This window comes from Heterodontus francisci, chromosome 9 (assembly GCF_036365525.1).
Source record: "Heterodontus francisci isolate sHetFra1 chromosome 9, sHetFra1.hap1, whole genome shotgun sequence".
Classification (NCBI taxonomy): domain Eukaryota; kingdom Metazoa; phylum Chordata; class Chondrichthyes; order Heterodontiformes; family Heterodontidae; genus Heterodontus; species Heterodontus francisci.
In genome coordinates this window covers 107866190-108154547 of record NC_090379.1, presented here as the reverse complement: position 1 = coordinate 108154547, position 288358 = coordinate 107866190, and the positions used below count along the sequence as shown (strand labels likewise).

Here is a 288358-nt window from a genome sequence, read left to right as displayed (position 1 = left end):
TGCTGTGCGTTCCATCAGGGTCTCTACTTCACTGAGCGGGTGTGCCCTGATTAACCCTACAGGTTTTCCCTTTAATTTCCAGCAGTCAGCTCATAAATGCCCTTCTTTATTACAATGGAAGCACACAGGTCTCCGGGTCTCACTCCTGCTTACAGCAACTTCCTTTTTAGCTGTAGGAGTGTCCTGTGTCTCCTGCTTTTCTTTCCCTCCCAGGACTGTTTGGGCTTTTATCACCTTCCCACCCTTTGTCCTTTTCAGATTTGTGGTGGTGATTAGGAAAGGTTTCCCTTGGGAAACTGACTTATAAATGAGAGTAAACTCATCAGCCAGGGCTGCTGCCTGCCAGGCTCTATGAACCTTTTGTTCCTCTACATGTGTCTTTATGGAGAGTGGGAGTGTGTTTTTTAATTTCGGTAACAAAATTATTTCCCTGAGATTTTCATCGCTGAGCTGTACTTTAAGAGCCCTCAGCCACTGGTCAAAAGCCAGCTGCTTATTTCTCTCAAACTCCAAGTAAGTTTGATCAGCTTGTTTCTTGAGGGTTCTAAACTTTTGGCGGTAGGCTTCTGGTACTAATTCATATGCCCCGAGGATAGCATTTTTTGTCAGTTCATAATCTGATGAACTCTCATCTGGCAACATGGAATAAACTTCATGGGCTTTTCCTACTAATTTACTCTGTAACAGCAGAGTCCAAACCTCAGCTGGCCACTTTAATTGCCTTGCCAATTTTTCAAAAGACACAAAAAACACTTCCACGTCTCCCTCATTGAATTTTGGGATTAGTTGGGAACCTTTTAACAATTCTGTACCCAGCCCTGAATTACGCTCCTCCATATTGGCCATGCTTTCACTGGGGTTACTCTGTCGCCCCCTAACTCAAGCCGCCTTAGCTCTCTCTCTTCACATTCTTTCTGGAAGGTTCTTTCTCTTTCTCTCTCCTGTCTCTTTGTCTTCACGTTCCTTCTGGAAGGCTCTTTCTTTCTCTCTCTCCTGTCTCTCTCTTTCTCTTTCCTCAAATTCAAGTTTCCTCTGTTCTAATTGTATCTTTGCTAGCAATACCCTGTCGAAGTCTACTTCTAACCCTGTTTCTGCTTTTTTAGATTCAAGGGAAAAATGTTTGGCCACTAGCATTAGGAGTTCAGACTTCCTAGCCTTGCCACGTACAGTGATCCCACACTGCTCAGCCATTTTCCTCAACTCCTCAATAGAAAGTGCTTTTAACTTATCCCAAGTTAATTCACCCTGGCTTGGGGAGCTACCGGCTTCAGTCGCAGACGTGTTAGTATTCTAGCACACACAACCACAAGAAAACCTACATTGAAATCTTTTTTCTTTTTATTTGGGATCAATTTGACTTCCGACTTCCAATTTCTCGTTTGTCTCTGGCTCAAATCCAGGACGTTAGCCCCCAAATTTTTGTAACGACCAGGTGAGAAGGGGTCTAGGGCTTCCCTCTCAGCCTTTTCCTGGTTTAACCATAACCGGGTTTAATTGAAGAAACACCATCTTTTTAGCTCCCCCTCAGTGAATCCTTGTTCGCTGCTCCAATTGTAAGGCAAAGAAATCATACAGGTTTCCTTAGATTTAAACTAGAAAGTTGGAAATTTATTAATCTTAAACTCTAATACAGTTAACCAATACGCATATGCAACATGATAAACACATGCAGATAGAGACAGAAAAAGTAGAAAATAAAGGGAAAAGTCTAAGGCACTATTGGGATTATAATTACAGTCCTTTAAGTTCAATGTGGAGTCTTTGGTTGCCGGTAAATCATGCTGTTCATTGGGGCCCAGTTCACGCTTCAACTTGCTTCGATGTCGGAGTCTTTTCTCTCTTGAGATTTGTGTGTTTTCCATGGGTCCGTTGGCTTGGAAGAAAGCGAGAGAGAGACCAGCAGGAGAGGGGCTTTCTTGTTCCAGCTTCAGTTGCAAACTACCATCTGAATCCAAACTGTCCTGTGTTTCATTCAAAAACCTGGATCAGCTGGTTAGTCATGTGACCAACTGGTTTAACCAGTCCTGTCCTTGTGGATTGTATCATCTTAGCAGTCCCCGGAATGCACTTCCTTTCACCTTCAATGTCGGGTGATCAAAATTCATCTGGGTTCATTGGGCCTTTGTTTCCACAAGCACTGTCTCTTAGTATGCAAATATCCTCCAGTCAAAGGTCTGGTGATCTCTTTAACAAGTCATTTCTTCAATCGAGCAACAGTTTAAAATCAATGTTCATATTATGAAATTAATATGCCTCATTCTTGGCAGATTGGGGTCTTCATGACAATCGCGTAAAGATGGGTGGCAGGTCAGAAGATTGGACAAAATATAAAAACATGACTAAATGACCAAAAGATTAATAAGGAGGGAAAAATTAGAGTGTGAGGGAAAGCTAGCTAGAAATACAAAAACAGATGGTAAAAATTTCTATAGATATTTAAAAAAGAAAAGAGTTAACAAAGTGAGTGTTGGTCCTATAGAAAAAGAGTCTGGGGAATTAATATGGAAAATAAGGAGATGGTAGATGTCCAACCTTTTCGTGTGGAGGGGCCACATTAGAATTTTTGGCTTACATGGGGGGCCGATGAGACAATTTTGGAAAGATAAAGGCATTAAAAATTTATCTTACTATTAATCAAAACAACAATATAGGTGCATTTTTGTGAAGATTAATTTATTGACTTACTTTCTCATCACCATGTTGAGCACTGATTTAGTGAGATACCTGGCATATTTTTGCTTGCACAAGTAGTCCATGTTTGCCCGTACCCTTGTTGCAGCAATGCGGAAAATTCCAGATAGATGTCCATCTGTCAGGAGTGATCTTGATCACTCTCTCTCTCTCTCCTTATGTCCCCCCTCTCTGTGTCATCTTGCTCTGCCCCCCTCTCTCTCTCTCTCTGCTCCCTCTCTCTGCCTCCCACTCTCTCTGTCCCGCCCCTCTCTCTGTCCCACCCCCCTCTCTTTCACCCCCGTCTCCTCTTTCTCTATGACAGTTGCAGGGAGCGGCAGCATTCAGTTTTGTGGTTGGTCAGTTTTTTAAAACATTGCGCTGTTAGTTTCACATCTGATAGGTGCTCAGAGTGGGGCCAGCAGTTTCTGAATTTCAGACAGCTTCGGGGTTTTCCAGCAGGCTTTTAAAAAGAAGTCGGAACCAGCCAGAAAATCCTGAAATTGTCCAAAGTTCAGAAACTAGGGTTCCTGATGTCAGCACCTGTCAGCTGTGAAACTCAGTGTGATTTTTTTTTTAAAAAGCCAGTCTGAAAGAAAAAGTCAATGGAAAATTTCTGATCTCTGAAATATATCCATGGGTCGGATGAAAACCTTTGGCGGGCCGGATTCTGGCCCGTATGTTGGACAACCCTGCTACAGAGGATACAAGTAAGATCCCAGAAATAGCTGTAAATTAAGAAATGGAAGGGAGGGAGGAACTTAAGAAAATTACAATCACTAGGGAAGTGGTACTGAGCAAATTGTTGGAGCTGCGGGCTGACAAGTCCCTGGGTCCTGATAGACTTCATCCTAGGGTCTTAAAAGAAGTGACTAGTGAGATAGTTGATGCGTTGGTTTTAATTTTCCAAAATTCCCTAGATTCAGGGAAGGTTCCATTAGATTGGAAAATAGCGAATGTAACTCATTTATTCAAAAAGGGAGGGGGACAGAAAGCAGGAAACTACAGGCCATTTAGCTTAACATCTGTCATAGGGAAAATGTTCGAAGCTGTGAAAATGTGAAATTGTCCATTTTGACAGGAAGAATAAAAAAGAAGCATATTATCTAAATGGTGAAAGATTATAGAGCTCTGAGATGCAGAGGGATCTGGGTGTCCTAGGGCATGAATTGCAAAAGGTTAGTATGTAAGTACAGCAAGCAATTAGGAAAGTTAATAGAATGTTGTCGTTTATTGCGAGGGGAATTGAATACAAAAGTAGGGAGGTTATGCTTCAGGGCATTGGTGAGACCACATCTGGAGTACTGTATACAGTATTGGTCTCCTTATTTAAGGAAGGATGTACATGTGTTGGAAGCAGTTCGGAGAAGGTTTACTAGACTAATACGTGGAATGGGCAGGTTGTCTTCCGAGGAAAGTTTGCACAGGCTAGGCTCGTATCCGCTGGAGTTTAGGCGAGTAAGAGGCAACTTGATTGAAACATATAAGATTCTGAGGGGTCTTGACAGGGTGGATGTGGAAAGGATATTTCCTCTTGTGGGGGAAGCTAGAACTAGGGAGTCACTATTTAAAAATATGGGGTCGCCCATTTAAGACAGAGATGAGGAGAAACCTTTTCACTCTGAGGGTCGTGAGTTTTTGGGATTCTCTTCCTCAAAAGGCGGTGGAAGCAGAGTCTTTGAATCTTTTTAAGGCAGAGGTAGATCGATTCTTGACAGGTTGTGGGGGGGCTGGTGAAGAGTTATCGGGGATAGGCGGGAATGTGGAGTTGAGGTTACAATCAGATCATCCATGGTCTTGTTGAATGGCGGAGCAGGCTTGAGGGGCCGAATGGCCTACTCCTGCTCCCAATTCGTATGTTTGTGTGTTTGCATGTAGTTCCTCCCCATCACCCAGCCTTTCCCCATAGCCCCGCAAATTTTTTCTCTTCAGGTGCTTATCCAGCTCCATTCCAGATCCTAATCACTTGCTATGTAAAAAAGTTTTTCTTCATGACACTGTTAGCTTTTTTTCCGAGCACTTCAAATCGGTGTCCTCTGGTTCTTGACACTTCCAGAATGGGTAGTTTCTCTCTACCTACTCTGTCTAGACCCCTCATGATTTTGAACACCTCTTACAAAACTCCTCTCAACCTTCTCTTCTCCAAGGAGAACAGCCCCAGCTTCCCCAATCCATCCATGTAACTCATCCTTGAAACCATTCTCGTAAATCTTTTCTGCACCCTATCAAAAGCCTTCATATTCTTCCTAAATGGGGTACCCAGAATTTGAGGGCATACCAGAGTTATATAAAGGTTCAACATAATTTCCTTGCTTTTGGACTCCATACCTCTATTTATAAAGCTTAGGATCGCCTTTTGTCAACTTGCCCTGCCACCTTCAACAATTTGTGCACATATAGCCCCAGGTCTCTCTGTTCCTGCACCCCTTTTAGAATTGTTCCCTTTATTTTATGTTGCCTCTCCTCATTCTTCCTACCAAAATGTACCAGTTCACACTTTTCTACATTAAATTTCATCTGCTACATGTCTGCCCATTCTCCCAGCCGGTGTATGTCCTCTCGAAGTCTATCACTATCCTCGTCGTAGTTTACAATATTTCCAAGTTTTGTGTGACCTACAAATTATGAAATTGTGCACTGTACAACCAAGTTTAGGTCATTATCATATATCAAGAAAAGCAGGGATCCTAGTACCAACCCCCTGGGGAACCCCACTGCATACCTTCCTCCATACTGAAAAATAACCATTCACCATTACTCTCTGTTTCCTGTCACTCCAACAAATTCATATCCATGCTGCCACTTTCCTTATTATTCCATGGGCTTCAACTTTGCTGGCAAGTCTAATCCGTGCCACTTTATCAAACACCTTTTGGAAGTCCATGGACCCCACATCAATTGCATTACCCTCATGAACCCTCTCTGTTAACTTATCAAAAAGTTAGTTAAATACGATTTGCCTTTAACAGATCCATGCTGGTTTTCCCTAATTAATCCACACTTGTCCAAGTGACTGCTAATTTTGTCCCAGATATCATCTCTAAAAGTTTTCCCACCACTGAGGCTAAATGACTGGCCTATAGTTGTTGGGTCTCTCCTGAATAAGGGTGTAACATTTGCAATTCTCCAGTCTTCTAGCACCACACCTGTATCTAAGGAAGATTATGGCCAATACCTCCGCATTTTCCACCCTTACTTCCCTCGGCATCCTTGGATGCATCCATTTGGTCTTGGTGACTTACCAACTTTAAGTACACCCAGCCTTTCTAATACCTCCTCTTTATCAATTTTAGCCCATCCAGTATCTCAACTACCTCCTCATTCACTATGACTTGGGTAGCATCTTCTTCCTTGGTAGAGACAGATGCAAAGTACTCATTTAGTACTTCAGTCATGCCCTCTTCCTCCATGCACAGATCCCCTTTTTGGTCCCAAATTGACCCCCCACCCTCACTTCCCATTTACTATTTATATGCCTATAGAGGACTTTTGGATTCCCTTTTATGCTAGCTGCCAGTCTCTTCTCATATTCTCTCTGTGCCTCTTGAATTTCCTTATTCACTTCCCCTCTGAACTTTCTATATTCAGCCTGGTTCTCACTTGTATTATGAACCTGACATCTGTCATACACCGTTCTCTGCTTCATCTTACTCTCCATCACGCTTGTCATCCAGGGAGCTCTGGCTTTGCGTACCTTAACTTTCCCCCTCATGGAAATGTACATTGACTACCCAAACTATCTCCCTTTTAAAGGCAGCCTATTGTTCCGTTACAGTTTTGCCTGCCAATTTTTGATGCCAATTTATTTTATTTTTATTTAGAGATACAGCACCGAAACAGGCCCTTCGGCCCACCGAGTCTGTGCCGACCAACAACCACCCGTTTACACGAACCCTGCAGTAATCCCATATTCCCTACCACCTACCTACACTAGGGGCAATTTATAATGGCCAATTTACCTATCAACCTGCAAGTCTTTGGCTGTGGGAGGAAACCGGAGCACCCGGCGAAAACCCACGCAGTCACAAGGAGAACTTGCAAACTCCGCACAGGCAGTACCCAGAATCGAACCCGGGTCCCTGGAGCTGTGAGGCTGCGGTGCTAACCACTGTGCCGCCCCCACTGAACTTGGCCCTCCTCCAGATTGCTCCTTGCCCTTTTCCGTAGCTAACCTAAACCTTATGATACTATGATCACTGTCCCCTAAATGTTCCCCAACTGACACTTGTTCCGTTTGAGCCACCTCATTCCCCAGAACCTGAAATTCATCCTTTGTCACTGGGCTGGAAACATACTAATCAGGAAAATTCTCCTGAAAACACTTCAGAAACTCTTCCCTCTTTCTACCCCTCCCATTTGGAAACAAACGAACTTATTAGCGAGAGGCAGCATGGTTTTGTGAAGGGGAGGTCGTGTCTTACTAATTTGATTGAGTTTTTTGAGGAAGTGACGAAGATGATTGATGAAGGAAGGGCAGTGGATGTTATCTATATGGACTTTAGTAAAGCCTTTGACAAGGTCCCGCATGGCAGACTGGTATAAAAGGTGAAGTCACACGGGATCAGAGGTGAGCTGGCAAGATGGATACAGAACTGGCTTGGTCATAGAAGACAGAGGGTAGCATTGGATGGGTGTTTTTCTGAATGGAGGGATGTGACTAGTGGTGTTCCGCAGGGATCAGTGCTGGGACCTTTGCTCTTTGTAGTATATATAAATGATTTAGAGGAAAATGTAGCTGGTCTGATTAGTAAGTTTGCGGACGACACAAAGGTTGGTGGAGTTGCGGATAATGATGAGGATTGTCAGAGGATACAGCAGGATATAGATCGATTGGAGACTTGGGCGGAGAAATGGCAGATGGAGTTTAATCCGGACAAATGTGAGGTAATGCATTTTGGAAGGTCTAATGTAGGTGGGAGGTATACAGTAAATGGCAGAACCCTTAGGAGTATTGACAGGCAGAGAGATCTAGGCGTACAGGTCCACAGGTCACAAAGTGGCAACGAGGGTGGATAAGGTAGTCAAGAAGGCATACGGCATGCTTGCCTTCATCGGTCGGGGCACAGAGTATAAAAATTGGCAAATCATGTTGCAGCTGTACAGAACCTTAGTTAGGCCACACTTAGAATATTGCATGCAATTCTGGTCGCCACACTACCAGAAGGACGTGGAGACTTTGGAGAGGGTACAGAGGAGGTTCACCAGGATGTTGCCTGGTCTGGAGGGCATTAGCTATGAGGAGAGGTTGGAAAAACTCGGATTGTTTTCACTGGAACGACGGAGGTGAAGGGGCGACATGATAGAGGTTTACAAAGTTATGAGCGGCATGGACAGAGTGGATAGTCAGAAGCTTTTTCCCAGGGTGGAAGAGTCAGGTGCTAGGGGACATAGGTTTAAGGTGCGAGGGGCAAAGTTTAAAGGGGATGTGCGAGGCAAGTTTTTTTACACAGAGGGTGGTGAGTGCCTGGAACTTGCTGCCAGGGGAGGTGGTGGAAGCAGATACGATAGCGACGTTTAAGAGACATCTTGACAAATACATGAATAGGAAGGGAATAGAGGGATATGGGCCCCGGAAATGCAGGAGGTGTTAGTTTAGGCAGGCATCAAGATCGGTGCAGGCTTGGAGGGCCGAATGGCCTGTTCCTGTGCTGTACTGTTCTTTGTTCTTACACTATTACAATCCTAGTATATATTAGTATAATTAAAGTCCCCTATTATCACTACTCTATAGCTTTTGCATCTCTCTGTAATCTCCCTGCAAATTTTCTCCTCTATATCTTTCCCATTAGTTGACGGATTATAGAATACACCCAGTAGTGTAATGATCTCTCTATTGTTTCAAACTCCATTTGCATTGGTCCAAGAGGTGCCATTAAATGACTGGAATCTGCTGGCTATCAATCTTCCCATTCATTGTATAAAGAGGTACATTTCACAACTGGGCATTGCTCTGCAATTCTGCTAGCCCTCTCCCATTTTCTAAAGGTGCTGTTTAGTCCTGAGATACCCTCCAAATGGCCATTCTTCACTTGAGACTCAACCATATATCTTGGCAGTCTGTTAAACTATGGAGGCATCATCACCGCACCCAATCCTGCCCTTGCCCAATTTCTGAACATGAACCCTGGCTAACTATTTTCCTCTTCCCTATCTTAGGGCACTGAGGCTAAATACAATGCCTCACTGCCACCATAGTTGAGGTCTGCTATTGCAGTACAGACCAAGCATTGATCTGGGGTATTCCAGGTCTGTATGACTTAAAACTGGACCAACAGTGCCTTTACAGACTGAATCATTGAGGTGCATTACTCAAAAGTTTTATCACCAAATAAAATAATAAACTATATGTGGCCTATGCAAATGTCTCCGTCCTACTGGTGCAGTATGCCAGAATTCGGGAAACATCTAAGCAGTAAACACCGTTTTCTCCGAGAAATGCAGAGGCAGAAAGAATGTCTATCACAAGATCTAATTCTGAGACAACACAAGCTTAAATGAGGTGTAAAGCTGACCATCCTGAATGCCAAATAAAACATGGTGTATCTGGTATGTGAGGTTGAAGGCCACTGCTTATGACCTGTTAAAAGTAAGTCAAGAGTTTCTAACTGTCTTACGTATAAGAAATGGAGGGTTTCAAGATCTCAAACGTTTAAAATGAGCATAATCGGGTGTACAAAACTCTTTGACACTCAAGAGAAATTTTCTCTCCCACTTTTCATGGCCAAGCTGCCCCCAAGCCCTCTGCCTATATTGCTTGCAGTTTCAGACAGCAATTAGGAAGATAGGGACAGGAGTAGCCCCTTCAGTCACTCTGGCGTGCTCTGTCATTCAATTATATTGTGACTGATCCACATCTCAACTCTATTTACCTGCCTTTGCTCGTATATTCCATGATACCTTTACCTAACAAAACTTGAGATCTCAGTCTAGAGTTGTACTACTTCCCCTTTGATTTTACCTCCTTCAATTCAAATATCACGGGACACACATAAAAACTGAGTCAGTTAGGAATAAGAACGAACGTCCAATGGAACATTTAGGCCCATAGGATAATAGATGTGTGGAATAAGTTACCAGGAAAGTCGTTGAAGCATAAAATATAAAATTGGTTCTAGAGGTAATAAGGAGAGTTTCTTGAGAGAAAAGGTATAATGAGAGAAAGGATATCTAAGATTCATTAGTGTAGGAGCGAGTACAGTGAGTGACAGGCAGTGACCTGGCTATCACTCATCTGTCAGGTGATATTTTTTCTTTTTTCTTGGACTTTAATATGATTCAAAGTACAGCCTGTCTGAATATCCACCTTCGTGGAGCTCACATCCAGCATAAGGATAACTTCTTGTTGGGGTAGATTTTCAAATTTGCACCCTGGTGTAAAACTGGCATTGTGGATTGGCTATCCACTGTACAAGCTTTCAATTTCCATCTCGATCTGCAATGTCAGCAAGCTCGGCTGGCAAGCTGAAAATTTACCCACTGTGTTCAATTCATGTTAAGATGAGGCCAGTTGTTTGTTGACAGTCTGTTAACTGATCACAGGATGGTCATGGTTGTTCCTTCTGCACCACCAACCCCGCAAAATATTCATCGAAATAACTACTCAACTGAAGCAGTTTGAAAAAAACACCACCCAAATCTGGCACTTACTGTGCTGTGGACATGCCAAGAGGGAACTGGTTCAAAGCAACAATGTAAAATGCATTAATCAGCATCCTAGTCGACACTGCTAAAACTTTTCAATATGAGGCACAAATCAGTTGGTGCAGTAAATGGAAATGTCACGTGTACCTCTGAAGGAGGCTGTAGTTAACGCATACTGACATTGAAAAATTAAGTCTTGGAATGTGGGCATCACTGGCATTTTTTGCCCATTCCTCGAGGCCGTGGTGGTGGGTCTTTTTTTTTTGAACAACTGATGTCTGTGGTGTTCCTCCTCCTAGCAATTGATACAACTGAGTGCCTTACTTGGTCACTTCAAAGGACAGTTAAAAATCAATCACTTTGGTGTGGGACTGGAATCACATATAAACCAGACAAGGTTGGGACAGCAGATTTCCTTCCCTCAAGGGCATCAGTAAGCCAGTTTTTTTAAAATAATAATCCTACATGGTCACTTACTGATTTTTTTCAAAAACTGAACTCAAATTCTCAAACTGCCATGGTGGGATTTAAGTTCAAGTCCTGTGGATTATTAGTCCAGTAACATAACCGTAAATGCCAAATGACACTAGGTGCAACAGATGAGAAATATTATATTTCATTCTTTCATTATACATCTTTAAAAGGGGTTTGTTGACAATCTGTTGATATAATGACAATAGCACACTGCTTTTAAAATGAGATGTATCGACTAAACCCATTATTCTTACGCAAAACTATCAATGTGTAACCAGAAAGTCTTCTATACCCCTATCTATAATATATTAAACGTTTGGTGTAATAGTGCACAATTCCATTAAGCGTTGCACATAGTTCCTGAAACATTCTCTCCATTACTTTTTCCCCCCTTTTGAATTCACCTCATGCAATTCCATGGAAGATCTCCAGTAGAATGCTCACAGTAAGCTGGATATCAACTGACTGTAAGGGCAGGAGTCTTATACCATGTATTGTGTTAAGGTGAAGCCATGTCCCATTAAGGCCACAAAATGTAATTGTTAAAGACACAATCAGATCAGAAGTTAGTAATTTTTTTGATCAGGGAACTGTTCAGCTTGGAATGCACATGACAGCTTCATCATGGATTATCTTGCTTTGGTGATATATTAAAAAGAGATATTCTTGCTGTTCCTAACAATAGTTCTGCTTAAGTCTCCATTTCAAATAATTCTCCATTGACTCACAGGAGTTTGGTGTGGAGAGAGGGAAGGAAGGCTTACAAGCAGCAAGTCCTGACAAACTCTAAACAACCAGTTTTACTCTCTGTCAGAAGAAATATTATCAGCAAACCCCATCAACTCAACCATACACTTCTCAGTGTGATCAAATGAAAAATGAATTGGATTCATTTTAAGTACAGTATGTGCTGTTGTATAGCTAAGTTTAATCATTTTCTTGTCAATTCAGTATTTTACTTCATGTCCTTATATTATAAAACAGGGGTTTCATTGCACATCTGACAAAGTTACACCAGCGGAGAGGGAGCAGCTTGAAGGAAATTCCTGGCTTTGCTTTCAGCAGTAAATCCTCAGCTTACTGGAGAAAACAAGATGGCAGCTGAAAGGACTTTGAAAAGTATTTGGAACAATAGCCTTTGCTTTGTCTCCTGCTGTTTGTTGTTGGTCATTTCCATTGGCTGCCAAATGCTGTTTGGAAGCTTTCTGAAACTGCTGATTGAAGATTTTCCTTGCTGCTTATTTCATGTAGATTGCTACGTTTCATGCCTATTCATTTGTGATTTGTTGCTGTTTTATGAACATGAAATTTCATCCAATCAGGTGCAAGTGTGACACAGAAATTTTCATGAGTTACACAATGCAATGACAAAGCATGTCAATGAAAGCAGAGGAAACAAGTGCTCGATGCAAGACTTATTCATGCAAGGCAGATTTATGCCTCATGGACACAACAACCAAAGGAAGTCTTCCTCACATCTCTCTTTTACTAGTTTGAATCCTTGTTCCTTAAATACAAAGTACGAAAGACGAAAAAACTCAAATATTAAGGAAGTTTTTGAGCCAAAGTGTGTGCTTAAAATTTAAACAAATAATATTCTCTCCTTCAGTCAGTGCTTGGATTCACAGACTCTTACCCTCTATACATTCACTCCTTCATCCTATCTACAGGGATGTCATAAAAATGAGTAGCAGTGAGACAGCATGACCACTCTGCATTCCATACTGTGCTGCACCAAAGTAAGCTGCCCTCCAAGGGGCTATTATTTTTGCATAGGAAAGCCCCACCCTTTGCCCTAATCAAGAATAGATCAAATTCACCCTGATAGCTACAAGAGCAAGTAATAGAATCTAAGTTATCTTGCACCTTAGGACTGTAAGGATGTTCAGAACTTTCAAGTAGCTGTAACTTTAAAGTATTAGCAGTTAGAACACAGAAAACACAAACAAATTATTTAAACAAATACTTGTTAAAAAAGAAACATGCCTTCAGGCAGCAAATGTTTAACCACATTGAAGAAACAAAACACCTTACAGAACTCTTGGTTTACAGCTAAAGTGGCCTTACAAAGCATTCTCCCATTTTTGCCCTGCAAACTGGGGTGTATTGAGCCTCAGATCACTAAGGGCTGATCCAATATATCGTCTCCTACACTGTAAAACATTTTCCTGTTTTAAAGCATGTTTTCTTCCCAGCATTAAATTCACTCCCCCATCACCACACTTCATTTTTGACCAAGACAAGCTGTTCCCTGCTCCCTGCCAATACTGTCTGCAGTAGTGAGGAGGCACGAAAGAGTCACTGGGATTAACACGCACTCTTCCTTTATTTTCTTGCTCAAAAGGAAAGAATGATGGTAACAAAGTCTCTTACAATCTGCTCACTTTCACCATCTGATGGCACAACTGGCACCACAGGCAGCACAAGCCTGGCTCTGTCACTCCGTAACCAAGAAGTTTTTCCAGTGAAGTACTAAACTATTAGGTCAACACACAACAATCATGTATATCCTAGCTTTGCAGTAAACAATAAATGTATTTTTGGGGTTGAATTCTCCATTTATTAAGGTTGACGGGATGTTGTAGATTAGAACACATATTGTTGCTGTTTGGCCGTGAAGTTATAACCCCAGGAAGAGAACACTTCCCAACCACTGCAATAATTCCATTCCCCACACCAGCCAACCCGCTGTCCTGCGAGTGATAACAATGAATAAATACCAATTAATGCCAAATTATGGGCTGTGCTGTGTTATCGTCCACCACCCACTAGGAATTGGAGTGGAACTGCACCAAACTAATGACATACATGATTCTTGTAGCCAGCTGAGAGATGGGAGAGTTTCATTCCAAAAGCCTTAAAACCCAAACTTGGTGTCACCCAATTCCAGTTCCTTTTACTTTACCTCTTCTCTTTTATTTTTGTTCTGAACTTGTTGGTGTGCTGCATTATGCCATTGACCTTGTTTTCTCAAGTTTAAAAATATTGCGAAACTAAAGGGCAGGATATTGCCTAGTCTCCTGAAAATTCTATCGAGTCTTAGCACAAGCTTGGTTCAAATTTCAAAGAAAAGCTGTATTTAAGAAAGATACACAGATAAGAGGCTGATTTCTTCGGTCGAACTGACATTCCTATTATGGCCAGTGTCCAGCTCGAGATAGAGCTATGTAGCCAAAAAAAACTTTATTCCTGACATATACATTTCAAAATTCCACTAATTTTGTTGAAAATCATGTCAAATATTTAGTTTCATTTGAATAAATATTAATCTAGTTCTGTTCATATTCACACGTCATCATATCTCTTAGGTCCTCCAAGTCTTACCTTATTCTGAACCAATGCTCTGAAACAATGCCCATCATTGACATTAACTAAAACTCTTGGATGCCTCTTTTATTGTTACCAAATATTGGCATATCCAAGTCTCTAAAAAGCACCCTACTTTTGTCCAGAATATAGCAATCTCAAAAAAATGCTCCCTTTTAAACAAGCTGGCCATATTAGTTGAAACTATTCCAAATCCTTTGGGGCTAAGCCCTCATTTGATGCAATATATCAATGTAATGTAGCAGATGAATCTCCTCTTCCAGCTGAAAAAAAATCTGATCTTTTTCCAGTTGCGGAAGGTTAGTCTTTCAGCACCAATCAGCACTAAAAGTAACAATGATTTATGAGAACATATTACAGAAATAATACAAACATGTCCCAAAATGCATATCATGGGAATTAGTCACTGCTTCACTTGGGAAATGGGCAGGTCTGAGTTTACAGCCAAAGGCCAAGAGATACGTCCAATCTGCTTGCTGTCTCTCCTTACTGCTCTGTAGCTGTGAGTGACTCTTTTGTAAGGCTACGACATATTTTGAGACATTTTTGAGTTTTGTTTATTGATCTAATACTCAGAGGTACAGTGCAAGAAAATGGACAAGCTGTAGGTCTACTCTGAGGTGGAGGCAGAGTGAGAGGAAGTCCAATAACTTGGACGCGGGAAGGAGGAGGAGGATGGAGTTGAAGAGGCAAAACTGATAAAAGGCAAATTCAGAACTGCTGTCAGAACCAAGTTTGCTACACATTTGTCAGCACATGGAGTAGACTGCTGGATAGGGTAGTGGAAGCAGAATCTCTGGGGTCATTTGAGAAGCAGATGCTGGGAATCCCTATTAACAATATGCTTAAGCCAATGAAGCAGCCATAAAGCACATTTATCTTGTCCTTGCAGTTGCTTCCCTGGTAATAGTGGATGCACTCCACTGTCCATTTCACTATACACCACTTAATCAGCAGTTTGCCTTGGATCTTTGCATTACAGGACATTATGGATAGCTCTTTCAAAGAGCTGACACAGGCAAGATAGAGGAATGGCTGGATGATTCGATGACATGAATTATTGTCAAGATTTTCTAAATTGCTGCATGTCTGAAACATGGGGGTAATATTAACCCCCAGAAACAGGTAGGAAGGTAGGAAGTGAAAATGCAAAAAAAAAATCTCAGACTCGAATCCAACCCGCCTTGAACCCACCCACTTCCAGTTCTAATGGAGGATGGACAGGGTGGTCAGGTGACAAACCTGCTCCAAGGAGGCGGGTCCCTCATTTAAATATTTCAGTAATTCCGTGTGCCTAAGATTTTAATTTCTATTTCAGGATTGATGCTGGTTGGTTAGATTTCCCACACTGCCTGTGAGCCAGGAGAAGCAGGAGTGCTTCCCCCTTGCCCACCAAGTAAACCTGTTAACCTCCCTGTGATTGGACACCCCCCCCTCAGCAATTCCTATCTTTGCTTCCAATCAAACCTCTTCTCCCCACCCTCCCACACCCCCCGCCTACAGTCACCCCCAACTCTCCAAATCATGCTGTAACCCCACCCTCGTGATCTCTACCCAGAGCAGCAGGAAGCCTACCTGCTCCTGGGCTGCAGCCTCATCGCCAGCATTCCCTGCCTGAAAGGGAGCCATGCCTGCCAATCAGGCTGGTTTTTACATTGCATTAGATAGAATATGCAGCACAGGAACAGGCCACTCAGTGCAACCAGTCCATGCTGCCATTATGCTCCACTTGAACATCCTCTCATCCTTCCTCCTCATCTGCTCATCTATCTTTCCCTCAATGCACTTATACTACTTGCCTCAACTACTCCCTGTGGTAATGAGTTCCGCATTCCCACTACTCTGAGTAAAGAAATTTCTTATGAATTCCCTATTGATTTCTTGGTGACTATCCTATATTGATGGCCTCTAGATTTGCTCTTCCCCACAAGAGAAAACACTCTCACTGTGTCTAAATTAAAACTCCATGGAATTTGGGGAAAGCCAGACCATATCTCCTGCTCCAGTAAATATCGGGACGATAATAACAGGGAGCTGCGCAAGCATCTACATACTGGAAGCAACATTCCAGTTCTTTCTTGCAGGATGGTGGATATACCAGTTGAAGGATTGCTTAACTAACATGGAACTAGGAAGGTATTCAGCTGAGGCCTAAACACAGTGCTATCAGCATGCCAAATACACCTGATCTACAATAAGCACTTGTAGTTCACCCAGTCTGCAAACTGAAAATAATTGTAGTTTCAATCCAAGAAACCAAAGCTCACATGTTCGAGGAGATTTAACACATGACCTGTTTCCTTGTAATAGGCGATAGTATGCTTGACTCTGGACTTGTCATAGTCATAGAGTTATACAGCACAGAAACAGGCCCTTCGGCCCATCGTGTCTGTGCCAGCCATCAAGCACCTATCTATTCTAATCCCATTTTCCAGCACTTGGACGGTAGCCTTGTATGCTTTGGGGTTTCAAGTGCTCATCCAAATACTTCTTAAATGTTCTGAGGGTTCCTGCCTGTACCACCTCTTCAGGCAGTGTGTTCCAGATTCCAACTGCCCTCTGGGTGAAAACATTTTTCCTCAAATCCCCTCTAAACCTCCTGCCCCTTACCTTAAATCTATGCCCCCTGGTTATTGACATCTCCGCGAGGGGAAAAAGTTTCTATCTACCCTATCTATGCCCCTCACAACTTTGTATACCTCAATCATGTCCCCCCTCAGCCTTCTCTGCTCTAAGGAAAACATTAGCCTACGCAGTCTCTTTTCATAGCTGAAATGCTCCAGCCCAGGCAACATCCTGGTGAATCTCCTCTGCACCCTCTCCAGTGCAATCACATCCTTCCTATAGTGTGGCGACCAGAACTAGACATAGTACTCCAGCTGTGGCCTAACTAGCGTTTTATACAGCTCCATCATAACCTCCCTGCTCTTCTATGCCTCGGCTAATAAAGGGGGGTGTCCCATATGCCTTCCTATCCACCTTTTCTGCCCGTTCTGCTGACTTCAGTGATCTATGGACAAGTACACCAAGGTCCCTCTAACCTTCTGTACTTCCTAGGGTCCTACCATCCATTATATATTCCTGTGACTTGTTAGTCCACCCGAAATGCATCACCTCACACTTCTCAGGATTAAATTCCATTTGCCACTGCTCTTCCCACCTTACCAGCCCATCTATATCGTCCTGTAATCTAAGGCTTTCCTCTTCACTATTTATGACACCACCAATTTTCGTGTCATCTGCGAACTTACTGATCATACCTCCTATATTCATTAGTGTACACTACAAACAGCAAGGGTCCCAGCACCGATCCCTGCGTTACACCACTGGTTACAGGCTTCCAATCGCAAAAACAACCCTCGACCATCACCCTCTGCCTCCTGCCACTGAGCCAATTTTGGATCCAATTTGCCAAATTGCCCTGGATCCCATGGGCTCTTACCTTCTTAACCAATCTCCCATGCAGGACCTTATCAAAAGCCTTACTGAAGTCCACATAGACTACATCAACTGCTTTACCCTCATCTACACAACTAGTCACCTCCTCGAAAAATTCAATCAAGTTTGTTAGACACGATCTCCCCTTGTCAAAGCTATGTTGACTATCCTTGATTAATCCCGGCTCTCCAAGTGGAGATTAATCCTGTCCCTCAGAATTTTTCCCAATAGTTTCCCTATCATTGATGTGAGACTCACCGGCCTGTAATTACCTGGTTTATCCCTGCTACTCTTCTTGAATAATGGCACCACATTTGTTGTCCTCCATTCCTCTGACATCTCTCCTGTGGCCTTGCCTCACATAACAGCCTGGGATACATCTCATCTAGGCCTGGGGGTTTATCCACTTTTAAGCCCGCTAAAACCGCTAATACCTCCTCCCTTTCAATGCTAATGTTCGAGTATATCACAATCCCCCTCCCTGATCTCTACACCTACATCATCCTTCTCCATAGTGAACACAGATGAAAAGTAATCATTTAAAACGTCACCTACGTCCTCCGGTTCCACACACAGATTGCCACTTTGGTCCCTAATGGGTCCTACTCTTTCCCTGGTTATCCTCTTGCCCTTAATATACTTATAAAATGTCTTGGGATTTTCCTTTATCTTGTCCACCAGTGTTTTCTCATGCCACCTCTACGCTCTCCTAATTACTTTTTTAGGTACCCCTCTACACTTTCTATATTCCTCTAGGGCCTCTGCTGTTTTTAGCCCTCTGAAAAGCCCCCTTTTTTTCCTTATCCAGTCCTCTATATCCCTTGACATCCAGGGTTCCCTGGACTTGTTGGTCTTACCCTTCACCTTTATGGGAACATGTTGGCCCTGAACTCTCAATATTTCCTTTTTGAATGACTTCCACTGGTCTGATGTAGACTTTCCTACAAGTAGCTGCTCCCAATACATTTTGACCAGATCCCGCTTTATCAGATTGAAATTGGCCCTCACCCAATTCAGTACCTTTACTTCCGGTCGATCTTTGTCCTTTTCCATAACTACCTTACATCTTACAGAGTTATGCTCACTATCCCCGAAATGCGCCCCCACTGACACTTCTACCACTTGTCTGGCCTCAATCCCTAGGATTAGGTCCAGCAATGCCCCTTCTCTTCTCGGACTTTCTATATGCTGGCTCAAAATCTCTCCTGTATGCTCTTTAAGAATTCCACCCCGTTTAAGCCTCTGCACTTAGACTATCCCAGTTAATATTGGGGAAGTTGAAATCCCCTCCTATTATTACTCTATTATTGATACACCTCTTTGAGATTTGCCTACATATCTGCTCCTCTATCTCTCCCTAACTATTTGGAGCCTGTAGTACACTCCCAGCCAAGTGATTGCCCCCTTTTTGTTTTTAAGTTCTACCCATATGGCCTCATTTGAGGAACCTTCTAAGAAATCATCCCTCCTTACTGCAGTAATTGACTCCTTGGTCAATAGTGCAATGCCACCTCCTCTTTTACATCCCCTCCCCGCACCCACCGCCCTCCTATCCCGTCATGACTGAAGATTCTGGAATATTGAGCTGCCAGTCCTGCCCTTCCCTCAACCATGGCTCTGTGATAGCAATAATATCATATTCCCAGGCATTAATCAACGCCCTCAATTCATCTGCCTTTCTTGTCAGACTCCTTGCGTTAAAATAGATGCAATCCAGCCTTGCATTATTCACTTGTGCCTTAACAGGTCTACATTTGCTCTGCCTTCCAGACTGACTTAATTTCTCTTCTATATTTGGCTGTGCATCACCCCCTACTGTACCTCCACTCTGTATCCCATTCCCCTGCCAAATTACTTTAAACCCCCACCACCCCCCCAACAGCACTAACAAACCTCCCTGCAAGGATGTTGGTCCCGCTCCGGTTCAGGTTAAACCCGTTCGACTTGTACAGGACCCACCTCCACCAGAAATAGACCCAGTGATCCAGGAAACTAAAACCCTTCCTCCTGCACCATCTATTCAGCCACGCATTCATCTGCTCTTTCCTCCTATTCTTATACTCACTAGCACGTGGCACCGGGAGTTCAAATCCAAAGATTACAACGTTTGAGGTCCTGCTTTTTAATCTGCTACCTAGCTCCCTAAATTCTTGTTGTAGGACCTCATCCCTCTTTCTACCTATATCATTGGTACCAATGTGAATCACGACCTCTGACTGTTCACCCTCCCCTTTAGAATGTCTTGCAGCCGCTCCGTGACATCCTTGACCTGAGCACCAGGGAGGCAATGCACCATCCGGGAGTCACGTTTTCGGCCAAAGAAATGCCCATTTGTACCCTTTATGATAGAATCCCCTATCACTATAGCTCTCCCACTCTTTTTCCTCCCCTCCTGTGCAGCTGAGCCACCCGTGGTGCCACAGACCTGGCTCTTGCTGCATTCCCCTGAGAAGCTATCTCCCCCAACAGTATTCAAAGTGGAATATCTATTAGAGAGGGAGATGGACCCAGTGGACTCCTGCACTACCTGCTTAGTTCTTCTACTCTGCCTGGTGGTCACCCATTCCCTTTCTGTCTGAGCAGTCTTTACTTGCGGTTTGACCACCTCTGTACATGCTAGCCACGATGATCTCAGCTTCGCGGATGCCCCACAGTGTCCCCAGCCGCCGCTCCAGATCCAAAATGTGGATTTCGAGTAGCTGCAGCGAACACGTGTTTGCCCTGGACACTGGAAGTGTCCCTGACTTCCCACATTGCACAGGAGGAGCACTCCACACTGCCGAGCTGTCCTGCCATGACGTACCCTGAATTTACTTCCTTAAATTACTCAAAAAGGTGAGATTATTTACACTAGAGACCTTGATTCCCTAAAAACCACTACTTACTATATAAAAAAAGTAATAATTACTAGTAATTATTAATAAATTACACTAATTAATAAAAAAACACACTTTAGTAGTGCTAACCTTATCACCTATTTGGTAGGTTTTGAGGTTTTCAAAAAGAAGAACTTTCTCTCCCCTAATTTTTTAAAGCTATTTACAGGCACTAACAACTTACCCAACCAATCAGATTTCCCATGATTTCACTGTAAGTCTTTTTTCCCCCTCTTTTGAACCTCAGCGCGTGCCGGCACAGACAGAGAGACAGAGACTGCTGCCGCTTTGGATCTGCCTCCTCCCAGGTCCGCCTGCCACTGCTCTGGTCTTCAGGTAGGTGAGGGCCTCGAGCCCCTCTCTCTTTATACAGGTTCCGCTCTGGATCTGCCTCCTCCCAGGTCCGCCTGCCACCGCTCTGGTCTTCAGGTAGGTGAGGGCCTCGAGCCCCGCTCTCTCTTTATACAGGTTCCACTCTGGATCTGTCTCCTCCCAGGTCTGCCTGCCGCCGTTCCGGTTTTCAGGTCTGCTGCTCTCCCGTCCTCACTTTGTTGTATTCAGATCAGTAAAGTGGCTTGCTTATCGTTCAATTATGTTCGAAACAAAGGACCATAGAACCACAGAAAATTTTCAATAAAGGAGGAGGCCATTCAGCCCATTGTGTCTGTGCTGTTCGAAGAAGAGCTATTCAGCCTAATCCCACCTCTTGGTCTGATTCCCTGTAGGTTATGGCCCTTCAAGTGCATACCCAAATATTTTTAAATGCAATGAGGGGTTCTGTCTTTACCACCCTTTCAGGTAGTGAGTTCCAGACCCCCACCACCCTCTGGGTGAAAAGATTTCTCAACTTCCCTTTAATCTTTCTACCAATTACTTTAAATCTATGACCCCTGGTTATTGACCTCTCTGCTAATGGATATAAGTCCTTCCTATCCACTCTATCTAGCTTAAGATAGATTCCACAGAAATGCAGCTAATAAAATAATGACCGCAATTGTTGACAACGCGATCGGTAGGTGGCGCTGTTTTGGCACATGCGCAAATACAGCATGTGCCACGAAAACGTCACAGCTTGCGACTGTAGCAGCTGCCAGGACTAAAGATGGCGCTGCTCAAAGAATCACAAAGATGAAACCTAACAAACACGTGGCAGAATACAGTGGGCGGAGTGAGAGTGGAGCGGGCCGGGGAGAGCAGCGCGGGGAGACCAGCGGTAGCGGTGACAGGGGGGAAGAGGAAGAGGGAGAGGGAGGGAGGGAGGAGGGAGAGGGGGGGAAGAGGGAGGGGGAAGAGGGAGGGGAGGGGGAGGGAGGGAGGGGGGGAAGAGGGAGAGGGGGGGAGGGAGAGAGGGGAGGGGGGAAGAGGGAGAGGGGGGGAAGAGGGAGAGGGGGAGGAGGGAGAGGGGGGAGGGGGGAAGAGGGAGTGGGCGGGAGGGAGGGGGGAAGAGGGAGAGAGGGGGGAAGAGGGAGAGGGGGGAAGAGGGAGTGGGCGGGAGGGAGGGGGAAGAGGGAGGGAGAGGGAGGGGGGAAGAGGGAGAGAGGGATGGAGGGGGGGAAGAGGGAGAGGGAGGGAGGGGGGAAGAGGGAGAGAGGGGGAAGGGGGGGAGGGAGGGGGGGAAGAGGGAGAGAGTGGGGGGGGGAGCAGCGGAACGGAAGAGGAGTGCCTTTTTCTGTGCATGCGCCATAAACACAACAGCAAAAGACTTACTGGCCAGTCCCTGGACCCGGTGACACCAAGGTCTTCGCACGCTCGCTCCCCGCGGCTCTCGCTTCCGGCCCTCTCCATTCAGCCGTTCCCTCCAGCTGCGGATGCCCAATCCAGTTGCTTTCTCCCCTACCCAGTTGCTTTCTCTACTTCTCCACAGTACTTCAGGCATTGCAACTGTCTGGTCCCTGCATTTTGCATGCTCCCTCTCCCCACCCCCTCCCCGCTCTCCCCCACCCCTCCCTCCCCCTCTTCACCCACCCCTCCCTCCCCCTCTTCACCCACTCCTCTATCTCCCTACCTCCACCCCTCCACCATAGTTGAATATCTGAAGTGCAGTTGCAAAGTCAGGGAAATAGCATGCAAAACAAAACCTCAACAATTCTGGGTTTAATTATTGAAAAGTTTTATTAAGTTCATTAAGTATCCGAGGAACTGCTGTGCATGGATACATGAGTGTTGTGTCCAGCATTCCCGTTAGACAGACAGGCCGAGTCTCTGCTATGCACATGCTTTATGCTCTGCAGTATAGGCCAATGAATCACTTAGTACCCACTTCAGCTGTAGGAGTCAGGATGATGTAACTGCCCCTATCTCGTGATGGTTCAATGCTGCTCTCAGGGAAAACATGAATGATGTGAGGGTGCTGGAAAAAGAAGCACATTTCTTTTGGACTAGAACATAAAGCAGGCCATTTAGCCCAGCTGTTCCCTGCTAGTGGTTATGCTACTCGTGCGTCTTCCCATCCATTCCCATTTAATCCTGCCTACTACTATCAGCATCATCTTCCATTTCTTTCACTCTTATCTACCTTTGCCTTAAAGCAACACTGAGGATGGAGAATGGTGTGGCTGCACTCCCACCTCACCAGTTGTGTACGCAGCAAGAGCATTCACATTTTTGCTACCACTGGACACGGCATGCTTGGTTCTTTTAGTGCTCAGTCTCTTCTTGCTGAATGTTCCCCAAGTGCTTGACCCGTTTGGACGTCTTCTCTGCTTGACAGGCAGCAGCTGGCAATTGCGGAGTCTCACAAGGCTCTGCATGGTTGTTTCAAGGGCGGATGGGGAAACATGTGGCTGTGTGTCCACGTGCACTGCTCGGATGGGTGCAGGAACAGGTGGCTGTGTGTCCATGTGCACTGCTTGGATGGGTGCAGGAACAGGTGACTGTGTAACTGAACAGCAAGGAGAGGGTACCGCAGGTGGGGGAAGTGGAGCTTTGAACAGGCAGGCGTATGTATGGTCCATCAGATCATTAGGCCAGGGGGTGAAATGCTCAGGATCCATGGATTGTGGCACGCGACTGATGTCCAGCGCATGGCCACCTCCATCTGAAGGTGCTTCCGGGCAATTGTTGGGCAAATTAATTGGCTCCATCTCATCAGCCAGTCCTTGTGTTTATGGCGCATGCACAGAAAAAGGCACTCCTCTTCCGCTCCGATGCTCCCCCCTCCCTTCCCCCCGTCCCTCCCTCCCTCCCTTCCCCCTCTCCCTTCCTCCCTCCCTCCCCCCTTCCTCCTTCCCTCCCTCCCTTCCCTCCTTCCCTTCCCCCTCTCCCTTCCCTCCTTCCCTCCCTTGAAATGTTTTCAGACCAACTTAACAACAGGGACTGGAGCACATGCAGTGCCCCAGACAATGTAAATATTTTCAGAGCAACTTACCTTGGAACAATCTCCTCTGTCTAATAAAAATGAAGCAAATGTCCAAAATGACTAAATAATTGAGATAAAATGCCCGACGAAACCTCTCCTCGTTCCATTTTCAAAAACTCGCGCCGAAGCTTTCGGAAGATTGACGCACATGCGCACATGGGCTCCGGACATCTGCGCATGCGCTGCGGTCCAGCTTGCCAGTACCAGTTTGCGCATGCGCAGAGGCCAACCTGGCGTGTTCCCCGAGGAAGATGACGTTACGCGACGACGTCATCTGCGCATGCGCAAACTGGTCCTGGCAAGCCGGACCGCAGCGCATGCGCAGAGGGCCTGAGACCGTGTGCGCATGTGCGCACCGTGGCGCATCCTGATGACGTAGCGTTGTCATCAATCACTTTGTAAAATAATATACCTCAATTAAATCTCCCCTCAGTCTCCTCTGTTCAAAAGAAAAAAAACCCCAGCCTGTCGAATCTTTCCTCATAGCTAAAATTCTCTATACCTGGCAGTATCGTCGTAAATTTCCTCAACATCCTCTCTAGTCTAATCAGTAGTAATGCAGTGACCAGAACTATATGCAGTACACTATCTGTGGCCTAACCAGTGTTTTATACAGTTCTAGCATATCCTCTCTGTTCTTATATTCTATGCCTTGGCAAATAAAAGAAAGTATTCTGTATGCCTCCTTAACTGCCTTATCTACCTATCCTGCTATCTTCAAGGATCTGTAGACATACACACCAAGGGCCCTCCGTTTCTCTACACTTCTCAGTATCCTACCATTTATTGTGTATTGCCTTGCCTTGTTTGCCCTCCCCAAATGCATTACCTCACACTTCTCTGGACTGAATTCCATTTGCCACTGTTCCATCCACCTGACCAGTCCATTGATATCTTCCTACAGCTTTCTTCCTCACTATCAACCACACGGCCAATTTTCATATCATCTGCAAACTTCTTAATCATGCCCACTACATTTAAGTCTAAATTAGTATCACATAAATATATACCACAAACAGCAAGGGACCCCAGTGCTGAGCCCTACAGAACCCCACTGGAAACAGCCTTCCTCCAATCACAAAAACACCCATCCACCCTTTGCTTCCTGCCCCTAAGCTAATTTTGGATCCAACTTGACACTTTTCCTTGGATCTCATGAGCCTTTAATTTTCTGATCAGTCTGTCATGTGGGACTTTGTCAAAAGCCTTGCTAAAATCCATATAGACTACGTCACTCTACGCTCATCAACCCTCCTTGTTACCAACTCAAAAAATACAATCAAGTTAGTCAGACACGACCTTCCCTTAACAAATCCACGCTGACTGTGCCTTTCTAAATTACGATTTACACCATATCTCAGAATTTTTTTCCCAGTAATTTGCTTACCACCGAGGTTAGGCTGACTGTCTTGTAATTACTCAGGCTAACCCTTCCTCCCTTTTTAAACAATGTTACAGCATTAGCAGTCCTCCAGCCCCCGGGCACCATGCCTATAGCCAGAGAGGATTGAAAAATGATGGTCAGAGCTTCTGTTATTTCCTCGCTTGCTTCCCTCAGCAGCCTGGGATACATTTCATCCAGAGCTGGTGATTTACCCAATTTCCAGGATGCTAAATACTTGAATATTTCTTCCCTCACTATGTTTATCTCATCCAATATTTCACACTCCTCCTCTTCATCTACTATGTCTGCTTCGTCCTTTTCTTTTGTGAAAACAGATGTAAAGTATTCATTAAGAACCATGCTCACGTCTGTCATCTCCACACACTAATTACCTTTTCAGTCTGTAATTGTCCCTAGTCTTTCCGTCATTATTGTCTTGTTGTTCATGTATTTATATGTCAAATCTGAGATGTACCACAACCAAAAGGGATTCAACTCCCTCAATGCCAACCTGGTTTGTGATCATACACAGACAATCATGCAGCATCTTGGCAACAGTCATGACGCCCTCATTTTGTGGCAGTCTGCTGTGCCATCTACATTTGAGCCACCACAACAGAGCAGAGGATCGTTACTGGGTGGCAAGGGCTATCCTTCAACGACATGGCTCAACCCACGCACAACTGTGCAGCATATATACACTGGAAGCCATGCTGCTGCACAAAATGTATTAGTTTCCTGGATCACAGGGTCTGTTTCTGACAAATGTGGGACCTGTACAAGTTGGACGAGTTGCACCTGAACTGGAACGGGACCAACATCCTTGCTAGGAGGTTTGCGAGTGCTGTTGGGATACAGAGTGGAGTTACAGTAGCACAGTCAAATATAGAACAGACAATGAGTCAGTCTGGAAGGCAGAGCAAATGTAGACCTGTTAACGCACAAGTGAAAAATGCAATGCAGGATTGCATCTATTTTAATGCAAGGAGTCTTACTAGTAAGGCAGATGAACTGAGGGCATTGATTAGCACATGGCATTATGATATTATTGCTATCACAGAGACATGGTTGAGGGAGGGGCAGGACTAGCAGCTCAATATTCCAGGGTATAGAATCTTCAGACATGACAGGGGAGGGGGTAAAAGAGGAGGTGGTATTGCACTGTTAATCAAGGAGTCAATTACTGCAGTAAGGAGGGATGATATCTTAGAAGGTTCCTCAAATGAGGCCATATGGGTAGAACTTAAAAACAAAAAGGGGGCAATCACTTGGCTGGGAGTGTACTACAGGCCGCCAAAGTCAGGGAGAGATAGAAGAGCAGATATGCAGGCAAATCTTAGAGAGGTGTAAAAATAATAGTGTAATAATAGTAGGGGATTTCAACTTCCCCAGTATTAACTGGGATAGTCTTAGTGCAAAAGGCATAAAGGGGGCAGACTTCTTAAAATACATACAGGAGAGCTTTTTGAGCCAGTATGTAGATAGTCCTACAAGAGAAGGGGCATTGCTGGACCTAATCCTAGGGAATGAAGCTGGACAAGTGGTAAAAGTGTCAGCGGGGGAACGTTTTGAGGATAGTTATGGAAAAGGACAAAGGTGGACCAAAAATAAAGGTACTGAACTGGGGGAAGGCCGATTTTAAGATGATAAAACAGAATCAGGCCAAAGTGAACTGGGAGCAGCTACTTGTAGGAAAGTCAACATCGGACCAGTGGGAGTCATTCAAAGAGGAAATAGTGATAGTTCAGAGCCAAAATGTACCCATTAAGGTGAAGGGTAGGACCAACAAGTCCAGGGAACCCTGGATGTCAAGGGATATAGAGGATTGGATCAGGAAAAAAAAAGGAGGCTTATGGCAGATTCAGAATGCTGAAAACAGTGGAGACACTAGAGGAGTATAGAAAGTGTAGGGGAGTACTTAAAAAAGTAATTAGGACAGCGAAGAGGTGACATGAAAAAACACTGGCAGGCAAGATAAAGGAAAATCCTAAGGCATTTTATAAGTATATTGAGAGCAAGAGGAAAACCAGGGAAAGAGTAGGGCCCATTAGGGACCAAAGTGGCAATGTATGTGTGGAGCTGGAGGATATAGGTGAAAGTTTAAATGATTACTTTTTATCTATGTTCACTATGGAGAAGGACAATGTAGGTCATAGAATGATACAGCACTGAAACAGGCCCTTCGGCCCACCAAATCTGTGCCAACCATCAACCATCTATTTATACTAAGCCGACATTAATCCCATTTCCCTCTCACATCCCCACCTTCCCTCAATTCTCCTACCTACACTAGGGGCAATTTACAATGGCCAATTTACCTGTCAACCCACAAGTCTTTGGCTTGTGGGATGAAACCAGAGCACCTGGAGGAAACCCACACAGTCACAGGGAGAACTTGAACCTGGGTTGCTGGAGCTGTGAGGCAGTGGTGCTAACCACTGCGCCACTGTGCCACCCAATGGTGTAGAGATCACAGAGGGAGATTGTGATACACTTGAACATATTAGCATTGAAAGGGAGGAATTATTAGCTGTTTTAGCGGGCTTAAAAGTGGATAAATCCCCAGGCCCAGATGAGACTAGGTTATGTGAGGCACGGGAGGAGATTGCAGGGCCTCTGACACAAATTTTCAAATCATCTCTGGCCGCAGGAGAGGTACCACAGGATTGGAGGCCAGCGAATGTGGTACCATTATTTAAGAAGAGTAGTAGGGATAAACCAGGTAATTACAGGCCGGTGAGTCTAACATCAGTGGTAGGGAAAATATTGGAAAAAATTTTGAGAGACAGGATTAATCTCTACTTGGAGAGGCAGGGAGTAATCAAAGATAGTCAGCATGGCTTTGTCAGGTGGAGATCGTGTCTGACTAACTTGACTGAATTTTTTGAGGAGGTGATGAAATGTGGAGATGAGGGTAAAGCAGTTGATGTAGTCTATATGGACTTCAGTAAGGCTTTTGATAAGGTCCCGCATGGAAGATTGGTTAAGAGGTAAGAGCCCATTGGATCCAGGGCAATTTGGCAAATTGGATCCAAAATTGGCTCAGTGGCAGGAGGCAGAGGGTGATGGTTGAGGGTTGTATTTGTGATTGGAAGCCTGTGACCAGTGGTGTAACATACAGATCGGTGCTGGGACCCTTGCTGTATGTAGTGTACATTAATGATTTAGACGTGAATATAGGAGGTATGATCAATAAGTTCGCAGATGACACGAAAATTGGTGGTATTGTAAATAGTGAAGAGGAAAGCCTTAGATTACAGGACGATATAGATGGGCTGGTAAGATGGGCGGAGTTGTGGCAAATGGAATTTAATCCTGAGAAGTGTGAGGTGATGCATTTTGGGAGGACTAACAAGTCACGGGAATATACAATGGATGGTAGGACCCTAGGACGTACAGTGGGTCAGAGGGGCCTTGGTGTACGTGTCCACTGATCACTGAAGGCAGCAGCACAGGTCGATAAGGTGGTTAGGAAAGCATATGGGATACCTGCCTTTATTAGCAGAGGCATAGAATATAAGAACAAGGAGGTTATGATGGAGCTGTATAAAACACTAGTTAGGCCACAGCTGAAGTACTGTGTATAGTTCTGGTTGCCACATTATAGGAAGGATGTGATCGCACTGGAGAGGGTGCAGAGGAGATTCACCAGGATGTTGCCTGGGCTGGAGCATTTCAGCTATGAAAAGAGACTGAAAAGGCTAAGGTTGTTTTCCTTAGAGCAGAGAAGGCTGAGGGGAGATATGATTGAGGTATACAAAATCATCAGGGGCATTGATAGGTTAGATAGTAAGAAACATTTTCCCTTAGCGGAAATGTCAATAACCAGGGGGCATAGATTTAAGGTAAAGTGCAGGAGGTTTAGAGGGGATTTGAGGAAAAGAATTTTGCCCAGAGGGTGGTTGGAATCTGGAACGCACTGCCTGAAGAGGTGGTAGAGGCGGGAACCCTGACAACATTTAAGAAGTATTTAGATGAGCACTTGAAACGCCATAGCATACAAGACTACAGGCCAAGTACTGGAAAATGGGATTGCAATAGTCAGGGCGGCACAGTGACTAGCACCGCAGCCTCACAGCTCCAGCGATCCAGGTTTGATTCTGGGTACTGCCTGTGTGGACTTTGCAAGTTCTCCCTGTGACTGTGTGGGTGCTCTGGTTTTCTCCCACAGCCAAAGACTTGCAGGTTGATAGGCAAATGGGCTATTGTAAATTGCCCCTATTGTAGGTAGGTGGTGGGGATGTGGTAGGGAATATGGGATTAATGTAGGATTAGTATAAATGGGTGGTTGTTGGCCGGCACAGACACGATGGACCGAAGGGCCTGTTTCTGTGCTGTATAACGCTATGACTCTATTGTTCAACACTTCCACAGCCTGGACTATTCTGCAGGAGCCCTGCAGTACTCAGCCAATTGGATGTCAAGATCTGTGGTGGTCTGCTGCATGCTGCTGAACCACCCCATCATGAGGGCACAGCCCTTGTCACCAGGTAAATGCTGAAGAGAAAGGGAAGAAGCAACCAATACAGCCCCTTCCTCACTGTGCTGACTGTCAATGACTCATTCAACTGCAATACTGTTAAACACAACACCAATTTCCCATTCACCAACAGTCCCACACCATACCTTCCCTCTGTTACTAACCATTACAGCACCACTTGGCCACAATATAATAAAAGTCAACACAAAATAAACATTCCAAACCAAATTTATAAATCAAAGCATGCCATATTGCACACAAATATCAACTAATTACCCTTCTGTGTTCCCTTAGTGCCCATCTTCATGTTCCTACACGGTGCGACCCACAGTGGCTGCAGCATCAGAGAACCTTGTAGCTCCTTCACTTTCCTGTTGCACCATAATTTACTCTTCTCTCCGCTCAGATTTTCATAAACAGTTTCAGCACCTGCTTCAGCTAGGATACACTTCCCCTTTAAGAGGTGCAAGATACCTTTAAGTGGTGCTCATCTCACTCAAACATTGGCCTGCTACTGAGGCATGTAGCCACTCAACAATGCATTTAGCACACAATCATGTAAATTAGTAGTCAGCACAAAGTTGGAAAGCTGCCCGCATCAGAAGCACTGGATGCAGGTTAATCGCGCATCGTGATCCCTGTGCCCATTTTCGGGGGCTATCAAATTTTGACCAATTTGTTTTCAAAAGACGTCACATTTTATGGCTCTTGGGCGAAATGAAGTACATACCTTAGCAAACCTATATGAGTTGTAATGGCAACCCAAGGGTATTCTGTAACTGATTTTTGTAATAGTTTCACTACATTGTTCAAGCTGCCAGCCCAGAGCATCAAATATTATGTCTGGGACCAGCAGTATAAATATTAAATACTAGGCAAGAACCAGATGGCTGGAAAATAACTGAAATTCTATTTAAAAAAAATAAAAACGGTTAAAATATGAACCTGTTAGCTTGACATCTATAGTAGGAATAATACTGGTGGTTTATTTAATAAGAAAAGGCATTAATTCCAAATTAATTTACCGTAGGCTTGTCATTTCCAAGAGATTTATTGGAGCTGTTTAAGATTGGTGATAACATTGGTGAATGAACAAACTCTTAGAAGTCACAGAACAACTTTTGTTGTGAGTGAGCTGATACCAAAAGGGAAAGCAACAAGATAAAAGAGGTTTCTGTAAATTGACTGAGTTGGAAACAAAGATAAGGCCTGGGATCCTTACTGTTCAGAACATTTGAAATCGTCTGTATTACAAATAGAATGCCTATATTTAAAGTTACTGGGGCATGAGAAAGTAGGATAGCTTCAAACCCCTGGATCAATATAGTATCTTCTGTTGAAAGAAATGTAAATGATTAGTTTCCACTCTCGCCAATACTTCTCAAGTTTGCAAATAGAAAAATGAGACATTCAAAGTATGACAGGTAAAGCAGGCACCACCAAAACAGTACACACACAAACACATGGGGCTGAATTTTACCGACCCACCCATCCCGACTTCGGGGATTGTGGCGGGAGGGGCTAGAAAATGCCTCTGGGAGAGGGCCGCCAAGCTCCCTGGGGGCTGCAAGGTTGTTTTTTCAGCTTTTTAAACTGGCTGCCCTTTAAATAGGGCCCCAGCACCTGCTCCTCATGTGACCCGACGCCGATCCCACTCTCTCCACGTCATTTGGGGGGCATGCATTGCAGGTATGTTAATGAGCTGGGGGGGGGGGTCGCATTGTGGGTATGTTAATGAGCCGGGGAGGGGTGGAAACGTGTTGTCAGTATGTTAATGAGCCGGGGGGAGATGTGCTGCGGGTATGTTAATGAGCCGGGGGGGGGGGGGGGGGAGAAGCGTCGCGGGTATGTTAATGAGCCGGGGGGGGGGGGGGGAACGCGTTGCGGGTATGTTAATGAGCCGGGGGGGAGGGGACGCGTTGCGGGTATGTTAATGAGCCGGGGGGGGGGGGGGGGGGAACGTGTGGCGGGTATGTTAATGAGCCGCCACGGTTTGCGCGGGCGGATCGCCATCTTTGAAGCTCGCTGCCGAGATCGGTGGCAAGCTGGTAAAATTCAGCCCACTATATATATGTATACACACATGTGTACAGACACGTGTATGTGTACATGACAAACAATAAGTGGAAAATTTTCCATAAGTCCACAAAATAATGTGCAGTACGACAGTTTTACCATGTTTGCATTTTCTGTTCCGTTGTAGTTTTGACTTAACTGCTGCAGGTTTAGAATAATTTTATTGCTGAGTCTCTTGCATGGAATATGACATCATATAATCGCAGAGCATGCTGCTGCATTCTCACTAGAATATAGTCTCTTGAGGGGCTGAAGGGAGAGAGAGAGCAGCATTTCTGCTTCCTGAAGATACTTTTTGCAGAAGATTTGGAATAGTTGAAGAGCTTGTGTGTGTAGTCCATTGACCCCGATGCTGGTATGTTCTGTGGTGTGGAAAGTAAGTCATGTGACCTCATCCACATGATCGTATGCATTTGAATTACAGGATGTCACAGTCAAATTCATGCTTTCTATGAACTGAAATAAGCTCATGCAGGAAATACGTGGTATAGAAAACCACACTGTGAACAATAAGCCCTCATGCCATTAGGGATGCATGTGGAAAATAGTGCAGGATACCTCTAATGCACTTCATCCCTCCAAAGGGAGCAACCACCACACTGATGGCTCAGGCTAAAATATCAAGTTAAATTTATTGCAAATTAGTAAAGTTGTCCAGAAGTGAGACTATACCAGTATTTAAACAAATACTGAGAGTAGCAGAGTTAATGTTTCAGGTCGACCATTCATCAGAACCTTCTAGGGAGAGAGTAGGTCCCCTTAAGGATCAGTGTGGTAATCTATGTGTGGAGCCACGGGAAATGGGCGAGGTCTTAAATGAATACTTCTCGTCTGTATTTACCGTGGAGAAGGTCATGGAAGCTAGTGAGTTCAAGGGAAGGAACAGCGATATCCTGGAGCATATCAACATTACAAAGGAGGTGGTGTTGGAGGTTTTGAAGCGCATTAAGGTGGATAAATCCCCAGGGCCTGACCAGGTGTATCCTAGGATGCTATGGGAAGCAAGAGAGGAGATTGCTGGGGCCCTGGCAGAGATTTTTGTATCATCGTTAGCCACAGGTGAGGTACCAGAAGACTGTAGGATAGCTAATGTTGTGCCTTTATTTAAGAAGGGCAGCATGGATAAGCCAGGGAACTACAGGCTGGTGAGCCTTACATCAGTGGTGGGAAAGTTATTGGAAGGGATTCTGAGAGACAGGATTTATATGCATTTGGAAAGGCATGGTCTGATTAGGGAGAGTCAGCATGGCTTTGTGCGTGGGAAATCTTGTCTCACAAATCTGATTGAGTTTTTTGAGGAGGTGACCAAGAGGATTGACGAGGGCAGGGCGATGGACGTTGTCTACATGGACTTTAGCAAGGCCTTTGACAAGGTCCAGCATGGTAGGCTGGTCCGGAAAGTTCGAACACATGGGATCCAGGGTGAGCTAGCCAATTGGATACAAAATTGGCTTGGTGATAGGAGGCAGAGGATGGTAGTGGAGGGTTGTTTTTCAGATTTAAGGCCGGTGACCAGTGGAGTGTCGCAGGTATCGGTGCTGGGCCCTCTGTTGTTTGTCATATATATTAATGACTTGGATGTGAATGTAGGGGGCATGATTAGTAAGTTTGCAGATGACACCAAAATTAATGGTATAGTGGACAGTGAAGAAGGTTGTCTAAGGTTACAACAGGATATAGATCAACTGGGAAAGTGGGCAAGGGATTGGCAAATGAAATTTAACACAGACAAGTGCGAAGTGATGCATTTTGGGAAGTTTTTGGGCAGGACATATACAGTGAATATACAGGGCCCTGGGGAGTGTTGTTGAGCAGAGAGACCTTGGGGTGCAAGTACATAATTCCCTGGAAGTGGCAACACAGTTAGACAGGGTGGTGAAGAAGACATATGGCATGCTTGCCTTCATCGGCCGAGGCATTGAGTACAAGAGTTGGGACGTCATGTTACAGTTGTACATAACGTTGGTTAGGCCGCACTTGGAGTACTGTGTGCAGTTCTGGTCGCCGCACTACAGGAAAGATGTGATTATGCTAGAGAGGGTGCAGAAAAGATTCACAAGGATGTTGCCTGGTTTGGAGGGCTTGAGTTATAAAGAGAGATTGGATAGGCTGGGTCTGTTTTCCCTGGAGCGAAGGAGGCTGAGAGGGGACATGATAGAGTTATATAAAATTATGAGAGGCATAGATAGGGTAGATAGCCAGAATCTTTTTCCCATGGTAGGGGTGACTAAAACGCGAGGGCATAGATTTAAGGTGAGAGGTAGGAGGTTTAAAGGGGATCAAAGGGGTAAATTTTTCACACAAAGAATAGTGGGTATCTGGAATGTGCTGCCAGTGGAGGTGGTGGAGGCAGGAACAGTAGCAACATTTAAGAGGCATCTGGACAGGGACTTGAATGAGAAAGGCATAGAGGGATATGGATTTAATGCAGGCAGGTGGGATTAGTATAGATAGGCATTATGGTCGGCATGGACGCAGTGGGCCGAAGGGCCTGTTTCTATGCTGTACGACTCTATGACTCTATAACTCTGCTTCTCTCTCCACAGATGCTGCCAGACCTGCTGCGTATTTCCAGCACTTTGTTTTTATTTCAGATTTCCAGCATCTGCAATATTTTGCTTTTATTTAAACAAATACCACTGTGTCAAAACAATATCAGATTTCTTCAGTAACTTTTGAATAGTCATGATGAAATGTTTTACATAAGAAATGAATCTCCTGAGGTGTCTCTTAGCCCCCCAAGACATATTGCGGCATAGCAACATAGAGGAACTGAAGAACTTGAGATACCAGCCTGGTTAAGTCTCTTTTTTGATGTCGAAGTTTGGCACATAGAAGATAAAAGGATATATGTATCAAAGTTAATCAAAAAGCAGTCCTACTTCTTCCAGTGATAGAGCACCAACAAAGGGAACATGCAGAATGATCAGCTTCACCAAAAAAGCCTCAACAAACAAGATATAATTTTATTAGATCTGAATCCCAGTTTGTGCACTGCCCCATGTCTCAGACAACCAATTATTTCCTTTTAAGAAGGCAGTTAACTGACTCTACTTGTTATTTATCAGCAACATATTTAGACAAACGTATGTTTCAGACAGTTTGATTTTTAAATTTATTTTAGAGATACAGCACTGAAACAGGCCCTTCGGCCCACCGAGTCTGTGCCGACCAACAACCACCCATTTATACTAACCCTACAGTAATCCCATATTCCCGATCACCTACCTACACTAGGGGCAATTTACAATGGCCAATTTACCTATCACCTGCACGTCTTTGGTGGTGGGAGGAAACCGGAGCATCCGGCGAAAATCCACGCAGTCACAGGGAGAACTTGCAAACTCCGCACAGGCAGTACCCAGAATTGAACCCGGGTCCCTGGAGCTGTGAGGCTGCGGTGCTAACCACTGCGCCACTGTGCCGCTTAGTTCTTAAACTAAGGCAAAGGAAATCTTAAAGCAGTTACAGCTGTCCTTTTAAATATTAGAATACTTACAGATTCGTATAAAAATCAATTTCTTATTAACTGAAATTGGGTGGGTCCGACAAGCAGTAGTCAGTACCAGTGTTAATCACTCACAGAGGGCATTGCTGTTGGGGTCAAGCAGGCAATTCCAACACAAAATGTGCAAATTTAGACACTGAGCATAGGAAGATTTGGATTGATAGCAATGGTCACACATGATTGAACAGCTGACTAACACATTCTTCAGGGTCATATGTGAAGGCTGATCATCTGGGTGAGGCACTGGAGGGGTGTCATTGCCTGTGGAACCAAACTCATGCAGCAAATGGCCATGTTCATTGGAAGCGAAGAAAAAATTGGGGGAGGGAACTAATTAGACAAAAAAAAAAACTTGTGTTGTATATTCTCTCCCTAACCCAAATAATTATTAAAACAGACATAAATATCTCCACTTATTGCCGTATGCATCAATCAACTTCAACACAGATCACAAATGTGAATTAATAGATGATTCTAAAAAAGGAACCTGTAATTATATAACATCTCACAATGTCCCTCAGCACCTCCCACAGCTTTTCATACTCAACTACTTTTGCAGTTTCTGCTGGTTATTCAGTTAAGCATGACAGCCAAGCTGCAAACAGTAAAATAAATTCCACAAACAGCAAATGAGATGAATGACCAGTCAATCTATTTTTGGTGCCGTTGGTTTCGGATTGAGCTTTGGCCACAACGTGGGAGAACTTGCTGCTCTTCTTCAATAGTTGTATGTGATCTTTTACATCTTTTTACTGAATTACTGGAACAGACACACCCTGAACATTGCTTTGAAGTGTCAGCCAAGATAATGTGATCAATTCCCATACTGGGGTTTGACATATAACCTTCTGACTCTGGTGAGAGAATGCTATCAACTAAGCCAACATCCACATAAGGATTATGAAGTCAGAATTATGTGAGGTACGTGGTGAGTAGACATATTTTGCAACTTAACTGTTCAAGTCCCAGGCAACAGCAAGGAATCCAACATTATATACTTCAGCCTTCTGTGTGGTGAGAATTTCAATTCAGCAAACTTCCACATATTCTAAATACCACAACTCACAAAGCAAAATAAATGTTCAGATTTAGCAAACCTGTTGTGGGACTGGAATTATAACTTAGCAGCTATTTCCCCAAGGTTCCACAGTGCTACTTTTCTTTTTCAACTTTGTTCCCATAAAAACGAAGAGGAGAAAAACAGCCCACTGCAAATAGAAACCAACAGGGCACACATCACATCTCCCGAGAAAGTTGAGATAAACAGGCTGGTCCACTTGGACCACAGTCTATAGTGTGGAAAATCACTACGTGCGGGGTAGTAATCTGACTGAACAATGCTTGCCTATAACAACAGCACATGCAGTATAGGCAGAAGAGGAATCAGTGCCTGAAGTCAGCAATGTCCACTGTGAATGTTATTGTGCAATGTGGGGCTAACCTTGATGGAATAGGATAATTGATCTTTCATTTCTCTTGCAACACACTCGTGAACTATGCTCACAAGAGCAAAGCACTTCCTATACTTGTGCACATATCAATTTCTTCACACTCAATAGAAATCCTTTTGAATACTGAAAACTAGTGTCATAGAGGAATATATTTGGAGAACAAATTAGAACTTGGACTCTTCACACTTAAAAGGATCCAAATGAGGCGGCATAAAAATGTTATTTGGAGCATTGCTTCAAGTGAAGCTTTAACGCAAGACAATGGGACATAGGTAAAAGCTGATAAAAGGAAAGTTCAAGATTTATGCAAAGTATTTCTTCACACACAGTAGCTGGAATGACATTCAGGTAGGGAAGGGTTGTCCAATATACAGTCCACGGGACAGAATTTGGCCTGCCAAAGTTTTCCATGTGGCCCGCAGATGAAAACTGTATTCAGCATTCCTCCTCCATGCTGTGCACTTTTTCCCTCGGCTGTTTGCTTTCAGCTTCAGGGATGAGAAGTTTCATCCGGCCCGCCAAAGATTTCTATGACTAACAATGGGCCGCTCCTGCCGTTTTCAATGAGTGAGCTGGGAAATGTACTTCCCCTGTGCCCAGTCCCTTTGGAAGGAACTGTAATCCAGGACAACAACTCCCAGAGAGCACCGCGTGCCTGCATGGCGATTGGCTGCGGCCCAGTGGCGCGACCCTGGAGGTTAATGAGCAGAGCAGGTCATGACGGAGACAGTAGTCGCAGTCAGCCTGAGGAACTGATTAAAGTGAAGGTGAGCCTGATGAGGCTTGCAGCCTAGGTACAGCGGGAGGGAAGGAGAGAGAGAGATGTGTGATTGCCTTTAAGATCCTAGTATGCTAATAAGCTAAGTGCCAGGATGCAGTCATGTGACTACATGTCAGAGTCACTCTGTAACTGTAACACCAAGAGGCATGTCCTGTAAATAGTTAGCTGTTAATAAACCTTTTAGAGATCTTCAATCAACTGAACTCCACGCATCTCATTTATGTTGCATCAGACAACATAAAAAGCTCATTACATGGTGGCAGCTGCATGGAGTTCAGTTGATTGAAGATCTCAAACAGGTTTATTAACAGCTAACTATTAAAAACTGTACAGAGCTAACTATTTACAGGATCAAGAGTGAAGACCACAGGAAAACAGCTTTATAAACTACCTACAGTTAAAAGAAAGTTTCGAAGAAATACTGACTCAAACGGTGAAGACACTTACCTCTAGCTGTAGAAGACAGAGTGCTGAATGACAGGCTGAAAATCAATCACTATGATCAGGTGAGTCATTGTGCCGTTGGTACAGGAACACCAGTTCAAAAATGAGCTTTGAGGTGCTTGCAAAGTTGAAGTTTTAAAAAAGGATCAGTAAAAGAAAAAAATAGGGAAAACCCAATCCCTATCTCAGGCTCATTGATTGTTTTCAAAGGCTCCCCCACGGTGATCAGATCTGCGCCATTACAGGAGGCGCCCGACAGCAAAATGCGCGGGAATCCTCCATTTACGCAGCTCGCAGCTAGAGCTATAAAAAAAACATTAAATCACTCCAGCGTGAAGAGCTTTCATTCACTCAGCCGTTAAAAAAACTTATAAAACCACTCACGCATGAAGAATTGTCTATTGAACGACTATATAAACAAACCCTAGTAAAAAAAACACTTGAAATGCCTATTGCACAGCTGTATAAACAGATGGACTTGGATGCTTGAAGCTGCATAAACAGACAAGCTGCTCCTGTCATTAAACCAGCCAGTCTAAAGAACAGAGAATTTTTAAAAAGGGAAAGCAGTACAGAGTCACAGAAGCAGATCTTAAAGCAAGTTTTAAAGCCAAAAGACAGCAGGAACATGGATACCAATTTTCCCAGCATGAACTGGAAGGCCTTGGATATCCGATTCGAGTTCCAAATGTTCAAACAAAGAATACAGTGTCAAGAAAACCCTATATGAGAAATGACTAACATTAATTTCCTCAGTTGGAAACTTACATGAGACTTTTAATGAAGAAAATCTTGCAGTTAACTTTAAAAAAAAACTAGCAGCCAAGATAGCCACCACAATTTGCATCTGAAACACCTTTTCATCTTCAAAAAATCCACCCAGAGCCAGAGGTTTGAACAGCACGGATCCAGGACAATGGCTTGCTCTAAGTGACTGAATTACCTAAAATTCCTAATGCATTGACTTTGAAAGAGCAAACCTCCCTCCAAGTGTAAATTGGCATCCCTGGGTCTGTGGAGCCAAATCCTACCCTTGAATTTCATTAGAAGGGTCCAGAAAGCCTGAAGCAGCCATGTGACCATCTGTCCATCTCGGGGTAAGCTGGTTTATTTCCCTTGGACTAAGAGACAGGCAGTAACTCAGTGTTTGCAGCAGCAGAAGGCTGCATGCTTCCCTTTCTCTCTCTCTCCGGAAAACATCAAGTTGAAAACTGTCTATGACTGTGGACCCTCCAAGCCTACAGACTGCTACAGCCTGAGACCAGAGGAAGAGAGTCAACTAAAGTTCTGCCTCCAAGAAAACCCTGAACAAAGCAGGCCAACCACAAAGTACACTTTGACCTGCCAAGGACTTCTAGAATACAGCTTCAGCCAGAAGACAACCAAATCATCCACTCCATAGACTGTGTTCCATTTATTCTGGACTCGAATCCAACCACTAAATCTATTTTTCCTTCTGTAATCTATTTGTGTTTGTGTGATTCTCGTGTGAATGTGTGCATGAATGTGTAGCGTATTTTTTCATTATTTTTAAATCAGGGTTAGATTGTGAAGTATAATGAACATACCTCTTTCTTGTGTAAACTCAAGAAAACCTGTCCGATTTACTGTATCACAGTAAAGGTAAAACGTAAAACACTCACAGAAGTGGTAAGCACAAACACTGTTTAAAAAGGAATAAACCCTGTTGCGGTCAAATAAGAGGAAGGGGAAGAGGGGCGACTGTGACCCCCCTCCTCACTTGGCCGTAACAGAAATTTGGGGGCTAGAGTCCGGGATGGTAACACAATGACAAACGAGAAATTGGAAGTGGGAAAGCAAATTGATACCGAATAAAAAATTTAAAAGAGTTGAGAAATATAGCTGGGCAGTTAGGGATTACTTTCCATGGAAAAGTTTAGAAATCCAAAATCCTCAGACTTGTGGCCAACCATCTTTCACTTGAACCTGAAAATTCAGAAACAGGGTTAGAGTTAGAAACTGACAGGGTAATGATAGCAAAAATACAATTAGAACAGAGGAGACTTTAATTAGAATTCCAGAGAGAGAAAGAGCAGAGAGCATGTCAATAAAGGGAAAGAAAGGAAAAGACAGCTTTCCAGAAGGAGAAGGAGGAAAAAGAGCTAAGACGGATTGACTTAACTAGGGGGGAACCCCAGTACACCCAGTGAAGGCATGGCTAAGAAGGAAGCTCAGGACCATGTGCTAAGCTCTTAAAGTTCTCCCAGTTGATTCCAAAGTTCAATGAGGGGGATGTGGAAGCATTTTTCTTCACTTTGGAAAGCTTGCAAGATAGCTGTAATGGCCAGCTGGACATTATTTTACAAAGCAAGCTAAAAGGAAAAGCCCATGAGGTTTACTCACTGTTGCCAGATGAAAGTTTGTCAGATTATGAGATGACTAAAAATGCTATCCTGTGGGCATATGAAATAGTACCAGAAGCATATTGCCAGAAATTCTGAATCCTCCAGAAGTAGCCTGACCAAACTTACCTTGAGTTTGAAAGAGTTAAGCAGCTTTCTTTTGACCAAGGGATAAGGGCACTTAAGGTACAGCCCATATATGAAAATCTCAGAGAGGTGATCCTTCCTGAGGAGTTAATAAACTCACTTCCCCTTTCTATTAAAACCTATGTAGAGGAGCACAAGGTTCAAAGAGCCTGGCAAGCCACAATCCTGGCTGATGAATTTACCCTTGTACACAAGTCCTTACCCCAAGGGAAACCCATCTCCAGTTACCCCTACAAACCCAAAAAGGATAAAAGGAGGGAGGGTGATAGCAGCTTGAACAGTTATGGGTGAGAAGGGAAAGCTGGACACATAGGGGGTCCTCCTCAGGTTAAAAGGACGGTGCTTGAGAGCAGGAATGAGACCTGAAGACCTGTATGTTTCCACTGTAACAAGGCAGGTCACCTCCAAGCTAACTGCTGGAAATTACGGGGAAAAGCTGTAGGATTAATCAGGGCACACCAAACCAGTGCAGAAGGGGCCCTGATGGAAAGCACAACAGATCAGGCTGTGACTTTAACTTCAAAAGTAGGACCGAAGTGGCGGCAGTCGGCAGGCGGACCCAGAAGGAGGTGGATCCAGAGTGGCACCAGTGAAATAAAGAGTGGGGCTCGAGGCCTACACCTACCTTGGACCAGAGTGGTGGAAAAAAAAGACTTACAGCGACATCACGGGATATCTGTAAGCTGATTGGTTGGGTAAGTAACAGCTGTTAGTGCCTGTAAACAGCTTTAAAAAATCAGGGGAAAGTTCTTTTTTTAAAAAAAACTCAAAACCTATCTTATAAGTGATAAGGTGATTGGCTGGTGAGTAACTACTGTTAGGGAGGATCAGTAAATAGCTGGGTTAGTAACTAAAGTAAAGAGAAAGGTAAGGTCTACAGTTTTTTTATATAGTAGGTAATGTTTTTCAGGGAATCAAGGTCCCGAGTGTAAATAATCCCTAATTTGTGAGTAATTTAAGCGAGTAAATTACGGGTAAGTCATGGCAGGGCAGCTCGGCAGCGTGGAGTGCTTCTCCTGTGCAATGTGGGAAGTCAGGGACACTTCCGGTGTCCAGGGCGAACATGTGTGCAGGAAGTGTCTCCAGCTGCAGCTACTCGAAATTCGCGTTTCGGATCTGGAGCAGTGGCTGGGGACACTGTGGAGCATCTGAGAGGCTGAGATCATCTTGGATAACACGTACAGGAAGTTGGTCACACCGCAGGTAAAGACTGCTCAGGGAGAAAGGGAATGGGTGACTGCCAGGCAAAGAAGAAGAACTAGGCATGTACTGCAGGAGTCCACTGGGTCCATCTCCCTGCTCTAACAAATTATCCACTTTGGATACTGTTGGGGGAGATAGCTTCTCAGGGCAATGCAGCAAGAGCCAGGTCCGTGGCACCACAGTCAGGGAGAGATAGAGGAGCAGATATGTAGGCAAATCACAGAGAGGTGCAGAAATAATAGGGCAATAATAGTATGAATTTCAACTTCTCCAATATTAACTGGGATCATCTTAGTGCAAAAAAGGCTTAAAGGGGGCGAAATCTTTAAGGTGTATCCAGGAGAGCTTTTTGAGTCAGCACGTAGAAAGTCCGACAAGAGAAGGGGCGGTACTGGACCTAATCCAAGGGAATGAAGCCGGACAAATGGTAGAAGTGTCAGTGGGGGAGCATTTCGGGGATAGTGACCATAATTCTAAGATTTCAGGTAATTATGGAAAAGGACAAAGATGAACCAAAAATAAAGGTACTGAATTGGGGGAAGGCCGATTTCAATATGATAAAACGGGGTCTGGCCAAAGTAGACTACCTGTTGGAAAGTCTACATCAGACCAGCGGGAGGCATTCAAAAAGGAAATAGTGAGAGTTCAGGGCCAACATGTTTCCATAAAGGTGAAGGGTAGGACCAACAAGTCCAAGGAACCCTGGATGTCAAGGGATATAGAGGACTGGATAAGGAAAAATAAGGAGACTGATGGCAAATTCAGAGGGATGAAAACAGCGGAGGCCCTGGAGGTGTGATAGAAAGTGTAGGGGGGTGGGGGGTACTTAAAAAAAGTAATTCGGAGAGCCAAGAGGCGGCATGAAAAAACACTGGCAAGCAAGATAAAGGAAAATCCCAAGGCATTTTATAAGTATATTAAGGGCAAGAGGATAACCAAGGAAAGAGTAGGGCCCATTAGGGACCAAAGTGGCAATCTGTGTGTGGAACCGGAGGACGTAGGTGACGTTTTAAATGATTACTTTTCATCTGTGTTCACTATGGAGAAGGACGATGTAGGTGCAGAGATCAGGGAGGGGGATTGTGATATACTTGAACAAATTAGCATCGAAAGGGAGGAGGTATTAGCAGTTTTAGCGGGCTTAAAAATGGATAAATCCCCAGGCCCAGATGAGATGTATCCCAGGCTGCTATGTGAGGCAAGAGAGGAGATTGCAGGGGCTCTGACACAAATTTTCAAATCCTCTCTGGCCACAGGAGAGATGCCAGAGGACTGGAGGTCAGCGAATGTGGTACCATTATTCAAGAAGGGTAGTAGGGATAAACCAGGTAATTACAGGCCAGTGAGTCTAACATCAGTGATAGGGAAACTATTGGAAAAACTTCTGAGGGACAGGATTAAGCTCCACTTGGAGAGGCAGGGCTTAATCAAAGATAGTCAGCATGGCTTTGTCAGGGGGAGATCACGCCTAACAAATCTGATTGAAGTTTTCGAGGAGGTGACTAGGTGTGTAAATGAGGGTAATGCAGTTGATGTAGTCTACATGGACTTCAGTAAGGCTTCTGATAAGGTCCTGCATGGGAGATTGGTCATGGGATCCAGGGCAATTTGGTAAATTAGATCCAAAATTGGCTTAGCGACAGGAGGCAGTTTGTGATGGTCGAGGGTTGTTTTTGTGATTGGAAGCCTGTGACCAGTCGTGTACCGCAGAGATCGGTGCTGGAACCCTTGCTGTTTGTAGTGTACATTAATGATTTAGACTTGAATATAGGAGGCATGACCAGTAAGTTCGCAGATGACACGAAAATTGGTGGTGTCATAAATAGTGAGGAGGAAAGCCTTAGATTACAGGACGATATAGATGGGCTGGTAAGATGAGCAGAGCAGTGGCAAATGGAATTTAATCCTGAGAAGTATGAGGTAATGCATTTTGGGTGGACTAACAAGTCACGGGAATATACAATGGATGGTAGGACCCTAGGAAGTACAGAGGGTCAGAGGGATCTTGATGTACTTGTCCATAGATCAGTGAAAGCAGCAGCACAGTTAGATAAGGTGGTTGGGAAGGTATATGGGATACTTGCCTTTATTAGCCGAGGCATAGAATATAAGAGCAGGGAGGTTATGATGGAGCTGTATAAAACGCTAGTTAAGCCACAGCTGGAGTACTGTGTACAGTTCTGGTTGCCACACTATAGGAAGGATGTGATTGCACTGGAGAGGGTGCAGAGGAGATTCACCAGGACGTTGCCTGGGCTGGAGTATTTCAGCTACGAAGAGAGACTGGATAGGCTAGGGTTGTTTTCCTTCGAGCAGAGAATGCTGAGGGGGGACCTGATTGAGGTATGGAAAATTATGAGGGGCACAGATAGGAAGAAACTTTTTCCCTTAGCGGAGGTGTCAATAACCAGGGGGCATAGATTTAAGGTAAGGGACAGGAGGTTTAGAGGGGATTTGAGGAAAACATTTTCACCCAGAGGGTGGTTGGAATGTGAAACGCACTGCCTGAAGGTGTGGTAGAGGCAAGAACCCTCACAACGTTTAAGAAGTATTTAGATGAGCATTTGAAAATCCATAGCATACAAGGCTATGGGCCAAGTGCTGGAAAATGGGATTCGAATAGATAGGTGCTTGATGGCCGGCACGGACACGATGGGCCAAAGGACCTGTTTCTGTGCTGTATAACTCTATGACCCAGTAAAGCTACCGCTGAGAGTGCAGGAAAGCTCAACAAAATCCCTGAAAGCTACAGGATTTTGTATCCCAAGGAAAAGTTACCCCATCCCCCTCGAGTGGGGCAAGCAAGCCCATTGTCATACTTAGAGATACAGGGGCCACCAAATCCCTTCTTCTAGGAAAAGGCATGGTCTTTCCCCCAGAGAGTGCATTGAATGCTAGAGTGCAAGTGAATGGGATCAGAGGGCAGTGCATGCCCATACCTTTATATCGAGTGCACCAGGAATGCAACCTGGTTTCAGGGCCGGTAACCATGGAAATTGTCCCTAGCTTGCCTGTGGATGGGGTCGACCTGCTCCTGGGTAATGATCTGGTGGGGGCGAAGGTTGTAGCTTCCCCAGTGGTTTTAGAGAGACCTAAAGAGGTCAGGGAGACAGAACAGTTGCAGGAGAAAGCGCCCAGCACTTTTCCTGACTGTGTGGTGACTTGGTCCATGGCCAAAAATGCTCCATCAGAGGAGACTGAACTGGTACTGCAGACAGATGCCCCTACTGTATGGTTATCTGAAACCTTCTTTGTGAAGTTAGAGGACCCAAAAGATGGGTTAGACAGATCTTCCCTAGTTGAGGCTCAGGAAGCCAACCCAGTATGAAAGAAGTTAGCACAGACAGCCCAAACTAAAATTGAAGCAGAGGGAGTGCCTGAGTGCAACTATTTAAAGAATGAGGTGCTGATGAGGAAGTGGAGACCTCCTCACAGACCTGCGGATGAAGAGTGGTGCTGCCGAGGTACCGTAAAGAAATACTAAGAACAGCCCACGAAAAATCCAAGCCTGCATAAGGCAGCACTTTGACTGGCCAAAACTCCACAAAGATGTGGTGGAATTCTGTAAAACTCGCCACACGTGCCAGGTTGTGGGAAAGCCCCAACCTGCAATAAACCTGCACCCCTAATTCCCATACCTGCTTTTGGGAAACCCTTCAGCAAAGTGCTGGTGGATTGTGTGGGACGCCGCCATAAACAAAAGAGGGCTACCAGTATCTTCTCACCATTATGGATGTGGCTACCCGATTCCCAGAGGCCATTCCCCTAAGAACCATCTCTGCCAAGGTCGTGGTGGAGGCTCTAACCCAATTCTTTACTAGATATGGGCTGCCTGCCAAGATCCAGACGGATCAGGGCACGAATTTCATGTCTGGGATCTTTTCAACAGCCATGGGTAATCTGGGCATAACTCAACTAAAGTCCTCAGCTTACCACCACAGTCACAGGGGGCTTTGGAACGGTACCACCAGACCCTAAAGACAATGATCAGGGCATATTGCTATGAGTACCCCCATGACTGAGATAAGGGCTGGGATTTCCTCTGTTTGCCACTAGGGACTCACCCAATGAGTCCACCGGCTTTAGTCCCTTTGAATAAGCTTATAGACACGAGGTGAGAGGTCCTCTTAAACTAATCAAAGAGAAGTTTTTGGGGCATAGGGATGAGTGTTCCATGTTAGACTACATTTCCATGTTCCAGGAACAGCTCACAAGAGCCTGCGCAGTGTCTTAGGAGCACCTAAAAACCTCCCAGGCAGCTATGAAAAGGCAAGCAGACAAACATGCCACGGCCAGAACATTTCGGCCTGGAGACTATGTATTAATATTACCCCCAATTCAGGGTGAACCCCTGAAAGCCCGGTTCAGTGTCCCATACCAAGTGGCAAAAGGATTAGCCAGGTAAATTATTTGATTGACACCCCAGACCGAAGGAAAAAACAAGGTTGTGCCACATTAACATGTTAAAACAATCTCACAGCCAGGAAGGGGACAGACAAGCACAGGTCTGTCAGACAGTCAGGAAGGAAGGGACAGTGAAGATGAGCTAGAGGAAGGCCTGGGGGATTCCTAATTGAACCCCCCCCCCCCCCCCCCCACTACCCGGTTAGCCAACACCAAAGTGTTGGGTAACTTAGACATCATACTCTCCTATTTAAATGCAGCACAAAGAGAAGCTCTGGCAAGGCTGCTCACAGCATTTAAAGAAGTCTGCAAGGACACATCAGGATGCACCTTAACCCTCCATGATACGGAGGTAGGAGAGACCCCTCCCATAAAACAGAACCCTCATCACATGGGTCCCAAGAAACTGGCCCAGGTTCAGGAGGAAATCCAATACATGCTAGAAAACAACTTGACTGAGCCCAGCCAGAGTAGCTGGAGTTCCCCAGTTGTGCTAGTGGCCAAGCCCGATGGCTCTACAAGGCTCTGCATTGATTACAGGAAGGTTAATGCAGTGACCAGAGCTGATTCCCTATCCCATTCCCCGCCTGGAAGACTGTATTGAAAGAGTAGGGAATGCCACCTGCATAACAAAAATAGACTTGCTAAAAGGATATTGGCAGGTTCCCGTAACACTTCGAGCCAAAGAGATCTCAGCTTTTGTTACCCTAGACAGCCTATTCCAGCGCCGAGTGATACCCTTTGATTTAAGGAATGCTCCAGCCACCTTCCAAAGGCTGATGGACCAGGTAGTGGCTGACCTACCCAACTGTGTAGTATACCTAGATGATTGCTGGTATACAGTGAGACCTGGGGGGAACCACCTCGCCCAATTAGATGCCCTCTTCCAACAGTTACAGTCAGCTAACCTAGTAGTAAACCTCACAAAGCAAGTTTTCTAAAGCTCAGGTGAGCTACCTTGGGCATGTTGTAGGCCAGGGGCAAGTGCTACCCAGGGCAGCAAAAGTACTAGCACTGATAGATTTTCCTGTCCCCACAACAAAAAGGGAAATCATGCATTTTCTGGAGATGAGCGGGTTTTACCACAAGTTCGTTCCAAACTTCAGCACTATAGCTGCTCCCCTGACAGGCTTACTGCAGAAAAGAGCCAAGGTAGTTTGGTCAGAAAGGTGCCAAACTGCTTTCGAGAGGTTAAAAGCCATATTAACAAACGAACCAGTGCTGGCAGCTCCCAACTTTAATAAACCCTTTAAAGTGGCAGTTGACGCTAGTGACCTAGGAGTAGGTGCTGTCCTGTTTCAAGTCAATGAGGCAGGCATTGAGAAACCTGCAGGATACTTCTCCAAAAAGTTAAACCAACACCAAAAAGAGATATTCCATTGTGGAAAAAGAGACGCTGGGAATGTCGCTAGCTCTCCAGCACTTTGACATCTATGTGCAAAATGGATATAGGGAGACGGTGGTTTATGCAGATCATAATCCTCTAACTTTTGTGGAGAAATTCAAAAACCAAAATGCCAGGCTATTTCGATGGAGCCTGCTCTTACAACCCTACCATTTAAAGATTACTGACATTAGAGGGAAAAACGATGTAATTGCTGATGCATTGTCCAGTGTCTAACCCGACACATAACCATCCCAGACAAACTCCAAAAAGAAAATTAAATCAGCAAGGCTATTGCAGACAAAGCCAGCTGCAGAAGTTCTATGATTAATGAGTGAATTTGGGGCGTGAGTGAGAATGAATATGTGTTTTCTTCTTTTTATTTTCCACCCCTTTAAAGAAATGTTCCTGTCATCACGGAGGTGTCAAGAAAATGCTACATACCAAATGAGAATTACATTAGACTTTTAATGAAGAAAATCTTGTAGCTAACTTTTAAAAAAAAACTAGTAGCCAAGTTGGCCACCGCAATTTGCATCTGAAACACCTTTTCATATTCAAAACATCTACCCGGAGCCTGAGGTTTGAACAGAATGGACCCAGGACAATGGCTTGTTCTAAGTGATTGAATTACCTAAAATGTTTTCATTAGCACAACAGTCAAGGCACTCCTACCACATTGACTTTGAAAGAGAAAACTCCCCTCCAAGTGTAAATTGGCATCCTGGAGCCTAGGGAGCCAATTCCTAACCTTGAATTTCAATAGAAGGGTTCAGGAAGCCTGAAGCATCCATGTGACCATCTGTCCATCTCGGGGGATACTGGTTTATTTCCCTTGGACAAAGGAACAAGCAGTAACTTAGTGTGTGCAGCAGCAGAAGGCTGCATGCTTCTCTTTCCCTCTCTCTCTTTCTCCAGAAACATCATGTTGAAAACCGTCTGTGATGGTGGACCCTCCAAGCCTACAGACTGGTACAGCCTGAGACAACTACAATTCTGCCTCCAAAAAAACCCTGAGCAAAGCAGGCCAACCATGAAGTGCACTTTGACCAGTTAAGGAGTTCAAGAATACAGCTTCAGATGGAAAATTACCGAACCATCCACTCCACAGATTGTGTATTTAAGTTCCATTTATTCTGGACTCAAATCCAACCACCAAATCTACTTTTCCCCCCGTAATCTATTTGTGTGTGTGTGTGAGATTCTTCGGTGAATGTGTGCGTGAATGTGTAACGTATTTTTAAAAATTATTTTGAAATATAATAAACTTACCTCTTTCTTGTTTAAACTGAAGAAAACCTGTCCGATTGGTTCTTTCACAATCACAGTAAAGGTAAAAGGTAAAACAATTACAGAGGTGGTAATCAAAACCACTGTTTAAAAAGGTATAAACCCTGTTGCGGTCAAATAAGAGGAAGGGCAAGAGGGGCGACTGTGACCCCCTCCTCACTTGGCCGTAACAACAGTTATGCTTTACAGACCAAGTAATTACAGAACCAGAAAAAACAGGCTGTAAAAATAATGATAGCAATTGAGAAATGAGGGATTACACAAAATCAATACCTTAGGCATATCTGAAGAGGGCCAGAAAGATCCCACAAAAATATGGAAAATGCTGGAAAATCAACTCAGATTAAGAGTGAATTTTAGAATTCACCGCCTGGAATTGATGTCCTACAGGCAACAGCCAAAGAAATCAATGGACCAAACTTCAGAAAGAACAGTGTTATGACCGAGGTGGGAGTAATGCACTGTCAATTCAGTCCCACTACTCTACAAGTCATAGCCTATTATTAAAAGTTTTCCCACCTACTGGAAATTAGCCAAATTAAACACTTTATTAACCACCCAGAATAAAACAGACCAAACCAGGTATCTTTAAACAACAACAACCTATGTCTAAATGACTTTATAACTTCTTATTTATCCTAATACACACACATACATTCAAAACGGTTAACCGGTAGATGCTGTAGTAAGAGCAATGAATGCGACTTTTCAGAAGCTGAGCTGTCAGGCCGAATAATGGAGCTGGTGATTGTATCAACACCCATTGAAGTGTTTCAGAAGGACCTCTTGGGGAAAAAGAAAGGTCACAGCATTGATGCACTGTGGAAGATGGCAGGAAATACGAAGCCATTGTAGCTGGACAACAGCACCTACAAGCACAAGGTGCAGCCAATAGTATCGTCACCATAACCAGGTCGAAAAGGGGAAGTAAGCTTTGGTGGCAAGTGTGGCTGGTCCCACTCACGGTGAAGATGTCCTGCATTTCATGACCTGTGCAAGGCATGTGGTGCAAAAGGATACTGGACCCGCCTATAAAGGAATTTTGGCTCCAAAGACGCAGAAAGAACAGTGTTACGACCGAGGCGGGAGTAATGCACTGTCAATTCAGTCCCACTACTCTACAGATCATAGCACATTATTAAAGTTTTCCCACTTACTGGAAACTAGCCAAATTAAACACTTTATTAACCCCCCAGAATAAAACAGACCAAACCAGGTATCTTTAAACATCCACAAATTAACTATTTATTAATCTTAAATACTATTGAGATAAACCTATGTCTAAAAGACTTTATAATTTCTTATTTATCCTAACCCTAATGCACACACACATACATTCAAAAACCAATGGTTAACATGTTTAAAAATAATGTTTCTTAGGAATAAATAAGTAGCTGGGTTGTAAGTCTTTGTGGGTTACGTTCTCGGTTGGTGAGGTGTCTCAGAGTAGAACAGTCAGATGCCACTCGAAGTCTCCAGGCGAATTTGACAAACAGACCCGAAGGGATAGGCATTAAAAACAATACGGTTGCAGTAGGTGTCACACAGTTCTTTCAACAAGGAGTATAACAGGTCTATTTGTATTTTAAAATTGGTAGTCTTTCAGTAGAAACTTTACTGAGAATTCCAGCAAACACAAACAGACAACAGAGAGTCACTTCGGAGGTAAAGGTCTCTTAGAGTTTGGAAGTAAAAAAGGAATTTGCTACCTCCAACAATACAAATGTTTGTTTCCCAGACTTTTTTTTCCTGTTTAGGCAATAACAGCCTGTAGCTCATGTAGATTTTTCTGCTGAGATACAGACCACTTCTTCCTTCAGAGCACACTTCGCTGGTTTCCAGATCAGACTGGTTTAAGCCAGTCCTTTACACACAGTCAAGAGTTACAATACCATGTGACCTCCTCTCTCTCCTGCTGTTGCCTAGGAAATGGGTGCAGCTGCTGGCACACTGAGCCCTAGTTTTTAAAGGCACATTGTTTTTAAAAAGAGGAGAAAAAAAGTTCCATGACAACAGCAATAGATGAGTTGCGAATTCCCCGAGCAAGAGTCTTCAAACCACCGAAACGATATATGGAACTTTAAGTCCCCATGCTTGTAAAGTTCATAATCTCTATCCATGTGTAAATAATTTTGATGTGATCTAATTTTATATGTTCTTACTTTTAACATATGAGACTTATCTTTAGAAAGAAGAGGGATGTTGTGTGATTGCCTTTAAGAGTAATGTCCCTTTAAGATCTTAGTATGCTAATGAGCCAAATAGCAGTCATGTGACCACATGCCAGAGTCACTCTGTAACTGTAACACCAAGAGGCAGGTCCTGTAAATAGTTAGTTCTGTACTGTATAATAGATAGCTGTTAATAAACCTGTTTGAGATCTTCAATCAACTGAACTCTATGCATCTCATATACGTTGCATCACACAACATAAAAAGCTTCGCATTACAAGAGAGACAGAGAGAGAGAAAGAGAGACAGAGAGAGAGAGAAAGAGAGACAGAGAGAGAGAGAAAGACACACACAAACACACAGAGGGAGAGAGACAGACAGACACGGAGAGAGGGAGAGAGAGACAGGTACAGAGAAAGGGAGAGAGAGACAGGTACAGAGAGAGGGAGAGAGAGAGAGAGACACACACACAGAGAGGGGGAAGAGAGAGAGAGCGAGTGAGCGCAATCATGATCACTCCTGACAGATGGACATCTATCTGGAATACTCTGCACTGCTACATCAAGTGTGTGGGCAGACATTGACTACTTGTGCAAGCAAAAACGATGCCAGGTATCTCACTAAATCAGTATTCAACATAGTAAATTAATAAATTAGTCTTCTGATTTAAAGCTTGTTCACAAAAATGCACATTTTTTTGTTATTTTGATTAATAGTAAAATAAATTTCTAATGCCTTTATCCTTCTGAAATTTGCTCACTGGCCCCCTATGTAGGATAAAATTTGTAATGTGGCTCCTCACGGACACCCCTGATATAGGCCAAGACTTTGGTGTCTTTCAAGAGGCAGTTAAACACAGTGAGGGAGAGGTATGTTCTCTCTCATTTGTCTCCTTTCAAAGATGCAGGTTTCTACAAAAGAATGAACTAGCTGGACTAAATGACTTCCCATCTGTACTTTGTGATCATGAATCCAACAGATCTCATGGGGCACTGGAAAGATAAATGGGGTTGATCTGCACAAAAGTGCACATCCTGTCCCACAGCAGCAACCACAAAGCAGGAGGAAAAAATATCACCCTGCATTTCACTAGACTTTCAGATGAAGTACAGTGACAGAAAGTTTAAATTCAGGGCCATATTTCAACCACATCAGTAAACCGGTCAGTTTTCTTCTTTTAGGAAAGATTACCTATACCATCTGAAAGATCGAACTTGCAGTTATATAACACCTTTCACGGTCTCAGAACATGCCAAAGGTCTTTACATAACGTTGAAGTACAGTAACTGTTATAGTGTAGGAAAAACAGCAGTTTTGTGCACATCAAGCTCCCACAAACAGCAATGATATAATTACCTGATAATCTGTTTTAGTGATGCTGGTTTAAGGATCAATATTGCCTGGGACACCAGAAAAACTCCCTGCTCTTCTTCAAATAGTGCCACGGAATCTTTTATATCAGTCTATGAGGATAGATGGGACCTTGATTTAACGAATCATTCAAACAATGGCACCTCTGATTGTGCAGCACTGAAGTGTCAGCCTAGATTATGTGCTAAAATCTCTAGAGTGTGACTTGAACCCATGCCCCTCTAGCTCAGATGCAAGAGTGCTACCACTGCACCAAGACAGACATCTTTGCTCATGTAAAATAGTCATTTGGAATCAGCAGAAAAACAGGAAAAGTGTAACCATCTGTCGAGTCTGGATTTGAACCCAGGTAATAGATGGAAAAGAACCAGTATTTATACCTGTGTTGCTTATTCAGTGGAGCACATCAGCTAAATGTGTTCAGGTAATAAAACTGTTCTCTCATTAGAGAGCAAGTTTTACAGGAAATTACAAAAATATACAAGTTAGAAGTTAGGGGCAATTTTGACATCCCTTACACTTGTAAAATGTGCTCACACAGTTAGTACGTCTGGCATGACAATATCTTGCAGGAGTCGATGAACCAAATGATATAAAAGATCTGAGCTTACACACCAGTTTTGGAATGCCTAACCTTTCTAGTTCAAGAATCAGAAAATTAAACTGTAGCTACAAGTTAATGCTCACAGCAAAGGAGGTCTTATCTTTCCCCAGTTCACAGGTATCCTGCCAGTTTAGTGCATTTTTCCAAATGATGGGGGATAGATAGCCAACATCTGGATTTAAATCATTTGAGCAAAATGAGAGATAAAGTCTGAATTCAGTGATTCAGATGCAACACTTGTTCTTTTCCCTCCTCCTTTCCTACTGTCCAGGGACCCAAACACTCCTTCCAGAAGTAGCAATTTATTTGTACTTTCAATTTAGTTTACTGTATTCTCTGCTCATGACCAGGTCTCCTCTACACTGAGCCTGAGCTTCCAGTTGCCTGTCATTTTAATTCTCCCCTGCACTCCTGCTCTGACCTCTCTGTCCTTGGCCTCCTACACTGTTTCAATCAAGCACAACGAACAGCACCTCACCTTTTGATTGGGCACTTTACAGCCTTCCAGACTCAACAATGACTCACAATTTCAGATCATAAGCACCCATTTTTTCGGTCAGCAGCTGTTGGTAATGATTCTGATATCGCGATTTGCACCTCCTCTTGACTCTCTCCTTGTCCTTTTACCGCCCCTTATGCCATGCACCATCAACCATTTAATTTAATTTAATGTCTCCTCCCTTCCACCCTATCACAGATCTTCCCTTTGTTCTTTTCTCCCCTCCCTTTTTCCCTGCCTGTTACCTCTCTTAACTTTTTCCAGTTCTGATGCAAGGTCACCAACCTGAAACATTAACATTGTTTCTCTCTCCAGAGAGGCTGCCTGACCTATTATCAGCATTTTCTGTTTTTTGCTCAATAGTTAAAGAATGGTCTAATACCCACATACTGTACTGTACATAAATCACAAAACAGTGTGTCACTTAGGTGCCTCAAAAATACACATTTAAAACTCATTAGACACAGACACTGAGCACAAAACCCTGAAGACAATTTTCAGGCCTGAAATTAATCTTACGTGAACAAATCAATTATTTTTGTGTTCTATCAGGAAGTGAGGGGGGCAACTCACTATTCAATATTTGAGAAATGCTGCCACAAATGGTGCAGTCTGGAACAGTTCACTCATTCATTCACTAAGAAGTTAAGTGAGCACATGGATGCTGTGGAAGAATAGCGCAGTGTAGGAAATTCACTGAGGTCTATGATAGTCATACATGCTCATTTATCTGCTTAGTGAACAAATGAACTCTCCCACACTGCTCATTGTGTGCATCTGGCACAGGATGCATCTGGACTGAGAATGAAGCCAGACTATTTGGGGCAAACCCAGGACCAACTTGTAACTGGCAGTACAGTGAGCCAGGAGAAAATGAGGAGACCAAAGAGATAAAACTTTGAAGTAGTAGGCCAGTTAGGCTGAGAAAGGAATAGGGCCAAACAGCCACAAGGTGGAACAGCAGTCACTATTACTGCTCAAAAAGAGTTTAAAAATCTGGCACATCCCATTCCCCTGGGTTCTATGCCTGCCATAGACTGATTGAACTACTGGATGAGCAAGACACACAAATTTATGACGTTCACTGAGCAAATGAGGAACAGGTTACATGGTGCCCACAGACCAGATTAACAGAATCAAGAACAGCTTCAACACATCATCTGTTTGGATCGGATTGCTGGAAGGCAACAAACCATCTAAAAATGTTTTTGAAGGTAGACCGATAGGTTAACCCATAGGTTAATGGCAAAATCAGTGAACACTCTGGGCTGGATTTTACAGACCCCTTGACGAAGGGGGAAGTGGGGCAGAAAATGTCTCCAGCAGAGGCGCGCTACAAGCCTTGACACTGGGAAGGCCGGGCCTGATATTGCTAGCTGCAGTGAGGCCTCGGGGTGATAACCACAACCCACCACGCCATCCCCCCTCCCTTCCCGCAGCTTGACGATGGGAGAAAAATCTGCATATTAAAAAAATGTAATTGAATGAATAAATGACCTACCCGCTCCCGCCGTCCGTTCCTGGGCGATATTGATGCCGGTGGCCAGCACTCCCGCGCCTTCGGACCACCGTTCGGGGATCCGAGGTGGAACACTGGTGGGGAGCAGGTAAGATTTTCAGTGTGGGGTGAGGGGAGCAGCATCAGAGTAATTTCATTGGTCTAGGGGATGGTGGGAAGGGGTAAAGTTTATGAACTTTGGTGGGCGAGAAGGTCAGGTGCACCAGACAAGTGCTTTGCGCGAGGGAAGAGGGCAGGTATTTAATTCTATAGTTATTGGGGGAGGGGGAGAGGATCAGGATCAATTTATTTAATTTAAAAAAAAACAATGTCCCTTTAAATTTTAAATTGAAATGTAGGGCTTGAAGCCCTTTAAAAATGGCGTCAGCGCCTACGCAATCGCAGCCTTCGCCATTGCCAGGGATGGACCGCCTGCCCTCTCCATGTTATCGGGGGAGGGGGGGTCGCAGTCCGCCCCGGCCATTTAAATAAGCCGCTGCATTTAATATCATGATGACTCCGCGACATGCGATCCGCATGGGCGGACCGCCATTGTTCATGTCTGCCGCCGATTTTGGTGGCGCAAATGCAAAATCCAGCCTTCCAACGCAGCCTCCAATACATCAAGATTTATCGAAAAAATATTAAGTGCTGGCACACCAGTCAGACTGGCACACCAGTCTGATTACGTTTGTAATCTTGGAATGGTTGTTTGTACTTTTGAAAGAGTCCTGAAGGAAACATTACCTCTTTAAAGAAGATAATGTCTTACAATTACTTTCATCATTAAAAAATTAGATATTGCCCTTAAAAATTATCTATTTTCCCTGTATTTTTATGCTCATGCTCCTGAGCCTCTGCAGCCTTTAGCACATTTAGCCACGCTATCCTCCTCCAAAGCTTCTTTTCCATTGTCCAAGTCAATGCAACTGCCATTGCTTAATTCCACTCTTGCCTGGCCAGAACATCCATAAAGCGATGGGTTCACTTTCTACCCACAGTTAGCTCTGCAGGTTTCCAAGGATCTAGCCAAGGCCTCTCCTCTTCCTCAAGCCGCCCATTGGCGATATAACCCAAAGACACAGGTTCAGCTTCCACATGTATGAATTGAGAAGTCTGTTAAAAAAAAAACGTACACAGGATCGTTGGCTGCGTAAAAAGGCAGTGCATGGAACACAGCAGATTCAATAGTAATTTGCAGAAGGTAATTGGATAGATTTGAGGGCGAAAACATTACAAGGCCATGGGGAAAGAGCAGGGGGTTGTGACTCATTGGATAGCTTTCAAAGAGCAGGTATAAGGATATACAATTTTGGTTTAAAAAAATCTTACATGTAAAACTATACTATAATTGAGTAACATTACATTGCACACTCTGCAAGGTCTTCAATCTTTGAAGTAAAACATCCTCCACTTGGGTCATTAAGTTCAGGTCATTAATGAAGGAAAAATATCACTTGGACATTTCCAATCCGAGGCTTTTCCTTCCTGCTCAATATAAAGGGGATTTTACTTCTCATTTAACTTCCTGATGGGGAAAGAAATCTAACAGCAAAACTGCATGTAGATGCAAAAAGGTTTTGGGACTGGTTGGGTGGTTTCTCAGCATGTGGAAGATTGCTTTTGTGGAAGAATCATGGCAACCCTGTTGCATGCCACTCAGGAGAGGAAAGGGGTCTGATGAGGCGCAGCTATGCTGAATTGTGCCTTTCATATTGTCATGGAATGAGGTGATGATACTTTGTAGCTTTGGTGGACATCCGATCTTTGCTAGTAGTCTGAAGAGGCCACGTCTGCTGACGAGGTCAAAGGCTTTGGTGAGATCAATGAAAGCAACGTAGAGGGGCATCTGTCGTTCGCGGCATTTCTCCTGTAGCTGGCGAAGGGAGAACAGAATGTCAATGGTGGATCTCTCTGCTCGAAAGCCGCACTGTGCCTCAGGGCAGACATGCTCAGCCAGCTTCTGGAGCCCGTTTAAAGCGACTTGAGCGAAGACTTTCCTCACTATGCTGTGCAGGGAGATATCACAATAGTTGTTACAGTCACCCCGGTCACCCTTGTTCTTATAGAGGGTGATGATATTGGCATTGCGCATGTCCTGTGGTACTGCTCCCTTGGCCCTGCACAGGCAAAGCTGTTCGTAGAGTGCTGAGAGTATAGCAGGCTTGGCACTCTTGATGATTTCAGGGGTAATGCCGTCCTTCCCAGGGGCTTTTCCGCTTGCTAGAGAATCAATGGCATCACTGAGTTCCGATTTTGTTGGCTGTCATCCATGACTGGCAGAGACTGGGCTGCATGGAGGGCGGACTCAGTGACAAAATTTTCCCTGGAGTACAGTTCTAGGTAGTGCTCCACCCAGTGGTCCATTTGCTTGCATTGGTCAGTGATTGTGTCCCCTGATTTAGATTTGAGGGGGGGGCAATCTTCCTGATGGTTGGCCCAAAAGCTCTCTTAATGCCATCATACATTCCTCTGATGTTTCCGGTGTCGGAGGCCAGCTGAATATGACAGCATAGGTGTTGCCAGTAGTCATTTGCGCAGCACCTGGCTGTTCTTTGTGCAGCGCTTCTCGCTGCTTTAAGTGCTACGGATGTAAACTCGCTGGGGGCTTTCTTGTAGTTCAACAGTGCAATGCGCTTAGCGGCTATGACAGGTTCCAGCTCTTCAAAGTGAGATTGAAAACAGTATGCATTCTGCTTCACACGTTTGCCAAAGGTGGTGATTGCTGAGTCATAGATGGCGTCTCTGATGTGGGCCCACTTGGTCTCTGCATCCCCTGTAGGAGTGTTTTGAAGGGCATTTTCAAGTGAACACAGAAACTTATGTAACAGCTGTGGATAAGAAATTCTGCTAGTGTTGATGCGCAGGCGGCCCTTCTGCTTGGAGTGATGCAACTTCTTTGGTTTGAGTCTAACCTTGCTGCACACCAGGGAGTGGTCGGTGTCGCAGTCCACACTGTCGAAGCTGCGCGTGATTTGAATGCTGTTTAAAGAGGCTCGCCTTGTGACGATGAGGTCCAACTAGTGCCAACGACGTGATCTTGGGTGCCTCCAAGAAACCTGGTGACAGGGTTTAGTATGAAAGAACGAGTTGGTGATGCAGAGGTTGTGATAGGTACACAACTCAAGCAGTCTCTGTCCATTCTCATTCATCCTTCCAATGCCATATCGCCCAAGGCAGGAGGGCCATGAGTCATGGTCGGCCCCAACCCTGGCATTAAGGTCCCCCAGCAGGAACAGATGTTCGGTATTGGGGATGCTACTGATGATATTATGGAGTTCCTCGTAGAACTGGTCTTTAGCTTCAGGTGGGGAGGACAGTGTTGGAGCATAGAGGCTGAGTCGGTGTACTGGAGCAGAGGCGGTGTGCAGGCGGATGGACAGTATGCGTTCTGAGCCATTTGAAGGTGGCTCTGTCATGCTGAGCAAAGAGTTTCCAATGGTGAAGCCCACTCCATGCTGTCTTGGTTCTTCAGGATCCCTACCCTGCCAGAAGAACATGTAGTCTTGCGCTCTTAGAGATCCACTCACAGGAAGGCGTGTCTCCTGAAGTGCTGCAATGTTCACATCGAGTCTACTGAGCTTGTTGTTAATGATGGTGGTCTTCTGAGAATCGTTGATTTGTGTAAAGTCTTCCGACAGGCCAGGACACATAGTTCTGACTTTACAGCTTGCAAAACGAAGGACGGGTACCTTCTTTCCTTTTTTTTCGTGCTGTTTGGTGCGGTGTTGCAGTCCACTTTTCGGGCAATGACCCTGAGCTCCAAGCACCCATTGAAGCAGGTGGACTGTGGCGGGACAGAACCTTACTGACCGGGGGCTGCCCAGTTTGAGGCGGGTGGTAGCTGTCCAGTGAGATGTGATGACCTCTCCCACCAACAAAGACAACCCGTGGCGCCCAATCTCTACGCCAATTGAGGTGACTATGGAGTGACCACGCCATGGCGCATGCCTGGACGGATGTATGGAGGTTGTGAGTTACCCAAGCGTCAAAACCCCCCTCTCGGCCTTCCTGGTGGGGTCCAAAGGAGTGCAGAGCATGACGTTTGGCACCGGTATGGCTGCAGGAACTGCCAGAAATATGCCAAAGGTGACACATGACCGCCTTTGGGGTTCTGCTCTGGATTTTCTGTTAGGGTTTTACTCCCTTAGCCTTGTTCTCTCCCGAGACGCCCACAAGGCAGTGGGGTTGTTAGGGCCCCTGCTCAGGGATAGGTGGATGACAGTGGGAGGAGGTGGGGGGAAGGGGGTGCGGGGGGGAAAGGGAGGGGTGTGGTGGGAAGGGGGTGCGAGGGGGAGCTGGGAAGGGGGCTGCAGAGGGGTAGGGGAGGGGGTGCAGGGGAAGAGGGTGCGAGGGGGTGGGGGGAACGAGGGGGGAGCTGGGAAGGGGGAGCGGGGGGGGGGGGGGGCGGGAGGGGGTGCAGATAATAAAACATTTCATCAGCTCCCACCATTGTCCTCTAGTGATCTGAATGCTGGTGGGGTACCTTCATTAATTGGTTAGTAGTAATGCACTTAAGAAAGGACCTCATCAGGGTAATCGGGCTCTCGGTGAACCTGTTCGCTTCCATCTGCATCGTCTTCGTCAACAAGTGGATCACAACCCTGGCGAGCAGGCCAGCCCACAGCCTGCATGGCCTCCTCGATATCAGTGTACCTCCGGATATCCCTATTTCCCCTTTTAGATCCGCATCTGCTTTGCAGTGTGAAAAGGGTACGAGGTGTCCATTCCGTTCAACAGACCAGATAGAGGCAGGCAGCGACCACGTGGCTCATTTTCCGGCCCCGGGTGGGGTGCTTGCTGACTGCAACCCTACCAGCTATGTAAACTATCTTATATTTATGGCTCCTACATTTAGATTCCCCCACAAGTGGAAGCATCTTCTCCAGGTCTACACTATTGAACCACTTCATAATTAAGACCTCTGTTAGGTTTACCTTTCAAACTTCTCATTTCTAGAGAAAAGAGGCCCAGCTGGTTCAGTCTTTCCTGACTGATGTACCCTCTTAGTTCTAGCATCATCCTTGTAAATCTTTTTTGCATTTTCTCCAATGCTTTTATATTCTTTCTGTAATATGACATTCAGAACTGCACAATAGTGGCCTTGGTATAAAAGGTAACACCCCACATGTATCTATATCGAAATTAGGGATATAGGGACAGAGCATTAGCCCCTCCTCGAACCTGTTACACCATTCAAATAGATCATGGGCAATCTATCCTAATTCCATCTCCAGCCTTGGTTCCATAACCAAGGCAGTGGGTATGGTAGCATAGTGCTTAAGTACTGGAGTAGTAATCTAGAAGCCTGGACTAATAGTCTGGAGATTTGAGTTCAAATCCCACCATTGCAGCTGGGGAATTTAAATTCAGTTTATTAAATAAATTAGATTAGATTAGATTAGAGATACAGCACTGAAACAGGCCCTTCGGCCCACCGAGTCTGTGCCGAACATCAACCACCCATTTTATACTAATCCTACACTAATCCCATATTCCCAACAAACATCCCCACCTGTCCCTATATTTCCCTACCACCTACCTATACTAGTGACAATTTATAATGGCCAATTTACCTATCAACCTGCAAGTCTTTTGGCTTGTGGGAGGAAACCGGAGCACCCGGAGAAAACCCACGCAGACACAGGGAGAACTTGCAAACTCCACACAGGCAGTACCCGGAATCGAACCCGGGTCCCTGGAGCTGTGAGGCTGCGGTGCTAACCACTGCGCCACTGTGCCGCTGGAATTAAAAATCTACTATTAGTAATGGTGACCATGAAACTATTAGATTGTCATGAAAACCCATCTGGTTCATCAATCATTTTCAGGGAAGGAAATCTGCTGTCTTTACCCAGTCTGGTCTATGTGTGACTCCAGGCTCAAAACTGCCTTCTTAAATGGCCTACCAAGCCACCAAACTGGTACAAAGAAGTCTAAGAAGAATAAAATTAGAAAAATCCTTCGGCTTCAACCTAGGCATCAGATTCAGATACAACAAAGGCATACCCAGCCCAGTTGACCCTGCACAGTCCTTGTCACTGACACCTGGGGACATGTGCCAAAATTGGCAGAGCTAGTCAAGCAACAGCCTGAGATAAGAACAGAAAGTGCCAGAAATACTCAGCAGATCTGGCTGCATCTGGGTAGAGAGAAACAGGGTTAACGTTTCAGGTCTGTGACTCTTCATCAGAACTGGCAAAAGTTAGAAATGTACCAGTCTTTGAACAAATGAAAGGGGGGAGGTGGAAAGAAGAGTAAGAGGGAAGATCTGTGATAGGACAGAGGGGGAAGATATTACATGCCAGATGTAATGAAGCAGAATGCAAATGGAGTACTAAATAGTGAAAGACAAAGCATGAGTCCAGAGAGTGCTAATGGCAGAATAATGAACAGGTCTGTACGAAAGCAAAAACATGAAAAACAATTTTAAGAGTAGAACATGGTTAAAAAATAATAATAAAAAAAAAATATATATATATATAAAAAATAGCAAATAATATGGCTCATGGTCTGAAATTGTTGAACTCAATATTGAGCCCAGAGGCCGTAGAGTGCCTAATTGGATCATGAGGTGTTATTCTTTGAGCTTGCATTGAAGCTCACTGGAACACTGCAGCAGGCCGAGGACAGAAATGTGGGCATGAAAACATGGTGGTGAATTAAAATGGCAAGCTTGGGATTGTGCTTGTGGACCGAGTGGAGGTGTTTTGCAAAGCAGTCACCTAATCTGTGTTTGGTTTCTCCAATGTAGAGGAGACTGCACTGTGAGCAGCGAATACACTATACTAAATTGAAAGTAGTACAAGTAAATCGCTGCTTCACCTGGAAGGAGTATTTGGTGTCTTGGATGGTGAGGAGAGAGAAGATAAAAGGGCAGGTATGACACCTCCTAAAATTGCATGGGAAGGGGACGAGGTGTCGGGGGTGATGGAGGAGTGTACCAGTATGTCACAGAGAGAATGGTCCCTTCGGAATGCTGACAGGGGAGGGGAGGGAAAGATGCGATCATCCTCTGCCACTTCCGCCACCTTCAGCATGATGCCACGACCAAACACATTGGCTGTATTGGTAACTGGGTAAACATTTAAATATATGTTGTGACCTGTGGAGAAATGAAACTAGAGAAAGACAGTGCATTCCTCCCGCCTCAATTGTAACATACAATTGGGAACTCGTCCAGGATAACTCAAAGCCGATGACATGCAATTGTTAGTGGGGTAATAATAATTGAAAAGTAAAAGGAAAACACCAGGTTTCTTGTGTATTAGAGTAAAGTTTACACTACCGGAATGGATTTGTCAGTTGCTACCTTTCTGAGGAGGGAGTACGAATCCCTGAGTGACTTGAAAAATTTAATCAAGGCTGGCTAAAAGAATTGGCAGAAAAGTTGGAGTTAGAGTTAAAACCAGGGGCTAAGATAGCAGACATAATGAGGTAATAGCACAGCATTTGAAATTGAAAGAAGGAAAAAGCAATTCAGATGATAATTCAGTTACAGATGAAGAAGCTTGAACAGGAAAGAAACGTGGAAATGAAAAATCTTGAAGTGAACAGGAAAAAGAAATGAACAAAATGAACTACAATTTCAAAAGGAAAGAGAAGAGAGGCAGGAGAGAGAAAAAGAAAGAGAGCGAGAAAAAGAAGAAAGGGTATTTAAATTTTAAAAGCTAGAACTAAGAAAACAGGGTGGCCTTGACCTCAATGAACGTTCTGGTGAGGAAAGAACTGACTGCAACCCAGGACCCAGTGGAGAGCTGTTTAAATTTGTGCAAGCTCTCATGACATTTGAGGAAAAGGACAAAGAGGCATTTTTCATTTCTTTTGAAAAGATAGCTAGACAGATGAAGTTGCATAAGGAAAGTTGCACACTGCTTATGCAAAGCAGGTTGATGGGCAGAGCTCATGAAGTTTATGCTGGGCTTTCTGAGGAGGCTTCTGCAGATTATGAGATGGCAAAAAAGGCTATTTTCGTGCCGGATGTGTTGTCAAGAGTCACATTGGAAAAAGAAAGCTTATGACGATCACAAAAAACTTAAGACTTTAGAAAGCCTGGAGGAGTATAGAAAGGGTGAAGTAAAAAAGGAAATTAGAAAAGCAAAGAGAAAACATGAAAAATTATTGGCAGGTAAAAATCAAGGAAAACCAAAAGATGTTTTATCAGTACATTAAGAGCAAGAGAATAACTATGGAGAGGGTAGGGCCGATCAGAGATGTACAAGGGAACTTATGCGTGGATGCAGGCAGGGTTCTTAATAAGTTTTTGTCTGTCTTCACATAGGAGAGGAATGATGCAGACATAGTAGTTAAAGATGAGGAGTGTGAAATATTAGATACAATAAGCATAATGAGAGAGGAAGAACTGGAGGGTCTGACATCCTTGAAAGCGGATAAATCGCCAGGGCCGGATGGATTGCACCCCAGGTTGTTAAAGGAAGCCAGGGAGGAAATAGCAGATGTGCTGAGGATCATCTTCAAATCCTCAATGGAGATGGGTGAGGTGCCAGAGGATTGGAGGTCTGCGAACGTTACAGCATTGTTTAAAAAGGGTGTGAGGGATAGGCCAAATAATTATAGGCCACAGTCTGACCTCGGTGGTAGGTAAATTATTAGAATCAATTCTGAGGGACAGGATAAACTGCCACTTAGAAAGGCACGGATTAATCAAGGATAGTCAGCATGGATTTGTTAAGGGAAGGTCATGTCTTACTAACTTGATTGAGTTTTTTTGAGGAAGTAACAAGGAGGATTGATGAGGGTAGTTCAGTGGATGTGGTCTACACGGATTTTAGTAAGGCATTTGACAAGGTCCCGCATGGCAGATTGGTCAGTAAAATGAAAGCTCATGAGATACAGGGGAATGTGGCAGGTTGGATCTAAATTTGGCTCAGCGACAGGAAACAAAAAGTAGTAGTCAACAGATGTTTTTGTGAATGGAAATGATTTCCAGTGGCATTTCACAGAGCTAAGTGTTGGGTCTCTGGCTGTTTGTGGTATATTTTAATGATTTGGACTTAAATGTGGGAGGCATGATTGGGAAATTTGCTGATGACACAAAAATTGGCCGTGTAGTTGATAGTGAAGAGGACAGCTGTAGACTCCAGAATAATATCAATGGTTTGGTTGAGTGGGTGGAAAAGTGGCAAATGGAATACACAATAAACCGGAGGATATTGAGAAGGGTAGAAGAAGTGAAAGACCTTGGAGTTCATGTCCACAGGTCCCTGAAGGTGGCAGGACAGGTAGATAGAGTGGTGAAGAAGGCATATGGGATGCTTTCCTTTATTGGTCGAGGTATAGAATACAACAGCATGGATGTAATGTTGGAACTGTATAAAACGTTGGTTAAGCCACAGCTGGAGTATTGGTCACCACATTACAGGAGGGACATAATTGCTCTGGAGAGAGTACAGAGGAGATTTACAAGAATGTTGCCAGGGCTTGAAAGTTGCAGCTATGAGGAAAGATTGGATCGGCTAGAGTTATTTTCTTTAGAACAGAGGAGGCTGAGGAGTGACTTAATTGTGGTGTACAAAATTATGAGGGGCCTAGATAAAGTAGACAGGAAGGACCTGTTTCCCCTAGTGGAGAGGTCAATTACCAGGGGGCACAGATTTAAGGTGACTGGTAGAAAGATTAGAGGGGACATGAAGAAAAAATTTTTCACCCAGAGGGTGGTGGGTGTATGGAATTCACTGCCAGGATTGGTGGTGGAGGCAGAAAGCCTCAACTCATTTAAAAGGTATGCTGTAACCTGCAAGGCTATGGACCAGGTGCTGGAAGGTGGGATTACATTGGGTGGCTAGTTTTTTCAGCCGTGCAGACACGATGGGTTGAATAGCTTCCTTCTGGGCCGTAATTTTTCTCTGATTCTAAGAATGGATGGTTGTTCACCAGATAGTGGTACCACCCAAGTATTGCTGGGAAGTATTAAGGATAGCCCATGAAATTCCTATGGCAGGACATGTGGGGATCCGGAAGACCCAATCACGTATAGGTCGACATTTTTACTGGCCAGGTCTTTCCAAGGACGTGGTGCAGTTTTGTAAAATGTGCCATTCGTGCTAGATTGTAGGAAAACCGCAACCTGCCATAAAACCGGCACCTCTAATTCCCATACTAGTTTTTGGGGCACCATTTAGTAAGGTGTTGGTAGAGTGTGTGGGACCTTTACCAAAAACAAAAGTGGGACTCACTATTATGGATATGGCTACTCGGTTCCTAGAGGCCATTCCCTTGAGAACAATTTCTGCTAAGGCAGTGGTAGAAAAGTTAACTTATTTCTTCACTAGCTATGGATTACAGATTGAGATCCAGTTGGATCAAGGTATTTGATGTTTAAAATTTTTCAGGAAGTTATGAGTAACCTGGGTATAACACAGTTAAAGTCCTCAGCCTACTACCCACAGGCACAAGGGGCTTTAGAACGGTACCATCAGACCCTCAAAACAATGATCAGGACATACTGTCATGAATATCCTCATGATTGGGATAAAGGGCTGGAATTTCTTTTGTTTGCCACCTAATGAGTTTACCAGTTTTAGTCCTTTTGAATTAGTTTATGGACATGAGGTAAGAAGTCTTCAAAAACTAACCTACAAAAAGTTTTTAGAACAGAGGGAAGAATCTTCCATGTTAGATGATGGCTATCCATGTTCCGGGATCGGCACACGAGAGCCTGCAAAGTGGCTCAGGAACACCTGAAAGCTTCCCAAACAACCATGAAGAAATGGGCAGACAAGCATGCCAAGACCCCAGCATTTCAACCAGGGGATGAGGTGTTAGTATTACTGCCTTTACAGGCTGAACCACTGAAAACACGATTCAGTGGACCATATAGAGTAGTCAAAAGAATTGGTATAGTAAATTATTTGATTGACACCCCAGATTGCTAGTTACGAGGATTTCCATTTTTGTATTAAAATTTGGGATTCTATATTTTTAAAAACTGAAAAGGATTTCAGTGGACATTGAGACATCGGAGATAGGTGAACTTTATGGATGTTTTGAAAGGAAGTTCAACAAAAGTTGAACTGGTAAACAAGGACTGGAAAGCAGATAATTTCAAGGAAACCAGCAGGGCGTTTGACCTCAGAGCTACCCTCTGTTGTGACACAAGAGAATTTGTGACTTGGAATGTGCCTTATTTCTGGAGTGTTTTGGTTTCATTTTTGAACTTTAACAGCCAGCGGGTTTGGACAAAAGCAGGCAATTGGAATTTGATTTTGATCTGCCTGGAAATCAGAAGAATCACCAGAAAAGTATTACCTGTCTGGAAAAAATCCTTATTCCTGAAAAGCAAAAGCTTGTATGAAGTGGTACTATTACCTCTTGTATTTTCAAAGAAACCCTGAATTTGCAGAAATCTTGCATCTTCAAAAAAGGACTTTTGCATCAAATCTGAGACTGGCACCAGTTGCTACAACCCTGATGGAAGACCTATGTGAAGCCTTCTACTGTTGAAGTTCTTTGAACGCCTACCCATCACAGACTGTTCATCAACTTGGCCTTGAAAGACTTCAAGTGGTATCCAACTATTCGACTTTGGACCACCTCCCCAAGCCGAAGAACTCCCTTCCAGATGATGGCAGTCTAAGTTTTTTTTTTATTCCTATGAAATAGCTGTAAAGCAAAATTCATTTTTTCCCTCAGTTAACCGATTTTTGGATGTATGTGCGTATGCACGAAGGCTAGGAAAAAATAAGGAGCTTTAATATCTCACTTCGTTTATACATATTTACTTCATTATTGGTTAAGACTTGGTTATATAATAAACGGTTAATTTTGTTGTTGATTAAAGAAACCTGGTTGGTGTGCTTTATTCTGGGAACAAATAAGAGTATCTAATTGGCTGTTTCGGAAAGTGGAAAAATTTGTTGTTATGCTGTGACCTGTGGAGAAGTGGGACTGAATTAACAGTGCACTCCTCCCATCTTGGTCGTAACAACTGGAAAAAGAATTGACTGTGTCACATCAATATGTTGAAACAATATCACTGCCGGTAGATGGATAACAAGAACAAGTATGTCAGGTAATAAGGACAGTGAAGGATGAAAGGGATAATGAGGATGAGGCAGAAGGAGACCTCGTCAATTCTCAAATTGATCCTCCTACTACCTGGTTGGCTAATACTGAATTGTTAGGGATACTGGACACTATGCTTTCATATTTAGACACAGAACAACGAGAAAACCTTACAACACTACTCACAGCATTTAAAGGAGTCGAGAGGGATAAACCAGGATGTACAACCTTAGCCATACATGATGTGAATGTAGGAGAATCCTCTCCTATAAAACAGAACCCTTATCACTTAAGTCCAGAGAAACAGGCCCAGCTAAAAGCAGAAATCCAATACATGTTAGAAAACCACCTAATTGAACCCAGTCAAAGCAGCTGGAGTTCCCCAGTCGTGTTAGTGCCTAAGCCTGACGGTTCAACTAGATTTTGCACAGACTACAGAAAGGTTAATGCAGTAGTAAAGGCAGACCCCTACCCAATTCCCTGCTAGGAAGACTGTATTGACAGAATTGACAATGCCACGTTTCTTACCAAAATAGATTTGCTAAAGGGATACTGGTAGGTTCCTTTAACATCCTGAGCAAAAGAAATATCGGCCTTTGTCACACCAGACGGTCTTTTCCAATGCATTCCAATCTGTACTCATTTCGTAGCTAACTGTTATGTGAAAAGAAATGTAAATGTAATTGAAACGATCTCTTAAGGAACAGGAAATTATGATTCTTTTCAAGATGCATACTTCTTCTTCTTTGGCCTCCTTGTCTCGAGAGACAATGGGTAAGCGCCTGGACGTGGTCAGTGGTTTGTGGAGCAGCACCTGGAGTGGCTATTAAGGCCAATATTAGAGTGGCAGACTCTTCCACAGGTGCTGCAGAAAAAATTGGTTGTCGGGCTCTCCCCTTGCACTTCTGTCTTTTTTCCTGCCAACGGCTAAGTCACTTCGACTCGCCACACTTTAGCCCCGCCTTTATGGCTGCCCGCCAGCTCTGGCGATCGCTGGCAACTGACTCCCACGACTTGTGATCAATGTCACAGGATTTCATGTCGCGTTTGCAGACGTCTTTAAAGTGGAGACATGGACGGCCGGTGGGTCTGATACCAGTGGTGAGCTCGCTGTACAATATGTCTTTGGGGATCCTGCCATCTTCCATGCGGCTCACATGGCCAAGCCATCTCAAGCGCCGCTGACTCAGTAGTGTGTATAAGCTAGGGATGTTGGCCGCCTCAAGGACTTCTGTGTTGGAGATACGGTCCTGCCACCTGATGCCAAGTATTCTCCGGAGGCAGCGAAGATGGAATGAATTGAGACGTCGCTCTTGGCTGACATACATTGTCCAGGCCTCACTGCCGTAGAGCAAGGTACTGAGGACACAGGCTTGATACACTCGGACTTTTGTGTTCCGTGTCAGTGCGCCATTTTCCCACACTCTCTTGGCCAGTCTGGACATAGCAGTGGAAGCCTTTCCCATGCGCTTGTTGATTTCTGCATCGAGAGACAGGTTACTGGTGATAGTTGAGCCTAGGTAGGTGAACTCCTGAACCACTTCCAGAGCGTGGTTGCCGATATTGATGGATGGAGCATTTCTGACGTCTTGTCCCATGATGTTTGTTTTCTTGAGGCTGATGGTTAGGCCAAATTCGTTGCAGGCAGCCGCAAACCTGTCGATGAGACTCTGCAGACACTCTTCAGTGTGAGATGTTAAAACAGCATCGTCAGCAGAGGAGTTCCCTGATGAGGACTTTCCGTACTTTGGTCTTCGCTTTTAGACGGGCAAGGTTGAACAACCTGCCCCCTGATCTTGTGTGGAGGAAAATTCCTTCTTCTGAAGACTTGAACACATGAGAGAGCAGCAGGGAGATGAAAATCCCAAACAGTGTGGGTGCGAGAACACAGCCCTGTTTCACGCCACTCAGGCTAGGAAAGGGGTCTGATGAGGTGCCGCGATGCTGAATTGTGCCTTTCATATTGTCGTGGAATGAGGTGATGATACTTAGTAGCTTTGGTGGACTTCCGATCTTTGCTAGTAGTCTGAAGAGACCATGTCTGCTGACGAGGTCAAAGGCTTTGGTGCGATCAATGAAAGCAACGTAGAGGGGCATCTCTTGTTCGCGGCATTTCTCCTGTATCTGACGAAGGGAGAACAGCATGTCAATGGTTGATCTCTGCACGAAAGCCACACTGTGCCTCAGGGTAGACACGCTCGGCCAGCTTCTGGAGCCTGTTTAAAGCGACTCGAGCAAAGACTTTCCCCACTATGCTGAGCAGGGAGATTCCACGGTAGTTGTTGCAGTCACCTTTGTTTTTATAGAGGGTGATGATATTGGCATCGCGCATGTCCTGAGGTACTGCTCCCTCGTCCCAGCACAGGCAAAGCAGTTCATGGAGTGCTGAGAGTATAGCAGGCTTGGCACTCTTGATTATTTCAGGGGTAATGCCGTCCTTCCTAGGGGCTTTTCCGCTGGCTAGAGAATCAATGGCATCACTGAGTTCTGATTTTGTTGGCTGTACATCCAGCTCATCCATGACTGGTAGAGGCTGGGCTCTAATGAGATGGCTCCTGGGCTATAAGCTCCCTAGGAAGCTCCCTTGCTGTGCAACTCTCTCCATGGCCATCTGCTCCCTTTCTTAGTGCTTTCTCCCCCAATCTACCCTCTTAAACTGTTGAAATTCCCCTCGCTCTTTATTCAGTACATTTTAGCCCTAACTACAAGTTAACAGCTAGTTTAATGTTACCTGGGCCCACTGCCCTCCCCCAGCCATACCTGCTCTTTGTTTTCCTCATTGAGCACTCAGTGAAATTGAATGAAATCCGGACGAAATTGCAAAGTACAGCTGGCGGCGATACTCTGATCTTCTATCCTGTTGTCTACACCTTCCAGATTGTCCGCGGCCACGGCGTGCGGTAAGTCCATTGTAGAGAAGAAGGAGCAGCGGAACCCTAGGGTAATAAGACTATTACAGAGGGGAAGGCTTGAGAAAAAGGTGCCCTGAACACGTAAAAAGCCATGAACGGCTCCTTGGCCACAACTTCAAAACGCCCACGGGAGATGTGAGGCTCGTAGCGCATCTGTAGCGCAATGTCGGCGAATTCCTGCTGGTACTGGCGCCCAAGGCTGTCGCTGACCTCCCGGAGGAGGCGGATGAGCTTTCCCGGCGTCGATGGTGGGAACTGATGAAATGGTTTATTACCTGCACACTCCCTTCCCAGCTCACACCCCCGCACCCCCTACGCAACCCATTCCCAGCTCCCCCCTCGCACCAGCTTCCCCCGCACACCGCTTCCCCCTTACAGCCCCCTTCCCAGCTCCCCCTCGCAACCCCTCCTCCCACCGGCATCTTCCTACCCCTGTGTAGGGGCCCTAACAACCCCACTGCGTTGTGTCCGTCTCGGGAGAGACCAAGGCTAAGGGAGTAAACCCTAACAGAAAATCCGGAGCGGAACCCCGTAAGCGGTCATGTCACCTTTGGCATGTTTCCGGCAGTTCCTGCAGCCATACCGGTGTCAAACGCCGTGCTCTGCACTCCTTTGGACCCCACCAGAAAGGCCGAGAGGGGGATTTTGACGCTTGGGCAACTCACAACCTCCATACATTCGCGCAGGCATGCGTCATGGAGAGGTCACTCCATAGTCGCCTCACAGTGGCCGAAACAACACGGAAGGCAGCAGTTACGGGTTATAAGTCCAGCTCAATTGGCGTAGAGATTGGGCGCCACAGGTTGCCTTCGTCGGTGGGAGAGGTCATCGCACCTCACTGGACAGCTACCGCCCGCCTCAAACCGGGCAGCCCCTGGTTAATAAGGTTCTGTCCCGCCACAGTCCACCTGCTTCAATGGGTGCTTGGAGCTCAGGGTCATTGCCCGAAAAGTGGACTGCAACACCGCACCAAACAGCACGAAAAAAGGAAAGAAGATACCAGCCCTACGTTTTGCAAGTTGGAATGTCAGAACTATGTGTCCTGGCCTGTCAGAAGACCTTACACAAATTAAGGATTCTCGGAAACAAAAACAAGAAATGCTGGATTCACTCAGCAGGTCTGGCAGCATCTGTGGAAAGAGAAGCAGAGTTAACGTTTCGGGTCAGTGACCCTTCTTCGGAAGGATTCTCGGAAGACGGCCATCATTAAAAACGAACTCAGAAGACTCAATGTAGACATTGCAGCACTTCAGGAGACACGCCTCCCTGCGAGTGGATCTCTAACAGAGCAAGACTACACCTTTTTCTGGCAGGGTAGGGATCCTGAAGAACCAAGCCAGCATGGAGTGGGTTTCGCCATCAGAAACTCCTTGCTCAGCATGATAGAGCCTCCCTCAAATGGCTCGGAACGCATACTGTCTATCCGACTGCTCACCGCCTCTGGTCCAGTACACCTACTCAGCATCTATGCTCCAACGCTCTGCTCCACACCTGAAGCTAAAGACCAGTTCTACGAGGAACTCCATAATATCATTAGCAGCATCCCCAACACCGAACACCTGTTCCTGCTGGGGGACTTTAATGCCAGGGTTGGGGCCGACCATGACTCATGGCCCTCCTGCCTTGGGCGCTATGGCATTGGAAGGATGAATGAGAATGGACAGAGACTGCTTGAGTTGTGTACCTATCATAACCTCTGCATCACCAACTCGTTCTTTCACACTAAACCCTGTCACCAGGTTTCATGGAGGCACCCAAGATCACGTCGTTGGCACCAGCTGGACCTCATCGTCACAAGGCGAGCCTCCTTAAACAGTGTTCAAATCACACGCAGCTTCCACAGTGCGGACTGCGACACCGACCACTCCCTGGTGTGCAGCAAGGTTAGACTCAAACCAAAGAAGCTGCATCACTCCAAGCAGAAGGGCTGCCCGCGCATCAACACGAGCAGAATTTCTTATCCACAGCTACAAAAATTTCTAAATTCACTTGTAAAAGCCCTTCAAAACACTCCCACAGAGGATGCTGAGACCAAGTGGGCCCACATCAGAGACGCCATCTATGAGTCAGCTTGGACCACCTACGGCAAAAGTGCGAAGAGAAATGCAGACTGGTTTCAATCTCATTTTGAAGAGCTGGAACCTGTCATAGCCGCTAAGCGCATTGCACTGTTGAACTACAAGAAAGCTCCCAGCGAGTTAACATCCGTAGCACTTAAAGCAGCCAGAAGCACTGCACAAAGAACAGCCAGGCGCTGCGCAAATGACTACTGGCAACACCTATGCAGTCATATTCAGCTGGCCTCCGACACCGGAAACATCAGAGGAATGTATGATGGCATTAAGAGAGCTTTTGGTCCAACCAGCAAGAAGATCGCCCCCCTCAAATCTAAATCAGGGGACACAATCACTGACCAACGCAAGCAAATGGACCGCTGGGTTGAGCACTACCTAGAACTGTACTCCAGGGAGAATGTTGTCACTGAGACCGCCCTAGATGCATTACAAACCTGAAATATGACATCAATTATGATGATCAACTGCTACAGAAGCAAAGTGGAAGTGAACATGTATATGTGTCTATCTGTCAGAGATGAAAGACCAGGACAACAGCACAGATTACCTCACTAGCTGTGCATTAGTTTTAAAGTGTGCAAAAGAAATTTATAGCATTTACATTGTGAAATATTGTGAAATAACCTTTGCATATAAAGGGCCAGACCAAAATCCGAAGGTGGCAGGGGGGCGCTCCAGTGTGGCCCACGGTTCAGCTCATTGCTCTCCAGGCTGTGTGGGCAAGGCAGGAGGTCCTTTTCACCAGCGATGCTAAGAAGAGGCCCTCCCGCCAGACCAAGGCAGCCTGGCTGGAGGTGGCAGAGGAGGTAAGCATTCCCTCAGCCAGCCGGGGTCCTCCAGGCATCATGCGCACAGAGTACGACTGCCAAAGTCATGCACAGCCAAAGGGCAATCTGATCAGCAGCCTTCCTCCAGTCAGGCTGCTAGCGCAGAAGTGGCACCCGCAAAGGAGCACCCGCAGCATTTCCAAAAACCGTGACACAAATGGGTCTGCATGGGTGACACAACACTGTAAAAAGTTCAATCTCTAAATCATCTTCACTAACGTGTGTTGCTTTAACTGTGTGAATGAAGTATGCCAGCATGTGCCGATCGTGTCTCCTCCCATTACATCATTGGCCTTTCAGAAATGCCAATGTGTGGAATAACATCATTGCCATTCCAGCATTACTCATGTGCGTCTCCATGGATGCAGTAACATGGACAATAGCTCAGTCAGCTGCTGCCAGTAACGGTGGACGCAAAGATGTTGCTGATGCGGACTGCTGCACAACAGGTGATAGAGGGTGCTGTGTGGCTTGCAGAGCCCAAGGTGGTTCCTAGGGCATGCAGAACCTTTGATCAAAAAGGCATTGTCGTGCATCTCTTGCTCGCTCTGCATGCGGCACCTGGATGCTCTCTGTCCTCCCATGTGCCTTTTCTGCTGCAAGTCCTCAGTGTCCTCATCGTCCGAGGCCTGTTCACATCTGTCCTCATCCTCCAAGACCTCCCTCCCTATTGAGTGCGTAATTGTGCAGAACACAGCAAACAGCAACGATACAAGCTACTCTTTCTGGTTTGTACTGCAGGGCACCACCCAATCTATGCAGGCAGCAAAAGCGCATTTTCAGCATGCCGATCGCCTGCTCAATGGTGGGTCCTGTAGCTCCGTGGCTGGTGTTGTATCTCTCCTCTGCAGCAGTGGTAGGGTTTCTCACTGATGTCAGCAGCCATGTCTGCAACGGGTAGCCCTTGTCTCCAAGAAACCACCCCTCCATCTGAGTCAGTTAACAGCAGCGGCAGCTGGGACTGGCACAGGATGAAGGCATCAGGGCAGCTGCCAGGAAAGCGGGCAGATTTGCATAAAGTCGTTACAGTGATCACATACTAACTGCACATTGAGCGAGTGGAAGCCCTTATGGTTTACTTATGTAGCTGGTCGCACGGCAGGAGCCTTGATGGTCACATGGGTGCAATCTATGACCCCTTGCACCTGTGGGAATCCCGCGATGGAGCCGAAACCGATGGCCCCCTGGGCCTGGCATGAAGCAGACACAGTCATTGGCCCGCCGGTACAGGGCATCGGTGACCTCCCTGATGCAGTGATGTACTACTGACTGTGTGACCCCACAAAGGACTCCGGTGTGCCCCTAAAATGATGCAGAGGTGTAAAAGTTAAGAGCCGTTGTGACTTTGGCATAGGATGTTCACAGAAGCCCATAGGCTGCAGTTCATTGTTGAGCAGGGCACGGAGATGTGTCACTGCCTGTCTCAACACCCACAGTCGCCCCCGACAATGGCGTTCAGACATCTGCAGGTATGTAATGCGTGACCTGCAGATGCGCGGTGATCTGTAGTGGTGAGCTGTCCTTGGGGGCAGCTGCTGTTCACAACCAGGGTCCTCTATATGGGCTGCACCTGTCTGCTGGTTTTGCCTTGTGGCACATATGGCTCCTCACTAGAAGTGAATCAAATAATATAGGATGAACCATCCGCATTTCCAAGTTACAATTAAACTTGGTTCCTTCACTTCTTCGAAGGTTCCTAACATGGCAGCCATTGATGTTGACTGCTACATCAGGTGCTTTCATGCATCAACTATGTGGCGTGGCACAGCATTGCCCATCTTAGCTGCCACTAAATGTGGTCATGCTGTGCCAATCTAAGATTGTAACAGCTCCATCGATTGCCCCACCAGCCAAATAACCTTTACACACCTACAGTTTCTGGTACCCTCACCACACACAGGGTGACTGGAGTGCCATTGCTCCTTCACTCACACAATGAAGCAGAGCAGCCACCTTTTATGGAGGGAGGGTACCTCCCTTCATGCCTGCAGAGCCATGCCCCCAGTAATAACAGCCCCCCTTCCACCTCCCTTCATGCCTATAGAGTTGAGATCCCAATAGTAACATCCCCCCTCCCTTCAAGTATGCAGACTTGAGACTCCAATCACATCCCTCCTCCCATCTAGTATGCAGAGTTGAGACCCCAGTATATCCAGACTTAGCTGCACTGCGAGCGAGTACTCCTACTTTTGATGTACTGTCGGCTTTTCTCATTCGTGAACGGGATGGCACATGACAGCTAGCTGTTCTGCGCAAAATGTGGAATTGTGGAGCGACAGGCAGTGGAATGCATAATCAGGCAAGTAGCGCTTTACATATGGTAATTGGGGTGCCGCTGTCACCAGTAAAATGGGGTGGGGCCTTCCCGGCATCAGGGAGGGTGGCGGGCCTCTCCCGGAAGTATTTTCCGGCCCCCCCCCCACAGATATCAGGGGTCACTAAAATTGAGCCCTTTAACACTATTGCTGCTCCACTGACAGATTTATTACAAAAAAACAAAAGCCAAGGTAGTGTGGTCAGGGGAGTGCCAAGCTAGAGGTGTGCAAAGAAAACCCAACGCGAGCCTGAATTCCGGACCCGGAAATCTGACCCCACCCGACACATGTCCTCGGGACCCTTCGGGGTTGGGTCAGGTGGCAGGCCTTTACATCAGTACATGGGTAAAGGCCTGCTACCCGACCTGACCCTGACGGGATCCGATGGCATGTGTCGGGTTAGGGTCAGGTTTCCGGGTCCAGCATTTGGACTTGGGTCGGGTTTCCTTTGCACACCTCTATGCCAAGCATCTTTTGAAAGGCTGAAAGCCATTTTGATCAGTGAACCAGTGTTGGCTTCTCCAAATTTCACTAAGCCCTTCAAGGAAGCAATTGATGCCAGTGACCTGGGGGTCAGTGCAGCTGTTACAAGATGGTGAATTGAGCATAGAAAGGCCAGTGGGATACTTTTCCAAAAAGCTAAATTGACACCAAAAGAAATACTCTGCAGTGGAAAAAGAAACCCAGAGACACACTGGTAAATATGGATCATAACCCCCTAACCTTTGTGGAAAAATTCAACAACATGAATGCCAGACTATTTCAATGCCGTTTTCTATTGCAGCCCTATCATTAAAGATTATCCACATTGCAGGAAAAATAATCTCATTGTTGATGCTTTGTCTAGAATTTAACTTTGCTTTGAGTTATCAGAGTACAAAGATGGGTACAAAGCAGAACTGTAATAGTTACAGGTAAGGAGTGAATGAGAATGAGTGCGTAAATATATTTTAATTCTTTTTAATCTTGTTTTTTCCCACTCTTTGTAATGAAACACATTTAAAAATGGCATTTCATTCCTCCAAGGATCGAGGCGTTATAAAAGTACTTCCATTTTTAAAATATTTTTGTGAAGACTCGTGTTTTAAAATTGTGGAAATGGATTTCTTTGGAGGACTGAAGTGATTCCATAGATGCTGGACTTTTTTTTTTAAAAAGGACTTTGTTTAAAAGCACACTTAATGGAAGTCACATGTCTTCAGCAAAGTAAACAGCGGGTGCCTTCTGATTATGGGAGTTGTTGATAAAGAAATGACATGTCAAGATTTATGGTGATCGAGTTGATTTCAGTTTGGATGTTGTTTTGAGTCAGTTGGGTTTGCAGCCTGCTGAGAAGCACCCAGCTCATCCTTTCTCCACCTCTCTGAAAACCCTGAGAATCCAGTGTATTGATGGCTGAAACCCGTGCCCCATTTCTCCTGGAAAGCCTGCCAGACTAATCATTCACTTTGCCTGAACAGAACTGCTCCAAAAAGATCCCAGTGACAGCCGTCTACGCGTATTTGGGATGCCAGAAAAGGGACAACTGATATCATTCCATATTTTATCCTTTTCCTTCAAGAATTACCAAGTATTTGGCCAAAGTATTTTTTTGTTGTCATTTTTGTAAAGCGATCTCTGCAGAGAAAACTTCTATTTTTTTTCTTTATCCGGTGTGTGTGTGAGAGCGTTGGGCTAAGTTAGAGAGGAACTTTTATATTTCAACCTGTGTGTTAACGCTTTGCATCGTTACTCAAAACGTCTTTATTATAAATTGATGTTGTTTATTAAAGAAACCTGGTTGGTGGATTTTATTCTGAAATAAAAAGAGTATATAATTGGCTGTATCGGTAACTGGGTAAACATTTAAATATATATGATTTGTAGAGAAGTGGAACTAGAGAAAGACAATGCACTCCTCCTACCTCAGTCATAACACCTCTCCCACAGAGGTAGCAGTACAGTGGTATACAGTCAGATTGGAGTGGCCCTGCAAGTCCCTCAACATTGACTGCAGACCGCATGAAGTCTCATTGCAGGAGGTCAAAGATGGGGAAGGAAGCCTCTTGCTGATTAGCACCTATCGCCCTACCTCAGCTCAGTACTTCCACATGGAAGAAGCACCAATGGTAACAAGGGCACAGAAAGTACTCTGGGTGGTTCCGTAGCACCACTCCTGACCAAACTTGCTGTGTCCTGAAGGACACAGCTGCCAGACATAGCCTGCAGCAGATGGTGAGAGAACCAACATGAGGGAAGGACCGACTCAACCTCATCCTCCATTTACCTTTCACAAATGCATCTGTCTGTGACAGTATTGGTAGCAGTGACCACCACACAATCCTTTTGGGGACAAAGTCCTGTCTTCACACAGATGACACCCTCCACTGTGTTGTGTGGCACCATGCTAAAGGGAGCTAATTTAGAACAGGTCTAGCAGCTCAAAACCCGGCATTATTGAGGCACTGTGGACCAGCAGGAGCCAAATTGCATTCAACATATTGTTACACCAATGTGCTTTGTTGAATGATAATTTTCTTCCAGTAATTGGAGATCAGAATTTATATATATTTTTTAAAAGACATTTAAAAAAGAAAGACGAGGATGACTTTGCTGGCTGGCAGCTTAAGATGGCTAACTAATTTGCAGAACTGTATCCTACAACACAATGCTTGTGACGAGGGAGATGAAATGTCTACTCATATCCCAGCAAGAACCAAGACCCAGGAAGTTAAGAAACTACCTGTTCTTTTTAGCAAGAGAGAAATACTGCTAACTGCCATCTTTAAATAACTGAGTGCCTGTCATGTGACTAACCCCTCCCCATCTGTGGTTTTAAGCTTGTGTCTTTCTGCAGCAGAGACAGGAGAAGCAACTGGACTCTGACAGGTGCAGACTCAAGTGGGGGGTCTCTCTCCATTCCAGCTTAAAAGCTTTCAAATCCTGCCTGTTGACTTTGCATACGGTCATGGTCCTGTAGTTTTTTTTCTCTGCGGGGAATATGCGGTTTGCCTTTAAGGCTTGCAAAGGATCAGTATTGCTTTAAGAACCAGCAAGTCTCAGGAGTTAGAGAAAATGCATTTTCGGTTGCCGTTGGATACCATTTGGAGACTGCAATTCAAAGGGTGCATTACAATTCAATTTTGAACTGGCTTTTTAGTTGAAGACTGTCTGTTCTAATAGAATACAGACATACAGCTGCAGTGTTAGCATCTGAAAAAAGAGCTCTCAGCCATTTGAACTGAAGGAAGAGAATTTAGACTGTGACAATCTTTTATCCCTCAAAAACGCAAATCACATTGATTCTATTGCAAGTGTTCGCAAGTTGTTAATTGTTGAAATTCATCACTGAAGAAGGAAGCATCACTTACTGCTGAAGTTAGACTATGGACTGTTCTACTGTGGAAGGACCTTTTTTCCCCATCGGACGACTGTGAGGACTTCAAGCAACATTAGATTGTAAATTTGCAAGGACTCTAATTTTTTTCTATTTTAAATGTTCTTTATATCTTTATAGGGTTTAAGAATTCAGTTTTTCTAATTAAAGAGTTAATTTGTTGACTTAAAGACACCTGCTTTGGTTAGTCTCATTCGGGGCTTAATTGATGATACAATTTGGCTGGGTCTTTCTTTAATTTGGAAAGTTTTAAATGATATGTTAGGCGATCTGTGAAGCAACGGGATTGAATTATCAGTGCGTTTCTCCCACAACAATCAGAATCGTATATTTTGATTGGGGGCTTTGACTGGAGCGGTCGGTCAGAACAATACTCCAGCTACAATCAGAAACCCCGTTGCAGGAAATCATTCGTATTGCTGTCTCCAAAAAAACCCAGCGAACCAGTCATCTACTTTTTCAAACTAAAAGCCTCAGGACCACCGAATTCAGCTAGAAACCAGCTGAATCACCAAACGCCACAGACTGTGTACCCCTTTTTTCTGTAGACTCCAACTCAACCAATCTACCTTTCCCCACTTTAACCTATTTGTGTGTGTGTAAACATCTAGTGTGTGTGTGTGTGTGTGAGTGAAAGTTGGTACATAGTTTATTATTTTTATTGGTTCGGTTTAGGTACAATAAAGTTAACCTCTTTCTTTGTTAACTCAAGAAAACCTGTCCAATTGGGTCTTATGATCATAACAAGTAAGCAAGCACCTACTAAATTGGCCAGTACATTCACTAAGAAAGAATTAAATCTGTTGTGGTTAAACAAGGAGAGGGAAAAGAAGGAAGTCCTGCGATCCCTCCTCACTTAACCATAATATCCTTTGCTATACCATTACCATCCACCAGCGGACCAATCTAGGTTTAACAAGTATAGAAGAGCATGCCAGAAGCACCTAAAAATGAGGTGCCAACCCAGTGCAGCTAAAATATAGGACTACATGCATGCTTAACAGCAGACATAGCATTCTACAAATAGATAAGCAATTCCAAAATGAATGGATCAAATCAAAGCTCTGCAATCCTGCCAGATCCAGATGTGAATGGTGGTGGACAATTAAACAACTGAGGAGGAGATGCCATAAACATCCCCATCCTCAATAATGACACAGCCCAACGTGTACAATACCAAGGCTGAAGCATTTGTGACCATCTTCAGCCAAAAGTGCCAAGTAGATGTGAGGTTAGTGGTAAATTTAAATGTCTGCTGCAAGCCTTTATAGTTAGATTTTATTAAAATTTTCAAACACAAGTTGAAAGGCTTGGAGCAAGACATTAAAAATTACCAGGAAAATAATTACAAAGGATCGGGATCATCTTGGGCTAACTCCGACGGCCCTCCAAAGTTTTGTATTCAGCCTGCAATCCATGAATCAAAAGCACGACTGGTTCATTTGGAAAGCAATGATATAATGGGAATGGGAAAACTTCTTTGAGCCTAGAGCAAACTTTTTTTTTTTAATAAGCAGACAGTCCACATTCTCCGCTCTCAGAGTGTGGCGCTGGCACCGAGTGGCAATGTGCTTCCATTCCTGGTGCATGGTGGGCAAGGGGAGGGAGGGGGTCAGAGGGAGGTGGGGGGTGGGGGCAGTCCAGAGAGGGGGGGGGGGTGCGAGAGGGGGAGTTGGGGGGGGTGGGGGTGCGAGAGGGGGGGGGGAGAAAGAGGAGGGGAGAGAGAGGAGAGAGAAAAGGGGGGGGGAAAGAGAGTGGGGATAAAGAGCGGGGGAGAACAGGGTGGGCAGAAAGAGGGGAGGGAGAGGGGGGTGAGCGCAAGAGGGGAGAGAGGGATCAAGATCACTTGTGACAGATGAACATCTATCTGAATTCTCTGCATCGCTACATCAAGTGTGCGGGCAGACATCAGATAGTTTTGACAGCATTAGGTTGGCTATACACTTTATACACAGATTAATTGCTCCACGTCTGTGGCTGAATCAATAATTTTGTCAAATGTCTGTTGGTGCCTATCCCTGCCTCCTCCTGAGGTCCCCACCATCGCAGAACCCAGTTTTCAGCCAATTTGATCCACTCCACATATCAAGAAACAGCTGAATGCACCAGCAGATAAGGGAAAGGCTATGGGCCCCGACCACATACCAGCTGTAGTGTTGAAGACTTGTGGCCCAGAAATAGCCACAAATTTAGACAAGCTGTTCCAGTACAGATACAACGATGCGTAAAGTGATGCATTTTGGAAGAAGGGATGGGCTTATAGACTTAATGGCACATTTCTAAAAGGGTGTGGCAAGGACAGAGGGACCTGGGGTGCATGTGCATACATCTTTGAAGGTGGCAGGACATATCGAGAGAGTGGTCAGCAAAGCATATAGGATCTTGAGTTTCATAAATAGAGGTATCGAGTACAAAAACAGGGAAGTTATGCTGAACTTTTGCAAAGCTCTGTTTAGGCCACAAATCAAGTCTAGTTTTGGTCACCACACTTTAGGAAGGATGTGAGGGTCCTTGAGAGGGTGCAGGGGAGGTTTACCAGGGATGAGAGATTTTATCTACAAGGTTAGGTTGGAGAAGCTGGGGTTGTTCGTCTTGGAGCAAAAGAGATTGCGGGAGATTTGATGAAGGTGCACAAGATTATGACAGTTTTGGATAAGATAGACAAAGAAAAACTGTTTCCATTAGCTGATGGTACAAGGCCTAGGGAACACAGATTTAAGGTTTTGGGTAAGAGATACAAAGGGGATGTGAGGAAGAACCTTTTTCTAACGCAGCAAGCGCTAATGACATGGAACGTGCTGTCTACGAGGGCAGTGGAGGCAAAGATAATTAATGATTTCAAAAGGATGTTGGATGGACATGTGAAGGAAATGGATTTGTCGGGCTATGGGGATGGAGCGGTGGCACTGACTGGATTTCTCTTTGGAGAGCTGGCATGGACTTGATGGGCCGAATGGCATAATGGCGCTATGACTCTACAATACTGGCATCTACCAATGTGGGAATTTGCCCAGGTATGTTCTGTCCGCAAAAAGCAGGACAAATCCAATCTGGCCAATTAGCATCCCATCAGTCTACTCTCAATCACCAGCCAAGTGATGGAAGACGTTGTCGACAGTGCTATCAAGCAGCACTTACAACCTGCTCATCTATGCTCAGTTTGGGTGCCACCAGGGCCCCTTGGCTCCAGACCGCATTACAACCTTAGTCCAAACATGGACAAAACAGCTGAATTTCAGAGCTGAGTGACTGCCCTTGACATCAAGGCAGCAGTTGACTAAGTGTGGCATCAAGGAACCCTACTAAAATTGAAGTCAATGGGAATTGGGGCATAGCTCTCTGCTGGCTGCAATCATATCTCGCACAAAGGAAGATGGTTGTGCTTGTTGGAGGCCAATCACAGCCCTAGGACATTGCTGCAGGAGTTCCTCAGGGTAGTATCCTAGGCCCAACTACCTTCAGTTCCCACTGTATGGCAACAATGACTATGTTAGTGAACTAGTAATCCAGAGGCCTGGATTAATAATCCAGAGACACTAGTTCAAATCCCACCTTCGCAGTTGAGGAATTTAAATTCAATTAAGTAAATCGGAAGTAAAAATCCAGTACAGCAATCGTGACCAAGAAACCACTGAATCGTCATAAAAACCCATCTGGTACACGAATGACCTTTAAGGCAGGAAATCTGCCATCGTTACCCTAGCCTATATGTGACTCCAACTCAGAACAATGTGGTTGACTCTCAACTGCCTCTGAAATAGCTTAGCTAGCCACTCAGCTGTATTCAAGAAGGCAGCTCACCACCACGTTCTCAGGGCAATTAGGGATAGGCAATCAATGCTGGCCTTGCCAGCAACATCCATAGCCTGTGAATAAATCAAGAAAAATACTTAGTATCCTTGCAAATTAATCATTCAATCTCAGTTTTGAAATTTTCATTTGATCCAACCTAGACATCTTTTCAGAGGAAGAGTTCCAGATTTCCAACCCTTTGTGTGAAAAAGCGCTTCCTGATATAATCCCTCAACACCCAAGCTCTAATCTTAAGGTTATGTCCCCTTGTTCTGGATTCCCCCCAAGAGGAGCTAGTTTCTCTTAATCTCTAATTCATTTATGATTTACATACCCATTCTGCAAGTTTGCTAACATTTTCTTGTTTTTGGCAGTCTTCCTCAGTATTAACTATATCCCCCAATTTGGTGTCGTCCACAAATTTTTATATTGTACTTCAGGATCCAGAGTTCAAATCATTCATGTAAATAGTGAACAGCAGCACCAATCCCTGTGGAACACCTCTTCCCACTTTCTGCCAGTCTGAGTAACTAATGTTTTCTATTTTGTAGCCATTTTGCTATCCATTCTACGTACCCTGATTTCACATCCTCTGACCTCAGTCGCAAGTCAATTATGTAATATCTTCTCAAAGACCTTTTGAAAGTCCATGTATATTTCATTCACTGCATTACTGTTTTCTACCTTGTTACTCTTCAAATAATTCAAGAAAATTGGTCAGGCCTGACCTCCCCCCTTTCATAATTTGTGACTATTCTTTATATTTTCAGTTTCTAATTGTTTTATCTAATACACCTTTGAGTAAAAATTCCAGTATCTTTGCTACCACCCTGGATTTATTTTATCTTCCTTTTTGAACATAGGAATATTAGCTGCCCACAGCTGACCGACACACACACACATTAACTAGCGCCACTATCTTTTCTAGCTTTTAGTATGCACGGATGCAATCCATCCTGACCCAAGGTTTTATCTTTTTTAAGTTTATCTAGATCTATCTTATATATTTTGATATCTTTTTTGATGTCTTCTTCTAATGTTATATCCATCTTGTTAATTTCCTTGGTAAAAACTGAGGCAAAGTAACTATTCAATATTTCTGCCATTTCACTATTACCTTTGAGTTAATCTTGTGCATCCCTCAGTAGCCCCATAAACAAAGAACAAAGAAAATTACAGCACAGGAACAGGCCCTTCGGCCCTCCAAGCCTGCGCCGATCCAGATCAAATCCATCCACATCTTATTTTTCATTTTTGTAGATGTTTGTAGAATGCATTCCTATTTCTTCCAACATTCTTGGATACTTTATGTATGTCTTTTTCTTCTGTTTCAATTTTAATCATTTCTATTCATCCAGTGTCTCAGTATTGGTTAGTTTGTTCTTTTTTTTAGTGGACTGTACTTGTGCTGTACTGTTGTCTTTATTTTTGTCAATTTCCCCCCAGTTTACCTTTCCTAGTTCCATCCTCATCCCCTCGTAATTAGATTTTTCCAATTTATTATTTTGGTCTTTGTCTTATTTGTGTCTCTCACTTATTATCCTAATAAAAGCAAAATACTGCAGATGTTGGAAATCTGAAATAAAAACAAGAAATGCTGGAAGCACTCAGGAGGTCTGGCAGCATCTGTGGAGAGACGAAGCAGTTAACATTTCAGATCAGTGATCCTTCTTCAGAACTGACAAATATTAGAAATGTAAAAGGTTTTAAGCAAGTAAAACAGGGAGTGGGGCAGGACAAGGTCACGGAGAATACCTGACCAGAAGGTCATGGAACAAAGGCAAACGGTATGTTAATGGTGTGCTGAAAGACAAAGCGTTAGTACAGAGAGGGTGTGAATTGACTGTAAAGCACAAAGCACTCCAAGCATAAACATTAAAACATTTTGTTAAAGAACGGGAACAGTGGGTAGGCACAGTAGAAACAAACTAACCAAAAAAAAACTAAAATAAAATAACCAAATAAAGAAAAAAAACTAAACATAAAAAGGGGGGCCCATCATGCTCTGAAATGATTGAATTCAATGTTCAGTCTGGCAGGCTGTAGCATGCCTAATCGGTAAATGAGATGCTGTTCCGCGAGCTTGTGTTGATGTTCGCTGGAACACTGCAACAATCCCAGGACAGAGATGTGAGCATGAGAGCAGGGGTGGAGGTGTTGAAATGGCCAGCAACCAGAAGCTCGGGGTCATGCTTACAGACTGAGCGGAGGTGTTCCGCAAAGCGGTCACCCAATCTGCGTTTGGTCTCCCCAATGTAGACGAGACATTGTTTTTAACTCATTATCTTAAACCTTGTTATGTTATGATCACTATTTTTTGATTGTCCTCTATTTCCACTTCACAGCTCTGTTTCTGCATTTGGTTATCTAACAGCATCTTCAATAAATTTAACAAGGTTTTCACAGCCACTGTTCTACATAGAAGACTACTCCAAGTGCGGATCACTCTTTCAGTAAACTTTTTCCTGGCATGTGCCCTTTTCCTAGTTTTAACCTATGATCTATTATGCTCGTATCCTGATATACCCTGAAGTAATGCTCCAGATTTACTTCACACCATTTAATTTCTTTGTGTACTTTGGCAAGATCCCCTCTCAGCAACCTTACTGAAGATAAAAAGGGCTAGTTTCTCCAGTCTTTAAAACACAATGCTTGAATGCCACGGACCAGCATCATAGCTCTTCTATGCACTAACATGGCTTGAATGATTCTTTTCTATCTTGGTGACCAAAACTGAACAGGGTGTTCAGGGTGTGGTCTGACTATGCAACATTCAGGCTCAGCATTAATATCTTCCACTTTTCACTGAATTGATCTGGCAGTATGTTGAGAGGGAACAGAGTTATCTTTTTATTTGTTCTTGGGTTATGTCACTGACAAGGTCAGCATTTATTGCCCATCAGGTGATGGTGACCCACCTTCCCTGAACTACTGCAATCCACGTGGTGTAGGTACACCCACAGGACTGTTGGGGAGGAAGTTCCAGGATTTTGACCCAGCGACAGTGAAGGAACAGGGATATAGTTCCAAGATATGGTGTGTGATATGGTGGAGGAGAACTTGCAGGTGGTGGTGCTTCCGTGTGTCCGCTGCCCTTGTTCTTCTAGGTAGTAGAGGTCACCGGTTTGGAAGGTACTGTCAAAGGAGCCTTGGCAAGTTGTTGCAGTGCATCTTGTAAATGTACACACTACTGCCACTGTGCACCAGTGGTGGAGGAAGTGAACATTTAAGGTGTTGGATGGGGTACCGATCAAGCGGGCTGCTTTGTCTTGGATGATATTGAGCTTCCACATTAGTTGTATTATCTACACTAGTTTCAGGATTTAAAACCTCAGGTAAGATTAGGAAAATTCCTGTAAAAGATACAAGTATTCAAACACGTAGTTTAAATTAAAGGCCTGCTACCCGACCCGAACCAGACGATGTGTCGGGTTTAGGTCGGGCTGGATCAGACATGCTCTATCACCACCTCAGGTAAGTGACTTTAATGTTAATTTACTTTTTGGACTTTAAAGGTGGTTTTGCTACAGTTATTCTAAGCTTGTGCTGGTAAGGAACAAAGTGAAAAACGGAAGGTAGGTTAACTGATGGTCGGGTCGGGCGGGGTTCTGTCGGGCTCGGGCCGGGTCTCATTTGCAGACCCGAGCAGGCCTTTAGTTTAAATTCTGACAAATGTAAATATAATGAACTTTAGGAACAGAATGCATTTATAAATGTTTCAATAGCAAATATCTAGTTTACAATTAATTGTTACAGATGTAATGCTAAAAGAAATCTGTTACAACTAAATTACCTTAGACATTATACCTATATCAAACATTTATTAGGGGAGTAAAGGACCACTCACCAGTCTGACAAGCATTTTTAGTTTGAAAAGGCACGACTCCCTCCTTCAGTATTTTCTCCTTTCTTTAATTGCCTACAAAACATCTCTGCAGCATTGAGACGGCAGATCTGAAGTGTCTCTCTGAAGCCTACAAGTACTTGAAAGTGACCCAAGACAACTTCCTCAATCCCACCCTCCCCATTTCCTTTTATCCCTATAGGAAGGTCACCTGGCACTTCTATACAGCTAAGATCAGGAACTCAGATGTTGCCCTGCCATTCTATGGAAGAGTGTATTGGGGCTTCAATGGTGTGAATCCTGCTGAATCATTTTTACACTGTACATTACTTTATCAGCTAGCAATTTAAAATCAGCAGCTAACATTTCATTTGTGGAAAAACTATTCAAATAATGTCAGCAATGCACTTATGTAGCTCCTTTAACATGATAAAATGAACCGAGATGCTTCACAGAAGCATAAAACAAAATTTGACACTCGGCCACATAAACAGATTTTAGGGCAGATGGCCAAAAGTTTGGTCAAAGTAGTTTTTAAGAAGCGCCTTAAAGGAAGAAAAAAGGATAAAGAGACCAGTTAAGAAGGAAATTCCAGAGCTTTAGAGGGCCTGAGCAGCTGAAGGCACAGCCACCAATGGTGCACTGCTGAAATCAGAGATATTCAAAGGCCAGAATTAGAGGCGAGCAGATATCTTGGAGGGTTTGTGGGGCTAGAGGACATTACAGATATAGTGATGAGAGGGGCCATGGAGGGATTTGAACACATTCTCATGGAATAGCATTCTTTGTCAATGACTGCTTTTAGAAAGTGAAATAAGGCTTAAATTGTAAGTTAAATGCAAGTGAAATGTAACACAAGGTATGTGATTAAGCATTTTATTTAAATTTTCCATGCTTTGCCTTCTGCTCCAAATGAAAGTTAGTTATCCTGCTACCCTTGTTTTTGTTCAAGTGCATTAAGTACTGTTTAGTGGAAAGGGAGATGAACATGACTGCAAATTATAATTTCAAAATACCACACACTGAGATGCACTCATTCTCAATTGAAATATCAATGCCCAAAGTGGCTCCTCTGTGCACTAGTGTATAGCAATCTACTGTAACATGTTACTTACCAAAGCCAGCACAGACACTCTGGTTTACAATACCAGTGTGTCATGCTTTTAAGTCAACTAAGCGGGTACAAGATCACCAAAGAGCAGAAGAATTGGATGTGATGTTGGTGAAATCACATTGCTCAACAGTGAGGAAGGGGTGCACAGGACAGCCTCACATTGATAAACATGCAAATATATTAATGGTCAATGTCATGCTAGGATCAATACCAACTGAAGTTTTGAATTTTTGATAAAAAACTGAGGGGCAAGCAGGTAGAGAATCTGGAAATGTCAAGCATCACTTGATCAGAGGTAAGCAATCCAGTAATACATTGACACAATGCACGACATTGCAGTATGCATTTATGAAGAAAAGTACTCCAATTCCATAAAGATAAAATTCAAATATCAGAACCTGCAGGGGAAAAACAGTGATAACCAAACCTGCTGCTTATAACTATTTTTACATCTAAGAAAGTCTTATAAATAAGCCACTTGGCAGCATTTCTGCACATTATTTACACAGGTGTTAATTATCACACATAAAAGAATTAAGTGTAACATAAAACAAAACTTGAACAGACTTATTAAAGCACATCTAACAAGACAAATACCAATACTAATATGACATTAGGGAATTCAGTCAACTATTTTGGTAATCAACTAAAAATTTAGCTCAATACTTCGCTCAGCCGCTGGAAATTGCATTTCAGGACATTTTAGCATCTAACAGCTATTAACTTCACACAATGTGCCAAACCAGAAAGTCAGTTATAAATAATGAAAAAAAAATCTTCAGCAGCCTTTCCACAAACAATGCAAGAAAAGGAGTTCCATTGGGACATAAGTTTTTTTTTTACAAAAAAAGCAGTATTTGATCTTACAATTAGCACAAGCACGAGTGAATTTAATCAAATAAACCAACACTACAATATAAAGATGTTCAATGCCTTGTATTTCTTTTAAAATATTGTGCTGACGGAACATTGGCTTTTTAAATCTTATGTTTCTCAACTGAAGATACAGCATTACACAAATCATTAAAAGTGCTAATGTAGGTTAAAGAGGCTACAAAAAAGCAAACAAAGCACTGGGGGTTCATTTCCAGAGGGACAGACTTGAAAAGGAGATGTTAAACTTGTGTCAAATCTAGGTTAAACCACACTTGGAGTACTAAGTACAATTCTGGATTCCATATTATAAAAAGGTGTAAAAAAGATTTACAAGAATGATACCAGAACTGAGAGATTATACTTAAGGAAGGCTGACCAAGTTGGTGTCCTTTCCTTGGAAAAGAGAATGCTGACGGGTGATCTAATAGAGGTCTTTAAAATTATGAAGGGGTTTGATGGGGTGGACATAGATATATTTATGAGAGAGACCAAAAATAGGGGCAAAAAATATAAGATGGTCATCAATAATTCCATTAAGGAATTCAGGAAAACATTCTTTACCCAAAGAGTGATAAGAATGTGGAACTCAATACCACGTGGAACCATAGAAAAATTACAGCACAGAAGGAGGCCATTCAGCCCATCTTATCTGCACCGGCCGAAAAACTAGCTGCCCAATCTAATCACATGGAGTGGTTGAGGTGTATACAAAGAAAAAAATTGCATTTATATAATGCCTTTCACGACCACAGCCACTGAAGTACTTTTGGAGTGAGGTCAGTGTTGTAAAGTAGTAAACATACCAGCCAATTTGAGCACAGCAAGCTCCCACAAACAGCAATGTGATAATGATCAGATAATTTGTTTTAGTGATGTTGATTGAGGGAAAAATATTGGTCAGGATACTGGGGAATAACTCCCCTGTTCATCTTTAAAATAGAACAGTGGGATTTTTTGCCCACCTGAGTGGGGAGATGGGGCCTTGGTTTAATGTCTCATCCAAAAGATGACAACTCCAACAGTGCAGCATTCACTCAGTATTTTTGTGCTCAACTCAAGTGCATAGATGCATTTAAAGAGAAGTTAGATAAGTACATGGGGGAAGAAAGGAATAGAAGGATATGTTTCTGGGGTTGAATGAAGAGGGGTGGAAGGAGTCTCATGTGAAGCATAAATGCAGCATACATCAGTTGGGCCTGTTTCCATGCTGTAAATTCTATGCAAGTATTGTCAGCTCTCCAGCTGAGTATGCCAAAGGCCAAACAATACCAGTCCTCTGCAGAAGAGACAATGACCAATTCCAAGAGGGCAGAGCACTGCAATATGCCAATGTGGCTGACGGAACAAATCAATATGATCAGCAGAAAATTAGTGAAATATTTTGGAGTAGATTCTGTCACATGAAATTGGCCCAATATAAATCTAAACAAATTGTTAAATCACTGGGTTAGACAAGGGAATCTGGCTTTAATTCCTGCTCAGATTGATGGGATAAGTCTTCTTGTACTTGCTTGTTGCAAGGTTCTTAAGTGAAATGAAACTGAGCAATTGCAATTCAGTTCCTAGTTGCTATGGATGGAGCTGTCCTGTGTGAGGCTGGCAATGTCAATTGGCTGATGTAGGATATGGAAACATTTCACACTGTTGAAGTCCAGGACACTCTTCAATAATTGGGGCTGAGACTTTAATGGGGAAAAGTGGAGGAAGCTTTACTTTGCATAACCATGCTATCCTGATCTAGGAATGCTGTGAGGTTGAAATGAAAATTGCTTCGTTCTGCATTACTAATAACCCTTGCCTTGAAGTGCACATTTGAACAAAGTGAAAACCTGCACAGATTTAATGAAAGTAATTGTCAAAATAGTTTATTTATATGAATTTCAAGTTTTCCATCATTACCAAGAATGGCTTTATCAGCCTTCCTTATAAAAGGTAAACGGTGCCCTGTTTAGGATGCACTATGAAACAGAAGCATTTCAAACGCCTCTGTTAAATGATGTGTTTTCATAGTTACCCAGTTTAACAAAATTATGCACTAGGTGTACCCATTTCTACAACTTCAACAGATCTCGTTACTTAAAGCAAATCAAAGAAACAAAATCAAAAGAAGGGACTATGCTTTCTAACGATCCATTTTTTGCAGCATCGATAGGTTCAGTGACCCACTATTAGGATAGGCATGTGAGCCAATTTGCTATGGATATTCCATGGTTACTATGTGGTTCATTCTCACTCCCCCTCTTGAAAAAGGGTACTTCTTGTCTATAGTGTTCAGAAACCCACAAGTAGCCTCATATGCAACGCCAACTTATGAGTTCAATAGGTTTCCAGTTTTGCTACCAATGACCTCCACAGTGGTGATCCACACAGCAGAGCCTCAAGTTACTGTCACTGAAACTGCAGCTAGTCAATCTGGAAATAATTTAACACAAACACATAATGAATCTCTGTTCAACGTAGTTCTCTCTGCCCACTTTAACCTCAGCCAAACATTATAAACATGGGGTCATAATAAATCATCCTCCCTCTGGCCCCCAATTTTAATATTAGATCTATCAGAAACATCAGATAACAATTAAGCGTGGCTTTATTCCCTGCAGCTGAAAACCGTCAAACGTTCCAAGCGCTTACAACAAACAGCAGGTTAGTGTGAAGTTTACACAGAGAATTACTGATTGTCCTGGGGATGTTCACTTGCTGCCAGTAGCTTCCAGCACAAGAATAGGAAGGGTCATTCACATTTAATCTTTAGCATCCCCAACCCCGTCAGAATTGATAGCAAACATAGCTTCTGCCTCAGGCAAGCAGGGAGAGTCGTAAATCTTACAGATTCGTGTTTCACCTCGGCCTTTCCTCAAGTACAACCTGAAAAAGAAATAAAGAACAGGTAGACAATGTGTAATTATCTAGCAGCTGGCCCCACAACTAAAGCCTTTGTCATTTTTAAACAAACTGGGCAATATCTTTTCTTCGTCCTTTATTCTCCATTCACAAGAATACGTAGAACCTACTACTTCAAAAAAGCATCTTAAAAGGCTCCGCTCACGGCTCAGCCAATTTAATCTGTGAGCAGCTGAGCCATGATGGTTCAATTCCTGATAGATGCCGGGTTAGCTCTGAGAAACAGAAGAATGCTTCAATTGGCCTCAGTCACGTGGAGTTAGGTAGATGATCAGCCAATGTGCCTGCTCCTTATTCCCATCCAGCAACCTCTGTTGGGAACTCATAACTGGATGTCAGCTGAGGACAGGATCAATTTCCATGGTGCACCAACACATCAGTAGTATTTTGGTAGCAAATGAATACTGATAAAATACTCAAGGAGCCCATTCCTTAGGAAAATATGAATGTTTGAGAGAAGAGGGGAAGAAGCTGGCAGAAAAACAAGAGTACGAGTGCTGTCAGTTCCAAGTTCTCTAATAAAACGGTGAAGCATTTGAGCTGGAGGTTCCGCACATAGTCAAGTGACAATGTCTTAAGAAAGAACACAAAATGTATTTGCACACCACCTTTAGTGTAGAAAATGTTCCAAGAAAAAAATGAGAATAGATAAGTATGTGGAAACAGAGGGTTGACCAAAAGCCTGGCTGAAGAGATGAGTTTTGAAAAGGTTTTTTTTTAAAAAAGGAAGGAGGTTTCAGAACACAGTGACAGAAACTACGTCCAAGGCAACTGAAGGCTGTTCCACCAGTAGTGCGACAAAGGGAAGGGGGATAGAGAAAGGCCAAAGTTACTGAAACAATGGATACGACAGGAGATGTAATGCTGAAAGGACATTGCACACATAGCTTGTGGCAAGGCCTTGAGGGATCTGAAGAACCAGAAGTTGAAGTTTTGCTTTGGGGGAACAGGACCCAATGAAGATTGATGAAAGGGCTATGGGTGAACTGAAGGGTGCAGGATAAGTTCCAGGCAGCGGGCTTTAGGAACTTCTGGACATCAGAGGATGGGTGGGGGGGTGGGGGAGTGCGGAGAGAGACAGCCGTGAAAGAGAGGGAGGAGAGTGTGAGCCAGGGAGGAGACAGCGAGCCAGAGTGGGAGAGCAAGACAGAGTGAGAGATTCAGCAAGCAGGCGCGTGAGAGTAAGAGGGGGAACGAGAGCACAAGAGCGAGTGAGAAAGAGAGAGAAAATGGGAGAGAGTGAGAAAGTGGGACAATGAGAGTCAAAAGCATAGAGAGACAGAGGGAGGAGCGCAGCCTGAAGAACGGAGGTTCAAAAAAATGCGTCAAACCAGAGTCGGAGAGACAGAGAGGGAGGAGCGCAGCCCGAGGAGCAGAGCCAGGAGCAGAGCCAGAGGGGAAAAAAAACAATCGAAAAGTGACGTCACATTCAACAGTGAGTGCAGGGAAACAGAGAGCCGTTGGGGTGAGTATTCAGGTAAGCTTTTAATTTAATTTAATTGAAATCAAATAAAGAGTAAGAATTGATCGATTTATTAGTATATTAACCAAAAACGAAAGCGGATTAAAGGGTTCAGTCGGACATTTAAAAAACAAATTAAAATCTAATTAAATAAAATAGAGATGCAGGGCCATGCCATGTGTTGTACCTGCATGATGTGGGAGCTGGTGGACCCCATTGTGGTCCTAGTGACCACATCTGTAGCAAGTGCTGGTTGCTCGAGGAAATCTGGCTCAGAGTTGATGAGCTGGAGTCTGAGCCTCGGACACTGCGACACATCAAGGAGGGGGAGAGTTATCTGGACGCTGTGTTTCAGGAGGCAGTCACACCCCTTAGATTAACTACCTTGAAATTTGGCCAGTGGTCAGGGACAGGATGCTGTGACTATGAGTGAGGCAGGTAGAGGGATCCAGGAGGTCATGTTGCAGGAGCCTCAGCCATTGTCCTTGTCCAACACGTTCGAGATTCTGCTCCCTGTGTGGACGAGAGCAGGGACTGTAGGGAGGAAGAGCAAACTGACCATAGCATCATGGTACAGGGAGCCATTCAAGTGGGGGGAGAAAAGAGAAATGTAGTCATAATCGGGAATAGTACAGTTAGGGGCATAGACACTGTTCTCTGTGGCCAGAATCGAGAGTCCGAAGGCTGTGTTGCCTCCCTGGTGCCAGGGTTCAGGATATCTCATCTGGGCTGCAGAGGAACTTGGAGTGGGAGAGGAAGATCCAGTTGCCGTGGTCCACATAGGTACCAACGATATACATAGAACAAAGATAGAGGTTCTGCTGAGGGAATATGAACAGCTAGGGGCTAAATTAAAAAGCAGAAACAAAAAGGTAATAATCTCCGGATTACTACCTGAGCCACGAGCGAATTGGCACAGGGTCAATAAAGTTAAAGAGGTAAATGCGTGGCTCAAAGATTGGGGTGGGGAGAACAGGTTCAAATACGTGGAATATTGGCACCAGTACTGAGGAAGGAGGGAGCTGTTCTGATGGGATGGGCTCCACCTAAATCATGCTGGGACCAGAATCCTGGCGAATCGCATAACTAGGGCTGTAGATAGGGCTTTAAACTAAATAGTGGGGGATGGGGGGGGAGGGTTCAGTTGCATGGAAAATTAGGAAGTCTAAGTTAAAGGAGAATGTAGAAATGCAGGTTAGTGATGAAGCTGATTGTTACCAGAAAATACAAGGAAGGGACAGAATGTGTGGACGTCATGTTGCACCGAGGAATCATATAAGTGTAGGGAAATTTGATAATAGAACAAACTTAAAGGCTTTGTATCTGAATGCACGAAGCATTTGGAATAAAATAAATGAGTTAACAGCGCAAATAGGGACGAATGGGTATGATTTAGTGGCGATTACGGAGACGTGGTTGCAGGGAAACAAGGTTTGGGAATTGAATATCCAAGGGTACTCAGCATTTCGGAAGGATAGGCAGAAAGGAAAAGGAGGTGGTGTAGCTTTGTTAGTAAAGGAAGAGATCAGTGCTGTAGTGAGAAATGATATAGGCACTGGAGATCAAAACATAGAATCAGTCTGGGTAGAAATAAGAAACAGCAAGGGGAAGAAGTCCCTGGTGGGAGTAATCTATAGGTCCCCAAACAGTAGTTCCGCAGTGGGGCACAGTATAAACCAGGAAACACTGGGGGCTTGTAAGAAAAGATACGGCAATAATCATGGGCGAATTTTAATATGCATATAGACTGGATTAATCAAATTGGCAAGGGTAGCCTCGAGGGAGAGTTCATTGAATGTATTAGAGATTGTTTTTTGGAGCAATATGTTGTGGAACCAACCAGGGAGCAGGCTATTCTAGATTTGGTATTATGTAATGAGGTGGGATTAATTAATGATCTCATAGTTAAAGATCCTCTAGGGAAGAGTGATCATAGCATACTAGAATTTCAAATTCAGTTTGAGGGCGAGAAACTGGAGTCCCACACTAGCATACTGGAGTTAAACAAAGGTAATTACATAGGCATGAGGACAGATTTGGCCCAAGTAGACTGGGCAGGAAGACTAACAGGTAGGACAGGTGATGAGCAGTGGCAGATGTTTAAGGAGATATTCAATTCCTCCCAACTAAAATATATTCCAGAGAGGAACAAAGATTCTAAGAAGGGGAAAAACATCCATGGCTAAGCAAGGAAGTTAAGGATAACAAAGACAAAAACTAAGGCATACCATATTGCAAAGGCGAGTGGCAGGCTGGAAGATTGGAAAACTTTTAAAGATCAACAAAGGGTTACTAAAAAGTAATAAAAAGAGCAAAAGTAAATTAAGAAAACTAGCGCAAAATATAAAAACGGATAGTAAAAGCTTCTATCAGTAAATAAAAGGGAAAAGAGTAGCTAAAACGAATGTTGGTCCTTTGGAGGATGAGACTGGGGAATTAATAGAGGGGAACACAGAAATGGCAGAGACACTAAATCAGTCTTTTGCCTCAGTTTTCACGGTGGAGGACACTAGTACCATCCCAATAATAATAGGTAATGTCGAGGTTATGGAAAAGGAAGAACTTAGAACAATCATCATCACTAGGGAAAAAGTACTGAGCAAACTATTGGGATTGAAGGCAGACAAGTCCCCAGGGTCTGATGGCCTACATCCTAGGGTCTTAAAGGAAGTGGCAGTGGACATAGTGGATTCATTGGTTATAATATTCCAAAATTCCCTGGATGCGGGGAAGGTTTCAGTGGATTGGGAAAAAGGTTAATATAATGCCCTTATTCAAAAAGGGAGCAAGACAGAAAGTGGGAAACTATAGACCAGATAAGTTTAAAATCTGTCGTTGGGAAATTGCTAGAATCCATTATTCTTTTTTTCTTCTTTGGCCTCCTTGTCCCGAGAGACAATCGGTAAGCGCCTAGAGGTGGTCAGTGGTTTGTGAAGCAGCGCCTGGAGTGGCTATTAAGGCCAATTCTAGAGTGACAGACTCTTCCACAGGTGCTGCAGATAAAATTGGTTGTCGGGGCTGTTACACAGTTGGCTCTCCTTGCGCTTCTGTCTTTTTTCCTGCCAACTGCTAAGTCTCTTCGACTCGCCATGCTTTAGCCTCGCCTTTATGGTTGCCTGCCAGCTCTGACGATCGCTGGCAACTGACACCCACAACTTGTGATCAATGTCACAGGACTTCATATCATGTTTGTAGATGTCTTTAAAGCGGAGACATGGACGGCCGGTGGGTCTGGTACCAGTGACGAGCTCGCTGTACAATGTGTCCTTGGGGATCCTGCCATCTTCCATGCGGCTCACATGGCCAAGCCACCTCAGGCGCCGCTGGCTTAGTAGGATGTATATGCTGGGGATGTTGGCCGCCTCGAGGACTTCTGTGTTGGAGATACGGTCCTGCCACCTGATGCCAAGTATTCTCCGGAGGCAGCGAAGATGGAATGAATTGAGACGTCGCTCTTGGCTGACGTACGTTGTCCAGGGCTCGCTGCCGTAGAGCAAGGTACTGAGGACACAGGCCTGATACACTCGGACTTTTGTGTTCTGCATCAGTGTGCCATTTTCCCACGCTCTCTTGGCCAGTCTGGACATAGCAGAGGAAGCCTTTCCCATGCGCTTGTTTAATTCTGCATCGAGAGACAGGTTACTGGTGATAGTTGAGCCTAGGTAGGTGAACTCTTGAACCACTTCCAGAGTGTGGTCGCCGATATTGATGGATGGGGCATTTCTGACGTCCTGCCCCATGATGTTCGTTTTCTTGAGGCTGATGGTAAGGCCAAATTCATTGCAGGCAGCCGCAAACCTGTCGATGAGTCTCTGCAGACACTCTTCAGTGTGAGATGTTAATGCAGCATCGTCAGCAAAGAGGAGTTCCCTGATGAGGACTTTCCGTACTTTGGTCTTCGCTTTTAGATGGGCAAGGTTGAACAACCTGCCACCTGATCTTGTGTGCAGGAAAATTCCTTCTTCTGAAGACTTGAACGCATGTGACAGCAGCAGGGAGAAGACGACCCCAAACAGTGTAGGTGCGAGAACACAGCCTTGTTTCACGCCACTCAGGATTGGAAAGGGGTCTGATGAGGCGCCGCTATGCTGAATTGTGCCTTTCATATTGTCATGGAATGAGGTGATGATACTTAGTAGCTTTGGTGGGCATCCAATCTTTTCTAGTAGTCTGAAGAGACCACATCTGTTGACGAGGTCAAAGGCTTTGGTGAGATCAATGAAAGCAACGTAGAGGGGCATCTGTTGTTGGCGGCATTTCTCCTGTAGCTGGTGAACGGAGAACAGCATATCAATGGTGGATCTCTTTGCTCGAAAGCCACACTGTGCCTCAGGATAGACACGCTCAGCCAGCTTCTGGAGCCTGTTTAAAGCGACACGAATGAAGACTTTCCCCACTATGCTGAGCAGGGAGATTCCACAGTAGTTGTTGCAGTCACCGCGGTCACCCTTGTTCTTATAGAGGGTGATGATATTGGCATCGCGCATGTCCTATGGTACTGCACCCTCTTCCCAGCACAGGCAAAGCAGTTCGTGCAGTGCTGAAAGTATAGCAGGTTTGGCACTCTTGATGATTTCAGGGCTAATGCCGTCCTTCCCAGCGGCTTTTCCGCGGGCTGGAGAATCAATGGCGGCACAGTGGTTAACACCGCAGCCTCACAGCTCCAGGAACCCGGGTTCAATTCTGGGTACTGCCTGTGCGGAGTTTGCAAGTTCTCCCTGTGACTGCGTGGGTTTTCGCCGGGTGCTCCGGTTTCCTCCCACCGCCAAGGACTTGCAGGTGATGGGTAAATTGGCCATTGTAAATTGCCCCTAGTATAGGTAGGTGGTAGGGAATATGGGATTACTGTAGTGTTAGTAAAAATGGGTGGTTCTTGGTCGGCACAGACTCGGTGGGCTGAAGGGCCTGTTTCAGTGCTGTATCTCTAAAATAAAAAAAATAAAATAAAATGGCATCACCGAGTTCCGATTTTGTTGGCTGTACGTCCATCTCATCCATGACTGGCAGAGACAGGGCTGCGTTGAGGGTGGTCTCAGTGACAACATTCTCCCTGGAGTACAGTTCTAGGTAGTGTTCCACCCAGCGGCCCATTTGCTTGCATTGGTCAGTGATGTGTCCCCTGATTTAGATTTGAGAGGGGCAATCTTCTTGATGGTTGGCCCAAAAGCTCTCTTAATGCCATCATACATTCCTCTGATATTTCCTGTGTCAGAGGCCAGCTGAATATGACTGCATAGGTGTTGCCAGTAGTCATTTGCACAGTGCCTGGCTGTTCTTTGTGCAGCGCTTCTGGCAGCTTTAAGTGCTACAGATGTTAAATCGCTGGGGGCTTTCTTGTAGTTCAGCAGTGCAATGCACTTAGCGGCTATGACAGGTTCCAGCTCTTCAGAGTGAGATTGAAACCAGCCTGCATTCCGCTTCACACGATTGCCATAGGTGGTCATTGCTGAGTCATAGATGGCGTCTCTGATGTGGGCCCACTTGGTCCCTGCATCCCCTGTGGGAGTGTTTTGGAGGGCTTTTTCAAGTGAATTTAGAAACTTGCATAACAGCTGTGGATGAGAAATTCTGCTAGTGTTGATGCGTGGGCAGCCCTTCTGCTTGGAGTGATGCAGCTTCTTTGGTTTGAGGCTAACCTTGCTGCACACCAGGGAGTGGTCGGTGTCGCAGTCCGCACTGTGGAAGCTGCGTGTGATTTGAACGCTGTTTAAAGAGGCTCGCCTTGTGACGATGAGGTCCAGCTGGTGTCAACGACGTGATCTTGGGTGCCTCCAAGAAACCTGGTGACAGGGTTTAGTGTGAAAGAACGAGTTGGTGATGCAGAGGTTATGATAGGTACACAACTCAAGCAGTCTCTTGTCCATTCTCATTCATCCTTCCAATGCCATAGCGCCCAAGGCATGGTCGGCCCCAACCCTGGCATTAAAGTCCCCCAGCAGGAATAGGTGTTCGGTGTCGGGGATGCTACTAACGATATTATGGGGTTCCTCGTAGAACTGGTCTTTAGCTTCAGGTGGGGAGCAGAGTGTTGGTGCATAGATGCTGAGTAGGTGTACTGGACCAGAGGCGGTCAACAGTCGGATGGACAGTATGCGTTCCGAGCCATTTGAGGGTGGCTCTATCATGCTGAGCAAAGAGTTTCTGATGGCGAAGCCCACTCCGTGCTGTCTTGGTTCTTCAGGATCCCTACCCTGCCAGAAGAAGGTGTAGTACTGCTCACTTAGAGATCCGCTCGCAGGGAGGCGTTATTAATCCATGATTAAGGAAGTAATAACAAGACATTTAGAAAGGCAAAACGCAATCAGAGTCAGCACGGTTTCATGAAGGGTAAATCGTGTTTGACTAATTTGTTCTTCGAAGCTGTAACAAGCAAAGTGGATACTGGAAATCCTGTAGATGTAGTATATCTGGACTTCCAGAAGCCATTTGATAAGGTGCACACAAGGCAAGACCTCATGGGGTTAGGGGCAATTTATTGGATTGGATAGAGGATTGGTTAACCAACAAAAAACAGAGTCGGGATAAATGGGTCTTTTTCTGGTTGGCATGATGTAACTAGTGGGGTGCCACAGGGTTCGATCCTCGGGCCCCAACTATTTACAATCTATATTAATAACTTGGATGCAGGGATAGAAGGTACTATAGCCAAATTTGCAGATGACACTAAAATAGGTGGGATAGTAAGTTGCAATAAAGAAATAAGAAATTTACAAATGGATATGGATAGGTTAGGTGAATAGGCCAAAATTTGGCAGATGGAGTTTAACATGGATAAGTGTGAGGTTATCCATTTTGGTTGGAAGAATAGAAAGGCAGATTATCTAAATGGAGAGAAACTTCACAGTGCTTCGGTGCAGAGGGATCTGGACATCCTCGTGCATGAATCGCAGAAAACTAGTATACAATTACAGCAGGTAATAAGGAAGGCAAATGGAATTTTGGCATTTATTGCTGAAGGAATAGAGTACAAAAGTAGGCAAGTGTTGCTGCAACAGTACAAGGCATTAGTGAGACCGCACTTGGGAGTATTGCGTACAGTTTTGGTCCCCTTACTTGAGGAGGGATGTAGTTGCATTGGAGGCAGTTCAAAGGAGGTTCATTAGATTGATTCCTGAGATGAGGGATTTGCCTTATGAAGAGAGATTGAGCAGTTTGGGCCTTTACTCTCTAGAGTTTAGGAGAATGAGAGGAGATCTAATTGAGGTATACAAAATGATTAATGGGATTGACAAAGTAGACATAGAGAGGATGTTTCCTCTAGAAAGAGAGGTCATAGTTTTAGGATAAGGGATAGCAGAATTAAAACATAGATGAGGAGAAATGACTTCTCTCAAAGGATCGTGAGTCTGTGGAATTCACTATCCCAGAGTGCAGTGGATGCCGGGACATTGAGTAAATTTGAGGAGATAGACAGATTCTTAATTAGAAATGGGTTGAAGGGTTATGGAGAACGGGCAGGAAAGTGGAATTGAGGTACAGATGAGATCAGCCATAGAAACATAGAAAATAGGAGCAGGAGTAGGCCATTCAGCCCTACGAGCCTGTTCCGCCATTCATTATGATCATGGCTGACCATGATCGTATTGAATGGAGGAGCAGGCTAGAGGGGCTGAATTGCCTACTCCTGCTCCTAGTTCTTACGTCCTTGTAGGTGAGCATCTAATGGCGGATGAGTCTTGATGAGTGGAAGCAGGCAATTTTGCAGAGGTGGAAATAAGCTGTCTTGTTAGTGGACTGGATACGGGGTATGAAACTCAGGTCAAGGTTGAACAGATGTCCAAAGTTTAATGTAGTCTGGCTCAATTTGATGGAAGCCAAGAGGGGAGTGACATCAGTCGTAAGGAAACTATGATTGAACCTTCAGATTTTCTGCAGTGAAGTGCTAGGCCTTCAGCCGACACTGTTGCAGGTGACAAAAACAATGTATGCAGTCTTCCTGATCTTTATCTGGAGGAAGTTGTGACTCTATCTACAACCTTGTTTCCCACGCCGGCCGTCGGCGTGGATGGGGTCAAGGAGAAGGAATGGAACGGAAGGGCTGCGTGTTATTGTTACGCCTATGAAAACTGACCCTGCGCCAGGTGATGATGTCTGTGGGGGAAGATGGTGGCTGATTTGGTACAAGTGAGCAATTTAGTACATCAACAGCAGAGGTGTTATGGGGTAATGGATGCTAAATAAGATAACCTCACCAAGATCAAGGACTTGGAAATGGAGAGGCAAGAGGGAGGTTGAAGGGGTAACCCTGATAAACAGCATAAACTACATGTCACAAGATCCTTATTTGGATTCCACTCCAATTATTAAAATGAGACATTTAAAACAGGTGTTGCAGAGCAGTTTCAAATCACCAGTACTGTCCCAAGTAGGAGGTTGATTCTTGTCCACAGTTCTCCACACACTGTTTTTTCAATCTCAGCGACATTTTCACTGGGAAACTTTGGGTAAAGGTACTTCACTGCAGAAAACAGGACGGCTCAACCATAGTTAATTGGGTGTATGTATGTTCTAGCGGTTGGTTTCAGACTGGCATTGATTACAGCTTGATTACAGATCAAACTGCTTAAATGGGGCGACTACATGGTGCTTCAAGAGAGAGATCAAAACAACTAGGTGGAAATTTAATGGTATGGATGTGCAAGACAATTCAAACAAACTTCTGCAACAAAATGTGAACACGAGCACTAAAATGGCGCTTTGATGAAATGCATTAGTTACAGTTCTTCTAGTTTATTGGCTGTGGAAAACATTTAAAAATCATGAGTGTGTGTGCGCTTCAGTTACATTCATAGCAGCATGAGCTGCACAAGATAGGGAACGGAAGAGGAAACAAGTCATAAAACTGAGACATGCTTAATGCAGTACAGGACATTGGCATGTACAATTAATTACATGCTAGGTTTCTCAAAAAGGTGGACAGTAAGCATTTCCAAAACATCACATAAGTGGCATAGGTTTTAAACAATGTGATTCACTATACCATTTCTTAGGTGGTTCCAAGAATAAATTGAATAATTTTCTTTGCAACCAACAGATAACAGCACTAGTGAGTCATACGAATCCTAGTATACCTCGTTTGTTTTGAAAATAAATTTTGACGTAACTGTTAACAAAGTAATTTATATGCATTTGCAGGAAAGTTGCACGAGCTCACTACTACACCTATCTTCTAAATGTGTTCCTTAGTCTGGTCATGACAATGCAGGTCAAATTCATCATAGATAACAAGTGCCTGCAACCCTGTGCATTATCCCTCAAGTCTACTTATGTAATTCTCATAAATTACAAAATGGGAGATTTAATCAGCTTGGTTAAGAGCACACTGTTGCCTTCCAAATACTCTGGAGACCGGTGTTGGTGCTATTGTGCTTGGCATGGAAGCGGCAATTACGAAAGGTGAATCCTATAGAATTATGCATCCCATTCTGCTATCTCAGGCTAAATTTAGTCACGTATGTCATGCAGGCAAGAATGAGGCACATATATTTCGCCGCATGGACATTAAATTGTAAAATTGTTACTGGGAAGAAAAGAAGGCCTATTACAAGGGGTTGCCAAGCCCTTTTTTTTTTTGCATACTAGCAGAGAGTGTTGGAACAAAGAAACCAGTCCCTGCTCCCCCAATACAGATAACACGTGGTCAGACCAGTTTAGTCACATGACTAACTGGCTATTGCAGAGTTTTGAACTGAGTGTTTTAAATTGGTCACAGAAAATTTGAACTCAGGAAGCTGTTTGCTCCTGGACTGAAAAGACCTTTCTTCTGTCTGCTCCCACCTCTCACCAGCTTCGGAATCCATTGAAAACATATGAACCCTGAGAAAGAAAAGTCTCCTAGTGAACAAGGTTTAAGAAGAATACCAGGTCCCAATGAAAAGCAAGATCTACCGATCTACCTGCAAGCCAGGACTACAGCGAGCCCGAAGGACAGTTACAAACCCCCTTCAGAGATTGCCTCAAATTTTTTCACTTTATTTTTCTTCTGCTCTTTTCTGTCTCTATTTGCATGTACATATCACGTATGCACGCTAGCGTGGGGCATGGAGTGTATCCGTAGACTTTAACCAAATTAGAGTTTAAGTTTTAATAAATTTCACTTTTCTTCTTTAAACCCAAGAAAGCCTGTTTCTGCTCATTTCTTTGCCTTATAATTGGAAAGTATTGAACAAAGATTCACCAAGGAGAGCTCAAAACAGTGTTTAAAATTAAATCCTGTTAAGTAAGGCCAGGTGAAAGCTGAAAGAGACCCCCTAGACACCTTTCTCACCTGGTCGTAACGCGTACAATTTCCCTTTATGAGTTGTTGTGCAAAACTCTGCCCCTCCTTTATGTGCAAGTTCATGCTTAGATGATCTTTGGATCTTCTCCAGGGATTAGACTTAGTAATCCTGAGAATGGCCCATATCCTTCTATCCCAAATATCATTGCATGAGGGAGGGAGGGAGGGGAGGACAAGGAGCCCAAAGCATAACCTAGCTGCACCTGCTTGTTCTCCCTTTAGCATATCTTTCCACAGATAATGATAACCACTTGTCTGCCCCAAATACTGGTTCCCCTGATTAGACTGGTGCATCACAGCACATAAAATCTAAAACATTTTTATGGTGTCAATTCGAACATGCTGTCTAGGAATGCAGCCACCTTTGTCTATATCAGACCTCAAAAGGCCTCCTCACATTAGTGCTCATCAAAACATTCAATTTCTACTTTTCCTTATTATTCTTATTAATTTGTATCTTACTGTTCATTGGCATAATGTCGCCTCAGCTGTTTGACTGTAATGAATCTGTACTTCAAATTATTGTTTCAATATTGCTATCATATACACTGTGTCATTGTCCTATTTTCTTTCATATTTAGGTTTTTCTTTCTCGGCCCTTCGAGTTTGCAGCTGTTGCAATGCAATTCAATTCAAAATATCAAAGTTTTCAAAGATTTTAAAAAGTTTGATATTAAAAGTTTATCAAGCAACTGATCAAGTGTTCTCCCCTTGCGAATAGTTTGCCCATATTCACCGCCAAGACTCGCACATGAATACAAGAAATAGGAGTAAGCCATACGGCCCCTCGAGTCTACTCCGCCATTTAATAAGATCATGGCTGATCTGATCTTTGCTTCAACTCCACCTTCCTCCCGTCTGTTCCCCATAACCCTTGGCTCCCCTATAGTTCAAAAAAATTTATATCTCAGCCTTGAATATATTCAATGACTCAGCCTTCAGCATGAAGAATGGCCACTTTGAAGCAGTATCAGAGTGTGACTAACATCAATAGAACCATATCCCAACAAGTGAGTCAATGCTTCCAGGTGTATACAAGCATACGAATGAGGAGGAGTAGGCCACTCGGCCCTTCGAGCCTTCTCCGCCATTCAATAAATTAATGGCTGAACTGATTACTCCACATTTCCACCTACCCCCGATAACCTTCCACCCACTTGCTCATCAAGAATCTATCTGCCACTACCTTAAAAATATTCAAAGACTCTGCTTTCACTGTCTTTTGAGGAAGAGAATTCCAAAGACTCATGACCCTCAGAGAAAAAAATTTGTTGAATGGAAACAGTTGGAGGAGATTTGTGAACAATTGTCAAATAATTGGAATTAATCGTTGGAAGTACAACTTTAAGGTGACAGTTTCACACCACTTGGACTTTCTATATTGCATTCCAATTACAATCAGTGCAAGGCAAACTTTAAATCAGATAGCTAACTCTACCATCTAGAAACTGGTGAAACTTTATTTTTAAACTCTTTATTACAGGCAAACAGCCAACTATCCTGTCAACTCCACGTAAACACATCAGTCTGTCCATAAACCCAGCATACACTTAAAGGAAAAGGAATTTTTTAATCTGTGATTTTCACCTTTTAACTCATCTTACCTCGTTGTTGATGCATGAGCAATGATGTTTCCACCAATTGGTTTTTTTGGATCAGCTGCAAACATTGCTGCCCCATCGACCTGCGCCACAACCTGGTTAGTTATTACCACAGCTACCCCAAACTAAAAGAAAAATAAGTGCAAGATGTTAAGATGTGATACACACCACTCCAATATCAATACAAGTCACAGAAATCACAATTCTTTTTTAGTTTCCATGTCCTTTTTGTACGCACTAAATTTATGCACAATGGAGTTATGAACATTTCAGAAAGCCAAAATAAACAAACTGTTTGCCAGCAGAGCTAATAACACAGAATTACAGAACCCCGTGACACAGATCAGTATTTAAGACAGTAAAAACCATTAGAGTGACAATTGATTCAGACACCACAAACACATTGCATAACTGACTTGCTGACAGTAAGCACGTAACCTGAAGTGCAGGAAAACAGGGCTATTGAATTTTCAGTAAAAAAACACTTTTTAGCGTTCTCAGTGCAGTGCCAAACTTATATAAAAAAATTATCTTCACAGCATGTAATATGAAGCTGTATTGCAAAACCCTATGGTTAAAAGCACATGTTCAAAGCTGTTAAACGTCTTTGGTTTTGAATTAACTATTTAAATTAATAATACAAAAGTCAAATGCAGCAGATGCTGGAAATCTGAAATAGAAGCAGAAAATGCTGGAATAACTCAGCAGGTCAGGCAGCATCTGTGGAGAATGTCAGAACAGCCAAAACCAGTTCTGAAAGGTCATCGACCTGAAACTTTAACTCTCTCTCTCTCAGATGCTGCCTGATCTGCTGAGCACTTGCAACATATTCTGCTTTCAATACAAATTCACAACTTCAGTCTTGCAATTTACCAGTCAAAACCCTTTAGTATACCCAAGCAATTGTCCTTCATTTCAATAAAAAAAGATTTAAAATTGAGTTTTGATGGATTAACAAGAGCAAGACTATTTCATTTGGCCAGGAACTCAGTGATTAAGGTCAACTATCAGAGTAAGCAAAGGTTAAGAGCAAATGTTCTTATGCATAATTGTTGGAGGATGGAATATTTTGCCACAGTGATTTGTGAGGCAGAGATTATATCACATGAAAGCGGAGAAATATTTCAAACATTGGAGTATACAAGGGTAAAGGGAGACCATAGGGCAGTCGGATTACTTGAATCAAATAGCCTCTGCTGTGCTGTATTTGCTTATGATTATTCTGGTCTAGAAACAAAGAAAATTCAGAAATAATATTGCATAGAGTAAACATTTTGCAGACTGAAATGTTTTCAATTTATCAGTCATTTGGATTCCACTTATTCAGAATTTCTAGCACTCACAAGTTGTCCCCTACAAGGCTTGATAATCACACAGAATGTTAACAAGATGGACAAGTGATTCCCAACTCAAAACATTATTCCGCATTTTTCCTTTCCCATCATTTCCTGACTTAATCCCAGCCAACCTTGGTACACAAATATCTCGGAATTCAAAATTTGAGCCAAAAATGTTAATACAAATTTGAGTAGAAAATCTTACCTCATCTGCCAGTCGCAACAACATTCGTAGAAACCGTGCAAGATGCATTTGCCTAGCCGATAGTTCACCTCTCCCAGAGTAGTCAGTCCTGTACAAGGCTGTTGCGCTGTCCACAATTAACAATGCATATCTACAATGTGGATTTTAAAAATTCCATTCATCAACCAATGCAGAATTCTTGACAGTATAAGGACAGAAATAGTCAAAGAAAAGCTATTTGCCCCATCAAAATTCATCCATAGCATTCTTTCATCCAGTTGCATTCTGAATGCACTGATTTATGCCTCCACTACACTGTATTGATCACCCTTTGAGTAAAAAAGCTTACATTTTGTTAATTTGAAATTTTGTCTCCTGATCCTATTCCTCTCCCTCAGAGCAGGGTAATTTTCTGGATCTGCCTTGACTACACCATTTAATATTGTATAGATTGCAATGGGTGCCATCCCCACCCCAAAAACCACCTTGAATGCCTTTTTTCTAGACTACAGATCTAAAATTTCATAAAACCATTCAGCCCATCGCGCTTGCGTTGTTTCTATGAAAGAGATTTTTAAAAATTCTTTCATGGAATGTGGGCGTCGCAGGCCAGGCCAGCATTTATTGCCCATCCCTAATTGCCCTTGAACCGAGTGGCTTGCTTGGCTATTTCGAGGGCATTTAAGAGTCAACCACATTGCTTTGGATCTGGAGTCACATGTAGGCCAGACCAGGTAAGGACAGCAGATTTCCTTCCCTAAAGGACATTAATGAACCAGATGGGTTTTTACAACAATCAACAATGGTTTCATGGCCATTAGTCTAGCTTTAAATTCCAGATTTATTAATTGAATTCAAATTCCACCTTCTGCTGTGGTGGGATTCGAACCAATGTCCCCAGAGGAATACCTGGGTCTCTGGGTTACTAGTCCAGTGACAATACCAGTATGCCACCACCTCCCCAAGATATCAAATTAATCCCACTTCCCTGCTCTTTCCCCATAGCACTGCAATTTTTTCTTTTTCAAGTATATATCCAATTTACCCTAATTCTGTCTCTTTCTTCATAGCACATCTCCTTTAGACAGGATCAGTTTTATAGTTTTTCTCCGCTCCCTCTCCAAAAATGTGTTTTTGAAACATACTGACCAGAACTACGCACAGTAGTCCAAATGAGATTTTATTTTAAATGAAGACTTGTATTCTACGCCTCTCGTTGCACACCTGAAATGTGATCAGCTTTAATTGCTTTAACATATTGTTACGATCAGTGACAAAGGTGTCTAGGGGTCCCTCTCAGCCTTCATCTGCTCCAACTGTAACAGGGTTTAATTTTAAACAGTGTTTTTAGCTCCCCCTTGGTGAATCCTTGCTCACCGCTTTCCAATTATAAACTTTCTTAGGTGTAAAGAAGAAAAGTTGAAATTTATTAAACTTAAACTCTAATTCGGTTAATGCCTACAGATATACAACGCGCCCATGCACACATGCAAATAGAGACAGAAAAGAGAAGAAAAATAAAGTGGAAAAGTTTGAAGCAATATATGAAGAGTTTTTGTTGTGGTTCTTCGAGCTCACTGTAGAGTCCTTGATTGTAGATAGATCTTGCTTTTCGTTGGGGCTCCAATATTATTCTTAAACCTTGTTCGCTGTAGGAGACTTTTCTCTCTTGGGGTTCAAATGCCTTCAGTAGATCTAGAGGCTTGTGAGAAAGAGATGGGAGCAGGCAGACAGGAGAGGCTGTGGCAAGCCAGCCAGGAGAGATCTCCTCAGTCCAGGAGCATTCTGCTTTTTTTTTCCCCAAACTTTGTACAAATTCAAAAAACTCAGGTTGCCCAGCAGATTAGTCATGTGACTAGCTGGTTTGACCATGTCAGTTTGTGTATTCGGCCATCTTAGCAGTCAACCTGGAATGCGAGCTCCCCCACCTTCAACGTCTGATGATCCCATTGTGGGTTAAATGTGTCAGGGAATGGCTGCTTTGTTCTTCCGAACGCTGTCTGGTAATATGCAAATGTCTGGTAATATGCAAATGTCTTTTGCAGCCACAGCTGATCTGTTTAACAAGTCCTTTCTTCACTCCAGTAACAGATTAAAATCAATGTTCATGACTAAATTAATGTGCCTCATTCTTGGCAGGTGGGGGCCTAGCATGACAATATTGTCTAGGCACAGAAAGCAATGAATCACCAACACCAAGATCCCCAACTAAGCTTTCCTCTGTTATTTCAGTTCTTTACGCTGCAATTGGCTGCGCGATACTTGACCTGGTTAGCCCAAGATGGAAATGTGTTCTACTGCACAGCACAAATGGCACTCACCATAATAAGCAAATAATTAAAAGGGGAGATGGACAGAAGATTACTTTTGGGAGTTCTCTGTTCAGTCTGAGGACATTATAGCTGAACTTTGAATATAATACGATATAATACTGCTGTCAGTCAACTTCTCCAAAAGAGTCAGAGGTTCACAAGCAGGGTTACTAGCTACAAATCAAGTTTCCCTTCCTCTTGACATGCAATGTAATTGTTCCAATACAACCCACTGTTTTTATACAAAGGACAAAGCAGCCCGCTTGATTAGAACCCCATTCAACACTTTCAGCATTCACTCCCTTCACCACCGACGCACTGTGACAACAGTGTGTACCATCTACAAGATGCACTGCAGCAACTCACCAAGGCTCCTTTGACAGCACCTTCCAAACCCTCGACTTCTACCACCTAGTAGGGCAAGGGAAGCAGATGTATGGGAACACCACCACTAAGTTCCCCACCAAACCACACACCATCCTGACTTGGAACTATATCGCCGTTCCTACAGTCGCGGGGTAAAAATCTTGGAACTCCCTTCCTAACAGCACTGTGGGTGAATCTGCACTATATGGGTTGCAGAGGTTCACCACCACCTTCTCAAGGGCAATTAGGGATGGGCAATAAATGCTGGCCTAGCCAGCGATGCCCACATCCCACGAAGGTATGTTAAAAAAAAAATTAACGCTCCTGTTAGGCCGGACTGAAAACAGTTCCAAGGTACAAAGCAATTTTCCGTTTACTCACTCAATGACCAATCCATTAAGAAGTTTCAAGACTCTTGCTTTCAGGGAGGTGTGGGGACAGAAGAGGAAGGGAATACCTTTTCATGAACAATCCAGCATTGGTGAGTAAAACATTTTTGCCTTGGCACCCATTTTCAATTTCAAATACTTCAAGCCAGATAGGCCACAGAATAGTTTATTTCTATTAACTCGTGTGGACGTGGGCACCACTGGCAAGGCCAGAATTTATTGTCCACACTTAATTGCCCTCGTGGTGGTGAGCTGCCTTCTTGAACTACTGCAGTCCCTGTAATGTAGATTTACCCACTGTGTTGTTAGGGCGGGATTTTGACCTAGCAACAATGAACAAACGGCGATATAGTTTCAAGGCAGGATGGTGTGTGACTTTGGTGGGGAACATGGTGGTGGTGTTCCCATGCGTCTGCTGCCTTTGTTCTTCTAGGTATTGCAGGTCACGGGTTTGGAAGGTGCTGTCAAAGTGGCCTTGGCAAGTTTCTGCAGTGCATCGTATAGATAGTACACATGGCAGCCACATTGCACCAATGGTGAAGCACCAGTGAATGCTTAATATGGTAAGTAGGATGCCAATCAAGAGGGCTGCTTTGTCCTGGCGTTGAGCTTCTTGAGTGTTGTTGCAGCTGCATTCATCCAGGCATCACACTCCTGACTTGTGCCTTGGAAATGGTGGAAAGGCTTTTCGGAGTCAGGTGGTGAATTACTCGTCGCAGAATACCCAGCCTCTGACCTGTTCCTGTTACCACAGTATTTAGATGGCTGGTCCAGTTAAGTTTCGGGTCAATGGTCAACCCCAAGGATGTCAATGGTGGGAGTTCCAGCAAACGTAATGCTTTTGAACATCATGGGGAGGTGGTTGGTTTCTCTCTTGTTGGAGATGGTCATCACTTAGCACTTGTGTGGCACGAAAGTTACTTGCCACTTATCAGCACAAGCCTAATGCAAAGTAATCAATGAACCTTGATTCAACCTCAAAAGAGTATCTGCTACTGTGTGAATATTGACATTTCCTGTGCTCGCTATTTTATGTTTTCTGACTGACATTTTATTGACTGTGTGCCAAATTAGGGAAATTGCTATATGGTAGGTATGGAGTCACTGGGGCCTGGGTTAAGAAAGGTTTACATAGGACATTTACAGTTTTAGAGATGAGCAATTTAGAGATGACTTACACTTCACCAATGTGCACTAGATTCAAATTCAAGCCTTAGAAGGTGAAGAACCCAATAATACCCACGATATTGCACCCATAACTACCATATTTTGCATACTCTGTCATTTACATGGTCTTATTTCTGTGAAGAGGGCAGTAAGGCTTTGAATCAAAAAGGCATACGCAAACAAGATTTGTGTGTAAATAAAATTTAAATGAAAGCCTGATCCATGCATTAAATATTTTAATAATCCATGCTTTCCCTGATAGAAAATGCGATCTTCCATATGGATTTAACTTCAGCAACAGCCACTTCAACAGTTAACAGGTTACGATTACTGCTAGGTCATAAAAACAAATGGTAAATAATGAAGTGAACGCTACTGCAGTAGCTGAGATTTTGAACAGTTTACCTGAAAGTGCTCACTAAACAATTTGGTACCTGGATTCTGTCATCATGGCAGATGCTTGGTATAACAGCTGGGTCTGGTGATCAGTGTTGAATGCTCGAGCGTATGCAACATTGTCAAGTACATCACTTCCTGAAAGATTGTACCTGAAAGATGTAAAGGAATGATGCTTAGGATCACAATAAGTATATAAGAGCAATAGAATCTCAAAATGTGCAGTCACTAAATTGATAAACTTGCATATTACAAACTGGCACACCTTCATAATTTTTTTTTAAATGGGCTGCAAGTGTGATTTACAGCCTCCTGTGATAAAGTTTTTGCCAACTACCTCACATTAAAGTGATTAGCAAAACTAGCAAACTATATTTTTGGATTCAGTTTATCTTCATTACAAAATCACTTGTTGAATTTTGCAGGGCATTAGATTGCCGCGGAACACCAAGACGTAGTTTGGCTGGTGGTGAGAAGGGCCCTCCCCGTCAGATCCTTCATGCACACCCAAAGTCTCGCCCCCTCCGCGCAATGCCCCCGCGGTGGCTGTGGTGGGGAAGAGACGGTCGCCCACCTCCTCCTGGAATGGGTCTTCGCAAAGCAGGTGTGGAAAGAGATGCAGTGGTTTTTGTCGAGGTTCATCCCAAGCAGCTCTGCAACACAGGAGTCTGTGCTCTACGGGCTGTTCCCAGGGACGCACACCAAGACAAACATCAACTGCTGCTGGAGGACTATCAATTCGGTGAAAGACGCCCTTTGGTCTGCCCGAAACTTGCTGGTCTTCCAGCGCAACGAGTTGTCCACCACCGAATGTTGCAGACTGGCACATTCCAAGGTCCAGGACTACGTGCTGAGGGACGTACTAAAGCTTGGGGCAGCCGCAGCAAAGGCTCAATGGGGAAAGACCACAGTGTAAGGTCCCCCCACCAAGCTGAACTGAGGGGCTGGATCCATGGGAAACCCTTCGAACTGTATCGTTAATATTTTCATTTGCTGTAAATGTAAAACTGTAATTGGCATGACAATTGTGAAATGGAAGGGTTGTGAAGAAACTCATGACAGTATTGAAGGAAACTGATCTCCCTTGCAATGTTAGTATTTTTTGGTGCTGTTTGAAACTGTTTGGCAATGTAATTTTTACAGATTTTTATGAATAAAGTATATTTTGGAAATAAAAAAATTAGTAGTTTACAATATTTGCACCAGTTATTTGGTTGGTAGATCCCAATGGCTTTTCTACTGTTCTCAGTATCTATAAGCATTGATTGGAACTAATAAAGACTAATTATTAAAATTGTTTTCATGATTCACCGGCACCATCAAATGTATTTAAACTTAAAGCTGGTCATCAAAGTGATTGAGGCATTAAGTGTTTCCCTGTTACTAGAGATTAGCAACAAGTCTGGTTCCAGATCAGGAATATCAAAATTTAGACAACGGGCGGCACAGTGGTCAGCACCGCAGCCTCACAGCTCCAGCGACCCGGGTTCAATTCTGGGTACTGCCTGTGTGGAGTTTGCAAGTTCTCCCTGTGACCGCGTGGGTTTCCTCCCACAGCCAAAGACTTGCAGGTTGATGGGTAAATTGGCCATTATAAATTGCCCCTAGTATAGGTAGGTGGTAGGAGAATTGAGGGAAGGTGGGGATGTGAGAGGGTAATGGGATTAATGTAGGATTAGTATAAATGGGTGGTTGATGGTCGGCACAGACTAGGTGGGCCGAAGGGCCTGTTTCAGTGCTGTATCCCTAAATAAAATAAAACGTCAAGGAACCACAAAATAAAATTTGTTCCAGAACATACTATTGTTATGAGGTATTATACTTGGTACACTTGCAAATTCCAACCCTAAATAATGGAATTTTCAAGATACAGGACAAAATCCTCTACAGAAATCAGAGGCATTTAAACACCCTCCACATTATAAACATAACCCAGACAAACATATTCAAAACCCACGGACTAGTGAAGCATATGGAACTTCTTATACTGGAGTGGGACGTACACAACTCACTTGCAACATCTGCAAGTTACTTGGTGTTCTCAAGTGCAGGAGAACCCCATATACAGATTTGTTGTACAGTATCGTCGGTCTACAAATACACAAAGATGGTGAAGGCCAAGGTTCAATCTGGCTTTACACGTGCTAAAAATGGCACTGGCGCAGCTCTCCCTCACTGGCAAAGTCAGAATCATGAGCGGACTAGGTAGGTGGGTAGGTAGGTAGTAAAAGGGATGAAAGAAAGACACCAGACTTGTAGTGACTGGGAATGTGGAAGGAGAGAAGATAAATGAAGGTCTGACAAAACAAGAAATGCTGGAAATACTCAGCAGGTCTGGCAGCATCTGTGGAGAGAGAAGCAGAGTTCACGTTTCAGGTCAGTGACCCTTCATCAGAACACTAGAAGGAAGATGGATTCAAAACTAGTTCAGAAACAGGATTCTGAAGTCTAAGGTGCGTTATGAAAGTGCTTCCATTCTGTAATATTTTTGTGAGGACTCGTGTTTTAGAATTGTGGAGATGGATTCTTTGGAGGACTGAAGTGATTCCATAGATGGTGGACTTTTTTTTTTTTTTAAGGGGTCACTGGAAGGATTCTGTTTAAAAACATCACCTACTGGAAGTCACATGTCTTCAGCTAAGTAAACAGCAGAAGCCTTGCTGGCTATTGGAAATGTTTACAGAGAAGCCACATGTCTTGGTTATGGTGGTCAGGAGGTTTTGACTTTCTGGTTGGGGTGTGGACTGTTTTGAGTCAGGTGGGGGGGGAAGCCTGCTAAGAAAGAAGCACCCAACTCATCTTTACTCCACCTCTGAGAAACCCTGCAAAATCCAGTGTGTGATAGCTAAAACTCCTGATACCGCATTTTTCCTGAGGAGCTTCTGAAAGACTTCCTCTCAACACCTCCTGAACAAACTGTTTCTGAAAAGATCCCAGTGACCCATCCACGTGTACTCAGATGCCAGATTATATGCCATCTGGAACATAACATATCTTATCCCTTTTCTTGAAGAATTAACAAAAACTTTGGCCCAAAGCATCTTTATTTTACTTTAAATGGGGGTGTATGTGTGTGTTTTGTTTACTTGGAAGGGAATATATATATTTACAGTCATATATCAAACTGTGTGTTAAAGCGTTGCATCTTTATTGACCAAGTCTTGTTTTATAGTAAATTAATAATTTTGTTTATTAAAGAAACCTGGTTGGTGAATTTTATTCTGAAATGGAAATAGAGTATACAATTGGCCATATCAGTAACTGAGTAAACATTTAAATATATGTTGCGACCTGTGGAGAAGTGGATCTAGAGAAAGACATGGCACTCCTCCCGCCTTGGTCGTAACATATAATTAAGGGCTGTGTGTGGGATAACTCAAGCCGATAATGTGCAATTGTAAGTGGGGTAATAATAATTGAAAAGAGGAAAAGGAAAACACCAGGTTTCTTGTGCATTAGAGTAACGTTTACACTACTGGAATGGCCTCGTCAGTTGCTACGACCTTTCTGGGGAACGAGGACGTATCCCTGAGTGATTTGCAAATCTTAACGAAAGCTAGGCTAAAGGAATAGGCAGCAAAGTTGGAGTTAGAGTTAAAACCAGGAGCTAAGAAAACAGACAAAATTGAAGTAACAGCACACCATTTGAAATTGGAAGGAGGAAAAGGCAATCCAGATGACAATTCAGTTGAATTAGCTAAGATTCAGTTGCAGATGAAGCAGCTTGAAGGAGGAGAATTGGAAATGATAAACAGCTTGAACAGGAAGAAATGAAAAAACTTGAACTACAATTTCAAAACAGAAGAGGAGCAAGAGAGAAAAAGGGAAAGAAAAAGTAGTAAGGGAGCAAGAAAGGGTATTCGAATTTAAAAAGCTAGAACTAAAAAAAAAAAAAACAGGGTGGCCTTGACCTCGCCAAAAATTCTGGTAAGGAAAGAACTGACTCGAGCCACTGGAGAGCTATTTAAATTTGTGCAAGCTCTCCCGAAGTTTGAGGAAAGGGACATAGAAGTATTTTTCATTTCTTTTGAAAAGATAACTAGACAGATGAAGGGGCCAAATGAAAGCTAGACACTGCTTATGCAAAGAAGGTTGATTGCAGAGCTCATGAAGTCTTTGCCATGCTTTCTGAAGAGGCTTCTGCAGATTAGGAGATGGCAAAAAAGGCTATTCTCACTGCTTATAAGTTAGTCCTTGAAGCTTATAGGCAGAAATTTTAGAACCACCAGAAACAGTCTGGGCAGACTCATACAGAAGTTGAGAGGGTAAAGCAAATTAACTTTGATCGTTGGATGCGGGCACTAAAGGTAGATGCCACGTATGAGGTCCTGAGGGAAGTAATTCTCCTGCACGAATTTAAAAATTCACTCCCATTAGTAAGAACCATGTAGAGAACCAGAAGGTTTCAACAGCCAGATAGGCAGCTGAGATCGCTGATGATTACTAACTTATTTACAAGCATAAACTCTTTGTCCGTCACCCCCACAAACCCAAGGACAGAAGATGGGAGGGTGAAAGGAAGGCAAGTAGCCAGGGAGAAGGGGGGAAAGCTGGGAATGTCCCGGGTTCTCCTCCTCAGGTCAGAAGGAAGATGCTGAGGGTGGTAGTGAGGTTCAAAAGCCAAAGTGTTTCCATTGCCATAAGATGGGACACCTTCATGCAGAATGCTGAAAGTTGCGGGGTAAACCCATGGGACTTATAGGGGTACACTAGGCCAATGAAGAGAAAGGGTCCCTGACCGAGAGTATGACAGATCAAGCTACAGCTCTGACTGCAGCTCTAAGGCCAAACACAAAAAACATTGTGAGTGAGGAGGAGAACAAGATACCTGCGAGTTATAGGGAATTCTTCTCAAAAGAAAAAGTAACTCCTTATCCCTCAACTAAGGCAGGTAAACCTATAGTCATACTTAGGGATATAGGAGCCACCCAAACTCCTTTGCTGGGAAAAGGAATAACTTTTCCACCAGAGAGCACACTGAATGCCAAGGTTTAGTGAATGGTCAGCAGGTCAGGCAGCATCTGTGGAGAAAGAAGCAGGGTTAAAACATGGCCAATGCAGAGAAAGGGGCCCTGACCGAGAGTATGACAGATCAAGCTTATGGCTCTGACTGCAGCTGTAAGGCCAAACACAAAAACCGCTGTGAGTGAGGAGGAGGTGAACAAGATACCTGAGGTTTCAGATGTGATGTTTCATCAGAACTGGCAAAGATTAGGAAAAAAAGTAGGTTTTAAGTAAGTCTTCATTTGCTTAAAACCTAATTCTTTTCTAACCTTTGCCAGTTCTGATGAAAGGTCACAGACCTGAAACGTTAACTCCTCTCTCCACAGATGCTGCCTGACCTGCTGAGTATTTCCAGCACTTTGCTTTTATTTCAGATTTCCAGCATCTGCAATATTTTGCTTTTATTTCAGATTTCCAGCATCTGCAGTATTTTGCTTTTATTTCAGTGAATGGTATCGGGATTATATACCCGTATCTTTCTATCAGGTGCACCTAAGCGTGACCTAATGTCTGGAAAGGTAACCGTAAGAGTTGTCCGTAGTAGACAGAGTTGCCCTACTCCTGGAGAATGATGTGGGCGGACCGAAGGTAGTAGCTTCTCCAGTAATCATGGAAAGACCAAATGTGGTCAGAGACAGAGCCTTCTTTGGCCTCCTTGTCTCGAGAGACAATGGGTAAGTGCTTAGAGGCAATCAGTGGTTTGTGAAGCAGCGCCTGGAGTGGCTATAAAGGCCAATTCTAGAGTGACAGACTCTACCACAGGTGCTGCAGATAAAATTGGTTGTCGGGGCTGTTACACAGTTGGCTCTCTTCTTGCGGTTCTGTCTTTTTTCCTGCCAACTGCTAAGTCTCTTCGACTCGCCACGCTTTAGCCCCGCCTTTATGGTTGCTCACCAGCTCTGGCAATCGCTGGCAACTGACTCCCACAACTTGTGACCAATGTCACAGGACTTCATGTCGCGTTTGCAGACGACTTTAAAGTGGACACATGGGCGGCCGGTGGGTCTGGTACCAGTGACGAGCTCACTGTACAATGTGTCCTTGGGGATCCTGCCATCTTCCATGCGGCTCACATGGCCAAGCCACCTCAGGCGCCGCTGGCTTAGTAGGATGTATATGCTGCTGGGGATGTTGGCCGCCTCGAGGACTTCTGTGTTGGAGATACGGTCCTGCCACCTGATGCCAAGTATTCTCCAGAGGCAGCGAAGATGGAATGAACTGAGACGTCGCTCTTGGCTGACGTACATTGTCCAGGCCTCACTGCCGTAGAGCAAGGTACTGAGGACACAGGCTTCATACACTCGGACTTTTGTGTTCTGTGTCCGTACGCCATTTTCCCACGCTCTTGGCCAGTCTGGACATAGCAGAGGAAGCCTTTCCCATGCGCTTGTTTAATTCTGCATCGAGAGACAGGTTACTGGTGACAGTTGAGCCTAGGTAGGTGAACTCTTGAACCATTTCCAGAGTGTGGTCGCCGATACTGATGGATGGGGCATTTCTGACGTCCTGTCCCATGATGTTCGTTTTCTTGAGGCAGATGGTTAGGCCAGATTCATTGCAGGCAGCCGCAAACCTGTCGATGAGTCTCTGCAGACACTCTTCAGTGTGAGATGTTAATGCAGCATCGTCAGCAAAGAAGAGTTCCCTGATGAGGACTTTCCGTACTTTGGTCTTCGCTTTTAGACGGGCAGGTTGGAACAACCTGCCATCTGATCTTGTGTGGAGGAAAATTCCTTCTTCTGAAGACTTGAATGCATGTGACAGCAGCAGGGAGAAGACGACCCCAAACAGTGTAGGTGCGAGAACACAGCCCTGTTTCACGCAACTCAGGATTGGAAAGGGGTCTGATGAGGCGCCGCTATGCTGAATTGTGCCTTTCATATTGTCATGGAATGAGGTGATGATACTTAGTAGCTTTGGTGGGCATCCAATCTTTTCTAGTAGTCTGAAGAGACCACATCTGCTGACGAGGTCAAAGGCTTTGGTGAGATCAATGAAAGCAACGTAGAGGGGCATCTGTTGTTCACGGCATTTCTCCTGTAGCTGACGAAGGGAGAACAGCATGTCAATTGTGGATCTCTTTGCTCGAAAGCCACACAGTGCCTCAGGATAGACACGCTCAGCCAGCTTCCGGAGCCTGTTTAAAGCGACACGAGCGAAGACTTTCCCCACTATGCTGAGCAGGGAGATTCCACGGTAGTTGTTGCAGTCACTGCGGTCACCCTTGTTCTTATAGAGGGTGATGATATTGGCATCGCGCATGTCCTGAGGTACTGCTCCCTCGTCCCAGCACAGGCAAAGCAGTTTGTGCAGTGCTGTAAGTATAGCAGGCTTGGCACTCTTGATGATTTCAGGGGTAATGCCGTCCTTCCCAGGGGCTTTTTCGCTGGCTAGAGAATCAATGGCATCACTGAGTTCCGATTTTGTTGGCTGTACGTCCAGCTCATCCATGACTGGCAGAGACAGGGCTGCATTGAGGGCAGTCTCAGTGGCAACGTTCTCCCTGGAGTACAGTTCGAGGTAGTGTTCCACACAGCGGTCCATTTGCTTGCGTTGGTCAGTGATTGTGTTCCCTGATTTAGATTTGAGGGGGGCAATCTTCTTGATGGTTGGCCCAAAAGCTCTCTTGATGCCATCATACATTCCTCTGATATTTCCTGTGTCAGAGGCCAGCTGAATATGACTGCATAGGTGTTGCCAGTAGTCATTTGCGCAGCGCCTGGCTGTTCTTTGTGCAGCGCTTCTGGCAACTTTAAGTGCTACGGACGTTAAATTGCTGGGGGCTTTCTTGTAGTTCAGCAGTGCAATGCGCTTAGCGGCTATGACAGGTTCCAGCTCTTCAGAGTGAGATTGAAACCGGTCTGCATTCTGCTTCACACGATTGCCATAGGTGGTCATTGCTGAGTCATAGATGGCGTTTTTGATGTGGGCCCACTTGTTCCCTGCATCCCCTGTGGGAGTGTTTTGGAGGGCTTTTTCAAGTGAATTTAGAAACTTACGTAACTGCTGTGGATGAGAAATTCTGCTAGTGTTGATGCGCGGGCGGCCCTTCTGCTTGGAGTGATGCAGCTTCTTTGGTTTGAGGCTAACCTTGCGGCACACCAGGGAGTGGTCGGTGTCGCAGTCCCTATTGTGGAAGCTGCATGTGATTTGAACGCTGTTTAAGGAGGCTTGCCTTGTGACGATGAGGTCCAGCTGGTGCCAACGACGTGATCTTGGGTGCCTCCAAGAAACCTGGTGACAGGGTTTAGTGTGAAAGAACGAGTTGGTGATGCAGAGGTTATGATAGGTACACAACTCAAGCAGTCTCTGTCTATTCTCATTCATCCTTCCAATGCCATTGCGCCCAAGGTAGGAGGGCCATGAGTCATGGTCGCCCCCAACCCTGGCATTAAAGTCCCCCAGCAGGAATAGGTGTTGCAGGAAAAGGTTCCAGAAATTTTTCCTTTACGCATAGTTACCCTAGCAATGGCTAAACAAGTTCCATTGTCAGATGTCAAGTTGGCACCAGACAGATAGCCGAATATCTGAAACTTTCTTTGGAGATTTGGATGATCCAAAGGAAATGTTCAATAAGTCTTTTCTGATCACGGCTCAGCAAGCCAATCCAGTTAAGTAAAGTGGCACAAGTGGCTCTAACTGAAGCTGAGGCAAAGGGAGTTACAGAAGGCAACAATATTGAAAATGGGATTCTGATGAAGTGGAGACCTCCTCGCAGACTTTCGGATGAAGAATGGATGGTTGTTCACCAGATAGTGGTACTGCCGGGAAATATTAAGGATAACCCGTAAAATTCCAATAGCAAGACATGTGGGGATCCGGAAGACCCAATCACATATAAGACGACATTTTTACTAGCCAGGTCTTTATGAAGACATAATGCAGTTTTGTAAACGTGCCATATGAGCCAGATTGTGGGAAAACCGCAACCTGCCATAAAACCAGCACCTCTCATTCCCATAAGAGTTTTTAGGGAACCTTTTAGTTGGGTGTTGGTCGACTGTGTGGGACCTTTACCAAAAACAAAAGCGAGACACCAATATATACTCACCATCATGGATATGGCTACTCAGTTCCCAGATGCCATTCCCTTGAGAACAATTTCTGCTACAGCAGTGGTAGGAAAGTTGACTCAGTTCTTCACTGGATATGGATTACCGATTGAGATCCAGTTGGATCAAGGTTCCAATTTTATGTCTAAAATTTTTCAGCAAGTTATGAGTAAATTGGGTATAAATAACAGTTAAAGATTTCAGCATACCACCCACAGACACAAGGGGCTTTAGAGCGGTACCCAACAGACCCACAAAAATGATGATCAGGGCATACTATCATGAATATCCCCATGATTGGGATAAAGGGTTGGAATTTCTTTTGTTTGCTACTCGGAATTCACCTAATGAGTCTACCAGTTTTAGTCCTTTTGAATTAGTTTATGGACATGAGTTAAGAGGTCTTCTAAAACTAATCAACAAAAGTTTTTAGAACAGAGGGATAAATCTTCCATGTTAGATTACTGTGTTCCAGGAATGGCTCACAAGAGCCTGTAAAGTCGCTCAGGAACACCTGAAAGCTTCCCAAACAATCATGAAGAAATGAGCAGACAAGCATGTCAAGACCCGAGCATTTCAACCAGGGATTAGGTGTTAGTACTACTGCCTTTACAGGGTGAACCGCTGAAAGCACGGTTCAATGGACCATATAAAGTAGCCAAAAGGATTGGTAAAGTAAATTATTTGATTGACACCCCAGATCGCCAGAAAAAGAATCGGCTGCGTTATATCAATATATTGAAACACCACCGGGAGGTAGATAAGCAAGAACAGGTATGTCAGGTGGTAAGGACAGTGAGGATGAGGCAGAAGGAGCCCTGGATAATTCTAAATTGAACCTCTTACCATCCGGTTAGATAATACTGAATTGATAGGGAGATTAGACACTATGCTTTCATATTTAGATGCAGAACGAGAACACCCAACAAGGCTAACAGCATTTAAAGGAGTTTGTAGGGACAAGCCAGGATGTACAACCTTAACCATACATGATGTGGATATAGGAGAATCATCTCCTATAAAACAGCAGCCTTATCGCTCAAGTCCAGAGAAACAGGCCCAAGTGAAAGGAGAAATCCAATACATGTTGAAAAAAAACAGCTAACTGAACCCAGTCAAAGTAGCTGGAGTTCCCCAGTTGTGTTATTGTCTAAACCTGACGGTTTAACTAGATTTTGCAAAGACTACAGAAAGGTTAATGCAGTAACAAAGGCAGACTCCTACCCAATTCCTCGCTTGGAAGACTGTATTGACAGAGTTGACAGTGCCACGTTTCTTACTAAAATAGATTTGTTAGAGGGATACTGGCAAGTTCCTTTAACACCCGGAGCTAAAGAAATATCAGCCTTTGTCACACCAGACAGTCTTTTCCAATGCCGAGTGATGTCATTCGGGCTATAAAAATGCCCCAGCGACTTTCCAGAGACAAATGAACAAAGTGGTAGTCAGTGTTCCTAACTGTGTGGTTTACCTTGATGATGTACTGGTTATAAAGTGACACTTCGATGGACTAGTTGGGACAACTAAATGCTCGATTTAGAAAATTACAGTCAGCTGATTTGGTGGTAAACTCTGCCAAAAGTGAATTTGCAAAGGCATGGAGAACCTATCTCGGGAATTACAGTAGGGCAAGGACAAGTATTGCTAAGAACAGTGAAAGTACAAGCATTGATGGAGTTCCCTACCCAAAACTAAACGAGAAATCATGAGGCTTTTGGGAATGTGTGGTTTCTACTGCAAGTTTGTACCAAATTATAGTACTATAGCTGCTCCAATGATGGATTTGCTACTAATAAAGACATGATAGTGTGGTCAGGAGTGTGCCAATCATCTTTTGAAAGGCTGAAAGCTATTTTGATCAATGAACCAGAGTTGGCTGCCCCAAGTTTCACTAAACCCTTCAAGGGAGCAAGTGATGCCAGTGACCTGGGGGTCGGTGCAGTCCTGTTACAAGACGATGAATCGGGCATAGAAAGGCCAGTGGGATACTCTTTTCCAGAAAGCTAAATCAAAAGAGATATTCAACAGTGGAAAAAGAAACCTTGGGCTTACTACTAGCTCTTAAAGATTTTGAAGTGTATGTGTGTGTCATGCAGGCCCTCACATGTCAAGAATGGGGCATAGCTATTTCACCACAAGGACATTACATTTTAAAATTGTTGTTGAGAAGATGATGGCCTATTACAAGAGGTTGCCAAGCCACTGGCTGGAAAGACATTTGCATAGTAACAGACAGTGCTTGGAAAGGACTAAGGGACCACTCCCTGCTCCAATTTAATCCACAATGAACAAAGTGGTAGTCAGTGTTCCTAACTGTGACTACCAGACGTTGAAGGTTGAGAGGCTAGCATTCCAGGCTAACTGCTAAGATGGCCGAGTTCACAAACAGACGTGGTCAGACTAGTTTAGTCACATGACTAACTGGCTGTTGGGTTTTTTTTTTTTTAATTTGAATTTGCCACAGAGAATATGAACTCAAAGCTGTTTGCTCCTGGACTGAAAAGACCTCTCTCCTGCCTGCTCCCAGCTCTTTCACACGGAACTGAAGACACATGAACCCCAAGAGAGAAAAGTCTCCTACAGTGAACAAGGTTTCAGAAGAATACTAGGCCCCAACGAAAAGCAAGACTACCTACAAAAGGACTACAGTGAGCTCGAAGCACAGTAACAAACTTCTCTGTTTTATTTTTCTTCTGCTCTTTCCTGTCTGTTTGCACATGCCTATCGCATAAGCATGCTAGCATGGGGTGCTCGCATATCCGTAGGCGTTAACCGAATTAGAGTTTAAGTTTAAATAAATTTTACTTTTCTTCAGTAAACCTAAGGAAGCCTGTTTGTGCTCATTTCTTTGCCTTACAATTGGAAAGCGGTGAACAAAAATTCACCAAGGGGGAGCTCAAAACACAGTGCATTTAAAAAAATTAAACCCTGTTATAAGATCAAGTGACGGCTGAAAGAGACCCCTAGACACCTTTCTCACCTGGTCGTAGCAGTCTGCCACAACTACAGAGTCACTGGTATACACTGATCATAACCTCCTAGCCTTTGTGGAAAAATTCAAAAACCAGAATGCCAGACTATTTCGATGGAGTTCATTATTGCAGCCCCATTGCTTAAAGATTATCCATATTGTGGGGAAAAAATAATGTAATTGCTGATGCTTTGTCTAGAATTTAACTTTGCTTTGAGATATCGGAGTATAAAGAGGGTACAAAGCAGAACTGTATTAGTTACAGGTAAAGAGTGAATGAGGACGAGTATGTAAACGTGTTTTAATATTTTTTCATCTTCTGTTTTTTCTCCAAACTTTGTAATGAATTGGCATTTCACTCCCGTTTCATTCATCCAAGGATTATGGGGTTATGAAATTACTTCCATTTTTTTATATTTTTGTGAGGACTCGTATTTTAGAATTGTGGAGATGGATTCATTGGAAGACCGACGTGATTCCATAGATGGTGGACTTTTTTTTGTAAAAAAGGGTCACTGGAAGACTCTTGTTTAAAAACAATGGCTACTGGAAGTCACATGTCTTCAGCTAAATAAACAGCAGAAGCCTTGCTGGCTATTGGAAATGTTTATAGAGAAGCCACATGTCTCGGTTATGGTGGTCAGGTGATTTTGACTTTCTGGTTGGGGTATGGACTGAGTCAGTTGGGGGTAAGCTTGCTCAGAGAGAAACACCCAACTCATCTTTTCTCCACCTTGGCGAAACCCTGCAAAATCCATTGTGTGATAGTTAAAACTCCTGATGCCGCATTTTTCCTGAGAAACCTCTGGAAAACTTCCTCTCAACATCTCCTGAACGAACTGCTTCTGACCCATCTACATGTACTCAGATGCCAGATTGTATGCTATCTGGATCAGAACATATCTTACCCCTTTTCTTCAAGAATTATTAAGTACTCTGGCCGAAGCATCTTTATTTTTCCTTAAGTAGTGTGTGTGTGTTGGGTAGTTAGAGGGAATATATGTATTCACTGTCATATTTCAAACTGTGTGTTAAAGCTTTGCATCTTGTTTTATACTAAATTAATAATTGTTGTTTATCAAAGAAACCTGGTTGGTGGATTTTATTCTGAAATAAAAATAGAGACGATAGTTGGCCTTTTCGGAAACTGGGTAAACATTTCAATATTTGTTGTGACTTGTGGAGAAGCGGATCTAGAGAAAGACAGTGCGCTCCTCCCGCCTCGGTCATAACAGGTGCTATTGAGATCTGTGAGCCCTGAAAATAATTTAATTAAACTCTAATCCTTGCTCACGAACAAACATTTGGATATTCTGAGAAAAATACTGTCCTAAGATACTGTTGAGTGTATAAAGATATTTTTCTAACCGCCTTTTTAATGCTTTGTGATTACCTTCAAATTGTAACATTTTACTCTTGCACCGATCAGTGGAAATAATTCAATAATTATTGAGCATTTCTTACGCAATCATAAAGGCCTTGATCAGATCACCGTAACCACCTCTGCTTGAGTAAAAAAGCCTGAACTTCTCAAGCCTACCTTCATAAAAGTAACCCCTTATCTTGCAAACCATCCAAGAGAATTTACGTTGCACCTTTTCAATTGCTTTTATATCCTATTTCAGCCAATTAGGAGCTCTGCTCCCTAAAACAGACATCGGAATCCAAAATGCAAAGGACAGTGCTCACTTTCCATTAACAATTTTTCTATAATAAATTCCTACGTCCACATTTATAACAGGAATTGCCATTGTAAACTTGTCAAACTGTAGTTATACCTGCCACTGCCCATGGAGGTACTGCAGTACCACCACTAACAAGAATGGTGCAGTTATAGCGTGGCAGGTTTACATAAACAGCTTCTGTTATTACTATAGACATAGGAATTCATGATGGAAATATAAAAAATAAAGATAGAATGTATGACTAAAATAAGGACTGAATTACATCTGCAGATCTTGGTCTAATGTTGTTTCACCTGAACATTATACTTGATCTTGACTCTGCGATGCCACAGGAGACCCATTAGACATTTTTTTAAAAATTAAGACAATTGAAAGACAGCTGTATGATGACAAATTAGAAATGGTGTAGAAGTATAGAGAATGGGGAAGAGAATAGGGAAAATACCAGAATTTTTATTTCTTTATTTCTTATAAAATGTTTTTATTAACGTTGGAGTAACACAAGCAAAGGTGCATTGTCGGTATGGCCGTATTACTGCAAAATGAGTGATTGCCTCAGCATCATATTGTGTGAGAACTGAAAAAGTTAAAAACAATGGTCAGCCCAGGGAGACTGACATTTATTTGCGCTGCCAGCAGTCCAAAGGTTTAATAAAAATTAATAAAAATTCAACAAGGGTTCACCCAAATCTGAGATTTAAAAAGAACTTTACAACTCATGCTACTCGGCAGCGTACAGATTCAATATCTGGAGGACTGAAAGAAAGAGAAAAATTACAATTCAGCACTCTTTCATTTTGCTGCCAAAGTTCAACAATCATATTGTTGACTGAAGTTTTGAAGTCACACGTTTGGAGCAATGATCAAACCAGTCAATATTTTTCTTCTTTTAAACATTCTGGCCCAAAATTTGACAAGTTATTTTCAACATTAATGTGGTTTTCTATTTCCAGAACATGAACAAATAAAATTCACCATGACCTAACTGCAATGCTACATTCTCTTAGCTCTACTCTCCCTTTATTTATTTACCAAAAGCAAAAACCTTGCCCTTCCATGCATAGGAACATTCCAATTTATATATTTCCACTGCCCTGATTTTAAACACACAATCTTCGCCACAAGAAACATTTTAAAACACATGATTTATCTACTCCATTAATTCTCTGATCAGGAAGGGGGAACACAAGGGTGGTGGGAGGGGGACTTGAGGGCCATGTTTAATAATTTTTCCAAAAATGTGACTTCAAAGCTGCAGTCAATAATATATTTGTTGACCTTTGTCAACAATATAAATCAGAGTGCTGAATTGCAAATTTTTTCTCCTCTCTTTTGGCGAAGGGGGCTGAGAGGTAGGTTTGGGGAGTGGGCAGAGGGGTGGATAGAGGGAGGGGATGGGTGGGAAGGCCACAGCAATGGGGGTGACAGACAACTGGATGGGTGCAGGGGAAAGAGGGGGCTAGGGAGCAACATTCCCTGTAAACTGCATGAGTGCGTGGCTGTGCAATCGGGAATGTGCCGCGCAGGGAACAAACAGGCCGCACATAAGCAACGGTCCCTTTGAGATGGGCATATGCGCAACAACCTTAACGGGACCACACAGCGCAAGAAACAGGCCATGCACAGTGAAAGGAAATTCTAGAGAACATTGGTTTGGGTGGGTGAAGAGAGAGACATTTCCGGATACCGACACTGTAAATTACGTATTGCTGCCAATGTCCTCACACCTATAAATCTGTCATGCAACTTCAGCAGCTCCTCTAACTGAACATACTCTGCTTCAGCAGCTGCAGTAACACTCCCTGAATGCAAATGAAAAATGAAAATTACTGAAATATAGTAGCATACAACTTTTAGTTGAATTGCTCATCAATAAACCTCTTCTCTGACATCAACAAGGCATCATGGAGCTGTACGAAAGACATGTCACATCAAATCTCCATTGGTAGGGCAATGGCAATTGGAAAGACATCTCATACACATTCTGGCCTTTTCTATTGAAGATTCTAAGCACCACTATGTTCAAAGAAAAAAGAATCTGAATTCCATTTGCAAACTCTTGTTACCATTGTATCCCCTTGCTCCAAACAAAAATTCTAATCTGTCTGCTTATACTTGTCCAAGCAGAATTTAGGGAATTCAAGGCAAAAAACAATGTTACTTCTCCATTTAAGAGTGCTTTTCACTTTTTTTGAAACCTCTTACTGGATTTGTCCTAAGCAGCAGAGGCAAGAAAAGCCAGGACTTTAAAAAAACAAATACAACTAGCAGAAAAACTAAATTCAATCCAAATGACCAGAGGCTAAAACATTGCAGCAATGAAGTCTCAGCTATGCTTCCAGAAATAGCCACCGCCTGCTCGTTTACCCTATTTTCCACCAAAATAAAAGCAAAATACTGCAGATGCTGGAAATCTGAAATAAAAACAAAGTGCTAGAAATTCTCAGCAGGTCTGACAGCATCTGTGGAGAAAAAAACAGAAATGTTTCAAAAAGTCAAAAACATGTTTAAGGCAGGCCCATGAAAAATAAAAACAAAACAAAACAAATTAAAACAAAATAAAATAAAAAAGGCAGTCAGGCTCTGAAATTGTTGAACTCAATGCTGAGTCCAGAAGGTTGTGGAGTGCCTAATCGGAAAATGAGGTGCTGTTCTTCGAGCTAACGTTCAAGTTCACTGGAACACTGCAGCAGGCCCAGGACAGAAAAGTTGGCATGGGAGCAGGGTGGTGAATTAAAATGGTAAGAAACCGGAAGTTCGGGGCCATGCTTGCGGACTGAGCGGAGGTGTTGCGCAAAGCTGTCAGCCAATGTGCGTTTGGTCTCCCCAGTGTAGAGGCAACTGCATTGTGAGCAGCGAATACAGTATATTAATTTGCAAGAAATAAAGTAAATCGCTGCTTCACCAGGAAGTGGTGCTTGGGACCTTAGATGATGAGAAGAGAGGAGGTAAAAGGGTGGGTATTACACCTCCTGCGATTGCATGGGAAGGTGCCGTGGGAAGAGGACGAGGTATCGGGGGTGATGGACGAGTGCACCAGGGTGTCGCGGAGGGATCGATCCCTTCAGAATGCTGACAGGGAAGGAGAGGGCAAGATGTGTGTGGTGCTGGCATCATGCTGGAGGTGGCAGAAATGGCAGAGGACGTGAAGGCTGGTGGGGTGAAAAGGGAGAACAATGGGAACCCTGCTGTGGTTCTGGGAGGGAGGGGAAGGGATGAGGGCAGAAGTGCAGCAAATGAGTCGGACACAGTTGAAGGCCCTGTCAACCACAGTAGGGGGAAATCCTCGGTTGAGGAAAAAACACATATCAGAAGTGCTGTTGTGGAAGGTAGCATCGTCAGAACAGATGCGGTTGCGATGGAGAAACTGGAAGAATGAAATTGAGTTCTTACAGGGGGCAGAGTGTGAGGAAGTGTAGTTGAAGTAGCTGTGGGAGTCGGTGGGTTCATAACGAATATCAGTTTATTCGCGATGGAGACAGAGAGGTTGAGGAAGGGAAGGGAAGTGCTGGAGATGGACCATGTGAAGGTGAGAGAAGGGTGGAAATTGGAAGCAAAGTTAATGAAGTTTTCCTGTTCGGGGCAGAAGCAGGAAACAGCAGTGATACATCGATGCACCAGAAAAGAGTTGGGGGAGGGGGCCTGAGTAGAACTGTAACAAGGAATGTTCATGGGCCTGCCTTAAACATGTTTTTCAGGTTTGTGATTTGGCTGCTTTTGCTGACAATGCAACCAATAGGTGGCGCTGTACTGGCAAATGCACAAATGTAGCCTCATCGACAGAAATGTCTCTGTTTATGACATCTCAGGCAGCTTCCAGTAATAAAAATGGCACTGCTCAATTTGACACAAAAAACAAATTGAACCCAAACCCCTTCACCCCTCAATGGCCACGATCACAGCCTCAACACCACCCCCCCAACAGTACCCCGCTCCCACCCACTGCTTCTGTTCCCCACTCCTCCCTCCGGTGATCACCACAATCACCACATTCACTTCCCTGCTCCCTCCCACACCCGCCTTCTCACTGCTCCATCCCACCGTTCTCTCCCACGCCCATCTGTTCGCTGCTCCATCCTGTCACTGGCTCCCTGCCTCGCCGCCTGGAGAAGCAGCCGGGATGGAGGGGGGGGGGTGGTGCGGTAGTGGTGGAGAGTGCGAGCGGAGTGCTACAAGTGAGGCAGGAAGCGAGCGGTGGGATGGAGCAGCAAGCAAATGGGAGCAGTCTCGAGAGAGAACGGCGGGAGGGAGTGGGTAAGAGAAGCGGAGATTGAGGTGCCAATTGCGGGAGGGAGCAGGGTACTGTTGGAAGGTATAGAGGCGGCGATTGCGGCTATTGAGCAGTGAAGCAACACGCAGATGTCATTACGTGGTGACATTGACGCGCGCATGAGCAGACTCATACTGGCAAGCAGGCAAATGTTCGGAGGTACTGATAACGTCGGCGATCACTGTGCATGCTGCGTGTTGTCAGGAAACACTGTTTTGGTTTTGGACAGAGCTGTTCATTATTCTGCCATTAACACACCCTCTGGACTAATGCTTTATCTTTTAATACAACTATTAGCACTCCTTTTGCCTGTGTTCCGTGACACCTTTGTCATTTAATCTCTCCTGCCCTATCACACACCTTCCCCTTTTCACTTGCTCAAAGCCTATTACGTTTCTAACCTTTGCCAGTTCTGATGAAAGATCAGACCTGAAAAGTTAACAGTTTCTCTCTCCACAGATGCTGCCAGACCTGAATATTTCCAGCACTTTGTTTTTATTCCCCATTTTCCACCCCTCAGCTCAAAATCTGCCTCACTCAAGCTGCATTGTATTCCTCCTCCGAGCCTTCATCAGGCTCATTTCCTAAGACCCACATCCTCCTTTTTTAAAGAATTCATTCATGGGATGTGGGCATCACTGGCAAGGCCAACATTTATTACCCATCCCTAATTGCACTTGAGAAGGTGGTGAGTCACCTTGACAACTAAATGGCCTGCTAGTCTTTTTCAAAGGGCAGTTAAGAGTCAACCACATTGCTGTGGGTCAGGAGTCACATACAGGTCAGACTAGTTAAGGACGGTAGACTTCCTTCCCTAATGAACATTAGTGAACCTGATGGGTTTTTACGACAATCTGGTATTATCATGGTCATTATAGATGCCACAAGTTTCCTAGTCCAGATTTACTTAACTAACTGAATTTAAGTTCCCCAGCTGCCATGTCACAATCTGAACTTTAAAAAAAATTAGTCCAGGCCTCTAGATTACTAGTCCAGTAATGTAACTGCGAGGCTACCGTACCCAATGCTCCTTCACTCTCCTAGTCAAGACAATTTTGAACATTCAACTTCTTCTCCTTGTCCCAATGACAGTGAATGACTTTTAGATACCAATCCTACATCTTCAAAACAAACATCCTATTCTCAAAATCATATCCTCAATTGTTGCAACAGTTCACAGCTGACCTTCCCTTCCTCTCCAGTTCCAATAACATAATTGTCAATCAGCTCCATTCATATCACCCTGCCGAATTCCCTTCCTGAATCCCATTTTCACCATGCCTGCAGCATCCTCTGTGAATATGACATGCTTGTCTTAACCTCTGTAGCATTCAACATGGTCAAGCCTGCACCCCACCTCCCATTCTCCTCCACCACCACCTCTGTAGTCCATCTCCAAAGAATTATCCTTGCTTAGTTCCAGTTGTACCTGTGGACCCAGCAGATCTCTCGCAATTGCTTCTCCTTTTCGTCTAATTATGGTAACCACTGGAGTACCCAAAGTTCCATCTGGGTTCCCGCCTTCTCTTCATTTGCATGTGCCCCATAGAATTTGTCCACAGTCTATGTATGCTAACAACATTCAGTGTTACCTCTGTACCTGAATTGTCAGACAACTGACACCAAGTTGCAGACAAGCCAGAACCTCCCCGATTTTCAACACTGGGAAAACCAAAGCAATTTTAATCACCTGCCACCAAAAACTCCATACTCTTATGCGACAGCATCCTACCTCACCAGCTGCTTCTTCAGGCTGAACCAGCTGGTTCTGTTTAACACAGCTGAGCTTCAAATACCACATCTGATCTATCACGAAGATTGCTTACTTCCACCCAAGCAAAACTGCCTACCTCCACTGCTTATCCATCTCTTAACACCTGATAATTGACATCTTCAATGCCCTCCGACAGTTCTACCCATCACAATCTACAACTCACCCAAAGAGACAACATCCACAGCCTGTCCTGCAGAAAGTCCCGCTTATTGATCACCCTTATCCTTGCCAACTTCCATGGACCTCTGTCCAACACATGGAATTCAAAATCGATCTCCTTGCTTACAAATCCCTTTATGAACCTAATTCTGTAACCCCACCTAACCCATGTTTTTCAGTCCTGAATCCAGTGCTCCCCTGCTGGTCCATTAAAGGCAGAGCTTTCAGTTATCTTGGCCCTACTTTCTGCAACTTCATAAGCTTCTTTGCCATATGTCTTTCTACTCAATATGCATTTTTGACCACAATTTCAGTCAATTACCGTTGCTCAGCAGTGTTAGGATAATTATTATGGATAGCTTTCGATCAAAACAAACATTATGCCTTGATCAAAACAGAGCATTGGGATAGTGCATCTCTTCTCATTGGACTATTGAGGCACATTGGAACCAAGGTACATTATAGACAGGAAGTAATGAGGCCAAACAGTCCTGAAACTGGTTCTGGTACTGACTCATTTAACAAGGAGAGAACTATGTAATATTAACTTTGTCAGTCCATCCAATCCGATGACTGTTTGCAAACCTATTAGAATTATTACACTACAATACAAACCTTTCAGCAACAGCAAGAAGGCGTTCTGGGCGGAAAGTACCTTCAGTATCAATATACATAGCCTTTCCCTCTCCACCACCACGATCAATAGGTAACTGCAAGTCAATGAGGGGGGAAAAATTAATAAGCTTTCAACAAAGCAGAAAATGATTTTCTTCTTTATAATCAACAACTTCCATCTCCTTATAACTGACTTCAACTGAGAGGTACTGAAGGAGTTCAGTCCCTGCAATGGTATTCCACGTTAAATAGATGGCACTGCCATGAAATACTAGTGTCCCCATAATTAGTCCGGAATGGCAAAAGTATAGGCTTTATGCATTTCTTTGCAACTATTTGGGTAGTAATGTTATAAAAGAAAACCTCATTCCCATTCAGGTACTGGCAGATTTCTTCCCATAAGGCAATATCATTGAGTAGGTCCTTAGAAAATGTCAAGTGGAGTAAAAGCACTTCCCCAGAGAGTAGGCACTTTCTTTTCAAATAATCACTACAAATAAGCTGAGTACAGCAGATATGTAGGCTTAGAGTGGCACTGGGAGAAAAAGGATAGACGTTGGTCAACTACTCATGAAATATATAAAATCAAATGGCAATGCTTGGTGGAAGTCGGGGAAGGAGGTGGTAACCTCTAAAGGCAGGATTATTGAGAAATAAGCAAGGTGATCACTGAGGAATAAAAAATATTTACATTAGGTACCTGACATGTCACTGCCAATGTGTGACAGAGCTGGGTCTTCCCAGTACGAAACTCTCCAAACATCTCAGTGATTGAACCAGTCTCAATTCCACCTGGAGCACCAAGCACAAATTATAGTATCACAGCGTAACACAGATGGGACCTTTATCCAGAAAGGACAAAACCACATTAATTTCAGGTTAAAGCCAGAATTTTCAAACCATTTTCAAACCAATTATTGCAAAGGATGCCACACACCACATATTTCTGTGGCTTATGATAGAGCTTGAGGAATCCAGTAGTGTGGCAAACATATATAATTGGCTTTTTGTTTTTGCTAATGGGTAGCTCCAAATGTGTTTATCTGCATGTTATATGGAGATTGGAGATAGCAAAATAAAATCTGATAAAAAGAAAATAAAGCCTGGCAGTGTCAGAACTACAAGCTATTCTTGGGAAATGCATCTGCCTTTACCATCTCTCCTGTACTGAAGGCACTGGCTCATGCTAGTTACAGTTCCACAAACATCAGCCATGCGATAGTACCGCACCCAAGTTGCCATTCTTCATGTGCGCTGAGCTTTTCCAACAATTGCTTCTCCTCCCAGTTATGCACTTGTCACCCCCCAGAGTGCCCCAAAGGACTCATCCTTGGTCTCCATATTGTCCTCATCTACATGTTGCCCTCGACAGCATCATCCACAGATACACCGTCTACTGCTACATAAACGCAAATGAATCAACTTTACCTCTCCACTACCCCTACAGTTTCAGACAGTTTATCCAACATCTAGTCTAGAATGGCTGTCAGCTTTGTCCAGCTACACACTGGGAAGACCAAAGCCACTTTATATTCGGCCCCTACCACAAATGTCAGGCCCTTGCCGCCAACTACAACCCTAGCCACACTCTTAGGTTGAACCAGAATGTTTACAACATTGGTGTCCTGTTTGGCCCCAAGTTGAGTTCCCAACCTCACAACCTCTCCATCACAAACTACTTTCATCTCTAACATTGTCTGCCTTCAACCTGTCTCAGCTCACCTCGCCTCATTCATGCACATCATCTCCAGGCACAATTACTCTAATGCCCTCCTGGTCAGCCACTGATCTTCCACCATCCTTCAGTTTCAGCTCAACAAAGCACTGCTGTCCATATCCTATCCTACACCAAGACCTATTTTCCCCTCACTGCCATCCTTACTGACTTACACTGGCTTCCCGTTCCTCAGTATAAATTTAGAACCATCCTCGGCCTCATCTCTCCCTCCAGCTATATCATCTTCCAGCCCTACAACCCCACTCTGTTCCTCTTACTCCAGCTTGTTGTGCATTTCCCTGCCATCATTCCAACACTGGCAATTCTGTCTTCTGATGCCATGGTCCCATTCTCTAGAATTACCTCCCTAAATCTCTCTGCCCTCTTAAACCTCCTTATCTTTTTGAAGACCCTGCTAAAACCTCTCTGAGCAAGCTTTGACCTACTCTGCACTCAGCACCTTTTTTTTTTAAACTTCATGAAGCACATTGGGATGTTTTTACAAGTTAAATGATTTAGTTAAATACAAGTTGTTGCTTTCGGCAGACTATTTTCCCATGGGGCTATCAGACAATCCTGTCCTCACTACTTTCCAGCAGTGGTTACTAGAAAACACAAAACTAATCTATTTCCCCTAATTTAGCCTGGAGTAGAGACCAATTGAAGCACTCTAATGTCATTCTTCAGATTAGTTAGTCTAATATACATCAAGGTTTCAATCTGGGATCTTCATTGTTTCAGTTATGCTCTAGCTTTACCAACTGTTGGATAGCTTTAATTTCCAAGTGTACCAAGACACTTACATCAGACCAATACTGCTAAAACGGAATGATTACCCTGCTAATGACAACATTGCAGTAATGTGACATTCGACAGGGGCGGTTATTTAAGAAAGGAAGGAAAGGAAAGAGAAACCTGGATACTATAGACCTATCCAGTGGGAAGTTACTAGAATTTGAGTAGACAAGTATGAACTGATGAAAGTCACCACAGATTGCTGAAAGGGAGGTCATATCCGACTAATCCAGTTGGATTTTTTTGAAAAGGTCACGAACACAGCGGATAGGGGAGCGTTTATATATGTTGTCTATGTGGACTTCCAGAAGGCATTGGTCAAAGTTCCACAGATGAGATTATTAGCAAAATTAAGATTGCACAGAATTGGAGACAAACTTTTGATGAGTTGTTAACTGGTTGTGAGGTAAGAAACAGACTAGGGATAAGGGATGTGTACGCTGATTGGCAGATGTGACAAATGGTGTTCTGCAGTTTTTTTGGAACTGGAGCTTTTCACCATACATATCAATGATTTGAACGAAGGCAGAGAGTAGTATATCCAAGTCTGCAGAGGACACTAAATTAATAGATGCAGGAAGTTGTCGAAATGGAAGCAGGAAACATGACAGATGGAGTGCCATGTGGGGGAAGTGCACTGTCATGCACTTTGGATCCAAGAACAAATAAAAAATGAATATTTTCTTAATCAGCAGGAAAATATTGTATCCCACCACAATCTGTAACTTAATGTCCTTCCAGATCCCTCAGACCTACATCACCATCAAGCTAGGTGACCAACACTGGTTCAATGAAGAGTGTGTACAACAGCATACCTGAAAAGTGAGATTTACAGCACAGGACAACATGCATGGTCAACAGAAAAACAATGAGAGCTGAGCAATCGCACAACCAACAGATCAGGTCAAAGTTCTGCAATCCTGCTAAATCCAGTCATAGTGGACAATTAAACAACTAACGAGAATATCCCCATCCTTAATAATGGTGGAGCCAAGCATGTGAAAAGACAAGGCTGCAGCATTTACAACCATCTTTAGCCAGAAGTGGCAAATGGAAAATCCTTCTCAGCCTCCTCCTGATGTCCCCATCACAGATATCAATCTTGGAGCCAATTTGATTCACACCATTTGACATCAAGAAATGGTTAAGTGTCCTAGACATAGCTAAGGCATCAGACCAAAAACATCCCGTCTGTAGTCCTCAAGGCCTGTGTTGCAGAGCCAGCCATGTCCTTAGCTAAGCTACTCCAGCACAGCTAAAATGATGGTAACTAATCCACAAAAAAGAACACAACTAGGCTAATAAATGCCTCATCAGAGGGACGAGGTGAGCGTGACTGCCCTTGACATCATGGAACATTCAACAGAATGGCAGCAAGAAGCCCAAGTATCATTGAAGTCGATGGGGATAAAGGAGAAAACTTTCCACTGGCTTGAGTCATACCTGACACAAAAGAGGATAGCTGTTGGATGCCAATCATCTCAGTCCCAGGACATTGCTGCAGGAGTTTAAGGCCCAACTACCATCAGTTGCTTCATCAGAAGTTCAAAAATTAGGATTTCACTGATTATTGCAGTGTTCAGCTCCAGTGACAATTCCTCAGATAACGATGGAGTCCAGCCCAAAGGCAGCAAGACATGGACAACATCCAGGTTTGGGCTGATAAATAACAAGTGCCAGGCAAGGACTTTCTCCAATAAGGAGAGCCTAAATACCTCATTTTTACATTTAATGGCATCATCACCTGGTCTCCACCATTTTGTTGCTAGTGTTATTGCTCATTTGAACACGTCAATGAATTATCTGTCATTGCCATGATCATCATCAAAGCCTTTGCTACAGTCTGGCATTGTGTACATCTATACAATTTATCTCTCAGCCTCCCACTAAAGCTATGCTCAGATTTTGATCGTTACATCTGTACTGTATATGATGGCTCATAGTATAACTCTTTGCATATTTTTTCTCTGTTTCCCTGTTGTTTTCACGTGCTGTCTATTCCCAATTCTGTCCCCATCATCGGTGCTCCTCTGAATTTTCCTTGTTTGTTCTGTGGCAGGCAAGGACCATCTCCAATCAGGAGAGCCTAACCACCTCATCTTTACATTCAATGGCATCATCACCTGGTCCTCCACCATCAATATCCTGATGGTCACCATTGATCAGAAACACAACTAGAACAGCCACATAAATGTCATGGCGACTACAGCCGGCAAGATACTGGGTATTCTGCAGTGAGTGGATCAGCATATGATTCCCCAAAGCCACTCCACCATCGATAAGACACAAGTCAGGAGCATGATGAAGTACTCTCCAGTTACTTGGATGGGTGCACCTCCAACAACACTAGAAGCTTGACACCATCCAGGTCAAAGCAGTCCGGTCGTTCACCCCACCTTCTCAATGACAATTAGGGATGGGCAATAAATTCTGGCCTAGCCAGCAACGCCCACATCCCATGAATGAATATTTTTTTTAAAATCCAGGCCCCCTACCACCGGAGTACCGTGGCTGCAGTGTGTAGTATCTCCAGAATGCACACCAGCAAGTCCCCGAAGCTTCATCAAAACCACATACACATACAGACACGGGATTATTTCTACAATTTCCAAGAAAATCACCATGAAGGTACCCGTGACTTTTAACCACTTTGACATTGTTCCTTTCCTTATAAAAAAAAAATTGGACAAACCTTTTTTAAAAATGCATAAATTACAGTAGACAGTTTTCCAAAAATGGTAAAATAAATCATGCATGTAATACAAAAGTCTGCAGAAGTACCAAGTAACAAACCCTCGTCAGGAGTTTGCTGAATAAATAACAATCTTGTTAGTGATTTCAATAAAGTATAACTGAACATATGATTTTTCTTTTAATAGCATGCCCTCAAATTATGCACATAAATCCATAAGTACAATTGGATTATAGCTTCTAGCCACAACTTGTGTCTGAAGAGTATTGTGAACTGTGTGGCAGTAGTGAAGCACTGGTGATAGTAATTTGAGGTCATGAATAAACACAAGACACATAATGACACAGTAAAGCATATCAGCTTAAGTGCTATATCTCCATAGTATATTGTAAACTCCTTGCTCAGCATGATAGAGCCTCCCTCAAATGGCTCGGAACGCATACTGTCCATCCGACTGCTCACCACCTCTGGTCCAGTACACCTACTCAGCATCTATGCTCCAACACTCTGTTCCGCACCTGAAGCTAAAGACCAGTTCTATGAACAACTCCATAACATCATTAGCAGCATCCCCAACACCGAACACCTATTCCTGCTGGGGGACTTTAATGCCAGGGTTGGGGCCGACCATGACTCATGGCCCTCCTGCCTTGGGCGCTATGGCGTTGGAAGGATGAATGAGAACGGGCAGAGACTGCTTGAGTTGTGTACCTATCATAACCTCTGCATCACCAACTCGTTCTTTCACACTAAACCCTGTCACCAGGTTTCATGGAGGCACCCAAGATCACGTCGTTGGCACCAGCTAGACCTCATTGTCACAAGGCGAGCCGCCTTAAACAGTGTTCAAATCACACGCAGCTTCCACAGTGCGGACTGCGACACCGACCACTCCCTGGTGTGCAGCAAGGTTAGACTCAGACCAAAGAAGTTGCATCATTCCAAGCAGAAGGGCCACCCGCGCATCAACATGAGCAGAATTTCTCACCCACAGCTGTTACAAAAATTTCTAAATTCACTTGTAACAGCCCTTCAAAACACTCCCAGAGGGGATGCTGAGACCAAGTGGGCCCACATCAGAGACGCCATCTATGAGTCAGCTTTGACCACCTACGGCAAAAGTGCGAAGAGAAATGCAGACTGGTTTCAATCTCATAATGAAGAGCTGGAACCTGTCATAGCCGCTAAGCGCATTGCACTTTTGAACTACAAGAAAGCCCCCAGCGATTTAACATCCGCAGCACTTAAAGCAGCCAGAAGTACTGCACAAAGAACAGCTAGGCGTTGCGCAAACGACTACTGGCAACACCTATGCAGCCATATTCAGCTGGCCTCAGACACCGGAAACATCAGAGGAATGTATGATGGCATGAAGAGAGCTCTTGGGCCAACCATCAAGAAGATCACCCCCCTCAAATCTAAATCGGGGGACATAATCACTGACCAACGCAAACAGATGGACCGCTGGGTTGAGCACTACCTAGAACTGTACTCCAGGGAGAATGCTGTCACTGAGACTGCCCTCAATGCAGCCCAGCCTCTACCAGTCATGGATGAGCTGGACATACAGCCAACCAAATCGGAACTCAGTGATGCCATTGATTCCCTAGCCAGCGGAAAAGCCCCTGGGAAGGACAGCATTACCCCTGAAATAATCAAGAGTGCCAAGCCTGCTATACTCTCAGCACTACATGAACTGCTATGCCTGTGCTGGGACGAGGGAGCAGTACCCCAGGACATGCGCGATGCCAACATCATCACCCTCTATAAAAACAAAGGTGACCGCGGTGACTGCAACAACTACCGTGGAATCTCCCTGCTCAGCATAGTGGGGAAAGTCTTTGCTCGAGTCGCTCTGAACAGGCTCCAGAAGCTGGCCGAGCGCGTCTACCCTGAGGCACAGTGTGGCTTTCGTGCAGAGAGATCGACTATTGACATGCTGTTCTCCCTTCGTCAGATACAGGAGAAATGCCGTGAACAACAGATGCCCCTCTACATTGCTTTCATTGATCTCACCAAAGCCTTTGACCTCGTCAGCAGACGTGGTCTCTTCAGACTACTAGAAAAGATCGGATGTCCACCAAAGCTACTAAGTATCATCACCTCATTCCATGACAATATGAAAGGCACAATTCAACATGGTGGCTCCTCATCAGAGCCCTTTCCTATCCTGAGTGGTGTGAAACAGGGCTGTGTTCTCGCACCCACACTTTTTGGGATTTTCTTCTCCCTGCTGCTTTCACATGCGTTCAAATCCTCTGAAGAAGGAATTTTCCTCCACACAAGATCAGGGGGCAGGTTGTTCAACCTTGCCCGTCTAAGAGCGAAGTCCAAAGTACGGAAAGTCCTCATCAGAGAACTCCTCTTTGCTGACGATGCTGCTTTAACATCTCACACGGAAGAATGCCTGCAGAGTCTCATCGACAGGTTTGCGTCTGCCTGCAATGAATTTGGCCTAACCATCAGCCTCAAGAAAACGAACATCATGGGGCAGGATGTCAGAAATGCTCCATCCATCAATATTGGCGACCACGCTCTGGAAGTGGTTCAAGAGTTCACCTACCTAGGCTCAACTATCACCAGTAACCTGTCTCTAGATGCAGAAATCAACAAGCGCATGGGTAAGGCTTCCACTGCTATGTTCAGACTGGCCAAGAGAGTGTGGGAAAATGGCGCACTGACACGGAACACAAAAGTCCGAGTGTATCAGGCCTGTGTCCTCAGTACCTTGCTCTACGGCAGCGAGGCCTGGACAACGTATGCCAGCCAAGAGCGACGTCTCAATTCATTCCATCTTCGCTGCCTTCGGAGAATACTTGGCATCAGGTGGCAGGACTATATCTCCAACACAGAAGTCCTTGAAGCGGCCAACATCCCCAGCTTATACACACTACTGAGTCAGCGGCGCTTGAGATGGCTTGGCCATGTGAGCCGCATGGAAGATGGCAGGATCCCCAAAGACACATTGTACAGCGAGCTCGCCACTGGTATCAGACCCACCGGCCGTCCATGTCTCCGTTATAAAGACGTCTGCAAACGCGACATGAAATCGTGTGACATTGATCACAAGTCGTGGGAGTCAGTTGCCAGCATTCGCCAGAGCTGGCGGGCAGCCATAAAGACAGGGCTAAATTGTGGCGAGTCGAAGAGACTTAGTAGTTGGCAGGAAAAAAGACAGAGGCGCAAGGGGAGAGCCAACTGTGCAACAGCCCCAACAAACAAATTTCTCTGCAGCACCTGTGGAAGAGCCTGTCACTCCAGAATTGGCCTTTATAGCCACTCCAGGCGCTGCTTCACAAACCACTGACCACCTCCAGGCGCGTATCCATTGTCTCTCGAGATAAGGAGGCCCAAAAGTAAAAAAAAGTAAGTATATTGTTACCACTGCAGTAATTAAGACCAGTGATTTTTTAAAATTAAAATGGCAGGATGAAAGGCCAAGACACCCTTTGTGTAAAACACTTTACTAAGGATGAAAAGAAAAAACATAAAACAAAGAGCAGCGGTTTTGTGATGCCAAGCATCGTGCAAGTAAAGAAAATGGAGGTCATGAATTCCACATTACTGAGGTCATGGGAAAGAAAGTAGCACTCTATGACATGTCTTGGTTTCTAAACTGTCGCTGAAAGAGAAATGGCTTTTTTGGCAACTTATTTGGTGCTTGAAGAATAAACGAGGAAAATTCAGAGGAGTACTACTGATAGGCCCTGCTGAATATTTCCAGCACTTGCTGTTTATATTTCAAATGGTACTGTAATGTAATAAAAAAAAAGTACAACAGTGTACAAGTCTCTTTTTGCCATTGCTCCAGATAATGAGATACTGATCCTTTCATAATGTGAATGTATACTTAGTTTATTTAATTATCCCTGTTTTCCTAAAAACACTAGCATCGTACAGTGAGAACATTCCACAGGCAACATCAACCTTGTAGCATTTCGGTCCAGTGGCTTATCATGTGAACACAGACAGCAAGTGTTGGCGTAAGAACATAAGAAAAGGAGCAGAAATAGACCATAAAGCCCCTTGTGCCTGCCATGCCATTCAATGCAATCATGGCTCATATTCTGCCTCAACTCATTCCAATTTCCCACCAGCTCCCCATATCCCTCGAATCCCCGAGACCCCAAAAATCTGTCTATCCCAGCCTTGAATATACTCAACAATGGAGCATTCACAACTCTCCAGGTCAGAAAATTCCAAAGATTCACAATTCTTTAAGAGAAGGAATTTCTCCTCATCTCAATTGTAAATGATCAACACCTTAGCCTGAGACTGTGCCCTTGAATTCTAGATTTCCCAGCCAGGGAAACAACCTCTCTGTCTACCCTGTCAAGCCCCTTCAAATCTTATAGGTTTCAATAAGATCACCTCTCAATCTTCCAAACTCCAGGGAATATAGTCCCAATTTACTCAACCTCTCAAACAGTATCACAGGAACCAATCTAGTGAACCTTTGCCGTACCATCTCCAAAGCCGTATACAATTGTAGCAAGACATCTTTATTCTTGAACTCCAATCCCCTTGCAGTAAAGTGGTATGACCAGGTGAGAAAGGGGTCTAGGGGTTCCCACTCAGCCTTTTAACTAACAGGTTTAACTAACAGGGTTTCATTTTAAAAACATCATGTTTTAGTTCCCCCTCAGTGAATCCTTGTTCAGTGCTATCCAATTGTAAGGCAAAGAAATTAGACCAGTTTTCTTAGATTTAAACAAGAACTGTGGAAGTTTATTAACCTTAAACTCTAATTTGGTTAACAACTACGAGTACGCGAAGTGACTGAGCTAGCTTGCATACACGATAAACACATACGCAGATAGAGACAGAAAAAGTAGAAAGAATAAAGGAGAAAAGTTTGAGGCAATAGCTGGGTTGAAATTACAGTCCTTTGAGTTCGATGTGGAGTCTCTGGTTGCTGCTAAGTCTTGCCGTTCGTTGGGGCCAAGTGCACACTTTAACTTGTTTCGATGTAAGAGTCTTTTCTCCCTCAAGATTTAAGCAACTTCGGTGGGTCCGGAGGTTTGTGAGAAAGCAAGAGCGCCAGCCAGGAGAGAGGCTTTGTTCCAGGTTCAGTTGAAATCTGCAGCCCGTCTTCAAACTGACCTGTGTGTAGTTCAAAAAGCTGGGCCAGCAGGTTAGTCATGTGACCAGCTGGTTTAACCACTCCTGTGTTTGTGGAGTCTCTATCTTAGCAGACACTGGAATGCAAGCTTTCTTACACTTTCAATGTCTGGTGATCAAAATCCATTTGGGTTAATTGGACCAGAGGGTAGTTGCTTTGTCTCTCCAAGCACTGTCTCTTAGTATGCAAATGTCCTCCAGCCAAATGTCTGGTGATCTCATTTCTTCACTCCAGCAAGTGTAAAATTAATGTTCATATGATGAAATTAATAAGCCTCATTCTTGGCAGGTGGGGGCCTTCATGACAAAACATGCCATTTGTCCTCCCAGTTGCTTGCTGTACCTGCATGCTGACTTGCTGTGTTCCTTGTATGAATGCACCCAAGTAAGTCTCTCTGAACATCGACATTTAGAAGTTTCATGTCTTTTAAAAATATTCTTCTTTTTATTCTTACTACCAAAGTGATTGACTTCACACCTTGCACACCTGCCACCTTGTTGCCCGCTCACTTCTCATCTCTATAACTCTTTGCAGCCTCTTTTGGGGGGGGGGGGGGGGGGAGAGGGGGTATTTTCCCCAGCCCCTTGGAGGCTGGGTGGGGCCTAGAAATTTTGAAAAAATTTGCCAATGTTTTCCCTTCACCTGACCCCTTGCCTTCACCCCACCTCCGGCTTTGAGTTTAAAGCCCTACTCACACGATTCACCAGGACACTGCCCAGTTTAAATGAAGCCCATCCCAAAAGAACAGTTCTCTTTCCCCAGTACAGGTGCCAGTGCCGCATGAATCAAAACCCCCTTCTTTCCACACATTTAATTCTCTAATCTGCTTGACCCTATGCCAACTTGCACATGGAGAGATTGCAATCCAGAGATTATCATCGTTGAGGTTTTATTTATTGATTTATACCACAGTCCCTCAAACTCTCTCAGCAGATCATCCCTAGCTCTACCTCTGTTGTTGGTTCCTACATGGACCACAACAACTAGATCCTCCCTCTCCCACTCCAAGGAGTTATCCCGAACCTGGCACTGGGTGGGCAACAAAACCTTTGGAACTCCCAGTCGTGGCTGCAGAGAACAGCAACTATTCCCCTGAATATGATATCCCTTACCACATCCCCCATTACTTCCCCCACTTGAATGTCCTGCTGCATCATGGTGCTATGCTCAGTTTATCCATCTACCCTACAGTCCTTGTTCTCATTCAAACAGGTAGCAAGTACCTTGTACCTGTCGGTCAATCATGCTAACCAATACAAAAGCATTGAAGCTGTTCTGACCCTAGGTTCATACATGTATAGTTTTCAGAAGTCAATGAAAGATTTAATTTCATCCAGCCCAGCAATACTGAGGGTTACCGTAGTCTCCCAATTGATTTACATCAGCTAACTTAGTACATGCCAAAAATCAAACCTGGGACCTTGTGAACTGTAACATTTAGTACTGTTGGTGCCTTTAGATGAATATGACTTTAATGCTACCAGTGACCATATAGTTGATTTTTGACCAAATATGTCAAACAAAATAGGGAGCTTCCCATCAAACTGCTCAAGGTGCCATTCGGAGAAGAAACGCTGGTTACATCGTACAATAAATGCCCCTTTGTAATTAAATTTGACCTAACCTCCAGTGGTTTATTCAAAAAATCATCATTTGTTCTTCTCAAGTTGGAAGAAGCTGCAGTACATGAAAATTACATGGCTGTTTCTGATAAGACAAACCAACCACAGAATTACATATTTTGGAATACCCTTTTCTCCTCTGCCAAGAGCATTACTCGGCTAAAACACTTCAGATTCCTGAAAAAAAACACTTCAATACCATGCTATGAGCTACTACCCACAGATTTCAAATTCCTTCCCACTCTTATGCTAACACTCCTTTTAGCCTACACGCCATGGGTGTCAATTTAAATAAACACAAAATTTTTACTTCAGTGGTTTTTCATCATCGTACAAAAATGAATTACATTAATTTTGAAGAGATTTAGAAATGCTATTCTCAATTAAGTCCCTAACTCACTACACAATGTTCAACCAATGCAGCAAATTAAATATATACTGTAAAATATGCACACTAGAACACTCTCTCACTCTAGTATGGAGACATAAAGGTGGGTGCAGGAGGAGCGGAAAGAGAGGGCAAAATAAAGTGACTCATTTCAAAGTTGTGTATGATAATTACAAAGCCATGGCGAGCAGTATAATGACTGCACTTTAAAGAAAAGTTAAGGGAAACATTAATTCTCATGAGATCACCATGGTTGTCCATTTTAAACAAAAGATCCAGTGAATTGGAGAGTTAGAAAGTGAAAGATTATAGGAAAAAAATTAAACTATCAAAACTTTGAAGGTAAATATGCTCTAGGTTTGAACAATATTTGTTAACTTTTACAGTGTGCTCCCACATAGTTCACACCAGTGGTTCTCAAACTTGGGTACATGGAGATGTTCCAATGGTTCTGCAAGGCAGAGCCAACCCCCAGATGGGCAATATGGGCGATCGCCTAGGGCGCCATCGTCAAGCATAAACAAGTGAGAGACAGCCGGTGCTTGCTCTGTTCCTACTGTGCTCCTGGTCTGGCCTACTCTTCCAGTGCACTCTCTGGGCTCCTGTTCTCCCCGGGTTCCTGCTGTCACTGTGGTGTGCTTTCCCATTGCTCCTGCTCTCCCCCTGCACCCCTACTGCTTTCTTCATGTTCTGCTCTCCCTGTGCTCTTGCTAAGGATAGACAGACTTTGCAGAGAGAACCAGGCATACCTATCTTATTGATATCAGTAAGTACATGTTGTCTTAAAAACATTAAAACTCATTTTACATGCAGTACTTTCAGATGATGAGTATTATATAGTATTATAATTTACTTGGGGGGTCCATGGTTACTAATCCATTTGAAACAGGGTCCTGCAACCAAAAGTTTGAGAACCACACTCATGAACAATGCAGCCTGGCAACAACCCCAGCTATGTTATCCTCCATGTAACATTTCAAGAATCCAACAGAATAACCTTGCATGTTGACACAGGAGCTGTTGTCATGTTTCAGCATAACAGCTGTTGTAGCCCACTCAATGGCATTGCACAACCCTATATCATTGCCAACGTGGATTCAAAACAGGTGATCATATCCACTAATTTCAAAATGTAAGCTGCGCTCTTCCATTGCAAATACATTTCTTTATGCATATTACTATTCTTCCTCACTTGATTACTAATTGTGACTGAAGTATCCCACTGCATCACCCCTCAGTCATAGCATACAGATAAATGGTGACAGAAATCATCCCCAATTGCAGACTCAAGCAACACAAAAAGACAGTCCCAATCCCCAGCCTTCCCTAGCACCCCAACCCATGATTAACAGCTTTCCCCACCCCTCCCAATTTCCAGCCTCACCATCCAAATGATAGGCTGTGCCCCAACCCACCAGCCCTCCCAATTGGCAGAGGCCCCAAGATGTACCCCAAATCAGCAGCCTTTGCTCCCCAAATCCCCACATCAACCAGCCCTCCCGATCATCAGCCTCCCTCCTGCCCCCAACCCTTCCTGAACACCAGATGGAGCTGACACACCCTTCCCAGTGTCGGGGACCATCTCCAAGATCTATAAGGTGTGGTGTCCTGCCGCAAGTGCTCCCTCCTGCCCAGCTGTCGATTTGGCTGGCTTCCTATGTTCCTGGCAGGAGGTGGCCCTACAAATGCTAATGAGTCCGTCGTTAAAATTATCAGGGTCTCTACGACCTGCCGGGTTCTTCAGCTGATTTCAGCCTCTGCACTCTCCCTGGCTCCCCATTAATATCAGGGTCATACGCTTTGGAAGTTACATCCTTACCAAACATATCCCTGTGTGAAGTTCAAAATACACAGAATTAAGGGCTTTTCACTCCCACTATCTCAACAATTTTGAAGCTCAAACTTGGATCAATCCAGAAAGAGTAGAAGACTTGTACTTGCAACCTGCTGGGCAATTATCTAAGAGTCCACAATAAAGTCAGAATTTTACATTTGCCATTTTTTCAAATAACAAAGTCAGCAGTAACAAGTCTCCTTAACCAACCCATCCTACACATCAGATTCTCACACATGCAAATTAAGGGGATGGAGGCGATAGTAGCAGCAGCAGCCGCCTCCAAGCAATCAACTGTTCTCCTTTCCTGCATCTCTTAAACCCAGTTATGAAGCTGCCTCTGGCATTAAAGGGCTTTGCCTTCACAAATGCCAACATGTTGAGCCATAAATGAAAACCGGGTGCCTTTGAGAGCCCAGCTGCTTTAGTAATGCTTTCTTTGGTGCTCTTAAAAGCCTTCCAGCATAGTATCTGCCAAGGTTATTAAGAAGATTTGCTGTTCTAAATGAGATTTCTTGGAGCCTAGATTGCAGATTAAGCAAAAAGCCGAAATACTGAGCCAGACATATCTACAAAGTATCACTTGGACTGCAGTATACTATAACTCCTACAAGATGTAGTCCCCATCTTTAAAAAAGTGACAAGACAGACACGGACGACTATAGGCTGATTAATTTCACATCAGTAATAGGAAAGATGTTTGAGGGAATCATCAGGGCGGCACAGTGGCGCAGTGGTTAGCACCGCAGCCTCACAGCTCCAGGGACCTGGGTTCGATTCCGGGTACTGCCTGTGTGGAGTTTGCAAGTTCTCCCTGTGTCTGCGTGGGTTTTCTCCGGGTGCTCCGGTTTCCCCCCACACGCCAAAAGACTTGCAGGTTGATAGGTAAATTGGCCATTATAAATTGTCACTAGTATAGGTAGGTGGTAGGGCAATATAGGGACAGGTGGGGATGTTTGGTAGGAATATGGGATTAGTATAAATGGGTGGTTGATGTTCGGCACAGACTCGGTGGGCCGAAGGGCCTGTTTCAGTGCTGTATCTCTAATCTAATCTAAAAATCTAATATGATTGCTACGATAGAGAAGGAATTACTAGGGACACCCAACATGGTGGATGAGGGAAGCCCAGAGGATATTATCCACTTAAGACCTTCAAAAAGCTAATGGGAATCGGGGGGGGAAACTGAAGTCATACCTAGAACAAAAGGAATATGGGACCAATCATCTCAGTCCAGAACATTGCTGCAGGAGTTCCTCAGGGCTGGGTCCTTGGCCCAACCATCTTCGTCTGTTTCATCAATGACCTTCCCTCGATCACTAGGTTGGAAGTAGGGCTGTTCACTGCTGATCGCAGAGTTCAATTCCATTTGCACCTCCTCAGCTAATGAGGCAGTCGCTTTCTCATGTGGAAAGACCTGGACAACATTCAGGCTTAGGTTGTTAAGCAGCAAGTAACACTCGCAGCACAAAGCTGCCAGGCAATGACCATCTCCCACAGTAGTGCGCCTAACCACCAGCCCTTGACTGTCAATGATATTACCACCTCCAAGTCCCCGTCAACATCCTGAATGTCACTACTGACCAAAAACTTAACTGCAACAGCCACATTAATACTGGACACAGGTCTGTCAAATATGAAATAAATATAAATCTTAAAAATTTAATCCATTAGAACAGTGTATAGTTTTAAAACTCCAGAAAGATGTGGATCAAAAGTCTCCAACTGATTTTATTGGTAAGGCTTATTAAATAAACTAGGACTTATGATAATTGTACATTAACTAGTTTTTTTTTCAAATTCCTTCATGAGAAGTGAGCATTGCTGGCAAGGCAGAGATGGCGCTGTGTTAATGTCACTGAATAAGTAATCCAATGACCCAGGGGACAAGGGTTCAAATCCCACCAGGGCAGCTGGTGGAATTTAAATTCAGTTAATTAATTAATAAGAATCAAATTGAAAGCTAGTCTCAGTGATGGTGCCATGAAACTATCAGCAATTGTCGTAAAAATCCATCTGGTTCACTAATGTCCTTTAGGCAAGGAAATCTGCCATCCTTACCTGGTCTGGCCTACATGTGACTCCAGACCCACAGCAATGAGGTTGACTCTTAGTTAACCTCTGAAATGGTCTGGCAAGCCTCTCAGTTGTCAAGGACAATTAGGGATGGGCAACAAATGCTGGCTTTGCCAGCGATGCAGACATCCCATGGAAGATTTTCTTTTAAAAGTGCCCTTGTTAATTGCATTCAGGTGATAGGCATTAATTGGAGACCCACCTGGTGGTGGTTGGAGGAGCACAATATGTAAAGCATCTCTCGGAAAATAAAAAGTTTGTAGGTGTATAAAGACTAGGCTCCAGTTCTATCCTCCACCGCCTGGCTATCTGAGTTGTAACATTGATTTGCACAAAAAAAAGTGTAGATTCTCTATGCACAGGGCTGGGAGGTGCACTTTGGTACTTGTGGCAATAGTAGCCTCTTGCATGATATAGAAAAACATTCATTCAGTGGATGCAGTTACTACCTCAAAGTGATGTACACCATATTTTGCATATAATAAACAGCATTAAAGCTATAAACTAGGATGTTCTCACTTAAAACCGTACACCAAATACACATTTAACTGGAATAAATTAGGTAACTTTATAGTGTTGTTGACTGCAAACAGCAAAACAGACACTTGTATTTGATTAGATATTTTATCTGTCCAAACACGAGGAAAAAAATCTACTTCGGCAGTTAGAAAGGTAAACATACACACTCTTTATGTAGCCTGCATGCCAGCACAAATAATGTTTTGTGGTAGAACAGGCATGTTTCTTGAACCACAATCAAACATGTGGTAAATACTGTTGGAAGGCAGGCCACTCTTTAGTGATCGTACTGTTATGCCCTTGCTTGCTTTTCTTTCCTTCTCCTCCTCTTCCTCTCACATCAACACAACCATCAATAAGGAATCAGATCACCACAGGTTTAAAATCTGGGGATAATGTCATTTAAAATTTCGCCTATTAATTTCCAAACATAAAAACTATTTAGGATAATTGCATACTGTCCACGCACTGTTATTTTTGTAAGTCTGGTTACAAATTGTATTTATGGGTGCAATATTCACTCGAGATTGTTGGTGTGCAACATCCTAAATAGTAATTATAAATGCAATATTGAACATGCGAAATTTTGCATTTCCCATCTATAAAAAAAATCAAGATGATAGTAAAGCTTAAATATTAATATCTTATATAATTAGGATTAATACACTGCATGTGCAATATACACCAGTGATTCAAAAAGCAATAGCTCAAGTTTTTTTTATATTCATTCATGGGATGCCAGCGTCACTGGCAAGGCCTGCATTTACTGCCCATTCTTAGTTGCTCTCGAGAATGTGGTGGTGAGCTGCCTTCTTGAACTGCTGCAGTCCTTGTGGTGTAGGTACACCAACAGTGCTGTTAGAAAGGGAGTTCCAGGATTTTGATCCAGTGACAGAGAAGGAATGGCGATATAGTTCCAAATCAGAATGCTATGTGGCTTGGAGGAGAACTTGCAGGTGATGGTGTTCCCATGCATCTGCTGCCCTCGTCCTTCCAGATAGTAGAAGTCACAGATTTGGAAGGTGCTGTCCAAGGAAGTTTGGTGAGTTGCTACAGTGTGTCTTGTAGATGGTACACACTGCTGCCACTGTGCGTCAGTGGTGAAAGGAGTGAATGTTGAAGGTGGTAGGTGAGGTGCCAATCAAGCAGGCTGCTTTGTCCTGGATGGTGTTGAGCTTCTTGAGTGTTGTTGGAGCTGCACCCATCCAGGCAAGTAGAGAGTATTCCATCACATACCTGACTTGTGCCTTGTAAATGGTGGACAGGAATTGGGGAGACAGGTGGTTAGTTATTCGTCGCAGAATTCCCAGCCTCTGACCTGCTCTTGTAGCCACAGTATTTATGTGGCTGGTCCAGTTCAGTTTCTAGTCAATGGCAATCCCCAGGATGTTGATAGTGGGGATCTAGCGATGGTAATGCCATTGAATATCAAGGAAAGATGGTTAGATTCTCTCATGTTTGAGATGGTCATTGCCTGGCACTTGTGTGGCACGAATGTTACTTGCCACTTATCAGCCCAAGCCTGGATGTTGTCCAGGTCTTGCTGCATCTGGACACTGACTGCTTCAGTATCTGAGGAGTTGTGAATGACGCTGAACATTGTGCAATCATTAGCAAACATCCCCACTTCTGACATTATGGAGAGAAGGTCATTGATGAAGCAGCTGAAGATGATTGCGCCTAGGACACTACCCTGAGGTACTCCTGCAGTGCTATCCTGAGACAGAGATGAGTGACTTCCAACAACTACAACCATCTTTCTTCGTGCTAAGTATGACTCCAACCAATGGAGAGTTTTCCCCGATTCCTATTGACTCCAGTTTTGCTAGGGCTCCTTGATGCCATTCTCAGTCAAATGTTGCCTTGATGTCAAGGGCAGTCACTCTCACCTGAGCTCATTTATCCATGTTTGGACCAAGGCTATAATGACGTCAGGAGCTGAGTGGCCCTGGCAGAACCCAAACGGAGCGTCAATGAGCAGGTTATTGCTGACCAAGTACCACTTGATAGTACTGTCAACGACCCCTTCCGTCACTTTGCTGATGATCAAGGGTAGACTGATAGGGTGATAATTGGCTGGGTTGGATTTGTCCTGCTTTTTGTGGACAGGACATACCTGGGCAATTTTCCACATTGCTGGGTAGATGCTAGTGTTGTAGCTGTACTGGAACAGCTTGGCTAGGGGCGCAGCTAGTTCTGCAGCACAAGTCTTCAATACTATTGCCGGAATGTTGTCAGGGCTCATAGCCTTTGCAGTATTCAGTGACTTCAGCTGTTTCTTGATATCACGTGGCGTGAATCAGATTGGCTGAAGGCTGGCATCTGTGATGCTGGGTAAAGGCCTGCTACCCAACCCAAACCTGATGGGACCCAACGACATGTGTCGGGTTGAGGTTGGGTCGGGCCCAGCATTTGTACTCGGGTCAGGTCGGGTTGAGTCTGGGTCATGCTCGGGCCTGATGCGCACAGTAAGTGCTCTGCTGGAAAGTATTAAAAATAAAAAACTTAGCTGAGCTGGAAGTCCGGGACGAAACGGAGTCTGCGCAGTGAGCGAGTGACGTCACTATGATGTCATCACGCATGCGCTGCAGCTTCGTGGAGCTTCCCATTCGGAAGGTGAGTAAAGGGTTGGTTAGGTCAGGCTTGGGTCAGACTGAGTGGGGTCGGGCTCGGGGCGAAATTGGAGGGATTCAGGCCGGCTCGGGCTCGGGTCTATTGTGGATCGGTCGGATTTGGGTCGGTTCTTTTTCCCCAACCTGAGCAGGCCTTTAATGCTGGGGACCTCAGGAGGAGGCAAAGATGGATCATCAACTCCGCACTTCTGGCTGAAGATGGATGCAAATGCTATGGCCTTGCCTTTTGCACTGATGTGCTGGGCTCCCCCATCATTGCAGCTACAAGCCCAATATTAGAAAAATATTTAAATAAAAATAACAACTTTCCTTCACCTCAATTTAAAACTGCTGGTACAAAAACTCAGTTTACTATAAAAGTACAACTCTAAAATATATTGGTGTAAATTACAACAATCCGTTAGATTTTATTTGAATCCTAAGCAAGGACCTTGTGTAAATTACTGGTTTGTATTCCAACTGCGCAATGAAAATCAGATGCACAAACCGGTAAGAATATTAAAATTTCAAAGCCTTCTGGATATCAACACCTGTAATCCTTAAAAAGTACAACTGAAAAAGACCTCTCACCACAAGCACCTAAGCAATGAAATCTTAGAAGCACACTTCATTTTCTACAATTTTTAGTGACATTTGTAACTCATCAAGGCATAACTCATTAGTCATACAGAATAGTGCACAAGTTGTCCCCACCCCTCAAATATCTTGCAGACTGTATAAGCATGAAGCATTTTTGGGTAGAGTGGACCATAAACTATATACAGAAAGAAAATATTTTTTTTTCTATAGTGTCTTTCACAACCTCAGGATGTCCTAAAGCACTTTACAACAAAGAAATGCTTCTGAAGTGTCATCACTGTTGTAATGTTGGAAACAGCAGCCAATTTACACACAGCAAGGTCCCATAAAAAGTAACTTTTTTTTTTAATTGACCTTCGTTGAGGTATGAATGCTGGCCAGGACATCAGGGAGACCTGCCTTAATTTTCTTTCCAATACTGCCATGGGACCTTTTACGTCACCTGAGGGAGCCAACAGGGCCTCAGTTTAATGTCTCATCCGAAAGACTGCAACTCCAAAGCGTCAGCCTACATTTTGTGCTCAAATTCCTACAGTGGCACTTGAACCCACAAACTTCTCAACTCAGGGGTGACAGTAAAGCATACTGTAATTTAATAACGTCTTCAGCCTTCCAACTCCAGTAGTGCTACATTATACAGCCATAAGAGTACGTAGCACTCAATGCTCCACACTGCCAAGTTCAAGACTCGTTTAAAAGTTAACCTAGTTCCTTCACTTCTGCTTCACTATTCTAATGTCTAGAGCTTTTTCCACTATAGAAGGGTCTCTTGCATGATGCTATTTTTCTTGTCTGTTTCCTAACAGCATAAGAATCAACTTCCAGCAGGTACTCTCCAATTCAGAAGTTAGTGTCCTGATGACATTTTGTATCCAAGTCAACACTGTGGTAAAAATTTGATCAAGAACCGAACACTGGCTGCAAATTGTTTAAGAACTCTGTTATTCTGGATTTAAGCAGAAATTCTGCTTAAAATGACTCTTTTTGGATTTTGATGAAAGGCAACCAATATCAGTTCCAAGGAGTGCAACAACCTTTCACAACTCTTTTCAACAGAGGCTCTTATGCTACAATGGATTCAAATAGTTAAAGTCTTATCACTCTTCCCAGTACTTCAACCCCAGACTCTTACCAGTCCCTACCTATGCCACGATAACATTTCCATTTCCCACATCAACAGTCCGTATAGCATCTCCACATTTTCAATTTAATACCAATTTTTAAATCAGTGTATTGTAGGGAACTACATTGAGACTGGCCAAACTCAGTTCACACAAGACACTTCTAGCTAACATAGAGAGAAGAATCATTTGAATTATGCTTGAACCTAGATTGCAAGGGTGAGAAGAATTACATCGCTGTTACCACACAGAAGCAAATTACTTGGTCCAGCCACTCTGTGTTGGTGTTTATCCTCCATATAAACAATAGTCCTAATTCCATTCCAGTCTGTTTCAATATACCCTCTTCCAATCCTTCATTATTTAAAACACCTGCCAAATCCCCTGTAATTTTCTCTGTTCCATCAAAAACGGCACCAATTTTCTAAGATAATAAAAACCAGAAATGCTGGAAATACTCAGCAGGTCTGGCAGCATGTGGAGAGAGAAGCAGAGTTAACGTTTCAAGTCAGTGACCCTTCTTCAGAACAGATTTTCTAAGTCTTTGTTCAGATTTGCATTTCTTCACACCCCATAGCATCCTACAGAATCTGTGGTATACGCTGTATATTGCCATAGGGACACAGGAACAAGAGTAGGTCACTTAACACCTGGAGCATGTTCCTCCATTCAGTGAAATCATGGCTGACATGCGACCTAACTCCATACACCTGACACTGCCCCATATCCCTTAGATTTTTGTTAACCAAAAATCTATCAATCTCAAACTTAAAATTAACAATTGATCTTGCATCAATTGCCCATGGCAGAAGACAATTCCAAATTCTACCACCTTTTGTGTGTAAAAGTGTTTTCTAAATTCACTCCTGAAAAGTCTACCTCTAATTATTAGACTATACCCCATCTCAACCAGCAGAAATAGCTCCTCTCTATCTACCCTATCTGTTCCCCTTAGTATCTCGAAATATATAATCAAATCATTCCTTAACCTTCTAGATTACAGGGAATGCAACCCTAGTTTGTGCAATTGCTCCTTGTAATTTAGCCCTTGGAGTCCAGGCATCATGCTGGTAAATCTATGCTGCACTCCTTCCAAGGCCAATATATCCTTCCTATGGCGTGTTGCCCAGACTGCTCACCGTACTCCAGGTGTGGTCTAACCAGGGCTTTGTATAGCTGAAACGTGACTTCTTTCCCTTGTTTTCTAGTCCTCTGGAGATAAAGACCAGCATTCAATTTTCCTCCAGTCTCAAGACAGTTGCCAGGGAGAGGTATGGACCCAGTGCCAAGGAAACTGAATTTGTGATGGGGACTGAAGACAATAACTTTTGTCTTCCCAATATTTAATTGGAAGAAATTTCTGCTCATCCAATACCGGATGCCATACAGTCAGACAATTTAGAAACAGAGAAAGGGCCAAGATAGGCAGAGGAGATGTGGAGCTGGCATACTGTTAGCATGTAGATGAGAAAAAAAAGGGGTCAAGGATAGATCTTTGGGGGATACCAGAGTTAACGGTGAGAGAGCAAGAAAAGCCAGGTGATTTTCTGGCTACGAACGGATAGATAATAATGAAATCAAGCAAGTGCAATCTTACCCAGTCGGGTGACAATGGAGCAGAATTTCATGGTCAACCGTGTGTCAAAGGCTGCAGACAGATTGAGGACAAGGAGGTGGAGGGATAGTTTATCTTTGTTAGTCAGCTGGGATGTCATTTGTGACTTTCACAAGAGCCATTTCGGACAGGGTCGGAATCCTGATTAGAGGGGTTCAGGCAATAAGTTCCAAGAAAGATGGAAATGAATTTGTGAGCCAACAACACATTCAAGGTCTTGAAGGAAAGGACGTTCATGGTGAGGAGGTACCTTGCAGGAATGTGTTTGTTTTTTTTGAGGAAAGTGCTGACAGTGGCAGTTTTTGAGGAGAAAGAACAGTTGATAATGTCAGCTAACATGGGAGCCAGGAAGGGAAGTTGAATAGTCAACAGTAGGAATAGGGTCTAGAGAGTAAGAGTTGCATTCCATCGACAATATGAGCTGAGAAAGAGCATAAGCGGATATAGGAGAGAAACCAGGGAAAGATGCAAATTCAAGATTAGGGCAAAGGGGAACTTTAAAGGAAGTTAGGCCCAGTTGGCTAACGAAAGGGAGGGGATGCAGCAGAAGTAGCTAAATGGATAGCCTCAATCTTGATAACAAAAAGCTCATGAGCTCATTGCACACATTGTTGGAGATGAGGGTGGAAGAAACAGGGGAGGGTGGTTTAAGAGGAGGAGTGATGTGTTATCTTTGCCTTTCTGGATGATCTTTGAATAATGGGCTTGTTTTAGTGACAGAGAGCATTGCCCGATAATGCTTTAAGCAGTCTAGTCAGACCTGGCAATGAATGGTTAAACCAGTTTTTCGCTAAAGACGTTCAAGTCCACCTCCCGTAGACTTAAGGGAGTGGAGATGAGGGTTATACTGGGGGAACAATTAGGGCAAGAATGAATAATAGTTCTATTGGGGAAAAGGGCATCAAAAGTGGTAGAGAGGGTGTGATTTAACAAACAAATAGCTACAGCGATGCCTCGATGAGTTAAAGGTCAAAGGCTAGATAATTGTGAATTTGAGAGTGCAGTGATAAGTGACTTGAGACACAGACTTTTTTTTCTTCAGGGTCAGCCACAGAAAAAAAGTGGGCTTGCGGATAGATAGTGCGACAAGGAAATGATCAGAGATTGCCTTATCAGTGATGACAATATGGATAGCGAAAGATGACAAGATTGAAGGGGTGGCATTATATGTGGGTAGGAGAGTTTATATGGAGGGGGAGATTTGGAGAGGAAAGGAAGGCAGTAAACTCAGAAGAGAGAAGTGCTTAGAAGGAAGTTGAAATCACCGAGAATAAAAAGTCATTCAGAGGAAAGCAGAAAAGATATCATACTGAGAAATTTGGAGTGATATTTGGGTGGGCCTTAGAATCCTTAGAACAAGGATTCTAAGTAAGAGATGTGAAGGGTGGAACAAGGTGATATGCTCAAAGGAGGTGTTGCCAGAAATAGGGGGACATATAAGGGCTACATCACTGTCGTGATAGTTTGAGTGGGGCAAGTGGTGGAAGGTATAGCCAGGTAGGGAAGCCTCATTAAAGGGAAAGATGTCATCACTTCTTAGGCACGTCTTGATCAAGGCCATAATGTCAGTGTGATCGTCCACAATAAGCTCATGCATGGTAAGGGCTCTATTAGCAAGTGAATGTACATTCTGGAGGAAAATGGGGAGAGGAGCAGTGATAATCTATCATAGGATCAAAGCTACGAGTGATGGTAAGGAGGATGGTGAGATTAGCTCCCAGGAGGTGCACAGGGCAGGGAGAGAATAGGATATGGAAATCGCTTTTGCTTCAATTCATTCAATGCCTCCCGCTCTACTACCCCAACATATAGAAGCTTTTGAAGAAAATTGTGATATACACCTTGTAGAAGTTTATCAAGTTCCTTAGACCCTGTTGTGACCTGAATGATTTCTGAGCGCCTCTGGTGGAACTCTGTAGCTGTAGTAAAGCCCATCGGCACCAGTTTAGCTGCTTCAGCCTAAAGGAAAAGAAAACAAAAGATATGACTAGGTAACAACTGTGCGATATGGGGAGGACATTCAAATTTAACTACACGGCTCATAGTGAAATGTTAATAAAAGCTATACATTTCCTTTATAAACACAAAAGTCCCCAAACTCTGCCAACCTCAGTAAACATTCACTGACATGGGCACAGAAATACCCTTAGAATCATAATTAAATCCAGAAACTATATTTCTATCTCCAATTTCTCGAGAGTTCAATATTGGATTCAAAGACTAAAATCTGATAAAATATTGGTTTTAGCAATAATGTTCTGCCTTTGGGTGTACTTAGCCTACTTTGTTTATATGATCGTGCATTTACTAAATGTGCTGGTGCCAGACCAATACAGCACCACTCACAAACAAGATTTATTTGATTTCCAAGAGCTGCCTGCTTGGAACGCAATATGGCCATTGGACTGTTTGAGTATGCTTGAGATCTTCAAAATATTCCTAAGTCACGATATAGGTTATTTTTGCTCACAATGCATTTTTAGATTAAAGAGAAATATCACAGAAACCCAAGAGTCAAAGCTCAAGTCCAAGAGCAACAAGGCTGGCTTGTTACAGGAGAAAGTAAAATATAAGCGAGAACTATTAATGGTAAGAGAAAAAAATCTTTCATGACCACAGAATGCCACAAAACACTTCACAGCCACTGAATTACTATAAAAGCGTAGTCACATTTGTTTGTTTGTAAGCAAACTAAACAGTTTATTTACATACAGGAAGGTTTCAGTAACAGTAATGAGATAAATAGCCAGTTAACTAAAGTAGCTGAGATTGGTCTCCTTAGAGCACAATGTTATCCAGAGATTTAACAAAGGTGTTCAAAATTATGAGGGATTTTGATTGAGTAAAAAGGGAGAAACTATTTCTATTGGCAGGAGGGGCAGTAACCAGAGGACACTGATGTAAGATAATTAGAAAAAAGAACCGGAGCAGAGATGAGTTTTTTTTTTTTAAACGGAGCTAGTCATTATGATTGGGAATGCACTGCCTGATAGGGTGGTGGAAGCAGATTCAATAACTTCTAAAAAGCAATTGGAAAAATACTTGATGGGGAAAAAATTGCAAGGCTATGGGGTAACAGCAGGGAAGAGGGACTAATTTGGATAGCTCTTTCAAAGTGATGGCACAGCCATGATGCAAACACTCAGCAGATCAGTCAGCATTTGTGGGGAGAGAAATAGCTAACATTTCAGGCCAATGACCTTTCATCAGAATTGAAAGATGCTGGGAATCAACAGCCTTTATGCAAGTACTGAGCCAAGGAAAGAACAAAAAAGGGAAAGGTTTGTGACGGGTGGAGGGCAGGAGGGTTTAAATAACAAGGGATGATGGTGCAAAGTAAAAAGAAAAGTTGACAGAACAAATATGGAAACAGGAGATAGGTGTAAATAGCTGCAGAATATTCAAATGGAAGCAGTGATTAAGATCTAAAGTTTCTGATTTTGAGGTCAGAAGGCTGTGAAGTGTATAATGGTGGCAACTTTTGCCTGTTTACGCTTCTGTGAAATGCCTTGGGTCATATTCCTATGTTAAAATGTGTCTACATAAGTTTAAGTTGTTGTTGCACTCAAGTATCAACCTGGATTGTGTACTCAAGTCCTGGAATGGGGCTTGAATCCAACAACCTTCTGAAGGCAAGACAATAAAAAAGCAAACCAAACACTGGTGTTTATTTCTAGAGGGATAGTATTGAAAAGTAGGGAAGTTATGCTAAACCTGTATCAAACCTTGGTTAGATCACACTTAGAGTACTGCCTTCAGTTCTGGCCGGCATATTATAAAAAGGATATAGAGGCACTGGAGAGGGCCAGAGAAGATTTACAAGGATGATACCACAGATTGAAGGTTTTGGGCAAGAGATGCAGAGGGAATATGAGAAAGAACTTTTCAACGCAGCGGGTGGCAATGACCTGGAACTCACTGCCCACAAGGGTGGTGGAAGTGAAGACAATAAATGATTTCAAAAGGAAATTGGACGGCCACTTGAAGGAAATAGACTTGCAGGGCTTCAAGGATCAAGCGGGGGGAGTGGGACTGACTGAATAGCTCTGTGGAGCGCCAGCATGGGCTCAATGGGCAGAATGGCCTCCTTTTGTGCCATAAATGACTCTATGCATGGGTATTCATATCAAGAAAGATGAACAGGGTGGGCCTCTTTTCTCTTGAAAAAAAGGCGGCTCAGCGGTGACCTAATAGTGGTCTTTAAAATTATGAAAAGTTTTGATAGAGTGAATAGAAAGAGAATGTTTCCACTTGTGGGGAAGAGCACAACTAAAGGCCATCAATAAAAGATAGTCACTAAGAAATCCAATAGGGAATTCAGAAGAAACTTCTTTACCCAAAGAGTAGTGGAAATGTGGAAGTTGTTACCACAGGAAGTGATTGAAGCAAATAGATGTATTTAAGGGAAAGCTAGACAAGAACACAAGGGAGAAGGGAGGAGGGTTACCCTGACAGATTTAGAGGAGGAAAGAAGGGAGGAGGCTCAGTAGAGCATAAACGCCAACATGGACTTATTTTGAATAGACAACCAGATTTCCTGTGGCAGTTTTTAAAAAAAGGGATGTTATTCCATGCAATACACTTATGCATTTTCCGGTCACTAACTAAACGGACTGTATAAGTCAATTCTGTTTTCAAATACTTGCATACCATATCAGATGACTGTACACAAGATGTACCAAACCGATAAGTGAGGCTTTTTTTAAGCGACCCTGGGGCAGCCATCATAGTTAGCTGGGGGTGAGTGGGAAAAAAAAGAACAGAATCATGGGGTTTTGTTGCATTCAGGGAGGGTCACCATAATGGGGCAGCTACCGTCTGGCAACACGAGATCCATAGAAAAGTTATGGCATAGAAAGAGGCCATTCAGCCCATCATGTCTGCGCCAGTTTGAAAAAACTAGCCACCTATTCTAATCCCACCTTACAGCACCTGGTCCGTAGCCTTGCAGGTTATAGCACTTCAGGTGCGGGTACAGGTTCCCGTCTTACTAGGCCCCTCATAATTTTGTACACCTTAATTAAGTCATGCCCTCAGCCTCCTCTGTTCTAAGGAAAACATCCCCAGCCTATCCAATCTTTCCTCATAGCTGCAATTTTCAAGCCCTGGCAACATTCTAATAAATCTGCTCTGTACTCTCTCCAGAGCAATTATGTTCTTCCAGTAATGTGGTGACCAGAACTATACGCAGTACTCCAGCTGTGGCCTAACCAGGGTTTTATACAGTTCCAGCATTTATATCCCTGCTTTTGTATTCTATACCTCAACCAATAAAAGAAAGCATTCCACATGCCTTCTTCACCACTCTATCTAACTGTCCTGCCATGTTCAGGGACCTGTGGACATACACTCCAAGGTCTCTCACTTCTTCTACCCCTCTCAATATCCTCCCACTTATTGTGTATTCCCTTGCTTTGTTTGCCCTCCACAAATACATTAACCTCACACTTCTCCAGATTGAATTAAATTTGCCATTTTTCCGTCCACTCGACAAAAACCATTGATATCATCCTGGAGTCTACAGCTATCCTCTTCACTATCAACTACATGGCCAATTTTTGTCTAATCTGCAAATCTCCCAATCATGCCTCCCACATTCAAGTCCAAATCATTAATATACAAACAGCAAGGGACCCAACACCAATTCTGTGTAACGCCATTGGAAATCGCTTTCCATTCGCAAAAATATCCATCGACCTTTACCCTTTGTTTCTTGTCACTGAGCCAATTTTGGATCCAACTTGCCACAATCCCCTGAATCCCATGGACTTTTACATTTCTGACCAGGCTGCCATGTGGAATCTAGCCAAATGCCTTCCTAAAATCCATGTAGACAACATCCACTGCACTACTCTCATCAATCCTCCTGGTTACTTACTCAAAAAATTCAATTGAGTTAGTAATACATGACCTTCCCTTAACAAATCCATGCTGACTATCCCTGATTACTCCGTGCCTTTCTAAGTGACAGTTTATTCTATCTGTCAGAATTGATTCTAATAATTTGCCCACTACTGAGGTCAGACTGACTGGTCTATAATTATCTGGCCTCTCCCTTGCACCCTTTTTAAATCAATGGTGTAACGTCCGCAGACCTCCAATCCTCTGGTACTCGCCTGTATCTGGTGAGGATTTGAAAATGATCCTCAGCACATCCGCCATTTCCTCCTTGGCCTTTTTTTTTTTAAAAACAGCCTGAATACAATCCATCGGACCCTGGTGATCTATCCACTTTCAAGGACGTCAGACCCTCTAGTACATCCTCTCGTATTATGCTCATCGTAACTAATATTTCACACTCCTCTTTAACTACAATGTCTGCATCATCCCTCTCCTTTGTGAAGACAGAGACAAAGTACTCATTAAGAACCAAGCCCACATCTTCTGCCTCCACACCTCTGACAGGCCTTATCCTTTCCTTAGTTATTCTCTTGCTTTTAATGTACTGATGAAAATCTGAGTTTTCCTTGATTTTACCTGTCAATTTTTTTTAATGTCCTCTCTTTGCTTTCCTAATTTCCTTATTTACTTCACCCCTGCACTTTCTATACTCCTCTATGCTTTCTAAAGTATTAAGATTTTTGTGACTCATAAGCTTTCTGTTTCTGTTTCATCTTGCCCTGTATGCTTCCAGATAACCAGGGGGCTCTAGATTTGGCAGTATCACCCTTTTTCTTTGACACTGTGCCCATAGAATCTCGCTTTTGAATGCCTCCCACTTGTTTGCCACTGATTTTCCTTCAAGTAGCCGTGTCCAGTCCACTTTCGCCAGATCATCCCCTCAGCTCGCTAAAATTTGCCTTCCTTCAATTTAGAACTTTTACTCCTGTTCAATTTTTGTCCTTTTCCATAATAATGCTCAATCTAACTGTATTATGCTCACCCACTGCTACTTCATCCACTTGCCCAGCTTCATTTCCTAAGACTAAATCTAGAATTGCGCCCCATCTCGCTGGGCTTGTTACATGCTGGCTAAAAAAGTTCTCTTGAATGCAGTTCAAGACTTTTGTGTCCTCTGTGCCCTTCACACTGTTGGCATTCCTCCAGATATTAGAGTAGTTGAAATCCCCAACTATTATTGCCCTATTGGTATTGCACTCAGAAATTTGCCTATCTCCCTCTTACTATTTGGGGGTTTACAGTACAATCCTAGTAGTGTGGCTGCCCTTTTTTTTATTTCTGAGCTCAACCACTATGGCCTCATTTGATGATTCATTTAGCAGATCATCCCTCTTCACAGCTGTATTTGATTCTTCAACCAATAATGCTATATTCCCTCTCTATCCTGCCTGAAAACTCCAGGGATGTTGAGCTACCATTTTTGCCCCCATTTAAGCCAAGTTTCCCTTACAGCAATGATATCATACTGCCATATGTCTATCTGTGCCCTCAGCTCCTCGGCTTTATTTGCTACATTTAAATAAATACCTTTTAACACTGTCAAATTCCTGTGCTGTACACTTTTTAAACTTTGACTTCTTCTGTCTTGCAGAGTCACACTCTAATTTTATGCCTCCCGTTCCCTGCTCTGAATTTGTCCTATCTGAAACTACTGTCGGGCTCCCAACCCCCTGCCAAACAAGTTTAAACCATCCCCAACAGCACTAGCAAACTTTCCTGCAAGGACATTCGCCCCAGGCCTGTTCATGTGTCGACCGTCTGGCTTGTACAGGTCCCACCTTCCCGAGAACCGGTCCCAATGCCCCAGAAATCTGAAGCCCTCCCTCCTGCACTACCTCGCCAGCCATACAGTCATCTGATGTATTTTCCTATTTCTATACTCACTAGCACGTGGCCTTGGGAGTAAACTGGAAATTACTACCTTTGATGTCCTGCTTGATGATCTCTTTCCTAACTCTCTAATCTTAGCCATCAGAACCTCATCCCTTTTTTCTACCTATATCATTGGTACCAATGTGGATATTGGTAGCCATTCTGGCTGCGCACCCTCGCCCTCCAGAATGCTCTGCACCCACTTGGTGATACCCATGACCATTGCACCAGGGAGACAACATACCATCCTGGAATCATGTCTGCAAACACAGAAGCACCTGTCTGTTCCCCTAACTATAGAATACCCTCCCACTTTTGCTCTCCTGTCTTTTCTCCCCTTTCCTGCACAGTTGAGCCACCCAATGCTCTGGTCACGTCTCTCTCTGCACTCTCCAGAGGAACCCTCTCCCCCATCAGTACCCAGACCTGAATACTGGTTAGAAAGTGGGAAATGTTAAGTTTACGCAGCGTTACTGGGTTTAGTTTGTAATATCTGATTTAACTCAGAGCAATGCAGACATCACACTTGTCTTAAGTAACCAACTGGTTTATTTACAACACATTAACTATAAAAATTCTCACAGGATTTCAGTACATGTCTTGAGAGCAGCCGGTATTCTATGGAAGCTTCCAGCAACCTCTTAGCTTCACTTTCACTCTGCAGCTCCATCCATAGGCTTAAGCAATCAAACACAATGAACACAGATAGTGGACAGACTGATCGATCAAATACTGTATTTTTCCCCCTTTTGACTGAAAACATTACTTTGTAAATTAAAGTATCCTAAACATCAAACTTATATACATCAAGTTACTTCTTAGTGTTCAACTTGTCTGTTTTCTTTAAGTACAGAAATAGTCCTCGAGATAGCGCGGTGTCTTAGGTCTTCGATTAGATTTACGAATTTGAGCTTGGTGAGGCGGATTATCAATATCATTCATAGGAAAAGGAACTGTATCCTCATGACCACGATCCTCAAAATATCCTGGTCTGCTCTCTAACAAACATGTCACATTTCACTTGCTGTTGTCAGCCAAAAGATAAGCATTTGTACCGAGCAAACATTTAATGTGCTTTGGACCTGATACTGATGAAGCAAGTTTGTGGTCATGATTTAGCTGTTTGATTCAAACCCAGTCTCCATCTTTAAACTGTGGCTCCCTTGCTCCTGTACATTTGTCAAAGTATGCTTTTGTTTTATTTTGTCGCTTTGCGATTTCATCTGCTTTCTCTCTGACATCCTCGTTAACTGGTAGTGGTGGCTTAAGAATGGTCAATGGCATGCGAAGGTTACGATCTATCCTAAGTTCGGCTGGTATCTTGTTGGTCAGAGAATGTGGGATGGATCAGTATGTGGAGTAGGATGTGAATGGACTGTTCAGTTGTTCTCCCCTCCGACATACTAGCTTTCAGACTTTCCTTTATCACCCTGTTGATCAGTTCAACGCCACCATTTGATTGTGGATTGTAGTGCGACGTCAGCTGGTGATGGATTCTGTAACTGGCTGGGAATTCCGTGAATTGACTTGAAATAAACTGCGCTCCATTGTCTGGAGTGATGGTCTCCGGCAAACCCCATTTTGTTAGTAACTTGCCCAGAATGTCGATGACTGAAGTGTTTGTAATAGAACTTGTTGTACCAATTTCCAGCCATTTGCTATGGAGATCATGAAAAACAAGCAAAAAAAATGTTCATTCCTCGGGGCTGCTTGCACTTGTCCAAAAATATCAACTTGAAGTTGTTGCCATGCTTTAGTTGACCATGGGCTCAGTTTTTAGGAGGCACAGGAAATGGTTTAACAGATATTTCACTGAGTGCACAAGCTACGCAGTTCCTAATGAACTCTTCTATATAGTGATCTATGCCTGGTCACCAGACTGCTTCACGGGATCGCTGTTTCATCTTTACGACACCCTCATGTCCTTCATGGGCAAGATGCAATACACGTCGCTGTAGTGCCTTTGGGATAACTGCCCGAGTGCCACGTGCAATACAGTTATTGCGAAACAATGCGAGTTTGTTTCATACTCTGTAAAAAGGGATCAGTTCTTCCTCTATTTCACGAGGCCACTCGGATTTGAGGTATTGCCTCACCTGCTGCAGTCTCTCTCTCTAACTCATCTTGTGCAACAAAATTCTCAGTCACGCGGGAAATCACCGTGATCACATAGTCTTCAACGTCGCAAGTTGCCTTGCTGTCACCAACACTATCTGCAACAGCATTACGGCTAAACATATCCGCTACTCGGTTGCGTGAACCCGCAAGGTACGCAACCTCGAAGTTATACTGATGTAGACGATCTGACCATCTGTAGATGCGTAGAGGTCGATGACCTGATCCTGACGTAGCTAATAATGTAGTCAACATTTGGCGATCGGTGCGAAGAGTAAACCTGCTACCAAAAAGATACATATGCCAATGATTCCTTGCATGGATACAGGCTCGTGTTTCTCACTCTACAGTAGAATATTCACATCAGTGTCCGACAATGGGCGTGGCGCATAAGCTATTGGCCGTTCGCATCCATCAGTGGACTGTGACAGTACAGTGCCAATTGCAGTTCCCAACGCATCTGTCGTGACATACATTTCGCATGTGGGCTGAAATGTGCGAGGACTGGTGGAGATGCTATCTTCACCACTAACGTTTCAAACGCTGATTGCTATGCGACAGTCCATTCCCATAATAAGCCTCTTTACGAAGTAGCTTCCGAAGAGGTTCTGCAATCTCTGCGTAATTAGGAACGAATTTATGATAGAAGTTGGTAGTGCCGAGAAACTATGCTTATTCTTTCACATTAGATGGTGTTGGAAGTGCCTGAAGGACTTTAACGTTGTCGTGTGTAGGTTTTGCTCCAGCTGTTGTCACTCTGTAACCTAGAAAGTCAATCTCAGATGTCGCAAATATGCATTTGTCCTTGTTGAGCATCAAGTTGTGTTTTATAAGTGCTGCTGATAATTGTTAATCATGTTCAGCTTTGTCCCTTCCATGGACGATGACATAGTCAAGTAGATTAAGCGTCCCATCAACATCAGACAAGACTGAAGAAACTATCTTCAGAAATGCACTTGGTGAAGTTAGAACATATGGCATTCTTCGGTACTGAAACACACCTTCATGAGTAACAAAAGCTGTAAGATATCGGCTTTGTTCTGCTAGAGGTATCTGAAGATAACTCCATCGCATATTAAGCTTTGTGAAGACTGTGGTGTCATGAAATGATGCTGACAGTTCTTGAATTGTAGGAAATGGATACTTGTCTGGTATGATAGCTTTGTTGACTGCCTTTAGGTCAATGCATAGTCACCATTTTTTCATCGTGCAATGACTAGATTTGATATCCATGACGATGAGTCGATTCGTTCAATGATACTTTCTGTTTCTCGTCGTTTCAGCTCCTGTGACACCAACACAGATTGCAAACGACAGCCATGTCAAACTTTGTGAAACTGGTCAAAATGATGTTTCGACGTGAGGAGAGTGAACACAGATAATGGACAGACTGATACAATCAAACCCTGATCAATCAAACACTACAGCATGCCCTCTGGGGAATCCTGTACTACCTGCCTTGTCCTTCTTGTCTGTCTGGCAGCCACCCTGTAATGCTGACTGTGCTCTCTTAAATATGCTCTCCACGTATCTCTCATCTTCGTGAATGCACCTCAGTGACACCAACTGCTCCTCGAGTTCAAAGATTCAGAGCTTGGGTTTTTGCATATGGTGGCACATGTAGTTGTCCAGGACATGGGTAGAACACAAGAAAATGGAGCAGAAGTTGACTATATGGTCCATCGAGCCTGTTCCGCCAATCAATACCATCATGGCTGATCTTGGGCTTCAATTCCACTTGCCTGTCTGCTCGCCATATCCCTAGATTCCCTGCAAGACCAAAAGTCCATCTATCCCAGCCTTAAATGTATTCAACGATGGAGCATCCACAAGCCTCTGAGGTAGAGTAATTTCTCCTCATCTGAGTTCTGAATGATCGGCCCCTTATCCTGAGACTGTGCCCCTGCGTTCTAGATTTCTCGACCAGCGAAACAACCTCTCAGCTTCTACCCTATCAAACCCTTTCAGAATCTTGAATGTCTCAATTAGATCGCCTCTCATTTGTCTACACTCCAGAGAATATAGACCCAATTTACTCAGCCTCTCAACATAGGACAACCCCCTCATCCTAGGGACCAATTTAGTAAATCTTCGCTGCACCGCCTCTAGTGCAAGTATATCCTTCCTTAAATGTGGAGACCAAAACTGCACACAGTATTCCAGGTGCAGTCTCACCAAAGCCCTGCACAATTTTTGTAAGACTTTATTCCTGCACTCTAATCCCCTTGCAATAAAGGCCAAAATGCATTCGCCTTCCAAATAGCCTGCTGCACCTGCATGTTAACTTTGTGCGTTCCTTATACAAGTACCCACAAGTTTCTTTGAACAACAATTACCAGTTTCACACCTTTTAAAAAATATTCTGCTTTTCTATTTTCACGACCAAAGTGAACAACTTCACATTTCCCTAGATTATATTTCATTTGCCATTTTGTTGCCCACTCACTTAACCTGTCTATATCTCTTTGCAGCCTCTCCATGTCCACCCCGCAGCTTACCTTTCAACCGAGCTTTATATCAGCAAACTTAGATACATTTGTCATGCTGGCCCCCACCTGCCAAGAATGATGTACACATTATTTCGCCACATGAACATTAAAACTTAAAATTGGTGCTGGGAAGAAAAGAGGGCCTATCACATGGAATTGCCAAGCCCCTGACTGGAAAGATATTTGCATGCTAAAAGACAGTGTTAGAACAAGGAATCCCAATACACAGAAGGAGTGGTCAGACCAGTTTAGTCACATGACTAACTGATTGTTGGGAGTTTTTTGAACTTGCTGAGAGAAAGAGCTCAGAGAGCTCTTGGCGCCTGGACTGAAAAGACCTCTTTCCTGTCTGCTCTCATCTTGCTCTCACCAACTTCAGAAACCATTGTAGACTTATGAACCCCAAGAGAGCAAAGTCTCCTACAATGAACAAGGTTTAAGAATACTGGGCCCCAACGAAAAAAAGACTACCGACAATCAAGAACTACAGCGAGCTTGAAGCACAGTAAAAACCCCTCTTCAGAGATTGCCTCAAACTTTATTTTATTTTTCCTCTGCACTTCTGTCTCCATTTGCATGTGCGTATCGCGCATGCATGCTAGCGTGGGGGGCATGTACCTGTAGGCGTTAACCGAATTAAGAGTTTAGTTTTAATAAATTTCACTTTTCTTCTTTAAACCTAAGGAAGTCTGTTTGTGCTCATTTTTTTGCCTTATAATTGGAAAGTGGTGAACAAGGATTCACCAAGGGGGAGCTCAAAACACAGTGTTTAAAAATTAAACCCTGTTACAATAAGACCAGGTGAAGACAGTAAAAGATCCCAAGACACCTTTCTCACCTGGTCGTACCATAAATTTGGGTGCTAGCGTCTGGTGTTTTACCCACAGACAAACGAGAGAAATTGGAAGTGGGAAGCCAAATTGTTCCCAATCAAAAAAGAGCAAGATCAATACAGGTTTTCTTCTGGGTGTGTGATTGAATACTAATGTGTCTGCAACTGAAGCGAGTAGCTTTCCAAGTCAGGGTGAAGTAACTTGGGATAAGTTAAAAGCACTGTCTACGGAGGAGTTGAGAAAAATGGCTGAGCAGTGTGGGATCACTGTACGTGGCAAGGCTAGAAAGTCTGAACTCCGAAGGCTAGTGGCCCACCATTTTTCCCTTGAATCTGAAGTAGTAGAAGCAGGGTTAGAAGTAGACCCAGACAGGGTACTGCTAACAAAGATACAACTGGAACAAAGGAAACTTGAATTAGAAGACAGGGAAAGAGAAAGAAATACAGAGAGACAGGAGAAAGGTGGGGGGGCAGGAGAGGGAGAAAGAGAGAGCCTTCCAGAAGGAATGGGAAGAGAAAGAGAGAGTCTTCCAAAAGGAAGGTGAAGAAAAGAAACAGAAAGACAAGAGAAGGAGCGAGAGAGAAAGAGAGAGAAAAAAAAAGAATATTCTAGAAAGAATCCGAAGAGAGAGCGCTCAAGCAGCTTGAGTTAGCTAGAGGGCAACAGAGTAACCCCAACGAAAGCATGGCCAATATAGAGAAGCAGAATTCAGGGCTGGGTACTGCTAAAACACACTCAATTAACTCCAAAATTCAATGAGGAAGATGTGGAAGAATTTTTTGTGTCTTTTGAGAACTGGCAAGGCAGCTAAAATGGCCAGCGGAGACCTAGTCTCTCTCATTGCAAAGCAAACTAACAGGAAAAACCCATGAGGTTTATTCCTTGTTGCTAGATTATCAAATTATGAACTGACCAAAAATGCTATCCTCAGGGCTTATGAATTAGTACCCAAAGTTTACCACCAAAAGTTTAGAACCCTCAAAAAGCAAGCTAATCAAACTTATCTGGAGTTTGAAAGAAGTAAGCAGCTGGCTTTTGACCAGTGGCTGAGGGCTCTTAAAATACAGCTCAGCTATGAGATTCTCAGAGAAGTAGTCCTATTAGAGGAATTTAAAAACTTTCTCCCACTCGCAATTAAGAGGCATGATGAGGAGCAGTGGGTCCAGAGAGCCCGGCAAGCAGCTGCTCTGGCCGATGAGTTTACTTTAATTTACAAGTCGGTTTCCGGTTTTCCAGGGGAGAATCTTTCCTAATCATCCCCACAAACCCAAAAAGGACAACGGGTGGGAAGGTGATAGGAGCCCAGGCAGTCGTGGGAGAGAAAGGAAAGCAGGTGACACAGTGGACCCTTCTCCAGCCAAAAAGGAAGGTGCTGTGAGCAAGATTGAGACCCGGAGACCTGTGCGCTTCCATTGTAATAAAGCAGGGCATTTAAAAGCTGGCTGCTGGAAACTAAAGGGGAAACCGGTAGGGTTAATAAGGGCACACCCACTCAGTGCAGACGGGACCCTGATGGAAAGCACAGAACAAGCTATGACTTTAACTACAGTAACAGTGCAAACCAAGAAGCTGACGACGGCCAGTGCAGGAAAAGTTAATTAGGATTCCTGAAGGTTATCAGAGTTTTGTGTCTGAAGGGAAAGTAACCCCAAACCCCTCGAGTGGGGCAAGCAAGACCATAGATTCTCAGGGACAGAGGGGTGACCAGATCCGTTTTACTGGGAAAAGGCCTGACCTTCCCCCAGAGAGTACAGTGAACACCAAAATGGTGGTGAATGGTATTGGAGGGCAGTGTATGCCTGGACTTGTACACCGGGTGCACCTGGAGTGCAACCTCGTTTCAGGACCAGTGACCATAGGGATTGTCCCTAGCTTGCCTGTGGACGGGGTTGACCTGCTCCTAGGTAATGATCTAGCAGGGGTGAAGATAGTAGCCCCCCCCCCCCACCCCCCAGTAGTGAAAGAAAGACTGCAGGAGGTCAGAGAGACAGGACAGTGGCAGGAGACAGCCCCCTGCTATGTCCCTGAATGTGTAGTGGGTCAGGCCATGATCAAACCAGCTCCCCCAGAGGAGACTGCATTGGCACTGCAGGCAGATGACCATGAGATCAGCCTAAGACTTTCTTTGGAAAGTTAGGAGACCCAGGGAATTAATTAAATGGACTTTCCCTAGGTGAGTTCCAGTGAGCTGACCCAGTATTCCAAGAGTTAACACAGGCTCCCCAGTCTGAAATTGAAGCAGAGGGAGTCCCTGATTGCTACTATTTAAAGAATGAGGTATTGATGAGGAAATAGAGTTCTCCTCACAGACCTGAGGGCAAGGAGTGGACAGTAGTTCACCAGTTAGTGGTGCCACAGAGGTATCGGGGAAAAATATTAAGAAGGGCACACGAGACTACTGTGGCTATACATGCCGGTATACGAAAGACCAAAGCCCCCATAAGATAGCAGTTTGACTGGCTAAAACTCCACAAAGGTGTGGAGGAGTACTGCAGGAGTTGCCACATGTGCCAGGTTGAGGGGAAACCCAACCTACAGTGAAACCTGCACCCCTAAGTTTTGTACTGGTGTTAGGAGGACCCTTCAGCCGAGGGCTGGTGAACTGTAAGGGACCCCCGCCAAGAACAAAAGGGGACAGGCAGACATACGGCTGGCAAAAGTTTAGAAAGAGAAGGGGAAAAAGTGACCAAGAGGGCAGGTTAAATGAAGGCTGGGAGGTCAACCGACCCCAGAAAATGTGAAAAGTTAGACCTCACATCCTCCTATGTAAATGCAGACTCTAGAAGCACCCCGCCAGAGTTGCTAACAGCATTTACAGGAACCTGCAGAGACAAAGAGATACCTCTAGGGGGCACAGAAACTGAGAGGGTGATGCCCCACTTAGTCGAAGTGCCCCAGGAGAGTGCAGTCAAGTCTGCACAAATGCCTGCAGGTAGGAATGTCACAGAGAACAATGGGGAGATTAACAAAGAATCCTCCCCCAGAGTCAGAGAAAAAGGGAACCACCCATCCCCTGAAGGCAGAAGTCTTTGCATGACTCAGCAAAACACTGGAAGAGAGTTCAGGATAGAGCTGTTCACTGCTAACCCCCCCCCAAAAAAACCATTGCCTCAGCAGGAACAAAACCCTGGGCAGTCATGGCAGTGGACAAGCTGAGGAAAAGCTTCCACAGGGAATCACATGTTGCTGGGATGCCAAAAAGGGGAAATTAAAGCAGCACTAGCACCCAGAAAAGACAATTTTAATAGGCTTTAAGATTGATGAATGACTGGAAACGAATGAGAGTAATGCATAGTTTTTCTTTCTGTAGCCTATATTTCTCTCAAGCCTTATAATGAAATGCGCCATTTTCTTTCAGATTGCATTTCATTCCCCTGGGTGTGGAGGTGTCATGCAGACCCCCACCTGCCAAGAATGAGGCACACATTATTTTGCCACATGAACATTAAAACTTAAAATTGGTGCTGGGAAGAAAAGAGGGCCTATCACATGGAATTGCCAAGCCCCTGACTGGAAAGACATTTGCATGCTAAAAGACAGTGTTGGAACAAGGAACTCAGTCCTTGCTACCCCAATACACAGAAGTAGTGGTCAGACCAGTTAAGTCACATGACTAACTGACTGTTGGGAGTTTTCTGAATTTGATGAGAGAAAGAACGCAGAAAGCTCTTGGACCCTGGACTGAAAAGACCCCTTTCCTGTCTGCTCTCATCTTGCTCTCACCAGCTTCAGAAACCATTGAAGACATATGAACCCCAAGAAGAGAAAAGAACAAGTTCAAGAATAATATTGGGCCCCAATGAAAAGCAATACTACCTACAATCAAGGACTCCAGCGAGCTCAAAGCACAGCAAAAACCCCTCTTCAGAGATTGCCTCAAACTTTATTTTTCTTATGCTCTTTTCTGTCTCCATTTGCATGTGCGTATCGCGAATGCATGCTCGCGTGGGGTACGGCGTGTATCCGTAGACGTTAACAGTATTAGATTTTAAGCTTAAATAATTTTCATTTTTCTTCTTTAAACCTAAGGAAGTCTGCTTGTGCTCATAATTTGCCTTATAATTGGGAAATGGTGAACAAGGATTCACCAAGGGGGAGCTCAAAAGAGTGTTTAAAAATTACAATAAAACCAGGTAAAGAAAGTAAAAGACCACGAGACACCTTTCTCATCTGGTCATAACACATTGCTTTCTGTCTCTTCATCCAAGTCATTAATAGAGTATAAAATAGCTGAGGCCCCAGCACTAATCCTTGCAGCAATATTTCTTGCCTGCCAACTTGAAAATGCCCCATTTATGCCCACTCTCTGCTTCCTGTCTGTTAACCAATCCTCTATCCACACTAATATATTACCCCCAACACCATGAGCCCTTATCTTGCCTCTTAATCTTTTATTGAATCCCTTTTGGAAATCCAGGTATACTACATCTACTGGTTCCCCTTTATCTACCTTATTCATTATATCCTCAAAAAACTCTAATAGAGTCATAGAGATACAGCACCGAAACAGGCCCTTCGGCCCATTGAGTCCACGCCGACCATCAACCACCCATTTATACTAATCCTACATTAATCCCATTTTCCCTGTCACATCCCTACCGTCCCTCAATTCTCCTACCACCTACCTACACTAGGGGCACTTTTTTTTTTACAATGGCCAATTTACCTATCAACCAGCAAGTCCTTGGCATATGGGAGGAAACCGGAGCACCCAGACGAAACCCACGCGGTCACAGAGAACTTGCAAACTCTGCACAGACAGTACCCAGAACCAAACCCAGGTCGCTGGAGCTGTGAGGCTGCGGTGCTAACCACTGCGCCACTGTGTTTTGTCAAACAGGATCTCCCTTTAGTAAAACCATGCTGACTTGTTCTAATCATGCTATGCTTTTCCAAGTGCAATGTTAAGACTTCTTTAATAACAGTTTCCAGCATCTTCCCAATGACTGATGTTAGGTGAACTGGCCTGTAGTTCCTTATTTCCTCTCTACCTCCTTTCTTGAAAGGCAGTGTAACATTTACCAACTTCCAATCTGACCATTCCTGAATCTAAGGAATTCTGGAAAATCAGTCAGTGCATCCACTATCTCTGCAGCCATCTCTTTTAGAACCTTAGGGTGTAAGCCATCTGGTCCTGGGAACTTCTCAGAATTTAGTCCCTCAAGTTTCTCCAATACTTTTTCTCGGCTGATATCAATTTCCTCACTCTTTTTAGCCCCTAGGTTATTGCCTATTTCTGGTATGGAACTGTGAAGACAGACAAAATATTTGTTCAATGTCTCTGCCATTTCCTCATTCCCCATGATGATTTCTCCTGTCTCTGCCTTTAAGGGGCCCACAACTACTTGAGCTACTCTCCTCCTTTTTATGTACTTATAAAAGCTCTTACACTCTGTTTTTATATTGCTGGCGAGTTTATGCTCATATTCTATTTTTTTCCTTAACAACAACTTTTTGGTGGCCCTTTACAGGGATAGATGCTGTTCTTTGCAGCCACGACTGGGAGCTCAGACGCCTGTGTTGCCAGGGTTAAGGACATCTCCTCGCAGCTGGAGAGGAAGCTGGAGTGGGAGGGGGAGGATCCAGTTGTTGTGGTCCACGTGGGAACCAATGACATAGGTAGAACCAGAAATTATATTCTCCTTGGAGAATTTGAGGAGTTAGGGTCCAAACTAAAATGCAGAACTTCAAAGGTAATCATCTCGATTGTTACTATGTTTCTATGAAAGCGGGAACAGGTTACTGAGTTGGATGATCAGCCATGATCATAATGAATGGCGGAGCAGGCTCGAAGGGCCGAATTGGCCTACTCCTGCTCCTATTTTCCATGTTTCTATGTTACCTGGGCAACGAGCAAATTGGCACAGGGTCAAGCAGGTTAGAGAATTAAATGCACTCCTCCTTTGCCATTCTGTCTGTCTCTCCAAAATATCGTGCACGCTAGAATATTCATTTCCCAACCTCGATCTCCTTGTAACCATGTCTCGGTAATGGCAATAATATCGATATCATTTACCTCTAATCGTGCCACCATTTCATCTATCTTATGGCAGATGCTTCGTGCATTCAGATAAAGGAACTTCAATTTCATTTTTTTTAAGCTCTATTCCCTGCAATGACCTTATTTGCCAATACACAATTTTTGTGAAACTCTCTGTCCCTTCTTGTCCCATTCTGTTGGCATTTACCCACATCACTATCCTGCTCCGATGCCCTGACCCCTCCCTTTCGATTTCTAAAATTTTCCTTTATCCAAACCACCCTCCCTACCCCCCCCCACCCCCTCCCCACCCCCCCCCCCCACCCCCTCCCCACCCCCTCCCCATTAGTTGACAGCCCTGTCCACAGCCCTAGTTATGCGATTGGCCAGGACACTGTTCCCAGCCCGGTTCAAGGGAAGCTCATCACAACAGAAGAGCATCCGCTTTCCTGAGTACTGATGCCAGTGCCCCAAGATCGAAACCCCTTCTTCCCAAACCACTCTTTGAGCCACAGAAAGATCTATGGCACAGGAGGAGGCTATTCAGACCATCATGTCCGTGTCTTGCTATAAATTGAAAAGCCAAATATTTTATGCGGTACTTGGTGATCGAGACACTCAACTCAGGTAAATGCTATAACATTCGCAAACAGTGGGAAAATGTTACTGATCAAATGCCAGTGATTAAGTGTCAAATGACCGAACGACATGGGATCAAATCTTTAGGAATACATCGAACCGGAGTTGGCAACCATAATGGAGACGGAGAAAAGGATGGATTCTCTACAGGAAGTTGGGTGGGAAGAAAAAATCCAGGTAACTGTAGGAATCAGTAGGCTTTTAATGGATCTCTGTTAAATGCGTATTACTGCAGATGGGGGGAGAGATCATGTCAAGGGACATGATGAAAGTTCTGATGAAAGGTCATAGATCTGAAACGTTAACTCTATTTCTCTCTCCACAGATGCTGCCTAACATGAGTATTTCCAGCATTTTCTGTTTTTATTTCAAATTTCCAGCCTCCACAGTAATTACTTTTGTACGTCAAGGTGATGAATGGATTAAAATTGGAAGCAGCACTAATGGAATTCTCAAGATCAAAGCAAGAAGGAAAGCACGCCAACAAACTTATCTATGCAACCGAAGGAGAAACCAGAAGATCGGATTGGAACAAAGTGTTTCACATAGATTCTGTAAAAAGACAGGCAAAGATGGAAACTTACAGGCTCTCTTAGTGATATCTTCTACATGGAGGAAACGAGTGGAGTTAAAAGACGAGCACAAGTTCAGCCAAGCATAGAAGATTGGTGCATGGGTACTGCTTGGACAGCTTTTCAAGGAAGTAGTGCAGTGCCCAGAGACACCCTGATGACAGACACAGATGTAAAGGAAATAAAAGCAAAATACTGCGGATGCTGGAAATCTGAAATAAAAACAAGAAATGCTGGAAATACTCAGCAGGTCTGGCAGCATCTGTGGAGAGAGAAGCAGAGTTAACGTTTCGGGTCAGTGACCCTTCTTCAGCACAAGGGTTTCAAAGAAGGGTCACGGACCCGAAACGTTAAGTCTGCTTCTCTCTCCACAGATGCTGCCACAGATGTAAAGGAACTGTACATCCATGAAAACAATTAGGACGATGGATTCTGAAATAAAAAAAGGAATCACCGATGTGAGTAGTCAGAGACTGGATAAGGTGGGGATGGGAAGAACAGTCACGATAAGACAACATTAATTTGGTGGGATAGGAACAGGCTGAAACAGTTGGCGTGCCTGGAAAGTTCTGTTCATGTACCTTAGGAGGGAGGTAGATGCAGACATTGCAGGATTGGACAAGGATTGCAAACAAAGAATACAAATGGATATGAGGAAAGAATTGGGAATAGGAGACAGGTGGATGGTTCCAGTTTAACATCCAGCACAGACTCGACTGTTTAAATATCATTTTTCTGTGTCATATCTTCTGGGATTCTAAGTGTAAAAACCTTATTCTAGACATTTGAAATTTAATTGAGTAAGTAATATGGATGAACATTTTTTCAAAAGGCATCGAGTGATTCAACATGCTCAACAGAATGTGATAGGAAATATTAACATAGAGTTTTACCCATTATAAAATGCTTCCTTAAGATTACCATGATAAATGTTTACATAGGAAGTTTCCATAATAAATGTAAACATGAAAATGTTTACAGAAATTAACATTTGGGGAGAGTAAATGCGAGCCATAAGCATGATATTTATACAAATAGGTATGATTCTTGAGAAAATTTACCCCCAGCAGCTCCTATTCCCCAGCAAACTAACAAAATAATGTCAGAATCAGGCAGAAGTTCAGACTCTCATCTCACTTCCTTCCCTCCATAGTTTCAATCTCTAATGCCCTAATCCAGTCAAGATCACAAGAACTGCAGGTAGTCTTTCAAAAACATGAAAAGGATTTTCTTCAGCAAATAGTTTTACAGTGCTAATGCTGTGGACAGTGTGGCTTTTGCATTACACACTAATTCCAGTTGGCTTGGCACAAGAACCCACACAACTCAATAATATCTTTCACTTCCAGTAATTAGCATTTTTGAGTAAAGATGTGTGGTCTTTTTTAATTAAAATGATACAAGTATTACTGGCATTTCCTATAATTAGTGTCATTGGCAGGATGCCCATAACCAGATGGCAAAATTGTAATTTTTTTTAAAATTACAGCTCTATTTGCTGAAAATCACAAAGCATGTTCCCAATACATTCTCATTTCTTTTTACATTTTTACAAGTTCCAGACCACATAATGCAAACTATGTACACAAAATATATTTCAAGCATTCAAGTTAATTGCCATGAACAACTGGCATAAGCAACCCTAGACTAGATACTCCTGGGGGTAATTTTGACTTTGATAGTGTAAAACGAGCAACAGCAAAATCAGCAACCTCTTTTAAATCCCTCCAATGAAAATAAAAATGGGGGAGATGCAAAACGGACTGCCACTTCACTTTCACCCATTTTACATGGAGTCAATATTATCCCCTGGTCTCTAACCAATGATCCCTGCTGGAAGTGCAAGTGCATTGGTCCCCATAGAAACCACATTGACTGTGATGCCCTTCAGAGGAATGTCTAAACAGCGTCTCAACATGCACCACCCAGGTGCACATCTTAAAAAAATTATTACCTCGCCCTAGAAAATAAGATCCTTTCAACAAGACATTAGGCGGCTTTTGGAACCACATTCTAGAGAGAATCAACATTTTTAGGAAAGACAGGAAGGGGGGAGATTTAGAATAAAAATTAATTAGGCAACAAGTCAACTGGAACGAATCTTACCACAAGTATTAGCAAATTAGAAAACCCAATGATACTGCACAGCTGCCCTGCAAATTTATATCCCACCAAAATGGTATAGGAAGCATTTAAATAAAACAGAAACACAACCATCCCACCAAGGTGAAGCTGTAACAACTCAGTTATTTACGGCACAGAAGGCTATTCCTCCCATCGAATTGAAGCAAACCCATGCTATTACACAAAAGCAAACACTATGGGCTGTATTTTACAGGCTCCCCGCCACCAACCGCCCCCCCACTCCCCGACGTCAGGGGTCATGGCTGGAAAATGCCTCCGGGAGAGGCCTGCCAAGGGCCTTAACGCCGGGAAGGTCCAGCCCGATATTGCCAGTGGCGGCGGGGGCTTGTGGCGGCCCCCCCACCACTCGGCGATGAGAGTCAAATCTACATATTTAAAATAAATGTAAATGAATGAATAAATGACCTACCCGCTCCCACCATCAGTTCCGGGGCGATATTGCTACCGGTGGCCGGCACTCCCACACCTTCAGATCTCCGTCTGGGGATCCGAGGCAGAACACTGGTGGGGAGTGGGGAGGAACAGGTAAGTTTCTCTGTGCCAGCAGTGGGGGGGTGGGGGGTGGTCAGGATCAAATTATTTTATTTTTTAAAAACAATGTCCCTTTAAATTGAAATGTAGGGCTTGGAGCCCTTTAAAAATGGTGTCAGCGTCTGCACAAAGGCAGCTGACGCCATTGCTGGGGACAGACCGCCCACCCCCTCCACCTCATCGGTGGTGGTGGGTGTGGGGTGGAGGCGAGCGGCCTGCCCTGGCCATTTAAATGAGCCATCGCGTTTAATATCGCGCTAGCTCCGCGACGTGTGGTCTGCACGGGTGGACCGCCATTGTTCACGTCCGCTGCCAATGTAAAATGCAGCCCTATGTCTGCATGCAATTTGAGAAACACACCAATTGATAAAGAATGAGTACCACTGTGAAGAATAAGCCCCAGGCATTTCTGGACTGTTACATGTCTTGTAACATGTGAAAGGAAAAGACCAATAAACCACAAGTTTGTTAAATTTAGCATGGCTCACAAAATTCACATATGGAGTTACTGAAAACCATGTTTATTACACTATTGCTGGAGTCCTACTTCACTGGTTCATGAATTCATCCTACAAGATTGTACAATAACCCTTGACTTGTGGAAAAACATTCAATAATTCCATATGCAGTATCCTCCATTTAGAACAGATATGGCAGAATTCATATTTAGAAATTTTAATGTCAATCTATGAAACTATGTATTACAATCTGCACATGAATTATGCAACCCACCAATAATGGCCAATTACTGCCACCAACAGTTGATTCAGTACAAGCATCCATGAAAACACAAGTTGGAGGAAAGCAATATTGTGCTGCCCCATCACCCAGCTCTAGCTCTGAACTCACATCATTTACTAGTTTCTCTCCGATCTCTCTTTATGGCCTTTCAAGCTCACATTGCCCACAAGACCCACCTCCTGTTCTCTTGACCCTATCCCCACTAAACTGATCACGCAACTTCCTTTCCTAATCCCACGTGAGCTCATATTGTAAACTGGTCCCTCACCTCTGGTACTAAGCCCCTCCCTTTAAAATCTTCTGTCATTGCCTCCTCAAAAAGCCCACACTTGAAAACTACCACCCCATCTCCAATCTCCCTTTCTGCTCTAAACTACTTGAAGCTGTTGCCACCTCCCAAACTGGTACCCATCTCTCCCACAACTCCACGTTTGAACCTCTCCAATCAGGTTTCTGACCCAAACATAGCACCGTACCTGTCCACATCAAGAGACACAAATGGCATCCCACACAGTTGCGATCATGGTAAATTTTCCTTCTTAATCCTTCTTGACCTGTGTGCTGTCTTTGACACAGTTGATATCACCCTTCTCCATCTCTGCTCCGTTGTCCAGCTAGTTGGGACTTCCCTCTCCTGATTTCATTCTAATCTATCCAGTTGTAGCCATAGCATCTCCTGTAATGCTTACTCTTCTCAGACCCACACCTTTACCTTTGGAAGTCCTAAGGATCGATCCTTGGCCCCCTTCAATTTCTCAAATATATGCTGTTCTTCAGCAATATCATCCAAAGTCACAATGTCAAATTCCACATGTACACTGCCAACCAGCTCAAGCTCACCCCCACCTCTCTTGGCTACTCCATTGCCTCTGATTAGTCCCATATAGAGTATTGGATGAGCATTATTTTTTTCAAATACATATTGGCAAGACCAAAGCCATTAAGTTGACCCCCTCCAGAAACATCGCTCTGTAGCCACAGACTCCACCCCTCTTCCTGGTCACTGCCTGAGGCTGAAAAACAGACTGTGCACAACCTTGGCGTCCTATTGAACCCTGAGCTGAGCTTCTGATCCCAAATCCTCTCCATCACTAACACTGCCTAACGTCACCCATCCTCGCCCCTGCTTCAGCTAATTTGCGCGACATCAGAAAACGCGATAATGCAAGTTCACATCCCGTCGCGGCTGCATGTGGGAGCTCCTAGATGCCACATCAATCAATGGCAACCACATCTGTAGCAAGTGCCGCTTGAGGAGCTTTGGCTCAGAGTAGATGAGCTGGAGGCCAAGCTGCAGATATTGCGATGCATTAGGGAGGGAGAAAGTTACCTGGACACATTGTTCCAGAAGGCAATCGCACCCTTTAGGATAGGCTCATCTGACTTGGTCAGTAGTCAGGGATAGGAGGGAGTGACTGCGAGTCAGGCAGGTAAGGGAATCGAGAAGGTCGGAGTGGAGCAGCCTCAGCCCTTGCAATTAAGCAAGAAGTTTGAGGTTCTTGTGGCTCGTATGGACAAGAGCGAGGACTAGTGTGAACAAGCAGACTGACCATGGTACAGGAAGCCATTCAAGTGGGGGGGGGGAGAAAGAGTTAAAAGGAATGTAGTGGTAGTAGGGGACAGTATAGTTAGGGGGATAGACATTGTTCTCTGCAGTCGTGAGCGAGAATCCAGAAGGCTGTGTTGCCTGCCCAGTGCCAGGGTTCAGGACATCTGCTCAGGACTGAAGAGAAACTTGTAGTGGGAGGGGGAGGATCCAGTGGTTGCAGTCCTCATAGGCAGCAACGACAGATAGGACTAGAAAAATGGTTCTGCCTCGGGAGTATGAGGAGCTAGGCACTAAATTGAAAAGCAGAACCTCAAAGGTAATAACCTCTGGCCTCATGCAAAACTCTGGCCTCTATTTGCTCCCAGTCCAGCAAGCCTCAATTTTAAAATTCTCATCCTTGTGTCCAAATCATGCTGCGTTCTTCAAATTCTGGTTCCTTGTGCACCCATAATTTAATTTGCCCCACCATTGGTGCCCATTTCAGTTGTCTAAGCCCTAAGCTCCGGAATTTCCTCCCTAAATCTCCTTGCCTTTCTGCGCTTCTCTCTTCCTTCAAGTCACTCCTTCTTTGACAAGTTTTTTGTCATTTGTCCTAAATATCTCACGTGGCTCAGTGTCTGCCTGCATCTGATAATTGTTCCAGTGAAGCAATTCGAGACGTTTCACTACCTTAAAGGTGCGATATAAATGCAAATTGTAGTTACTGCTGCTTATGGTATTTAAACTTTCTATTGGCACCATGTGTTAGCCTTTAGTTCCGTGGTAGCACTCTCATTGAGTCAGAAAGTTGTGTTCAATCTCTACTTCAGACACCTGAACAAATAACCTTGTACAAGTTAGGAAGTGCTGAACTATAAAATCAGTCTTTAATCCCCAGACTGCCCTCTCAAATGGATATAAAAAAAAATCCTATGTCACTATTTGAAGAGATGGGGATTTCTTCAGGTGTACTGAACAACACTTATCCCACAAGCCACATCACCAAAAACAAATTAACAGATTAACTGCTCATTTATTTTATTTCTCTTGCATGTAAGAATTTGCGTGCAAATTGTTTGCTGTGTTTACCTCTAAAACAATGACTACACTTCAAGAGTATTTCATTGGCTGTGAAGCATTTTGGGACTTATTATCATGTGAAAGGCACTATATAAATGCAAGTTCTTTTGATTTTTAAAATAAGAATCAAACCAAATAAAAACTCAAGTGTCTGTCCTGCAGGTAGCACTGGATCAGCAGTGACTTGTTACAGGTAAAATGAAACACAAGGGTACAAGAATTTTAACAATACGAAAAAACCCTTGGGCCCAACAATCATATACCTTTTTTCTTATGTACTGTTCCATCACATCTTTCTTTTCAAAATTTTGTTTCAAACATCTAGGTGCCTGATACACTCAAACCAATCAACAGGTTTAGGACTTTCCAAGCCAAGCTACGAAGAAACCGCACAAGTTAAATTCCTATTTGCACACACTGGCTTGCTTAAGTTCAGACAAAAGTGAGCAAGAGCCAAGCCTAAGGCCAAATCCCTCAAACCTCAGTTCACGCAGGGCTAATTAGCCAATTAAAACAATGTAGCCCAACATTAAAGAGAAGTTATAAGCTTCCCAATCCTCATCAGACAAAGTCCACCCTATCACCTGTGGTATTGGTTTGCTAGGTTATACAAGATCAAAAGGAGATTTAAAAAAAAAACAGATCCCACAGACCAGCCTACCATTCCTCATTCTGCTAATGAGCCAGTTGCTTTATCGGGCTGGACCTGCCTGGCTCAAATATTGAATTATGGCATAGACTACAGAGGGTTGATTTGATTTCAACCATCCACCATGGAGCATCTTAGAGCATTCTTAATCACAACAGACCACATCTCCTTCCCCACACCACACCCTACCCTGTCCACCTCTGCCAAGTGGATAATCACAATTTGCTTTCTTAGCAAAAAGATATCTACTTGTTTCAAAGTAATTTATATTGATTATAAACCACACAAGAGGTCCCCTAAATTAACAAAGAACAGTACAGCACAGGAACAGGCCATTCGGCCCTCCAAACCTGCGCCGATCTTGATGCCTGTCTAAACTAAAACCTTCTTTATCTTACTTTATCCCAATGGTTAAAAATTACTGCATTGCAACATTTACTGAAGTAGCACTCAATTATTCTACCCCCATCTCATTATGAAAGAAAATTAAACATTTTCCCTGCCGCGCCAACCGCCGCCCCCCCCCCACCCCCCCCAAACTAACTGTGCTTCTTTGGTACCTCATGACTAAGATCCAGAGTAGTAACAGAGCAACGAAACATCCCAGAAAGCCACTAGATCTCAGCACTCAGTAACCAAATTTAGATCTGCTGAAATACAAGATATCCCTCGCATTTGATTGTAGTCACTTTCTTAAAACAGAGGTACCCCTGAATCAGACGTCCCATAACACTGAAATCATCTCAGTCTGCCCTGGTTCTTGTGGAACTATCTTTGGTTTGCGACTGAAATGTAAAGAACAATAATTTTCTCAAATTGCAATTGCTGCCTAATTGTACTTGCAGCTCCAGCATGTTTCACTTCAAGATATACTCCTCTTTGTTGCTTCAACATCAAGTTAGTTCAGACTGGAGTAAAGGCTCTTAAATATCAAAGCATGGCATTAATTGGAATTAAGCACTGTGATTCACTATCCAATGAGAAAGTATGACAGTTACATTTGGCCCAAAGGATTGCACAAGTTGCTATGTGAGTAGTGGCCCAAGAAGGGATTCCTACTGTCTGAAGCTGTAACCTGGTGAGAAATGCCTCCCCCTCCATTTAAATATCAATCTAAGACAAAGATCTGTAGCAGAAACTGTCTCCAGAACCAGATGAAGGTGAACCCATGTTTGTATCTCTTTATTCTCTATCAGTTTTCAGGGGGAACAGCTCAGCAGCCAAGCATTCAGGTCTCACTTTCAGAAAATTTTGAAATGGATACAGGGTTTAGTTCCCCTCTTACCAGTATCTTCTCTGCTTTAGCTTCACTGATGCCCTTGATATTTAGCAGTTCCTTCTTTGGGGCATAGGCCACTGCCTCTACTGTGTGGAAACCTGCCTCTTCCAGCTTTTTCACATCATTAGCACTGATCCCACATTGCTGAAAATAAGAGCAAAGTCAGTTCAATTTTATAGGAATAACACTCTCGCTTTAAAATCCATTCGCTACAAGTTAAAGCTGAATCATAATGCACATAATAAATCAGCAATTTGCAATTATACAGCATTACTACATCCTGTAGTGCTTTAGGTATCAGAGAATAAAACAGGATGGAGAGGAATAGGCAAAATGGAACTAAGAACAGGGCAAAAATACAACTGAATCAAACCTTTAATAGGTTTTTAAAAGCATGGAGGGAGCAGATAGGTAGAGGAACTTTGAAAGGGAGTCCCAGAGGGCAGGGGCATGGCGACAGCAAAAGCAGCTGTCATAGGTAGAGGGAAGAGGATGAGGAATAAGGTGTAAACTGTTAGAAATTTATTTATTTAGAGATACAGCACTGAAACAGGCCCTTCGACCCACTGAGTCAGTGCCGACCAACAACCACCCATTTATACTAATCCTACATTAATCCCATATTCCTACCACATCCCCATTTTCCCTCAATTCCCCTACCACCTACCTATACTAGGGGTAATTTATAGTGGCCAATTTACCTATCAACCTGCAAGTCTTTGGCTGTGGGAGGAAACTGGAGCATCCGGCGAAAACCCACGCGGTCACAGGGAGAACTTGCAAACTCCACACAGGTAGTACCCAGAATTGAATCCGGGTCACTGGAGCTGTGAGGCTGCGGTGCTAACCACTGTGCCGCCAATAGACCACCAATACAACAGAAGGCAGAACAAAGTTATTGGGGTGGACTGGATGAAACTGCGAGGAAGAAGTGTGAGATGATGCATTTTGACAGAAGGGATAGGATGAGGCAATATAAACATAATGGCAAAATGCTAAAGAGCGTGCAGGGACAGAGAGACCTAGGGGCTCATGTGTACAGGTCTTTGAAGGTGCCAGGACATATTGAGAGAGTAGTTAACTGCTTCGGACAGATGGTAAATGATAGGGATAGTTTCCCTTTTTCACCGCTCAACTGACCAAAGACACTGTTTTTATTGGAAATGTGTTTTAAACCCAGAGCATATTAATGGTCAACAAACAGACAAATGACAGGTTTTCTAGTAGGTTTAAAGAAAGGTAAATGTTTATTAAACAACATCCGAAAATATTCACAACTTCACCCACGCTCACAGAGACGCACACACACAAGATAGATTAAAAGACAACATGCTTTTAGGTCTGATGGTTTTAAAACGAGCTCACTGTAAACTTGGCATTCTTCCCTGGTTGGGTGGGGGGGGGTGGAGGAGTTAAGATTTTAAAAAGGGTGCAGGCTGTTTTTCCTTTCTCCTGGTTCACTAAAGACAAACCTTGTAAAATTTCAGGAGGGCGAATGCGTTGTTGCAGACTTCGTTTTGTTGTATCTCAGTCACAATTCAAAGTCAACACCCTGGCACAATTTCTCAGGTATGGAGTTCAAGGCCACTTTCAGTCACTGCCTACTTGCAGTTTAAAGACGGTATCCTTAGGCAGGACTCTTTTGCTTCCGCTGGAGCAGACGGAATTTCTCTCTCGCTGGCTCTATTTGTCCTTATCTGGTTTGTCATGTGATCATTGTTTCTCTTCATCTTTGTCCTCATAAATGGTGTCTGATGATGGGGCCCCTGTCAGACAATGGGGTCTGGGTGTCGCCCATCTTCATTCCATTTTCATAGTGGAGTTTTTCCATGCCCAAGCATTTGTGTTTGAATTTGGAGACACCATGTTTGCCATGTCATTGTTAACCCAACTTGTTGGAGAGAGGTAGCCATAAACACAGAACAGGCCATTTACACTCTAATGCCTTCTCCCAGGCTGGTTCTAACATGAAGATTGACTCAGGGTTCTTGCAGTTTCCATATGTATTGGCAGTACAGTATAAGTTCACTTGACCTCACAACTCCATCTTGGTTTTCTTTCGGAAAAGCGTCCACTTCAGGTTTGTTGCATAAGTTCATTATATAGTTCATAATTTCTTAATGCTTGAGCGTGACAGTAACAAACTTGGACATAATAAATAGAAGCATTGAGTACAAAAGCACAGAAGTTATGCTGAACCTTTATAAAGTTCTGGTTAGGCCACAATGAGTGTATTGCATCCAGTTCTGATCACCAGGCTATAGGAAGGAGGGTCCTTGGGAGGGTGCAGAGGAGATTGACCAGAATGGCTCCAGGGATGAGGGATTGTAGCGACAAGGTTAGGATGGCAAAACTGCGGTTATTCGCCTTTGAGCTAAGGAAATTGAGGGGTGATTTGATAGTGGTGTACAAGATTATGACAGGTTTAGATAAGGTAGGCAACGGCAATTTTCCATTGCCTCTTCTTTCAGACTGGCTTTTTAAAAAAAAAACTAAGTTAGTTCCACAGCCGACAGCTGCTAACATTGGGAACAGTGGATTCTGAACTTTGGACAGATTCGGGATTTCCTGGCCTGGGGGGTTGGGGGGGGGGGGGTACATTTGCATGCTGGCAGACAGTGTTGGAACAGTCCCTGCTTCTCCAATACACAGAAGACCTGATCAGGCCAGTTTAGTCACATGACTAACTGGCTGTTTGAATTTGAACTTGCTAAGAGAAAGAAACTCAAAGCTTTTCGCTCCTGGACTGAGAACACCTCTCTCCTGTCTGCTCCATATCTTTCTCACGGAACCAAAGACCCAATGAAGACACGTGAACTCGAAGAGAGAAATGTCTCCTGCATGAACAAGGTTTAAGAAGAATACTGGACCCCAACGAAAAGTAAGAGCTGTCTGCCAGCAAAGACAGTATGACGAGCTGGAAACACAGAAACAGTTACAAGAAACACCCTTCAAAGACTGCCTCAAACCTCTCTCTTTTTCTACTGCTCTTTTCTGTTCCAATTTGCATGTATCGCGTGTGCATGCTAGCGTGGGCGTGTCCTGTATCCATCGGCATTAACCGAATTAGAGTTTAAGTATGTTTAACAAATGTCACTTTTCTTCTTTAAACCGAAGAAAACTTGGTGTGTTCATTTCTTTGCCTTATAATTGGAAAGTGGTGAACAAGGATTCACCAAGGGGGAGCTCAAACACAGTGTTTAAAAGTCAAACTGTTACAATCAGACCAGGTGAAGACAGTAAAAGACCCCTAGACACCTTTCTCACCTGGTCGTAACCAAGTCAATAAATTAATGTTCTTATTTGAAACTTAACAAAAATGCATATTTGTTGCTGTTTTGATTAATAGTAAAATTAATTTTTAATGCCTCTATCTTTCCAAAATGATCTCACCAGCCCCCTCTAAGACAAAAATTGTATTGTGGCCCCGCCAAGCGAAAAGGTTGGATAACACTGAGGTAGATAAAGAAAAGCTGATCCCATTAACTGATGGTATAAGGTCTAGGGGACACAGATTGTATGTTTTGGGGAAGAAATGCAGGGGGGAATGTGAGGAAGAACTTTTTTTACGCAGTGAGTGGTAATGACCTGGAACCTGCAGCCAACCAAGATGGTGGAAGCGGAGAAAATCAATGATTTCAAAAAGAAATTAGATGGACACTTGATGAAAATAAACTTGCAGAAATAAAGGGATAGAGCAGGGGAGTGGGACTGACTGGAGTGCTCTACAGCGACCTAGCATGGACTTGATGGGTCAAGTGGCCTTGCTCTGTGCCATAATTACTGTGACTATGCATAATTTAAAGCAGTTTCAGTGGAAAGTACTGGCTACATAGTTAGACATGCTTGCTTTGGTAAATGCAATTTTCTACACACTAAATAAGCTATTTGTGGCCACTTTTCAAAGATGAAATACCATTGTATTTTGGAATAGTTGACAAAAACCAGAGAACAGCAGTTATCACACTTGTGATCAAAAGGAACCATTTACCTTTAAGAAAACTGATGGTAAAGAGAATGCTTTTAAATAAAAAGGACCTCAATCGCATTTGATAAACAGAACTACAAAAAAAATATACAATGAAAGAGGTATTTAATGGAAAGCCAAGACAGGAAAGTCAGTGTGGGGACAGATCAAAAGTAAGCTAATCAACTAACAAACTAACTGTGGAGCCAATTTATAAAAAATAACAAGCCGAAGCTAACAGGACAGCTGCAGATAGCTTAATAGTAGCCTATTGTTAAATAATCAGCCTAACAGTTCAAGGAGGGGGAATGTGAAACTACTGAAATAAAATGCTGGGACGAATGAACCAATCATGCACTGATAACAGAAGTCTGCAGACCACTCAGAAACAGGGGGGGGGGGGCGGGGAGGCGTTACTAGTTTTGTTTCAATAACTATAAGAAAGGCTTGCTGTAGTGAGCACATGTTCTTTTGTTTTGTTTTTTGTTCTTTTTCTATCCTTGTAATGTAACAATCACGTACTGCAATAAAGTTTCTAAAAGTTATGGTCGGACTTCGTCTCTCTTTGTAACTGATGGGATCCAACAACTTGGCATAGTCGGCAGGATCGCTGGAGGATTAAAGACCGAAGCCCTGGACATCAGGCCTATATCGGCTCCCGGAGGCAAGGACTCCTCTTTACTTTAAAAAGTCCTTGGCCGTGGTCTAGTTTCGGTACTCCACCACACGATCCCGAACTCTTCAGAGGCTCGAGACCCCCTTTATAGACGTCTAAATCGGCGGTGTTTGATGACAATACACCAGCCCGGCTGAAAAGCTCCACAGCATCTGTATAAGAAGTCCCACGGCTCGAGACCCCCTCCCCCACACAAAATTGGTACAATGACTGACGAAGGAAACCGACAGTATGGGAGTATGATGTTATTGCTATTACTGAGACTTGGTTAAGGGAAGGGCATGATTGGCAACTAAACATCCCAGGATACCGATGCTTCAGGCGGGATAGAGAGAGAGTTAAAAGGGGTGGAGAAGTTGCATTACTGGTCAAAGAGGATATCACAGCTGTGCTGAAGGAAGGCACTATGGAGGACTCGAGCTGTGAGGCAATATGGGCAGAACTCAGAAATAGGAAGGGTGCGGTAACAATGTTGGGGCTGTACTACAGGCCTCCCAACAGCGAGCGTGAGATAGAGGTACAAATATGTAAACAGATTATGGAAAGATGTAGGAGCAACAGGGTGGTGGTGATAGGAGATTTTAACTTTCCCAACATTGACTGGGATTCACTTAGTGTTAGAGGTCTAGATGGAGCAGAATTTGTAAGGAACATCCAGGAGGGTTTTCTCGAGCAGTATGTAAATAGTCCAACTCGGGAAGGGGCCATACTGGACCTGGTGTTGGGGAATGAGCCGGGCCAGGTGGTTGACGTTTCAGTAGGGGACTACTTTGGGAATAGTGATCACAATTCCGTAAGTTTTAGAATACTCATGGACAAAGACGAGAGTGGTCCCAAAGGAAGAGTGCTAAATTGGGGGAAGGCCAACTATACCAAAATTCGGCAGGAGCTGGGGAATGTAGATTGGGAGCAGCTGTTTGAAGGTAAATCCACATTTGATATGTGGGAGGCTTTTAAAGATGGTTGATTAGCGTGCAGGAGACATGTTCCTGTGAAAATGAGGGGTAGAAATGGCAAGATTAGGGAACCATGGATGACAGGTGAAATTGTGAGACTAGCTAAGAGGAAAAAGGAAGCATACATAAGGACTAGGTGGCTGATGAAAGACGAAGCTTTGAAAGAATATCGGGATTGTAGGCGCAATCTGAAACAAGGAATTAAGAGGGCTAAAAGGGGTCATGAAATATCTTTAGCAATGAGGGTTAAGGAAAATCCCAAAGCCTTTTATTCATATATAAGGAGCAAGAGGGTAACTAGAGAAAGGATTGGCCCACTCAAGGACAAAGGAGGAAAGTTATGCGTGGAGTCAGAGAAAATGGGTGAGATTCTAAACGAGTACTTTGCATCGGTATTCACCGAGGAGAGGGACATGACGGATGTTGAGGTTAGGGACAGATGTTTGATTACTCTAGGTCAAGTCGGCATAAGGAGGGAGGAAGTGTTGGTTATTCTAAAAGGCATTAAGGTGGACAAGTCCCCAGGTCCGGATGGGATCTATCCCAGGTTACTGAGGGAAGCGAGAGAGGAAATAGCTGGGGCCTTAACAGATATCTTTGCAACATCCTTAAACACGGATGAGGTCCCGGAGGACTGGAGAATTGCTAATGTTGTCCCCTTGTTTAAGAACGGTAGCAGGGATAATCCAGGTAATTATAGACCGGTGAGCCTGACGTCAGTGGTAGGGAAGCTGCTGGAGAAGATACTGAGGGATAGGATCTATTCCCATTTGGAAGAAAATGGGCTTATCAGTGATAGGCAACATGGTTTTGTGCAGGGAAGGTCATGTCTTACCAACTTAATAGAATTCTTTGAGGAAGTGACAAAGTTGATTGATGAGGGAAGGGCTGTAGATGTCGTATACATGGACTTCAGTAAGGCGTTTGATAAGGTTCCCCATGGTAGGCTGATGGAGAAAGTGAAGGCGCATGGGGTCCAAGGTGTACTAGTTAGATGGATAAAGAACTGGCTGGGCAACAGGAGACAGAGAGTAGCAGTGGAAGGGAGTTTCTCAAAATGGAGACGTGTGACCAGTGGTGTTCCACCGGGATCCGTGCTGGGACCACTGTTGTTTGTGATATACATAAATGATTTGGAGAAAAGTATAGGTGGTCTGATTAGCAAGTTTGCAGACGACACTAAGATTGGTGGAGTAGCAGATAGTGAAGGGGACTGTCAGAGAATACAGCAGAATATAGATAGACTGGAGAGTTGGGCAGAGAAATGGCAGATGGAGTTCAATCAGGGCAAATGCGAGGTGATGCACTTTGGAAGATCCAATTCAAGAGTGAACTATACAGTAAATGGAAAAGTCCTGGGGAAAATTGATGTACAGAGAGATTTGGGTGTTCAGGTCCATTGTTCCCTGAAGGTGGCAACGCAGGTCAATAGAGTGGTCAAGAAGGCATACGGCATGCTTTCCTTCATCGGACGGGGTATTGAGTACAAGAGTTGGCAGGTCATGTTACTGTTGTATAGGACTTTGGTTCGGCCACATTTGGAATACTGCGTGCAGTTCTGGTCGCCACATTACCAAAAGGATGTGGATGCTTTGGAGAGGGTGCAGAGGAGGTTCACCAGGATGTTGCCTGGTATGGAGGGCGCTAGCTATGAAGAGAGGTTGAGTAGATTAGGATTATTTTCATTAGAAAGACGGAGGTTGAGGGGGGACCTGATTGAGGTGTACAAAATCATGAGAGGTATAGACAGGGTGGATAGCAAGAAGCTTTTTCCCCCAGAGTGGGGGATTCAATTACAAGGGGACACGAGTTCAAAGTGAAAGGGGAAAAGTTTAGGGGGGATATGCGTGGAAAGTTCTTTACGCAGAGGGTGGTGGGTGCCTGGAACGCATTGCTAGTGGAGGTGGCAGACGCGGGCACGATAGCATCTTTTAAGATGTATCTAGACAGATACATGAATGGGCAGGAAGTAAAGAGATACAGACCCTTAGAAAATAGGCGACAGGTTTAGATAGAGGATTTGGATCGGCGTAGGCTTGGAGGGCCGAAGGGCCTGTTCCTGTGCTGTAATTTTCTTTGTTCTTTGACAGTTGCCAACCACCGTAAAAGGCCCCGCCAGACGTTTTCGAAGATGAAATTCGTCGGCAGTTAAAAGGATATATAGAGCAACAGTTTAATTTGGCTAAAACCTGCACTGAAATTGAACTGAAATACGTGCCTCCAAGGGACAGTGGTCCCTGGAAGATATAGAGTGTGTTTGGGGAAAAACGACTCATTTAAAGGATAAAGAACGGACCCAATGGTTCTTAGCTGTAATGGGCCAGATCCGACAGTGTAATGAAATTATCCAACAAGCTCAACGTGACCGCGACCTGACTAATGCGAAGGACCAATTGAAGGTGGTCTGCGAACAATTGAGAAAGGAAAAGCTTAAATTAGAAAAATTAGAGACTGAAAAACAATCTGAAAAGGAAAGGCTGGAGACTGAAATTAAAGAACTTAAAAAACAATTACGAGATGGACAGGCGACCCAACCAAAGGGACCAGGACCACCCTGCGGACCCCGCCGACCACAACTGTCTCGCCTGTACCTGGATCTGGAATCGTTACTAAAATTTAGCCCAAGAAGAGGTCGTGTACCTGGGACAAAAGATTTCGAAAGGAAAGAGGGAACTTACCCAGGACAGGACCACAGCCAGCCGGGCTGCCAAACATCCCACCACTATCCAGGAGCTTAGGTACTTTTTGGGTTTGTGTAACTTCAACAGAAATTGGATCGACTCCTACACACAACTGGCTCAACCGTTAAATGATCTCTTGAAAGGGAAGCAGGCCTCGAAGGAAGCGGTCACCCTTTCGAAAGACCAATAAGAGGCCTTCGAGAATTTAAAGAGGGCCTTGTGCTCGGTGCCGGCCCTGGGAACCCCCGACAACGGGAAACTGTTTACCCTGCTTGTACATGAAAAAGAGGGATACATGACCGCCATATTGACAGAGGAGCATGGAGACCAACAGAGACCTATTGGATATTATTCGAGAAAACTGGACACCGTGGCCCTAGGATGGGGCAGTTGCCTAAGGGCCATGGAAGCCACATGCCAAGCTGTGATGGCTACTGCGGGTCTGGTATTGGATCAAAAGCCAACAGTCAAGTGTCTGCACACCGTCCACACATTGCTGTCCATGAATAGAGTATCCCAAGTGACAGCAGCTAGATGGACTCGATGGACAACGGTCCTAGAGGCCCCCTACCTCCATATAGTCCGAACCAGCCCGGTAAACCCAGCAACTATGCTCCCGTTGCCTGGGGAGCAAGAGGGGGGTGGGGGGGGGAAAAGAGCATGACTGCGCGGAGGCTATGAGAGAGACAGAGGAAGTAACCTTAGCGACGGAGGAGGCATTGCACAATCCAGATTTAATCCTTTTTACAGACGGCTCCTCCTTTGTTGACAACGGTACCCGGAAAGCAGGATGGGCGGTGACAACCCTACACAAAATTAGGGCGACTCTGAACAGAACTAGGGGCCTGAGTCCATTTGAAATAATAACAGGGAGACCCATGTCTCTGCCGGGAACAATTGATTTGCGAAAAGCTGACCGTTACCTGATGAGTGACGCTCTACTAGAATATTGTCAGAACCTAACAAATGCTATCAGTTCTGCTTCCTCGCAGGTATCGGCAGCTTGGGGTGACCCACCAGAAGGAGGACACGACATCATCCTGGCAGTCTGGGTCTACGTGAAGAAAATACATAAAAAAAACCATTGGGCGCCAAGTGGGAGGGACCTTTCCAGGTGCTACTGACCACCCAGGCAGCAGTTAAGGCGGAAGGGAAGAAAGCGTGGATACACGCCTCTCACATCAAACGAGCGATCCGTGACTAAACATCGACCTGCTATCAGGACAATTACCATTTGCCAATATGTTCAGAATTTTTATTATCCTCTTTGCATGCATTTTAAGTATCTGCTTATTTTTGGCTAACCAAATCTTTCCACTTTGGGGAACTAATCTAGTGTCCAGGGAAATGCACATTAACCCCCAACTCCCACCTTATGGGGTTGGGCGACTGGGTGGTTGGGCTCAATGGGGACCACAATGGTACAGGGTTTGATCTTTTTTGTTCTAATTATAATTTTGTATTTTACGTTTTTGCTTATTAAGTGTTGTAAACAAGTAACTGAAGCCCCTGCCAAGCTTATGCCCTTACAGAGCTCCCACCGTCCCCTCTTGTGGCACAAATGGGCAAAGTATTAAGCGCAACCCCTCCAGGTGTTGAAGGCTGTTTCTAGACAAGTAGAGACCATTAAAGGCACCTAGGTGGGATTGATGGAATGATTCTTAAAGAAGTTTGAAGAATCAAAGGGGGGACTGTGGGGACAGATCAAAAGTAAGCTAATCAACTAACAAACTAACTGTGAAGCTGTGGAGCCAATTTATTAAAAAAACAACAAGCAGAAGCTAACAGGACAGCTGCAGATAGCTTAATAGTAGCATATTGTTTAATAATCAGCCTAACAGTTCAAGGAGGGGGAATGTGAAACTACTGAAATAAAATGCAAAAATAAAATGCTGGGACGAATGAACCAATCATGCACTGATAACAGAAGTCTGCAGACCACTCAGAAACAAGGGGGGGGGGCGTTACTAGTTTTGTTTGGATAACTATAAGAAAGGCTTGCTGTAGTGAGCACATGTTCTTTTGTTTTGTTCTTTTGTGTGTTCTTTTGTTTTGCTTTTTGTTCTTTTTGCATCCTTGTAATGTAACAATCACGTACTGTAATAAAGTTTCTAAAAGTTATGGTCGGACTTCGTCTCTCTTTGTAACTGATGGGATCCAACAGTCAGAATACATAACTTTAAATCTAAAGGAATGCTTTCACTTGTAGAGTTAGCATACGAGGTTCCCCGATCAGTTGCACATGGATGATCAGCAGCCTGGGCCCACAATTTACCAATTAGTGCTCACTGGAGAGCCTCTCCTTGTTGGCAGCAACCAATGGAGGAACTCAGCCCTACGGAATACACAATCATCCAAACATTAAGCATTAAAAAGGGTAAATGTATCAAGCTAAGAAGTATATAAGGATTTGGATAAAAAAGGAAAAAGATAGTGAAAATATGGTTAGATTCTTAAAAGGAATCTGAATGACAGAACAAAGCAAGCACAATGGTCTTATTCCTACATTGTTACAGAAATCAATTTTAGACCAGCACGGCACAATAACTGATTCGTTCATCAACAAAATTAAACTAGAACAGAGTACTCAATGGAATTCAAAGCTTCCAACCAGATGACATTTGTGGTATTGAGCTGAAAGGGGATCTATTTGCATCACCTTGGTACTTCTCCCCCCACCCGCCTTCAAAAGTCTCCTGAAAGCTTCTCTGTTCAACCTTCTTGTGCTACCCCACAACTCACATCTTTCCATTGCCTGGTCATCATGCCCCTCCCAGTTCCTCTACATGAAAATCAAGCTGCAGTCCTGAGCAATTATAAATAAAATAAATCTGTTACAAATTTCTTTTACACAGAAAGGATCTCAACATTATCTGACAGTATGTGGGTAGGAATTGGACTAATTTTCATTATGTGAAGCACCACTTCACAACACAAAGGCCGATGAGCCAAGCCTTGATTCTTCTAAACGAGTGCAAGAATTCATCACTGTTGCTACTTCTCACTCAACAATCCCTGAAATGTCTATACGTGTATTGTATATATAATTAATATTGATTGACAGTATATTATGGATTTACATTGCCCAAATCTTTTTATTCATCTGGATATTTGCCAAATGAGACAAAATTGACCTTCATAACAGCATATTATAAATCCTAATTTAAAGCACACAATATTGGAAAGCTCCCAGTATTCTCCAAACATTATCCTGTAAATCTGAAACAGACGTCTCAAAATTGACCCTGGTGGCTACTGCGAGCACAATAGCCTGAAAAAAAAACAAGCCTCTCCACAGTTCAGGACTTGAACTTCTGTATGCAGAGGTTCACATGCAGGAGAAACATCAGCTATGTTGTTACTAGAATTATTTGGTGTGTTGATACTAATTGATAAGCTACAGTGAAAAACTGCACTTACAGAATTATGGCAACTTCACCATAGGAGACTAGCTGTTAAGCTACTCTTCCATCTCCCAACTTTTTCCGTATAATCCTTTTATATTTTTCCTTTACAAATACATATCCAAACCCTTGTAAATGAAGCAATAGTCTACACCTCAACAGCCACTTGTGCAAAAGCATTCTATGTTTTAAGAACCTGCTTCTAACCCTCTCTTCATTCTTCTCGTTATAATCTGATTCTGCCCCCATGTCACAGCCTCTCACAATCAGTCCTCATGGTCTACCTTAAATGCCTTTGAATCCACCAGATCATCTTCCACCAGTTCCAATATGATCCTGCTAAACACATACCTCATTGTTCCATCACACTCATCCAACCGTCCTTCCCCTAGCACCTTTCAGTGTAGCTGGGGAAGAAGCAATTGTCATTTTTGCCCAGGCCGAGAGCATTATTTGGTTGCCATCAGAACAATTGCAAGTTCCCTCCCTCCCAAAGGAGGGCACCACTTAGACAGCAAACAACCTATAAAAACGCACACAAGTTAGATTAAATCGAGGCTCTGCAATTGCCCACACACAGACATTTTATTGGCCCTCCTACTCACTCCACTGCTCAGAGACCTAAATATTTCTTCCATACATAATCTCATATAATCTAACCACTGCTCACTGTGATGTCTCTTCACATTAGTAAGATCAAACACAGATCAGGTGCACCACTGTGCTGAACACCTCCGTTCTGTTTCCAAGTGTAACCCTGCTCACCACCTTAACTCACCATCTCATTCCCACTTTGAAGTCAGCCTTTGGTCTCCTACATTAATTTAACCAGATTCAGCTCAAGTTTCAGAAACATTACCTCATTAATCTCCTGCTCTACACCTCGATAGCCTCAACACTGACTTAGACTTAAGAATTTAACTACGTACTTTCTTAAAAGCAGGGGTGATTTTGAAGGTAGTGGGGAGATCTGTACCCCTGATGTTGCCTTGATTGTCTCTTCTCTAAAAATGTTCAGCTGGCATTTTCATTTTTCATTTCAGATCTGCATTTGCAGTTTTCTTTCTTTACTATCTCATTTCCACCATTTTCTAGCCCTCTTGTTTGCCTGGGCCTCTCCCATGTCTTTTCACTCAAGTCTTGGGAATGAATTCCAGAACTTGCAGCCTAAGCAACTGGAGCTACAGCTGTCAATGGTGGGGCAATGAAAGTTTGGGATGTGCATCTGGCCAGAACTAGAGGACTGCATCTTGGAGGGTTCTAGGGCTGGAGGAGGTTATAGCCATAGGGTGGAGTAAGACCATGGAGGGATAGGAACACAAGAATGAGAATTTTAAGTATGAGGTGTTTCCAGACCAGAAGCCAATGTAGGTCAGCAAACACAGGGGTTATCAGGTTTGGCGCAAGTTAGGATAAGGGCAACATGAGTGAGGATTTCAACAGATGAACCGGGGCAGGGCAGAGACACTGATGTTAGGCAATCTTGTTGACAGAGGATTTGGGGTCAGAAGCTTGGCTCAGGGTTAAGTAGGACACCAAGTTTGCGAACAGTCTGGTTCAGCCTGACAGTTGCCAGGTAGACAGATAGTGTCCCTGGTTAGAAAAAGAGAGTTTGTGGTGGGGACCAAAGACAATGGCTTTGGTCTTCGCAATATTTTGCTAAGAAATTTATGTTCATCAAATCTAGATGTGTAACAAGCAGTATGACAAATCAGAAGCAACGGAGGGGTAAAGAGAGATGGTGGTGAGCCACAGCAGGGCATTGTCAGCATACATATGGAACCTGACATTGTGTTTTAAGATGATGTTGCTGTGAGATCGCATGTCGATGAGAAATAGTGGTGGCGGTGGGGTTGCAAGGACAGATCTTTGGAGGAGTCCAAAGGGAATCCTAGGAGCAGGAAAAGAAGCCATTACAGGAGATTTCTGGATATGATTGGATAGACAGAAATAGAACCAGACAAGGGCAATCCTAAACAGATGGACCGAAGAGAGCTGTTGAATGGGACGGTGTGGTCAATTGTGTCAAAGATTGCAGACACAGTAGAGATGGATGAGAATGATAGTTTATCACGATCGGTTACATTGAAATGTCACAGATTATATTCTGTGTTAGAGCTGGGGCTGAAACCTGTTTGGAGGGGTTCAAACATGGAGTTTAGTTTACCATTTAAGCTATAACTTTCACTTTGTCCTCCCCCTTAAAAATGTACACTCACATTTTTCTACATATGTCACCTACCTGTCACCAGTTATATCCCAGGAAGCTAGTTGGCGAAGGATAGAACTGGAGCCGATCTTTACACACTTTTGTAAGCATTTATTTACAAGTTATACATTACAAGCAGACACCTCCAAACCCAAAAACCAGTTTCAGTCCGTGTCTATTTATAGGAGTACAACTAAATCCCCAGTTAATGCCACTACCAACATGCAATTAAAAACATTTAATATACAATTAACTTTATCTCCACTAAATAACTTGTGATAACTTACTATATGCCAATCACTGAGATTTATGACCATTTTTCTAGAGAAAGGATTTCAGAAAAGTTCATATTAAATTTGGGCTTTTTAGCAATACAGCCATAGGTTTCTTTTATAAAAGCAGTGAGATGAAAGATGGATAATATGCTAGTTCAAGTTGATTTCCCCAACAATAAGCAATTTATTAGCCTCCCAGTAAACATCTCACACCCATCACATTGGAAGCCTCTGATACTGGGCACTCAACCTGAGGTGCCAGCCAAACATTCCCTTCTGACTGTGAATATGGAGATTAAAAAAATGAAACTCACTGATAAGGTCCAACAAAGGCTGCAAAGTCAGTCAAATTTTAAATACAAGAGCAATATTAAGAGCAACTTCAGCTCAGAGTTGTTGAGCTGGAGTCTGAGTTGCAGACATTGCGAGGCATCAGGGTGAAGGAGAGATATCGGGACACTTTTTTCCAGGAGGCAGTCACATCAGTTAGGGTAAGTAGAATTTTGGAGTTGGTCAATGGTCAAGGACAGGAGGGTGTGACTGCAAAACAGGCAGGTATGGAAATCTAGGACATAGTAGTGGAGGAGCCTCAGCCTTTGAGTTTGACCAACAGATAGCAGCTGCTTGTGCATTGTGTGCTTGTGTGGATGAGAACAAGGACTGCAAGGTGGATTAGCAACTGACCATGGCACCTTGGTGCAGGGCGCCAGTCAAATGGGGGGGGGGGGGGGGGGGGGGGGAGGGGAGTGAAAAGGAACGTGGTAATAATAGGGGACAGAGCTTTAAGCAAGAATTATTGGAGCTTGTAACAAAGGCAATGTTAATAATCGTGGGGGAGTTTAATCATCATATAGACTGGACCAATCAAATTGGCAAAAGTGATCTGGAAGATGAGCTTGTAGAATGCTTTTGTGATAGTTTCCTGGAACAATACATTGTGGAAGCAACTAAAGATAAAGCTACTTTAGATCTAGTACTGTGCAATGAGGCAGGGTAATTAGTAATCTCATAGTAAAAGTTCCACTGGGAAAAAGTGATAATACAATAGAATCCCGTATCAAGTTTGAAAGGGACATACTCCAGTTCCAAACATGAATCTTAATCTTAAACGAAGTCAATTACACAGGTAAGATGGGAGAGCTGGCTAAGGTTGATTGGGCAAATGGACTAAATATTTCCCACTGTTTATTTACCGCCATATCTTTTAAAGAAACAATTCAATATATTCAACAAAAGTACATTGCATTAAAAAAAACTTAGCAAAGAAGATCCATTCGAGGCTTACCAAGAAAGTTAAAGATAGTATTAGATTAAAAGAAGAGGGTTATAATGTTGTAAAGAATAGTAGGAAGCCTGATGATTGGAAGTGATTTAGAAACCAGCAAAGGGCCACCAAAGTGTTGATAAAAAGGGAAAAATTAGAATGTGAGTAAACAAGCCAGGACTATAAAAAGATTGTTCCAGCTTTTACTTAAAAGGAGAGTAGTTAAAGTAAACATTAGTCCCTTAGAGGCAGAGACAGGAGAAATTATCATGGGAAATGAACAAATGCACAGTGGCGCAGTGGTTAGCACTGCAGCCTCACAGCTCCAGTGACCCGGGTTCAATTCTGGGTACTGCCTGTGCGGAGTTTGTAAGTTCTCCCTGTGACCGCGTGGGTTTTCGCCGGGTGCTCTGGTTTCCTCCCACAGCCGAAGATTTGCAGGTTGATAGGTAAATTGGCCATTATAAATTGCCCCTAGTGTAGGTAGGGGAATTGAGGGAAGGTGGGGATGTGCTGGGAATATGGGATTAATGTAGGATTAGCATAAATGGGTGGTTGATGGTCAGTACAGACTCGGTGGGCCAAAGGGCCTGTTTCAGTGCTGTATCTCTAAATAAATAAAATAAAAATTTTACGTCTGACTTAACAGTAGAAGACACAAGTTACATACCAGAAATAGAGGGTAACCCAGGGGCAAATAAGAGTGAGGAAATTAAGGCAATTGATATCAGCAGAGAAAAAGTACTGGAAAAACTTAAGGGACTAAAATCAGACAAATCCCAAAGACCTGATGGCCTACATCCTAGGGTTCTAAAAGAGGTATCTGCAGAGATAGTGGATGCAATGGTAATGATTTTCCAAAATTCTTTAGATTCTAGAATGATCCCAGAGGAAGTTAGAAAATGTAACATCACTTTCAAGAAAGGAGGGAGAGAGAAAACAGGGAAATACAGGCCAGTTAGTCTGACATCAGGAAAGTGTTGGAATCTGTTATTAAGGAAGTCTTAACAATGCACTTTAGAAAATCATAGTATGATCTGACAGAGTCAACATGGCTTTAGGAAAGGAAAATCATGTTTGACAAATTTATTCGTGTTTTTTAAGGATGTAACTAGTAGGGTAGATAAAGAGGAACTAGAGATGTAGTATACCTATATTTCCAAAAGGTATTCAATAAAGTCTCACAAAAGATTAATACACAAAATAAGGGATCATGGAATTCAGGGTGATATATTGACATTGATAGAGGATTGGTTAACAGACAGAAAGCAAAGAGTAGGGATAAACGAGCATTTTCAAGTTGGCAGGCTATAACTAGTGGACTGCTGCAATTGTATAGAGCCTTGGTGAGACTGCACCTGGAGTATTGTGTACAGTTTTGGTCCCCTCATCTAAGGAAGGATATACTTGCCATAGAGGCAGCGCAACAGAGGTTCACCAGACTAATCCCTGAATGGCAGGATTGTCTTATGAGGAGAGATTGAGGAAATTGGGCCTGCATTCTCTAGAGTTTCAAAGAATGAGAGGTGATCTCATTGAGACTTACAAAATTCTTACAGGGTGTGACAGAGTGGGTGTAGATAGGATGTTTGCCCTGGTGAGTCTAGAACCAGGGGACATAGCCTCAGAATAAGAGATAGGCCATTTAAGAATGAGATGAGGAGAAATTTCTTCACTCAGAGAATGGTGAATCTTTGGAATTCTAGACCCCAGAGGGCTGTGGAAGCTCAATCATTGAGTATGTTGAAGACAGAAATTGATAGATATCTGGATACTAATGACATCAAGGGATTATGGAGATAGTGTGGGAAAATGGTGTTGAGGTAGATGATCAGTATCGATCTAACTGAAAGGCGGAGCAGGTTCAATGGGCTGCATGGCCTACTGCTGCTCCCATGTTCCTATGCTGCAAGAATCAGCGCTGGAGTCTCAGCTATTTACAATCTACAATTACTTAGATGAAGAGTCAGAGTAATGTGTCTATGTTTGCTGATGACACAAAGCTAGGTGGGAAATGCAAGTGGTGAGTAGGACACAAAGAGGCTGCAAAGAGATATAGAGAGGTTAAGTGAGTGGCAGTAAGGTGGCAGATGGGGCATAATGTGGGAAGTGTGAGGTTATTCACTTGGTAGTAAGAATAGAAAAGCAGAATCCTTTTTAAAAGGCATGACATTTGTACATGTTGATGTGGAGAGCCTTAGGTGTCCTTGTGCAAGGAACACAAAATTAGCAAGCAATTAGGAAGGCATGTTGGCTTTTATTGCAAGGGGATTGGAATAGAAGAATAAAGAGGCCTTGTTTCAACTGTTCAGGGCTTTGGTGAGACCACATCCAGTGCAATGTGTGCAGTTTTGGTCTCCACATTTAAGGAAGGAGACAATGGTGTGGTGGTAATACCACTGGAATGGTAATCCAGAAGTCTAGGCTAATGCCCTGGGGACACAGGTTCAAACCCCATTATATATCTAGTGGAATTTAAATTCAATTAATTAATAAAAATCTGAAATCAGTAAACTGTTGATTGCCATAAAAACCCATCTGGCTCACTAATATATTTTAGGGAAGGAAATCTGCTGTCCTTACCTGGTCTGGCCTACATGGGACTCCAGACCCACAGCAATGTGGTTGACTCTTAACTGCCCTCGAAAATGGCCTAACAAGTTACTCAGTTCTCAAGGGCAGTTAGGGATGGGCAACAAATGCTGGCCTTGCCAGTGATGCCCACATCCCATAAAAGAATTTTTTTTTTAAATTAAGGAAGGATATACTTGCATTGGAAGCGATACTGCGCTAGTTCACTAGATTGGTCACTGGGATGAGAGATTTGTCCTATGATGAGAGGCTGAGTGAATTTGGTCTATATTCTCTGGAGTTTAGAAGAATGAGAGGTGATCTATACAAACATACAAGTTTCTGAAGGGGCTTGACAGGGCAGACACTGAGGTTGTTTTACCTGCTCTTGATCTCTTCATTGAAAACTGTCGGTGAGACATTGGTTGTCTCAATTTCTCTGCCCCCTCACTCACTCTAACCTGTCCCCCTCTGAGCTTGAGGCACTCCATTCTCTCAGGTCTAACTCCGACATGGTCATCAAACCTGCAGACAAGGGTGGTGCTGTTGTCGTATGGCGGATTGACCTCGACTTTGCAGAAGCTCAACGCCAACTCACGGACACTTCTTCCGACCTCCCTCTGGACCATGACCCCACCACCGAACATCAAGCCACCGTCCAAAGGACTGTCACTGACCTCATCTCCTCTGGAGATCTTCCCTCTGCAGCTTCCAACCTCATAGTCCCGCAACCCCGGACAGCCCGCTTCTACCTCCTTCCCAAAATCCACAAACGGGACTGTCCCGGCAGACCCATTGTGTCAGCCTGCTCCTGCCCAACTGAACTTATTTCTTCCTATCTTGACTCTATCTTTTCTCCGCTGGTCCAGTCTCTTCCCACCTACATCCATGACTCTTCTGACGCCCTACGTCATTTTGACAATTTCCAGTTTCCTGGTCCCAACCGCCTCCTCTTCACGATGGACGTCCAATCGCTCTACACCTCCATCCCCCACCAGGATGGTTTGAGGGCTCTCCGCTTCTTCCTTGAACAGAGGCCCAACCAGTCCCCATCCACCACCACCCCCCTCCGCCTGACTGAACTTGTTCTCACATTGAACAACTTCTCCTTCAACTCCACACACTTCCTTCAAGTAAAAGGTGTCGCTATGGGTACCCGCATGGGTCCTAGTTATGCCTGTCTTTTTGTGGGATATGTCGAGCATTCTTTGTTCCAGTCCTACTCAGGCCCCCTCCCCCAACTCTTTATCCGGTACATTGATGACTGTATCGGTGCCGTTTCCTGCTCCCGCCCCGAACTGGAAAACTTTATCAACTTTGCTTCCAATTTCCACCCTTCTCTCACCTTTACATGGTCCATCTCTGACACTTCCCTTCCCTTCCTCAACTTCTGTGTCTCCATCTCTGGGGATAGGTTGTCTACTAATATCCATTATAAGCCCACCGACTCCCACAGCTACCTCGACTACACTTCTTCACACCCTACCTCCTGTAAGGACTCCATTCCATTCTCCCAGTTTCTCCGTCTCCGACGCATCTGCTCTGATGATGCTACCTTCCATGACGGTGCTTCTGATATGACCTCCTTTTTCCTCAACCGAGGATTCCCCCCCACTGTGGTTGACAGGGCCCTCAACCGTGTCCGACCCATTCCCCGCACCTCTACCCTTCCCCTCCCTCCCAGAACCGTGACAGGGTTCCCCTTGTCCTCACTTTTCACCCCACCAGCCTCCATATCCAAAGGATCATCCTCCGCCATTTCCGCCACCTCCAGCGTGATGCCACTACCAGTCGCATCTTCCCCTCCCTTCCCGTCAGCATTCCGAAGGGATCGTTCCCTCCGCGACACCCTGGTCCACTCCTCCATTATCCCCACCACCTCGTCCCCGTCCCATGGCACCTTCCCCTGCAATTGCAGGAGGTGTAATACCTGCCCATTTACCTCCTCTCTCCTCACTATCCCAGGCCCCAAACACTCCTTTCAGGTGAAGCAGCGATTTACTTGTACTTCTTTCAATGTAGTGTACTGTATTCGCTGCTCACAGTGTGGTCTCCTCTACATTGGGGAGACCAACCGCAGACTGGGTGACCGCTTTGCGGAACATCTCCGCTCAGTCCGCAAGCAGGACCCTGAGCTTCCGGTTGCTTGCCATTTCAACACTCCCCCCTGCTCTCATGCTCACATCTGGGATTGCTGCAGTGTTCCAGTGAACATCAACGCAAGCTCGAGGAACAGCATCTCATCTACCAATTAGGCACACTACAGCCTGCCGGACTGAACATTGAGTTCAATAATTTCTGAGCATGACAGCCCCCCATTTTACTTTCATTTTTAGTGATTTCTTTTTTCTTTCTTTTTACATTCTTTTTTACATTTTTTACAATCTTTTTTTTTTTGCATTTATTTCATTTCATCTTAGTTTGTTCAGTTTGCTTACTCACTGTTTTTTTCAGGTTTGCACTTGCTGCTGTTCAATATTCAGTGTATTAACACCTAATTTGTACTAATGCTTCGTCTTTCAACACACCATTAACATATTGTTTGCCTTTGCTCCATGACCTTTTGGTCAGCTATGCGGCCTGGTCCAATCTAGACCTCCTTTGTTACCTCTTGCCCCACCCCCACCTCACTTGCTTATAACCTGTGACTTTTCTAATATTTGTCAGTTCCGATGAAGGGTCACTGACCCGAAACGTTAACTCTGCTTCTCTTTCCAGATGCTGCCAGACCTGCTGAGTGGTTCCAGCATTTGTTTTTATTTCAGATTTCCAGCATCCGCAGTATTTTGCTTTTATATTATTACTGAGGTTGTTTCTCCTGGCTGGGGAATCTAGAACATAGGGGCACAGTCTCAGGATAAGGGACCGATCATTTAGTACTAAGGTGAGGAGAAATTTGTTCAAAGGGTTCTGAATCTTTGGAATTCTCTAGAATCATAGTAAGTTTAATGCACACAAAGAGGCCACTTGGCCCATCATGTCTGTGCTGGCTGAAAAACGACCCACCTATTCTAATCCCACCTTCCAGCATTTGGTCCATAGCCCTGCAGATTACAGCACTTGAGGTAGAGGCCTGCTCAGGTCGGGAGAAAAGAACCCTACCCGAACCACAGCAGACCCGAGCCCAACCCGGCCCGAGTCCCTCCAATTTTGCCCCAAGCCCGACCCGACCCGAACCCACTCTCACTCGGCCCAAACCACCCAGCCCTTTACTTACCTTCCAACTGGGAAGGTCCACAAATCTGCGGTGCATGCGTGATGACATCATAGTGACGTTACTCAGTTTCATCCTGGACTCCCAGCTCAGATAAGTTTTTTAATTTCAATACTTACCAGCAGAGCACTTACCGTGTGTGTCCAGCCCGATCCGAACCGACCCGACTTGGACTCGGCCCGATCCGACCAGAGCCCGAAAACCATACCCGGAAGATTGGCCCGACCCAACCCGAACCAGACACATCGTCGGGTCTGGGTCAGGTAGCAGGCCTCTAACTTGAGGTGCATATCCAGACTCCTTTTGAATGAATTGAGGGTTTCTGCCTCAACTACCCTTTCAGGCAGGGAGTTCCAGACCCCAACCACCCTCTGGGTGAAAAGGATTTTCCTCAATTCCCCTCTAGTTTTTCTACCAATCACTTTAAATCTATGCCCCCTCATCACTGACCTCCCTGCTAAGGTAAATAAATAGGCCCTTCACCTCCACTCTATCCAGGCCCCTCAAAATTTTGTATATTTCAATCAGATCTCCTCTCAGCCTCTCTGTTCCAAGGAGAACAACACCAGCCAATCCAATCTTTCCTCATAGCTGCATTTTTCCAGTCCTGGCAACTTCTTTGTAAATCTCTTCTGCACCCTCTCTAGTGTAATTACATCCTTTCTGTAATGAGGTGACTGCACGAAACACTCAGGAATGTACACCTAATAGAGATAGCAGGATGCGCCGCAATTACTTGTCACAAGGTAGAGACAGACTCATGATCCATGTAGGGAGTGAGACTAGAATGATTATTGATGATTCCTATGCTCTTGTTAATTAGCTTGCTTGTCCGCTTTGTTTTATCTTGCTGGTACAAAACAATATTTTATTAGTAACAAGTATGTATTGAGAATGGAGTGTATTGTAACCTCAGTAACAGATGTACTGCATGCCACCATGTGGGTGAAGTCGAATTGTATCGCACTGATTGGTTAAACAAGGAGGTGTAGCATGAATCTTTATGTATAAACAGTAGTACCTGTAACACAAACTTCACTTACTCTAGTGGACCAGACAGACTCTGGGTGGAGTCAGTGTCGTTGTGTTAGAGTAAGTCAGCCGGCTAATAAAGTAATTGATTTTACCTACACATCCGACTCAGTATATTTACTGAACCAGACTGAATGCAAAAAGAACTCAGATTTACACACACAGTACACAAGCTGTGGCCCAACCAATGATTAATACAGTTCCAGCACAACCTCCCTGTTCTTATATTCTACACCTCGACTAAGAAAGGAAAGGATTCCATATGCCTTCTTAACCACCTTATCGACCTGTCCTGCAACCTTCAGGGATCTGTGGACATTCACTTCAAGGTTCCTCACTTCCTCTATACTTCTCAGTATTTTCCCATTAATTGTGTATTCCTTTGCCTTGTTTGACTTCCCCAAATGCATCAGCTCACACTTCTCTGGGTTGAATTCCATTTGCCACTTTTCGACCCAACTGACCAGACCATCAATATCTTCCTGCAGCCTACAGCTATCCTCCTCACTATCTACCACACGGCCAATCTTTGTGCCGTCTACAAACTTCTTGATCATGTCCCCTACATTTACGCCCAAATCATTAATACATACCACAAAAAGCAGGGGACCCAATACTGAGCCTTGCGGAATGCCACTTCTAACAGCTCTCCAGTCTCAAAAACATCCATTAACAATCACCCTTTGTTTCCTGCCACTGAGCCAATTTTGTATCCACCTTGCTGCATTCCCCTGGACCCCAAGGGATTTTCTTTTAACCAGTCTGACATGTGGGACCTTGTTAAAAGCCTTGCTAAGATCCATGTAGACCACATCAACTGCACTACCCTCATCTATCATCCTTGTTACTTCTTCAAAAAAGCCAATCAAGTTGGTCAGACAAGATCTTCCCGTAACAAATCCATGCTGACTATCCTTGATTAACCTGTGCCTTTCTAAGTGACAGCTTATCCTGTCTTAGAATAGATTCCAATAATTTTCCCGCCACTGAGGTTTGACTGACTGCCCTGTAATTATTCGGTCTATCCCTTGCTCCCTTTTTAAACAGAGGTACAACATTAGCAGTTCTCCAATCGTCCGGCACCACACCTGTATCCAGTGAGGACTGGAAAATGATGGTCAGACCTTCTGCTATTTCCTCTCTTGCTTCTTTTAACAGCCTGGGGTGCATTTCATCTGGCCCTGGTGATTTATCAACTTTCAAGGATGTTAATCCTATTAATACTTCCTCTCTCCCTATGTATATCAGATCCAATACTTCGCAACCCTCTTCCTTAACTATAATACCTGCATCATCCCCTTCTTTTGTGAAGAGAGACGCAAAGTATTCATTAAGAACCATACCAACATCTTCTGCCCCTGCACATAGGTTACCTTTTTGGTCTTTTATGGGCCCTACTCTCTCCTTAGTTATTCTCTTACTCTTAAATGTATTGATAAAACATCTTTGGGTTCACCTTGAGTTTGCTTGCCAATATTCTTTCATGCCCTCACTTTGCTTTCCTAATTTCCTTTTTGATTTCACCCCTCCACTTTCTATACTTCTCTCGGCTTTCTGTAGTATTGAGTTCTGTGTGTCGGATATAAGCTTTGCTTTTCTGCCTTATCTTACCTGTAAGCTCCCTGACATCCATGGGGCTCTAGATATAGCGTCTTACCCTTTCTCTTTGTGGGAACAGGTTTACTCTGAACCCCTTGAATTTCCCCTTTGAATGCCTCCCACTGCTCTGACACTGATTTACCTTCAAGTAGCTATTTCCAGTCCACTTTCACTAAATCACTTCCCAACTTAGTAAAATTGGCCTTCCCAATTGAGAACTCTTAATTCGTGTTCTATCTCTGTCCTTTTCCATAATTATGTCAAAACTGGCTGAATTAAGACTACCACCAAAATGCACTCCCACTGCCATTCCTTCCACCTGCCCATCTTCATTTCCTAAAACTGCACCATCTCTTGTTGGACTTGCTACATACTGGGCAAAAAAGTTCTGAATGCACCTCAAGAATTCTGCTCCCTCAATTCCTTTCACACTAAAACTATCCCAGTTAATATTGGGGTAATTAAAATCCCCTATTACTGCCCGATTGTTCTTGCACTTCTCAGATATTTGCCTACATATCTGCTCTTCTATCTCCCTCTGACTGTTTGGGGGTCTAAAGTACACTCCCAGCAGTGTTACTGGCCTTTTTTTGTTCCTTGGCTCAATCCAATATATCATCCCTCCTCACAGCTGCAATCGTTTGACTAAAATTGCCACTCCCTCTCCTTTCTTATCCCCCTCCCTATCGCGTCTGAAAACCCTGTAACCAGGAACGTTGAGTTACCATTCCTGTCCCTCCTTAAGCCATGTTTCTGTAATAGCTATGATATCATACTGCCATGTGTCTATCTGTGCCCTCAGCTCATCTGCTTTATTTGCTATACTCCTTGCATTGAAATAGATACCCTTGAGCACTGCCAAACTCTTTTATTTTCTAACCTTTGCTTCCTCAATCTTCCAGACTCATCCTTTAATTTTCCGCCTTCCATTCTCATTTCTGATTTTGTCCCAACTGAGTCTATCCTCAGGTCCCCACCCCCCTGCCAAACTAGTTTAAACCCTCCCCAACAGCACTAGCAAAACGTCCCACAAGGAACTCAGTCCCAGCTCTGTTCAGGTGCAACCCATCTGGCCTGTACAGGTCCCATCTCCCCGGAATCTAAAGCCCTCCCTCCTGCACCAACTTTACAGCCAAACATTCATCTGTCTTATCCTTCTATTTCTATACTCACTTGCGCGTGGCACTGGAAGTAATCCGGAGATTATTACTTTTGAGGTCCTGCTCGCTAATTTCTTACCTAGCTCCCTAAATTCTGACTGCAGAACCATATCCCTCTTTCTACCTATGTCGTTGGTTCCGATGTGGACCACGACTGCTGGCTGTTCACCCTCCCCCTTCAGGATGCTCTGCAGCCGCTCAATGACATCCTTTCCCCAGCACCAGGGAGGCAACACACCATCCTGGATTCACGTTTGCGGCTACAGAAACGCCTATCTGCTCCTCTGACTACTGAATCACCTATCACTATGTCTCTTCCAGTTTTCCCTGTACCCCTCTGTGCAGCTGAGCCTCCCATGATGTAATGGACTTGGCTCTGGGTGCAGTCCCCAGGTAAAGCATCACACTCATCAGTATTCAGAACTGAATATCTGTTGGAGAGTGAGATGCACTCAGGGGTCTCCTGCACTACCTGCCTGTTTCTCTTTGACTGCTGGCGGTCACCCATTCCTTGTCTTCCTGCATACTGTTAAGCTGCGGGGTGACCACATCTATAAATGTGCTATCCACGTAGCTCTCATCCTCATGAATGCATTGCAGTGTCGCCAACTGCTGCTCAAGTTCCAAATCCCAGTGCACAAGCTGCTGCATTGATGACACTTTCTTCACAAATGGTTCTCCAGAATACTGGAAGCATCCTGGAGCTCCCACATAGCACAGGAGGTGCATTTGATGGATGTGAGCAGCCGTGTCATGCTTCGAATTATTTATTTACTGCACTAAAAATTGGAAGTTAAATAAACACAATAAAAAGCTTATAAATAGAACAAATTGGCAGCCACCTACCGACTACTGCTATTTTAGCTTCTACTTAAGTAGGTAGACTTAAATGTTAGAGAAAAAATAACATTCAGCAGAAAAAAAGAAACTAAGAAAATACCCACCAGATACTCACCGACTCGATCCCTGTGCCTCACCCCGCTCTCCCCCTCGCACGTTGTTTGTAGCTTCGAAGTCTCACCCAATCAATCACCCATCTGCTTCCGTGATGCCACACTTCAATTTTTCTTTCCGATCGTGTGCTCTGCTGTTGGAGATGTGCTCTTACCAAAACTAATCTACCTGACCACTATTAATACACCATACCAAAACTCCTCTCTCCCTGTGTTCTGCTGCTGGGTCTCTGCCAGTGGTTCCCTGGCTCTTTTTAAACTCCTCTCTCCCGAAGTGCTCTGCCACTGTGTCTCTCTACCACAGAGGGTGTGGATTCTCAATCATTGAATATATCTAAGGCTAAGAGAGACAGATTTTTGATCTCTCAGGGAATCAAGGGACAGGGGAGCAGGTGGGAAAGTGGAGTTGAAGCCAAAGACCAGCCACGATTGCATTGAATGGCGGAGCAGGCTCGACGAGCCATATAGTCTATTCCTGATCCTATTTCTTATGTTCTTACATAAGACTGTGAGGACAGGTATTGACCAGGCTCAGAAGAACACAGGAGAGTCAAGCAAGACAGCTGATGTAGGGAAATGTACGCTGTTCCTTGTTTTGTATTATATAAAAATGAGTTTTACTGATTGAATTGAGCTCAATCATAACTACTGTCCTCTATGTTCGTGTCTGTGAAATAAAGTAACCTAACTATTTGCAGCTGGCCTAATCCTACTCTGTTTTCTTAGCCTGCCTTCAAAAGGACTGGGGAGGCATGTGTAAAAGGTATGACAACTGTCACTAAAACATAACCCAGAGTGTACCAGCAGATACTGGGCAGCAAGCATATATACAGGCACAAAGGTTGTGAGGTCCACTTACTGGAGCAATTTACATCACAGAATCCAAGAAGGTATCTACAGTTGATCCAGATTTGTAATATTTTAATGTTGTACAGTTCACTATTTGGCATTATTAATAAAAGTAACTGTTGTTGTATAGTGATGTACACTCCAGTGTTACACTGTTTACTTTTCATCACCTGTTCAACATAAATAAAACCAGTTTAAAACCAGCTGATCTTTGGTCTGGTAAGAGCAAACTCTTGGTCTATCAGGTACAGGAATGTGGTTTTTACAGTAGCCTGTGTCCAGAAAAAGATTGTTACAACCTCTCAGTCTTGCTGTTGCTCATAACCAGATATGACATGATGAATAGTCCATACAAAGTTGGCACTCTAACCCAACCATTATTCTATAACTTCAATTTTCTTATTAAAATAGTTCCAACGCAAACGTCTGAAATTCCTCGCAATCAGTCAAGACGTCAGCTCATTATCCTCAGGTGGAACAGATTAACTTTGTGCTGTCAACAGCACTCCTGAAACCGCAGCTGGCATGAGCAGCATGAAAGACCAGTTCACAGAACATTGTTTAAGCACCGAGGAAAGCCACCAAAAATACCCATTCAAAAGAAAAGGTAGAGAATTCCAACATAGGATCTAAGGGCAATTTACAGACAGTAGGCATACCCACAATGAATAGGAACCATGTTCTTGTAGTTACCACATAATTTAACTAATTATTCTTGTATAAGGGGGCATTTCTAAGTAGCAAAATTCCTAACAATTTCAGCTCACATTCTAACGGCATATTTTATTCATTTATACTTATTGACTGCTTATATTTTTTCTTCCAAAATTCCAAGAATTGGTTAGAACAACCACTCTCTTTGTACCCCTAACTTTAATTTATGCCTAATTTAAACCATAAAACAGGAGGATTTGGGTGAAGAATGAGAAACAAGATTGCAAAACATCAAATCAACATTTAAAAAACTCATCCCATCAGTATTTCTTTCAAATGTTTGAAAAACTATTATGATTCAATACTCATCAACCCTCTCCCCAATCAATTGTTAATTTTTCATTAATTGTTTTCTCAGCAAGCACTGACAATTACCTTTGAAGAAACGAGCTAAGATGTACTGAGCTCAACCACTGAATGATATACAATGAAAGTGAAGGGATGAACATTTTCGCAGGCCATGCTTTATGTTCTTCTGTTGCTGCAGCTAAGCGATACCATTTTTGGTGTTAATTTAGCCCCTTCACTCAATCAGAAAATTGCCATTAATATAAAAATAATTTATATAGAATCTTACGTTTTGAAGACAATAGAATAAAATGAATTATTTTTGAAGTCTTAACTTATTTGGACAAGCTTCTGAGCCAGCAATGTCCCATAAACACAAGATCAGCATTATAATGTCCTTCAGGGAAATGTTACGACCAGGTGAGGAAGGATCTAGGTGTTCCCTCTCAGTCTTTGCCTGGTTTAACCGTAACAGGGTTTAATTTTAGAAACACTGTTTTTAGCTCCCCCTCAGTGAATCCTCGTTCACTGCTCCAATTGTTAGGCAAAGAAATCGGACATGTTTCCTTAGATTTAAACAAGGTAGAAGTTTATTAATCTTAAAACTGTAATCCAGTTAACGACACGAATATGCAACTCGATCACGCTAGCATGTATACACAATAAACACACAAGCAGATAGAGAGAGAAAAAGTAGAAGGAATAAAGGGAAAAAGTTTGGGGCAATATCTGGTAGTTACAATCCTTGAAGTTCAATGTGGAGTCTTTGGTTGCCGGTAAGTCGTGCAATTTGTGGGGCCCAGTTCACGCTTGAACTTTTTCCGATATAGGAGTCTTTTCTCTCGAGGTTTACATGTCTTCTGTGGGTGCGGTGGGGGGATGGGGAGAGAGAGAGCGAGCGAGAGAGAGGCTGTCCTGTGGCTAGTTCAAAAACACCTGGACCAGCCAGTTAGTCATGTGACCAGCTGGTTTAACCAGTCCTGGCTTTGTGAATTATATCATCTTAGCAGGCCCTGGAATGCACTTCCTTACAGCTTCAATGTCTGGTGGTCAAAATCCATTTGGGTTAATTGGATTAGGGAACAGTCCTTTGTCTCCACAAGCAGTGTCTCTTAATATGCAAATGTCCTTCCAGCCCAGTGTCTGGTGATGTTCAAACAAATCATTTCTTCACTCCAGCAACAGTTTAAAATCAATGTTCAAATGACAAAATTAATATGCCTTATTCTTGGCAGTTGGGGGTCTGCATGACAGAAGGAAATCTGTCATCCTTACTCTTTCTGGCTTACATGTGACTCCAGATCCACAACAATGTGGCTGACTCTTAACCACCCACTGAAATGGTCCAGCAAACCACTCAGTCACATCAAACTGCTGCAGAAAAATTAACGAATAAAACAGATGGACCACCCAGCATCGACTTAGGAAATGGAAATGACAATGGTACACCCTGCCTAGTCAACCCTGCAAAGTCCTCCTCATTAACATCTGGGGACTTGCACCAAAATCGGGAGAGCTGTCCCACAGGCTAGTCAAGCAATAACTTGACATAATCATAGTCACCAAACTATATCTTACAGACCCTTCCATCACCATCCCTGGGTATGTCGAGACCCACCGCCAGGGAAGACCCTTCAGAGGTGGTTGCACAGTGGTATACAGTTGGGAGGGAGTGGCCTGGGAGTCCTCAACATTGTCTCTGGACCCCACATAGTTTCATGGCATCAGGTCAAACACTGGCAAGGAAACTTCCTGCTGATTACCACCTACTGCCCTCCCTTAGATGATAATTCAGTGCTCCTCAATGTTGAACACCATTTGGAAGAAGCACTGAGGGTGGCAAGGAAACAATGTACTCTGGGTGGGGGACTTCAATATTCATCACCAAGAGTGGCCTGGTAGCACCACAATTGATCGAACTGGCCGGGTCTTGAAGGATGTTTGCCAGACTGGGTCTGCGGCAGGCAGTGAGAACACCAACAAAGGGATTAACCTATTTGACCTCGTCATCAGCAAACCTTTCTGTTGCAAATGCATTTGTTCATGACAGTATTAGTAGGACTGACAGCTGCACAGTCCTTGTGGAGATGAAGTCCTGGATTCACACTGAAGACACACTCAGTCATGTTGTGTGGCACTACCACAGTGCTAAATGGGGTAGATTCAGAACAGATCTAGTAACTCAAAACTGGGCATCCATGAAGCACTGTGGACAGAATTGTATTCAACCTTAAACTAACCTCATGGCCTAGCATATCCCTCACTCACAGTCATCATCAAGCCAGGGGACCAATCCTGGTTCAATAAGGAGTGTAGGAGAGCATGCCAGTACCAGGCATACTTAAAAAATGAGGTGCCAACCTGGTGAAGTTACAACATTGGACTATATGAATGCTAAACAATGGAAGCAGCAGGCCACAGAGAGCGCTCGGCGATCCCACAGCCAATGGATCAGATCAAAGCTCTGCAGTCCTGTCACAACCAGTCATGAATGGTGATGAACAATTAAACAACTAACCGGAGGAGGAGACTCCACTAACATCCCCATCCTCAATGACAGCAGAGCCTAGCACCTCAGTGTAAAAGACAAAGCTATAGCACTTGCAACCACCTTCAGCCAAAAGTGCAGATGCCAACCTTCAGCCAATTCGATTCACTCAACGCGATATCACAAAACAGCTGAAGGCACTGGATACAGCAAAGGCTTTGGACCCTGACAACATCCCGGCTGTTGTACTGAAGACTTCTGCTCCAGAACTAGCCGCACCCTAGCTAAGCTGTTCCAGTACAGCTGCATCTTTGGCATGACCCAACAATGTAGAAAATTGCCCAGGTAAGCCCTATCCACAAAAAACAAGACAAAACCAATCCAGCCAATTACCGCCCCATCAGTCTACTCTCAATCATCAGCAAAGTGATGGAAGCGGTCATTGGCAATGCTACTGAGCGACACCTACTCAACAGTGCTCAGTTTGGGTCCTGTCAAGCCACTCGGCTCCTGACCTCATTACAACCCTGGTCCAAACGTGGACAAAAGAGCTGAATTCAAGAGGTGAGGTGAGAATGACTGCCCTTGACATCAAGGCAGCACTTCACTGAGTGTGGCATCAAGAAGCTCTAGCCCAACTGAAGTCGGGGGAAAACTCTCCACTGGGTGGAGTCATACCTAGCACAAAGGAAGATGGTTGTGGTTGTTGCAGGCCAATCATCTAAGCCCCAGGAAATCGCTGCAACAGTTTCTCAGGATAGTGTCCTAGGCCCAACCATCTTCAGCTGCTTCATCAATGACCTTCCCTCCATCATAATGTCAGAAGTGAGGACGTTTGCTGATGATTACACAATGTTCAGTACCACTCACAAATCCTCAGACACTCAAGCAGTCTGTGCTCACATGCAGCAAGACCTGGACAACACTCAGGTTTGGGCTGATAAGTAACCTTCGCGCCACACAAGTGCCAGGCAATGAACATCTCCAGCAAGAGAGAATCCAACAATCTCCCCATGGTGTTCAACAGCTTTACCAACGCTAAATCCCCCTCCATCAACATCCTGGGGGTGACAATTGACAAGATACTTAAATGGACAAGCCATACAACATCTCATCTCCTGACTCCCCAAAACCTGTCAACAATCTACAGGGTCCAAGTCAGGAATGCAATGGGACATTCTTCACTTGCCTGCATGAGTGCAGCTCCAACAACACTCTCAAAGCTCGACATCATCGCAAATGACATAACCCAGGAGGTGCCAATGCTTTGATGTAGGATGCTTCCATGTGTTTTTGTATTTGGACTTCTGGTGGAAGAGGGTGTGTGTTATATTGAGGCCATGCTGTGTATACTGTCAGCAGGAGGATACCATTTGCACTGGCTTTTCCCACCCCGTTTTTCCCAATGGTTCCTCTCCAGACATTGGAGTCACGGCCAACCCTGGCATTAAAGTCCCGCAGAAGGATGATAGTCTTTCCTTTTGGGATGGCAGTGAGGACTTCTTCAAGGTCCTTAACATAGACATAGGAGTCAAGGGTCAGGGCATAAACGCTGATGACGGTGGCATATTGATTAGAGCTGAGCTGTAGGTGAAGTGTCATGAGTCTTTCATTTATGCAGTTGAAGAGTTTAAGCCTGCTCCGTCATTCAACAAGATCATGGCCGATCCAAATGTAATCTTAAATCTACATTCCCTCCTATCTCCGATAACCTTTCACCCCCTTGCTTATCAAGAATCTATCTACCTCTACCTTAAAAATATTCAAAGACTCTGCTTCCACCGCCTTTTGAGGAAGAAAGTTTCAAAGACTCACGACCCTCAGAAAAAATTTCTCATCTCTGTCTTAAATGGGCAACCCCTTATTTTTAAAGGGTGACCCCCAGTTCCCACAAGGGGAAACATCCTTTCCACATCCACCCCGTCAAGACCGCTCTGGATCTTATGTTTCAATCAAGTTGCCTCTCACTCTAAACTCCAGTGGATACAAGCCTAGCCTGTCCAACCTTTCCACATAAGACAACTCGCCCATTCCAGGTATTAGTCTTGTATACCTTCTCTGAACTGCTTCCAACGCATTTACATCCTTCCTTAAATAAGGAGACCAATACGGTACACAGTACTCCAGATGTGGTCTCACCAGATTTGCAAGTCGCTCTCAATCTGAGAGTCAGAGTTATACAGCACAGAAACAGGCACGTCGGCCCATCGTGTCTGTGTTGGCCATCAAGCACCTAACTATTCGAATCCCATTTTCCAGCACTTGCCCGTAGCCTTGTATGCTATAGCGTTTCATGCTCATCTAAATACTTCTTAAATATTGTGAGGGTTCCTACCTCTACCACCCCTTCAGGCAGTGTGTTCCAGATTCCAACCATCCTCTGAGTGAAAGATTCTTTCCTCAAATCCCCTCTAAATCTTCTGCCCTTTACCTTCAATCTATGCCCCCTGGTTATTGATCCCTCCACTAAGGGAAAAAGTTTTTTCCAATCTCCCTATCAATGTCCCTCATAATTTTGTATACATCAGGTCCCCCTCAGCCTTCTCTGCTCTAAGCAAAACAATCCTAGCCTATCCAGTCTCTCTTCATAGCTGAAATGCTCCAGGTCAGGCAACATCCTGGTGAATCTCCTCTGCACCCTCCCCAGCACAATCACATCCTTCCTATAGTGCGGTGACCAGAACTGTACACAGTACTCCAGCTGTAGCCTAACTAGCGTTTTATACAGCTCCATCAGAACCTCCCTGCTCTTACATTCTATGCCTCGGCTAATAAAGGCAAGTATCCCATATGCCTTCCTAACTACATTATCTACCTGTGCTGCTGCCTTCAGTGATCTATGGACAAGTACACCAAGGTCCCTCTGTACTTCCTAGGGTCCTACCATCCATTGTATATTCCCTTGCCTTGTTAGTCCTCCCAAAATGCATCACCTCTCACTTCTCAGGATTAAATTTCATTTGCCACTGCTCCACCCATCTTACCAGTCCATCTATATCGTCCTGTAAGCTAAGGCTTTCCTCCTCACTATTTACGACACCAATTTTCGTATCATCTGCAAACTTACTGATCATACCTCTTATATTCACGTCAAAATCATTAATGTACACTACAAACAGCAAGGGTGCCAGCACCGTTCCCTGCGTTACACCACTGGCCACAGGCTTCCACTTGCAAAAACAACCCTCGGCCATCACCCTCTGCCTCCTGCCACTAAGTCAATTTTGGATCCAATTTGCCAAATTGCCCTGGATCCAATGGGCTCTTACCTTCTTAACCAATCTCCCATGCGGGACTTTATCAAAAGCCTTACTGAAGTCCATGTAGACTACATTAACTGCCTTACCCTCATCTACACATCTAGTCACCTCAATCTCTTCAAATCTGCATACAAGAGACTCGTCCTGTCCTTGAATGTTGCTAAAACAAAACTCAGAACAACCCACACCTGGTCAGCCAAATATTCCACCTCCCATATATGTTGAAGATGAGACTTTGGAATATGTTGAACAGTTCCCATACCTTAGCAGCCACCTCTCTCAGGCCACCACTGACAATAACTGACACTGGATCAGCTGTGCCAGCTTCGCCTTCTACAAGCTACGGCAGTGAGTGTTTGATAACAAAGACTTCCGCAGTCAACAAAAGTTTACTGTAGAGATCAGCTTTTGTCACCACACTCCTGTACTGCAGTGAGACCTGGACTGTGTATCAGCAACATAAGAGCGCTAGAAAAATTCCATCAGCAATGCCTCTGCCACATCCTCCGGATTCAAAGAGAGGACCGCAGAACAAACGCTAGTGTCCTTCTTGAAGCCAGCTCCGCAAGCATTCCGGCAACACTACTGCAAAACCAACTTCGATGGACTGGACACTGTCCAGATGGCCCAAAAACATCTCCCCGCCAGGTCCTGCTTTCTTAACTCTGAAATGGCCAGTGTTCCAAGGGAAGACAAAGAAAATGCTTCAAAGATACTCTGAAGTTCTCTTGGAAGCCTGGCAGCATTGACATTGATGACTGAGATGAGCTTGCTACCAACTGCTCAAAATGACAACAACTTGTCCATCAAGCTGCATCATGCTTTGAGTCCAAACACCTTAATGATGAGGCAGAGCGGCAGAGAATGAAAGAAAAGGAAGCAAATCCTACACTCCAGATCCCAGTGGCTCATGGGACAGCCTGCCCCATGTGCCCAAAGATCTGCAGGTCAAGAATCGGCCTATTCAGTCATTTAAGACCCATGGCAGAAATTCGGGACCTTGAGTAGATGTCATCCTCGAATCAAGGGACAGCCAACGGCGATCATAATGTGGGGAAATGACAGGTTGTTCACTTTGGTAGTAAGAATAGAAGAGCAGAGTTTTTTTTTAAAAAAGGTGAGAGACTCATAAATGTTGGCACACAGAGGGACTTGGGTAAATGAAACACAAAGTTAACAATAAGGTACAGCTAGTAACTGGGAAGGTAAATTATATCTTGGCCTTTATTGCAAAGGGGTTGGAGTATAAGAGTAAGTAAGTTTGCTACAATTATATAAGGGCTTTAGCGAGACCACATCTGGAGTACTGTATATAGTTTTGGACTCCATATCCAGGGAAGAATATGCCTATTTTCGAGGGGATTTGAGGAGTTTGAGTGGAAAGGGTCGACATTTTCTTGCGTTCTGAAGACTGAGAAGTGATCTCATTAAAACGTATAAAATTCTCAGAGGGCTGGACAGGGTGGATGCTGAGAGGTTGCTTCCCCTGGTTGGAGAGTCTGAAACTCGGGGATAAGAGGTCAACCATTTAGGACTGAGGGTTGGAGAAATTCCTTCACTCGGAGGATTGTGAATCTTTGGAATTCTCTACCCTATAGAGGTCGGAATGCTCAGTCGTGAGTATATGCACGACTGAGATGGATAGATTTTTGGGCACTAAGGGAATCAAGGGATATGGGGACAGGGCAAGAATGTGGAGTTGATGCATAAGATCAGCAACGATCTGATTGAGTAATGGAGTAAGTGCGAGGGGTCTACTCCTGTTCCTACTTCTTTTATAGTTGATTATGACTATATCGAATTGCGCTGGGGACCTAGAACAACGGGTTCATCCCTCCCCTCCCCTTATCCAATTATTGCCATCTATGTCTCTCCCTCTCTCCAGTCTCCTCTACTCAACAGATCGTTCACAAAAGTTAGCATCCTGTTTGACCTAGAGTTAAGTTTCCAGCTCCATTTCCTCACCACGAACCACCTACCTCCAAAAACGTACCTGCCTCCACCCCAGCTCAGCCAAGCCACTGTTGAAATCTTCATTAACGCCTTTGTCACCCCACTGACTCAATGACTCCAGTACTCGGCCAGCTATTCATCCTTTACCACCCACAAATTCCAGTCTTCCCAAACTGTTGCTGCTCATAGCATATCCTTTCCTACACCAAGTCTAGCTTACCCACACACCCAGTCCTGACTGACCTAATTGTGGTTCCCAGCCCCATCATAATTTTTAAATGACTGCCCTCATCATTAAATCTCTGCATAACTTCACCCCCTTACATAACCCCCTTCAACCTAACAACCACACCCCCAAACGGCTTGCCACTGACATGCACTTTTTTTTTTTTAATTCATTCATTGGTGACTCCACCTTCAGGTACCTAGGTCCCACGATGTGGAATTCCCTTGCAGCCTTCCTCTGCCTTCCCTACCTCCTTAAAACCCACATCAGTGACCAGGGTTTTGGTCATGCCCCCAAATCCCTCCTATGGCTCAGTGCCCATACTCTCCATACCTCTGTGGGATGCTGAGAAGTGTCATATAATGTACAATTGTTATTTTATGGGTTTAGTCAGTACTAAGAGAAGGTCAGAAGGCAGATAGGCACTTAGAAGGTGATAGCAAGTTTGAGGACTTTAAAAAGTTTTTTTTTTAATTAGTTCATGGGATGTGGGCATCGCTGGTTAAGTCAGCATTTATTGCCCATCCCTAATTACCCTTGAGAAAGGTGATGGTGAGCTTCCTATTGAACCGCTGCAGTCCTTGGAGTATAGGTACACCCACAGTGCTGTTAGGAAGTTCCAGGATTTTGATCCAGTAACAGTGAAGGAATGGCGATATAGTTCGAAGTCAGGATGGTGTACGGCTTGAGGGGCACTTGCAGGTGGTGGTATCCCTATGCAACTGCTGCCCTTGCTCTTCAGATGGTAGAGATCGCAGGTTTGGAAGATGCTGTCGAAGGAACCTTGGTGAGTTGCTGCAGTGCAACTTGTAGAAGGTACGCACTGCTGCCACAGTGCATCGGTGGTGAAGAGAGTGAATGTTGAAGATGGTGGATGGGGTGCCAACCAATCGGGCTGCATTGCCCTGGATGGTGTTGAGCTTCTTGAGAGTTGGTTGAGCTGCGCCCATCCAGGCAAGTGGAAAGTATTCCACCACACTCCTGATTTGTGCCTTGTAGATGGTGAACAGGCATTGGGGAGTCAGGAGGTGAGTTACTCGCCGCAGAATTAGGAGGTATTGGGAGGTGATTGCATGTTTGAGGGCCTTAAAAAGAGAAGTTAAAGAAGCACCAGCAGTTAGGGAGGAGTCAAAAGTAGGTTTACTGAGAAGGTGATGGGGCGGTGGAGAGAGGGTGGTGGAGGGATGAAGGCAATGCCTGAGCAAAGGGAGCAATTAACTATAACAGCGATGATAATTTTTCACAGGGTTGGGGAGGTTGAGTGATCAAGAAAGCTGAAGCTGGATCTCATGAAAAAAAGATAAGTGTGGCGAGAGCAACGGGGAAATGGGACAGAAACGGCACAGTTGCAGGGAACAAGGCTGGAAAGGGAAGGAAGAGGGTGGCAACAACAGTTTCAAATAAAGACAATGAATTCCATGACTCCTTCATACTTGGTATTGCAGTAAAGAGGAAGGGCAGGAGAAAAGGGATTTGAGGACATGAAGGAAAAAATTCCTCCAGTATGATCCTAAGTTTTTTTTCATCCGTTTCATGGGATGTGAGTGTCGCTGGCAAGGCCAGCATTTGTTGCCCATCCCTAATTGCCGTTGAGAAGGTGATGGCGAGCTGCCTTCTTGAACCGCTGCAGTCTATCTGGTGCAGGTACTCCCGCAGTGCGATTAGGAAGGGAGTTTCAGGATTTTGGCCCGGTGACAATGAAGAAATGGCTATATATTTCCAAGTCAGGATGGCGTGTGACTTGGAGGGGAACTTGCAGATGGTGGTGTTGCCATGTGTCTGTTGGCCTTGTCCTTCTAGGTGGAGAGGTCGTGGGTTTGGAAGGTGCTATCAAAAGAGGCTTGGCGAGTTGCTGCAGTGCATCTTGTACATGGTACACACTGCTGACACTGGGAATCGGTGGTGGTGGGAGTGAATGTTTAAAGTGGTGGATAGGGTGCCAATCAAGCGGGTTGCTTTGTCCTGAATGGTGTTGAGTTTCCTGAGTATTGTTGGAGCTGCACTGATCCAGGAAAGTGGAGAGTATTCCATCACACTCCTGACTTGTGCCTTGTCGATGGTGGACAAGCTTTGGGGACTCAGGAGGTGGGTTACTCGCCACAGAATTCCCAGCCTCTGACCTGCTCTTATAGCCACAGCATTTAAGTGTCTGCTCCAGTTTAGTATCTGGTCAATGGTAAGCCCCAGGGTGTTGACAGTGGGGGGAATTCAGCGATTGTAATGCCATTGAACGTCTAGAGGAGATGGTTAGATTCTCTATTGCTGGAGATGGTTATTGCCTGGCACTTCTGTGGTGCAAATGTTATTTGCCACTTATCAGCCCAAACCTGAATGTTGTCCAGGTTTGCTGCATATGGACACAGACTGCTTCGATGTCGGAGGAGTTGTGAATGGTACTTGTGCAAACATCAGTGAATGTCCTCACTTCTGACCTTATAATGGAAGGAAGGTCATTGATGAAGCAGCTGAAGATGGTTGGGCCCAGGACACTACCCTGAGGAACTCCTGCAGCAACATTGTGGGACTGAGATGATTGACCTCCAACAATCACAACCATCTTCCTTTGTGCTAGGTATGACTCCAACCAGTGAAGAGTTTTGCTCCCGATTCCCATTGACTTCAATTTTGCTAGGGCTTCTAGATGCCACAGTGTGAAATTGCTGCCTTGATATCAATGGCAATTACTCTCACCTCACGAGTTCACATCTTTTGTCTGTCATGAAAACCCTATATGTCAAAAGGGAAATATTAATTTCATCAGTTGGATGCTTGCATTAGGCTTTTAATGGAAATCCTACAAGTAACAAAAAAAAACTGGCAGCCAAGACAGACATTTCAATTTACATTTGAAACACCAAAAGATCAAACTGGAGACAAGAAGTCTCAGCCAGCCGATCCAGAACAATGGGTTGCTCTCAGTGATTAAATTACCTAGAAAGGTCTTATCAACACAGTCGTCTGAGCCATCTACACCCATTGACTTTGAAAGAGCCAACCCCCTCCATGTGTGACTGAACATTTTGAGGTGCAGCACCTTGAATCTCAAAGATTCCAGAAAAAACCTCAATAAAACAAGGCTGCGTTTGCTGACAATGTAACCACTAGGTGGGGCTGCAGTGGCACATGCGCAAATGCAGCCTGTGCCAGTAAAACATCACAGTCTGCGACATCAGGCAGCTGCCAGGACTAAAGATGGCGCTGCTCAAATAATCACACAAAGGCAACCTAAACACATGGCAGCACACAATGGCCGGAGGGAGGGAGCGAGCAGATTGGCGCAGTCTGATGTCAGCTGCCGGCTGCGTTATCAATAATCACTGTTATAACAGCAAAGGGGCTTGATAGAGTCATGTGACTGCCTGTGCAGCTCTGGAGAAACTGTAAGGTTTGTCACACAGAAAGCAGACAAGAGTAACTGAAAAGCCATCGACAAAGCAGGTATCTCTCTCTCCAGAAAGAATCAAAAGATGATCCAGTTGTGACTGGGAACACACTCAATCCTACAGACTGCCACAGCCAGCAACCAGGGGACGAGAAGCAACTCTCTCTTCTGCCTCCAGGAGACCAGAGCAAAGCAAGCCCACCACCATGCACATGGCCCAGCAAGGACTTCAGGAATATAATTTCAGCTGAGGACCATTAGACTCAGAACTGTATTTAAATTCCATTTATTCCAGACTTTAATCCAACCACCAAATCTGTTTTCCCTCTATAATCTTTGTGTGTTTGCGAGTGTGTGTGTGTGACTCTCGTGTGAATGTGTGTATGAATGTGTAGCGCACTTTTAGTATTTTAACCGGGTTAGAGTGTCTTTCTTGTTTAAACTCAAGAAAACCTGTCTGATTAGTTCTTTCGCAATTACATTAGAGGAACAGGAGCAAGTGCTCATTGAGATGCTAAGTTCAACCACTGTGTTAAAAAAAGGGTAACCCTGTTCCGGTCAAACCAAAGAAGGGGCGAAAGGGGAGCCGGAGACGACGACCTCACCTGGCTGTAACATGTCCATGTTTGGACCTTGGCTGTAATTAGGTCAGCAGCCTAGTGACCCTGGTGGAAGCCAAATCAAGCAGTTGCTGTTTAAGTGACGCTTGATAGCACTGTTGACGACACCTTCCATTACTTTGCTGATGACTGAGAGTAGACTGATGGGGTGGTAATTGACCAGAATGGATTTCACAGAATAATACAGTGCGGAAGAGACCCTTTGGCCCATCGAGTCTACACCAATGCATTAAAGACACCTGACCTGTCTACTGAATCCCATTTTCCAGCACTTGGCCCACAGCCTTGAATGTTATGATGTGCCAAGTACTCATCCAGGTACTTTTTAAAGGATGTGAGGCAACCCGCCTCTACCACCCTCCCAGGCAGTGCATTCCAGACTGTCACCACCCTCTGGGTAAAAAAGTTCTTCCTCAAATCCCCCTTAAACCTCCTGCCCCTCACCTTAAACTTGTGTCCCCTCGTAACTGACCCTTCAACTAAGGGGAACAGCTGCTCCCTATTCACCCTGTCCATGCCCCTCATAATCTTGTACACCTCGATCAGGTCACCCCTCAGTCTTCTCTGCTCCAGCAAAAACAACCCAAGCCTATCCAACCTCTCTTCATAGCTTAAATGTTCCATCCCAGGCAACATCCTGGTGAATCGCCTCTGCACCCCCCTCCAGTGCAATCACATCCTTCCTATAACGTGGCGACCAGAATTGCACACAGTACTCCAGTTGTGGCCTTACCAAAGTTCTATACATCTTAAACATGACCTCCCTGCTTTTGTAATCTATGCCTCGATTGATAAAGGCAAGTGTCCCATATGCCTTTTTCACCACCCTGTTAACCTGCCCTTCTGCCTTCAGAGATCTATGGACAAACATGCCAAGGTCCCTTTGTTCCTCGGAACTTCCCAGTGTCAGGCCATTCATTGAATATTTCCGTTACATTACTCCTTCCAAAGTGTATCACCTCACACTTTTCAGGGTTAAATTCCATCTGCCACTTTTCTGCCCATTCGACCATCCCGTCTATATCTTCCTGTAACCCAAGACACTCAACCTCACTGTTAACCACTCGGCCAATCTTTGTGTCAACCGCGAACTTACTGATCCTACCCCCCACATAGTCATCTATATCGTTTATATAAATGACAAACAATAGGGGACCCAGCACAGATCCCTGTGGTACGCCATTGGACACTGGCTTCCAGTCACTAAAACAGCCGTCTGTCATTACTCTGTCTCCGACAGCTAAGCCAATTTTGAATGCACCTTATCAAGTTACCCTGTATCCCATGTGCATTTGCTTTCTTGATAAGTCTCCCATGTGGGACCTTGTCAAAGGCTTTGCTGAAATCCATGTAAACTACATCAACTGCACTACCCTCATCCACACACCTGGTCACATGCTCAAAAAATGCAATCAAATTTGTTAGGCATGACCTCCCTCTGACAAAGCCATGCTGACTATTCCTAATCAAATTTTGCCTCTCCAAGTGGAGATAGATTCTCTCCTTCAGAATTTTCTCCAATAGTTTCCCTACCACTGACGTGAGACTCACTGGTCTGTAGTTCCCTGGCTTATCTCTACAACCTTTCTTAAATCGTGGGACCACATTAGCTGTTCTCCTGTCCTCTGGCACCTCCCCCGTGGCCAGAGAGGAATTAAAAATTTGGGTCCGAGCCCCTGCAATCTCCACCCTCGCCTCCCACAGCATCCTGGGACACAAATCGTCCGGACCTGGAGATTTGTCCACTTTTAAGCCTGCCAAAACCTCCAATACCTTGTCACTCCCTATGACAATTTGCTCAAGAACCTCACAGTCTCTCTCTGAGTTTGTCCTGCGTTTTGTGGGCAGAACATACCTGGGCAATTTTCCACATTGTCGGGTAGATGCCAGTGTTGCAGTTGCACTCGAACAGCTTGGCTAGGGGTGCAGCTAGTTCTGCATCATAAGTCTTCAGTACTACAGATGGGATGTTTTCAGGACCCACAGCCGTTGTAGCATCCACTGCCTTCAGCTGTTTCTTGATATCATGTGGAGTGAATCGAATTGGCTGAAGACTGGTTGCAGGGGGATTTGGTTAGAGATTGAGACAAAACAATGCTTGAGATGGTCAAGTCAAATTTGGCAATAGATGTCTAGATCAGTAATGCACCAATTTTCAACTGCTTTGCACAGGAGCAAAGATGGGGGCTGTAGCAAAGCCTGAAACTGACAGATTTGCTTTAGTAGGGACTTCAAAAAGCAGAAGTAAAAGGAAAAATTTATCACATTATCCAGCAGAAATGCCATCACAGACGGGGGCCACATGAAAAGGGAGTTGGAGGTTTGAGAGTGAATTTCTCAAATTCTTTTTACCAGTATTTCAATTTTGTGTAACTCAGCTCAAGATGCTCGCTCCAAAACTTGAAAAGGCAAATTGCAGGTTTAACTTGAACTGCTGGATGCTTTGCTACATTTTTTAAGTGGATTATAGTAAGAACATTTCATGTATCCATTATTACACTTCACCAAAATCTTAATGAGAATATTGACTGAAGAATTGGAGCAGATCCACCTCAGGGGCAGAGCCATGAGCAAAACAGGCCCAACCCATTAGAGAACTACAAGCAAAAAACAACTGATGTACATGGGTTAGAGAAAAAAGGGTCAATTTTAAGCTGGTTCCAAGATCAAGTTTTTTTTCTGTAAGTTACCTCCAAACGAGATATAGCTTGTGGCCCAAAGCTTTCCTCTTCAACTGCAGCATTCTCCTCAGTTCGTGTTTGCATGGCCATTTTGAAACTTTAAGTACAGAAACTGAAATATAAATAAAATTATAACTGACAAAGGATTATGCAGTCAACACCAATGTTTCAGCAGTTCTGTCAGATCAAATTATTTCTACAAACCATGCACTGTACCAAACCAACAGTTTTTCTTAAATTCAAAACAGATTGATACAAAAAACAGAGCACTGAGAGTATAAGCAATCTCAAATAAAATTAAAATTAAATTATTAATGTAGACATACCAGACCTACCCAAAGTAAATAATGTACTTTGGACTTCATCAGTAATTTCACTGTTAAATAAAATAAGGTAGGCAGGGAGGAATCAAAACCTTAAGAGGTTCACTGGAAATTAAAAGTGAGAATGTGGAGATGATAAACATGCTAGATCATTCATTCCTCCTTGTAAATCCTCACTAACCAACTTGAAATACACGCTGTGTGCGCTTTGAGACTTTGATATTAGCAAATCAAATTCTAGATAAGTTCAAGAGATTCATGAAGCACTGACTCTCATATTAAGGGACATTGGGGAAGTCGAACTGGAAAACAGGAAAATGTTCTCATTCTGGAAGGACAGCAGAGGCTCAGCTACAATAGCAGATCAGTTAGTCTCAGCTTCATCATTAGAAAACTAACGGAATCAGCCATCCAAAGTAGACTGAAGAGCAACTGTGTGAAAATAATCCAACGGACATAAGAACATACAAATTAGGAGCAGTAGGAGGCCAATCAGCCACTCGAGCCTGCTTAGCTATTAAATAAGATCATGTTTGTGTCTTGAATTGCACACTCCCATCTACCCCCGATAACCTTTGATTCCCTTGCCTAACAAGAATCTATCTACCTCCACCTTAAAAATATTCAATGACCCCACCTCCACCACCTTCTGAGGCAGAGAGTACCAAAGTCGCACAAATCTCAGAAAAAATTTATCCTCATCTGTCGTCAAATTAGGGGTTGTCCTTTTAGACCATTGCCCTCTAGTTCTGGACTCACCCATAAGAGGAAACATCCTTTCCACATCCACCTTGTCAAGACCGTTCAAGATCTAATATACTTCAATCAAGTCTCCCCTCACACTTCTAAAGTCCAGTGAAAACAAGTCCAGTCTGTCCAACCTTTCCTCATAAGACAACCCACTCATTCCTGCTATCAATCTGGTGAACCTCCTCTGAACTACCTCTAACGCATTTACATCATTCCTTAAATAAGGAGACCAAAACTGCACACAGTATTCGAGATGTGGTCTCACCAATGCCCTGTATAACTGAAGCATAACATCCTTACTAGCATAACATCCTTACTTTTATTTTCAATTTCTCTCGTAATAAAGGATAGCATTCCACTAGCCTTCTTTATTACTTGCTGTACCTGCATACTAACCTTTTGTGACTCATGCACGAGAACACCTAGATCCCTCTGCACTTCAGAATTGTGCAGCTGTTCTCCGTTTAAGTAATACTCTGCTTTTTTATTCTTCCTGCCAAAGTGAACAACTTCACATTTTCCCACTTTATACTCCATCGGCCAGATTTTTGCCCATTCACTCAACCTATCTATATTGGCCTGCAACCTCCTTATGTCCTCTTCACAACACACTTTCCGATCTATCTTTGTGTCATCTGCAAATTTAGCTACCATGACATTGTTCCCCTCATCTAAGCCATTGATATAAATTGTAAAAAGTTGAGGTCCCAGCAAAGACCCCTGCGGGACTCCACTTATCACATCCTGCCAATCAGAAAAGGACCCATTTATGCATACTGTTTTCTGCCAGCCAGCCAATCTTCTACCCATGCTAATATGTTACCTCCTACACCATGAACTCCGACTTTGTGCAATAACCTTTTATGTGGCACCTTGTCAAATGCCTTCTGGAAATTCAAGTACAGTATGGCAACGGGCTCCCCTTTATCCACAGCGCACGTTACTGCTTCACAGAACTTCAACAAATTGGTTAAACATGATTTCCCCTTCACAAAACCATGCCGACTATTCCCAATTACCTTGAGTCTTTCTAAGTGCCCAGCTCTAGTCTCCTTAATGATTGATTCTAACACCTTCCCCATGACAGACATCAAGCGAACTGGCCTACAGTTACCTGTTTTCTGCCTCTCCACCCTTCCTTAATAGAGGGATTATATTTGCTTCCTGTCTGATGAACCTTTCTAGAATCCAGCGAATTTTGAAAAGTTAACACCAACGCATCTGCCACCTCTTTTAAGACCTCAGGGTGAAGCCCATCAGCACACCATCAGTTTGCTTAGTACTGCTTCCTTGGTGATTGTAATTTCACAAGTCCCTTTCGTCCTTCCACCTCCTTATTTACAGCTATTACTGGAATATTGCTGAAAAGAGAGACATGTTGTCGAAGCTTTTCGTCTTGCACTCATCAGGCAAATCTGCAAGAATACCAATGTAAGGGAAAACAACAACTTTATAGCGTATGAGGAGAGAGTGCTGATTGGTTGGCAAGTGAACTCATTGGTAGAGACATTGCCATGGAGAATCCACCAGTTTATGGTGACTGACAGTTAACTGCCAAGCTTTGTTTGAAATTTAAATCAGGCAGCGTGACTGGTCAAGGCATTGCCCTGAGGAATGAACCAGCGAATGGCTGTCATTTGTTTTGTTTAGCTGAAACAGGCGCAATGTTTGTACATGTTCTTTCTGTCTGCAAAGAACAGGGCCCTGTGTATTAATATATATCGCTTGAGGGGCTTGATTATTACCATTCCTTCATCACAAGCACCCAATATTTCTTCTTGTATACTTCGTCCTACATTATGGTTATTATTAGGGGGCCTGTAGACCACTCCCATTAATGACTTCTTTTCCCTACTATTCCTCATCTCCACCCAAACCGATTCTACATCCTGATCTCCTGAACCAAAGTCATCTAAAACTATTGCACCAACGCCGTCCTTGATTAACAGTGCTACCCCTCCAGCTTTACTTAGCTTCCTATTCTTCTTGAATGTTATATACTCCTCAATATTCAGGACCCTATCCTTCAGCCTACAGTCATGTCTCCGTAATGGCTATCAGATCATATTTATTTACTTCAATGTGCACACAGTTCATCTACTTTGTTATGAATGCTACGTGCATTCGGATACAGAGCCTTTAATTTTGTCTTTTTGTTTTCTTTGTAAGATCTAGTCTTAACTGGTGCGGTCTTAGATTTTTTTCTCTGTCCCTTCCTGCCATTCTTAGTCCTTTATTTCCCATATTACAATTCTGCTCTCCCACCTTGACTCTACCCCTTGATTTGCTACATCTCCCCAAGCTTGATCCCCCTTCCTCGTTGTTTAGTTTAAAGCCCTCTCTACTTCCCTAGTTACACAGTTTGCTAGAACACTGGTCCCAGCATGGTTCAGGAGCAGACCATCCTAACGGTACAGCCCCCACTTTCCCCAGTACTGGTGCCAGTGCCCAACAAACCGAAACCCACTTCTCTCACACCAGTCTTTGACCAACATATTCATTTCACTAATCTTATGTGTCCTCTGCCAATTGGCACTTGGCTCAGGTAATAATCTAGAGATTATTACCCTTGAGGTTCTGCTCTTTAATTTGGTGCCTAGCTTCTCATACTGTCTAAGCAGAACTTCTTTCCTAGTCCTATCTATGTTTAGATTAGATTAGATTAGAGATACAGCACTGAAACAGGCCCTTCGGCCCACCGAGTCTGTGCCAACCATCAACCACCCATTTATACTAATCCTACATTAATCCCATATTCCTACCAAACATCCCCACCTGTCCCTATATTTCCCTACCACCTACCTATACTAGTGACAATTTATAATGGCCAATTTACCTATCAACCTGCAAGTCTTTTTGGCTTGTGGGAGGAAACCGGAGCACCCGGAGAAAACCCACGCAGACACAGGGAGAACTTGCAAACTCCACACAGGCAGTACCCAGAATCGAACCCGAGTCCCTGGAGCTGTGAGGCTGCAGTGCTAACCACTGCGCCGCCCTTGTTGTTGGTACCTACATGGACTACGACAACTGGATCCTCCCCCTCCAAGTTCCTGTCCAGCCCTGAGCATAAGTCCCAAACCCTGACACCGAGTAGGCAATACAACCTTCTGGACTCTCACTCGCGGCTGAACACAAGAACACAAAAAATAGGAGCAGGTCAATCGGCCCCTCAGGCCTTCCCCGCCATTCAATAAGATCATGGCTGATCTGCCCCAGACCTCAACTCTTCTTTCGTGCCAGCTCCTTATAGCACTCAACTCCCCAATATTTCAAAAATCTATCTACCTCCTCTATAAATCCTTTCAATGATCTAGCCTCCACAACTCTCTGGGGTAGAGAATGCCAGACATTCACTACCCTCTGAGAGAAGAAATTCCTTTGCATCTTCGTTTTAAATGAGTGTCCCCTTATTCTTTGACTATGTCCCCTAGTTCGAGACTCCCCCACTAGTGGAAACATCTTCTCAACATCTACCCTGTCAAGCCCCTTCAGAATCTTGTACATTTCAATATCACCCCTCATTCTTCGAAACTCTAATGAACAAAGGCCTAACCTGTTTAACCGTTCTTGATAAGTAACTCCTTCATCCCAGGAATCAGCCTAGTGAATTTCTTTTGAACTGCCTCCAATGCTAGTATATCCTTTCATAAATACGGGGACCAAAACTGTACACAGTACTCCAGGTGCGGCCTCACCAACACCCTGTACAGTTGTAACAAGTCTTCCCCATTTTTAAACTTCAACCCCCTAGCAATAAAGGCCAAAATTCCATTTGCCTTCTTAATTACTTGCTGCACCTGCATGCTAACTTTTTGTGTTTCATGCACAAGAACACCCAGATCCCTCTGTGCTGCACTTTGTTGGAGTCTCTCTCCATTTAAATAATAGTCTGCCTTTTGATTTTTCCTACCAAAGTGCAGGACCTCACATTTTCCTACATTAAACTCCATCTGCCAAGTTTTTGCCCACTTACTCAACCTATATATCCCCTTGCAGATTCCTTATGTCCTCATCACAACATGTCCTCCCACCTATTTTAGTATCGTCAGCAAATGTGGATATATTACACTCTGCCCCCTCCTCCAAGTCATTAATATAGATAGTAAATAGTTGAGGCCCTAGGACTGATCCTTGTGGCACTCCACTAGTTACGTCTTTCCAACCTGAAAAAGACCCATTAATCCTGACTCTGTCTTCTGTGAGTTAACCAATTCTCAATCCATGCTAATACATTACCCCCAATACCGTAAGCTCCAATCTTGTACAATAATTTTGTATGTGGCACCTTATCAAATGCCTTCTGGAAATCCAAATACACTACATCTACAGGTTCCCGTTTATCAACTCTGCTTGTTATATCCTCAAAGAGCTCTAGCAAATTTGTCAAACATGATTTCCCTTTCACAAAACCATGTTGACTCGGTTTGATTGCATTAAGCTTTTCTAAATGTCCTGCTATTTCTTCCTTAATAACGGACTCTAGCATTTCCCCAAAGACCGATGTTAGGCTAACTGGCCTATAGTTTCCTGCATTTGTCTCCCTCCCTTCTTGAATAGGGGCGTCACATTAGCGGTTTTCCAATCTGCTGGGACCTTCCGGAGTCCAGTAAGTTCTGGAATATTTTGACCAATGCCTCCACTATCTCTGCAGCCACTTCCTTTAAAACCCTTGGATGCAGGCCATCAGGTCCTGGCAACTTGTCTGCCTTTAGTCTCATTAGTTTGTCAAATACTTTGTCCCTCGTGATAGAGACTGTTACAAGATCTTTCCTCCCATTAGCTCCCATTATCTGAAATCTGTGGACGTTTATAGTGTCCTCCACCATGAAGACTGATGCAAAATATTGCCAATTCCCTGTTACCCATTATCAATTCCCCAGTTGCACCCTCCAAGCATCCCATGCTCAGTTTAGCTACTCTCTTTTTATATACCCATAGATGCTCTTGCTGTCTGTTTTTATATTTCTTCCCAAATTACTTTCATAATCAATTTTCTCCCTCTTTATTAGCTTTTTAGTCATCCGCTGCTGGTTCTTGAAAACTTCCCAATCCTCTGGCCTATCACTAGTTTTCGCTGCTTTGTACGCCTTAGTTTTTGATTGGATACTCTCCTTGACCACCTTTGTTAACCATGGGTGGTTCATCCTTCTCATCAAGCCACAGGTGGTTCATCCTTCTCATAGTGCTGCACAGAACAGGGTGAATCCCCATAAAACCATAGAAAAATTACAGCACAGGAGGCCATTCAGCCCATCGTGCCCATGCAGGCCGAAAAAACTAGCCACCCAATCTAATCCCACCTTCCAGTATCTGGTCCATAGCCTTGCAGGTTACAGCACTTCAGGTGCATGTCCAGGCACCTTTTAAAAGAATTGAGGGTTTCTGCCTCCACCAACGTTCCTGGCAGTGAATTCCAGACATCCATTACCCTCTGGGTGAAAAAGTTTTGCCATGTCCCCTCTAACCCTTCTGCCAATCACCTTAAATCTGTGGCCCCTGACCTCTTCACTAGGGCAAACAGGTCCTTCCTGCCTACTCTATCTATGACCCTCATAATTTTGTACACCTCAATTAAGTCTCCCCTCAGCCTCCTCTATTCTAAAGAAACAACCCTAGCCTATCCAATCTTTCCTCACAGCTGCAACTTTCAAGCCCCGGCAACATTCCTGTAAATCTCCTTTGTACTCTCGCCAGAGCAATTATGTCCTTTCTGTAATGTGGTGACCAGAACGGTACGCAATACTCCAGCTGTGGCCTAAGTAGGGTTTTATTTGCAGTTCCAACATTACATCCCTGCTTTTGTACACTATACCTCGGCCAATAAAGGAAAGCATTCCATATGCCTTCTTCACCACTCTATCTAACTGTCCTACCCCCTACAGGGACCTGTAGACAAGCACTCCACTTCCTCTACCCTTCTCAATATCCTCCCGTTTATTGTGTATTCCCTCGCTTTGTTTGCCCTCCCCAAATGCCATTACCTCACACTTCTCTGGATTGAATTCCATTTGCCACTTTTCTGCCCACTCAGCCAAATCATTTCCCAATTTCCCAATCATGCCTCCCACATTCAAGTCCAAATCATTAATATATACCACAAACAGCAGGGACCCAACACTGAGCCCTGTGGAACGACACTGGAAACAGCTTTCCACTCGCAAAAACATCCGTCGACTACTACCCTTTGTTTCCTGGCCCTGACCCAATTCTGGATCTAACCTGCCACATTCCCCTGTATCCCAAGGGCTTTCATTTTACTGACCAGTCTGCCATGTGGGACCTTGTCAAATGCCTTACTAAAATCAATGTAGATCACATCCACTGCACTACCCTCATCAATCCTCCCTGTTACTTCCTCAAAAAATTCAATTAAGACATGACCTTCCCCTAACAAATCCATGCTGACTATCTCTAACTAATCCATGCCTTTCTCAGTGACAGTTTACCCTATCTCTCAGAAATTATTCCAACAATTTTCCCACCACCAAAGTCAGGCTGACCAGCCTATAATTATTGGTCTATCCTTGCACCCATTTTAAACAATGGTTTGCAGACCTCCAATTGTCTGGTACCTCGCCTGTATCTATTGAGGATTTGAAGATGATCCTCAGCCCATCCGCTATTTCCTCCCTGCTTCCTTTAACAACCTGGGATGCAATCCATCCAGCCCTGGCGATTTATCCACTTTCAAGGATGTCAGACCCTCTAGTACTTCCTCTCTCATTATGCTTATTGTATCTAATATTTCACACTCCTCTTTAACTTCCCCTCATTCTACTATTCCCTACTCCTACTACATTCCTTTTTGTTTCCCCCAGTTGAATGGCTTCCTGTACCACAGTGCCATGGCCTGTATGCTCATCCACCTCACAGACCTCACTTTCGTCCACACAGGTTGACAGCACCTCAAACCTGTTTGATAATTGCAGAGTCTCAGGCTCCTCCACTACCGTCTGTTCGGTCTCTTTACCGGCCTCACTCAGAGTCACATCCTCCTGCCCCTCACTGCTGGCTAAAACAGATGACCCAGTTCTAAGAGGTGTGACTGTCTTCTGGAACTAAGTGTCCAGGATTTTTTCCCCCTCCTTTATGTTATGCAGTGTTTGCAGTTCGGCTTCCAGATCAATAATCCTGATCCGGAATTCCTCCAGCTGCTTACACTTTCTGCTGTATTTGTCCTGGATCACCTTGGCACGCAAAAGCTCCCACATACCACAGCTGCAACATAACACCTGCCATTGTTACTTATGCTATTCATTAATTTACTTAAATTACTTTCTTAATTAACTGAGAATAATTCCTATGTATCGTAGACTCTTATAGCCAACAAACCTTAGAAGTAGGGTATTGGGCTCATCTCTACCATTGTGTCAGCAATGGCATCTCTTATTCTTCAATCCAAATTTCCAACCCTCTTTTCCAAATACATCCTTTTAAAAATTTGAATTTAAACAGATTAGTTTGAATTTTAAGATTAGTACCCCTTGTTCCAGATTCACCTATTACAGTAAAGTGTAATTTCTATCTACTATTATTTTCATTATATAAAGCTGTTCAAAACTGTTGCAAATTGATGGGTCTTGTTTCGGTAACAACCATATGAGATAATGTACATAAATTTACAAAACAACTTGCATTTATATAGTACCTATGTAATAGAAAAACATCCCTTGGTGGCTGTGGTAGTGTTCAAATATTTCCCACACCCACCACTACTTTTGAGGAATATGAACTAATTTTGAACAATGAGGAAAACTGCTCCTGGAATACTTAAAAATTAATTTAACAGCCTATTCAATATTAATGACTGAGTAGTATCACTCTTGCCTGAGACTTAGAAAATTGTGGGATTAAAACCCATTTAAGGAACTTGAGCACATCATTTAAGCTAACACTGGAGCACAGAACAGAAGGCATGCTGTATTATCACAAATGCCTTCTCTCAGATGTTAAACCAAGGGCCTATTTGTGCTCTTGGGTGGAATAAAAGATCCAATGATAGTATTCAGAGAGCAGGGAAGTTCCTTCAAAATCTGCAATTCCTTAATCTCTGGAATTCCCTCCCTAAACATCTCCATCTATCTACCTCCATCTATCTACCTCTCTTTCCTCCTTTAAGGTGCCTCGTAAAAACTACCTCTTCAACCAAGCTTTTGGTCATCTGTCCTAATATCACCTTATGTGGCTCAACGCCAAATTTTGTTTTATAACGTCCCTGTTTAGCCTCAAGACCTTTTTAACGTGTCAGTTGTTGTTTTAAACAATATCACTAAAACAGATGATTTTGTCATCGAACTCCTTCTTGCTTGTGGGGTCATGCTGTATGCAAATTGGCAACAATAATGACTGCATTTCAAAAGTACATCAATGGCTGTGAATACGGAGGCATCCTGAGATTGTGGAAGGTGCTATATAAATACAGGGTTCCCCCCCCCCCCAAGGAAGAGCTTTGGAGCTGACCACTTTCCTGATTATTTCTTCAGTAGCCATTAACAACTTCCATTTATATAGCACCTTTAACATAGTAAAACATCCCAAGGCGCTGAACAAGAGTGTTATCGATAGATGACCAAACAGCTTAGACAAAGAAGTAGGTTTTAAAGATGATCTTAAAAGGAGGGGAGAGAGAGACAGAGGGGTTTCAGGAGGGAATGCCAGAGCTCTGGGCCAAGGCAGCTGACCAAAGCGAAGTGTTTAAAATCAGGAACGCGCAGGAAGCCAGAATTGGAGGAGCAGAGATCGCAAAGACTTGGAGGGCTGGAGGTGGTTATTGAGACAGGGAGGTGCAAGGCCATGGAGGGATTTGAAAACAAGGATGTGGATTTTAAGATTGTGGCAATGTCAGACAGAAGGCCAATGTAGATCAGTGAGCACAGGAGTAATGGATGAAAGTATCATGGTGTGAATTAAGATACAGGCAGCAGAGTTTTGGATGAGCACAGGTTTATATGAGGACAGCCAGGGGAGCGTTGGAATTGTCATTTTGACAGGGAACGGGTGAGGCTTTAGCAACAGATAAGCAGAGGTAGCATTGGAATTGGGCGATATTATGAAGATGGAAGTAAGCAATCTTGGTAATGGAGTGGATATGTGGTGGGAAGCTCAACTCGGGATCAAACACCAAGGTTGACAAACGCAACACGTCGTCGTCAGTGGGCCCTTCAAGGTCTGCTGGCTAGGCCGTCGTAGAACAACTTATATTTATACAGCACCTTTAATGCTATAAAAGGTCCCAAGGTGCTTTTCAAAAGCATTATTTTAAAAAATGACACCTAGCTACAAAAGGAGATATTAAGGGAGATGACTAAAAGCTTGATCTAAGAGGTAGATTTTAAGGAGTGTCTTAAAGAGGGAAAGCGAGTTGGAGAGGTATAACGAGGGTATTCCAGAGCTTGAAGCTGAGGCAACTGAAGGTGCGGCCACCAATGGTGAAGTGATTAAAATCAAGGATGCACATGAAACCCAGAATTAGAAGAGCGCAGATATCTCAGCTGGTTGTGGGGTTGGAGGAGATTAGCGATAGGGAGGAGCAAGACCATGGAGGGATTTGAAAACAAGGATGTGAATTTTAAAATCAAGACACTGCTTGACTAGGAGTGAACGCAGGTCAGCAAACACAGGGGTGACTGGAGAACGGGACTTCGTGTAAGTTAAGACACAGGTAACAGGGTTTTGGATAACCTCAAGTTTTTGGAGAGTAGAATATGGGAACTGAAAGAAGTCAGAGATTGCACAGCACCTGCTCCACCTAATTTTTGCAGAAGGGCCAGGACTCCTTTTTTTCTATGTTTAATTCAATCCAATGCTGATTGCAGGCAGACACATGATGCCTAAAAACAGCGAGGATCAAATTAGGTGAGATGGAAACAGACAATAAGAAACGATTGAAAAGAAACAGTAAACACTGGAAATACCAAACAAGTCCGCCGTCTCTCACCATGTGATTATCACTGCCCTTCACTTCTCTCTGGAGGACTCTATTCAGAGGACATTCACCCTCCAGAACCTCAACTGGGGCAGCCACCATCATGGAGGCTATTCAGCTGCAATAGGCATCGCAGCCAGCATTCAAACTCAGACTTTCATGTTTGGATGAGGGCCGCTGGGTCAATCATCGGGTTCGGAAACCAATCACAGCCCATGTATTGTAAACGGGGAGGGAGGCGGTTGTGGGGCTCAGCTACTGTCCGGTCTCGGAGATGCCCAGCGAATGCAGGCTGGCCCGGGCCGAGGCGGGCGGGAAACCGCAACCCTATTTACCCCAACAAGAAGGGGATATGCCCCCATTAGTGCTGTTAACCACCGAGGTCGCGCTCGGGGCTCCGCCTGAAATCCCGCAGTCCTTTACCTCAGAATCAGAGGCTGGCTCCCGACCTCCACTCAGGCCGGTGGCTATCCGTTAAATGGCCTTCACTCTCGCGCCGCCTGAGCCGCGCTGATCTTCTCCATTCCAAAACGCGCGCCACTTCGCGGTGACGTCATGCCGCATGCGCGCAAGGCTCCAAACGTTGAGGAGGAAGAGGAGCGTTCGCGCTCAGACGCGAGCTGCCCAATCAGGGCAGTTGGGTCCTAGCGCCCGCCAACAGTGTAGGCGAGAAAAACCAATGAATTTAACATGGGAACGGCGTCTTTCACCGCTTCAGGATGCCCATCGCGTTTTGCCCGTCGCTATTATTATACCAGCAAATTTGGCACCCAATTTTGGCAAGGCAGTCTCCCACAAAGAGCAAATGAAACGAATTGATCGGATAATAAAAGCAAAATACTGCAGATGCTGGAAATCCGAAATAAAAACAGGAAGTGTTGGAAATACTCTCAGCAGGTCAGGCAGGTCTGTGACCTTTCGTCAGAACACCAGGAATTGATCGGATGATCTGTTTTGAGGGAGTACTGCACTGTCAGAGGTGCCAGCTTTAAAGAAAAGATTGTGTCTAATCTGTTTTGGCTGAAGGATAAAAGTTAGCCAGGACGTGGGGCACCTGTTATCCTGAACTCAAAGCAGACTCTTGGTGATAACAACACCCCATATCACTGTTACCTCCCTTAAGTTTTGGTTATGATCTGTAACTTGCTTTGGGATTCAGTATGATACTTTTAAGATACTCCCTTACTCTTCTTTCATTACTGCCAGAGGATCTTTTTACTTATATCTCAGAGGTCATTTAGGACCTTGGTTTATCATGTCAGGACTACGCTGAAATGTAACCATTGAATTAATGCTCAAGTCCTACCGTAGGTTTTGAATCCAGTTCAAAAGTAAGAGTTATATTGCTGTGCCAACCTGAAATTCACACAAAAGTATGTACGGCTTAATTTAATGCAAGATTTTAAAAAGTAATTTGGCATATGAACAGATATTGGCTAACCAGGCAGGATGACATTTAATTCTCTGTTGTATCATTAACACGGCCCCATTAATGTTGTGGTCCCTCATATGAAATCCTTAGTTTCTTTGAAGAGATCCTTAATGTTTTGCCAATTCCCGGGAAGGCCCAAGTAATGACCATGGGATAAAAACAAGAAATGCTGGAAATACTCAGCAGGTCTGGCAGCATCTGTGGAGAGAGAAGCAGAGTTAACATTTCAGGTCAGTGACTCTTCACTCTGCTTCTCTCTGCACAGATGCTGCCAGACCTGCTGAGTATTTCCAGCATTTCTTGTTTTTATTTCAGATTTCCAGCATCTGCAGTATTTTGCTTTTAATGACCATGGGACATTTAACTACTTCATGGATCCTATTATTGATCAATCATTCACAGCTAATTTGCAGTCAAAACATTGTGACAAGTTGTATGAGGAGTAGGTAAAATCGTAAAAGTAGATGCTTGGAGATTACAGCACCCTATATCACTGATACCTCCCCAAAGATTTGTTTGTAGTTCCTAAATTACTTTGGGATTCAGTATGAGACTCATAAAATTAGCAGTATCAATATTTTGGACCATGCAGTGGGCTTCCTTCCATCTAGCCCTGAAGGAATCTGCTAGTTCAACTCCAATTTGATGCTAGCCCCAGAATTTGCAGGTTTTGTGGATTTGGAATTGAAAGACTTCTTTGAGGTTTATATGTGCTCTGTGCCACTCTGAGCCATTTATTAGAAGGAAGAGTGATTTCCTGTCCAGAACAGTAGTAGTTTGAGATATATATATATATATATATAAACTGTGCATTACAAGAAAAATTATCCCCTCATGTAAATACAGGAGGGATAGAAAAGCTACAGAGTGAAACAAGATTCAAGTGTGGTTATGGTACTGAATCTGGGAGCCAAAAAGCCATTTAGCTACTTGCATCCAGTTGCGCTGAGTTGGTTAAAAACTTTGACCATTAATGAAAGGTCATTTCGGTGTTAAAGAACATAACCAAATTTGCTCTGTTTCAATATTGAACTTAACAAACAGGCAAAAAAAAATTACCTCACCCAACTTAGAAAATAGTTCATACCTTTCTCACAAATGGATATATCTAAATAAATCATTTGTGAGTAGTCTGTTGCCATTTATGAGCAATTCTACTTGTAAAAATGTAGTGGGCCCAACAGATCTAGAGTGCTTATTTTGTAGTTCCCTTAAACCACCTTGCTGCAAGTTTCAAAGCAGCATTTAATAAGATGGAGACTTGTTGAACACATATTATTAAGGGGAGTGTGCCAAAATGGATAGAAACTTAGTTAACAAATGAAAAACAGTGTGGTGGCTGGTGGATGTTTTTTGGACTTGATGTAAACAGTGATGTCCTCCAAGAGTAGTGTTGGGACCATTGTTCTCAATATTTATAAATGATCTGGACTTAGATATAGTGAATACAATACCAAAATTGGTAGGCAACTCAAAAATAAGGAGTCTGGCAAACTGTGAAGAGGACTGTAAATGATTGAAGGAAGCTGTAGAAAAATCAGTGAATTGGGTTGCTAACCATCAGTTGAAATTAAAAGCAAAGAAATTTGAGCTGATATATTTTGGAAGGAAGAATAACAAGAGGAAGTATTCACTAAATGGTCAAGCTTTAAAAAGAATAGAGGAGCATAAATATTTCAAAGTGGAAAGACAAGTTGATCAATATGTACAAAGAGTAACGCGATTCTAGATTTATATAAGACATAGAGTACAAAAGCAAGGAGATAATAATGAACCTATAAAGATAAATCATAAGTAAATCATCAGTAACAAGGAAATTAATGGAACTAAAGAGTGAGAAATCCCCAGGACCTGACGGTTTCCATCCGAGGGTGTTAAAGGAAGTAGGGGAGCACATTGTAGATGCCCTAACTATAGTCTTTCAGAGTTCCCTAGATTCAGCAGTGGTCTCTCTGGATTGGAAAATTGCACATGTCACTCCACTTTTTAAGAAGGGTGAAAGGGGGAACCAAGGAAATTACAGACCAGTTAGCCTGACATCTGTGGTGGGCAAGTTGCTGGAGTCTATAATCAAGGATAGGGTGACTGAACACCTAGAAAAATTTCAGTTAATCAGGGACAGCCAGCATGGATTCATGATGGGAAGGTCATGCCTGACAAATCTCATTGAATTTTTTGAAGAGGTGACTAAGGTAGTGGACAGGGGAATGTCTATGGATGTTATTTATATGGACTTCCAGAAGGCATTTGATAAAGTCCTACATAAGAGACTGTTAAGTAAGGTAGAAGCCCATGGAGTTGAGGGCAAATTATTGACATGGTTAGAAAGTTGGTTGAGTGGTAGGCGACAGAGAGTGGGGATAATGGGTAAGTACTCCGATTGGCAGGATGTGACTAGTGGTGTCCCGCAGGGATCTGTGTTGGGGCCTCAATTATTCATTAACGACTTGGAAGATGGCATAGTAAGTCGTGTATCCAAATTTGCTGATGATACAAAGTTAGGCGGCATTGTACACAGTCTAGATGATAGCATAAAATTGCAAAGAGATATTGACAGACTAGGTGAGTAGGCAAAACTGTGGCAGATGGATTTCAATGCGGGCAAGTGTGAGGTTATCCATTTTGGATAAGGAAAAAGGGAAAGTGATTTTTATTGTGGGGGAGGTTACGATGAACCTGTTGAACTCTATTGGAAATCAAGTTCTCGATGGGTGCAGGCCTGAAATGATTGTAAGTTTCTCTGTTAATTGAAAGCTGTGTTGAAAACAATGGATCACTTCTGGTTCACTGGTGTCTAGTGTAGGTGTAGGATTCTACAGCAGGGCACATGCCTTCTGGCTTGCTGGAAAACAAGCTGCTGGACGTTGCTTCTCTTTCTCTCTGGAGTCACTCTCTCTAAGCTGTCTTTTTTTGAGGTAAAGCTGTGTTACCTCTCACCTCCTGGTAGGAGACACCTCTTCCCCATGGTGATCGCACAATGGCCCAGGATGTGGTTACTTCACATCTTCTTTGTTTCAGAAGAAGACATTCAATTCTGGAATGTTTTAGGATAGGTGTAGGATGGTTTCAATTGACACCTCTTAGCTTTGAATATTTTTGCTTTGCCCTCGTCTGACAGATTGAATACACAAAGGCTAATCCCCTTTGCCTTCGGTGACATTTTGGACCATTGTTCAAATTTTTAAATAAAGGTTCATTTTTAAAAGACAAAGTTCATTTTTTATAACTCTTCAGAGTTAGTCCATAATTTGTATCATCGCACATCCGGTATGCATGGCAGATAATTATCCAATTCCATTTTGAATGCCATGATTTAATCTGCCTCCACCACACTCTTAGGCAGTGCTTTCCAGACCCCAACCATTTGCTGCGTATAAAAAGTTTTTCTTCATGTCACATTTGGTTCTTTTGCCATTCACCTTAGATTGGTGTTCTCTGGTCCTCAATCCTTCTGCCAATGGGAAAAGATTCTCCCTACCTGTCTGGACCTATCATGATTTTGAACACCTCTATCAAATCTCCTGTCAAGCTTTTCTAAGGAGGACAGCCCCAGCTTCTCCGAACTATCCCCATAACCTGGAACCATTCTTGTAAATCCTTTTTTTTCACACTCTCTAATGCCTTCACATCCTTCCTAAAGTGTGATGCCCAGAATTGGACACAATACTCCAGTTGAGAAGATTCATTACAAGGGTACCAGTGATGAGAGCGGCTTTTATATAGTAAATTGAGAAAAACTATTTTGAATGGTTTGGGAGTTGATAACCTGAGGGTAAAAATTTTAAGATCAACACCAAGGGAATGAAGGGAGAGGTTCCAAGTTTTTTTTTTAACACAGTAGGTTGGTAGGACATGTATTGCCCTCCCAGAAACAGTGAGGGGAGCAAAATCCATGATTGCTTTTAAAAGGGAAGAAGATAACGATTTGAAAAATGTAAAAGTCTATTAGGAAAGGGCATGCTAATGAGACTAAGTGCATAACTCTTTCAGAGAGCTGGCACTGGCATGATGTACTGAATACTCCTTTCTGTGCTGTAAAATCCTGCATTTCTAAGTCATGGAAAGGAGACTGGTTTAGCTAGGTTGAAAATAATGAAAGCAATTGCAGTCTTCCCCATTGACAAAATATTGGGTGGGTATGAGCTCTTGGTCAGATTGACGAATGTCCCTTATTTTTGTTAAAGACAAATTGTGTTGAACTAACTTGATGGAGTTTTTTTGATGAGGTAGCAGAAAGGGTTGATGAGGCTAATGCAGTTGATGTGATGTATAGGGACTTCCAAAAGATGTCTGATAAAGTGCTACGTTAACAGGCTTGTCAGCAAAGCTGAAGCCCATGGAATAAAAGGAGTGGTGGCAGAATGGATATGAAATTGGCTAAGTGACAAAACAGAGAGTAGTGATGAAAGGCTGTTTTTTGTACTGGAGAAGGTAGACAGTGGGGTCGGTATCAGGATCACTGCTTATCTTAATATATATTAATGACTTAGATTTAGTGTACAGGTGACAATTTCAAAATTTGCTGATGCACAAAACTTGGAGGTATTGTGAACTGTGAGGAGGATAGTGATAGACTTCATGAGGACATAGACAGGCTGGTGGACTGGGTAGACACATAGCAGATTAAATTTAATGCAGAGAAGTGCGAATTGATACATTTTGATAGGAGGAACAAGGAGAGGCAATATAAAATAAAGGGTACAATTCTAAAGGTGCTAGAGGAACTGAGAGCCCTGGGGGTATGTATGCACAAATTGTTGAAGGTGGCAGGGCAGGTTGAGAAAGTAGTTAAAAAGGCATCCAGAATCCTGGGCTTTATAAATAGAGGCATAGAGTACCAAAGTATAAAACATTGGTTTGGCCTCAACTGGAGTATTGGGCTGGATTTTATAATGATGCTGCCAATCTCAGCGACGAGCTTCAAAAATGGCCTTCCACCTGCGCGGTCTGGACATCGCGGAGCTGCTGTGATATTCAGTGCGGTGGATCAATTAAATGGCGGCAGGTGGACTGCACACCTCCCCGATAACATGGAGGGGGCAGGCAGTTCGTCCACAGCAACAGCATCAGGTGCCACTGCGTAGGTGCGGACTTCATTTTTAAAGGGCTTTGAGCCCTACATTGCTATATAAATTTTTAAAGAAATGGTGATGTGAAATTGATTTGGAAAAATTAATGTTTGTAGTCCCTCTCCCCCCCCCCCCCCAATAACCATATAATTCATTCCTTGCCCTCCCCCCCCCCCACGAAATACTTAACTTGTGCACCTGACTTTCCCCCCCCCCCCCCACCAAAGTTCACAAACTATGCTCTTTACCCCTTCTCACCATCCTAGGAGGAGTTTGACCCGCTCCCCGCCCCCCTTGCCTCCCCAGCACCGAGAAACTTATCTGCACCCCCCTCCCCACCAGTGTTCTGCCTCGGATCTCCGGATGGAGATCTGAAGGTGTGGGAGTGTCGGCCACCGACGCGAATATCAGAGGGGGACGGATGGCGGGAATGGATAGGACATTTATTCATTTATTTACATTTATTTCAATATTTAGATTTGGCTCCCATCGCCGAGCAGCAGGGGGACTGCCATGAGGCCTCACCGCTGCCGGTAATATGGGTCCGGGTCTTTCCGTCATCGAGGCCGGTATCAGGCTTCTGCGGAGTAATTTTCCAGCCCCCGCCAGACTACCACCCCCCCCAACCCTGCCACAACTCCTGACATCAGGGGGCTGTAAAATCCAGCCCATTGTGTCTAATTCTGGGCACTGCAGTTTAGGAAGGATGTGAAGGCTTCAGAAAAGATTTACGAGAATGATTCCAGGATGAGGACTTCAGTGACGTGGATAGATTGGAGAAGCTGGGGCTGTTCTCCTTAGAGAAGAGAAGGTTGAGAGGAGATTTGATAGAAGTGTTCAAAATCATGAGGGGTCTGGACAGGGTAGATGGAGAGAAACTGTTCCCATTGGCAGAAGAGTCTACAATCAGAGGACACCGATTGGAAGTAATTGGCAAAAGAACAAAAGACAGCATGAGGAAAAACCTTTTTACGCAGCGAGTGGTAACGATCTGGAATGCACTGCCTAAAAGTGTGGTGGAGGCAGTTACAATTGTGGCTTTCAAAACGGTGTTGGATAAGCACCTGAAGGGAGGACATTTGCAGGGCTCTGAGGAAAGGGCGGGGCAGTAGGACCAGCTAAATCGCTCTTGCAGAGAGCTGGCATGGACTCAACAGACTAAATGACTCCTTCTGTACTGTAACCATTCTATGATTCTATGATTTTTGGGTACCTTACAATAATGAATAGGTGAAATAAACAGCTGCTTTGGTAAGTCTTATCAACAAGTTAGAAAAGAATTTAATGCAATTTGGTAAGTAGAAACGTAGAATGTTTGCAACACAGAATAGATCACTGTACAGTGTAAAATACCAAAGTAGGTTGACCAGTCATTTAAAAGATTGTTTCCCAAACGAGATGGATTTAGTATTGGCAAAGCTTCCATCAGGTCACATCAGGAGGTTCTCTAGTTTAATACATAATGCTAAGAAGGTACCCCATCCACCACTTTATACCTTCACTCCCTCCACCACCGGCGCACAGTGGCAGTGGTGTGTACCATCCATCTACAAGATGCACTACAGCAACTCACCAAAGCTCCTTCAACACTACCTTCCAAATTCTCAACTTCGACCGCCTAAAAGAACAAGGGCAGTAGACATGTAGGAACATCACTACCTGCAAGTTCCCTGCACAAGCCACACTTTGGGCTGAATTTTATGAGCCCTCTAGGGACGGGCAGGGTGGTGGGGGGCCCCATAAAATTGCGAAGGAAGACAGGGGGTTGGAGTACCCAAAGCCATCGAATTTAGTCCCGGGCTCCAGCCCAACTCTGGGTCCAGTAACTGCTGCAGTTCCAGAAGCGGCCACCCTCCCAGTAGTGCTGCTGGGACTGCTGAGCTGCCAGCCCTCTGATTCGCCAACAACTCTTGGAGGCGGGATCCCCATCTGAAAGGGATGGTGACCCCGGCGCTGGGCAGTTCAATGCCCAAGAGCCATAAAATGCAGCCACGGGTCCCCTAAAACAGCAAAGGCGGGGTTCCCCTTGCCTTTCTGACATCGGGACTCCTGCTGGCTGCATAAAATTTAGCCCATCATCTTGGGTTGGAACTATATTGCCATTCCTTCACTGTCGCTAGGTCAAAATCCTGGAACTCCCTCCCTAATGGCACCGTGGGTATACCTACACCACAGAGACTGCGGCGGTTCAAATAGGCAGCTCACCACCACCTTCTCTAGGGTAATTAGGGATGGGCAATAAATGCTGGCCTTGCCACAATGCTCACATTCCACAAATGAATTTTTAAAAAATTGATGTCCGGCAACAGGAAAGCTTGTGAATGTGGAGAAGAGATTCAACTGAGTTGATTAGGCAGATAAACTCTACACCGTCCATGAGTTTAACCTTGGAGTGATGTCAATCCTTTATGTAGGCCCTCTGCTGCTTGATTCATTGCAGATGATTATTGCTCTCAGCTACAGAAAAGTACTTGATGGAGCTGATCCCTAGCTCACCTATTTTACATCTATTAGGGTGAAGAATGTCAATGTTGGTGAATGGAGCATTCTTCCATTTCTTGCCCTATGTCATGATCAAGCACTCCCAGAATTCACACAGATTAGATGTAAACATGAATTCTATGAGGCTCTTGAGTGATTTACAGGGCATTGATTATGCAATTCCTAATTAGGTACTGGAAAATGATAGCACACTATGACTGGACAGCCTTATTTACATTTGGAAAGCCCATATTAAATTGTCAGAGACTGAAATTTTGCAAGTTCCAGGCTTTTGCCCATGGCATGAGCCTTGCCTTTTAAAAAGTAGTCAGGACAGGAGGCTGGGGAGCTCTCGACTGCTAAAGGGAAAAATACGGGTCAGTGAAAAAAATTCCTCACTCATGCTTCTTTTCCTGCACTTTGTCCAAGCATTTGTTGGTTTTGTTCCATTTTAGCATGTTTGTGTCTTTTTCTCCTGCCAATACTGCTGAATTTAACATCATTTTAATGCAGAGAAGTGTGAAGTGATGCATTTTGGAAGTTAAATGAGGAGAGGGTATATAAACTAAATGGTACAGTTTTAAAGGGGGGATACAGGAAGAGAGAAACCTGGAGGTTTACATACGCAAATTTTTTAAGGTGGCGGGTGAGTTTATAAGGCTGTTGAAAAACATTAGGGATCCTGGGCTTCATAAATACAGGCATAGAATACAAAAGCAAGGAAGTTATCGTAAACCTTCATAAATCACTGGTTAGGCCTCAGCTGGAGTATTACGTCTAATTCTGGGTACCACAATTTAGGAAGGGTGTCATGGGCTGAGAGAGGGTCCAGAGGACATTTACTATTAGCATCAGGGATGACAGATTCCAGTTATGTGGAGAGACGAGAGAAGCTGAGATTGTTCCCATTAGAGCAGAGAAGGTTAAGGGGAGATTTAATAGAGGTGTTCAACATTTTGAGGGACTTTCATAAGAGTAAATAGGAAGAAACTGCAGCAGGATCGGAGGACATGAACAACTGAAAAGAAAACAAGAGGCGTGATGAGTAAAAAAAAGTAGGCAGCGAGTTGTAATGATCTGGAATGCAGTTCCTGAAAGGGTGGTGGAAGCAAATTCAATAGTAGCATTGAAAGGGAAATTGGATAAATAAGTGAAGGGGAGAAAAATTGCAGGGCTGTGATAATGGGACCAATTGGGTAGCTGTTTTAAAGAGCCAGCAGAGACACAATGGGCCTAAAGGCTTTCTTCCGTACTGTTTAATTCTATGATTCTATGTCACAAAGAGCTTTGAATGTGTTGCATTACAAAAGTGAGTACTAAAGAAGAGTTTATAATGGGTCAACAAGTGCAGTGCAATGGCCCATGAAGTGTTTAAACCATACCCATCCCTACCACAGGATCTGCACCTGGATATGTCAGAGGAGACCAACCTTTGCTATATACTTTTAGAAGAGTAAGACAAAAGGTAAAAGAAGGAGGGGTAGCCCTGATAATGAAGGATAGGATAAAGACAATAGAGAAAAAGGATCTTAGCTCAGAAAATCAAAAAGTAACACCAGTTTCAGTGGAGCAAAGTAACAGCAATGGGGAGAAAATATTGGTGGGGGTTGTATATAGGTCCCTAATGGTTTTTTTCTTTGTTTCATGAGATGTGCGCATCACTGGCAAGGACAGCTTTTGTTGCCCATCTCTAATTGTCCTTGAGAAGGTGGTGGTGAGGGTGGGAAAAAGAGTGGAAGGGCTATAGTCATAGGGGATTCGATTGTAAGGGGAGTAGATAGGTGGTTCTGTGGTCGAAAACGAGACTCCCGAATGGTATGTTGCCTCCCAGGTGCACGGGTCAGGGATGTCTCAGATCGGCTGCAGAACATTCTGAAGGGGAAGGGTGAACAGCCAGTTGTCGTTGTGCACATAGGCACCAATGATATAGGTAAAAAACGGGATAAGGTCCTACAAGCAGAATTTAGGGAGTTAGGAGCCAAGTTAAAAAGTAGGACCTCAGAGTTAGTAATCTCAGGATTGCTACCAGTGCCACGTGCTAGTCAGAGTAGAAATGAAAGAATAGTCAAGATGAATGCGTGGCTTGAGAGATGGTGCAGGAGGGAGGGGTTCAGATTTTTGGGACATTGGGACCGGTTCTGGGGGAGGTGGGACTATTACAAATTGGACGGTCTACACCTGGGCCGGACTGGAACCAATGTCCTTGGGGGTGCTTTTGCTAACGCTGTTGGGGAGGGTTTAAACTAATGTGGTGGGGGGATGGGAACCAAATGAGGAGGTCAGTGGACAGTAAGGAGGTAGTAACTAAAGCCTGTAAGGAACTAGATAATGAAGTCAGCATGACTAAGGGAAAGAGTAGGCAGGGAGTAGATGATGAACGCAAAGGGACTGGTGGTCTGAGGTGCATTAGTTTTAATGCAAGAAGTGTAGTAGGTCAGGCAGATGAACTTAGGGCTTGGATTAGTACCTGGGAGTATGATGCTATTGCTATTACTGAGACTTGGTTGAGGGAAGGGCACGATTGGCAACTAAATATCCCAGGATATCGATGCTTCAGGTGGGATAGCGAGGGAGGTAAAAGGGGTGGAGGAGTTGCATTACTGGTCAAAGAGGATATCACAGCTGTGCTGAAGGAGGGCACTATGGAGGACTCGAGCAGTGAGGCAATATGGGCAGAACTCAGAAATAGGAAGGGTGCGGTAACAATGTTGGGGCTGTACTACAGGCCTCCCAACAGCGAGCGTGAGATAGAGGTACAAATATGTAAACAAATTATGGAAAGATGTAGGAGCAACAGGGTGGTGGTGATAGGAGATTTTAATTTTCCCAACATTGACTGGGATTCACTTAGTGTTAGAGGTCTAGATGGAGCAGAATTTGTAAGGAGCATTCAGGTGGGTTTTCTCGAGCAGTATGTAAATAGCCCAACTCGGGAAGGGGCCATACTGGACCTGGTGTTGGGGAATGAGCCTGGCCAGGTGGTTGAAGTTTCAGTAGGGGACTACTTTGGGAATAGTGATCAGAATTCCGTAAGTTTTAGAATACTCATGGACAAAGATGAGAGTGGTCCTAAAGAAAGAGTGCTAAATTGGGGGAAGGCCAACTATACCAAAATTCGGCAGGAGCTGGGGAATGTAGATTGGGAGCAGCTGTTTGAAGATAAATCCACATTTGATATGTGGGAGGCTTTTAAAGAGAGGTTGATTAGCGTGCAGGAGAGACATGTTCCTCTGAAAATGAGGGATAGAAATGGCAAGATTAGGGAACCATGGATGACAGGTGAAATTGTGAGACTAGCTAAGAGGAAAAAGGAAGCATACATAAGGTCTACGCGGCTGAAGAAAGACGAAGCTTTGGAAGAATATCGGGAATGTAGGACCAATCTGAAACGAGGAATTAAGAGGGCTAAAAGGGGTCATGAAATATCTTTAGCAAACAGGGTTAAGGAAAATCCCAAAGCCTTTTATTCATATATAAGGAGCAAGAGGGTAACTAGAGAAAGGATTGGCCCACTCAAGGACAAAGGAGGAAAATTATGCGTGGAGTCAGAGAAAATGGGTGAGATTCTAAACGAGTACTTTGCATCGGTATTCACCGAGGAGAGGGACATGACGGATGTTGAGGTTCGGGATAGATGTTTGATTACTCTAGGTCAAGTCGGCATAAGGAGGGAGGAAGTGTTGGGTATTCTAAAAGGCATTAAGGTGGACAAGTCCCCAGGTCCAGATGGGATCTTATCCCAGGTTACTGAGGGAAGCGAGAGAGGAAATAGCTGGGGCCTTAACAGATATCTTTGCAGCATCCTTAAACACGGGTGAGGTCCCGGAGGACTGGAGAATTGCTAATGTTGTCCCCTTGTTTAAGAAGGGTAGCAGGGATAATCCAGGTAATTATAGACTGGTGAGCCTGACGTTAGTGATAGGGAAGCTGCTGGAGAAGATACTGAGGGATAGGAATTATTCCCATTTGGAAGAAAATGGGCTTATCAGTGATAGGCAACATGGTTTTGTGCAGGGAAGGTCATGTCTTACCAACTTAATAGAATTCTTTGAGGAAGTGACAAAGTTGATTGATGAGGGAAGGGCTGTAGATGTCATATACATGGACTTCAGTAAGGCGTTTGATAAGGTTCCCCATGGTAGGTTGATGGAGAAAGTGAAGTCGCATGGGGTCCAGGGTATACTAGCTAGATGGATAAAGAACTGGCTGGGCAACAGGAGACAGAGAGTAGCAGTGGAAGGGAGATTCTCAAAATGGAGACGTGTGACTAGTGGTGTTCCACAGGGATCCGTGCTGGGACCACTGTTGTTTGTGATTTACATAAATGATTTGGAGGAAAGTATAGGTGGTCTGATTAGCAAGTTTGCAGACGACACTAAGATTGGTGGAGTAGCAGATAGTGAAGGGGACTGTCAGAGAATACAGCAGAATATAGATAGACTGGAGAGTTGGGCAGAGAAATGGCAGATGGAGTTCAATCCGGGCAAATGCGAGGTGATGCATTTTGGAAGATCCAATTCAAGAGTGAACTAAACAATAAATGGAAAAGTCCTGGGGAAAATTGATGTACAGAGAGATTTGGACGTTCAGGTCCATTGTTCCCTGAAGGTGGCAACGCAGATCAATAGAGTGGTCAAGAAGGCATACGGCATGCTTTCCTTCATCGGACGGGGTATTGAGTATAAGAGTTGGCAGGTCATGTTACAGTTGTATAAGACTTTGGTTCGGCCACATTTGGAATACTGCGTGCAGTTCTGGTCGCCACATTACCAAAAGGATGTGGATGCTTTGGAGAGGGTGCAGAGGAGGTTCACCAGGATGTTGCCTGGTATGGAGGGCGCTAGCTATGAAGAGAGGTTGAGTAGATTAGGATTATTTTCATTAGAAAGACGGAGGTTGAGGGGGGACCTGATTGAGGTGTACAAAATCGTGAGAGGTATAGACAGGGTGGATAGCAAGAAGCTTTTTCCCAGAGTGGGGGATTCAATTACTAGGGGTCACGAGTTCAAAGTGAGAGGGGAAAAGTTTAGGGGGGATATGCGTGGAAAGTGCTTTACGCAGAGGGTGGTGGGTACCTGGAACGTGTTGCCAGCGGAGGTGGTAGACTTGGGCACGATAGCGTCTTTTAAGATGTATCTAGACAGATACATGAATGGGCAGGAAGCAAAGACATACAGACCCTTAGAAAATAGGCGACAGGTTTAGATAGAGGATCTGGATCGGCGCAGGCTTGGAGGGCCGAAGGGCCTGTTCCTGTGCTGTAATTTTCTTTGTTCTTTGTTCTTGAACTGCTGCAAACCTTGTGGTGTAGGTACCCCCACAGTGCTGTTAGGAAGGGAGTTTCAGGATTTTGATCCAACAACAATGAAAGAACGGCAATATATTTCGAAATCAGGATGGTGTGTGGCTGGAGGGGAAGATGTGGTCCCATGCGTTTACTGTCCTTGTCCTTCTAGGTAGTAGAAGTCACGGATTTGGAAGGTGCTGTCGAAGGAGGCGTGGTGAGTTGCTGCAGTGTATCTTGTAGATGGTACACACTGCTACCACTGTGCATCAGTGGTGGAGGGAGTGAATGTTTGTGGATGGGGTGCCAATCAAGTGGGCTGTATTGTCCTGGAGGGCGTTGAGCTTTCTGTGTGTTGTTGGAGCCACACTCATCTAGGCACGTGGAGAGTATTCCTTCACACTCCTGACTTGTGCCTTATGGATGGTGGACAAGCTTTTTTGGGCAGGCAGGAGGTGAGTTACCTGCCGCAGAATTCCCTGTCTCTGATCTGCTCTTGAAGCCACAGTATTTATGTGGCTACTCCAGTTCAGTTTCTGGCTAATGGTAATCAATGGATGTTGATAATGGGGTATTCAGTGATGGTGATGCCATCGAATGTCAAGGGGAGTTGGTTAGATTCTCTCTTGTTAGAGATCATCATTGCTTGGCAGTTGTTTGGTGTGAATATTACTTGCCACTTGTTGTCCAGGTCTTGCTGCATATGGACACAGACTGCTTCAGTATCTGAGGAGTTGCAGATGGTATTGAAAATCATACAATCATCAGCGAATATACCCAATTCTGACCTTATGTTGGAGGGAAGGTCATTGATGAAGCTGCTGAAGATGCTTGGACCTAGGACACTGCAGTGATATCCTGGGGCTGAGATGATTGGCCTCCAACAACCACAACCAACCTCCTTTGTGCTAGGTTCAGCTCCAACCAGCGGAGAGTTTTCCCCCTGATACCCATTGACTTCAGTTTTGCTGGGGCTCCTTGATGCCATACTCAGTGTAATGCTATCAAGGGCAGTCATTCTCACCTCACCTCTGGAATTCAGCTCTTTTGTCCATGCTTGGACCAAGGCTGTAATGAAGTCAGGAGCTGAGTGGCCCTGGCAGAACCCAAACTGAGCATCAGTGAGCAGGTTGTGCTGTTTAAGTGGCGCTTGATAGCACTGTCAACGACCCCTTCTATCATCGAGCATAGGCTGATGGAGCGGTAATTGGCCGGGTTGGATTTATCCTGCTTTTTGTGGACAGGACATACCTGGGCAATTTTCCATATTGTCGGGTAGATGTGAGTGTTGCAGCTGTACTGGAACAGCTTATCTAGGGGCGCGGCTGTTCTGCAGCACAAGTCTTCAGTACTATTGCCAGAATGTTGTCAGAGCTCATAGCCTTTGCAGTATCCAGTGCCTTCAGCCATTTCTTGATATCATGTGGAGTGAATTTATTTGGCTGAAGACTGGCATTCTTGATGCTGGGGACCTCAGGAGGAGGCCAAGATGGATCATCCACTTGGCACTTCTGGCTGAAGATTGTCGCAAATGCTTCATCCTTTTCTTTTGCACTTATGTGCTGGGCTCCTGCATCATTGAAGGTAGAGATATTTGTGGAGCCTCTTCCTCGTGTTAGTTGTTTAATTATCCACCACCATTCATGACTGGATGTGGCAGCACTGCAGAGCTTAGATCTGATCCATTGGTTATGAGATCACTTAGCCCTGTCTATCACATGCTGCTTCTGCTGTTTGGCATGCAAGTAGTCCTGTGTTGTAGCTTCACCAGGTTGACACCTCATTTTTAGGTATGCTGGGTGCTGCTTCTGGCATGTTCTCCTGCACTCTTTATTGAACCAAGATGATCCCTTAGCTTGATGGTAATGGTAGAGTGAGGGATATGCTGGGTCATGAGGTTCCAGATTGTGGTTTGTTACGACCAGGTGAGAAATGTGTCTAGGGGTCTTTTGTGGTCTTTATCTGGTCTTATTGTAACAGGGTTTTATTTATAAACACATTGTGTTTTAAGCTCCCCCTATTGTAAATCCTTGTTCACAACTTTCCAATTATAAGGCAAAGAAACCAACACACCAGTTTTTCTCAGGTTTAAAGGAGAAAGATGAAATTTATTGAACGCTAAGCTTAAACTTAAACTCTAATCCGGTTCACCCTTACGGATCTACGACGCACCTTTGCTGACATGCACACGCAATATACATATGCAAATAGGGAAAAAAAAGAGAAGAGGAAAGTATCAGAAGAGTCTCTTGTTTACTGTGCTTCGAGTCACTTGATTGTAGTCTTGCTGTTCGTCGGGGCCCAGTGTTCCTTTTAAACCTTGTTCATGTAGGATAAAGCGAGGCTACCCGACCCGAACCCGACAAGACCTAACAACAAGTGTCAGGTTCGGGTCGAGTCGGGTCTCTCTTCCGGATCCAGCATTCGGGCTCAGGTTGAGTCGGGCTAGACATGGACAGTGCTGCCTTGCTCCGGGAGGTAATCGTCAAATGAACATTCAGGACATCAAGGCGGGAAACGTGCAGTCCAGACTCCGCACTGTGCAGTAAAGCTTGGCTACCCAACCAAACCCAACTACATGTGTCGGGTTCGGGTCGGGTCGGGCATTTAAAAAAATTAAAGGACTCAGGCCCGTGTCGGGTTCAGGTTGGCTGTTGTCGGGTCGAGCCCGGATCGGGTTTTAACATAGGAGACCTTTCTCTGTCTGAGGTTCACATGTTTTCACAAGATTCAGTTCTGTGGGAAAGAGATGGAGGCAGGCAGGACTGGAGAGGTTCTGTTCCATCTGGGAGCACATGGCTTTCTGAGTTCAAATCTTCTGTTGGAAGTTCAAATTCAAAAACCTCCAACAGTCAGTCATGTGACCAAAACTGGTCTGATTACTTCTTCTGTGTATTGGGGAAGCAACGACTGGGTCCCCATTGTTCCAACACTGTCGGTTACAATGCAAATGTCTTTCCAGTCAGGGGTTTGCAATTTTAAGTTTTAATGTTCATGTGGCAAAATCATGTGTGCCTCAGTCTTGGCAGGTGAGGTGGGGTCTTTCCTCAATTTTGACCACAACAGGCTTTATTCATTTTTAAACAGTGTATGTGCTTATCACTTCAGTGAGTGTTTTACCTTTTACTTTTGTTGTGATCATAAAAGAACCAATCGGACAGGTTTTCTTGAGTTTAAACAAGAAACAGGTGAGTTTACTATACGTAACAATCTAAACCTGATCTAAATAAAATAATAAAATTATGCTACAGTTTCACACACACACTCATATGAGAATCACACACACACAAATAGATTACAGAGTGATGAGGAATAGATTTGTTTTGGATCAGAGTCCAGAACAAATAAAAATGATACACAGTCTGTGATGTCCGGTAGTTTTAGTTGTCTTCCAGTTGAATTTGTGATCCTGAAGTTCTGTGTTGAAAGTTCTTGGAGACATTTGAGCAGAAGGTTTCCTTTTCAGTGTCTTTGTCTTGGATCTAGCAACCAGCAGCTAGGCTTTGTTGCCCCACCAGGCCTTCTGGAGAGAAAGAGAGAGGGAGAGAGAGAGATAGCCCTTCAAGCTACTGCACAGTTTGAGTCTCTGGCTTGTCTGCTTTGTCAAGGGAAACTCCCAGCTTTCACAGAGATGGACGGATGGCAATATGACTGTCTCAGTGTATTCTCTGGTACTTTCTAATGAGATTCAAGTTTAGGAATTTCAGTCTCTCATGCCTCATGATGTCAGTGTTTACACCTAGAGGAGTTCGCCCTTTCATTGTTAATGTCCCAGGATTGCTAATGAAAGGTAGTTCAATCAATAGAGCAAACCGTTATTTTGGGTACAGGCTAATCAGACATGTGTCTCCACTTTGATGCCTTGGAATGTGCAAGGTGTTCAAACGCAAATGATGGCGGCCATGTTTAGCTGTGGCCAAGTCTTTGTAAAAGTTGTCTGTAATATTCCAGCTTTCCTTTTTAAAAGTTTAATGCAAGTTTCCAACTGATGAATTAAAATTGCTCATTTGGCATGGCGTGCTTTCTTGACATAGTATTAAATCAAAGGAAGAGGCTTATATTATAATGTTGCCAAAAAGAGTAGTAAGCCTGAGGATTGGGAGGATTTTAGAATTCAGCAAAGGAGGACTAAGGAAAGAGAAAAGGGAATATGAGAGTAGTCCGGCAAAAGACATAAAAACAGATTGTAAACATTTCTATAAGTATGTAAATATGAAAAGATTAGTGAAAGAAGATGAGGGCCCCTAAAAGGTAGAGGTGGAGGCAGGTGAAATTATAACGGTGAATAGGAAATGGTAAAGAAATGATAACAAATACTTTTGGCTGGATTTTCAGCCCCCCTGGAACTGGGATCTGAGTTGGGCAGGAGCTAAAAATAGCCCTCCTGCCCCCTGATCCTGCCTCTGCAAAAATGGCCTGGAGATGGGATGGAGCCGGAGAATCTAGTTCTCCGGCTCCATCCCATCTCCATCCAGGCCATTTTCTACAGCTCCATCCCACCTCCAACCCATTTTTGTGGAGGCAGGTTTGGGGTGAGGGGTTCCGGCAGCAGGGCTACCTGTCCACATGTGGTGGGTAGCCAACATGCATCATTAACATCCACTTAAGGCTAATTAAAGGAGGCCAACTGGGATTTTCCAGTGAACCAGTTAGCCTGATATTAATAGTAGGCAAAATGCTTGAATCTATTATTAGATACATGGTAACAGGGCACTTAGAAAATCATAATAGGATTAAACAGAGTCGACATGAATTTATGAAAGGAGAATCATGTTTGACAAATCTGTTAAGAGTTTTTTGAGGATGTAACTAGTAAAATGGATAAGAGGAAACCAATGGGTGTAGTGTATTTGGATTTTCAAAAAGCATTCAACAAGGTGTCACAGAAGAGTTTATTACACAAGATTAAGACTCCTGGGATTGGGGTAATATATTATCATGGATTGATTAAAGAACAGAAAACAAAGAGTAGGAATAAATGGGGAATTTTTGGGTTGGCAGGCTGTAACTGGCATGGTACCGCAAGGATCAGTACTTGGGCCTCAGCTATTTACCATCTATATTAATAACTCAGATGACAGGACGGCGTGTAATGTATCCAAGTTTGCTGACAATGCAAAGTTAGGTGGGCAAGTAAGCAGTGAGGAGGATGCAAAGAGGCTACAGAGGGATATAGACAGGTTGGGTGAGTTGGTTAGAATGTGGCAGGTGCAGTACAATGTGGCGAAGTGTGAAACTATCCACTTTGTTAGGAAAAATAAAAACAGAACTTTTTTTGAATGGTGAGAGATTGGGAAATATTTGCATTCAGAGAGACCTCGGTGTCCTTATGCATGAATCACAGAAAGTTAACATGCAAGTACAGCAAGCAATTGGGAAGCTAAATGGTATATTAGCTCTTGTTACAAAGGGATTGGAGTATAAGAGTAAAGAAGTCTCACTACAATTATACAGGGCACTGGTGAGGCCACACGGGGCTGAATTTAATGGGCCCCCCGGAAACAGGCTTAGAGGTAGGGGTGGGAGTGGACACAGAATTGTGACGGGAGTTGGGGGGGCCCGGCGTCTTCCCATTGCAATGCGTTTAAGTCAGGGGGGGCGGTGGTGTGTGGATGGGGAAAGGCTGAAGATGGCCTTCCCACTCAGAGGCCAATTGAGGCCCTTAAGAGGCCTATTATCAGCTACGTAAGGGCCTCTTCCCCCGCCACTGGCATGAAGATTGCCCACGGAGGGCCCCTAGCAGAAAACAACTCACCGCCCTGAACACCCCTCTCCCTGCACTCAATGCCCACCCTCCTTCCCTCCATTGCTGGGCCCTGGGCTCCAGTGCTGGGCCGGGGTCCAAGGACTTTTGTAGTACTGGCAGTGGCCACCACTTCTAGGTGGGATCCCCATTTTTAAAGGGACGGGGATCCCAGTGCCGGGTTGATCAGTGCCCAGGTGCCATTAAATAGAGCCGAGGGTGGGGGGGGGGGGGGGCTGCGGGTGGGGCTCCGAATGGCTGAGGCAGAGCTTCCACCATCTTTGCAGCCCGGTGCTGGGAGCCCCACTCGTTCTATTAAACTCAGCCCTTGGAGGGCTGTGTGCAGTTTTGGTCTCACCTAAAGAAGCACATGCTTACAGAAAAAAAAAATAGGAGCAGGAGTAGACCATTTGGCCCTTCAAAAAAGATCATGGCTGATCTTCTAATTCAGTACCCTGTTCCCGCTTTCTCCCCATACCCCTTGATCCTTTTGGCATTAAGAAATATATCTATCTCCTTCTTGAATATATTTAATGACTTGGCCTCCACTGCCTTCTGCGGTAGAGAATTCCACAGGTTCGCCACCCTCTGGGTGAAGAAATTTCTTTTCATCTCAGTTCTAAGTGGCTTGCCCTCGAGGGAGTGCAATGACAGTTCACTAGTTCCTGGAATGAAGGGACTGTCTTGTGAGTTGAGATTGAGTCGACCACACTAATATTTCCTGGAGTTTAGAAGAATGAGAAGTGGTCTCATTGAAACTTATAAAATACTTAAGGGGCTTGATAGGGTAGCGGCTAAGGAGATGTTTCCCCTGACCGGGGCATCTAGAACACAGGGTAACAGTCTCGGAATAAAGGGTTCGCCATTTCAGACTGAGATTGGAGGAGAAATTTCTTCATACAAAGGGTTGTGAATCTTTGGAATTCTCTACCCCAGAGAGCTGTGGATGCTGTCGTTAAGTATATTCAAGATAGAGGTCAATAGATTTTTTTGGGTACTAAGGGAATTAAGGGATATGGGGATAGTGCGTGAAGGTTGATCAGCTACGATTTTGTTGAATGGTGGAGCAGGCTCGAAGAACCAAATAGCCTACTCCCACTTCTATTTCTTATATTCTTATGTGTCTGAGCTGTTTCCTTCACTCTGAAGAAAAATGTGCCATAGAGCTTAGGCACAGAAAAGAGTGTGTGCAAAAGGGCGCGATGATGCACAGTGCTTGAACTGGTACCTCTCAGAGACGTCAGGAGTTCTTAACTTGGATTTGTATCATGGTTGATGGGCTCCACAAGAAACATGGGCCAAGTTGAGGAGTACAAGTACCTCTGTCTTGTCCCGATACCAAAGAACCTCTTCCTCATTTGCAGACAAGTGTAATGGAACTAGAATCTTGCATTGATTCAGCGACCTTTGCCCCTCCCAACCCCACCACCGCAGCTGCCTCCGGTGCTTTTATTGAAGAGTGACTTTCAGCCCCAAATGGTGCACCTCCCAAAGCTGCACCTCCAACTCTCCAGCAACAAATGACCTCTGTTGTCTGTACGCCTCTGCTGCATCACTGTGAACAATTAGGCAATTTTCTTATCACCAATGCAACTTCTCTGACTTTGGTTAGCTGGAGCCCTTCAAACATGTCCTTGTACAAATAGTTAGAGTACTGTGTCCAGTTTTGGTCTCATATGGTGGGGGAATTTGAGGCTTTGGAAAGGCTTCAGAAGAAGAGACAAGATTTTAAGGGCAGCGCAGTGGTTAGCACCGCAGCCTCACAGCTCCAGCGACCCGGGTTCAATTCTGGGTATTCCCTGTGTCTGCGTGGGTTTCCTCCGGGTGCTCCAGTTTCCTCCCACATGCCAAAGACTTACAAGTTGATAGGTAAATTGGCCATTATAAAATTGCCCCTAGTATAGGTAGGTGGTAGGGAAATATAGGAACAGGTGGGGATGTGGTAGGAATATGGAATTAGTGTAGGATTAGTATAAATGGATGGTTGATGGTCAGCACAGACTCGGTGGGCCGAAGGGCCTGTTTCAGTGCTGTATCTCTAAATAAAAAAAAATGATTAATTCTCAGTTTAAAACACCTTAGTTACACAGGTAGGCTCAATAGCTGATCTCTATACTTTAGAAAAGCATAGACTTATGGGTGTTTTGATTAAGCTGTATAAAATCCAATTATTTAACTGAATAGGTTAGGGAGGAGTCATGCTTACAAGGTATGCAAGGCCAGATTGATGTTAAAGGTTAGGAGGTGCTTCTTTTACCAGAGAATAGTGGACCTGTAGAACAGGCTTCTGTCTCAGGCAATGAATGCTGATTTGCTGCATTTCTTTAAACAAAAGTTGGACCTATTTCTGGCTGGAATGGAGTTTACCTCACACAAGAGGCAGGACCTAGATTAGTTTTGATTGTCTAAGTGAGTTGGAGAGGAATGTTCCAGTATTTCCAGCCCCCCACAATTTGTATGAGTTTGTATCTTCTTTCACCTCTCCCAGGGGATCTCATGGTGTTGTTTGGGTGGGGAGTGTATGAATTGTGATGCATTAGACATCACAACTATACGGGACAGGCCATGTAGAACAGTATACTCTCGATAATTACTCAGGGCCAGGAAGAGAGCAGGATTGAGGGGAGAATTTCTGGACAGAAATCCCTGATGTCCCGCAGAAATAAACCACAGGACGTTTTTTACTTTCTGAACAGGTTTCTCGCCTGAGAGCCAGTCAGATTGACAGGCTGACTACCTGTCGAGGGGGAAAGCAGCCAGGGAGAAGATGCCAGGTAAGTCTGCTTGCAGGGAGGAAAAAATTGGATATTGCAGGGGGTGGGTGTAGGGGGTGTATTGAACATCGGACAGGAGGAATTGGATATCACTAGGGTGCGTGGGGAGGCAGGGAGGAATCAGCTAATTGTGGGAATCTGATTGCATGGAAGTAAGCTTGTTGGGCTTGAAGGAAAGACACCTGCTGCTTCTGGCCCACAAGCTGTGCTGTAAATGCACTTATCTAACGGATCCAGTTCTTCTGCCTCCTTTTACTTGCCAGGATTCCCGAGCACCAGGAAAAATGGAGGTACACAGTCCCCTTAAAACATTTCAATGATTGATCTAGCTCCTAAGCGTGGGTTAGCCAGCCCCCACAGAACCCCCCACCCCTGCCCATTAAAACCGGAGATGGGCAGGTTGGAGGTGAGTTGGCTTGGATTTGAGAGTTTAAAGGTTTTAACCTTCTCACCCACTCCCAACCTACCCATCCTTGGGGTTAAAATTCTCCCTTACAGCTTTTGCTGTCTTTCATTTTCATATGTTTGCATGTATCAGCTGCTCCCACACTAGTTTTAGTGATTTCCCAGCCAAAAATATTGCAGGCCATATTCTCTGGGCAAGCTTTCAAGCTCTCCAATCAAGCACATATTTCATTAAGTTCTCCTTGGTTACCAAACTATTCATCATAGTAAGTACATACTTAATGATATGTATGGCTGGTACACTAGGAAACGCCACAAAGAGACTGCACTCTATTATGTAAGTTGAAGGTTTTACACACAACTAAATTCCCAAATGTAGACTGGAAAAGAACATGATCATAAACCAAAAGGGTAACTTATTTATTTGTGTTGCTGGAAAGGCCAGCTTTTTATTTCCAGATTTTAAAATTCCAAATTCTTAAACTGCCATGAAGGGATTTGAACTTAAATTCTCTGGATTATTAGTCCAATAATAGAACTACTGCGCTACTGCACCCAATAAGATCAAAATAAGAGTCCATCAATGCTGACCCATGGTGCTTGGAAGAATAGGCTCTTTGTCACATAGAATGACACAATGTGCCTGTCACCAAATTCATTGGTTAATTTCAGTAGCACCATTCGAGGGATACTGGAGAACGTGGAGGAAAGGGGGAAAAAAAAGTCCACTCTTTCCTTAAAAACAAGCAGAGATAAATTTAACATTTGATTTATATTTGAAATGCAAAGATACACTCAGACTCTACAGAAAGGACTGGAGTATTGTATTGCTGTGGCAGTCATACCACCTTAAGCTATATAAACTTGAGCTACCAGAGCCTGTGTATTGCATTAATTTATTTCCCTTCGTCATAATGAGGGAAGTTAAAATGGGGAGGAAATAAGACAAATATTGTTGCAAATAGATTCATGTTGTGAATTTCAGCAGAAAGCTCTTATGAGGCCAGTAATTAAAATGTTTATTCATCAATTTGGCAAGAAATACAATTCTACAGTACAATGGATGCTGATTGGGTTGAAGAATTCAAAAAAGGAAATGGATGGAGCCCTGATTATGTGCAAGGTCTGGCTGAAGGATATGGCCAATTGGAATGGTATCAAGCAGGAAGATATGTCCTCAGGCTGGCAACATATCTATCAGTCAAAGGCTGATCTGGGTTCATGCCAAGCAGATCACGCCTGATGTTGCAGGGCACCACATCCCATCCAAGTAGCTAAACTTTGACATTGGCCGAAGTCCACGCTTTAATTTAGCCAAAAAAGTAGAAATGCTTTGGTAGCTGTGAAAGAACAGGCATCTGCTCAAGGTCAGTTTTAAATTATCATGATCCATAGCCAGGCGCCACTACTGGTGGAACATAGCCAAATCTGTTAACTGTACCTTGAGATAGACAGAGACAGAGTTGTTGAACACTGCACTCACTGATAATTTATGAGAAATGTGAAGTCAGGTACCAAAAACTCAACTCAATCAAGTTCCTTCAAAAACTTGATTCCAGCTAGTCCTGATGACAGTCGTCAAAGCCATCACTGAGGAACTGGCTGCTGTTCCTCTGCTTCAGCTACTTCATTTATCCCGTCGACACAAGGAAATATCAAGCCTATCCAAAAGTAAGGATTAAAGTCAGACTTCAATCACTACTGTTCTCCCATTATCATTACAAAGCCACTGGAAATCATGGGCATGCAATGCTGTTGTACCAATGTATCTGTCACTTTTCACAAGTCAATTCCACCAACTGAGGGTAGCAAGGCCACAGAATGCACTCTAGGTGCGGGACTTCAATAGCCATCACCAAAAGTGGCTCAGTAGCACCACTACTGACCAAGCTGGCCAGGTCCTAAAGGACATAGCTGGGTCTGCGACAAGTGGTGAGGGAACCAACAAGAGGGAAAAACCTACATGACCTCGTACTCACCAATCTACCTGTCGCAGATACATCTGTCCATGACAATATTGGTAGGAGTGACCACCGCACAGTCCTTGTGGAGATGAAGTCCTGTCTTCACATTGAGGATACCCACCATCATGTTGTGTGGCACTGCCACTGTGCTAAAGGGGATAGATTTTGAACAGATCTGGCAATGCAAAATTGGGCATCCATAGGGCGCTGAGGACTATCAGCAGCAGCAAAATTGTATTCAACCACTATCTGTAACCTCATGGCCTGTCAAATCTCCCCACTCTACCATTACCATCAAGCTGGGGTAACTAACCTTGGTTCAATGAAGAGTGCAGGATGGCATGCCAGGAGCAGCATCAAGCATACCTAAAAATGAGGTGTGAACCTGGTGACAACACAGGACTGCTTGTATGCCAAACAGCGGAAGCTTAGCGGGACTAAGCAATCCCACAACCAACAGATTAGATCTAAGCTCTGCAGTCCTGCCACATCCAGTCATGAATGGTGGTCGACAATTAAACAACTGACAGGAGAAAGTTGTTCCACAAATATCCCCAATGATGGGGAGCCCAGCACATCAGTGCAAAAGAAACGGCTGAAGCATTGACATCCATCTTCAGCCATAAGTGCCAAGTGGATGATCAATCTCGGTCTCCTCCTGAAGTCCCCAGCATCACTGATGCCAGTCTTCAGCCAATCCGATTCACTCCACATGATATCAAGAAATGGCTGAAGACACTGGATACTGCAAAGGCTATGAGCCCTGACAACATTTCGGCAATAGTACTGAAGACTTGTGCTCCAGAACTGGCTGTATCCCTGGCCAAGCTGTTCCAGTACAGCTACAACACTGGCATCTACCTGGCAATGTGGAAAATTGCCCAGGTATGTCCTGTCCACAAAAAGCAGGACAAATCCAACCTGGCCAATAACCGCTCCATCAGTCTACTCTCGTTCATCAGCAAAGTGATGGAAGGGGTCATCGACAGTGCTATTAAGTGGCACTTGCTCAGCAATAGCCTGCTCACTGATGCTCAGTTTGGGTTCCACCAGGGCCACTCAGCTCCTGGCCTCATTACAGCCTTGGTTCAAACATGGACAAAAGAGCTGAACTCCAGAGGTGAGGCGAGAGTGACTGCCCTTGACATCAAGGCAACATTTGACTGAGAATGGCATCAAGGAACCCTAGCAAAACTGGAGTCAATGGGAATCAGGGGGAAAACTCCCCGCTAGCTGGAGTCATACCTAGCATAAAGGAAGATAGTTGTGGTTGTTGGAGGTCAATCATCTTAGTCCCAGGACATCACTGCAGGGGTTCCTCAGAGTAGTGTCCTAGGCCCAACCATCTTCAGCTGCTTCATCAATGACCTTCCTTCAATCATAAGGTCAGAAGTGGGGATGTTCACTGATGATTGCACAATGTTCAGCACTATTTGCAACTACTCAGATACTGAAGCAGCCCATGTCCAGTTGCAGCAAGACTTGGACAATATCCAGACGTGGGCTGATAAGTGGCAAGTAACATTCGCGCCACACAAGAGCCAGGCGATGACCATCTCAAACAAGAGAGAATCTAACCATCTCCCCTTGACGTTCAATGGCATTAGCATCACTGAATCTCCCACCATTAACATCCTGGTGGTCACCATTGACCAGAAACTGAACTGCACCAGCCACATAAATGCTATGGCGACAAGAGCAGGTCAGAAGCTGGGAATTCTGCAGCGAGTAACTCACGTCCTGTCTCCCCAATGCCTGTCCACCACCTACAAGGCACAAGTCAGGAGTGTGATGGAATACTCTCTACTTGCCTGGATGGGTGCAGCTCCAACACTCAAGAAGCTCGACACCATCCAGGACAAAGCAGCCCGTTTGATTGGCGCCCAATCCGCTACCTTCAATATTCACTCCCTTCAACACTGATGCACAGTGGCAGCAGTGTGTACCATCTATAAGATGCACTGCAGCAACGCACCAAAACTCCTTCAACAGCACCTTCCAAACCCGTGACCTCTACCACCTGGAAGGACAAGGGCAGAAGATACATGGGAACACCATCACCACCTGCAAGTTCCTCTCCAAGCTACAGCCTATCCTGACTTGGAAATATATCACTGTTCCTGAGTCACAATCCTGGAACTCCCTTCCTAACAGGAAGTTAGTGTACCTGCACCCTGCAGCGGTTCAAGAAGGCAGCTCACCACCATCTTCTCAAGGGCAGTTAGGGATGGGTAATAAATGCTGGCCTCGCCAGCCAAGCCCACATCCCACGAACAAACAAATTTTTAATAATTAGATTTGTGGGTCAACTAGGAGTTTGGAGGTACACCAGCAAATACTGATGAATCAACTGTACATAGATCAAAAAGCAAAATACTGCACATGCTGGAATTCTGAAACAGGGAAACAAACATGCAGTCATTCAGCAAGTCAAGCAGCATCGGTCAAGAAAAACGTCAGTTGATGTTTCAGGTTTAAACCCCTCAGAACTGTTAAGTAACAGCACAGAGAAAGAAATCTTCCTTGAACAAACCTTACTTGGCAACATTGTGAAAAGTAGAGATTGTCAACAAAATATCAATCTACTTCATACAGAACTGCTCTGTTCAGGAAGTTTAGCAATGGCTTAACCTGGTTTACTTCGTTATAATGGGGTGGTGATATTTCCTTTCCTCATTGCTTCCCCATGAGATTGGACTTCTCGATGTACATTGCAGGGGAAATCCTATGCCAAGATACTTCATAGGGAATCAGGGACATGAATATGATCATTCTGTGCCACAACATGCGAATGGAGTGATATGGTGCTTTACAGAGTGGATACCAACAGATGCAGTAGGACATGGACTCCCTCTATTGGTCAAGGCAGGTACTGCTCAATAATGGATCTCACCCACTTTTAGGTCAACATCACCTTGATTTCTAAGCAAAAAATACTGAAGAGCCAAAAAAGAAAAAAACTTGCATTTAGATAGCACCTTTCACAACCACAGCACTTTACAGTCTAAGTACTCTTACTCTTGAAGTGTAGTCATTGTTGCAATGTAGGAAACAAAGCAGCCAATTTGTGCACAGCAAGCTCCCACAAACAGCAAGGTCATTTAGACAAGATAATCTGTTTATTGTGATGTTGATTGAGGTTTAAATATTGGCCAGAACACTGGGGATAACTTCATTGCTCTTCTTCGAAAAAGTGCTATGGGATCTTTTATGTCCATCTTAAAGAGCACTCAGGACCTCATTTTAACATCTCATCTGAAAGACAGCACCTCCGACCGTGCAACACTCCCTCAGTACTGTATTGGAGTATTGGCCTTGATTTTTGTGTTCCAATGGGACTTAAACCCACAATCTTCTGACACCGAGGCAAGAGTTCTACCAACTGAGCCACGTCTGCCATACAAGGTACATTATGCGGGTCACTACTAAAGTCTTACAGAATACAACGAATTTCAAAGAAATTACAAAACAGAAACGGGGTTGTTTAGCCCATCTGCATGTGTTGGTCTTTCTGCTCCACACAAGGTCTAATCCTAATTACGTGTATGTTCCCATCTTTTTTTTTCCTTCAACCACCTGCTGAACCTTATCCTAAACACTTAAATCATCATCTCTGGTCCTCTAATAGGAGACCACAATGGGAAGAGGGCTGTCCTCAGAGGAGAGATTGAACAGTTTGGACCTATATTCTCTGGAGTTTAGAAGAATGAAAGCACCGCAGCCTCACAGCTCCAGGGACCCGGGTTCGATTCTGGGTACTGCCTGTGTGGAGTTTGCAAGTTCTCCCTGTGTCTGCGTGGGTTTTCTCCGGGTGCTCCGGTTTCCTCCCACAAGCCAAAAGACTTGCAGGTTGATAGGTAAATTGGCCATTATAAATTGTCACTAGTATAGGTAGGTGGTAGGGAAATATAGGGACAGGTGGGGATGTTTGGTAGGAATATGGGATTAGTGTAGGATTAGTATAAAAATGGGTGGTTGATGTTCGGCACAGACTCGGTGGGCCGAAGGGCCTGTTTCAGTGCTGTATCTCTAATCTAAAATCTAATCTACCTCATTGAAACATATAAAGTTCTTAAAGGGCTTGACAGGATAGATGCTGAGAGCCTGTTTTGCCTGACTGGAAAGTCTACAACTAGAGGCCATAGTCTCAGGATAAGGGATCAACCATTTCAGACTGAGATGAGATGAAATTTGTGAATCTTTGGCGTTCTCTACCCGAGTCGATAAATATATTTTAGAGTGGGATCGATAGATTTTTGGGTATTAAGGGAATAAAGGGATATGGGGATAGGGCAGAAAAGTGGAGTTGATCTAAAAGTTTAGTTATGATCCTATTGAATGGCAGAGTAGGCTCAACGGGCTGCATGGTCTACTCTCGCTCCCATTTCTTATGTTCAATGGTGATAGGTTGATGCCAAGCCCGGATTTTAAGACACTGAAGATTGTAGGAGGAAGCAAAAATTGAGGGAGGTACCGAGTTTCACATTTACAAAGCCTTGGAAAATTGGAGTAGCAGATGATGCAGTGAGTCTTTATTTCAACACAGTAAAGGAAGCGGAAAGAAAATACACCAGGAAGATCCTAGGTTAGATTCAGCATGTGCTCAGTTCTCTAATCTAGACCAGGACAAGGATAGAACCACTTTTTTGGCCTCAACACTCCTGTCAGAAATAGGTCAGAATTCCCACTCTTGATTAAGGGTCGTCTGTCTGTGTCATTTACTTCCTCAGACAGCAGAATATATTCAAGGCTGAGTTAGATAGATTCTTGATAGACAAGGGAGTCAAATATTACTGGGAGGGGGTGGGGGTGGGGTGGTGCAGACAGGAATGTGGAGTTGAAATCACATTCTGATCAACCATGATCTTTTTCAAATGGCAGAACAGGCTCAAGGGGTCGCATGGCCTACTCCTGCTCCTAATGCGTATGTCCATGCTGTTTTACTGATGCCTGCTAGAGGTATACATTCATATGGCGGTTAATGAAGACTAGATTAACTTGGCTGTGATGCCTCTCAGTTCAGCATCCAGGGCTGCACATGAAGGATGGTTCCTTGGACAACATTGGTACAACTTTCCTCTAGCCAAATAGCAGCAAGAGAGGAACAACAGAGAAAAATTGCAGAAAAAGGAGAAAAAAAGAAAAAAATCTAGTTTCACCATTGTTCTATATGGCCATAATTGAATCACAGTTTTTAGATCATTGGAGGCATTAGAACAATGAACTGTTCAGTAGAAGCTTTCAAGTAGAGATTAAATATCTCAAGGCACTATTCGATGAAGAGCAGGGAATTCTCCTGGTGTCCTGGACAATATTCTTCTCTCAACCAATACCACCAAAAACAGATTTAACTAGTCAGTTGTCTCATTTGCTAATTGTAAGACTTTGCTGTATTCAAATTGGCTTCTGTATTTGCCTACTTAACAGCAATTTCACTTCAAAGGTAAATCATTGGACATGAAGTGGTTTGGAACATCCGGAGGATGTGTTACAGTGCTGAGTGCAATTTCCCTTAAGAAAATGAAAGCTGTTACCAGGATAATTAAGCTTTCTTTATTTATTACAGCTTTGTAAAGAAAAAGAACCAAATGAGAGTCACTGGAGCTGTGAGAGAACCCAAGTGAGCAGCAACAGACTTACTTTGATTTAAAGAGGGAGTTTGAATGAGTTTTCAATTGGAGATTGGTGGTAAATAACCATATAAATTAGCTGAACTCTTTAGTAGGTAGTTACGTAATGAATAATTAGGAATTCAGGAATAAAGAATAAACTGCTGTCATTAATATTTATACAATGTTTTACATAGAATGTACAGTACAGAAACAGCCCATTTGGCCCAACAGGTCCATACTGGTGTTTAAACTCCACAAGCTTCATCTTGCCCTACCTGCATACTTTTCTATTCCCCTCTCACTCATGTACCTTTCCAGCTCCTTCTTAAATGCATTTATGCCTTTTGTCCCAACCACTTAATGTGGTAGTAAGTTCCACATTCTAGCCATTGAGTAAAGTTTCTTCTGAATTCCTTATTGGATTGATTAATTACTATCATATTTATGACCCCTAGCTTTGACCCCAAAGTGGAATTATTTTCTCTATGTCCATCCTATCAAACCCCTTCATAATTTTGATAGCCTCTATTAGGTCATCCTCAGCCTTATATTAATACAGGTTGAACGCCCAAGATCCAGCACCCTTGGGACCGAGCCCATGCCAGATTTTGAACAATAAAAGTCAGGTAGCCTACCCTAGGTCAAATTCAATGAATAAAAGATACATGAAAAGCACCAATGTGCATCCACCCAAATTTCAAAAACATTTGCGACTTCACTGCTTCGATTTCCTATGTCAGCCATTTTGTAACCCCTCTTGGTCAGATTGCCAATTTGTGCAACCTTAAAGGTTCCTGAATTGATCTTCACATTGAATGTTATACATGATTCCAAAGATACTTTCATTCTGTCCATCTCTGCTGATTAAATCCCAGCTTCTGATAGTGAACGATAGCATCCTCAATATTTTCAGAAATGTCAGTTTTTCGGACAGCCGGATTTTGGACGTCCAACCTGTAATGGCAGCATTCATCTATATCTTTGCATCTAAAAGTCTTGCATCTGGCACACAATCTTCACACTTGCAAAATTTGACTTAAATGCCGTTTATAATGTTACAACTGCGGTGGGAGCAACACACTGTCAATTCAGTCCCATCACTCCACAAGTCGCAGCATATTATAAAAGTTTTTTCCACCCAGCCGGAATACAGCCAAATTAAACATTCCAGTAACCCCTGGAATAAAACAGACCAAACCAGGTATCTTTAGACAACAACAAATTAACTATTTATTAAAACTAAATCTTAAATACTATTAAGATAAACCTATGTCTAAAGACCTTATAACTTATTTTAATCTAACTCCCCATTCACACACACACTCAAAAATCACAGTTAACCGGTTTCAAAAGTGGTGTTTTTAAAGAATTAGCAGTTTCTTACGAATAAATAAATAAGTTAAGCTTTTAGTTAGATTAAGTTATAAGGTCTTTAGACATAGGTTTATCTTAATAGTATTTAAGATTTAGTTTTAATAAATAGTTAATTTGTTGTTGTTTAAAGATACCTGGTTTGGTCTGTTTTATTCCAGGGGTTACTGGAATGTTTAATTTGGCTGTTTTCCGGTTGGGTGGAAAAAAACTTTTATAATATGCTGCGACCTGTGGGTTACGTTCCTGATGGATGAGGTATTCGAATGTCAAAATAATCAAAGGCTACTCGACGTCTCCACGTAGATTTGATGGAATTGTCTGTTCTTAAAAGGCATTCAAAACATTTCGGCTGCAGCTGGCATTATACAGTTCTTTCAATGATGAGCACAGCAATAAGTCAACTTGAATTTTAAAACAGACAATATCTCAGTTGAAACTTGACTTCGAATTCCAGCAAACTTGATCAGTCAAGAGAGATTCAATCAACTTGGCCCATAGCTCCCTGTGGAATTTTTGATGAGAGAAAATAGACAGCTCTTCAGTAGCACACCTTATTGGACAGTCTCTCAAAACAAACTGGTTCAGACTGGTTTTTGCCAGTTTTACACACAAATTGAAACAGTATACCATGTGACTCCTCTCTCCTGCTGTGCCTAGGGCAACAAAATGGAGCTGTGGCACACTGTGCCCCAGAAATCCAAAACTTCTCTCCCTGTCTTAAAGGCACACTGTTTTAATCAGAGGAGAAAAATAATACAAGTCCGTGACAATAAGAGCAGGAGATTACATCAGAACTGATATGGAACCTACCAATGAAAAGACAGGTGTGAAAACTAACAATGAAGTTGTATCAACGAGATAGAGAACAACCAAAAGTCAGAGAGCAGCCTACAATAAAATAACTAGTGGAACCAATGACATCATTTATCTCTTGAAAATCCATTTGGCCACCATTTTATTTTGCTTTTCACTTGAGGGTATGGTAACATATTATGCCAGTGTCAGTTGGCAGCAACCTCATCTCCAAGTTAGAAAGTCGTGGGTTCAAGCATCGTTCTGTGACTCGAGCATGTAATTTCAGCAGCACAGACACTTGGGATGAGACGTTAAACTAAGTTATGAAAGATGCAGCGATACTATTTGAAGAACAAGGGATTTCTACCAGTACACTGCGCAACATTCATCACTGAAAACACCATAACTTACAGATTAAGTGGTCATTTATCTCAACGTCTACCACATAACAGTGACTGCACCATGAAATGAATTTAAAAGTACAAGTATCAGGATCAGTGGCTGATATATAAATTCTTTAATTACAATAAGATACACAAATTACAGGTACAAACAGTTTACACTCTTGTAAATACAGAAACACACTTGAAACTCTTCTAAAGGAAGAGCAACACTCTATATTTTGTGCTAGCTGAGGTGAAAGGAGCAATTGCTGGGGAATGGAGCCTGTATCACCCATTTGGGTACTTGGGTCACCAGGGTAAGTGTCCTTGTACTCTGTACTGATAATGAAGGCGCTGCCTCTGTACTTTTGTGAAACAAAACCATAAATCTGCCATTTATACCGGTGTATAAGGGAAAAATACCCCTAACGTAATTAACTCCCACCCCAGAAGAGCATCTATTTTCCCAGTGTTACTGAAGCTATCTTTCTAGCCTTTCAGAACAAGATGGCCTAATTTGTAAACAGGTTTTCTCCTGAAGGCCCATGGCCACTTGGAACGGCCCAAATTCCAATTTACATAGGCTCCTTACAGCCACAGAAGGGAGACTTCCATCTCTTCAGTTTGAGCTGTATTCAAATGCAGTCTCATCCCCAGAAGGTGAAGTACAGATGATTACTCACTGCAGTTTCAAGTTCCCATCCATTCTTGTTATTGTAGAAAGCTCGTTGAAAGGCCCAATAGTAGTGATGGGAATGACAGTCAGAAGCTGTTCTTGATTTGATTTGAGAAAGATGACTGAATGCTCATTTTTTTCCTATCCTAATTAGGGAGATGCATGCTGTAACCGGAATCTGTTAGCTCCTGGTATGATGAGCAGTGACAGGAAGAGACACTTGACGATCCTGGTCAGGTACTTGTGTCCTGGTTTCACTGTCAGCAAGACTTCGTTAATATGTTCACCACTAAAATTGAAAAAGTTAACATTATTTTTAACATTAGTCAGCAGCATGAAATAAGTGAACTTTTACTGTCAGTAACTTCACAACTACAAAATAGTTCTATTAAAGAACTCTATCACTTAAAATAGACAACCTGGTCATTATCATATTGCTGTTTGTGGGAGATTGCTGTGCATATTTTGGCTGCTGTGTTTCCAACATTACAACAGTGACTATATTTCAAAAGTAATTAATTAGCTGCAAAGTGCTTTGGGACGTCTTTAAGTCATGAAATATGTTGAATAAATGTAAGATTTTTTTTAAAAATAGGCCTGTTTTCTAAGTAGTTTTTGATGAATGAAATTCAGTATTATATTTTTAAAGGTTACGGATGTAAAATATAAGAAATAGGTGCAGGAGTAGGCCACACAGCCCTTTAAGCCTGCTCCTTAACCTCAATTCCACTTTCCCTCCTAATCCCTATATCCTTTGATTCACTTAGTGCTCAAAAATGTATCAATATACTCAACAACTGAACATCTACAACCCTTTGAGTGAAAATATTTCTCCTCATCACAGTTCTCAAATGGCGGACCCCTTATGCTGAAGCTATGCCTCTTAGTTCTAGACTCTCCAGCCAGTGAAAACAGCATCTCAGCATCTACCCTATCAAGTCCCCTCAGAATGTTATACATTTCAATGAAATCACCTTTCATTCTTCTAAACTCTGGAAAATATAGGCCCATTCTATTCAATCTCTCCTTTTAGGACAACGCTCTCATCCCAGGAATCAATCTTTGCACCCCTCTAAGGCAAGTATAATCTTCCTTACAGAGACCAAAAACTATACACAGTACCTCCCAGCTGTGGTCTCACCAAAGCCCTATACAATTGCAGCAAGACTTCTTTACTCCTATACTCCCATCCTTTTGCAATAAAGGCCAACATACCATTTGTCTTCCTAATTGCTTGCTGTACCAGCATGGTAACTTTGTGTTTTGAGTACAAAGACACTCAAATCCCTCTGAACACCAACACTTAATAGTTTCTCACCATTTGAAAATATTCTGTTTTTCTGTTCTTCCTACTAAAGTAAATAACCTCATATTTTCCCCACATTATACTCCATCTGCCACCTCTTGGCCACCCACTTAACCTGTTTATATTCCTTTGCAGTCTCTTCTTGTGTCCTCCTCACAGCTTACTTTCCCACCTAGCTTTATATCATGATCAATCCTGGATGCATTGCACTCAATCCCTTCACCCAAGTCATTAATGTAGATTGTAAATGGCTAAGGCCCAAGCATTGATCCTTGAAGCACCTCACTAGTTACAGCCTGCCAACCTAAAAATGATCCATTTATTCCTACTCTGTTTTCTGTCCTCAAGCCAATCTTCTTTCCATGCTAGAATTTTTCAATTCGTCCATGGGATGCAGGCGTCGCTGGCTAGGCCAACATTTATTGCCAATCCCAAATCGCACTCCAGAAGGTGGTGGTGAGCTGCCTTCTTGAATCGTTGCAGTCCATCTAGTGTAAGTACATTAACAGTGCTGTTAGGAGGGAGTTCCAGGATTTTGACCCAGCGACAGTGAAGGAAAGGCGATATAGTTCCAAGTCAGGATGGCTGTGGCTTGGAGGGGAACTTGCAGGTGGTAGTGTTCCCATGCATCTGCTGCCCTTGTCCTTCAGATGGCAGAGGTCACAGGTTTGGAAGTTGCTGTCGAAGGACCCTTGGTGAGTTGCTGCAATGCATCTTGGTACACACTGCTGCCACTGTGCGTCGGTACAGGGATAGGCACCAACTTGTTGCACCACGGACATTTGACAAAATTATTGACTCAGCCACAGACATGGGGGCAATTAATTTGTATATAAAGTGTATAACCAACCTAATGCCATCAAAACACAGTCCAATTTAAAACTCATTTTTCCCTATTTACTGAGTAACTGGCATTGTTTTTGCTGGCACCATTAGTCAATGTCTGCCTGTACACTTGATGTAGCGATGTGGAGAATCCGGATAGATGTCCATCTGTCAGGTGTGATCTTGATCTCTTTCTCTCCCCTCTCGCTCCCGCTCTTCCTCTGTGTCAATCCCTATGCCCTCTGTGTCCATCACTCATCCCTTTCTCTCCCCGCTCTGTGTCCACCTCTCACCCTCTCTCCCCGCTGAGTCCATCTCTCGCCCCCTCTGTGTCCATCCCACTCCTCCCTCTCCATGACAGTTGCAGAGAGCAGGAAGTCTCCCCGAGCTGCTTTGTGATTGGTCAGTTTTAAAAAAAAATTCACAGCCCTCAGTTTCACAGTTGACAGGTGCTGGGAATAGGAACAGCATCTTCCAAAATCAGAACAAGTTCGTGATTTACGGCGGGCTTTTTAAAGAAAACAAAAATCGGAACCTGTTGGAAAACCCCAAACTTGTCTCGAGTTCAGAAGCTGCTGTTCCTCTGCTCCTCGCACCTGTCAGCTGTGAAACTGAAACTAACAGTTGTGCATTTTTTTTTAAAGTTGGACTTGTCTGGAAAGAAGTCAATAGGAAATTTCTCATTCCTGAAATTGCCAGTCACGGAGCTCAAACGTTTTAACCAGACTAGTGTCCGTGTACAGACAGGTTGCCAACCCTTGGTTGGTGGTAAAGCGAGGGAATGTTGAAGGTAGTGGATGGGGTGCCAATCAAGCGGGATGCTTTGTCCTGGATGATGTCGAGCTTCTTGAGCGTTGTTTGAACTGCACTCATCCAGGCAAGTGGAGAGTATTCCATCACATTCCTGACCTGTGCCTTGCAGATGGTAGACAGGCACTGGGGAGACAGGCAGTGACTTTCTCACCACAGAATTCCCAGCCTCTGGTCTGCTCTTGTAGCAACAGTATTTATGTGGCTGGTCCAGATCAGTTTCTGGTCAATGTAACCCCCAGGTTGTTGATGGTGGGGGATTCGGTCATGGTAAAGTCATTGAACATCAAGGGGAGAACCACAGAAAAATTATGCCACAGAAGGAGGCCATTCAGCACATCGTGTCCGTGCTGGCTGAAAAAAAACTAGCTGCCCAATCTAATCTCACCTTCCAGCACCTGGTCCATAGCCTTGCAGGTTACAGCACTTCAGGTACATGTCCAGGTACCTTTTAAAAGAATTGAGGATTTCTGCCTCCATCACCATTCCTAGCAGCGAATTCCAGACACCCACAACCCTCTGGGTGAAAATGCGTTTCCTCAGGTCCCCTCGAATTCTTCTACCAATCACCTTAAATCTGTGTCGCCTGGTAACTGACCTCCCCACCAGGGGAAACAGGTCCTTCCTGTCCACTCTATCTCGGCCCTCATAATCTTGTACACCTCAGCCTCCTCAGTTCCAGGGAAAACAACCCTAGCCTATCCAATCTTTCCTCATAGCTGCAACTTTCAAGCCCTGGCAACATTCTTGTAAATCTTCTCTGTACTCCCATCAGAGCAATTATGTCCTTCCTGTAATGTGGTGACCAGTACTCCAACTGTGACCTAACCAGCGTTTTATACAATTCCAGCATCACATCCCTGCTTTTTGTATTCTATACCTCGGCCAATAAAGGAAAGCATGCCATATGCCTTCTTCACCACTAACTGTCCTGCCACCTTCAGGGACCTGTGGACATGCACTCCAAGGTCTCTCATTTCTTCTACCCCTCTCAATATCCTCCAGTTTATTCCCTCGTTCTATTTGCCCTCCTCAGATGCCATTACATCACATTTCTCTGGACTGAATTCCATTTGCCACTTTTCCGCCCACTCAACCAAACCATTGATATCATTCTGGAGTCTACGGCTATCCTCTTCACTATTAACTACACGGCTAATTTTTGTATCATCCCAATCATGCCTCCCACATTTAAGTCCAAATCATTAATATATACCACAAATAGCAAGGGACCCAACACTGAGCCCTGTGGAATGACACTGGAAACAGCTTTCCATTCGCAAAATCATCCATCGACTACTACCCTTTGTTTCCTGTCCATGAGCCAATTCTGGATCCAACCTGCCACATTCCCCTGTATCCCAAGAGCTTTTATTTTACTGACCAGTCTATCTTGCTGGACCTTGTCAAATGCCTTACTAAAATCCATGTAGACCACATCCACTGCACTACCCTCATCAATCCTCCCTGTTACTTCCTCAAAAAACTCAATTAAGTTAATAAGACATGACCTTCCCCTAAAAAATCCATGCCTACTATCCCTGCCTAAGTGGCAGTTTATCCCGTCCCTCAGAATTGATTCTAACAATTTACCCACCACTGAGGTCAGACTGACTGGCCTATCTCTCGCACCCTTTTTAAACAATGGTACAACATTCGCAGACCTCCAATCATCTGGTACCTCACCTGTAAGAATTTGTAGATGATGCTCAGCGCATCCACTATCCTCCCTGGCTTCCTTTAACAACCTGGGATGCAATCCATCCAGCCCTGGCGATTTATCCACTTTCAAGGATGTCAGACCTTCTAGTACTCCTCTCTCATTATGCGTATCGTATCTAATAATTCACATTCCTCCTCTTTAACTAAAATGTCTGCATCAACCCTCTCCTTTGTGAAGACAGAGACAAAAAACTCATTAAGAACCCGCCCACATCTTCTGCATCCACGCATAAGTTCCCTTGTACATCCCTGATAGGCCCTACCCTTTCCTTAGTTATCCTCTTGCTCTTAATGTACTGATAAAAAAAATCTTTGGGTTTTGCTTGATTGTACTTGCCAATAATTTTTCACGTCTTCTCTTTGCTTTTCTAATTTCCTTGTTTACTTCACCCCTGCACTTTCTATACTCCCCTAGGCTTTCTAAAGTATTAAGATAATTGTGATCGTCATAAGTTTTCTTTTTCTGTTTCATCTTGCCCTGTAAACTTTTAGATAACCGGGGGCTCTAGATTTGGCAGTACCTCCCTTAATGTTTGTGGGGACATGCCTACACTGTGCCTGTAGTATCTCGCTTTTGAATACCTCCCACTGGTTTGCCACTGATTTTCCTTCAAGTAGCTGTTTCCAGTCCACTTTTGCCAGGTCACCTCTCAGTTTCTTAAAATTTGTCTTTCCCCAGTTTAGAACCTTTGTTTTTGTTTTACCTTTGTCCTTTTCCATGATTATACTAAAACTAACTATATTATGGTCACTATCTCCAAAATGATCACCCACTGTTACTTCATCCACTTGCCCAGCTTCATTACCGAAGACTAATTCTAGAATTTTGCCCCCGCTCATTGGGCTTGTTACGTGCTGGCTAAAAAAGTTCTCTTGAATACAGTTCAAGAATTTTGCCCCCTCTACACTGTTTGTATCCCAGTTGATACTGGGGTAGTTGAAATGGTTATTTCCTGGCACTAGTGTGGCATGAATGATACTTGCCCCTTATCAGCCCAAATCTGGATGTTGTCCAGGTCTTGCTGCATCTGGACACAGGTTGCTTCAGTATCAGAGGAGTCGCGAATGACCATATGATGGAAGGAAGATCATAGATGAAGCAGCTGAAGATGGTTGTGCTGAGGGCATTACCCTGAGGAACTCTTGCAGTGTTATCCTGGGACTGATAATGATTGACCTGCAACAACCACAACCATCTTCCTTTTTGCTAGGTATGACTCCAAGCAGCAGAGACTTTTCCCCCTGATTCCCACTGACTCCAGTTTTGCTAGGGCTCCTTGAGGCCATACAGTCAAATGCTGCCTTGATGTCAAGGGCAGTCACTCACCTCATCTCTGGAGTTCAGCTCTTTTGCCCATATTTGGACAAAGGCTGTAATGAGATCAGGAGCTGAGTGGCTCAGGCGGAACCCAAACGGAGCATCAGTGAGCAGGTTATGGCTGAGCAAGTGCCGCTTGATACCAGAGTTGACGACCCCTTCTGTCACTTGGATGACACAGAGTAGACAGATAGGGCGGTAATAGGCCTGGTTGGATTTGTCCTGCTTTTTGTGTATAGGACAGACTTGGGCAATTTTCCACATTGCAGGGTAGATGCCAGTGTTGTAGCTGTACTGGAACAGCTTGCTAGGGGCGCTACTAGTTCTGGAGCACAAGTCTTCAGTACATTTGCTGGAATGTTGTAAGGGCCCATAACCTTTGCAATATCCAGTGCCTTAACTGTTTGTTGATGTCATATGGAGTGAATCGGATTGGCTGAAGACTGGCATCTGTGATGCTGGGGACCTCCGAAGGAGGCAGAGATGGATCATTCTCGTTGAAGAGGGATGCAAGCGCTTAGCCTTGTCTTTTGCACTGATGTGCTGGGCTTCCCCATCATTGATGATGGGGATATATGTGGAACCTCCTCCCCCTGTTAGTTGTTTAATTGTCCACCACCAGTCACGATTGGATGTGGCCAGATTGCAGAGCTTAGATCTGATCCGTTGTTTGTAGAATTACTTAGCCCAGTCTGTCTATCACATACTGCTTCCGCTGTTTGGCATGCAGGTAGTCCCTGTGTTGTATCTTCACCAGGCTGACCTCATTTTTAAGATATGCTTGGTGTTGCTCCTGGTATGCCCTCCTACACTCTTCGTTGAACCAGCATTGGTTACCCCAGCTTGATGGTAATGGTAGAGAGGGGGATATGCCGGGCCATAAGGTTACAGATTGTGGTTGAATACAATTCTGCTCCTGCTGATGGACCTCAGTGCTTCATGAATGCCCAGTTTAGAGTTGCTAGATCTGTTCAAAATCTATTCCATTTAGCATGCTGGTAGTGCCACACAATACGATGGAGGGTATCCTCAATGTGAAGACAGGACTTCTTCTCCACAAGAACTGTGTAGTAGTCACTCCTACAAATACAGTCATGGACAGATACATCTACGACAGGTAGATTGGTGAGGATGAGGTCAAGTACGTTCTTCCCTCTTATTGATTCCCTCAATACCTGCCGCAGACCCAGCATAGCAGCTATGTCCTTTAGGACTCGGCCAGCTCGGTCAGTAGTGGTGCTACCGAGCCAGTCTTGGTGATGGCCACTGAAGTCCCCCAGAGTACATTCTGTGCCCTTGCTTCTTCAGTGCTTCTTCCAATTGGAGTTCAACATGGAGAAGCACTGATTCATCAGCCGGTGGTGGTGGTGGTGAGGGGGTGGGGGGGGGGGGGGGGCGCAGTGCGCAGTAGGTGGTAATCAGCTGGAGGTTTCCTTGCCCATGTTTAACCTGATGGCATGAGACTTCATGGGGTCCGCAGTCAATGTTGAGGACTCCCAGGGCAACTCCGTCCAGACTGTATACCACTGTGCCGCCACCTCGACCAGGGATGGTAATAGTGACGTGAGGTAAAGGCCTGCTACTCGACCCGAACCAGACGACGTGTTGGGTTCGGGCTGGGTTGGGTTGCACTTCCGGGTCTGGCATTCAGGCTCAGGTCGGGTCGGGCCGGATCAGACGTGCTCTATCACCACCTCAGGTAAGTGACTCCAATGTTAATTTATTTTTTGGACTTTAAAGATGGTTTTGTTACAGTTATTTTAAGCTTGTGCAGGGGAGGAACAAAGTGGAAAATGGAAGGTAAGTTAACTATGGTCGGGTCGGACACGGGAAAAAACCGAAGGACTCGGGCTCGGATGGGGTTCTGTCGGGCTCGGGTTGGGTCTCATTTGCAGACCCGAGCAGGCCTTTAACGTCAGGGACATTGGATGTAAGGTATGATTCCGTGAGTATGACTATGTCAAGCTGTTGCTAGTCTGCGAGACAGCTCTCCCAAATTTGGCACAAGGGCCTAGATGTTTGCAGGAGAACTTTGTAGGGTCGACAGCGGTTGGGTCCACAGTTGCCGTTTCCAGTGTCTTGTTGGATGCCGGGTGATCCATCCGGTTTCATTCCTTTTCTTAGGCCTTATAGCAGCTTTATAGCAAATGCCCTCTGAAATGGCCTGCAGGTCTGGAGTCACATGTAGGCCAGACCAGGTAAGGACAGCAGATTTCCTTCCCCAAAGGACATTAGTGAAACAATGGTTTTATGGTCACCATTTGATTAGCTTTTAATTCCAGATTTATTAATTGAATTCAAATTTCACCATCGGCAGTGGTGGGATTCTTACACATGTCCCCAGAGCATTAGTCTAGGCCTCTGGATTACTAGTCCAATGACATTACCACTACGCCACTGCCTCCCCTAATATATGAACCCAACCCCCTCCCCACCAAAACCATGAGTTCTTATCTTGAGTAACAACCTTTCTTGTGGCACCTTATCAAATGCCTTTTGAAAATCCAAATATACTAAATCTACTGGTTCCTCTTTATCTACCCTGCTAGTTACATCCTCAAAAAACTCAATAGATTTGTCAAGCACAATTTCCCTTTCATTAAACCATAATGGCCCTGCATAATCTGAGTGATTTTATAAGTGCACTGTTACTACTTCCTTAACAGATTCTAGCATTTCTGGATACTGCAAAGGCTATAAGCTCTGACAACATTCCGGCAATAGTACTGCAGACCTGTGCTCCAGAATTTGCCGCGCCTCTAGCCAAGCTGTTGCAGTACAGCTACAACACTGGCATCTACCCGGCAATATGGAAAATTGCCCAGGTATGTCCTGTACACAAAAAGCAGGACAAATCCAACCCAGCCAATTACCGCCCCAATAGTCTACTCTCAATCATCAGTAAAGTGATGGAAGGTGTCGTCGACATGGCTATCAAGCGGCACTTGCTCAGCAATAACCTGCTCACTGATGCTCAGTTTGGGTTCTGCCAGGGCCACTCAGCTGCTGACCTCATTACAACCTTAGTTCAAACATGGGCAAAGAGCTGAACTCCAGAGGTGAGGGGAGAGTGACTGCTCTTGACATCAAGGCAGCATTTGACCGAGTATGGCATCAAGGAGCCCGAGCAAAACTGGAGTCAATGGGAATTACGGGGAAAATTCTCCACCGGTTGGAGTCATACCTAGCATAAAGGAAGATGGTTGTGGTTGTTAAAGGTCAATCATCTCAGCTCCAGCTGCAGGAGTTCCTCAGGGTAGTGTCCTCGGCCCAACCAACTTCAGCTGCTTCATCAATGACCTTCCTTCAATCATAAGATCAGAATTGGGGATGTTCGCTGATGATAGCACAATGTTCAGCACCATTCGTGACTCCTCTGATACTGAAGCAGTCCATATAGAAATGCAGCAAGACCTGGACAATATCCAGGCTTGGGCTGATAAGGGGCAAGTAACATTCGTGCCACACAAGTGCCAGGCAATGACTATCTCAAACAAGAGAGAATCTAACCATCTCCCCTTGACATTCAATGGCATTACGATCGCTGAATCCTCCACTATCAACATCCTGGGAATTACCATTAACCAAAAACTGAACTGGAGTAGCCATATAAATACCATGGCTACAAGAGCAGGTCAGAGGCTAGGGATCCTGCGGCAAGTAACTCACCTCCTGACTCCCCAAAGCCTTTCCCCCATCTACAAGGCATAAGTCAGAAGTGTGATGGAATATTCTCCACTTGAATGGATAGGTGCAGCTCCAAAGACACACAAGAAGCTTGACACCATCCATGACAAAGCAACCTGCTTGATTGACACCCCATCCACAAACATTCACTCCCTCCACCACCGACGCACATGGCAGCAGTGAGTACGATCTACAAAATGCACTGCAGCAACGCACAAATGCTCCTTAGACAGCACCTTCCAAACCCACAATCTCTACCAACTAGAAGGACAAGGGCAGCAAATGCATGGGAACACCACCATCTGCAAGTTCCCTTCCAAGCCACACACCATCCTGACTTGGAAATATATCATCGTTCCTTCACTGTCACTGGGTCAAAATCCTGGAACTCCCTTCCTAACCGCACTCTGGGTATACCTATCCCACATGGACTGTAGCGGTTCAAGGCGGCAGCTCACCACCATCTTCTCAAAGGCAATTAAGGATGGGCAATAAATGCTGTCCTAGCCTGCGATGCCCACATCCTATGAACAAATTTTTTTAAAAATACCCTGATGACTGATGTCAGGTTAACTGGCCTGTAGTTCCACTTTCTCTCTCCCTCCTCTCTTGAATAGTAGTGTTAGATTTTCTACCTTCCAATCTAGTGGGACCATTCCACTATCCAGGAAATTTTGGAAGATCACAACCAATGCACCCACTATCTCTGCAGCCACCTCGTTTAGAATCCGACTTCATAGGCCATCAGATTCAGGGGATTTATTGGCTGTTAGTCCCATTAATTTCTCCACTAAATTTTCTTTACTAATTATTTTCAGTTCCTCACGATTCCCAACTATTTTTGGCGTGCTGTTTGTATGTTCTACTGTGAAAACAGATACCAGATAATTACTTAATGTCTCTGCTATTTCCTTGTACCCCATTATAATTTCTCTTGTCTCAGCCTCTAAGGGATCCACATTTACTTTGCTACTCTGTTCCTTTATATATACACATGAAAAAGCTGTTACTTTTATATTTCTTGCTAGTTTACTCTCATTCTATTTTTTCCTTTATAGCAATTATTTTGGTCATCCTTTGCTGGATTATTAAAGTCTCCCAATCCACAGATTTACTACTCATCTCAGAAACATTATAAGCTTCTTCTTTTAATCAAATACAATCTTTAATCTCTTTAGTTAACCATGGATGGATCACTTTTCCTGTGTAGTATTTATTCCTCAATAGAATGTATATTCGTTGACAATTATGAAATATTTTTGTAAATGTTTGTCACTGTTTATCTACCATCATACTTTTTAATATAATTTTCCAATCTGCCTTAGTCAACTCACTCCATTCACAAAAAGTTGTGTTCCCTTTAATTAAACATCAGAATGTTTACAGCACTGCACACTGCTTGGTCATGATTTCCCTTTATCTCCTCCTCTCCTACCAGGTAATCATTTTGATGGAGTTCCACAGTTTCCAGCCACCCTGCAGTACCTCAAACAAATTAACAATTTTTTTTTATTTAGGAGACTGGACAGTGAATGCTGGAAGGCTAATTAACAGGAAGCATAATCACAAAGCCCAATTCTGTACTCAAGTGCACTTTCCAGCAGGAGCTGGTGGACCGAGTCAAAGAATCTTGGCCAATCTGCTACACTGGGTAAGATCAGCTAGTTTGACATGTGGAACCTACTGTATGACAATGGTCCAGAAGGTAAAGGCATAGCATGTAACACTGAGCCATAGATTCCAGAAGATCCCAGGTTTGATCCCCAGTCAGAACAATGGTACAACTATTATAAACAGCCTAAATGTACCTGAGGTGAAATCAGTCAAGATTCCCACTTCTGAGCATTTTTTAAAGTGATCTTCTGCAGTAAAATGTGCAATGTCAGAATTGTACTCGGCAATAAAGTTCTCCATCTTTAAGTAGTTGCCAATTCTCTCCACTTTTGAATAATGGCTACTAGAGGCAACCCCCGATGGTTCAGTGATTTTATCCAGCTAAGCCACAGTCCAAGTATGATCCAGGTAAATGAGTGGATCTCCTTTGGGGTGCAAGTGCCTTCAGAGTCATACATTAAGTGGAGGAGGGATATTGGGGGAAGGAAAAAAGTCAGAGCCCTGCTCCTGATTGGAATTTACCCTAGCATGAAGTGCACATGTTGATGTTGAGCAAGGACAAAATGAAGCTTTGCCGTGATGCTCCACATAGTTAAATAGGAGCCAAAATGTACCATCAAGACCTATCACCAGGGTATCAGTACTTGTGGAACTGTATTCCATGCAGAACTGGATTAAGAATTTTTCAGGCCTTGTGAACCAAGAATAACGATGCTTTCCCCTAGTCCTGTGAAAAGCAAGCGCAACCTCCCTCTTAAGGCGTTCCTGCCCCAGGTTTATAATTCCATTTTGAGAGATGACACCGTGCTAAAGGAGGGCCTGGAGCTGTAAAGAAATTCTACAGAGTATGTAGTCCTACCTGATGTTTCCAAACCAAGAGTTAAATGTGAACTGAAGAGGGAGCCATGGATAGCCTGGTTTTAGATGAAATGTAAGTTCAAATTTCGACAGTGCATCATAACTTGAGAAAAGATATTTCACACTGCAAAGAAAAAACAATGAACATGGAGTGAGACCAATCCAACAAAGACAACAGAGATTCAAATCATTACACAGGATTGCAACCAATTCCTTAACAGTAAACCCACATTTCAGGGTGATTTCTGTATTTAAGGAGGCAAATGGGAACCAGAGCTAACACACAAGGCTTTGTGTTGCCAATTGCCTGTCAAGCTTTCAAATGCTTCTAACTTAAATTAATCATTTGAATACTGTTTTTGCTCTGTGTAGTCAGTCAAGGAAGGAGGCAAGATTTAGAACTATATGGTGTACAAGTCTAAGCACGACCTGGGAATACTGCCTATGTATAATGTCACAGACAGACTGAGACCACAAAAGGACACAAACTAATCACATTAAATTCTCAACAGCAGATAAAAAATAGAATACCTGGTCACTTCGGAAAGGCGAGTGGAGGACATAGGAAGAGAAAGGCTTCAAAATCTGGATTTACATTCCCACTTCCCCCAATGATTCCACTGCTAGATAATTCAATTATACTTACTCTGTGTGTTGAATCTCAGTCTTCAAAATGTCAAATTTTGATCCCCAGTTCAGCAAATATTCCAGTTCATCACCAAGCAACCGACATCGACCAACCACTAGCGAGACATCAAGTAAGAGCTGGAATGACAAAGAGAGAAACAGAATGTAATCCAAACGAGAAAGGACTACTCAAGCCTTTCAATCTACCAGACTGCGCCATCTTTTACACGTCTGGAAAAAGTCAAGAGCCCTGGGCTGTGAACTGTATTAAAACACACAGAAGACTGAAGACCGATCTGTAATCCAACAGCCATGCTACAGATTATAGTTCTCACCATGTATGTTATACTATGAATCAGACAGTTCACTCTGTCCTACTGGTCAAGGTTTCTCACACATAGCTGAAGACAAAAAACTATAAAAAAATTTAATCTGTCCTTGATCAAACTGGATTACGAACAAGACTTTACACCTAAATTACAGCTTACAAGACACAAGATTTTTGTTTTACCGAGAAACCAAGTTGAAGAGTCTTGTGTTTAAATCCAGTAATTAACATCTAGTGTTTGGGATATTTCAGTATCACAGAATATGATAGCACTGGAGACCATTTGGTCCATCATGCCTGTGCCGACTTAGTCCTAGTCCGTGTTCTTTCACCAAGCCCTTAAAAGAACATTAATTATTTATTCATTTCCTTTATAGATAAGCTATGATAGATTCAGTTTCTACCATTGTTTCTATTGGAGTACTCCATGTTCTAAATACCCACTGCATTAAAAGAGCTTCAAAATTTGTCAATTCATCAAAATACATAGACACTACAGTAAACCCTTCCCTGCAGCTGTTCACTCTGCCCACCCCCCCTGTCCCATCTGAAGAGGTGGGACAGTTCAGTCAGAGACTTCACCATAGTTGCCAACATGTTGCTCTGGTCAGGTGACACCAGGTATACTTCCACACTGACATGCCAATTAGAACAGTTTTCCTTCTCCTGTGAAGAATCACAAAACGACAGAGTGAGTAGTCTGTCAAGAAGCTTGCCCAAGAACCGGTAAAACTCATCCAATGAGGGTAAGTTAGGTCTGAAAATCAGATCAGACTGAAATTTTAACTAATGTGCCTTTGTAATTACAATTAACAGATTGCTCCACTTCATGCTTTGTCACAGAATTCTACCTTCTTGCTTCCTGCCCCTCAAAAAAGGAAGCTATAACAATGGTAGTGTCAAACAGCCGCTAATAAACTACAGAACAACAGCAAAATACCACAGATGCCGCAAATCTGAAATAAAAATAGAAAATGCTAGCGGGTCAGGCAGCATCTGTGGAGAGAAAAACACAGCTAATGTTCCAGATCAATGATTTTTTTGTTAGAGATTTAGCAGTTTGTAAATAAGTAGAAAGCCAGGGAAAAGAGGTGGAGGCAGAAGAGCAAAGAACAAACAGGAATATTTGATAGGGTGGAGGACAGGGGTGATTACATGACTAAAGGGATGATGATGTAGTAAACTCCAGTCAGATTTTGTATCCATACCATGGGGAGTTGTGATTCATTTGTGTATACGTTATGCCAACTGCCTTGACTCTTCCAGTATGTCATAATCAGCTCATGAACAAGCTTTGAGTGTAATGGTGCTTCATCCTCTGAAAAGTAAAATCAAAAAACGGAAAATATGTGTTTTTGAACAACAATCAAGTGTGCTATATAGAGGAACGCTTTTCATGCAGATCTGACTGGAAATAGTGTGTTTAGCTTCAAAACCGAGATTAACGGCACTAAGAACTAAATAAAATTTATGAGATGAATGAACTTATTCGTTGATCGTTTTTCCCCTGGAATTTCCAGGCTAGAAGTAAAACTGGGTTGCCATTAAACATCTGAATTCTGCTTTGTAATAAGTTAAAGATTGCTTGAGCAGCTAGTTTTACATGAATTTGTGGAGATGGCAGGTTGCCATCCATGAGCTCTTTCTGTGCTCTTTGAGCAGTAATATCTATCTTCTTTCAATGCTTTAATTATACAGAATGTACAGCACAGGACATCTGGCCAACAGGTCTATGTGACGTTTATACATCACACAAACCTCCTCCCACCCCTTTTTGTCTAACCCAATTAGCATAACCTCTAATACTGTTCATCTCAACTATACATTATTGTAATGAGTTGCACATTCTCACCACTCGCTGAGTAGAAGAAGTTTCTTCTGAATTCCCTATTAGTGACCATCTTACATTTATGGTCCCTAGTTTGCGTCTTTGCCCAGCAGTGGAAACATTTTCTTTACATCTATCCTACCAAACCCTTTCATTATCTTTAGGACTTTTATCATGTAACCCCTCAACCTCCTCTTTCCTTAACTGCAAAATCTGCCCATCAAAAAGTACATACAATAGTTCCAAATAGCTTCAACTGTTGGTTTTAAAACCAGCTTTATTAAGATTCCGATAATAAATCACAGAATCATTAGTGCAGAAGGAGGCCATTCGGCCCATCGTGTCTGCACTGGCTCTCCGAAAGAGCAATTCCCTCAGTTCCATTCCCCTGCATTCTCCCCATAACCCTACACATTCTTCCTTTTCATATAACTGTCTAATTCCCTTTTGAATGCTTCAATTGAACCTACCTCCACCACATTCTCAGGTAGTGCATTCCAGACCTTAATCACACTCTGCGTGAAAAAGTGGGGATGTTCACTGATGATTGCACAGCGTTCAGTTTAGTTCACAACTCCTCAGATACTGAAACACTCTGTGTCCGCATGCAGGAAAACCTGGACAATATTCAGGCTTGAGCTGCTAAGTGGCAAGTAACATTCGCACCACACTAGTGCCAGGCAATGATCATCATACATTCAATTTAAGCAGAACTTTCTACTGATGGCAGCATTCCAATGCATTACATCACTTCTCAGTCTAACCACTCACCTTCCTGTGCTTTCAGTAACCATCAGTCCCTGTCTCAAGCCACAAGTTGGCAGGATAAACTAGTCATCCATAACAAGCTAATTTTTTTTTGTATAACAATACAACTTGGCATTTCTTTAAGTGGGGACTGGGTGCCCAAGCACAAATTTAAATTTATTTTTAAAATTATATTTTATAGAAAGTATTTAAAGCAGAAAAATCTTTGGGATGCTCATTTAAAGGTCCAACTATGTGACATTTTAACTCACCATCCAAGGCAGACACAAGATTAATGTCAAGGATTCTCCTGCACTTCTCACTAGGAGAAATATCAGCACCTGTGTTTAAAACAGAAGTCAGTAAATTAGTTTGGGTCAAACAGGTTCTAAAAACAAAAACTACTTACAGTCGTTGACTTCATTAAATGACCCAGTGAAAATTATCAAAACCATGGGCTTGCATTGAGTCTTTCCAATTGAAATGCTCCACTGGAAGTGCAACTACACCATTGACATGACAGCTATCGTCATGCCTTGGCATTATTTCAGAGACTGAGGTGTAAGAAGGAAGGTCTGAAGGCTAATCATCTCAGACCCAGGACAATGTTGCCAGAGTTCCTCAGCATAGCGCCCCAGGCCCAACCATTTTCAGCTGTTTCATCAATGCCCTTCCCTCCAACATAAGGTCAGATTGGAGATATTTGCTGATGATTGCACAGTGTTCAGTACCATTCGCAGCTCCTCAGATACTGAAGCAGTCCGTGCCCGCATGCAGCAAGACCTGGACAACATTCAGGCTTGGGCTGATAAGTGGCAAGTAACATTTGCACCACACATGCGCCAGGCTATGGCCATCTCCAACAAGAGAAAATCTAACCATTTCCCCTTTACGTTCAATGGTAGTACCATCACTGAATTCCCTACCATCAACATCCTGAGGGCCACCATTGACCTGAAGCTGAAACGGACCAGTCATATAAATACTGTGGCTGTAAGAGCAAGTCAGAGGCTGGGAATTCTGCAGCAAGTAACTCACCTCCTGATTCCCAAAGCCTGTCCACCACCCACAAGGCACATGTCAGAAGTGTGGTGGAATACTCTTCACTTGCCTGGATGAGTGCAGCTCCAACAACACTCAAGAAGCTTAAGACCATGCAGCCAGTTTGATCGGCACCCTTAAACATTCATTCCATCCACCACCTGCGCACAGTGGCAGCAGTGTGTACCATCTACAAGATGGGGAATCAGGAGACAGAATTCTCAGCCTCTGACCTGTTCTTGTAGCCACAGCATTAATGTTAAATTTCTAGTCAATTGTTTATCCCCAAGATTTGATGGTGGAGAATTTGATAATGGTAATACTGTTGAATGATAAGGAAAGGTGGTTAGACTATCTTGCTGGAGGTGGTCATTGCCTGGCACTTGCACCGACAAATATTTCTTGCCACTTTTCAGTCCAAGTCTGAACATTGTCCAGGACTTGCTGCATGTAGGCATGGATTGCTTCATTATCTGAGGAGCTGTAAATGGAACTGAACACGGCAATCATCAGTGAACATTCCCACTTCTGGATTGCATTTGACCTGCATTTTGCCAACAAGACATACCTGGGCAATTTTCCACTTTGTCAGGTAGATGCCAGTGTTGTAAACGAAATTAGATAAATTCAGATGAAGATGACTCTTTCGCTTATTTGATAATCAACAATACCAATCCTACCATTTCCGATGAGAGATTTAACAACAAGCAGACAGGAGCTCTGATTAACATTTCATCCAAATGATAGGACAATGCAGTAGTCCCTTACTGACAGTGTCAGCTGTGACTCAGTTAGTAGCACTCTCACCTCTGAGTCAGAAGATTGTGGGTTCAAGTCTCGCTGCAAGACTTGAGCACAAAAATCAAGATTAACACTCCAGTGCAGTGCTGTTGGAGGTGCCACCTTTCATCTGCTCTCTCAGGTGTAAAAAGATCCCATAGTACTATTTTGAAGAGGAGGAGTTGAGTTATCCCTGGCCAATATTTATCCCTCAATCAACGCTGAAAAAAGATCACATTGCTGTTTTTGGGAGCTTGCTGTGCACAAATTGGTAGCCATGTTTCCTACACTAACAGTGTGACTATATTTCAAAAGTACTTCATTGATTGTCAAGTGCTTTGGGACATCCTGTAGTTATGAAAGGCATTATATAAATGAAAGTCTGCTTTTCTTTTTATTGTACTGGATATCTGCATGAAGCTCAAACACACAACCTTGTGTCCCATAGGGGCGATTGCTACCAACGGAGCTAAGCTGACAACAGAACAAACCCAAGGCACAAGTATGCTCCTTTATGCACTTAGGATCATGAGCCAAGTGTTGACAATAGGCTCTCAGCGAAGCAGTGCTTGGTATGTGAGTTATCAATACAAGGGCAGCACAGTGGCGCAGTGGTTAGCACTGCAGTCTCACAGCTCCAGCACCCCGGGTTCGATTCTGGGTACTGCCTGTGCGGAGTTTGCAAGTTCTCCCTGTGACCGCATGGGTTTTTGCCGGGTTCTCCGGTTTCCTCCCACAGCCAAAGACTTGCAGGTTGATAGGTAAATTGGCCATTATAAATTGCCCCTAGTATAGGTAGGTGGTAGGGAAATTGAGGGAAGGTGGGGATGTGAGAGGGGAATGGGATTAATGTAGGATTAGTATAAATGGGTGTTCGATGGTCGGCACAGACTCGGTGGGCCGAAGGGCCTGTTTCAGTACTGTATCTCTAAATAAGTAAATAAGTTCACTTGAATAATCCATTTAAGGGGAAGCTAGATAAGCACAGGATGAAGAAAGAAATAGGATATGTGATAGGGTTAGAAGAAGAGAGGTGGGCGGAGGCTCATGTACAGCATCAATGCCAGCATAGCCAAGTTAGGCTGAATGGCCTACTTTTTCCTGTTACCTTTGTAACAGAGAAGCACCCCTGCAGTACAATTATAGAACTTGACTTTCCAAACTTGAATTGTGTCCTGTATAAAATAAGGGTGAGGGACTGGTGGTTATATGTCTGCAACTGGTGGTACAAAACAACATGATGAACTCAGTCACACAGGAGCATACCTGACAGATTAAATCATAATGGCTTCAGATAAAATTGTATCTTAGTAATTACTATGGCACCGTTAAAAGACTATGGCATTGATATTTTTATACTTCCATGCAGTTAAACAACACTCTTACACTCAAACTCTCCAAACTTCAAGGTAAGCTCCAGAGACCCATACAGGAATGTGTAAACAGTCCCTTCATCCTGGCAGA

The 288358-nt window shown here is 43.8% G+C and overlaps 2 protein-coding genes across 3 annotated transcripts in view; both read right to left on the bottom strand.

Moving 5' to 3' along the window:
* Positions 1-87990: 87990 nt before the first annotated feature.
* Positions 87991-235964, bottom strand: rad51 (RAD51 recombinase). 2 transcript variants are annotated; one of them, XM_068039648.1, is made up of 10 exons: positions 235835-235964; positions 224420-224522; positions 181995-182132; positions 155476-155593; positions 131613-131713; positions 130922-131016; positions 110430-110543; positions 105783-105912; positions 104244-104365; positions 87991-90862 (listed from the first exon to the last, which is right to left on the bottom strand). In XM_068039648.1, the coding sequence occupies exons 2-10, from the start codon at positions 224498-224500 to the stop codon at positions 90739-90741; spliced, it is 1023 nt and encodes a 340-aa protein (XP_067895749.1). In that variant the 5' UTR covers positions 224501-224522; positions 235835-235964; the 3' UTR covers positions 87991-90738. The 2 variants fall into 2 exon arrangements, with proteins under 2 accessions (XP_067895749.1, XP_067895750.1); XM_068039649.1 differs by having other exon boundaries at positions 131622-131713.
* Positions 235965-268840: 32876 nt separating this feature from the next.
* Positions 268841-288358, bottom strand: part of knl1 (kinetochore scaffold 1) — a 160489-nt gene continuing 140971 nt past the window's right edge. Inside the window, exons 20-25 of the mRNA XM_068039647.1 lie at positions 288281-288358; positions 285346-285414; positions 283707-283816; positions 282190-282308; positions 281545-281667; positions 268841-269692 (exon numbers count right to left, since the gene is read on the bottom strand). The exon at positions 288281-288358 is cut by the window's right edge and continues 23 nt beyond it. Coding sequence (XP_067895748.1) covers positions 269554-269692; positions 281545-281667; positions 282190-282308; positions 283707-283816; positions 285346-285414; positions 288281-288358 — 638 coding nt within the window. The 3' untranslated portion in view covers positions 268841-269553. The remainder of the gene's footprint in view (positions 269693-281544; positions 281668-282189; positions 282309-283706; positions 283817-285345; positions 285415-288280) is intronic.

Excerpts from the sequence above, each read along its gene's own strand:
- rad51 (XM_068039648.1), bottom strand. The coding sequence starts at position 224,500 with ATGGCCATGCAAACACGAACTGAGGAGAATGCTGCAGTTGAAGAGGAA. Across the intron at positions 131,714-155,475 it reads ACTTGATAAACTTCTACAAG|GTGGAATTGAGACTGGTTCA; the intron begins GTGTATATCACA and ends TTGGTGCTCCAG. Across the intron at positions 105,913-110,429 it reads GCCATGATGACAGAATCCAG|ATATGCATTGTTAATTGTGG; the intron begins GTACCAAATTGT and ends TCCACATTGTAG.